Source organism: Phacochoerus africanus, chromosome 15, assembly GCF_016906955.1.
Source record: "Phacochoerus africanus isolate WHEZ1 chromosome 15, ROS_Pafr_v1, whole genome shotgun sequence".
In the NCBI taxonomy this organism is placed as follows: Eukaryota; Metazoa; Chordata; class Mammalia; order Artiodactyla; family Suidae; genus Phacochoerus; species Phacochoerus africanus.
The window spans coordinates 89,031,741-89,318,197 of NC_062558.1; the positions used below are offsets into that span (position 1 = coordinate 89,031,741).

General features: G+C 47.7%; 7 protein-coding genes across 9 annotated transcripts; 1 reads left to right on the forward strand and 6 right to left on the reverse strand.

The window, feature by feature from the left end:
• Positions 1–32,851: 32,851 nt before the first annotated feature.
• On the reverse strand, positions 32,852–51,190 carry LOC125116870 (annexin A8). Its single transcript, XM_047762492.1, has 12 exons — positions 51,078–51,190; positions 45,983–46,073; positions 44,701–44,795; positions 43,253–43,366; positions 42,414–42,504; positions 41,328–41,407; positions 40,862–40,921; positions 40,221–40,314; positions 39,852–39,947; positions 38,123–38,181; positions 36,715–36,837; positions 32,852–33,763 (listed from the first exon to the last, which is right to left on the reverse strand). The coding sequence occupies exons 1-12, from the start codon at positions 51,096–51,098 to the stop codon at positions 33,704–33,706; spliced, it is 984 nt and encodes a 327-aa protein (XP_047618448.1). The 5' UTR covers positions 51,099–51,190; the 3' UTR covers positions 32,852–33,703.
• Positions 51,191–55,828: 4,638 nt separating this feature from the next.
• Positions 55,829–91,689, reverse strand: ANTXRL (ANTXR like). Of its 3 annotated transcripts, XM_047762489.1 has the most exons (17): positions 91,412–91,689; positions 80,682–80,753; positions 79,293–79,364; positions 76,781–76,862; positions 76,642–76,675; positions 75,559–75,638; positions 75,416–75,484; positions 75,010–75,090; positions 74,851–74,911; positions 69,938–70,036; positions 65,786–65,855; positions 65,114–65,204; positions 64,012–64,212; positions 63,047–63,085; positions 61,911–61,997; positions 61,400–61,477; positions 55,829–56,170 (listed from the first exon to the last, which is right to left on the reverse strand). In XM_047762489.1, exons 1-17 carry the CDS (start codon positions 91,687–91,689, stop codon positions 55,943–55,945), a joined length of 1,722 nt encoding a protein of 573 aa, XP_047618445.1. In that variant the 3' UTR covers positions 55,829–55,942. The 3 variants fall into 3 exon arrangements, with proteins under 3 accessions (XP_047618445.1, XP_047618446.1, XP_047618447.1); XM_047762490.1 differs by lacking the exon at positions 80,682–80,753; XM_047762491.1 differs by lacking the exon at positions 75,010–75,090.
• Positions 91,690–92,087: 398 nt separating this feature from the next.
• LOC125116976 (mucin-2-like) lies at positions 92,088–187,992 on the reverse strand. Its single transcript, XM_047762669.1, is given in 34 exon segments — positions 92,088–92,225; positions 99,050–99,213; positions 105,125–105,202; positions 105,599–105,676; positions 106,798–106,836; positions 108,046–108,386; positions 108,389–108,516; positions 108,518–109,074; positions 111,010–111,088; positions 111,633–111,702; positions 114,745–114,840; positions 115,826–115,886; positions 115,986–116,063; positions 116,676–116,744; positions 116,822–116,901; positions 117,895–117,928; positions 118,642–118,713; positions 138,457–138,534; positions 139,989–140,066; positions 141,188–141,226; positions 142,436–143,104; positions 145,019–145,097; positions 145,669–145,738; positions 149,097–149,192; positions 168,227–168,287; positions 168,387–168,461; positions 168,799–168,867; positions 168,945–169,024; positions 170,032–170,065; positions 170,170–170,251; positions 173,142–173,213; positions 174,493–174,564; positions 180,930–181,848; positions 187,416–187,992. Coding segments are annotated over 33 exon segments (4,038 nt in total). The 5' UTR covers positions 181,196–181,848; positions 187,416–187,992; the 3' UTR covers positions 92,088–92,131.
• Positions 187,993–188,143: 151 nt separating this feature from the next.
• ZNF488 (zinc finger protein 488) lies at positions 188,144–197,062 on the forward strand. The gene is made up of 2 exons (XM_047761096.1): positions 188,144–188,199; positions 195,394–197,062. Exon 2 carries the CDS (start codon positions 195,530–195,532, stop codon positions 196,499–196,501), a length of 972 nt encoding a protein of 323 aa, XP_047617052.1. The 5' UTR covers positions 188,144–188,199; positions 195,394–195,529; the 3' UTR covers positions 196,502–197,062.
• Positions 197,063–205,545: 8,483 nt separating this feature from the next.
• Positions 205,546–215,958, reverse strand: RBP3 (retinol binding protein 3). Its single transcript, XM_047760709.1, has 4 exons — positions 212,762–215,958; positions 210,518–210,708; positions 208,565–208,707; positions 205,546–206,375 (listed from the first exon to the last, which is right to left on the reverse strand). Exons 1-4 carry the CDS (start codon positions 215,807–215,809, stop codon positions 205,903–205,905), a joined length of 3,855 nt encoding a protein of 1,284 aa, XP_047616665.1. The 5' UTR covers positions 215,810–215,958; the 3' UTR covers positions 205,546–205,902.
• A 7,109-nt stretch (positions 215,959–223,067) lies between these two features.
• GDF2 (growth differentiation factor 2) lies at positions 223,068–227,466 on the reverse strand. The gene is made up of 2 exons (XM_047762512.1): positions 227,056–227,466; positions 223,068–224,229 (listed from the first exon to the last, which is right to left on the reverse strand). The coding sequence occupies exons 1-2, from the start codon at positions 227,402–227,404 to the stop codon at positions 223,286–223,288; spliced, it is 1,293 nt and encodes a 430-aa protein (XP_047618468.1). The 5' UTR covers positions 227,405–227,466; the 3' UTR covers positions 223,068–223,285.
• Positions 227,467–239,510: 12,044 nt separating this feature from the next.
• On the reverse strand, positions 239,511–251,339 carry GDF10 (growth differentiation factor 10). The gene is made up of 3 exons (XM_047762069.1): positions 250,708–251,339; positions 242,674–243,599; positions 239,511–240,469 (listed from the first exon to the last, which is right to left on the reverse strand). Exons 1-3 carry the CDS (start codon positions 251,015–251,017, stop codon positions 240,278–240,280), a joined length of 1,428 nt encoding a protein of 475 aa, XP_047618025.1. The 5' UTR covers positions 251,018–251,339; the 3' UTR covers positions 239,511–240,277.
• Positions 251,340–286,457: the final 35,118 nt, after the last annotated feature.

A 286,457-nucleotide genomic window follows, 5' to 3' on the forward strand; every position in this document is an offset into this window, starting at 1 on the left:
GTGGCGTAGGCTGGCAGCTGTAGCTCCAATTCAATCCCTAACCTGGGAACTTCCGTATGCTATGGGTGGTGGCCCTAAAAAGCAAAAAAAAAAAAAAAAAAAAGCAAAAAAAAGAAAAAGCTGAAGCTGAGGCAGAGACTAATGGCCTCTGTTTTTATTAGAGAATCCAATCCCAGGAAATAGATTGAGGGACCTGGGAAATGAGACAGGAAAGGAGAGACAGCCAATTCCAAGAGGAGTTATTGAGCTGGCTGCTTCTAAGAGGCAGCTGATCACTTGATTTGTGCTGTAACTATCTCAGGACCATCTGTCTCAGTCCATTTGTCAAAGGTTCACCCTGTGGAGTTGTGCACTCATAGGCACTGAACGCACCTTCCTGTGAACAGAGCAGCTCTGGGAAGTGGGGAGGAGGAGAAGTGTTGCGAGGGTATGAGGGGAGGCGGCACTGGGTCACACCCACGGAAGTTGGGCAGAGCCTTGCAGGGCTGGATGCTGCAGAGGCCGCTGAACCATGAGGTGGGTAAAGACCAGAGGATCTGAAGCAAGGCTAAGGAGGCCTCAGATGTGGGCAGAGCTGCAGTTGGGATGGGAGAGCAATTATGGGTTGAATTGTGTCCCCTCCCCCCTACAGCATTTATACGTTGAAATACTAATCCCCCAGTAAGTACCCCAGAGTGTAACTTTATTTGGAAGCAGGGGCATTGCAGATGTTATTAGTTAAGATGAGGTCACACTGGACCATGGCAGGTCCTTAATCCAAGATGACTGTGTCTTTATAAAGAGAGGGAATCTGGACGCAGAGGCAGTCGCACGCAGGAAGAATGCCCTGTGAAGATGAAAGCAGAGATCTGGGTGATGCTTCTACAAGCCAAGGAAGGCCGAAGGTTTCTGGCAGACCAGAAGCTACTAGAGAGGCATGGATAGATTCTCCCTCACAGCCCTCAGCAGGAACCAACCATGCTGGCACTTGGATTTTAGACTTCTAGCCCCCAGAACTGTGAGACAATTAATTTCTGTTGCTGGAGTCCCCAAGTTTGTGATACTTTGTTAGGGCAGTCCTGGCAGACTAATAGAAGAGGTGAGATTGAAGAGAGGGAGACCTGTCCACATGAGTTGTGGTGTCAGTCAGGTGTTTGGTTGTTGGAGACAGATCCCCAACTCAAACTTGTGATGATGAACTAGGGAATTTATAGACTCATGTAATGGGGCTCCATTCTTTGACCGTGGGCTGGATTCAGGGGCTAAAACCATGACATCAGAGCTCTCTTTTCCTTTCCTGGTCTCCATCATTCTTTCAAATGCTTTGCTTCTGCTGGTCTCCTCATGGCTTTTACACTCTCTACATGCCACAGTAAGAGGCCCCACAGCTTCCTTTCTACTTTGGTCTTTGTGAGCCTAAGGAGAAGGAGCATAGCTCTCCCTCTGTGTCTAGTGAGAACTCTGGGGAGGATTGTGATAGCTCACTCCTGAGCTGAGACCATGGCCAAGTGGCTGGAACACTTTCTATAGCCAGGTCTGGGTCCCTTGACTACTCCTGGATCAGGATGGTGGGTCAGCCCCACTTGAATTCTATGGATGTTCAGGATTATTATACCAGAGGACAGAGGTAGCTTCCCAAAGAAAGTGATGATAGGCAGGCAAAACCGCAAAAGCAGAAGTGGGCTTGGAGAGAGGAGAATGGATTGGAAAGGTATTTGGGTGTTGAACGGACAGAATAACTTAGGTATGGGAGAGAGAAGGAAGATTTCCAGGTTCCAGACTAGGGAACATAGATATATGTCTGGTCTTTAGTGAAATGGAGAGGGCTTTTTGTTTTTTGGTTTATCTTTGGACCCGCTGTGTTTAAGGGTGTCTTGGGTGTGCAGATGGATGGTCAGATGCTTGAGTCTAGAGAGAGCTTTGGCCAAGGCTCAGGTCAAGTCATGCTGAGGGGTGGGGCTGGGATGTGGCATGACTGGGGCGTGGGCTGCTCTGGAGCTGGATGTGGGCCAAAGGCATTCCAGTTTCCCAGGGCTGAATCTGATGATAGGACACTGAGGTCGGCAAACAAGGTGGGGGCCTGGGATACAGGGTGGAGCAGTGCCCAGTAGGGAGGCCCTGATGGACAGGGTGGGAGGAAGCCAGGCGTAGGAGTTATCTTCCCAGAGATGTCAACAGGTAAGTTTCCCTTCATCTGTGTTCTATGGCTTCACTTTAGAGAATCACAGACTGCTTCAAGGTCAAGCATCTTGGCAGGAAGTTGGGAGTTGTTGCTGGACTTACTGCTTTGCAGGGATATAGTGATACCTGAGAAAATGCTGAAAAAACCTGGAAGTTCTTCGAAGAAATGTTTGATTCTTATACAGGTTGAGAGATCTGGTCTGATGGTAGAGGAATGAGCACAGCTGTCCTTTCTGTCTTACAGTGGGTCATGGAGTTCCCATTGTAGCTCAACCATGACAAACCCGACTAGTATCCATGAGGGCTCGGGTTCCATCCCTGGCCTCGATCAGTGAGTTAAGGATCCGGTGTTGCCATGAGCTCTGGTATAGGTCACCGACACAGCTTGGATCCCACATTGCCATGGCTGTGGTGTAGGCCAGCAGCTGCAGCTCTGATTCAACCCTTAGCCTGGGAATTTCCATATGCAGCATGTATTGCCCTTAAAAAAAAAAAAAAAAAAAGAAGAAGAAGAAGCCTTCTTAGCCCACAGGAGCCAGACACTTCCTACTTTGGTCAGCTGAAAAGGCATCTGCAGGGTGAACTTGCCAATGAAACTTCGAGCAGGAGGTTGCTTGTGAATGCTGCTGTGTAATCATGGCCCTTGAAGTTTCTGGTTGTTTAAATGTCATGCTTTATTTGAACCTGATTCCTGTCAGACTTTGAAAAGTTTATCAGCACAGTTGGGTACTGGCACAAAGCTCTCTTAAAATACATTTCCTTTCATTCATGAACCTGTTAACGGGGCATTCGATTAGTCATTCAATTGATTGCCAAGGAAACTATACTGAAAAGAGGGCACGCATACAGAACAAAGAACTTCAGCTCTCTGCGATAGCCGTATCTCCTTCTTGGATAGTGGACTTTGTGATGGCCAGCAGCCTGTTGCCACCTTGTAAATGACATTTGATGACTTTAAGGTGTGGGAGTGGATCTACAAAGGATTTCCTTTTTTTTTTTTCGGTCTTTTGTCTTTTTAGGGCCACACTCGAGGCATATGGAGGTTCCCAGGCTAGGGGTCAAATCGGAGCTGTTGCTGCTGGCCTACTCCACAGCCACAGCAATGCCAGATCTGAGCCACGTCTGCGACCTACACCATAGCTCACGGCAACGCTGGATCCTTAACCCATTGAGCGAGGCCAGGGGTCGAACCCACAACGTCATGGTTCCTAGTTGGATTCATTTCCACTGTGCCACGACGGGAAGTCCTCTACAAAGGATTTCTTAAAAAGAGACCTCCTTTCCTACCTTTTTTACAGACCCACCTGTCTGGAGCAAGTAGGAGACTCTCATGCTGCACCTGGGCAGGTGTGATCACCAGCCTTTTCCCCAAGCCCTTGGGCACAGGTAGAGTGTCCTGCCAATTGATAGTTGGGCCTTAGTCACATCCTGGTGGAGGGGATACTGAGGTTCTCATCAGTATATTTCACTGTTCAGAGGAAATGGCCGGCACTGCCTTTTGTCTCGTGCATAGTTTTAAAACAGTTAAATATAACAAGGTTTATATAGGATGGTGGGTGTTTTACCATCTGTGAAGTCTGGGGTCTATGGCTGTGGGTTGGGCAGATAGGCCTGGAGCCTGAGCTCTGGGGAGGGGCGTGTGTAGCTGATGCACTTCATCCTTATTCACCGGCACCTTCTCTGCAGATGGCATGACTGAGCCGCCTCCAGACAGACAGGTATGACAACTACCCAGTGCAATGACAAGTGTAATTGAAGAGTCAAGGTGTGGAGGAGGAGCCAGTCATTCTCCACGAGGGCATTTGGGGTAGCATGTGTGCAAGTTCACTGGGCCAGCAGCATGGGGAAAGTCTCATACTGCTGTAAGCAATGGTGGAAGATGGCCGATCCAGTGCTTTGGGGGATGAGGGTGCTGAGGGCAAGTCTGGACAGAGAGGTGCAGCCTGGGGTGAAAGCCTTGCACCCCAAACTGAATAGTTTGACTCTCTCATGCCGATGAATGAAGACACTGAGGGGTCTTAGCAGGGGCTGCCACTGTTAAGTTTTAGGTTAGGAAAGCTGCCTTCGGCTGCAGTGAGGAGAAGAGGTTGTTGGGGGAGTGAGAACTAGTGTAGTCAGCTGATTCCTGGTTTAGCTCTTCTCTGCAGGCTGGCCTCACAAAGAAGCTGGTCTCCTTCGGAGCTCCAGGGAATCTGGCTCCAGCTGAATCCTGAAGACACTCAGGATCTACCAAGGTAGATCACTGCCATGTTGTAGGCCATGTCAGAGTTGGGTTGCTGCTCCCCAGCTCTGAATGCTGAGCTGGAAGAGCAGAGCGGATGACCAGTGTTCTGCCAAATCACACTAGGATCAAATCCCAAATCCTGATTCAATCAGGAGAGGGTCTGACTCTGCCCTAATCATGAAAGCCCGAGGCTCTGTGTTCCTCTCCTGGAGTCCGACACCAACCCAGCTAGATGGCCATGCTCGGCCCTGGAATGGGTCCATGTACTGTTCCAGAGCTTATCTCTGTGGGTTTCCCCATTGAACCCTGCTCCAGCAGGCAGTGTGTAGGCTGCTCTGTATTTTTCATTTGTTTGCTCAAGGAGTCTGGGGCCCTGAGGCCATTTCCATGACTTTTGGCTTAGCTTGCTCAAGGGAGGCTGCCCTCACTCACAAGCACAGGGTCCTAATGAATGTGGGGACTTGGAGGATGATAGGCTGTGCAGGGCACCTTGATGACAGGGGCACTCACTGCTGTGCCCACCCACTTCTTCCTCCGCCTCCCCTCCGCTGCCCAGATGCCTTTCCCCCAGCACGTTACCCAGGTCTGCCCTCCAGCCCAGAAGTTATGAGGTTCTCTGTGCCCAGTTCCAAGCCCTGCCAGGTATGGTTTGTTGTTCAGAAGGGGTGACTGGACCTCACTGAAGCCCTGTCATGTCACGGAAGCCATCTTGTATTCAATGGATTTTGTGTCATCGACTCACTGAGAAAGGTCTGGAAGTCACTGACTCTGAGTTTCTTTCCCTATTAGTCAAATGGGGGAATTTGGACTAGAATATTTTCATGATGCTATGTTCTCTTAGAAGAGTCCATAATTTCTTTATCTTTGTAGCAAATAGAGTAATTTTGTAGCCCTCCCACTTCTCCATAGAATGAAGCAGAGGCCCTGGCTGGCAGAGCCAGCATCAGGACCAGGGAGTAGAATTCCCAGTACATGGTGGGCAACCCCTGATGCTTGTTAAATTCATAGTCTCCTTTTTTTTTTTTTTGGTCTTTTTAGGGCTGCACCTGCAGCATATGGAAGTTCCCAGCTAGGGGTTGAATAGGACCTGCAGCTGCTGGCTTATGCCACAGCCACAGCAATGTGGGATTCGAGGCTTGTCTGTGACCTACACAGCAGCTCATGGCAATGCTGGATCCTTTAACCTACTGAGTGAGGCTAGGGATTGAACCTGCATTATCACGGACACTCGTTAGGTTCCCAACTGGGTGAGCCACACGGGGAATTCTCATAGTCTCATTTTCACGAAGACTCTTCTGATTTTTCTGGCCTGGCCTCTCCAGGCCAGAGCATGAGTCCAGGGATGGGTGAGTTAATTTAGTCATTTAGTTAACCTCAGCCATGTCAGAGCAGTGCAGTTGGCTATTAAAAGCCAGACAACAGCCTCATTAGTTGGAATTATAACTGGGCACCAATGGGACATGTGCTAGATAACACACCATAAATGTCCAAGATGTTGAGAAAAAAATGTGGGATAAGCAGAGTCGGACACCCAGGTCACATTATTGCCAGCTTGCCACTGGGCTCCAGAACGTGGGCCTGTGTCCAGTGCTGCATTCCCGACACGCCACTGACTTGGGATGTCAACATTTGAGCCTCGCCAGGCAGCTTCTCCATGGGGCCCTGAGTCTCCACATCCCTCCTGCCTCGCCTGAACTGGCCTGCAGCTCAGGGCTGGGGAGTGTCAAAGTATCTGAACCTGTGAGGGGTGATGCATCCAAAGCCTGTGAGGGTGACTCTTTGGCGGGAAGTTTAGCCCATAATTAATGACCTCACAATTCTCTATTCTCCCATCTTGGCAGCCTCAATGTCTTCCTCATCCCCTCTACCTCTGCAGGCTCTGGCATCCCAACCCACAAACATGGTGAAGCCCCACTTTGAAAAAACTCTTCCGGTGACTTAGCCAAGCCCCTTTACAGGTATTCTTCCCTTTCGAAGCCAAGCTCCTCTGGGAGTAGTCTACACTCATGACCATTACGTTCTTGCCTTCTTTTTGCTTCTCGATTGCCCAATGTTTTGACACCCACAGCTGCTGAAGTTGCCATCTATGAAGTCACAGATGGTGTGCTCATCACCACATGTTTTGGGTTCACACCCCCTGATATTTGCAGCATTTCGTTTTGCTAGCATGTCCCTGAATTCTTCTTTTCTGTGAACTTCCATGACACGACTCCAGCCTTGTTTTCTTAACACTGGCTGCTCCTTCTCTGCTCCTCTGTCTCTTATTCTGGTCCTGCCTTGGCATTTAACACTTCCCATGAACAGTTGCGTCCTGTTCCTATGGCTTCAGCTGCCACTTGCAAGTGGACAGTTCCCAAATGTACACCTCCTCCAGACCTTACTTATTTGCTGCTGGACATCGCCACCTGGGTGTTCCACACAGACCTCAAGTGCAAGTCCAAAGCAAGATGGGGGCCCTTCTCTTACATTCCCACTGGATATTCCGTCATAGTTACTGTTATCATCAACTACCTGATTTCCTAATTCAAAATATCTGGTTCATTCCTGTCCCTTTGGACTATTGCAGAACCCTCTCAAATGTATTCCTGTTTCCAGCCTTGCTGCACTGTGGTCCCTTTTCTACTGCATTGATTTGACTTTGACTTTCCCAGTTGGCTGTTCCTACCATCTATAAGATAAAGTCCCTGTGCTTTTACATGGCCCTGGGGCCATTCCTGGCTTACCTCTAGCTGGCCCTACCATCCTCTATTTGTTCTAATACTATCTGCACCCCAGCCCACCCCACTCCGGTCCACCAGACTCCTTATTTTCTGTTCATCAAACATATCATACTTTGCCCAGGTTGATGCCTCGTAAATTCCTGTGTACTTTCTAAGTTTATCTTCTCTGAAAACTTTCTCTGTCTCCCTTGTCTCATTGTTTGCATCCCCACAGCACTTTGCAATGTCTCTGGTGGTCCCTTAGGGAAGCTTAGAATTGGAAAAAAAAAAAAAAGAAAGAATGAGTCTCTGTCTCTCCACCTGGCTGTAGTCCCTCAAGCAAAGGTAATGGGCTGTTATCTCCTGAGCTGCCAGCACCACCCCAGGCCCTGAACAAGTGCCCCATGAATGGACAGGGTGCTGATGTCCACCATGAAGAACACACAAATGAACCGTGAAGCTTAGAGGGGAACTGGGCTTCCAGGAGGAGACCAGGAAGGGTTGGACCAGCAACTTCTTCCTACAACGCAGCTAATTAAGGCTACAGTGTCTCCAGTAACCATATGGAGATATGAAGCATTTAAACTCTGGTGTTGAGGGAATGTAGCCTATTTTTTTTTTTATTTAAGAAAGCAGGGCAGTATAATGTAAATTAAGAGAGAGATTGAGATGAGAGGGAGGAATCAAGAGTATTGTCTTCTGGTAGTTCCTGTTGTGGCTTAGCAGATTAATAACCCGACTAGCATCCATGAGGATGTGGGTTTGATCCCTGGCCTTGCTCAGTGGGTTAAAGGATCTGGCATTGTGGCAAGCTGCGATATAGGTCTTGGATGTGGCTCAGATCTGGCATTGCTGCGGCTGTGGTGTAGGCTGGTGGCTATGGCTCTGAATTGACCTCTAGACTGGGAACTTCCATATGCCACGGTGTGGCCCTAAAAAGAAAAAAAAAAAAAAAAAAGAAGAAGAAGAATACTGTCCTCTGTAAACTCCCTGATGGAGGCAAGTTCTCTCTTCCTGGGCTCAGTATTTTATCACCTGGTCATACTTCCTCCATTTTTCCTCAGGCAGAATTGTTGACATAGGAAACTACATTTGTATATATCAACACAGAAACCAATTACGAAACACTAGGTTCCTGTGCAAATAAGCAAACTTCCTTATGCAGACAGGGGTAAGCAGACATTTGGTTCAGAAATATTTAGTTTTTAGGACTATTCAACAGACTCAGGTCCAGATGGGGTGCCGGCTGTGGCTCCCCCCTCCAGGCAGCCAGGTGCTGTACCCACCTGTTTTCATCAGTCTCGCTGCTGTGCTCTGAGTGCTTTTGTGGTCACTGTCATTAGCTTCAGGCAGTTAACCTGTTTTTTAGCTGAACTGTGTGCTAGATCCATGCACTCTGTCACTTAACAATGAGAGGGGATGGGTTATGTGTGAGTCATCAATGAATGAGGGCCATTCAGTCACCATCATCAGACGCCTAGGCACGTGCCAGGCCCTGGAACCAAGGAAGGCAGGACTATAGAAGTGCATGAGGCAGCCTGGAGGAGCTTAGCGCTTCTAAAGGAGACCTGTATTTGATGGTAAGATTTATGTACGAAAAGGCCTTTCTGTGTGCTAGTGAAATATAGGGAACAAGCAAATGTCCTACAGTCAGAGAAAGCTAAATAACATGGCATGACAGGCTACTGCGCTGCCACTTTAGCAGTACTGGGATTGCTCCTGATCTGCTAAATGTTAAAATCAGGATGTTAAAACATAGCTATACACCCAACTATATAACTGTGCTCACACAATCATGGAAAAAAAAACTCAATAGTGCTAGAAGGAAACTCACCAGTGATTGGGGATTGTAGTGATATTTGTTTGTTCTCCTTATATTTTTTCACATTTCCCAAGTTTTCAACAATAAGCAGACATTGTATCCTGTCAGGAGATTTGGGGTCCCTCCTGGATTCTGAGCATGATTTCCTCCCACATGTGATGACTTTGTGCTGTCCCTATGAGGCCCAGGCATGCTCAGTGGGTTGAAGTGCTTCCTGCCTTGGAACCCCCGTGTGGAGGATGGACAATCAAAAGGTATGGAGGAGAAACCCTAGGATGTTATTGGAAAGAAGAGAAGGGGGGGTTCTTATTCTGGCTCAGCGGAAATGAATCTGACTAGCATCCTTGAGGATGCAGGTTCAATCCCTGGCCTCACTCAGTGGGTTAAGGATCTGGCTTTGTCGTGAGCTGTGGTGTAGATCGCAGACATGGCTTGGATCTGGTTTTGCTGTGACTGTGGTTTAGGCCGGTGGCTACAGCTCTGATTGGACCCCTAGCCTGGGAACCTCCATATGCCCGTGGGGGTGGCCCTAAAAAAAAAAGTAAGAGAAGGGGACTCTGCCCTCCCAGACTCAGCAGAAGGTGGCGAGTGGGAAGAGAGGTAGGGGTGGGGAGGAGTGCTCCAGCACTCCCATATTCTCCCAGAGCCTGGGTGCCACACCTGGGGTGTCACGGTAAGGGGTGTGGGGCTATGAGTAGGGCTTCAGTGGGTTTCTCTCCATCATTTTCTGGCAAGTTGAGCTTCCTAAGTTAGAATGCAGATTCCCCAGCCTTGCAGGTGGTGAATTCCACCTTGAACCACAGAATGGGCTGTGGGACGCCGCTTGGTGTGGTAGGAAGGGAGGGCTTTGGAGGTGGGCTGAAGGCCCAGCTCCACCGTGTGCCCAGCCTGGTCAGTCTTCACTGGCCTCCCATGTAAATGGGGTGCCCTCGTCTACTCCGAGGCAGACTACCAGGCCACTTTGTAACCCTGAGCCTAGACCTTTCAAAACTGGCAAGGCCTGGAGGCCTGCCTCTTGTGGGGGCAGTGCCTGGCTCTGAAGTCCCCCATGCAGACGTTCCTTGAAGGGGCCGGTCAATCCTCACAGACCCTCCCACACCCCATGCTGGCCTCTGGGCTCTGCCCCCAGCTGAGTGCCCACACCCCCAGTCTCAGTCCAGGAGGGACCACAGATCTCCTGACAGCCTGGGACTCTCTTCTCCGTCTCTTCTCGTCTGGGTCTCTGTCTCCTCCATTCCAGCTCCACAGGGTATCTCTCTTCCTTAAACATTCCATGCTCCCTCCTGCCCCCAGGATTTTGGAAATGCAATGGTTCCCTTCTGTGGGGAATGTTCTCCATCCCTTTATCCCCATCTCCAACTAACCTGGAATGGGCAGATGTCACTTCACTCCCTCTGAGAGGCCTTTGCTGACCCCCAAGGCTGACTCAACCCAAGTTTGACCCTCTCATGGCTCCTTGGGTCTTCTGGCACTGCTGTAACCTGGCTTATACTCATACGTTGTGTGATTATTTGACTTTTGTCCATCTCCTAGTTTAGGGCCTAGGCCCGTGTTGTCCAGGTGTCCCAGCATCAGCACAGAGAATGGCCTCAGCTGTGGACACTCAGTAATAGTGATGGACTGAACAAAAACAGGTCCCTTCTCTTTAAGGGGCTTCCCCTCTGGTGGCCTCACCCCTGTTGCATTCACTGACGAGGGGCCTCCTTGCCCACATTCTCACTGCCCCATAAAACTGCCCTAGCCTCAAACATATTTAGACTCCTTGGGGTTGCTCTAGGGCCAAGCAGAGCCCCCTTCCCACGGGCTCCTATTTCCTTGTGAGGATCTACCTTTCCCAGATGATGACACCAGAGCTCTTCACCCTGTGGGGAGGGTTCCAGCCATGTATGTGCACAGGGAGGGGCCCTAGGTAGACAAAGGATAAGTGGCAGGCCCAGGAAGGCCAGACCGAGAGCAAGGAGACTTTCCCTCCATGGCTTAGAAATGTTGGTCTCAGGGGAGTTGATCAGGGGATGGCCTTGGCAGCATCCAGGGACTGATGGGGAAAGGCCCTGGTACTTGGAGGAGCTGTGATGCAAATTACAGTGTCAAACATGAGACCCCTGGTTTTGTTCTTTCCTCCTGGAATGGTTAGCAGTACGGGAGCTGCTATGTAGAGGGTGGTCACAAACATCTGGGCTTTTTTCCAGTCTTGGGTTCTTAGATCCTCAATGAATTGGAGAAGTGGATAGATAACATGTTTTCTTTTTAGGTATCAGAAGATCTGGGTTCCTTCTCCTCTCCTTCCCTGCATTCTAGCCACACTGACTGTCTTTTAGTTTGCAGAATGTTTGTGCTTTGCTCTACCTCAGGGCCTTTGCACATGCTATGCTCAATTTATGGAAAGCTCAACTTCTAGTCTCACCATAACCTCTTTAATTATTTGACTCCTACCCTGCCTTTAACATTCAGCTCAAATATCATTGCCAGACTAGGAAAAATTAGTATAATAAACTCTCTTTACTTCCTCTGATTTTCCTTCATAGCATTTATCCAAGTTTGTAATTATATATTTTATTGTAGCAATTGGATTAATGTCAGACTCCTCACTGGTGTTTAACCTCCACAAGGGCAAGGCATGAGTAACTGGCTTAATTTTATTCGCATCATCCAGGCCAGAGCTTGGATTGCAGTAGATCACCCAATGATCATTTGCTGAGTTGACTTGAATCAAGCTGTAGCCAGAGGGGGTGTTGGCACCAATAGTCAGGGAGAAGTTGCGGTCAGCTTGGACTTGAACCAGAGGTGTTTTCTCCTGCCAAAGGCATTGGGTCCGACACTCCCCTTCCAATCAAGCAGGAATCTAAAAGTCAAGATCAGTCTTACTTTGTTTGCCTGCCACAGTTGTTAACTTTTAACACATAAGAGGTTTCATATAAAATCAGGACTTGCAGCTTCTTTTGAAAAATTGGGAGTCCAGCACCTCTTGCCTGGCTGGAACTGACTCCCTGCTGCCCCTCTGGATGCTCATGTTACCCTTTGGTTTACTGGGCCTTCTTTACTCATTTGTGGCACCTACCTGTACCTGACAGCAGGTGTGTAATCCTCACTGGAACGCTCAAGTTAGAGAGAGATGAGAAAGACACAGGGCTTTGCTGAATGAGTGAGATTTCATTTCCATGAAATAAGGAATCCATGGTAGGGAATTTTGCAGAACTTCCCTAGAACAAGGAGGAAAAGTTGATGAGGGTGAGATGCTACTACAGAAACACACTGATAAAGATGGTACTTCAATGAAGCTATGAACAGGTGCAAGATAGGAACAGAGACAAAGTGCCTTTGGTGGGAAGAGGACAGGTGCCCTTTAGGCAGGTGACCTTGGACAAGGACCAGAGAACTCATGGGGGAGGCCAAGTTGACCTGGGACAATGCAGAGAAGACCAGAGGGAACTTTTTGCAGCCATGTGAGTGTTATTTCAAATTCTCTGACATGAGAGACAAGAGCTGAAGCTACACCCCATTGACTGGCTCAAGGGACATTAGAGATTGAATCGGAGTGAAGGGACAGCAATGGTCCACTCTAGTTAGTCTCAATGAATCCTTGGCCATTATTGTCAAAAAAATCCTGAGTGAGAGTTTCCCAGGTGTCATGCTGGGTAAGACTTGGTCTTGGGTGGCTTTATGAGTATTTGTCTAATTCAGCAATCTCTTGGTTACAAAGAACATGGCATTATTTATACTAGGTCAAGCAAAAATAGAACATTTATTAGTGACATCTCATGACACCAAAGGGTAAGAAGTATATATGACTGGGTTTCATGAAGAAGGGAAGCAAAGTATAGTTAATGAACTGATGGTGGAGATAGAATAGAACCATAAAAATTCAGTTAATCTAAAAGAAATCAGCAAAGGAGAAATAAGGGACAAAGAATAGATGAGACAAATAGAGAACAAAAGGTAAAATGATAGACATATAATCAACAATAGTGATAATTACATTAAGTGTAACTGGTTTAAAAACTCCAATTAAGAGGAATGTATTTCCAAACTAGAGAATAAAACAAGACCTAACCCTATGCTGTCAATTTTAAAAAAAACCTCAATAATTTAAAGACACAGTTAAATTTAAACTAAAAGGATGGAAAAAGATAGACCACATAAGTATTGATTATAAGAAAGCTTGAGGGGTATTCTCTTGTGGTGCAGCGGATTGGATTGCTGCTGTGGCATGGGTTCGATCCCTGGCCTAGGAATTTCCACATGTCATGGGCAGGGAAAAACAAACAAACAAACAAAAAACAACCCCCCCGAAGAAATATTAATCAGAAAAAGGAATAAAGAGGAGCATTTCGAAATGATAAAGGGGTCAGTTTATGAGAAAGACACAAAAAATTCTAATGATGTGTAAGAACTTCAAATATATGACAAAGAAACGGACAGAATTGAAAGAAGTAGACAAATCCACAAAGATATTAAAATTTTGTCACACTCCTCCCTCAGCAACTGAGAGAACAAGTAGGAAAAAAAAATGAGTAAACAAATAAAACACTATTAACCAAATTGATCTAATTGACGTTAACAGAACACTCCTCTCAAACACAGCAGAATACAAAATCTTTTGAAGGTAAACATGGAACATTAATAAAGATAGGCTCTATCTGGGGTAGAAAACAAGTTTCTATATATTTAAAAGGACCAAAACAATAAAGAATGTTATCTGAGTACAATGAAATTAAAATAGAGTCAGGAATTCCCAGTGTGAACCTGAATAGTATCTATGAGGATTTGGGTTCGATCCCTGCTCTCCATCAGTGGGTTAAGGATCCAGCATTGTTGTGAGCTGAGGTGTAGGTTGCAGAAGCCGCTCAATCCCACATTGCTGTGGCTGTGGCGTAGGCTGGTAGCTGCAGCTCAGATTCGACCCCTAGCCTGAGAACTTCCATATGCCATGGGTGCAGCCTTCAAAAAAAAAAAAAAAAATATTGCCAGTCTTCCCTGGAGAGGTGGGGTGAACCCCAGGTGGTCATCTAAGCCAGAGGCCTGTTGGTAAGAACTGGCACTGTCTCTGGAGCTGTGGGGTGTGGAGGGGGCAGGGAGCAGAGATGGACTCTGAGGAACTGGAAGAGGAGGTGCTCTTTACGTCATGATCCTGGTTCACACTCACTCAGCCTCGGAGATGGGAGCTGCTCCTACCCTGAAGAGAAGACGGAGGCTGTGGAAGGTGAAGGCCAAGGTCACCCTGTAAGCAAGAAGCTGGGTCTGGTGTCCACACTCACCCCTCCCCAAGTCAATTGTCCTGATAATGAGGCAGTGATCATTGCGTCCTCACAGGCTTTTCTGCTCTGACTGCCTCCTGAATTATTCTCCTGCCCAGACCTCATTACTGCCGAGGGCAGGGAGCGTGGCTCCAGCTTCACTGCCCACCTCAGCCGCTAATGAGCACCTTAATTTGATTGGTTCCAAATGAATGTGATGCAAAATTAAAAGATGCCAGGAGACACTGACATAAATCGAATGAGTTGGCTTCAATTTATTATGTTTTGAATTCAATTAGATTTCTCCTCCAATCTTCTCTGAATATTAATCCAGCTGCAGGCTATAGAGCAATACCTGGAAGGGGCTATTATTGTTAAATTCCAGTCTCTGCCATTCAGCTTGGGCTGGGGTGACAGTGCGCTGGATGGAAGACCTCAGCCTGGGCGTGGGAAGGTCAAAGAAGTTCAAGGCCAGCTGCCAAGCTTCCTGTCAGGGAACCAGCATATTTCCTTTTGGGAGGAATTCAAAGCAATATACCCGACTAAAATGGTTTGAAATTATATTTAGTGCACAAACACTACAAGAAGCTACATAGAAGGGAGTGTTGGAGTCATGGACTTTGTTGTGTGACAGGCAGCAAAGGGACATGGTAAGCCGACGTCTGGGCTCAGCCTGGCCACACACTCTATGTGTTGGAGATTTACTTGAGTAAATCTCCAACTTCTCCCTGCCTTGGTTTCCCCATTTGCAAACAGAGGGAGTTGGACTTCAAAAACATTATGGATAGCTCTGGATTCTGTGCTGCCCACCTGCCCGCCGCCCCCTCTTGTCCCCCTCCCACTGTCATTCTCTGGCCCATTTGGCCTGGGAACCTGACCTCTTCTGGCTGCCTCTCCAGGGCTTTCTTGCTGTCATAGTTCGGATTCAGCCAATGAGAAGGCTCTGGCTGAAGGGCCAAAGGAGAAGAAAAGTGGGGTCAGGGTACCCCTCTCTCACCCACCCCTGGCTCTGTTCCTTCAGGATGCTACTCCTGTTAGCAGCCCTTTCTCCACATCTCCAGATTTTCCTGGCAATGGTGACGCTATTGCCTCTTGGTCTCCTCAGCCCCATGGGAGGTAACAGCATCCAAGAGTTATTGTCTCCCTGCTCCTCAATATCCCTTGTTTGTTCTCTGCACCCTGCCCACACTTCCAAATGGAATATTGTCATTAAAGTCTCATTAGTTGAACCATCTGGGATGAATGAATTCCATTTCCTGCCATTACCCTTAACAATACAGATGCTAAATCCGCTTTTTTTTTTTTTTTTTTTTGTCTTTTTAGGGCCGCACCTGTGGCATATGGAGATTCCCAGGCTAGGGGTTGAATTGGAGCTGTAGCTGCTGGCCTATACCACAGCCACAGCAACGCCAGATCCAAGCCGAGTCTGAGACCTACAACACAGCTCACAGCAATGCCGGATCCTTAACTCAGTGAGTGAGGCCAGGGATCGAACCTGTGTCCTCATGGATGCTAGTTGGGTTTGCTAACTGCTGAGCCACAACTGGAACTCCTAAATCTGCTTTTTGATTGATCTTCTCCGTGGAGGGTCCCCCAAGGAGAGGGATTGCAACTGAGAGTAAAAGGGGGCTTCTAGATTGGGAGAATGGTATGAAGACAGGGAGGCCTGGGAACTTCCAGGTGAAGCACAGAGAGGCGATCCCCCTGGTCGCTGCTGATCCTCAGGTGGAGGCAGTGTGGAGGAGAGGCAGTGGCTGCAGAGGACTTGGAAGGAGCTGAGGAGGGGCTGTCTCCAGGACCTCGGAGGGCAGATGGTGTCACAGAAGGGCACAGGAGAGAGAGGAAACCTCCCTGCCTGCTCCACCTTTGACCCAGTTGAATGTGAGAGAGTGAGAAGCCCCTGACTGAAGGCAAAGGGCATGTGTCCTCAGAGAGCCTCAGAAAGGAGGAAGCTCCTCCTGGAGGATGATGCTGGGGGTTTGTTTGCTCTGGAAAAAGGGCTCCCAAGGGTACAGTAAAAGGACTTGGAGTCAGCCATGGGGGAAGAGTGAGAAGGAGAGGAGTCCCAGAACAGGATGGAGGGAGGGGGAGGGAGAGGCTGGTGGGTAGCCATGGGCTTGCTCGGGATGGAGATCAGAGATTACAGGGGTGGGATCAACTAGGGTTATTTATGGTTTCCAATTCACATCCCCCAGCTTTGGTGTGAATAAATGACCTGGACCCTGGAGGAGGTTGCAGAATTCCTCTCTGAATGTGACCCTACGTGGGTGAGCATGGACCTGGAGAAGAGCTGGAGGTCACCATGAGGCCCAGGACTTGGTTATCAGCATCCTTAGGGCAATGGCCTGGCCACCTCGGGGTCAGCTGGCCAAGCAGGCTGAGTTCTGCCTCAGTGAGTCCCACATTTTGGTCCTATTGCTGCCCCTTTGTTTGTGAGGAAGATTGGCAGTGATGGGTGACTCACCTGGAGAAGGAGCAGCCACCAGGTAGGGATGGGGTCCCTGTCCTTGCAGGTGATCAAGAAGGTCTGGAAAGCCTAGGATTGACAAAGAGGGGATGCAGGTGACATAGGGATCTCTTCAAACTTGGAATCCCAGGGGGCTGTGACCTGTGAGTCAAAAGGAAATATGAGGAGTTCCCGTCGTGGTTCAGTGGAAATGAATCTGACTGGTAGCCATGAGGATGCAGGCTCGATCCCTGGCCTTGCTCAGTGGGTTAAGGAGCTGGCATTGCCATGAACTGTGGTGTAGGTCACAGAGGCGTCTTGGATCTGGAGTTGTCTTGGCTGTGGCGTTGGCTGGTGGCTGCAGCTCCAATGCAAGCCTTAGTCTTGGAACCTCTATATGCCACGGGTGCAGCACTTAAAAGACCAAAAAAAAAAAAAAAAAAAAGGAAATGTGGGTATGAAGAGGTGAAGCCTGGATTCTGGGCAATCAGAAATGGGGCCTGGAGTTCCCGTTGTGGCTCAGTGGTTAACGAATCCGACTAGGAACCATGAGGTTGCGGGTACGATCCCTGGCCTTGCTCAGTGGGTTAAGGATCCGGCGTTGCCAGGAACTGTGGTGTAGGTTGCAGACGAGGCTCGGATCCTGCGTTGCTGTGGCTCTGGTGTAGGCCAACGGCTACAGCTCCAGTTGCAGCAGGAGCGGCCCAAGAAATGGCAAAAAGACAAAAAAAAAAAAAGAAAGAAAGAAAGAAATGGGGCCTAGGCCAACAGTCTGAGCACCAAGCCGGGACCTGGGAAAGCAAAAGTGAATGGGGTCTTGGCTAACTGCTCTCAGGCAGCTTCCATTCATCCCTCAGATGAATGGCAGGAGCAGAGGGAGGAGCATGGTGTGGTCAGTGCTCTAGGCAGACACCAGAGACAGATAAGCCGCACGCCTGAAAACAGATAAAGATAAAGATCTTCTAGTGAGAACTAAGGCAACTTGCCATCTCCTGCAGGGAGTGGGTTGATGAGAGGTCCATTCATTTATTCCTTCATCTGCTTATAATTGCTTTGTTGTTGTTAGTGTTAAAGCAGGTGTATTTGTTAGTTTTTAAAACCTTGGGACATCTTTCCTTTATTGAAAATTGTGACAGGTCAAACTCCTAGAGGTTTCAGCCAAGCATCTAAGAAACAAGGTAGTTTCCTTCCTAAAAAGCATAACCCTCCTGCTGTATAGCACAGGGAACTATATCTAGTCACTTGCGATGGAACGTGATGGAGGATCATGTGAAGAAAGGATATATATATGTATTGCTGGGTCACTTTGTTGTACAGCAGAAATGGACAGAACAAGGTAAATCAGCTATAATGGAAAAAAGAAAAATCTAAAAAAAGCATAACTTAAATGCTAATAAAGATAACAAGTCATCTTTACTGTATTTGACCCTGAAATTTCATCCCAAATGGAGTCACGAATTAGATTGAGAAATCTTTTTCAAAGCTTAGGCCATTTATCCAAATATTTGAAGATCCTTCACTCTCACAGTGTGTCTTGTCACTGACGTGATGCATACAAATAGAAACAAATCAAATAGGAGAGAAGTTTATGATGAAAGAAAACAGTTGCCAACCTCGCTTCTTCCCAGTCCTGGTCTCACTCTCCAGAAGCAAACTTCTTTTAAACATTTCCATTTTTAGTCCTTCTGGTAGATGCCTCCATAATTCTAAGGAGCGTGTATATGTACTCTTACTTCTTGATCCATCATCTGCAGAAAATTTTTTGAGCCCTACAATGGAAAGTAAGAAATTGCTTCGCAAATATGCCTCTTTTCCTCCCTTCACTCTCTCATAGTTTTATAGTTTTCCCATAATTATTTTTAGTTCTTTCCGTTATTTACTTTTATAACTACACTGTGTAATTATACCTTCCTCCTGCATTTCGTCAACCTCAGTCAGGGTAATGCACCATGGCAGCCAGTTTTGGTCTGTTCCTATACTTCCCACACCCCTATTGTTTTGGGAAGGAATCTTCCCTTCTCTCCCAGGGCTGGACTGGAGCATGCTCCTGGTTGGCCAATCAGTGCACTCCATCTCTTTTGCCATGGCAACAGCCTCAACACTGGGCATGGTCCTCAATCTTGGTCATTAGAACAAGGAACTATATCCAAACTCCTAGGATGGACCATTATGGGAAATTATATAATAAAAAAAGAATGTATGTATGTATGACTGAGTCACTTTTCTGTACAGCAGAAATTGGCACAACATTTCAAATGAGCTATATTTTAATAAAACATTTAAGAAAATTTCAGCCTATCTTCAGAAGAATAGGAGGTGAAAGAGCCAAGCATTAGAATGGCAAGGATTAGAAGGGCCCTTTAGAAGGCATGCAGTGGGAAGATCTGGTGCACCGTGAGTTAGCACTGCTCACTCCTCATCCTATGGCTTGGGTGAGTTTGTGATCACACTAAGTGTTATGCCTTCCCTGGCAGCTCACGATATTGCTGGGAGGGTGAGTGAGATGGAGAGTGTGAGGAGTCCAGTTTGGTCCCAGCAGAACTGGTGCCCAGCTCCATGTTAATGAGATAACATGGCTTTTATTATCTCCATGCCAGTACCATGGTCCAACCTGAGTGCGGGGAGAGTGCCGTACGTTCCTGTGGGCTGACCACAGGCCTCTTTCCTTGATGACTCCTGAAACAGTCTGACTAAACCACCTTTGGTGCCAAGGCATGTCCCAGGAAAGGAAATGTGTCCCCCTTGGAGGGGGCAGCTTCCTGGTGGCAGAAACAGCCTAGCAAGGGAGATGGGCAGGGTCGTGTGAAGAAAGTCACTGCCCACTATATTTTATTCTAGGAGGCTCCATCCATCCCATTTCAAACAATAAAATCACCACCACATCCAACATCATTAAATGCAGTTTATGTATAACTATGTGAGTGATATATAACTACTATAAAACAGCAAGTTCACAGTTGACATAATGTTATACATTGTAGGCATTTAACTAATTGCAGGCATGTGATTAAAATACCTGCATATTGTAAGGCATTTCATTAAAAGATGTTTTGTAGTTTTTGAGAATTTCAGAGCTCCCAATGGTTTCACATCTCAAACATTTTTACAAGCCCCAGAAAAACTCAAAAGACCTGGATTCTGGGCTCATAATAAATGGATAGCCCTAGGCGATGTTCTCAGGAGGATGGAGGGGACCTGGCTCCGTGAAGGAGGGTCAGCCAGGTGTCCACCACAGTGCAGGCAGGGCATCGTGCCGCAGTGATCAGCTTGCTGAACACTGGACTGATCCTTCAGAACCCAGAGTGAGCCACCAGTGAGCAGGCTACACATGACAGGCTCAGCATCTGGGGTACCAGTGGATGAAATCCTGGCTTTGTTGCCTTTGGGCTGTGTGACTTTGGTTGAGCCACTTGCTCACTCTGATCCACAAATGCTCTAAGGATTTTTTACCTTTAGAACATTTAGGACCGGAATGGCCACGAGGCTCTGTATTGTTGGTTGCTGCCCCTTATTTAACTCCTTTTCTCAAATATGGGCAATTGGGTTGGCTTAAAGGGGGGCATTTCTCTGCACTCTCCTTGCCCTGACTTTGAGGCTGTGCAGAAGGAATGGGGGGAAACTCACAGCTGGAATTGGCAAAGAGGAAGGGAGAGAGATCAGGTGATTGATTTAGGAGAATGAGGATCTTTCTTTGATGGGAGACATTGGTGAGGTCTTTATCTCCTCTGTTGTGACTCTAAACTGCTAAAGCCTTCCTCCTCCAGTTCAGCACAACACATGGTCTCCACACTGATGGGAGTGAGTGAGACTGATGCTCCTGGGTGAATGGAAAAGAGAGGCCAACTGGGGTCCACCCAGTATCTCACCCTGGAGACTGACAAGTGCTTCGTGAGACCCTGCAGGGCAGCAGGGGAGGCATGGGAACTTCTGCCTGCTGGGTTCTGGGCTGGCTCAGTCCGGGCTTGGGAGGGCCATGCCCAAGAGGGCTGGACCCTGGCTGGGATCACGCCCAGGCTGCCAGCACACAGGGGAAAGGCCAGGCTGGTGTGGGAGGGCAAGGTTATGGGGCGGCCATGGCCTGGGCGCCTCTCCCAGCAGGTGAGTCCAAGCCAGGGGTTACTCCTCTGTTAAAAGTGAGGTCCAGGTATGGTGTTACTACTGTGATTGCTGTTTTACTATTGCTAGTATTAGGAATACACTTTAAACAGTGCTGTGGGCATCGGAGATTAAACATGAATGACAGGCAAATCCCTCACTTATGAGGCTCACATTCTAGAAAGGGAAACGATACCCCATCACCCAACAAATAGACAATGGCTACAAAACTCCCCTGAAGAGAAAAACCAAGGGACAGAGAGAAAATAACAGGGGTAGGGGTGGGTTAGACTTTAGGGAGGGGAATGAGGAGTGGTCTCTGCGAAGGAATGAGGGGGAGGAAGCTGAGCCTCAGGGAAGGGCAGTCACCTCCTGGTGATGGCAGGGCTGGTGGGCTGTGCCTTTTTTCCATGTTGTCTTCCCCTTTATGTCAACCTGCGGGATCAGAGTCTGAGTTGGGGTAGAAACTATGGCAAAAGGTAAGCCTCAGCTTCTGAGCCCCCCAGAGTGAAGCCAGAAAAAGGCTGAGTGCTGGGAGGGGGATAGGATGCAGGACTCTGAGTCATTCCTTTGAAGTCGTTCCCAGAGAGGCCCCTTGACTTTCTCTCCTGGGGCCACACACCTGCGGTGCCATAGTTTCTCCCCCGGCTTAGACCGTAGTCAAAACAGTGTGAGTGATTTGCCTAATACCACACGGTAGACCTGGAGTAGTCTCCCAAGGGGTCCCCCAGTGATCTTTCCATCAGTTATACTCACTCCCAAAGGAATGCATCATCACTAGTGGTGGGAAGGAGGGATGTATATGTGTGGCGTGGACATAGCCTAACAGCATAATGTGAATCCAGCACATTCTCGGCACATGGTAAACCCTCCATGAGTGGTTGCTCCCTCCCCTTCCATCACCTGGTTTGGGACATGATATCTGAGTTCAGGGCCTTGTGTGTTGTTCATACTCCACCAAAGTTTGCCGATTGACTACATGAATGCTGAGGTGTGGGGATGGTCGTTCTATTTTCTCATCCTCAAAGAACACTCTTTATACACTCTATGTGGGGTAGGTATAGGAGGAGTCAGCTTTCACTTATTCATGCTGATTATCCAATCCTGCATGCATAAGTGTGCGTGTGTGCGTGCACGCGCGCACACACACACACACACACACACACACACACACCCTCTCCTGACTGCTCCAACTTTTGGAGTCAGTGCAAAACATAGCAAGGCCTAAGATAATATTTGCTGGCTTCTTTTTTCCTGTGCTTTAGCAGAAAAAAAAGCCATCCTCCAAGCCCACAGCTGCAGAGATCTGCTGGGCAGCGTTCGGTCTTTAATCATGTTGTGGAGGACAGGATGATCTGTGACTCAGGAATCTGCTTGGTTGATAACTCAATTCTGCTGCTGGGCCACATTTGTAAGCAGTGATAGCACACCCCACAGAAACCCAGAATCCAATTAGGGCTCAGGGCTGCATCATTTCTCATCCCTCACTCTGACTTCCACAGCCCCCCACCATCTACTTCCTTGGCGGAAGGCTTCCTGAGGTCTGCAGGGCAAACTTCTGACCCTCCCACTGGGGCCTGGGCTGCTGTCCTGACCCCCACCTCAGCCACAGGAATTGGGGTCAAAGCTTGAGGAGAGAGGCTCTTCTTGGTCCCAGGCACTGGGGCGCTCAGGACAATTCCAAGCTTTCTGTGAATGCAAGCATTTCATTACCTCAGTCCCACTTAGTCTAGGCAGTCCTGGGCATTTTCAAAGCTCTCCTAGCAGGAGAACCACTTGCATGAGGCTGCATGGATTGCTCCTTGGCAACAAACACTGAAGAAGAGACTGTTAGAAAATCAGATATTCAGAGCTTAACAATACAGAAAGCAGACCCCAAAGACATTTAATCGGCTTCATAGACACAGAAACGCAAGTGTGCCATTAGGTAAGTGCTACATGGCTTTGCATCAGGCCATAAAATCAAAAGTTTCTGAATTTTTCTGATTCATACTCACCTCCCAATTTCTAGGACTATTATATCTTTTCCCCAACCACTCCTGCCGCTGGAAATATCTCATGGATTACATTGGTCCATGGGCTCAGCCTCCTCATTTTATGAGGACTTCATTTGTACTACAACTTCTCCCCCTCCCATCCCTCCACCCACAGTTCAGCCTCCTCATTTTGTGAACTGTTGAGATAAGGAACAGCAAATATCTTTCAACTTACCTGTGTGCTCTAGTAGATTGGTGGTGGCTGCTCCAGAAGGCTTCTGAGTCCTAACTGGGCACAGAGGGGAAGAGGCTCTTCATGCCTGCTGAAAGGTGAGAGGTGGCCCACGTGTCACATGATCTGTTATCTTTGCACGAAATCATTCTAAACTCTGAAAGGTGCCTTGTTAATAAGAGAAATAGATTTGGCCCTCAAGTCGTTCTCAGGATAGCAGGGATAATGGGCCAGCAAGCACTCCCAGGTCAACAGCCAATGCTCCGGCTGAGACAGCTGTAGGCGTCAGTGTGCCAGGGTGTCCACGCATGGACTTTGGAGCTGCTTTTGACACTTAACTGCTGGGTGGTAGTATAACTGAGCAGGACCCCATGGAAGGGCCCTCCCCCATATCCCTCTTTAGTTCCTCTCTGAAGTACCTACATAATGGTATCTGATGCTCATTTCCTGAGTTGTTTTACAAATGTGAGAATCCACCCCCAGGGAAAGATGTTAATTAATTGATGACCATGGGCAATAGCCCCCAGGCCTCCTGGAGCCTAAAGATCAATATGTTAACCCTGTGCCCTGGACCTTTTGCTTTGCCATCAGCCAAGCAGAAAATTGTACACAAGTTGATCACTTACCCTTCGACCCCTGCTCCCTTACCTGGCTTTTAAAAATCATTTACGACTTTAGTTTGGGGAGTTAGGGGGTTTTATGGGGCACAGGCCATCTGTCTTCTTGCATGGCCTACAATCAACCTTTCTCTGTTTCCAACTCTGATGTTTCAATTTGTTTGGCCTCACTGTGTGTTGGGGCACAAGAACGTGTGCTAACAGCAGTGGGCTAGTCACCTAAATGCTGTGAGCCACAGTATCTTCATCTGTAAAAAGAAAATAAGTTCAGACAAGGATTAGTTGTATAGTGTAGGGAATTATGCATACCATATAGAATTGTGTTCCCTATGAACATTTGCTGTAAAGCATAGAGATTTGCTCTATAGCATAGGGAACTATATTCAATATCTTATAATAACCTATAATGGAAAAAAATTGAAAAACTATAACTGAATCACTTTGCGGTATATCTGAAACTAGTGCAATATAGTAGATCAGATATTCTTTGATAAAAAAAACAAAAATAAAAAAAGAAGATAAGGAGTACCTGTTGTGGCTCAGCAGAAATGAATCTGACTAGCATCCATGAGGACAAAGGGTTTGATCCCTGGCCTTGCTCAGTGGGTTAAGAATCTGTGAGCTGTGGAGTAGGCTGCAGACTCGGCTCAGACTCGGCTTGGATCTGGCGTTGCTGTGGCTGTAGTGTGGGCCAGTGGAAACATCTCCAGTTCGACCCCTAGCCTGGGAACCTCCACATATCATGGGTGCGGCCCTTAAAAAAAAAAGATAATACCTATCTCACAAGGTAGTTATGGTCATTAAATGACATCAGATTTTGAAGCACTAAATGCTTACCTTATAGTACTGATTGCTATTATAATTATCTGTAGAAACACAGACAGACCTCTAAACATTGCCTTGGGTAGAGAGAAGTTTTCACAGAGAAGCCCTGTTTTGAATTGCAAGTGATACACAGACAGCCATTCAACACAGAAGAGGACATTCTGCTCCCTTGATTAGAGAAATATGTACTATTATTTAGAAAAGAAATTAGGGTCAACATTCAAAACAACTTTCCTGAAATAAAGGGAAACTGGAATTTACTGACTGAAAGGTAAATTGATCTAAAGTAGTCAACGCTGAGACAGATCCTAGTAAATGAACATTTGACTTCAAAGAAAAAAATTCTAAGGGTGTTCAGCAGAAAAATCATCCCTTTTAAAGTCAAGTTAAAAAATCTCCAAACAAACAAATGAAAAAAAATCATGTAGAAACTCAAACCAAGAGAAGCATTTCCAGAACGACAAAATAAGGACCTCTGAAAACATGCTCCTCCATTAAAGTGATGAGAATGCTGGCAAAAATTGTTGAAATCAATTCAAGGGTTTTCAACAATCTGAGTACACTTTAGTGAAGAGGAATGGCTGAATCATGCTAAGAATAGCAAGTTTTACAGTGTTTTACTTTTTTTGTTGTTGTTTTTTTAAGGACCGAACTTCTGGCATATGGAAGTTCCCAGGCTAGCGGTCAAATTAGAGTTGCAGCTGCCAGCTTACACCACCACCACAGTAACACAGGATTTGAGCCACGTCTGTGACCTATACCACAGCTCACGGCAACGCCAGATCCTTAACCCACTGAGCAAGGCCAGGGATTTAACCTGCATCCTCATGGATGCTAGTCGGATTCGCTACTGCTGAGCCACAATAGGAACTCCCCACAGTGTTTTAACTTACCTTATTCCCATCCTCCTCCTAAGCTCCATGGTAGACTTAAAAATCAAAGGCCTCACAACCCTGGTAGCTGTGAAAACCAGCAGCTTGGCAGGAGGGGAAAGAATGGTTTGGAGTTTTCAAAAAAACAAAAAAACAAAAAAAAAAGAAACAAAAAAAAACACCCCCAGAGAATTGTTACTGTTTGCTCTGACAGCTCCCTGGAAGAGCTTTCTTCTTAGGGATTACTTTATTTTGACATGGCTCAGAACTTACTCTATGTAAAAGACCTAATCTGAGGGCATTTGTCAAAAAACATTCAGTAGTCTGGAGTGGTAATACCAGTTGGGGCTAATAAGAAACTGACCAAAACACTTTAAAAAAAAGTATTGGGGAATGAGGTATTCATGGTGGCTTGGAAAAGCTCTGGCATATTGCCAGAATTCTAGAATGCATGTTCTTGAGTTGTACACATGCCCAAGAAAGACCTGTGTCTGGCTTAACCTCTGATTGACATTGAGGTGCTGAGAAAGCAGGAAGTAGGCTGAGGTTGAGTTGTAAGTGCAAGACTTATAGGCTGAAAACCATAAAATACCATTAAAAGATATTACGGAAGAACTAAATAAATACAAAGACATCCCATATTCATGGATTTGGGTGGGTTAATATTATTTAAGATGGCAATACTTCCACTTGGACTACAGATGCAATGCAACCCAATCAAAATCTCACTTTCCTTTTTCTCAGAGAATTTCAAGCTAATGCTAAAATTCATATGAAAATGAAAGGGACCCAGAATAGCCAATACAATCTTGAAAGAGAAGACCCATGCTGCACACCTGATTTTGCCAATTTCAAAACTTACTACAAAGCTCTAATAACCAAGAAGTCTGGTATTGGAAGTGGAATAGAATTGAGAATTCAGAAACAAAATCCTCACATTTATGGTTAGTTGATTTTTGGCAAAGGTGCCAAGATAAATGATACTGAGGCAACTGGATGCCCACATGCAAAAGAATGAAGTTGGACCATTACCTCACAGTATTTACAAAAATTAACTCAAAATGGATCAAAATTCTAAATGAAGAATTACCATATGACCAAGTAATTCCAATGCTAGGGATATATCCAAGAATTTTAAAATGTATGCCCACACAAAATCTTTTATTGTTTTATTCATAATAGGCAAAAAGTAGGAACAACCCAAATGTCCATCAGTGGATAGACAGATAAACAAATGTGGTATTTCATTCTGGTGGTGAGAGAGAGAATTGATTAAGGCCAATTCACTAAACTCACTAAAAGGGAGAAAGGACCTGAGCTGACAATTCACAGGAAAACAAGTACAAAAGCCTTTTTTTATATACAAAAAGCATCACATGTTCAAAACCACTTATTGTTGTGGGAAGACAAATTAAAATGTCAATTTACTGCTTTACTCATCAGATTAGCAAAGATCAACTTTTGAAAATTTACTGTGTTTGTAAGAGAGTTCGGAAACTGTACTTTGCTTCTTTATACGAGAAAGTCAGTTTGGTAGCAATTTGGCAAAATTTATCTCCGTTACAATTCCCCATGCCCTTTGATCCATACACTGTATTTTAGGAGTCTATCCTATGACTGTACTGTATGAAGTCTTATGAGAATGTTTATTGCAGCATTTTTTCCAATAAAAAATAACCCCAAACATCCTAAGAGTCCATTGAGCATTTATCATCTTACTCAGCAATCACATTCCCAGAAATTTATTGAAGAAATTAAAAGTTAAGTCCACACAAAAATCTGCACTCAAATGTTCATAGAAGCTTTATTTGTAATATTTCTATTGAATAATTCACATGCAACAAAATGAACAAATCTTGTTTTACAATTCATTATGTTTGGCGAATGCATGAACTCCTGTAACCCACTTTTTATAAGATTTAGGACATTTCTAACATTCCAGAAACTTCCTTTGTTCCCCTTCCAGTTAATCTCTGCTACATCCCCGAATCCCAAGGCAATTACTAGTCTGATTTCCTTCACTGTAGATTAGTTTTCATATAACTGGAATCACACACATGTCTGGCTTCTTTTGCTCAAAAATATGTTTCTGAGATTTTTCTGTGCTGTAACATGCACCAATTGTTCATTTTCTTTTTATTGCCTGTTAGTATTTCATTGCATGGATATATCACAACTTGTTTATTCATTTCCTTGTGGTACCTATTGGGATTGTTTCTCATTTTTGTCTTTTATGATGAGGCTTTTATGAACATTGAACAAGTCTTTTTGTTAGAGGTGAGTTTTCACTTGTTTGAAATGAATGGAATTGCTGGATCATACAGTAGGATATATATTTAAATTTATGAGATGACCAGCCTTTTTCAAAAGTTTTTACATTATTTACTTTCTTGCCAGCAAAATAGAAAGGCCTATTTGAAATTTTTAGCACACATGCAGTTTTTATATGCATCTTATGTGCTTTTTGTATATATTCCTTTGCAAAGTGTTTTCTCAAGATTTTTGCCTATTTTATTGATTGATTGATTGTCTTTTTAGGTCTGTACCTGTGGCACATGGAGCTTACACCACAGCCACAGCAACTTGGGATCTGAGCCAGATCCCAATTTATCGGTGCTTTCCTATTATAGCTACTGCTTTTTTTTTTTTTTTTTAAGGGCTGCACCTGTGGCATTTGGAGGTTCCCAGGCCAGGGGTCAAATTAGAGCTGTGACAGCCAGCCTATACCACAGCCACAGCAATGCAGGATCCGAGCCAAGTCTGCAGCCTATACCACAGCTCATGGCAACGCCATATCCTTAACCCACTGAGCAAGGCCAGGGATCCAACCTGCAACCTTATGGTTCCTAGTTGGATTTGTTTCCACCGTAGCATGACGGGAACTCCTAGTTACTGCTTAATTAAAGAAAAACATGGAGTCAGTGTGAACGTGACTGGCTTTGAAGCCCAAGGTGTATCTTGATTGTGTCCAGCCAGGTGGCCTTGGGTAGTTCCTTCCCAAGGGAACAAAATGGGCCAAGGGGGTGAGCACAGCAGAGACCCACTGAGGGTCAGCACAGGTGAGCGTTTTTAAAATCTAAGTGGAGAAACTTCTCAGCAGTGAGGACACTCCAAAAAGCTGATGTACACGAAAATATGGGATTCCCTGCACCCAGTGCTGATGAGGGCCAGGATCTCCCCCCCAACACACACCCTGGGCAGTGGGTGTCCATCTGCCCGTGTTGACATTTAGCTTTCCCGCTAGTTGGAGTTGCCACAAGAGGGCACTGCGAGAGCAGGTTTCTGGGCCAGCTTGATGCTGCCTGCTGCATCCAGGCAGTGCTGGGCTCTGCCTGCTTATGCAAGGGTGGTGTTGGCAGAGAAGTGGCTTCACCTAAGGTATGAAAGGTCCTGCCCCAGCTGGTGTGTTTCCTTAGAACACAAATGTAGGGATGGGTCTGTCAGGGGGACAAAATCAGCCTGGGAAGGTAGAAGGCACTGAGACAAAGGGCAGCATGGGTCAACAAGCCCCAGTCAGACATGGGGAACCAGCAGAGTCTGGGGTCAGTGATAGATCAGCAACATAGGGTGGGCTGGCTCATGTCCCACTAGGCCAGGGGCAGAACTTAGATGACTGACTCCTGTTTCAATGAAGATGAATTTATGACAGGGTGGGACGGAGGTAAGGGATGGTGAACTTGTCTATGTGGAGCTACAGACAGCAGAGCCGGGGGCAATAGGGTAGGGAGGTTAGGGTTTACGCCCACTCACTCTGGCAGCAAGGCATTCTGGGAGTGGGAGAAATACTGAGTTCTGAGGAGGAAGGCTTGGCTGTAAAGCTGTGGCCCTGGGTCAGAGCTGACCGGCCGGGACAGAGTGAGGTGAGTGCATCCAGTCATGGCTGAGTTCCAGGCACCCCCAGGGTTTGGTCTGGAAGATGCTGATGGGAGTCCAGCTCCGGGGGACATCACAGAGATAGTATAAGCCCTAATCTTTAAGCTGGTAGCCCCAGAATCCCATCAGAGTGCAGCCCAAGGGCCAGGCCAGAGCCAGAGCCAGAAATGGGCTGGCGGGGGAACAAAGGTAGTCACAGGTCACTGGGGAATCAGACAGGGTCCACTTCAGCCCAATACCATGTGGGAACGTGGACACCCACTCGAGACCATGGAAGTACCTAGAACCTCAGACACAGACCCAGGGCTCACAGAGCTATTTCAGAATTTATGGGCTGAGGAGGAGAGCTGTGGCAATCAGCATTCACTCCGCATTAGACAACAGAGACACAGTGGCCCGGGGCTCTATCACAACTATGGGGAAAGACTTTCCAGAATCAGGAGAGTGGCCAAGGCAAGCTTTCTCCTTGGGAGTCACCCCCAGGACCACAAAGCACAAGGCTGGGAGGATGGAGGGAATTGCTATCTGTAGTTGCAATAGCTTCAGTGCTGTGCTCCCCACCTCCAGACTCAGGCAGGCACATTTACTTTCCGGAGAATCTTGCTCAGATCCATCCCAGATGCCCCCTGCCTGACCCCTGAAAGGCTCCTGTTGGCCAGGAAATAGTTTGAGCTTCTCAGCTTGATGGCTCGAGCCCTCCCTGACTTGGCCTCTGACAACATTTTTATCTTTTGACCATCCCAACTCCAGTGCCAGGAACATACCATTCCTGTTGTGTGATGGAGACCAGACTTCTTAGTATGTTTGCATTCCTCCCTCTGCCTGGAATGTTCTTCCCTGTCCTGTCTCACTGATAAGCTCTAAGCCATCCTTTGAGATGCTATCAAGTTTAACCTTCCTAATGAAGACTTACCTGGCCAGCTCCAACTCTGTTGCAGGTAGTGTGCTTGGCTGTGGTAACAGACAACACAGGATGTTGACCTCAATTTGATTCCTCCTTTTGTGTCTTACCAAGAGAATCCTGATGAGAATATTCAATCCTCAGCAAGGTGACTCTTGCCCTGCTCAAGGAGAAACTGGAAAAAGTTCAGGTCCAGCAATGCCAGACCTATTACCTGGCAGCAAGAAACCGACACTGGTGGGCAGAGCTAGTTCTGGCCATTGGGACTGGTGGTCAGGGATTGCAAGCTCTTTTAAAAAGGGTTCGACTAGGGTCTGATTCTGCAGGGCTTGTTTGTCATGGCAGTGTCAGAATCTGAAACAGGGCCTGGGGCCAAGTCGGTGCCAAAAGAGTTGCTCATTAGATTGGTTTCAGGACTATTTGCATTGGGTTCACTGAGTAGGGGTCCCCCCTTGGGAAGTCCAAAAGGCCCAGAGCATCTTCTCAGAATCAGAGATGATGAAAAATTAGCTCAGTCTCGATGGCTGTTGAGTCTTCTGTTTCCCGAAAATCCACACTTTTGTTTGTTGTCGTTCATTCGAACACATTCATGGAGTGTCTGCTGTGTGCCAGGCACTGCATGCTCCCAAAGGAACAAAATCTCAAGGGGCTCATAGCTTTTTGGAAGGAGAACCTAAACAGATAACTATCTTCTGATGCCATAAACGCCATGATTATACACAATAGAGACACTTAGCAGAAAGGGATTTATGAAAGGGCATTGGATAGCTCGCAGACTCCTGTTCTGAAGGAAAATGTCTCAAGTCACACTTTCGGACAAACTCTGAACTCAGTTCACTAGATCAGCTTCTGCCCTCCTCTACCAGGCATTTCAATGGAATAAAATGAATCCAACTTCAGAGAATAGGAAACCTTGGATCCGAGGATAATGAGGAAGTACATGAATACATGATGTCTTGCAGAGAGAAAACACAACACTTTTTGTTATAGAGCCACAAGCAGGGCATATGGACCCTCTCATTCTCCTTCCTTGCTGAAATCAAACTGATCAGACCCCCCAGTTATCTTTAAGTTTGAAGAAACATTTTTAAAAAAGAAAGAAAATCCCCAAAAGCAATTGCAAAAGTACCTTAGGAATGTGCCTGTACCTGTTTTGTCAGAAGTACCTAAAAGCTTATTCCAGCAAAAAAGATTTAGAGGTACAGCGGATATTACCAGTGTCCTGGCCAAGTCCCTTTGCCAGCCTGTGCCCCCTTCCCCAACCACCACCAGAATTAGCTAATAACACCTCGCGAGCCCCTTCTCTAGAGAACGCCCTCAGCTGAACAGGAGCCAGTTCAGAGGAGGCCACGTGACCTCCTATGATGCTCTAGCTGTGACCCCAGGAAGAGAGAGTGTCTCTCTAATCTGAGGAGACCCTCTGCTTCCTGGACCCTGTGGGGACGAGAGAGCTCCTTTCAGCTCCATCTGGAGTAATGGATGAACTGCATGGTTCTGCTAAACAGATTCCCTTGCTGGGCACTTAGTTGGTCATGACCACGTTTCCTAGTCTGTCTCCTTGGTCACGGATATTCTTGAGGCTCCTGTTGGACACACGGGCTAGCTTTTGAATGGGCCACAAGGGAGTCCTCTGCCCAGAGAACCAGCATTCCAAAGGATGACAGGGGTCTTCTGAGTTCTTTCTGAAGGGCTTTGATGTAAATAAAGTGACACAGTGACTCAGCACTGAAAGGAATTCTGGGGGAGGACTTGAACAAAGGAAAGAAAAGCAGAATCACCACCACCGGAGACCCTTGCCTGAGGCCCTTCAGACAGCCCCACAGTTCAGCACTAAGGACTGAGGTCTGGACCTGCAGGGTCTCTTACACGCTGCTGCTTCAGCCCTAGAGTTGTGCACACAGGGCACCTGTGCTGCACAAGTTGTTCAATGTTTTAAGCTGCATGTCAGAGGTTTAAGAAAATGGCCCTCAAATTCTTTGACCTTCTTCCCATTGACAGCTGGGGCCTGAGTCTCCTTCCCTTGAAGCTGGGTTGGCTTGTGATGTCTTTGACCAAGAGGGCACAGTTGAAGTGATCTGCATGAGGTTACATTACAAAAGGCAACACAGCCACTATGTAAGGACGCCCATGAGCCTGAGGCCCCATCCTGGAGAGGCCACATGTAGGAGTGCCAGGGACAGTCCCAGCTGAGCTCAGCCTGCCAGCTGTTTCACCGGCATGTGAGAGAAGCCTCCAAATAACTCCAGCACCTGCCCTAGAATTCTCCTGACTTTTGGGTCTTCCTGACAGAGTCCCCAGACTGGCAGGAAAGAGACAAGTTATCTGCACTGTGCCTCAGCCAAAGCCCTGACCTACGGAACTCATATAAAACGATGGTTTTAGGGAGTTCCCATTGTGGCTCTGTGGTTAATGAACCCATCTAGGATCCATGAAGATGAGGGTTCGATCCCTGGCCTTTCTCAGTGGTTAAGGATCCGGTATTGCTGTGGCTGTGGCTGTGGCTGTGGCGTAGGCCAGCAGCTACAGCTCCAATTCAGTCCTTAGCCTGGGAACCTCCATATACTGTGGGTGTGGCCCTAAAAAGACACACACACACACACAAGATGATTTTATATCACTACCTTTGGGGTGGTTTGAAGGTAGCCTTGCAACTGAATTTCCATCCCTGCAGTTAAAAGTAAGGAAAAAGAGGCTGAGAGAGATGGAGAGAAAAAGAGTGTCACCCTAGGGTGACAGCAAGCACACTCAGAGTGTTCCCATAGGGAAATGCTCACCTGTGTGCTCAGGTTTTGTGATGTTCAAAGATTGTTTAATTTTATTTCTTTTAGGTTTACTGACAGATTTGCTTTGGCCACTGCTAAACCTTCAAAGACACTTAGAACCAAATGTACAAATCTTTATTATTCTGAAAGCATGACACAGGCATCTCAGCTTCTCCTGTAACAAGCTGCTGTTGCCATTTGGTCAGGATTAGAGCTGTTCCGTGCTTGTGTCATGGAAGGAAGGAGCAGCTAATTTGATCAAGGACTGGAGAAGCCTGAGCCTCTTGGAACACAGTGTCCTTGTGTCAGGACACTTATTTGCAGCTCTCTCTGTTGGTCTACCTGTAGCCTAATATTTTTTGAAGAAGCTGGTAAATGAATGTTAGTGGCAGCCCTGTGGCCTGGGTGTGTGTGTTCCTTTCTCAAGCTGCCCATGAGTATGTGCTCTGAAACACATGGGCTCTCACAGTCTTCTCTGTTTGCCTGAAAGAGAAGGGTATCAGCTGAGATTCTTATTAAAATTCCATATTCCATGGTCCTGTCTCTGCGGATCCAGATTAGTAAATGGAAGTGGGACTGAATATCTGTGTACCTTGTGTCTAGGGGACTCTGTGACCTGTCATTCACAAGGGGACTCTATGACCTGTGTAGAAAGGAAGAAACAATCACGAGCCCTTGCAGACCCTTCTTGTCCAGGTAGTTGTCAGACCAGATTCATGCTGAGGTTGGCAGTGTGTTCACATCTGGAACTGACCTGGGAGTCTAGGGGAGGTAGGAGCCCCAGGCTGATCCTTCCTTCTGGGTCAGAGAGAACCTGGCTGAATAGCACTGGAAGCTGAGAGATAGAAGACTGAAAGGCATGCTGTGGCCTCCCCCCCCACCCCCCCACCCCCCATGGCCAAGTTTGAGCAAGCAGGACCCAGGGGCTCCGGCTTCTTGGCCTTTGCTCTTGTCTTTCTGAGCCTTCAGGGGTCGCTGCCCACCAGGTTCAGCAAGGCATTCTTGTAGTCGCCACTGGTGTCTTCCTGAGGATAGGAGGGACAGGAGAGTTAGAGGGGGTTTGTACCATTGGCCTGGCTTGGAGTCACCTCCATCAGAAGCTGCTGCTCATACTAGGAGTCAGGGCTTCTTGGGGGAGGCGTGGTCCATTCCTGTGCAGGTTCCCATGCCACCAGCCCCACACTGTGTCCCCTGTCTTTCCTTATTTTCCATTTAAGGCTATTCCTTTGTATCTCTTTTTAATTCTCTTACTAACTTCAGGCAGGCTTAATGTGGAAAATGAATCACAAAGACAGTTCTGCTCTGGGAGTTCTTGTCATGGCGCAGCGGAAACAAATCTGGCTGGGAACTATGAGGTTGCGGGTTCAATCCCTGGCCTCGCTCAGTGGGTTAATGATCTGGTGTTGCTATGAGGTGTGGTGTAGATCACAGATGCGGCTCGGATCTGATGTTCCTGTGGCTGTGGCGTAGGCAGGCGGCTACAGCTCTGATTCGACTCCTGGCCTGGGAACCTCCATATGCTGCAGGTGTGGCCCTAAAAAGACAAAAACAAAACAAAACAAAACCCCCTCAGTTCTGCTCTTGAGAAAGACAGGCATTTAAGTGGGCCCTGATGCCATCCATAGCCCCAGGGGCCTTTTCTACATTTCATTCAGGACCCAGGTATGCCCAACCATTCATTTATTCAACATGATCCATCATTTATTCAGCACCTACTATTGCAGATCAGGGAACAGAGGCTGAAAGCAGGGTGCCCAGTGCCATACCTGGAGATAGGGGGTGTAGTAGAGAGAGTATGGGCTTTGGGACCATGCAGAACTTAGACCACAGCCCCATCACTCACTGACCCTGTGGCTGAGTCAAATTCCATCATCACTCTGAGCCTCAGTCTCATTTATTAAATGGCATTGATGATATGACTCTTGCTGAGATGTGGTGAGAAATAATTAGCAGGAGAAACATGATCTTGACTGCACAGCAGCTGCCTCATGTAGGGATCAAATAACATTGGTCTCCCAGTAGGATAGAGCCTACAGGTCCAATGGCTGAACACTCTTTCTGTGGTCTACCAGGCCCCTCAGCTATTGCAGATCCTGATGGCACTGGCCAGTCAAGGGTCTGCACATAGAACCAGGCAGAACAGGAGAATTTTTTTTTTTTTTGTGGTTAAGTAAAATGGGACCAAGAGAGGGTATTGGATTTATCCAAGGCCACTCAGTGACTAAGTGCTAGGGCTGGAGGCTAGTTCCACTTTTCTAGGCTCTACAGCGGTTTATGTCATGACAATTCTCGCAATTACCTTAACTGTTTTGTCAAATTTGCTGGTAAAATCATTTGAGCCTGAAATTTTCTTGAAGATTTTAAACCACATTTTAAATATCTTTTTTCTTTTTTTTTCACTACTTTCAAGCAAATTTTTGAATGTAGATTTTTTTTTTAAAGCCATTCATTCTGTCTGCCTTTTCAAATGTATGTGTATAAAGTCACACATGGGGTTTTTATACATTTTCCTCTTAGTTTCTATGTAGGAGTTTTTAATGCTGATATTGATGTTGAAAATCATGTTTGCTTTAATGACATTTATAAGGACTGGTCTATATTAAAAAGAAACTATTTGGTCAACTTACAGGCCCAATGAAATTTTCTGAAGAGACAACTTTAGGCAAAGTCTAAGAGGGTGGGCTTCACGGACATCTAGGCAAGGGGCTATTTTATTGATTGTACACTAATTAGCCTACTCTATCTCCATAACGAGGTATACCTGGTAAGAGGGTAGAAGTAATCATTTTCACCCAACAGTATTTTTGTTCTTAAATCTGACTGTGGCTCTACCTAAATGGATTGGTGGGAGAGAATAGAAATCTCCCTGATGTTGCAGAAAGCAGGTGTGGTTGTAGGACTTCACAACACTGGCTGGGACTAAGTATTGGGAAGGCCCTTCCTGAAGGTGACACAGCAGCGGCCTGGGCTGACTTGCACCTAGCCCTCCTGTCTCTTGACAAGACAGCTGGAAATCCTACAACAATACCAAGAATAATTACGCTCTGCCCCACCTCTGCCTACCTGCTTCCCCATTCTGAAACCTTTCAAAGCAGAAATGTCCTTTTTTTGGTCCTTTTTTTTAGGTCCCAACCAGTGGCATATGGAGGTTCCTTGGCTAGGGGACCATTCAGAGCTATAGTTGCTAGCCTATACCACAGCCACAGCAATGCTGGATCCTTAATCCATTGAGAAAGGCCAGGGATTGAACCTGCATCCTCATGCGTACTAGTTGGGTTCATTAACTGCTGAGCCTTGACAGGAACTCCAGAAATGTCTTTTTAGCATATTGTAAGCTATGTGTTTCTTGGAAGTGTCGTGAACAATAGACATTTGTAGAATTACTAGAGGCTTGACTTAATAGCCAGACTTAGGCATATATTTCTCATGATTTGACATCTGTTAATGAAGTTGTCAAGGCCTCAATTGACATTAATGACTAGAAGGCCTATTTCTCTTGAAGTTACGACAGCGTGATAACCGCTCTGCGTTTTCTCAGCTCTAGAACTTTCCCTAATTGGAATAGGGTTTGGCAACCCGCTGGAGCCCATCTGATTTATGTCCTTAAATTTTTGCTGCCAGGGCTACTTAAATCTGGATTTGAAAGTGATGCCTTGATTCCTCCTAAACCACTGACTCTTTAGATATGGTTCTTTCTGCAAGGATTCAGTGTGTCCTTTTCAAAGGGGCAACCATAACTCAGATGCAAATGTATCTAACTTTCTGGGTGAACATACAGGGACCTCCACTCCCCTCCAGGCCCTGGCCAAGCTCACTTTCTTGCTGATCCCTGTACATACGACATAGCAATGCAAGACTGTGACACCCATGGGGCAGGGATGGACACATGGGACTTATGTCACTGGTCATAGCATTCAGGTTTCCCAGTGACCTCTCTGTTTCAAACTGGCGTTAGAATTAGGAGCCCGTGGCTTACCATGATCATGCTGCTGAGGGTCTTGCCGTACATCTTGTTGAACTGACCCTTGATGAGATTTAAGTCGATCTCACTCCTCGAGACGATGTTTCTGATCAGGGTCCCATCGCGAGTTCCTGCTCCCTGGATAAGACACAGCAATCAGCCACTGCTTCTTGCCTTCCTGGTTCATCTCTGTGATGATGGACAAATCTATGTGGAGTCCAGGGGGCTTTTGTAGTCCATGGGGCTGCAGGAATGAGCCTCTGCTTTAGCAGTAAAGCGCTAGGAGGAATGTGCCGGGGGGGTCCCTTGATCTCTTCTCCCTCACTGCCCGCCTCTCTCCCCTATTAGAAGCCAAATGCCCTCGATAGCAGTGTGTTTGATTTATCACCTCAGATTCTAGACACACAATGCTCGCTGCTCCAGGAATAAGATCTCTTCCTAGGACAGCACATCATGAAATTGGCTTAACTGACTAGTTCACATGCAGGATCTTCCTGCTCACTTTCATCCAAGAGCTTCCTCGTGTCGGAGGGACTGGCCAAAGGAATCTCACACCTTCTCTCATTTCCTGGCCAGCAAGCTTGGGGTTCTTATTCAGGTGATGTTAGCAACAATCAATCAGAGAAGGTGGGCACTGACTTTAGTCTCCAGAAATTAATTTGACCGTCAGTCTTCTTCCAGATACCAGAACCTCCATGCTCTAGTGTCTTGAACATCTGTTTAAGTGGCTTGTGCAGCCTTTTGAACAACAGGCAAACCCAGACTGGCACCCCAGCACATGTAGGAAAGTGGGGCTGCGTGCGTAATCTCCCTTAGAACATGTCCGTTCACAGGGTGCCTTGACCTCCAGGCAATCCTGACCTATTCTTTCTCAAGGAGGCCACACGGACAATTATACATAAGTAAATAAAATCATAAACAAAAAGGACATGGAGTTCCCTGGTGGGACAGTAGGTTAGGGATCTGGTGTTGTCACTGCTGTGACATGGGTTTGATCCCTGGGCTGGGAATTACTACATGCTGAGGATGTAGTAAAAAAAAAAAAAAAAAAAAAGGACAATTGCACTGACTTGGGCTCAAATCAAAGATCTGCCACTTACCAGCTGTGTGACCTTGACCATAAACTTTGCTTTCACCATTTCTAGGAGGGTGGATTATGACACCTCTCACAGGATTGTGGTAAAAGTTCAGTGCAATGAACACCGATAAATACAGCTGCTCCGATTCAGCTCTCAGGAGAGGCGGCTTCCCTTCCCTAGCCTTGGTTTGCCCTCTGAGAACTAAAACTGGTCTGGCCCACTACAGGCTGGGCTAAGAGGAGACCCAGGTGTTGAAGACCTGGGTGGTGGTTCTGAGCTCCTTGGCTTTGTAGTTGGTGCTGTGTTGGGCTGAGGGTCAGGTGGGCAGAAGACAGAACAGTTACCTTCATGGCGTAGTAAAGTCTCTCAGCAAAGTAGCTGTGGAGGTTCCGGGTACATTTTACTGGGAAACAGGAAAGTTCTGTTAGCAACCAGAGGTTGTAGGTGGCATTGTGTACATGTTTATTTATGTTTTGCCTCAGGTCTTAAGGGTTAGCAAGCATTGTGTGAGGCTTGGCCTATTTATTTCTGCTTTGCCTATAGTCTTAAAAGGAGAGGCTTTGTGTTAGGAGGGGTGGGGCAGGGAAAGAAGCCCGGGGCATCAAGCGCAGGTGCAGAGGCCCAGAGCAGGCAGGCAAAAGGGCCAGGCGTGACATGCACTTGGCCCACAGGGCCAGGGAGGGTCTGATCCTGCAGAGCACAGCTCCTCCCAGCTTTGCAACTCAGCTTCATGGCTGAGCCACCGTTTTGGTGACCATGGGACTCTGAGGGCTTGCTTTCCATGTCACTTATCAGAGGACCCCTGCAGTTTGAATTTCTCTGTGACAGATGGTGCTTGGCACGAAGACACCCAGGGCCTCTGGCCCCATGCTCTCCTCCGTGGATGCTGTTTCAGAGACTCAGTGTCTGGGCGGGGAGGTTGGCGTTTTAACCCAAGGCAGTGGAAAGAGCAGAAAGGGCTTTGAGGGAGGTAGGCATGAGTTCAAACCCTGCCTGATGTCACTGGGTGCCCTTGTGAATTGACCTCCCTGGCTTGCACTGTCCTCACTCATGAAGTGAGGGAGGTGAGTTTTCAGGGATGAATGAGCCAGGAAGTGGCCAGCACGCCAGGGCCTGCACAGCTTCTCTTTTCCCTGACTGAAGATTTTACTAAGGAATTGCTTAAGTTGGATCCAGGGGCTGCCTTTGGAAGCTGAGGCTAGAGCAGGGGGCATCTGAGTTGCTCCCACATAGATTGGATTTATCACAGCAGTTAAGGTGGCTGGGGAGTGTCAGATGTCCCAGTCCACCCCTGGGGACCAGGGCACACTATGCTGCAGCTCCCTGGCTGCTGCTTGGCACCGAATAGGGACAGCTTGGTGTGGAGGTGACCTTGGTTCCATCATGGGAGGGACAAGAGAAGTACCTCCAGCCTGGGCTTCAGTTCTGCACTCTGCACTGACTCCTGTCCTTGTCACCCCAGCTTTGGACCCCAGGATGTGCTCTGGAGGTGGTCCTCCCACATGGGCTTGACCTCACATTTGGGGGAGGGTTCTCCGTGTTCCCCGGTGTCAGATCATCAATCCCTCAGTTTGGTGGTCACATCATCTCTCCAATCAGCAGGTGAATTGGGGGCCAGACCCCCAGCTAAGGTTCAGACAGGTGATTTCTTCAGGGCTTCATAGTCAGAACCAGAATGTTCCCTGTGTGGCTGCTGTAGGTAAGGGCAGGTCTTGGGCCTGGCACAATCCTGCAAGCTTGCATGTGCACGTGCACACACACACACTCACATATCCTCACATACATACTCATGTACACACACACACACACACCATGACACACTCACACAGTGCTGGGCACTATGTGGGCTACGCAGGGAATGTCCCCGGCACACAGCACACTGGGGATACTGGGGTCTCCCCTTACAGTAGCTCCAGTGTCCTAGGTGAAGGGTTCATGCTGGGAGAGGAGGCTGGAAGGTGAACACAGGGACCTTGCTATGGCACCTTGGGCCCTTCACCCTCTGGCACTGCCCCACACTGAGCCCAGGGCTGGTGGACACACGTGAACCCCAGGCTGAGCTCTGTCTCTTACCCACTGTGAGCATGGCCTCCTCCAGCGAGCCATGGGTCTCACTCTTGATGCTGTCCTCAATGCTCTTGTTGGCGATTTTCTCATATTCCTCAAACACTGCGGAGGGAGGCATTCTCTTAGGGGACATGCACACCTCAGCGTGATGCCCCCAGCATCTCAGATCAGAGACCCCACATCAAGGCTCCACCGGTGACCTCCCCTTGGTTGCCGGGGAAAGGGTCCAGGGCTCTGGCTCCCTCCCCAGCTCCAGGACTGGACAAGGCCACACACTGGATGTTCAGTGTGAAGGGAGAGGCCCTGTGACCAAGGCACCCCCTGCCTGCCCCCACCCCCCACAGCCCTGGCACTGCCCCCTCACCTCCCCAGTACCTCTCATCAGGTGTGTGGCACTGCGTGTGCACAAGATGGTGATGAATTTCATCTCATCAGTCCCACGAATCTTCTCACCCGCTGCATACAGATCCTGGCATTGGGACACCCATGACATGCCAGTGAAGACAAGCAAGGGGGTGAAGGACAGCCCCCTGTCCTTGCTGCCAGGTGGTGTTCTCTTCAGCTTGATCCTCTTTTTGATGGGAAGCCTGCTCTCCCTGGATGGTTAAATTCTCTTCTCGATCCCTGGCTGCTCTAGGAACTGACCCTGGGGGCTTTGCTCTGCTGCTGGGGCGCCTCCAAGTACTCTGGTAGCAAGCAGACACTTGGAGGGCTGAATACACACATCCAGGCCTCAGAGGCCCAGCATCCCCAGGTCTGTAGGCTGTTCCTGTGTGGTAGGGCTTCAGGAGACCCCACTCAAATCAGTCTCCTTCTTCCCCTATACCCTCACTTTCCTCCGCAGGCCCAGAGGGTAAAGGGTGGCAGAGGGCTGAGCTGGGTCTAGCCTAGCATCAGAGAAAACCCCCATGGGCAAGGGGCTATGGGAGGCTTTTAGGTATCAGCCTCCAGAGTCTAGATGGCAGAGAGTGGGGCCAGTGGCCAGCAGAACTGAAGCTGCTGGGGGGTGGCCTTACCTGGGCATCCTGGAGGGCCAGTCCTGGGTCCACGAAGCCACTCACGTCATCTCTGCTGCCCTAGGGACAGAAGAGGCAGCTCTGTAAGGCAGGCTGGCTGAGCAGGGGAGAGCCAGGCAGGAGGGCAGGCAGTCACCCTCCCCAGGCCTCGGCTCTCTCATTCGTCATATAAGAGTAAGGAAGGCTTCCTTGGGAGCTGGGGGCTTCAGTGAACTAAGGTAAGCAGTGTGCCTGGCATGGGGCCTGGCAGGAAGGACCTGCTCCGTGACGGGCCCTCATGTCAGGCAAGGCATGAGGGCTCTGCCTTGAGAACCCTCCAACCACACTGGGATGAGCCCAGGCCACAGTGGCTGGACCACACCCTTCCACCACTGACCTAGCAGCTCTGCCCAAGAGTCACTCCCGGGGGGCGGCAGCTGTGGGGATCCCCCAGACCAAGGGCTTCCAGGAGCCTGGGCTGTGATACCTGTAGAAGGCACACCAGGATCCTCTCCAGGTAGCCACTGGTATCTGCTTGTATGTCTTCCTCCAGGCTGGACCCGTAGTCTGCAGGGAAACAGGAGCATGAGGCTTAGACCAGCTCACCTCTTCCCAGCCCCGCTTCCCACACTTCTGACTAAAGCCTTCCAGGAAGGAAGTGTCCTTGGCACAGGGAATGTTTGCACTGCCCAGGTGTCTCAGTGGCAGAGACTCCACCCCCAGTGGTTGTACAGAACTAGGAAGCAAGGTGGGTTGCCAGCCTAGCTCAAAGCACATAGATGGGCCAGGCCAGCCAGGGGCTGCCCATCGGGTTCCATTTCATCTGTGGTTCAGCAAAGCCAGAACCTTTAGGCAGACTCCCCACCAGGCAGACCACAGGGAGGATGGGCTTTGCCTTGCCTCCCATAGATTCCATGATAGCTGGTGCCCCATACCTTTGGCTCCGGCAAAGCCCTGCGAGCTCCCCTGGGTCAGCCTATGCTGGCCAGAAAGGGGTCAGTCCTATCAGCTTGCTGACACAGCCTGTGGCTCACAGTGCTGCCACACTTTCAGGGGAAGAGAGTTTAGTGGGTATGCGCCCTTCCCCCCAGCAGCCCGTGAGCTTAGGGAGCTTAGGGATTGAGCCTGAGTCATAGCCAACTTCATGGTCAGACATGGGGCTTGGCACACAGTAGGTGCTCAGCACCCTTGTGTGGAAAGGTCCAGGGAGTTCCCGTCATGCCTCAGCGGTTAGCAAACCCGATTAGGATCCATGAAGACGTGAGTTTGATCCCTGGCCTCTCTCAGTGGGTTAAGGATCTGGTGTTGCTGTGAACAGTGGTGCAGGTCACAGACGTGGCTTGGATCCTGAGTTGCTGTGGCTGTGGTGTAGACCAATGGCTACAGCTCTGATTGACCCCTAGCCTGGGAACTTCCAAATGCTGCAAGTGTGGTCCTAAAAAGAAAAAAAAAAAAAAAAAAAAAGCCCAGAAAGAGTCCAGAGTGGCCTAGTACACTGCTTGCCCCTTGATCCCTGCTAGGCTGCCAAAGTTCGTGGCCGTTCCCACACCTTCCCTCCTGGCAGGCCCCTTACCCTCCTCATACGCCTTCATTATCTCCTGCAGCTGGTTCTTGGTCCGAGAAGCCAGAATTTCAATGATGACACCCTCTTTGGTACCTAAGCCCTGTGGGTAAAAACCAGCCTGCTGGAGAGCATTGCCTGCACCCTGCCCAGGCTCTGTCCCCACCCTCTTTTGTCAAGAGGCAAAAGGAAGAGCCCTGGGAAGAACCGGTCACTGCTCTGCTGGAGGGCTGCTGTGGGAGGGTGTTCCTGGGGGAAGTCATAAGCATTTATTTCCAGCAGCAGCTAATGTGGGCAAGTGATGCGATGGGAGAGCTGTGTCTCAGCCTGGCCCTCCCTCGCTGGGGGGTCCCAATAGGTCACTCTGTCTCCTTGAGAAGACAGGGAGGTCTTCATCAGGGATAAGCGTCCCCCATCCAGAAGGTGGATTAGAGGTAATGGATGTAAAATGCCTGGCACGTAACTGCCCTTCAATGGAGGTGATTATTGTTATTGGGTCCTGGCTCCCTCTTAATCGTCTTTGAATGCAAAAGGAGCAGTGGGAAGTATGGGGACCGGGGTGGGGGATGGGGGGACCAGGCATGTGATGGCAGAGGCTGCTTCCTAATTCCTGCACTCCTGGTCTGTCAGTGTCCAGGAGGACTGATTTTGGTTTCATCATGGCTACATGATGGCGGAGGCCAGTCTGTTTGGTGGCAGCCTCAACAGCAGGCTGCATGCTCGCTAGACTCATTCCAAATGGTGGCTCAAGGGGAGCTGTGCCAGGATCTCTGGGGAAAGGAGTCCTGGAGCCCCCCCCCCCCCGCGTCTTTGTAAGTTTTCTCCCCCCCACTCCCCTCCTGCTTGGTTACCTCCATGGCATCATGCAGCTCCTTGGCTTCGTATTTGTATGGAGGGTACATGAGGGCTATGATGAGCCTCTCGAACTTGCCACTCAGCTCCGACTTCAAGGTCTCAGTGAGATCCTAAGGCAGGATCAAGGAAGAGTGATGCTCTGTATGCTGTGCCCACTGGAGTGTGGACAGCAGATGGTGGTTGGCCCAGGGGCTCTGGCTGGATTCCCCTGTGAGCTCTGCCATGTGCCTGTGCTGGCTAGGGATTCTGGGGCCAGCAGCTCAGCTTCTCTCAGTGTTATTACCTTTTCCTCTGAAATGAAGGCCATGGTGCTCCTGCTTTATTTCATTGCTTAGGAGATTGGCAGAGAGATGCATATGGCTCAGCTCCACTTAGTGGTGGGCACATCAAAGGCTTGAAACACACGTGTGTCAGTGCTCACCATCAAGTCCCTGTCACTTAGCCCAGAGGCACTCAATGAAGGCATGAAATGGATTAAGGAAACTATCTCACATGTGTGAGGGCAATTGTCCTTCTGAGGGCAATTGTGTCTATAAGAAGCCATAAGGCCACCCCCAGCTCCTCTATCCGAATAGCACGATGAAGCCCCAAGGACTTGGATTTAAATCCCAACCTGGTTGCTTACAGGTTCTGGGATCTTGGGCAACATTTTCCACCTCTCACAACATCAGTTTCCTCTAGTGTTGAATACAGAGAATAATGTGTAGTTGTGAAGATTGAGAGAGATATAATTTTTTAAAGGGCACATTGGTTTCTCCCATGGAACATCTGGACTTCATCACTCATCTTCCTGGGTTAAATCTCCACATTATCAACATAAGTTGTTGGGGCTTCTGGCCACCTTGGTTCTGTGTGCACTTATTCCTGTGTTTCCTTAGCCTGGGTCTGTCCTGGGGTGGTGGGAGGTGGGAGGTGGGAGGAGGAACAAAAGGTCCAGCCTGCATGCACCCTGTCCTTGGAGTTCCCTATGGCAGGTGGGAGGAGGTGGAAACGACAGCTCCAGCACCAGGAGACATTCTGGAGCACAACACAGAGCGGAGCCCAGCCTGCATCTCGGGCATGTGGGGAGAAGGGGCTTCCGGGCTTGGGGAACACGACAGGCAAAGCACAGAGGCGGGGAAACAGCTCAGGGATGTGGAGCAGATGTAAAGGAGCAAGTGAGAGAGAAGATGGGAGAGTAGGGTGGGGCCAGATGGCAGAAGGCTGGACAAGCCAGGGCTGTGGGGAACCATCAGTAAGTTTTTTAGAAAAAGCACAGGACTGTGAGATAAATCTGATTTTCAGGGAACCAATGCATCATGAATTTAGTCTAAGTAGGTCCCAAATGGCCTGTGTTGCCAGGAGACTGTGCTCTAGACAAGAGGCTGCCTCCCAGGCTGTGTCTGATAGCAGCAGTCCCCAGGGTGCCCCCCAGCCCTGTACTGGCACACCTGTCCCCCTTTACCTTGCCAAACTGAGCCTTGAAGGACTTGGCGATCTGCTGCCGCTGAGCATTGCTTCTCTTCGTGAGCACGTCGATGATGGCCTGCTCGTTGGTCCCTGAGGGGTTCACAGCATGAGCACCCCCACTGCCCCTAGGGAGGCTGATGAGGGCTGGGGAGGATGGGGGCCAGCTGCTTGGTGGCAAAGTAGTGGAGATACATGCCTGGATAGCTCCAAAACCCGATAATTTTCATGATAGACAAGACAGGCAGAAAATCCACCAGTCCACCCCTTACCTACAAAGTGTTGGGGCCTACTCAGCCTTACAGTGATAGACTCTGAGGCCTTTCTGCTCATCTGATCTGCTCTGGACATCACTTGGGCCCTTTGGTGCTCAAATAGTGAGACTTCCTGCCTTGACCTCCCTTGTGCTGGCAGCCGTGGGGATGGTCAGGCCTGAGGGTCCAGAAAACTGGACCTGAGTCCTGGCCCAGTGTCTGGATGGGCTCAAAGCCTCACCTCCCCAAGCCTCTGGCTTGTCCAGCCTTCTGCCATCTGGCCCCACCCTACTCTCCCATCTTCTTTGGGATGTAGAGATAATAAAGATTTCACAGGAAGCAGAAGACTGAACGTGCTTTCTAAGCCCGTCTGGGAATGGCAGTTTTTGTTCATGCTCCAATTCATCAGTCAGAGCCAGCCAGAGTGTAAATCCTGCCTGGGGTGACAGCATGAGGTCTGTCTGGGCTGGGTTATCCAAATCCCAGCTGGCTTCTGGCCATCCTTTCCTGCTCATAGGGATGCAGACCCTGGAGACAGGACCAAGCTGCCTATGGCCAGCCTAAGTGGGGTGGGGGTAGGGGAGGGGGAAGGGGTAGGGGCAGGGCCGAAACTGCAGAACATGGGTGGCCAGAGCCCCCTGGACCTGGATCAGCCCTGCAAAACTCCCAATATCATTCCATCCAAAATTCACAGTGACACGCAGGATCTAGAGCTCTTGGGGCCATTTGACGTATACAAAAGCTCAAACTGAGTGGCGTGAAGTCCCTTGGACAAGGACACGTGGGAACATATAGCATGTGTTCCCCCTCTATCTTACCCCATTGCTCACAACCACCTTCACCCCTCTCCAGTCTTGGGGGTCTATGTAGGCCTGTGCTGGGGATGGTGGGGCCTGTATGAATCTCTAGAGGATGATGGGGAGAACTTCCCACCCCCAGGGTGCCCCAGCACCCCCTATCCAGGGCTGTGAGCAGGGCAGGCACAGCCCCAGAGAGTCACTGCTATCCCATGGCACAGCCACTCACCGATCCCCTTCATGGCTTTGTAGAGGGTCTCCGCGTCGGGGTCTGGGTTGAAGTGGGGGCTGCCCTTCACCGAGACGCCCTCCTGTTCTATCTGCAAGAGAATACAGTCTGCTTAAAGCCAGAAGGCAGTGAAGGCTGTGCAGCTTGTGGCCAGCCTGACAGTGTGAGTGCTGACTTGGTCCCTGCAGACCAGTGGCTGGGTCTCCATCCCTCCCGGCACTGCTCATCCCCCTGGGTGAGGGGAGGCTGAAGCTCCTGGATAAACCAGTTTCCAGCAGATGTTTGCTGAGGAAAGGGAAGTTTTGTACACTTTGCACCATTGCCAATAGCCCTCATGTCAGGGCTGCAGAGGCCCCACATGCCTCTTAGCCCCTCAGCCAAGGGAGGCCTGTCCTGCCAGCTCGGTCCTCTGGCTGGAAGGAGGCGCATCCTGAGGAGGAGCTGCTCAGTGGCCCCAGCCACCCTGAAAGATAGAATTCCAGCTCTCAGCACTAGTGGCAGCTCTGGGGAGTTGGAGCCTACATGCTCAGATGGTGCAGGTAAAAACCTCAAGGATGGCTGGCGTTGTAGCCACTTCCAGAGCTGCAACGCTGACAGTGGGGCAGCCAGGAGAAGGTCTAGGGACTGAACTCCAGCTTTTGGTGGTGGGATCCTGTGTCTCCCATGGCCAGCTGCCCTGTGGGGACCACACCGCCACCCTATCCTGCATACCCAGTGGGCCTGTACTATGTCTCCTGCATGGCTCTGGGTCCTGAGAGCCTCAATTGGACATTTGTTTTCTCTTTACTTAAATTTCCTGGGTTTTTGTGATGATCAATGGACTTTAAGGAAAAACAAAACAAAAAAAATTTGGGGGGGGGATGGTGATGGGGGGGGGGGCTTGGCCTGAAAAAAGACCGGTAAGAGCTTGGGGGAATGCTGAAGAGGGAGTTTCCTCCAGAGTCCTGCAATGGTTTTACTGGGGGTGACCAGGCACAGCAGTTGAACCTCCTAGGAGATCTGTGAGGCCAGATGACCTGGGGGCCAGACACTCAGAGGAGTTAGCTGTGTAGGGAGCATACTCAGTGTGTGAGGGTAGCCCCCTGGAGACAGTGGCCTGGCTGTGAGGGGTCACTGGTTCTCCTCTGGGCTCTGTGGGACTGCTTTGTTTCCTCTGCAGAATGGCTTCTTGTTTTCACGGGCTGGCACCAGCCAAAGCCACAAAACCTCTCCCATCCCTGGCCCTGCCCAGGGGCCTGGGATCTCCCAGTCAGTGCATCTGAGGGCAGGCAGCAGGCCCAGCTGCCCCCAGCCCCCTCCAGTACCTTCAGCAGGCGGCAGGAAAAAGACAACCCTGCCCAAAACTATAGTGACCCAGTAAGGAACACTGTAAGGACAGTGACCCAGTAAGGAAAGGCTTTCTGGAGCTGAACATGCTGCCTGGAAGGAGTGCAGGTAAGGTTGGAAAGCCAGGTGGGGCTCGACCTCAATCTCCCCTCTTCCTGAGAAGTGGGCACTTACAAGAAGTAATGAGCCAGGGTACAAAGTTGACCATCTTGACAGCTCAGGGCCTTTGCAAATATGTAGGCACTTGGTGCAGAGGGGAAGAGGGGTAGGTTTACAAAAAATGGCAAGATGCTTTAAAAATTGTGAAATAAACCAGATAACTGCAGTATCTGGGCCCTTGACTTCCACATCTCTAATCCAGGTCTTGCTTGAGGGCTCTTGAGACTTGAATTTCTCAGGTCTAAATGAATGACCCCTCTTAAGGGTGTGTAGAGGTGTGGAAGGAGATTGGAGATGGGAATTGAGTTTGAGGGCAACTCAGAGAACCTTCAAATGGAAGGGAGTTTAGTCCCATTGCATTTGATCTCCCACTCACCTGTTCACCTACTCCTTCTATCGACCCCTCACCCATTCAACTACCCTTTCACCTACCCACCTACCAATCCACTCATTCACTCATCTCTTCATCCCTTCTCCATCCAGACCTCCCACCACCACATCCATCCATCCATCCATCCATCCATCCACCACATCCACTCATGTATTCAATCACCACATCCATTCTTCCTTCCTCTCTTTTTTCCTTCCTTCCTGGCCCTGGTTAGCACCTGAAAACACAGAGCAGCTTCCCTTCTATAGTATATCTGTAAAGATATTTCTTTTGAATAAAAGGTAAGGAGTCTTTCCATAGTCTTTGCTTGAGTTTCAAATATCTAGTGACAGATTTTCCTACTTTATTTATAAGCACCATGTTTTTCCAGAGAAATTGTTACAAGTAATTCCCTTGTGAAAATTTCATCCAGGGAGCCTGTGTGGTCCCAGATGTTGCCCGGCTGAATGTATGCATACATCGCATCCCTTGTTGGTGGAATCATGAGTGGCCGTTATTGCTGTTAGAGATTTGAGCATCACCTACGCGCCAGGACTTGTGTGCTGGGGGCTTTAGGTGCTTGAGATGCAATGCTCTTCCTGACGTCTCTGCTAGTGGCACTAGGTAGGTATGAATGCCCCGTTTTATAGGCTGGGCTCAGGGCACCTGGCAAGGTTACACAGCTAGTAAAATGGTGGTGCCGGACTTAACCCACAGACTGACTCAGAAGCTAAGCTCTGTGTCTGCCCCCTGCTCTTGATGACTCAACCTTTTCCAGACATTGAACTTTCCTGGAATCCCTCACTGAAGGAAACCTTGCCCACAGGAATGCAGGTGGTTTGGGAGAATGGGGTGGTCTCAGATCTCAATGCTAAGCTTCGAGGGCCACCCGGGAGGGGCTCTCCCTCTGTCCCTTGCCCTAGGCTGGCGCTCAGGGGGCTGTGACTGGCCAGGCTTGTGTGTCCTGGTCACTGAGGAGTGGCCTGTGCACTTGGGTGTAAATTGCTCCCTGGGGCTGTGATTTCCCTGCTTTGAGAAGCCTCAGTCTTACTTCCCACACTATGATTTTAGGGGGAAAAAAGACAATTTTCTGGGAATCACAGCTCTGGATGTCAGCATGGAGTGGGGGAGCTCCAAATTTTCTATTTGCTTCTTCCCAGGGTGGGAGGGAGGGTCTACCTAGGCCACTTCTGGGTCTTGGGTGGAGCAGGCTAGTCCAGACAGGAACATTTTCACTAAAAAGGTGACTCAGTCTGGCTTGTGACTCTACATCTATTACATGTCTGTGAAGGTCTCAGGGGAGCTGCCACGCCTGTGCCTTTCCCTGTCACGGGGCTGCCATGGAGAACTTGGGAGACAGAACGTTGTCTCCACAAGAGAGGTGCAGATGGGGCCCCCTCCCACACACAGGCCTCTCTGGTCCTGGTCTAGTTAGGGCCTCAGAGGTCACTTGTTCCTCCCTGGCAGCTCAGCCAGTCTCAGGTGGGGTTCATCTGTGATGATGCTACCCACAGTTGTGGGTGGCCAAAGCCTGCAGAGTTTGGGCTCCAGCATCAGGCTTCACTAACTCAGAATCCAACACTTACCAGTGTGGCAACCTTGGGCACTATTTTTGCTTCCTCGTACCTCTATTTTTCATCTGTGGGTAAGGTCATTGGCATCTACATTGTAAAGGTGTCTAGAGGCTCAGGTAAGATATTGACTCTGAGGTGCATAGAGGAATGTCCCACACACAGTAGGTGCTTAGGGAATGTCATTATTACCCTGCCAGGTTGATCAGGGCCTTACAAGGAGGCTTCTGCCTGCCTGGCTGGGTGGGGCCCAAGAATGGGCTTTTGCCCCCACCCCACTGGAATCAAGGGCTGGAATCAAACCACATTGGGAAGCAGCTGACTTTGGAAAGTGCCCATCACTGGCCTCTCCCTGCTATGTCTGCCTCCTCAAAGGCTTGTTCCCCTCCACCAGGAGGAAACTGGAAGCTGCCCTGGTCCCTTGACCTATCCTGGGACCAAACAGCTGCCCCACCGAGCCCCAGCTTCCTCTGGCCCATCTGTCCAGGCCCAGCATGTCTGAATCTGAGAGTCCATGGGTTGTGACATTTGTGACAAAGAGATTTTCTGAATTGGGATAAGCCTGGGTCACACACTGAGATTCACAGAAAGCCTGGGGTGGGAGCAGTTCACGCTAGACCGTCGCTAGAGGTGGGACTGAGCAAGTCACTAGACATTGCTGAGCCTCAGTTTCCTTATCTGTAAATTGGAAAGAGTAGCCCTGACGTCCCACGGCTGCCTGCGGATGAAATGAAGGAAGGTGTGCAGAGCACACGACATCGTACTTGCCAAGGTGATCCTCTGCTCCTTATCTTTGTCCCCCTTTTGTATTTTCAACTCCTTGGCATGAGACTGCCTCAGACTCAAACCCAGATGAAACACTCCTGAGAATCTGTTCATTCAGCTGGGACACAGGAGACCTGGGGACAGGATGTTCTGTCCTCCCTAACTCAGCCCACTCTTGATCTGCAATTTTACTTATGGATTTCAAATAGGGAAGGCTCCTGCAGGCCAGGCTGCCCTCCCGTCCCCTAGAGGAGTGGGCATTGATGAGCCCTCCAGCGTCAGCCTACTCAATCACGGTGCTCTCCAGCTCGAGGCCCCTCCATGGCTCTCCATTGCTCTTATGCTATAGCTGGAGCTCCTTAGCCTGCTGCACGCACTCTGTAGGACCCAGCCCTGCCTGCTTCTCTAGCTCTGCCTACATCTCCTCCTACTTTCTACCCTCGCCCCCAAGATGTTGAAGCCAATGTGAGCCACTTCTCTTTAAAGTCAAGTTTCCCACTCTTCCGAGCCTTTGCACATACTGTTCCCTCCTTAAGGGAATATCTGCCTGATTCTCCCTACACACATGCATGTGCACACATACCACACACACACATGGCTCAACCATGATTCTCCCTTGTTTCTGGCAGCCTGACCCCTCCCTGCAGGGTCTCTTTGGCTGGGCTCCCCCAGCCCTTCAGTTGCCCCAGGTGCATTTAAAATTTCCATTATCTGCCTGTTCTCCCTATTCAGTTCTGGCCGGCCCTGAGCGCCTCTGGGATTGGGGCAGTTTCTCCTTGTCTTCCTCCCCAGTGGGCAGCCCAGTCCCGTGCCTGGGCCAGCAGGCAGCAGTGTGGCCAGAGCAGACCTTTCTCTAGATCCACACTGTTTCGGAACCCTCCACCTCTGCTTGCTCTGTACTTACCCAGGCTTTCCACCAGGCCATCTGGTCCACCTCACTGGCGCCTTATCCAGAGGAGATGAAGATACACCAGTCAGCTCTCCCTCCACTTGGAGACTCTGCACGCTCAGCCCCTGCTGCACTCAGAAGAAAAGGCAGAGTTGGGTGTGGCAGCACCAGCAAGAGGGCCCCAGGCTCCACCCAGCACCACCCCTGCCCCGCCCCCACCCTGTGGGCTCTGCTCTGGGAACCTCGTGTGACTCTCAGGCCCCACCCCAGCACCAGCCCAGGCCTGCCCAGTGGAAATACACCACTCATTACAACAGCCACTGCCAAATGTTTGGGCTGTGGCTGTTGCACAGACTGGAAATTCTGAGTTCCAACCTTTGAAAGCCCACTTAGTAAACACAGCTATTCACTCAGTCTTTGCTAGACTTGATCTATATTTAAAAGGAGTCTATTTATTGCAAAGCTTCTCCACAACTGGGAGCTCAGCAAAGGACATAAATAGCAGCCTCCACTTACTGGGGTGTCTACATGCCTAGATAACTCTTTAATCACTCCGTGTAGTCTGTCCCCTTTAATCTTTGCCATAACTCTAAGAAATTCCATGCAGTATAATAAGAAATGGAGGCTCCAATGTTTAGATAATTTGCGTAAATCACTCTTCTTGTAGGAAGCAGCCCCACGATCCTCCAAGCCTCTTTGACTTGCCTGCTCTGCCCTGGGCCCTGCAGGATGAATTGGCTGCAGTGGGAGGGAGGAATCTTCTGGGAAGAAGTTAATTTTTTCCTTTCTGCGAGTTTGCCCTCCCTGGGGCCCCTGCCTAGAATATTCCTTAGCACTGCTCTCTCCATGCCACACCCTAACTCGCCATTTAAAGACCTTGCCTCGGTGACTACCCAGTAGCCCCTCCATCCTGGGGAGGCTCCTTAGGGCTTCCAGAATGCTCACTGCTCCTAGAACCCCAGAGAAAATCAGCCCCCATATGGTATGACTCACGTGCAGTGAAGTCTTTCGTATTGATGACAAATTAATCAGTCAATTCAAAAAATGGAAAATTTCATTTAAGCCAAATTCAAAGGTTATGACCTGGAGAAAGCATCTCCAAAAGTGCTGAGAACTGCTCCACCCATCAGAAGTCAAGGCACAGTTACAGAAGTTTTCTGAGACATGAGGCCTATATTAAATGACATGTTGTGGACAGTTTGCACAGTCCAGATGTGTCATCAGTCCCTTACAAGATCAAGAAAGAATGTTATCTTTTAAGGATTTGTCCCGCTGATGCTAGAAGAATGTTGCTCTTTATGGTTGAGCAGGTATTTGTGCTGTGGGGGGAGGCCTGGTCAATGTGTAATGCAGAGACACAATGCACAGTAGGGGAGAGAGGGGGCCAAAGGGCAGGGGACATTTTGTATGTTTAAATTTTTCTTGTCTTGCCAGAAAATATGAATTTTATTTCACAAGGGTAAGAGGTAAGAACTGTCCCCTCCAGTTTCCTGACCCTGGCTCCAGTGCTCTTTTCTCGGCACATACAGTGTCCTCAGCTGTTCCTTCTGGAAGTGTGGGCTGGGGTGGGTGGGGAGGGAGCTGGGCCAAGATGCAGAGCACAGGGGAGGCAGCTGTGCAGGGGTGTGAGCAGCTGCTGTCCAGACCTGCAGTGAGAACTGGGCATCGGTCATTACCTATCACTGTGAGATGCCACCAAAGAGGAAGATTGTGGCCTACCTCTGGTCACACGGATGGCAAAAAGGCCTGCTTGGGGGTCCAAAATTCCCCACTGTCCTTGGGAGCCAGAACCAAAGCTTTCTCAGGACCTCAGCTGCAGGAGGCTGTGCCCACGTCTTGCCATGAGGGTCAGTGTCTGGGGAGCAGCCCCCCTCCAGGGGGCCTAGCCAAAGTCATTATGAAGATGACCCTAGCTAGGTTACCGCAGTGTGGTGGCTCTGGGCAGAGCCCAGAGAGAAATGCTAGACTCTGAGAACAAGAAAGGCCATAGACCTTGGTGCAGAGAGAATATCAGAAAGGAACCTACCCTCTGAGGGTCTGCAGTACACAGTGACTCAGTGAGGTCACAGGAGAAGACCAGCCTTCTGTGACTTGCTCCCACCAGCCTGTGCCCTCTTTTGAGGCCCCACCCTTGCCAGCTCCTGCAGGCAAGACCTCACCTTTTCTACAAGCAAGAAAGAAGCCCCTGCCAGATTACTTAGCAGGAAACCAACAGAGAGGCAGCCCCCAAATAAGCATATTTCTTAAAGAATATTTTTTTCTTTTTAGAAAAAGAAACATATTTCTTAAAGAATACACACACACACACACACACACACACACACCCACCCACACACACACATTTTGGGGCCACATCCATAGCATATGGAAGGAAGTTCCCAGGCTAGGGGTCAAATTGGAGCTGCAAATGCCGGCCTACACCACAGCCATAGCAATGCCAGATCTGAGCCTCATCTGCGACCTACACCACAGCTCATGGCAACACCGGATCCTTAACCCACTGAGCGAGGTCAGAAATCAAACACACGTCCTCATGAATACTAGTCGGGTTTGTTCCTACTGAGCCACAGTGGGAACACCCAAGACCTCACCTTTTTGAAGCTCATTCCTTAATTGGCTTCTAGGATACCCAGCACCCCCAGCCATTCTTTTTCATCTCTTTTTTGCTACCTAACTGTCCCCCAGGACTCCTCCTTGGGCCTCTGTCCTTCCCCCCTCATGTTGGTAGTTCTGAGGCTTGGCTGCTTTTGGGGATTACCTGGGTTACTCCCACCCCAGAGACAAGAGCCCTGAGGCCCCCACCTGCTGTTTCAGGGTCCCCTTGGCTCGGGAGCCCCATCCCAGCATCATCCACTGGGTCTCATGTCACTGTGGGCTTCTGACATCCTGTGTCACCCCCATGTTCCACTTGGGAACCTCTTACCCACCCGCTTGTGCCCATAGCCTGCCCTTATGCTACTACTTCCTCCTGAATGGTCTTTTCTCACAACTGGGTGGTGTGGGCAGCTCACCAAATCCGACCGTGGACCTCTGCCCTGACGAGTGATATTTTTCCCCTGGATTACCTGGCTGGGTATGGCCATGTGATGCCATGGAGTCAGGCAGGAAGAGGGTGGCCGAAACCACAGTGCTCTCTGAGCCCTGCGGAGTGAGCCATAGCCTGGGTCAGGCAGAGCTGGGTCCAGCTAGCCACACCCTCTCTGAACGGACCTAAATCAAACTGCTGAGTCCCAGCCCACAGGGCCTGACACACCCTCTTCTAGCTCCTCCATTGTGAATTGGCTTATTTCTCTGAAATGTCTGTGCCTGGCACGTTGTGCCAGAAAAAGCCTTCTAATAAAGCTCTTCTAATAAAGAGCTTGGGAGACAGAGGAGTTGGCAGAGTTGGAACAGGCCACGAGGGGGTGGGAGAGGCTCTCACTGCTCCTATCCTGACTGTTGTCAGGACACAGATCTGAGGCCCAAGCTGTGACAGGACAGAGAAGTGGGGGAGGGATTCACAAGGAAGAGCAACTCCAGTTAGGGATGCTCTGAAGGTTAAAAGTTGTGTGATCTGGAGTTCCCGTCGTGGCGCAGTGGTTAACGAATCCGACTAGGAACCATGAGGTTGCGGGTTCGGTCCCTGCCCTTGCTCAGTGGGTTAACGATCCGGCGTTGCCGTGAGCTGTGGTGTAGGTTGCAGAATCGGCTCGGATCCCACGCTGCTGTGGCTCTGGCGTAGGCCGGTGGCTACAGCTCTGATTCAACCCCTAGCCTGGGAACCTCCATATGCCGCGGGAGCGGCCCAAGAAATAGCAACAACAACAACAAAAAAGACAAAAGACAAAAAAAAAAAAAGTTGTGTGATCTGGGGTAACCCTGCAAACGATCCCTACTTACATATACACAAGCCATTCCAGCAAGCCTGCCTTTCTTCCTTTCTTCTCTGTCTGTCTGTCTGTCTGTCTTTCTGTCTTTCCATAGGGAAAGTTATGGTCACTACTATCCATCCACTTTAATCGGTACAGATTAAAAACCCACACCTGATGTCTTTAACCTACAGAAATTCAACTGAAATCTGTAAATATAACACTGGAAGAGAAGGAGGTGAGGGGGGAGAGTATTTACCTTACTATCCACATGGATTGGGGAAAGCTGGTCATGGACCCCCTGGAGGACCCCTCCTCAAGTGCTCCCTGGACTGTGTGCAAGCACTGGAGTAGTTACACCAACGACGTGTGCACACCCGGGTGGTGGGGAGGACACCGCGTGCTAAAATATCTCTGTCGGGAGCACATTCTCTTCTATGGTGGTAGAGGGCAAATAGGAGAGGTTGAACTTCTCTAGGAAAAAGACCCCTCAAATTCCCCAGGGCTTAGGGACAGTTTGAAGGTTATCTGGAAAGAGAAGATGCAGTTCCAGCTGGTGACCTGTAGAGGGCCTCAGCTCTTTCTGTGACACATTCCCAATGTAGGCAGTCACGAAATGGAAACCTGCAAGAGGGAGTGGAGGAGGTGAGGAATTCAAGCACTTCTCCCTGCATAAGATTAAGGAAGGAGACACAAGCTTGTATTCAGATTTCAAAGAAGTTTGGAGCTCTGTTCAAAAAGCAGAATTTGACTAAAACCCCATGCGTTCCAGCCCTTGGTGACAGGTGAAGACCCATCTGAGGGGGTTGGAACTCATCATGTTTACTTCCTCAGGCCACCAGGGTGCTTTGTCCTGGCAGGAGCAGTGAAGCTGCATCTCCTACAGTGAAGCAGTGCTCACAAGGAAACAAGCTCTGATCGGCAACAAATTCCAACGCCTTTTGATGGGAAACCAAGATTCAACATACATGTCTAATTCAGCAAACAAAGGGCTCTTAACAGTATTGGGCTTTGGGTGCTCTACAGGTTGGGCTATGGGGGTTGGAGAGACAAATTGGCTCCACAGAGTGACCGCGAGTTGGGAGAGATGTGCGGCAGCACCCTGGAGGGGAGCCTGGAGCACGTGGTCGGGGGTTGTTGGCACCGCGAGCAGTAACTGTTGATGGGGAAGCACTCCCGGGTGGGATGCAGGCAGATCTTAGGGCTGCAGGGCAACTGCCCACAGTAGGGCTTCATCAGGGAGAAGTTGACACACCGCCCCTGCACGGAGAGAAGAGGGAGAAGGTCACTAGAAGCCGCTGGAACCGTGAACAGAGGGCTGTAGTCTCCTTGGCCTCTAGGGCTTGCTGGGCTCCTTCTCTGCCTTGAGCCCACCCTTCTCCTGCTGCCCAGAGCCCCACTGATCCCCTGCTGCATCTGTCTGGGCCTGTCAGTCCCCAAAAACCCATCAGTCCTTTCAGGTGCTCCATGTGGTGTGCAGACTTCAGGCTTCTGTGAACCTGCCACTCATGTGTGAAGTGTTACCTCGAGTGCCTGTGAAAGACAAAGGCCACTGAACTCTGCCTTCTCCCCCTGAGGCTGTCATTTTCATCATCTTAGGTTGTAAAATCCTTAGTAACCCTTTAGAATGATCATGGTTTTCCCCAGTTATGTGGCCACATTAGGAAAAACAAAACAGGCCTGTCCCCTTGAATTTATAGTAAAAATTAAAAATATTATTATTTTTGTTTTTTAGGGTCACACCTGTGGCATGTGTAAGTTCCCAGGCTAAAGGTTGAATTGGAGCTGCAGCTGCTGGCCTTTGCCACAGCCACAGCAATGCAGGATCCGAGCTGCATCTGCAACCTACACCACAGGTCACAGAAACGGTGGATCCTTAACCCACTGAGAGAGACCAGGGATGGAACTGCATCCTTATGGACTAGTTGGGTTTGTAACCTGCTGAGCCACAACGGGAACTCCCACAAGGATATTCTCAACCACACCTAGAGCCTGGCCTTGTCCTCTTCCACACTCACAGGGATGTCTGATCTGATGAAACTTTTGGGAAAGATACCCTTCTTTGGGACCTGTGCCCCTGGATGTAGAGCAGAGCTGAACCCAGAGATGGGAAGGGATTTCTCACTCTGACTTTCCCCAGCATGACAAGATGGAGATAGCTTTCCAGCAACTTACTATGTAAAATCCCTTTAGGCTTCATCAAGTTAATATTTTCTCTTTTACAGAGAAACATTTTTAATTTTCCTGATTGTAGAAAAAGTGTAATGGTTCTCCCATTACAGAGAACCTAGGCAACACAGAAAAATAAACATGAGGAAATAAATGCTTCTTTTCCAAGCACCCATGCTAACCACTATAAATAGGATCCTGAACTCTCTGCAGACAGCAACTTCTATGGTCATTTATCAGCAATCCCCCCTGTTCTGTTCTCCACCCCCTTGCTGGCCTATCTCCCTTCTAGACAGATGGCCCAGGCTTGCTGTCTCCTGCCATCTTCCTACTGGATCACCTCCTCTGCCTCTTCTTCTCCAGGTAGCCTCAGCCTACAGGTCCCCAGCACCAGCCTCAGGGCCCACTCTGCCCAAACCCTGTCCTGAGCCACATGTGTCTCCAGCTGCCCATCCTTTCTCACCTTCCCCTGCACCTTAATGCCTGTTCAGGCCCTCAGCTCTCTTCTTAGGCTATCTCAAGTATCTCCTCTCCCCGTTCACCTGGCTCCGCTCTCCTCTCACCCCCATTCAGACCTCATGGAATTATCTTCCTTGAGAAGAGGCTTATTTTCCTCAACTCACACCTTCAGCTGTGCTTCCTCCACCAGGCCATCCAACCTGAGGCTCCTGGTCCATCAGCATGCTGGCATGCATGAGAAGAGTCCCTGTGCTTCTCTGCTTTAGGGATGTGGTACTGGCCTCTCCATTTCCCAGATCCAGACTATGCATCTTCTAATGTGGTGTCTGCCCTCCCCAAGCCAGCCCAGGAGCACCCAGGCCCCTCAAGCCCCAGGGCACTGGAGCTGGTTCCTGCTTCTCTCGGGCCCACGGGCAGGGGCTCAGTAACTGGCAGGATTTACACCCTTCCCCCTAAGACTGCACCCCAAATTCCTTAACTACTCTTAATGGTTTATTTACTCAGGTGAATTTTAGAATCATTTTGATCGAATTCCCTCAACATATTCATTACATTTTTTACTAAAGCAGTATTAATCCCATGAACTATTTTGGAAAAGCTGACACTGTGGCCTAGGTTTTCATATTTTCAAGTCTTCTTTTATAGAGAAGAGTAAAGTTTCCTGGTTTCTTTTTATTACCTCTCAGTACACATGGCCACAAGTATGCACAAGGTTGTGTTCTTTTGTTGCTACTATGAATAGATTGGAATCTTCTATTTTATTTCTAAGCTCTTTTGTTTCTTATTTACTCCAGAACGTGAACAGATCATTCTAGACCCAGTGCCTACCATCTACCATGGGATCCCTTTGATTTCCTCAGCACACGACTGCAGGACACCTGTGCTGAGGCCTGGCTCCCCCGCCCCCCAACCACAGCCCATCACTGGAGCTGAAAGAGGGATCTGCACAGGGACTGAGGGAGAGGGCTGAGGTGCTAGGGACAGCAGTAGAGACCCCCAGGTAGTGGCAGAGCCCCCGAGTCCCTTGTGTGAACATAAGGAGGTGAGGGAGGAGACTGGGGGCTGAGGAGGGGTATCTCTTTCCCCTCTGACTTTCTGAGGACAAAGAGATCTAAGCCAGTGACCAACTTGTAACCTCAGCTCAGCTGTTCCACAGTGAAGGTGGGTTTCCTTAAGTGATTGGCAGATGGTTGACTGGACATTAATCCAGGGCTTCGGAGATTTGGTTCCATTTATAAATTTTATAGATGTGTGTGTGTATCACGAGTTGGGGGGCAAGGATTTTTGAGCACAAGGGAGCAGGCTGTCCTCACCATCCCAAAGCTATGATCAGAGAATTTCAGTGAAGGTCACTGGCTTGAAGGACAGCTGCCAAGTTAAGACTTCCTGGAGGGCTGAAGTCCTGTCCTAGCTTTATCCACAGCCCTCGGGGCGCCTCCTGTGGGCAGGGGCAAAGGATGGGAACTCCTTGGCTATGAATACATCACAGGGCCTCTCTGGAGCTCTAACTGTTATGCAGGAAACCGCTTCCAGCAAATATAGATACGAACTCTCTATCTAGAGGAGGGCTGCGAGGAACATAGTGTGACAGTAAGATATTCACAGCCACAGTTGTTTGCATATCTTTTTTTTTTGCCACACCTGTAGCGTACAGAAGTTCCCAGGCCAGGGATTGAGCCCACGCCACAAGAGGGACAATGCCAGATCCTTAGCCACTAGGCTAACAGGAAACTCTCTGCTTACACATCTAACACGCGGCACTGCAGAAGGAAGCTCACTGAGATGTTCCCCATCACCGTGACAGCAGGGCACAGGAGGCACAGCCTGGCCTTGGAAGTGAGCTTCCCCTGGGGTCCTTCCCAGCCCTGCTGCACCCCTCCCACAGCCCTGTCACATTGGGCCCATCACTAAACGTTATAGCCAAGGGCTCTTCAGCTTCCAAATGCTGAGCAGTGACCACCTGCCAGGACAGAGAAGCAGCCAAGCACATGGTGAGGTCTGGGCCCGGGGCTGTTGATGCCCTGCTGCTTCACGGCTGTGCCACCAGGCAGGTGACTTGACCTTGCAGAGAGGCTGTGCCTCCCTGGCAGAGTGTTGGGAGGATGAAAAGAGTGAGTCTGTGTAAAGCACTTAGACAGGGTCCGGTGATCCCTACTCTGTATAAACGGCCACTGTTGTGGTGAGAATGAAATGAGATGCTTCTTTAGAGGGCCCTGCGAGCCGGTGGCACCCAGGTCATATTCTCTGGAGACAGGTATGTCACTGGCAGCCCCACATTCAGTGAGAGAGGCAAGTCCCCCATTTCTAATGGATTTTCCTGATGGATCTATGAGAACTGGTTTCCGTGAACTGCAGGAGCTGCCCTGGGAGAAGCAGGGAAGGAAGAGAATCAGGACCCTGGATGGGGGGTCAGGGTTTGGTTCAAGACTAAGAAACTCAACTGTCTTGTGCAAGGAGAGATGCTCTGGAAGAGACAATTATTAGAAAATTTCCTCTGACGATTAGAAGGCAGTGGGGCAGAGAGACATGGTCATTTCACAGAAGGTAACAGCAAACAGGGCTGATGGCCATAGTGTGTGGAAGGTCAGGAGAACGTGCTCGGAAATATCCCCAAGTAGCCGGGCTGGGTGTCTCCTCTGCACACTCAGGCCTGGGGTTAGAGGCTGAGTCTGGTCTGTAGAGACTGTAGGTCTCCGCTGACACCCTGTCTCTTTGTCCAGGATTCGCTGTAAGGCCTGGGACCAGAGCACTGAAGGCTTCCAGAGGGGGAGCCAGGATCCTGCACCTACTAGAATATTGGGTACCCACGGACATCCTACAGCTCTCGGCTCTCTAGGACAAGGTTGGGAAGGACAAGGTCAAATGGGATGGGGGGCAGAAGAGTGGGAAGCAGTCCCGTGTCCCCGGGGCATAGTTATGGCCCTGCCCATCTCAGGATGAGCAGCGTTGATTTCAGGAGCTCTGGCTGATGCCACTTACTCTCTGGGTGGCCTCAGCAACTTCCCTGACCTCTCAGGCCTCAGTTTTGCCTTCAGCAAGCACATAGGTCACTGCGAGTTCACAACCACTCGGTGGACCCGAGAGCTGGTATCATGGGGGCCTGGCAGAGCCCTGGGTGACTGTAAGAGCTCCCTAATCCATCTCTCTGTAACCTCCCAACCTCAGCTTCAAAGAGTGGCCCTGGGACAGTGGGCATTTCAGAGAGGTGCTCAGCACTGCTGCCCTCACCTCGCTGGGCAGGAAGGCCATGACTGGCATCTCCCTGCATCCACCCTCTGGTCTCTTGCCTCCCTCTGATTGAGTCTTCTGTCTTGCTTTATCCCTCTTGTTCCTGAGTGGATATCTCTAAGTGGATGTTGCCACTGTTCAGGACATAGGTTGGTGTGGGGCTCTCTGACCTTAATGGAGCTGTGGTTCGGTGGAGAAGGTCCAGGAGAATCAGGCAGGGAATGAGGCTTTCATGCAAACATGGCTGGGACTGAGAGTTTGATTCAGACCCAGAGTGGGAGCCCAGCTGTCATAGGAGCCCTGATACCTCTGTCACCAAACGAGGTCTCTACCGGGTGTGAGTGCATCCTAGATGTGTCGTCAGCAGTGCTCAGAGGCTTCTAAATGCCACTTGCCCAGCCACCTAGAGCCAGTGTTTGCCTGATTCAGGGAATGTGGTCAATGCCTGGGAAATACATGGGCACCGTACTGAGAATCACCCACAGGCTCATGAGCCCCAGGTCTCCAGGTCCTGGGCATCATTCTTCCTGACAGATGCCCAGGAAGGCACTTTGACCCACAGTCCCAGGGGTCAACTGCCAAGGGAAAAACCAAGACCCCAGCCCATTGGGAGCATCCCTGTGCCCTGCTTACCATGTCCCTAGGGGTATACCACATCAGTGGCATCTGGTTGCAGCGCTGAACAAAGTCACACAAGCTATCCAGTTTTCCCTGAAAAGCAGATGTGGTTGTGAGGAAGTTATAGGCATAGATGCTGCCTCTAGAGGGACAGTGTCCCCTCCATCTCACAAGGCTCCCCAGGGCTCTGTCCCCACCGATTCCCTGAGGCAGTCTACAGCTCCCTCCCACCCACCAACATCCAGAAACCTGGGCTGCCTCAAGGGGGAAACCCTGGTGACAGGACTTCCTGGGGGAAACAGGAGCATAAACCCTCAACCTTTTTGGCCTCCCCTTGTCCAGTAGGGTTGGGAGGCCCTCGCTTTTCTTGGGCACCAAGTGACTGTAGTCTAGGGCTCCATTCTACTCAAGGCATCATGCCTTATGGGTCCAGGCCTGAGCATGAACCAGCCACCTCAGCTCCAGCTACCTCACCTCTGGCCCCCCAGCCTCAGAGTCATCATTCCCTCCCAAGAGCCCTTCTCACCTCCATCCGTTTTATCCCGCCTCCTTGGCACCCACAAGGGACAATCACTGTGGGGCATGTCTGCATGTGACATACCTCCTCCGGCTCCTAGGAAGAGAAAACACTGTTTCCTTGTCTGGAAGCTCCTGGGTGCAGACACATGACATCTATTGTACTTGCACCTGTCAAGTACTGGCCACTCAGAAAATGTTTGGTGGAGAATTGCGGAAAAATGAGCAGCACCCGACACAGTAAAAGAGTAGCTTCCATGTGAAAATTCACCAACAACTTTTGGTTTACAAAGAGGAGTCTTCTCTAAAGGCCTATAAACTCCTGTTCCCTTGATTGCCACAGGCTGCCCTTGCTGGAGAGCCTGGACTTAAGGATGTGTCATGTCAGGGGTGTGGGCATTAGCAGCTGCCAGCCTCCCTGAAGTCACACTGCAGCCAGTGAGGATTCCAGCCCTGGCAGTGACCCTGTTTCCCACCAGCGCTTCAGCCCTGGTGCCCCTGACACTGGGCCCCCACCCCTGGTGAGCCTGACCCTTGGCCCTGTGCTCACCTGGGCTGCACCTCCCTCCTGGCTCAATGCCAGGGAAGACTCCCTCCACCCTTCTCAGCCCCACAGTCCCTAAAGGCCAAGCCTGCCAAGACCCTTGCCCTGACATGAAACGGGGAGGATGATCAAGAAAATGGAGCAAAATATACACCTGGTCCCTGACATCCCTGAGGTCCATTTTGGACCATCCTTTTCCAAAAGCTCACCTGAGTCCTGGGGAAGGACCATCCTTTTCCAAGAGCTCACATGAGTCCTGGGGAAGGACCATCCTATAGACAGTCCCTTGGAAATTGACAGAAAGCCCAGGTATTTCAGGAGGGATTATAGCTGTTTCTGAAACAGGCTACTCCACATTGCTGATTCAGTTTCAAGGGCTTTAGTTCAGGTCATGTTGGGGTCAGGTGAACAGTGTTGATGGGGTGACATCTGTAAGTTCCATGTCCTTCCTGGGGCCCCTCTCTGCCCCTCTGTTACCCCTTCTTTCTGCCCAAGTAGGTAGGAGCTGGAGGGGCAGGGAGAGGGCACATCCCCATGGCAGCAGGGGCTCTTTCTGTGCGGGTCACAGTGGGCAGCAGGCATCCTGACAACAGAGCACTTACCCTTTCTGATTTCTGCACTGGTGGCAGCTCCTTGACAGTCTAGAAAGGAAGTGATCAAAGTTGAAACAGTCATAGTCCAGTGCCCATGCAGCTGATCTCCACAGATGCTGCGCCTTTGGAGACCAGGCCCTTGCAGCATGAACTGGCTTCTCTCAACTCCCATGCCCCAGCTGGTGTGGGAGGGGTGTCCCAGCTCCTTCCCTAATGGCTCTTTTCACCTCCCTTCTTTTTCTGCCTACTTGGTACCCACAACAAGGGACAATCACTGTGGGCATGATGACATAATCTCAGGTTAGAAGGGGTGTGGAGGGCTCCAGCTCAGCCACACAGGGCACCTATCACATCATCTGAAGGTGACATTTATCCTCAAAGCCTCCCAACCGCCAGTACTAGGCTAGACCCCAGACTGAGAGCTCCTGTGGGCAAGGGTGGTGGCTCTTCATTTCTGCCCCTCTGTGCCCAGCACAGCACTTGCACATGCTGGTGACTTAGCGTTGACTGATGAAGGCATGATGGAAGCACCATAGATGTGTAGGGGTCCATGCTCTTTTCAAAGGCTGCCCCTGAAGTTAGCATCCTTCTGGACAGCATCATTCTCCCTTTCAGCCACAGTGCCCCCACTGCAGACCCTTTTCTTCTCCCAACAACAGAGGCCACCTGCATCCTCTAGAAGTTTGACTGTGTGAGGGAGCCCTGGTCTCAGGGGGTCTGGTATTTTCCTTCCAGGGGCTGGGACAGCCCATAGGCTACCTCCCTGTGAAACATGAGGCAGGTGGTCATCTAGAAGCCCAGGCTGTGTCCAGGCCCAGGAGGGGAGGACAGAGTCTGTGCTTATTTGCTTGTGTGAGGACCTGGGAGCTGATGGGAACCTGCCCACAGGCAGCATCATGGGGCAGACACATGTCCAGTCCCTCAGGGGGTTGGTGACAGCAGGACACAGGGCTGTACCGACAGTGGTCACTTGCCTTCTTGCAGCACATCCACCAGATGCACCAGAGCATCAACAGGAATAGGAGCAGGCCTGGGATGATCATAAAGAAGTAGGGAGAATTGACATAGGGGATGAACTGTGGGGATGTAGGTGGGAGAGGCGGTGAGGAAGCCTGTGTGGTAGGCAGTTGGGTAGTCTGGAGGGTAGCCATCACCTCAGTATCTGGCTCGCTCACCTACAGAAAGAACACAGGACAGAATCTTGGCATGCACCTGGGTGATTTTTCCGAGCGTCTACCACTTGATTCTGACACCAGACCTCCTAGTCCTCCTCCTACTTGGGTTCCCATCTAAGGAAAAAGATTCTAGAAGGTTGGCACTGGTACCCAGAGAGCCACTGCAGAGTCCTGGGCCACAGGCCCCACCGCCAGCTCTGCTCAGAGGCTCTCCCCAGCCCCTGTCATGAAATCCAATCCCCATGGAGTCATAACTCAGCCCTCTTACTGACAGCATACGTGTTGTGAGGACGACAAGCAGCTGTGATACACAGATGGTGGGGGAGGGGCTCTGGAGCCCACTGAGAGGTGGGACTGCAAGAGCAGAGGCAGGACACCCTGTTCTCTTCCCCGTAGCCCCTCTCCCCTCCTTCCTGGCTCTGCAGCCTTGGGCAAAAACTCCTCCATCTCTCTGAGCCGCCATGTGTAGTGAGGAATTGAGCGGGCACTGGAGAGCATCAGAGGGAGTCTACAGAAAGTCCTAGCACGGGCCAGGTCCACGTGGGGCTTAAGGAATGGGATCTGCTCTCTTGCTGATATTCCTGACCAAGGGCACAGGTGCTGTGCCCATGGACCCCGGTGATGCCCAGTGCTTCCTCATGTCAAGTGCTCTGATGAAAGAAGCAGGGTGGGAAGAGGACCAAGAGAGCTTTTAGTAGCACACCCCAAGTCTGTGGGGGTTCAGCCCCTGGCTGTAGGGCTAAGGGCTCCAAGCTACCTGTGAGATGCTGCTTGAGATGCCTGTCAGCCCAGGCTACTTTCTGGGCCTGCCTGGGATGCTGTTCCCCTCAGTTGCCTCCCCAGGGTATCTCTCCCTTTCCAGTGCAGGAGGTCAGGACAGCTCTAGATGCTTGAGCCTTACCTTAGAACTCATACAGTTCTTGCTGATAATGCTAACATTGTTATAGATGAAGTTGATGCCATTGTTCAGGCTGACTTCAATGAAGACCTTCCTAAAGCACAGAAAGGGCAGACAGTGACCATCAAGCCAGACAGACACATTTCCTACTCTTTGGTCAAATTGAAGTTGCTAATTTTCTCACTATAATGATTTTGCACCTCAGGTACTTGGGGCTGCTGGAGAGCAGACAGCATGGGGAAAGGAGGCTTATACCAAAGTACTACGAGGTCGACTTCTGCCATGAAGGCTGATCAGGCAGTGAGGAGCCCTGCATGGGGTCAGATGACTTCATGGCCATGTGACCAGCTAAGTGACCAGCCATGTCAGCATGGTGTCACCATCCCAAATCCTCTGTAGGTACAGAGTATGTGAGTCTAGCTCCAAGAAGCTGCCTGGAGCAAAGGTCCCATCCTTGCAGAACATCATCTCCTGCATCCTGCCCTCCTCATCAGAGCCTGGACCACAGCAAATCCCTGAGCACCTCCGGGGACCACCAACCAGGGCAGGCATAGAAGATGCCCTCAGCCCCCTGGAGACACTCAGGAGTGTCTGTCCAGTAGAGGTGGTTTCCCACATTCTTTACATCTCATGGTAGCAAAAATTGCCTGCTTGGCTCCCAGGCTGGGCACTCACTCATCTGGCTTCTCTATCCTTATTCCTGGGCATGTTATGGTTGTATCATCAACAGAAGCAGCTTTTTTATCTGAAAGACAATCACATGAGAAGAATGTCAATGGACTTGTCCATCCATCCATCCCTCCCTCCCTCTTGCCTGCCCTCAGAAAGCAGAGCTCACATTTTGGCAGAGCTTCTCTGCTCTGCCTTCTGACACCTACTGCGCACCAGGCTCCATGCAGGGCTCTGGTGTTTAGTGGGAACAAGGCAGCCAGAGGCCCTGCTCTCCAGGGCCTGGCATTTGAGCGACTGGAGAGGGAGACAGACAATAAAGTAACAAGCAATGAACAGAATAAATGCCAGAGAGAAAAATACTGGGACATCAATAAACAGGAGAAGGGGAGGAGAAGGGAGGGGAAGGGATGGCTTCTTAGGAGCAAGTGACCTGTCCTATCTTTCAGGCAACATAATTCTCTTTAAGGGAAAGTGAGATGATTATAGAGGACATGAGGTGATGTCTGGGATCTGCTTCATAATGATCAGTGGTGAGGTATCAGCCATTCCAGATTGGCTGGGTTGATAATTCCTCAAGGTAAGGTCAAGGCTGCTTCAAGTGTTCTATGAAATTTTTGGCTACTTTTGTATATTATTATTATTTTTGGCTTCATCATGGCATGTGGAAGTTCCCGAACCAGGGACTGAACCTGCACCATAGCAATGACATTGCCAGGACCTTAACCCACTGGGCCACCAGGGAACTCCCAACTTTTGTATATTATTGAAAATTTCCATTAAAGATGAGTTGTCTCTGAAGCAATGGTCCTGGAGGTGACACCAGATGAAGGGAAAGCCAGGGAAGAGGGTCTGGGCTGTGGGCGCCTGTGCTGAGGCCTGAGGCATAAGCAGCTGGGCTGGTTGAGGGAAAAGAGGTGAGTGAGGAGAGGGGGTGGGGCTCTATTCCAGGCACAGTGAGTCTGGGGAGGGCTGGCCGGGTCCGGGTGGGTTTGGACACCGAGGCAGCAGGTGGACTGGCTGTGGGATGAGAGCACAGAGGAGTGAGGATGAGGAGCTGGTCTGTGAGCAGAGCTGGGTGGGTGCTGGTGCTTTTATTGACCCAGGAAGCCTGAGGGAACAGGTCTTCCTGCTTGTGTTTGCTCTGTCATTTTGTGGAGCTGGGAGGTGGCACTCAGGGGGCTCAGTCCATAACAAGTAGCTCTCTGGAAACTTCTCTCTCCTGAGCCATAATACTTTGAAGCCCTGTTATTAAAAAAAAAAAAAAAGGAAAATCCAGCTGCTTTGCCTGCTGACTTTCCTACCAGCTTTCTCCTCATCCTGCTCAAATTCCCCAGGTCCCAGACTTTCCCTCTGAAAGTTAGAATCAAGGGTCCCAGAGGGCTGACCTGGCTTTGACCTCTGTGATTCAGGAGGAGAGTCCTTTTTCATTACCCAGTCTTCCCAAGACCCTAGGAGCTAGAGGCACCACTTCCCAGGGGCTGGAGCCACAGCTCTGCTGCCCCTTGTGGACAGACGTGGGTCTTCATGTTCCCTTCTGGAGGAAGAAGGCAGGTCCTCTCCTGGACTTGTACCCACTGGGCTGCCATCAGATGGCAGGAGGAAGCCCTGCAGGAGGAGCCATGCTCAGGGCCAAGCTTCTAGGGACACTTTCAAGAGCATCTCCCTGAAAGTGGAGATCATTTTAAATATTCTTCTTTTAAAATTTTTCAAAAGCAAGCTTGTTGTCTGTTTAGAAATATTCTCTAATTTTACAAGAGTCTGGGTGTTACCACCTGGACACTTTAACAGCACACAGATCATGATCAAACTAAAGATTCTCCACTTACAGCTCTAAACTGTTAGGGGTTTTTAAAGCCTCCTTTTAACTTTATGGAAATTTTGGGGGAACTAATATGTCTCATGAAGAAATATCTGTGTGATGCTCAGTACCTCAATATCAAAAAATATCTGTGTGATGTTCAATTCCACTTCAGTTTTTTTTCCTATTATTCAAGGAAAATTATGTTTACTAAGCTGTATTTGAGATGTCACAGGCACTTATTTGGAAGCTTTGGATTAGAGGCAACATTTTTTTATTTTACTTTTTTTTTTTTTTTTTTTGTATTTCCCTGCTTTCTACTGTGTAGCATTCTATACTTTACAATCTCTAGTGATTGCCACAGGTCAGGGCTATTCCCTACAGAATGGTTCCTTTCCATGTGGAAAGCTGTTTGGACATTACTCATTTGTCAGATTAACTTCTGACAGCGTTCATCCTTCATTGAGACTGAAAATGAAAACCCAGTATGGGTAGGGGTAAGGATTTGCATCTGAAGGGTAGGATGGTTGAGATTAGTGTGAAGAAAATTCCAAAGAGGAGCAATTTACTTTCCATAGGATGTTCATAGTCCAGAGCAGTGAGGGGGAGGTGATGGCAGACACCTCACATACCGAGGGCCCAGAAATGCATGGTTGATTGGCAAGGAGTTTCTAAACCAATATTAGCTGACTAACAGAACACTTCACTTGTCACATTAAAAAAAACACTTTCTTTTAAAACACAAAAACATTACATACTAATGACAGACAACATAAAACCTATAGAAATCTTGATTAAAATGTTTCTTCTTTATGCTTTATATTTTCCATATTGTTTTACCATATATTTTAATCAGAGGAAAATGTAATTAAAAAGAACTAAATCAATCCTCATCAGCACATTAGAGGTCCTGGCAATAAACAGTCCTGCTTGACCACTTGTGGCCAGCTTCTCACCAGGTGCAACATGGTAGTCAGCAGAGGAGCCCAGGACTGTGGGATGGGCTCTCCCATGTGGGACCTTGGTGCTGGTCCACCTTTGAGAGAAACACTGGTGATGTCTAGAGCAGGGAGCAAATAGCCATGGACCACAGAGGAACATGTGAACACATTTCCTGAAGGGTAGGTTGTGCTCCACCTTTCCTCAAGAATTGACATCTCTGTGAGGTCAAACGCCCAGACAGGCAATCACATCACCCATGCCTACTTTCCAGCTCTTCCTGAACCAGCTTGTGACCTTGGGAAAGCTCTTGAATTTCCCCTGACTCTGGTTCCAGATCTATATAGAGGAATAACAACAGGTCTTTGGAGAACTCACTGGTTTAGTGCATCTAAGGCACTTAGCACATTACTTGAGGCAATAGGTGCTTAATAAACACCAGCGCTCTATCTAAATGAGTTACTCAGTTCCCGACCACTCCTGAGAAAGTACAGACCAAGGCTAATCTAACTCCCTGGGACCATCTACACACTGTGTGCCATGGGAGTGAGGCCATGGAAGAGCCCTGCCCATCCTGGGCACCCATGGAAGAAGGACAGACAGCCCAGAAGTGTGCTGGGGGAGGGGACTCGTTCTGGCTTTACCTGGAACTAGATGTCCTTGAACATACATAATCATATCAAATCCCTGTATCAGGAGCTACCAGGGAGAGCTGAGGAGGAAGAGAAAGTCCAACAGTCCCCCAGGCCCTCTGTCAGGGAGATCAGCCCCACCTCAGCCCTGAGGGCACAGCTGCTGCCCCAACCGTGTGCTTCCTCAGGCCTCTCACCCATCGTGGACAGACACCTAGTGCCTGAGTTTTTCCAAATAAGAGCTTTACACACATGACAGGGCTTAGTTAGTGCACCCACTATACTGGCTCCACTTTCCAGTACAGATAGTAGAGGCTGACAACACAGCACTCATTAGGTCAAGACCACACATGGAGTGTGGGTCTGAGCCAGGATTCCAGGGCCCAGGCCTGGCACTTGGCATCCTTGCTCAGTCCTAGGAGACCACCTGGTAGGGACTCAGAGCCCTGGGGCTGCCTCCACCTCCCCCTTCAGACTCTGAGTCCATGTCCTTGTCTCTCAAGGGAAGTGAGAGCTGAGAAAGGCTGGGGAGGGGGGCGGTGTCAGTGAAGGCAGATCCAGCCTCTGCAGGGGTCAGCCCTGCTCCAGGGTGCTTTTGCTGTGCTGGGGGATTGATTACTTCCTGGCCTGAGATGAAGGGAGAGGTGGCCAGCCTTCCCTGCCAGGTCCCTCCTTCCATTGTGTTCACTGTCAGTGATCAGCAAGGACTTTGAGGCTTGGCTGGTTGAGGCAGTGCAGCATGATGGGGGAAGTGTGTCACTTGGAGGCAACTTTGGGGTTACTTACCAATCGATTTTTTGTCACTGAATATAAATCTACAAATAACTTCATCCTTGCTCTTTGCATTATTGAAGCCTCTTCCAGAAATCATCAATTCATATTCATCTGCAAGGGCAACATCCAAAGGTCTGTGTTAGGAGGGGCTGAGTGTTTTTCCTCTCATCTCATTTTTATGACAGGTCACCCCATAGCTGAATTCCCAGGGATGCCCATGTGGAAGAAGCTGTGTCTGAACCAACATCTGTTCACCCTCTGGGCCTCACCTGGTGTCACAAAGGGTACAACCTACGTGGCTGGGCCTTGAGCACTGGGGGCCCCTTACCACCAGCCCTGGCCCCATCAAGCCCATTAAAGGCACCCAGTGTTGTCCCCTCCACAGGAGCAGACCCAGCTGTAGGTTCCCGACTCATATGTCCTACAGTCTTCTCCATGGGGTGTGGGCAGTGTTTTCCACCAGGCCTCCCTTACCTAAATGACAGAGCACAAGCTGGCTGAACACAGCACTGACTCTTGTCTGAGCTGAGCATACAAGCCTGGGTGACTGTGGGACTATTTGACACTTGGGGGTCTGTTCCCCTTCTCTGTGTTTCTTTGTGCCTATGGCAGGCTGGAGACCCCAGGAGCAGAGCCAGGACCTGGGTTAGGAAAGCACGGAGGCGGGAAGCCTGCCCAGGAGAACCCCCATGGAAGGCAAGATCCTGTCTTAGCTGTGGCTCTGAAGTTTGCAATGACTGCTCTCCCCTCCTTCTTCCTGACCCTTCGTGTGCCTCACACAACCCCACAGGGATTCACCAAACACCTCCTTCTGCCAGGGTGGGAGGCCCTGATATGCTGAGGTGCAGATCTGTGCTATAGGCCCTCGCCAGTCTGGTGGGTCCCACCTGGTGCTTTCTGGCCACTGAAGCAAGTATTTGAGGATCGAGAGAGGGCAGCTAGTGGGCCTGGCCCTGGGGCTGGCCAGGATAATGAGCAGGCCTTCCTGCTGTAAGTTCTAGATCATTAGCTGCTTCCTTGTCAAGGTCAATTAATTGTACAAGGTCAATTAACTCAGGGAATATTCATTGAAAATGCCAGCACAACCTTGGCCTGACAGTCCTGTTTCTTCCTGCTGTGGTTTTCCTGTAATTTCCATTAGAGTAAGATGATGTTTGCAAATTCTCTGCTTTGAAGCAAAAAGATGCTTGGGCTGTGGGTAGAATCTATCCTTCTGACATGTTTTGATAGGCTCTCACATGTTTTAAAAAAATGAGAGTCTATGTTTAAAAGTGTGAACATTTTCCTAATAACCCAAGATTGCCAGTGAAAATGAGAACACTTGGCACGAGTGGGTTTGTATTCTTATGTGTCCGCCACTGGCTGGGCCAGAGAACTAACCCCTCACATCAGGAAGCTCCTCAGTGACCAAGTATTTGACTTTGTACAAGGACCCCTGACATTAGAGGCCATCATCTTTGGCTTGGCCTTGGCTCATTCTTGTGGCTCTTGGTACCTGTCGGGGCCAGAGGAGTGAGCCAAGGCCATAATCCCATTAACATAAAAACATCCTTGCAAAATATCCTTAGGTAGGCTTTACATATAAAAATGAACTACTTGTGGTCTTTATCTCTAGAGACAGTAAGATGGGACAAGGAGGAACCTTATCAAGGTGGAGGGACAGTATGACCCAGGCTGGTTGCAGAGTGTCCCTGCCTACAGAGCCTGTCCTTCCTGCAGGTCTTCCTGCCCGACACAGCCTGCCCCGCGCCCCCCCCCGCCCCCAGAAGGTCTCTGGCCATGACACAGAGCTGGATGCCAGACCTCAGAGGGAAGGCCTGCTTTGTGCTAAGTCCTACTATGGTCACCACTGCTGGGCCCCACCTACAGGGCTTCTTGCAGACCCTCACCCTGGCCCGGTCACATATAGGAAAAAGAGTGAGCAGGTGCTACCTCCAACCCACCTCCTGGGGTGAAAGCCCTAAGCAAACCCAGCAAACATAAGGGAGGGGGGAGTCCCCAAACCATGGTGCTGAGTGCCCCAGCCAGACATCATGTTCATCCCATGGGAGTTACTGAGCAGATGCTCTAAAGCAGCAAACTAGCTGATGGAGAAAGAAATCAGAGTAGCTGTCTTCGGGTGGGGTGGTGGGGAGGGGGCAGGGATCACCTGGGAAAAGAGCTGAGGGGAGTTTCTGGGGACCTATGTGATGTCCTAAGTCTCCAAGGAGCCTGGGGTACACAGGTATTGTGTGCATTGGTCAGAACTAGTCAAATGATACTCTTAAGTTTGCTGCATTTCAAAAAGAGAACTCAACAAAAATTGTTCCCCAGGTAAAGATATGTAGAATGAAGGATTTGGGATGTGGTAGCCTGGCAGCTGTGAGTTACTTTGAAATGCATCAAGAAAAAAGGTGGACTGATGAAGAGAGAGAGACAAGAAAGGGAGACAGAGTTAGAGCAATACATGATAAAGGAAATATGGTTAGATATTAATTGCAAATCCAGGTAGTCATTTGCATAAGGGTGTCATTATAAGATCATTTCCAGTTTGCTATAGATTTGAAATTATCCATAGTAAAAAGTAGGAAGAAAAACTGTGAACTGAATGATAGAAATGAAGAAATAAAGCTGTGGACACAGGCAAGCAGAAGTCAGGGTTCATACTGGGAGACAAGTGACTAATGAGAGAAACAGACCAAGGGCTGTGGGAAGCCAGAGGGGCAGCTGACCAGGAAAGGCTTCGTGGTTGAGATGCCCTGAGGATAAAGTCTCAAAGGCTGGGTGGACTGGACCGTGTAGGGCTGAGGAAGGTTTTGCAGGAAGCCCAGCCCCTGTTCCCAAGGTGGGCCTAGAGCAGAGGCTGGACCTTGGAGGGCTCAGCTGTTCATTTCTGAGACCTCAGCACTCCTGGTCAGCTGGGTTAGGGACGTGGCCTTCTCAGCCTCTCAGGTCCTGAGCACAGGCCTGGAGGCAGGGAGGCCAGCACAGGCCTCTGCTTGGTCCTGAGGAGGCCTGAGAGGCTGAAGAGGCCGTGTGCCTCATGCTCACCTCTCCCGGCTTCCCCACACCCACACCCAGCCCACTGACTTATTCATAACAACAGCCTCATAAACAGCTTCTACTTTATTTGTGGTCCTGGTTCCTGCCTCAAGCTTCCCTTCCAAGTGATGGTTATGCTGTGTGGCAGCTTTTGACAAGACGACAGCAGTTGTGAAGGTCAGAGCAGCACTGCTGGGCCCTGCTGGCAAAGGGTGTGCAGCGGGCACCTGTCACCTCAGCTGGGCCACCACAGGGCATGAATGACAACTGGCATCCTTCCCTGACATTTGACAGGTCTGTGTGTGTCCTGGGGACATAATCAGGGAACTGAAGCTGTCAGGTTGCTGCACAGCTGGCATGTTACACAAGAGAAGCAGCAGAAGACCCTGTGTGTGTGGGAGTTGCTGGTTCAGGCCCACACCTCACACTGCGGGTCCCAGGGTCAGAGGACAGGAGGAGTCAGACAGCTGCCACCCACAGGGGGCTCAGCTGGAGGCTTTCATCCTGCTCTTTTTCATCCACTTCCCTCCCTGTCTCGGGGGCAGAGCCAGAGGTCAGTGATGGAAGGCTTAGCACCAGCTCCTGTTGAGGCACTCTGTGCTTTTTCTAGGGCCACCAGCTTCCAGAGCCTGTACCACTCACTGTGGCTCCACTGCATCTCCACTGCAAGGCTGTTAGTGGGGGTTGTTCCTACTTCTTGGAGGTGAAAGTGGAGCTGGCAGGTACTGGGCAGTTTGCTCCGGTTTCATGCCTGTGGGCAGCAGAGCTCAGATGTGAATGCTGCTCTGTCTGACCCCAGGACCTGTTGCCCTGGAGCCTTGCAGTTAAGAGCACAGTGGCCAGGACCCCCTTCCTGGGTCTGCGTCCAGCTGCATCCAGCTGTGCTGTCACCAGTGGAAGCGTGTCCTTCTCCAACCGCCTCAGTTCTATGAATCCCCGTGATATGGATACACAAGCTGTCACACGCGGGGCTTACTCAGAGAGAGCGCTTCTCTCAGGAAGTATCTGCATGGGGTCCTCACCTCACCGATGCGAGGACCCTCCCGGGGGAGAGAGGGCATCCTTGTCCAGTCCCAGAGCTCAGGACAGGCCTTCCCCACATAACCACTGGGCGCAGTGGTAGCTGTGTTTGTGTTTTGTCAGTCTGTGTCCCTAGTATGATGTTGGAATTGAACTGTCCAATTCTTTTCTTCACTGTGGAAAAAATTACATTTTCCTTCTCCATTTTCTGGATGAGAAAAATCACTTGATATTTTATATACTGAGTCAGGCTTTCATTTCAGGCCTGAGCTCTAATTAGTCTTGATGAATTGTCCTTTTTTTTATGTTGTTGAATTCTATTTGCTAGTGGTTTGGTATTAAAAGGTATTAAAATAATGTTTTTCTTATTTCTTAAACCTTGTTTTTTTTTTAAAAAAAATATGCACGATAAACTTATGGTACTCAGCAATTTTTTTGTGTCAAGTCATTATGTGGTACACCTTAAACTTATACAGAGCTCTATGTCGATTACTTCTCAATAAAGTTGGAAGAATGGGCAATTTCATGCACACACACCCACCCACCCACCCACCCCCATAATTCTGGCACACACACTTCACATAAACATAGGCTTATATGTCCAGTGTACTCATATGCCAAACACATTTCTGTACAACCACCCTGCACGCCTACACCATGTACTTAGACACCACACTTACACAGACTCACACACATACACACTCATTTTCATGCACGCACCACACACACTCATTCCATTCAAACCACATGTATACCAAACATACTCTGCACACTCCACACAGACTGAAATCATGTACTCACTGCACACCCATGTGCACACTGGGCACATTCACACAAACACAAACAAACTGCTGTGTGTTTACAACAGCAACTGTAGCTCTTACCTCCAGTACAGAGATCAGAAGGCTCCACATCTGTAATTTCAATACAGGTCTTCGTCGTGAGCTAGAATAGGGAGATGAGAGGCAAAGGCAAGAGGTGTGAGTGGCGGGTGCATAGTGAGAAGCCTCCTCCTCCCACCTCTCACATCAGCCCTCACTCACTGGATCAATGATGTTTTTAAGAGCCTTGAATCCTTGGTCCACACCAAACACATGATCTAAGCTGTCTGCAATTTCCGATAACTAAGGTGGAGAGGAGGTGATTGGCCCATATCCAAGGGTTGAGGACACAGCAGGTCCCATCCCAGGAGACAGGTTCTGGCTTCCTGCCCTGTTAGACTCAGAGGGCCACACCCTGGCATCCAGTAGCCCACCCTCAGGGAGTGGAAAGCTCCTCCACCAGCACCTCTGTTGTGTGGGTTTACACAGCACTTGTGATTCACCTGCAGAGGCTGCTTGTTGTCCAGACACTTGGGGTTTTAGAGGGCCATCTTCTCAGTGACCCTGGGACAGCTGCCTTTGGAAGTTTTCCCCAACTGGGCTCAACCGGTTACCTGTTCAGAATTACCTGTTCTGTCTCATAGTCTTTTACACCAATGCAGTATACATTTGCCCCCAACTTCCGAGCCCTGTCAGCCTAAGAGAAAAAAGCATTGGTATCATTCACCAAAAACGTGGAGCACTAAGTTGGTAATGATGGTCTGGACTCACTTGTTGCTTAGTCTCTTGCAATGAGACTGACTCCAGAGTTCCATCGGTCAGAGCGATAATCATAGAGGGGACTTTGTTTTCTGCAGAAGAAGCAAGGAGTGGCCCGTTAGCAAGGTACCTGGAGTGACCTGCCACAGGCTGCCAGACTCTCAGCACTACCCCCCACATCCCCTCCTCCTGGGGAGAGGCCACCCTGACCCCAGCACCCACCAACCAGAGCACCTGCAGAGAGAGGGGCCTTAGCCCAGCACCCACTTGACACATGAGGAGCCTGAGACCAGCCCAGAGCTCTTCCTAGCAACCCTCACCATGAACAGAAGGCACAGCCTTTGCCCTGAAAGGAAGCTCCAGCCACGTCACTGCATGAGGACAAGCCTTTAGGGGAGCAAGGGAGGAGCAGCCACATGGACTGTATAAGGCTTCCCGCTGGCTCAGGGGACAGCGGGGCTCTGGCCTGGGCACTGCCAGCAGGCACCTCTGCTGGCTCTATGGGTCCTGGCCTTCAGAACTCGAGGTCAAGGTGCCTGTGCAGCGGCCCTTGCCCAGCTCCCTGCCTGTCCCCACCAGCCCACGCATCTTTCCTGCAGGAGCTGCAACCCTACACTCTAGATGTAGATGGTTCTGGGAGAGCACAGGCTTTTCCACCATCAGAGGCACAGTCACAGGACGAGACTCAACCAGAGGGAAGAAGCTGAAGGGGTGGAGGCAGAGCCAGAACTGCGGGGGACAAAAGCGTGGGCAGCCAGGGGGACAGCAAGGTCTCTGGTCCCTAAACTGAACCCTGTCTGCTTGCGGTCCCTCGATTTTCTCTTTTGTTTTCCATGCAGCCCAATCACACATCAAGAACCTGCGATCTAGAAAGAACCAGGAGTGTAAGCCATGACCCCAGGTGGTTCTCAGACACAGCCCTGGGGGTGGTTTTCTTCCTCACTGTGCAGAGGAGGAACCTGCAGCACAGAGAGGGCAAGGAATTTGCTCCAAGCATCAGCACTAGGAATTGGAAGTGGGTCTGCAGCAGCCCTCACTGAGGCCCGGGCCAGGCTCTGTCCCACCTGAGCACAGTGATGTCAGTAGTCAACTTACCTCCTGAGTTAGCTCGTTCAATCTGCTCATTGGCCTGCAACAAAATGAAGGAAAGTTGGAGAAGGGCAGTGAGATGACCCAATAATGCCCATAAGAACTTGATAAGCAGAATAAAATCTCAGGGCTATAGTGTCTATACCTTTTTAAAGCCTTCCTGCATGTATGTGTTTCCTGTAGGTACCACATTCTGAAGTCTGTTAAGACCATCCTGTATTTCTTTTCTGAAAACAAATCAGAAAAAGAATTAGTGGTGGAATGAGGGCTGACTGTTGTGAAACAGACCAGCTTCCCTGGCATCATTCTGCTGTGTGCAGAACTGCCTGGACAGGAGGACACACGTCATCCTGTCATGACCCTTCTTCCCATGTCTTTGACACTGACAGGCCTTGGTCAGGGCTTCTCTGTTTGGTGAGCATGGAGGACACTGCCTTGTTGGTCCCAGGCCAGGGCCTGGCTTTCCATGCACTCACCCCTGTCTCAGGCATGCAGACCTCAGGGGACTCAGCAAGGGCCCAGCCTTGACCATCCATGGTGAGAGGGGAGCACCCAGGCATGTGCACTTGTGAATTGGCCCTCACAATGTGGCCTGTGCTACTGCTGGCACCTAAGGGGTCCCTGGTGAAGGCACTTTAGTCTCCAACAGTCCAGGATGAGTTTGCAAAGCTCACCTTCCTGATACCCCTGTCCTTTCTCATGATCCCCTATCACAGACCCCTGAGCTGGATTTGATTTCTGAAAGTGTCCTCCCCTTTCTGGATCGGGGCTAAAGGAAATAGCCAAGCTGCTCCATTAGAGTCTAGGGCTCCTGGGCTCCAAGTGCTCCTGAAGAGAAACACCATAATCTGGAAAAGAGGCCCGAGGGCTGTCTGTGTGGGCTGAAGAGCAGTGACCCCAGGCTGCCAAGGGGATAGGCTATGGGCCTCTGTGAAGGCAGACAGTAAGGGATGGGACTGGGACACTCCAGGGGGTGGGCTTAGTTCTGGCTAATCTGGTGTGATGGGCTGAGGGGTCACAGCAAGACTACGGAAAATGTGACCCTCAAGGGTGGCTCTTGCCTTGAGCAGAAGAGATTCTGCTACAGGGTGAGATCTGAGAGCCCCAGGTCCTGCCTTGTCTGACCCATCCCAGGAAGAGAGGAGACCTGTGACCCAGGGCAAGTGGAAGCCAAATGAGGCCCTGCCCACCCCAGCACAAACACTCTCTCCTCTTCTTGAAAACTGTTGAAAGAGTTCTGTTTTGTTGACAGCACTCTCAAATATGCTGGAATTTCAGCTCTCCCCAGCCCTGGGACTGAGCCTGGCCAGGCCTCACTCTTGCCTGAACATGTCTTTTTCTTGGGCTACCCCCACATCCCTACTTCTAGCGCTGTCCTTAGAAAGAACACCAGGCTGCTTATGCCCTCATCAAGTCCTTTGCCTCTTAAAATTCCACCCCATCAACCATGGTTTCACATCTTTTCTGCTTCCCTGAGCCCAACTCCCATTTCTGACACCTTTCCTTGAGGAAGACATCCTTACCTCCACTCTCCAGAGAGGATCTGGGAGGCCCTCAAAAGCCTCCCCAAAACTCTCCTGCTTCAGGTTCTGAATCCCAGCCTTGGAGGAGGCAGTGGTCTTTTTTTCCCTTATGGGAAGCTCCTCCACCAGAGGCCCACACCCAACCCTGCCTCTCTTTCTGCCTCCTGAATGATAGCACCCCACTGACTCATTTTCTTCCACCTCAAACTCACTTAGGTCTCTGTGAAATTCAGACAACAGGAACACACTTCCCCTAGCTCATTGAACAGGAAGCCCAATCTCTACTTCTCCAACCAGGCCTGGGGAGTGATCTCTCCATGCACTGGCACCACCACATCCCCTCCCCTGCAGCATTGCTGTTCCTGCTCCAGGGCTGCTCTGGCTTCTCTCCAAGGTCCTGAACTTGGCTCTGTGCTGCAATTCCTGGGCCCAGTCACTTTTAAATGTCCTCAACCTCTTTTTGGTATTTCACCCGCAGAACTGGGTTCTAGCCATTTGCATCATTAACCTCCCAGCTACTCAGAAGTTCGATATCTTCCTACCTATAGGTCTTTCGGCATACAGCTGGTTCCACCTATGGCCCACCTAGGATGCTGGCATGTCATGCCTCCCTGCTGCGCTCCAGCCCAGCCTGGTGTTTGGAATGATACTCATGGACTCCCTTGCTTCAGACCCATCAGAGAATCAAGCTTCCATCTATTGAAGCTCCCAGCACTTTGATGCTCCCCACCCCTGATTCCTGGTTCTGACTCTGCCTCCCCATGTCCCTTACTAGCCCAGAGCAGAGAGTGACACACATAGCAGGTGCCCAACACAGGCCAGTATTCACAGAGGGCTCATGCATCCTCTCCACCCGATCCTAGGAGTCTTCACAGAAAGCAAGTTCAAAGAAAAGGGAGGAGCCCTGAGAGGACACAGGACAGGTGGAGATGGTCTAGCAGCACAGGGATGTGCCAGTACCAGCACAGCCAGGGGTCAGTGGGAGCCAAGAATTTGGGGCTGCATATTAGAGTGGGCATGGACGGGAGCCCAGGAAGGCCCAACCTGCACTCAGCGGAAATTCTCAGCTCCCTCCCTGAGTCTCCCTGGACCCCATCCACTAGGTCTGCCTTGGAGGATTAGAGCAGCACTTACTTGTCTGAGGTGAGCTTCATGAGTATGTGACCCTGTGTGGAGTAGGTGATGAAAGACATCCGTATCTTAGGGCTGGGGAGGAAACATATGCTTGTTAGAAGCTATAAATGATACAGGCTCAAAATGAAGCCAATGAGCAACCAGGAAGTGGGTATATGACAATTTCTCTCTCCTTACCCCAGATCTTCTGCTTTGGGGTCTATTTCCCAAAACCTGGAAGTTTCTATAACTTTAGTATAGGATTTTAGGCATCCTGGTGAAGAAGACCTAGTGGAGATGTGACATCTTCTTGGAAGAGAGTGGCAGGATGGCATTCTGCTCCATCCCTGTACCATAAGCTCCACAAATGTGTGTCTCTCTCAAACACACACACACACACACACACACACACACACACGCGCGCGCGCACACGCGCACACACGCAACACAAACCAAGAGATAGACACTTATGCATTCTTGCAGGGGGGCCTCCCAACTGGCTGTACTCTTCTGTAAATTTTTTGTACCTTCAGTCCTCTTCCCTCCTTTACAGCCCTCCCTGTCTTCTTTCTTCTCATGTCAGAGAAATTATTCTCCTTCTTGGCAGCTATTTATATATATCCTTCCCTTTCTTCTCCCTGGCCACTGTCTTTTGGTCAGTTGAATCTCATTATCTTTTAGCTAAATTGCTACAATAAGTTCCTAGATAAGCTCTTACCGCTCCTGGCTCTTGTTACAACACATTTTACCCACAATATCAGACTTTCTTTCCTGGGACATAACTTTGATCACGTCAGACTCCTACCTAAGGATCATCTATAGCCTGATATTATCCACAGAAGGAAATCTAACTCCCTTGGTCTGGCATTATAAGCCCTATGGCCTTGGTCCAAATCTGTCCTGTCCAGCCTCATCTCCCAGATTTTCCTGAGTTAACCCTACTCTCCAGCCAAACAGACCTGTTTCCTGTTATTCTGTCTTTACCCATCCTTTAAGACTTAGTTTAGTATTCCACATCCTCTAGGAAACCATCCTTGAATTTTTTCTAGGAAATCTTGCTTTTTTCTTTAATTTCTTTTCCTTATACCTTTGCCCTTCTCTTTTGGCCCTTGGCATCATCTCACCTGGTGCTTAAAATTAGCGTGTTACTGATTTGCCTGTTTCCTAATCTCTGAGGTCCTCAAGGGCAAATTGTGTTTCCTACAATGTGCCCTGACTCCGATGCAGGAGTCAAGAAAGGTGCTGAGAAATGATGGAACCAGCATGATCAGTCTTTCTTTTCTGTTTCAGAACACTCCCTGCCCTGGGCTCTGTGCTCATGACCTGAGGGGCTCCCAGGCCCACCAAGTCTAAATAGCTGTGTATTCTGCTTGGCAGGGGAAAATACCCTGAAACTTGGAGAAGCCATACTTGTCAAATTTCTTGACCAAATCCTCCACAAGGGCGTAAATGTCCATCCAGTTGTTGTTTACACTGCCTGACCTGAAAATGAAGAAGACCTGAGTCAGAGGGATGAGGTGCATCTCTCTTGGGCACCTCCAAGGCCAGGGAGGTGTGGGATGAATTTCTGCTTGCCCAGCTTCCAGCAGACCCTGTAGCAACTCCTCCCCACCCTGTGTAGCTGAAGGTTGCCACACTCCCTCAGAGACCTCAGCGGGTCACCCTGGTGGTGGCTTCATCTGGTGAGTGTGGGAAGGGTGGCCAATTAGACCTGTGTGCTCGAAACTCAGGAACTTTGAGGATAAAGACTTCAGGTGGCAAACCAGGAGAGTTGGTCAGGCTTGGTGGAGCTGTCACAGAGGAAATGATGTAGGAGGCATTGGTTAGAAAAAGCCTCCAGTGATTCTGATGACTCTTCTGGTCCCTTAATTTCCCTTGAGAATAAACCATTCCCATCTATCTGCTTTTCTCTTGCCCCTTGAAAGTGTGTGTGTTTGTGTGTGTGTGTCGCAGGGGCGGACAGGGACAATATTCCAACAAATGTCTCTTAGTGTGTTCTGTGTACCATCCCTTCTGTGTCCTCTAGGCTACATCTAAATCTGTCAACAGATAGTGATAAAATTAAGGATAGATTCTTTTAACATTATCAAGATTATCATTCATTGAGACATTATACCTGATGCTTTACATACATGGTTTCCAAATCCAGAAAAACCCCATGATATCAGCATAATTTCCATTTTATAGATAAGAAAACTGAGGCTCTTACAGGTCACAGAATTTCCATAGCTAGCATGGGTCTGAACCCAGATTTAGCCTCAAAACCCATGCTCTACCTATTGCACTAGGCAGATGTATGTTACACAGCTATGTCCAAAAATTTCTAGGTAGCAAATGCTGGACTCTGACAACTGACTCAAAGTATAAACTTTCTATCAGAAGCTTCCAGGCTAATGTGCAAGACAACTCCTTTCTTAACTAATGGTAACACTTGAAACAAATCTAACGTTGCAAATTAATATACTTCAATAAAAAGAGTAGAATCATGTACTCAACTCAAAAAAGAGAACACATTAAAAGAATTATATACCACGTCCAAATGAGGGTTATCCTTGGGATGTTAGCATGGTTCAACATATGCAAATTAAAATGGGATAGGAGTTCCCTTCATGGCTCAGTGGTTAATGGACATGACTAGGATCCATGAGGATGCAGGTTCAATCCCTGGCCTCACTTAGTGGCTTAAAGATCCAGTGTTGCTGTGAGCTATGGTGTGTGTCACAGATGTGGCTTGGATCCCGTGTTGCTGTGGCATGCATAGGCTGGCGGCTCTGATTCGACCCCTAGCCTGGGAACCTCCATATGCCATGGGAGCACCCTCTCCCCCAAAAAAAGCAAAAAAAAAAAAATGGGATACACTACATTAATAGAATAAATGATAACTACCACATGATAATCTCAATAGATGCAGAAAAAGCATTTGACAAATTACAATAACCTTCCATGATAAAAAAAAAAAACCTCAAACAGGTTGGGTATAGAAGGAATTTAGCATAGCATAAATAGGCCATACACAACAAACCCACAGTTAACATTACACTTAATAGTCAAAAAAAAAAAAAAAAAACAGCAAAAAACCCAAAAAAACCCTCTGCCTGTAAGATCAGGCACAAGACAAGGATGTCTACTCCTACTACTCGTATTCTACATAATACTGAAAGTCCTAGCTAGAGCTAATTGACATAACAAAGAAACAAAAGGCATCCAAATTGGAAAGGAAGAAGTAAACTTATCATTATTTGCAGATGGTTCAATTTTGTATATAAAGAACCCCAAAGACTTAGCCAAAAAATCTGTTGGAATTGAACAATGAATTTAGTAAATTTTCAGAATATAAAATCAATATACAGAAATCAGTTGCATTTCTTTTCTTATTTTTGGACTATTTATTTATTTGTCTTTTTAGGGTTACACCCACGATATATGGAGGTTCCCAGGCTAGGGGTCAAATCGGGGCAGTAGCCACCAGCCTATGCCACAGCAATGCCAGATCCTAGCCTCATCTGTGACCTACATCAGAGTTCACGGCAATACCAGATCCTTAACCCACTGAGTGAGGTCATAGATTGAACCTGCGTCCTCATGGATTCTAGTCAGATTTGTTTCCACTGAGCCACAGTGGGAACTCCCTCAGTTGCATGTCTAATGATGAAACATATGAAAGAAATAACAAAAATTATCTCATTGATAATAACATAAAAGATAATGAAATACCTAGGAATAAATTTAACCAAAGAAATGATAGATATGTATGATGAAAAGTATAAGTCCCAAATAAATGAAAAGACACCTTGGATTGGGAGAATTAATATTATTAAAACGTCCATACTACCCAAACTATTTATAGCTTCATTATAATCTCTATTAAAATTCCAATGCATTTACAACAATAGAAAAAACAATCCTAAAATTTGTGTGAAACCACAAAGGACCCCAAAAACCAAGAAAATCCTGGGAAAGAGAACAAATTTGTCGTCATCATGATTCTTTATATCAAAATCTATTTCCTGATTTCAATTTCAAAATTACCATAATTTTAAAAGTATGGTAATAGAATGAAAATAGACACATAGATGAATGGAACAGAATAGAGAGCACAGAATTAATGCCACATATATAAGGTTAACAGAGGGATCCAAGAGCAGCAATGGGTAAAAGATAATATCTTCAACAAATGGTGTTTATAAAAAGTAAATACATTCAGAAATATGAAAATGGACCTGTATCTTACACCACTCCCCCAGACTTAACTGCAAATGTATTTAAGACTTAAATGTAAGACTTGATACCATAAATTTCCTAGGAGAAAACATAAGGAAGACATTTCTTAAAATTGGTCTTGGCAATGATATTTTTAGATATAACACCCAAACCACAATCAACGACAGCAAAAATCAACAAATGGGACTATATCAAACATAAAATATTTGGCACAGCAAAAGCAGAAATCAACAAGATGAAAAGGCAACCAACAGAATGAGAGAAAATATTTATAAACCATATACTGTATAAGGGGTTAATATCTAAAATATATAAAGGACACATTCAACTCTCAAATAATCTGATTGAAAAATATGCAGAGAAAGAGAATTTTTTTTCAAAGATATCAAATGGACAACTAAGTACATGAAAAAATACTCAATGTCACTAATTATCAGGAAAATGCAAATCAAACTGACAATGAGATACACCTCAAACCTGTTAGAATGGCTACCATCAAGAAGACAAGAGAAAACAAGTGTCGGTGAGTATGTATAGAAAAGGGAATTTTGTACACAATTGATGTGAATGTAAATTGCTTTGCCAGCACGGAAAATAATATGGAGGTTCCTGAGAAAATTAAAAATAGAACTACTGCATGACTCAGCATTTCCACTTTTGGGTATACTTCTAAAGGGAAAGAAACATAGGATATTGAAGAGATATATGCACCCCCATGTTTACTGCAGGATTATTCACAATAGCCAAGGTATAGAAACAACCTAAGTGCCTATCAGAAGTTGAGTAAACATGTTGCAACAGAAGAAAGGGTGGGGAAAAAAATGTAATTGTAATGTATACATGTAAGGATAACCTGACCCCCTTGCTGTACAGTGGGAAAATAAAAAAATTAAAAAAATCACTTCACTTTAAAAAAAAAAAAGAAGTTGAGTAAATAAAGATGTTGTATGTATATAGAATGGAATATAATTCAGCCATGAGAAAGAAGGCCATTCTGCCTTTTATGGCACATTGATGGCCCTTTTGCTTAGTAAGATGAATCAGGCAGAGAAAGAAAAACACTATATGCTATCATACTTATATGTGGAATCTAAAAAAGCCAAACTTATCAAAACAGAGTAAAATGATTGTTACCAGGGGCTTGGGGGAATAAGAGGTATTGTTTAAGGGTATAAACTTGCAACTAGTAGACAAGTATATTTTGGGTATCTAACACACAGTTTAGTGAATATAGAAAATGTTGTTTATAACCATCAAATTTTCTAAAAGACTAGATCTTAATTATTCTCACCACAAAAAAGAAATAATAATTATGAGATGTAATAGAGGTGCTATCTAAATATATTTGATGTATGTCAAACACATTTAAATAAAAACAATAATTTTTGACAAGAAAGAAAGAAAGGAAATCAGGAAAAATTACATATATAAAATGAGACAGAGTTCCTGTCATAGTTCAGTGGTTAACAAACCCTACTAGCATCAGTGAGGACACGGGTTCGATCCCTGGCCTCGCTCAGTGGGTTAAGGATCCAGTGTTGCCATGAGCTGTGGTGCAGGTCGCAGACATGGCTCAGATCCCAAGTTGCTGTGGTTCTGGTGTAGGCCGGTGGCTACAGCTCTGATTTGACCCCTAGCCTGGGAACCTCCATAAACCATGGGTGCAGCCCTAGAAAGACAAAAAAAAAAAGAGAGAATATTAATTTGTAATCATTAATAACCATATAACCAAAAGAAAATACTTTTAATAGATATGGAAGATATTTTCACATGAAGAAAGTGAAAGGGGAATCAAAATGCATCACTACCAAAAAAAAAAAAATCAACCAAACATAAAAGAAGGCAGACATGGAGAAAATTAGGGAGGAAAAAAAAAGCTAGAAGACTACAAAAAACAAACAGCAAAATGTCTGAAGTAATTCCTTCCCTATCAGTAATTACTTTAAATGTACATGGATTAAATTCTCCAATAAAAAGGAATAGACAGCCATAATGGATTAAAGATGCAACCATATGATGTCTATAGGAGACTCACTTTCAATGTTGAGACATCGGGAGATTGAAAATGAAAGGATGAAAAGAGAAATTCCAGGCAAAGAGAAACCTAAAGAGAGCTGGGATGATTATACTATAAGTAACAAAGTAACTTTACACAAAAACTGTTATAAAAGGCAAAGAAGGACATTACATAATTACAGGTGGGTCATGTCATTAAGAAGATAAAATAGTTCTAAACAGATATGCATTAAATATCAGAGAAACAAAATTTAGGAAGCAAATATTGACAGAGCTTAAGGAAGAAATAGAAAGTTCTGCAATAATAGTTGGAGACTTCAACACCCCACTTTCAATAATGGATAGAACAACCAGACAGAGTATAAGAAAATAGAGAAATAAGGGAATAGAGGATGTGGACATCATCATAAACAATCTGTACCTAAAATATAATGTACAGAACACTCTTCCCCCAAACAGCAGAATACACATCTTTCTCAAGTGCATATGGAATGTTCTCCAGGAGAGTTCCCATCACGGTGCAGTGGAAATGAATACGACTAGGAACCATGAGGTTTCAGGTTTGATCCATGGCCTCGCTCAGTGGTAAGGATCCGACTTTGCTGTGAGCCCTGGTTAGGTCGCAAATGCGGCTCGGATATGACGTTGCTGTGGCTGTGGTGTAGGCCAGCAGCTGTAGTTCTGATTGGATCTCTAGCCTGGGAACCTCCATATGCCTCAGGTGTGGCCCTAAAAAAAGGGAAAAAAATATTCTCCAGGATACATTACATGTTAGACCACAAAACGTTTCTTAAAAATTTTAAAATCTGGAAATCATCCAAAAACTGGAAATCATTTCTAACCCCAATGAAAGGAAGCTAGAAGTAGATGGTAGAAAATAATCTAGAAATTCACAAATACATGGAAATTAAACAATACCCTTTTAATCAGCTTATAGGTTAAAGAGGGAATCACAAGAGAAATTAGAAAATACCAGGAGACAAATTAAAATAAAAACAAAACATACAATGGAAGTAGAACTGAGAGGGAAATTTGTAGCTGTAAACAAATACATTAAAAAGGAAGAAAAATCTCAAATTGATAAACTAACTTTACAGCATATGGAACTAGAAAAAGAAAAGTAACCCAAACTAGCACAAGGGAGGAAATATATAAGGTTGTAATAATAGAGATAAATAAAATACAGAATAGAAAAATAGAGAAATAAAAAATTGGTACACTAAAAAGACCAACAAAATCAACAAATCTTTATATATCTATTGATTTAAATAAAAGAGGGATGACTCAAATTACTGAAATCAGAAAATGAAGTGAGGAGTTGTCCTGTGGCACAATGTGTTAAGGATCTGGTGTTGTTACTCTGTTGCTGCAGTGGCTAAATAAATAAATAAATAAATAAAGCCAACAAAATAGATAACCTAGATGAAATAGAGAAATTTCAAGAAACAAACTTACCTACCAAAACCGAATCATTAAGAAACAAAATCTGAATAGACCTATAACTAGGAAAAGGACTGGACCAGTAATCAGTAATCTCTCAACAAAGACAAGTCCACAACCAGATGGTTTCACAGATTAATTCTACAAAACATTTAAAGAAGAGTTAACACTAATCCTTCTCAAACTCTTCCAAAAAATTGAAGAGGAGGGAACACTTTCAAACTTATTTTAGGAGACCTGCATTACCCTGATTCCAAAGCCAAACCCTACAGGAAGAGTACAGACTAATATTCCATATGGATATAAACGAAAAAAACCTAGCAAACTGAATTCAGTAGCATATTAAAAGGTAGGATTTATTTCCACCATGCGAAGATAGTTCATCATACGAAAATCAATGTAAATAATAGAATAGAATGTAATTAATAGAATTAACATATTGAATAAACCTAACTACACAAAAATTTCAACTGATGTAGAAAAATAATTTGATAAAATCTAAAATCTTTCTTCCTAAAAACTCTAAGATTGGGAATAGAGAAAATTTCTATGAGGAGTTCCTGTCATGGCGCAGTGGTTAATGAATCTGACTAGGAACCATGACATTGCAGGTTCAATCCCTGGCCTTGCTCAGTGGGTTAAGGATCCAACATTGCCATGAGCTGTGGTGTAGGTTGCAGATACAGCTCAGATCCCAAGTTGCTGTGGCTGTGGCGTAAGTCAACAGCTCCAGCTCTGATTCGACCCCTAGCCTGGGAATCTCCATATGCAGCAGGAAGCGGCCCTAGAAAAGGCAAAAAAAGACCAAAAAAAAAAAAAGAAAAGAAAGAAAGAAAAAAAGAAAATTTCTATGAAAAACGTGATAAAAGCCAATATATATAAAACCTACAGCTAATATATCAATAGTGAAAGACTAAGAGATTTTCCCCAAAGATGAAGAGTAATACAAAGATGCCCTCTTTCATCACTTCTGTTCAACATAGTATTATAGCCAAAGCAATTAGGCAAGAAAGAGAAATAAAGGCATATAAATTTTAAAAAAGGCGGTGGGGGGGAGTTCCTGTCATGGTTCAGCAGTAGCAAAACCTGACAAAGATCCATGGGGATGGAGGTTTGATCCCTGGCCTTGCTCAGTGGGTTAAGGATCCAGCGTTGTCATGAGCTGTGGTGTAGGTCGCAGATGTGGCTCAGATCCTGAGTTGCTGTGGCTGTGGCTGTGGCTAGCAACTGTAGCTTGGATTTGAGCCCTAGCCTGGGAACTTCCACATGCTGTGGGTGTGGCCCTAAAAAAAAAAATAAATAAAAAGATGTAATATTGCTGTTCTTGGATAATCTAATTTTACATGTAAAACCCCCCTAAAGATTTCACAAAAAATATTTGAATTAGTAGAGAAATTCTGCAAAGTTACAGGATATGGAATGTATAAAAATCATTTATATTTCTATATACTAATAATAAACATTCCAAGAAGGAAATTAAGAAAAGAATTCAATTTATGGTATTATCAAATAGAATAAAATACTTAGTAATTACTTTAATCAAGGGAGCAACAGCTAGTACACTGAAAGCTAGATTAATTGATGAAAGAAAATTTAAAATATATGTCATTGGAAAAACATACATATATAAAGAAAATCATACATTTTTCTATGGAGGGATAATCAAACTAAGAATTGAAATACCCATAACTTGCCCCCAATTTGTGATGGGCCTCTCCCAAATATGCACTGTGCATCTATATTATACATTATTCAGACCTCCTCAAGGCAGCAGGATGTAATCACTTTTGAGTGTAATGGTCTCTTCTGGTGCCAGCCAGCATTGCTATTTTTAAGATCAAGATCAATTTTTTTTTTCCATCCTGCCAGGGAAATCACATTGACCTAAAGGCTCACTCTGTTATGTGCATACTTGGCCAAAACTTCTCTGATGAACTCTATGTATAATGTTAACCTGTCAGTATGATACCTGCTTCTTTATCTCAAAAATATATAAAACTGTATATCTAGCTCCTGGCAGGTGGGACAGTTCTCAGAACTGCTTCTTCTTCTTCTTCTTTTTTTTTTTGGCTGGACCCATGGCATACAGATGTTCCCGGGTCAAGGATCTAATCCAAGCCATAGCTGTGACCTACGCCAAGCTGCAATAGTGTCAAATCCTTAACCCACTATGCCAGGGTGGGGATTGAACACGGGCTGCTGTAGAGACAACACTGGATCCTCACAGGAACTCTTCTCAGAGCTTCTGAGAGTTGTCTCCAAGATTATAATCCTCAATTTGGCTCAAATAAAATTCTAAAATTTTCCTTCTTTGAATTAGCTCATTTTCATCAGCCAACATTACATATTCATGGGTTAGCAGATTCAATAATGTTAAATCGGCAGTACTAGCTAAGGTTATCTACAGATTCAATGCAATCTCTATGAAATCTCAAAAGCAATTTTTTTTTTGCAGAAATTGAACAATCCACCCTAAAATTCATATGGAATCTCAGGGGACTTCAAATAGCTAAAAGCAAATCTTGAATAAGAACATAGTTGGCAGATTCACATTTTCTATTTCAGCATTTATTACAAAGCTATAATAATAAAAATAGTGTAGTACTGGAATAAGGACAGACATATAGAACAGTGGAAAGAAACTAAGAACCCAGAAATAAAGCCTAATATGTGTTTTCAACTTACTTTTGACAAGGATACTGAGGCAAACCTATGTGGGAAAGGACAGTATATCCTAGGCATATGCCTAAAAGATGTGAAAGCAGGGACTCAAGTGGATACATGCACACCAATGTTTGCAGCAGCACCATTCACAATAGGTCCCAAATGGAAACAATCCAAGTACTTATCAACAGATAAATGGATAAAGGAAATGTGGTATATATATGCAATGGAATATTATTCAACCATAAAAGAATGAAAATTTCATACATATTGCAATATGGATGGACCTCGAAAACATTTTGTTAAGTGAAATAAGCCTACTAAACAAAATAAGGCCAACTAGTGTTTGATTCCACTTGTATGAGGTACCTAGAGTAGGTAAATTCACAGATACAGAAAATAGGATAGATACTATCAAGGACTGGGGAGAGATGAATGGGAGTTATTGCTTAGTGGATCCAAGTTTCAGTGTCCTCTGCCAACCAAAGCACATAAGCTATGGGTTTGACCGCAGAGACCAGTGGTGTGGGCAGGGCACTGTAACAGAAGCTCTGAGAGGACACTTTGGAGTCACTGCCACTCTCTGGAAAGACTGACCCAAAGAGGCTGTCATCCCCACACCATGCTCATCCATCCCCAACCCTAGTGCCCAAGAGCGGAATCACTACTACCCTGGGCTGTGCTAAGGAGCAACCAGACAAGCCGTGCCCAGGGGATCTCAGCAGTCCCTCCACTGGAAAGTAAGGAGCAAACTTCTCTTCTAGCTAACAAGGTGCTCCCACTTCTGCTGCCTTTGCTTAGAAGTTGGGGAACTGGGGGGCACATCCCCCCAGTCATCAGTCTCCATAAAGAATAAGAGGAATCAGAGGAAGTGCAAGTTGGATCCTAGAATTAGGGCAACATAGGAAACCTGAGTTCTGTCACCCACACCAGCCTCTGGGCTTACTTCACCCAATTCCCGGGAGCCCAGCACCCTTTCCAGGAGATCACACATGCAAATACTTTCCCTGCTTTATAGCCCAGGGTTGTTTTGATGATGACAGATGTGCAGTAAAAGACTTTGGGTTGTATAATGTAAAGGGCTTCAGTGATACTGGAAGTCATACCATTGTTACTACTAAATATATAATGTTTATTCACAATGCCTCAGAGAAGTTGAAAATGGAAACAAGGCAATCTTTCCAGTCTGAGGACCCATGCTTCCTTTCTTTCTTTTATGCACAGAAAGTGCCTAATGCACAGCCCAGTTTCTCCAGGGACAAAATTAGACAGACCAAACTGCTCTGAAAGTATGCACGAACTGTAACATGTGTCTCCAAGTTATCAAAAAAGAAGCAAAACTTAGAAACAACAAAGCAAAGGCCATTCTATGCAGTGACAGCATGAGGGTGCTCAACAGAAGACACTCTGGGGCTGGGCAAAAATAGAGGTCATGTGGTAAAAACAAAGCAAAAAACCAAGCACAACTCCAAACCCAAAGTGAGCTTCTCACAACTGCTGAGAAGATAGCTCCTAGCAATCACCTGCCCCTTGGAGATCACAAGTCCAAGCCAAGTTGAGAGCCATCCAGAAACCTACGGTGGCCCATTTTCCTTTCCCAAAGAAAAAGTACCAAGAAACAAATGTCCAGGGAATTCCTTCTCAGTACAAGGAGGCCACAGAGTTCTGTTCCTTGGGTTTGACCAAGACTACTCCTCCCTCTCCCCTCACAGAAGCTGGTGTCCCTTTAAGTCTTGCCCATACTGACAGCAGAGACAGCACCACTCAATGGCGCTGGGAAGGGCAGAAGGGCCACTCACATGTCCAAGATGAAGTAGAGGTCATATGTGCTCTGGCAGGAATTCTTGTCTTTTTCCTGGTTCTCCTGGGGCCAGGCGGTTGGGCCACGGAGATGTTGGAAAGTTCCCTCATTCTGGATGAGGTGGCGATAGAGATTTCCCCAGTCCCGAGTGAGGCGGTGGAGGTCTTTCCAGGCTGGACCACTGTGCTGGAAGCTCCCTGCGCTCAGTAGGGGAGGTGGCAGCACCAGCAGCAGGAAGAGTGTGGGTCCCGGCATGACAAGTCCACCCCTCCCCATTTTTTTGGCCACCAGCCACTCAGGTCACCTCGGGCCACGGCCTCTGCTGCCTCTGCCCGTTCCCAGGGCTCTCAGCCCCTCCAGCCCTTTCAACAAGGCGCGCTGTGAGCCTCCCCCTGGTATCTTCCCTCAGGGCAGAAGAGGCAAAGATGGCTGGCCTGAGGGATGGTCCACTACCTGTGCAGCCTGTCCCCCACCCCAAGGAGGCAGAATTCCCTGTGATGTCCCTTATGATGGACAGGAAGGTTGGCATGGTGACTTTGTGACCTGCTGCTCTGCTCAGTGCCCTGCCTGTTGACAATCCTGAGAGGAATTCAGGGGATACTTGGAGGGATGGTAAGATGAGGCCTCTGTGTGTTCCTCATCCAAAGTCCACTCAGGTGGCCAATAAATCCTGGAGCAATTCTTCCTTTTTTGTCAACTGAAGAGAGGCAGCTGTAGCTTAGATGAGGACATCACTGTTGGGGAGGAGGTCCGGGATCTGGGAGTACAGAGTGTTGCAGTGATCATTCCTGTGACTCAGTGGATCCAAGGACCTAGAAGGGGAAGAAGATGTGGAAAATGTCCTCTATGAGTGAAGGACATGCTGGTTATCTCCTTTTTGTAAGAGCCACCCCAAACTGAATGACTAAACAAAAACCATTTTATTATGCTCCCAATTCTGTGGACCAGAAAGTCAGAGAGGGATGATTAATGATGGCTTGTCTCTGCTCTGTGGAAAAACATGCAAAAACCATTTGCTCTTTCATGTAAATTTTAGAAGTAGCACATGATCTTCACTCCCCCCAGACCTTCTTAATACTTGATTATAAGAACTTTAAATATTTGGAGGGATTTAAATCTACAATCTGGCCACCTCCTGTCAATAAACATGGCAATGCCTTCATTTATTTAGGTTGTTTTCAATGTCTTTTATATAAATTTCCCTATGAATATCTTGACCTCTTTTGTCAAGTGCCTTCCCTATTTATACTTTTCAATACTATTGAATGACATTTTTATTATAAAGTTTTTAAACTGTTTATTGCTAAGAAATTTACTTATTTATTGATATACTCACCCAGCTTGCTAAACTCTCTTATTCTAAAAATTTATCTACAGAATTTTTTGTGTTTCTATCAAAAATAAAAAACAAAACCCCAAAAACATGCTGACTTGTTCTCCAATGAAACATTGATTAGAAGCTGTGACGGAGGCATTCTTGATTTCAAAGAGACAAATTCTAACACATCACTTTTAAGAATGGTATTGGAGTTCCCCTCGTGGCTCAGCAGTTAACGAATCCGACTAGGAACCATGAGGTTGAGGGTTCAATCCCTGACTTCGCTTAGTGAGTTAAAGATTTAGTGTTGCTGTGAGCTATGGTGTAGGTCACAGACACGGCTTGGGGCATAGGCTGGCTGCTACAGCTCTGATTAGACCCCTAGCCTGGGTACCTCCATATGCGGGGATCGGGGGGTGGCCCTAGAAAAGACAAAAAAAAAAAAGAATGATACTTACTGAAGGCCTTTGGTGGAAATCTTTTATTAGATTAGGGAGTTCCCTTGCTATTCTTGGTTTGATACAAATCATGAATGAATATTGAATTTTTTTTTATTTTTAGGGCCACACCTACTGCATATGGAAATTGGTCAAACAGAGCTCCAGCTTCTGGCCTATGACACAGCCAGAGCAATGCCAGATTCCAGCCGCATCTGAGATCTACATCATAGCTCATGGCAATGCCAGATCCTTAACCCACCGAGCAAGGCCAGGGATTGAACCCGCATCCTCATGGATACTAGATAGATTCTTAACCCACTGAGCCACAACAGGAACTCCTGAATATTGTTTTATCTAAATTCTTTTCCTGCATATTTTTTGATATATATACAAACACACATACTCACCAATACATGTATATTTCACCAAAAATCTGTTAATGTTAAAGTGACATTGGTGCATGTGAAAACAATGTTAATATTTTATAAATAAACCAAACTTGGTCATGATAAAAATTTTTTTTATTATAGTTGATTTACAATGTTCTGTCAATTTCTACTGTACGACAAGGTAACCCAGTCATACATATATATACATTCTTTTTCTCACATTATCTTTTATCATGTTCTATCACAAATGATTGGATATAGTTCCCTGTGCTATACAGTAGGACCTCATTGCTTATCCATTCTCAATGTAATAGTTTGCATCTACTAACCCCAAACTCCCAGTCCATCTCACTCCCTCCTCCTCCCCCTTGGCAACCACAAGTCTGTTTTCCATGTCTGTGAGTCTATTTCTGTTCTATAGATAGGTTCATCTGTGCCATATTTTGGATTCCATATATAAGTGTCTTTCTCTTTCTGACTTACTTCACATGGTATGAGAAACTCTAGTTGCATCCATGTTGCCACAAATGGCATTATTTTGTTCCATTGTGTAGTGTTGGCTGAGTAGTATTCCATTGTGTATATGTACCATATATATATATAGTCTTCTTTAGGGCCACACGAGTGGCATATGGAGGTTCCTGGGCTAGGGGTCTAATTGGAGCTACAGCTGCCGGCCTACGCCACAGTCACAGCAATGCCAGGTCTGAGCTGCGTTTGTGACCTACACCATGGCTCATGGCAACATCGGATCCTTAACCCACTGAGTGAGGCCAGGGATTGAACCCACATCCTTATGGTTCCTAATCAGATTTGTTAACTACTGAGCCATGACAGGAACTCCTTTTTTTTTGTTTTGTTTTTTGTTTTTGTGTACCACATCTTCTTAATCCATTCATTTGTTGAAGGACATTTAGGTTGTTTCCACGTCCTGGCTATTGGGAATAGTGCTGCAATGAACATAGGGGTGCATGTATCTTTTTGAATGAAAGTTTTGTCAGATATATGCCCAGGAGTGGGATTGCTGGATCATATAGTAGTTCTGTATTTAGTTTTCTGAGGAACCTCCATACTCTTTTCCATAGTGCCTGTACCAATTTACATTCCCACCAACAGTGTAGGAGGGTTCCCTTTTCTCTACATCCTCTCCAGCATTTGTTATGTATAGACTTATTAATGACAGCCATTCTGATTGATGTGAGGTGGTACCTCATTGTATTTTTGATTTGCATTTCTCTAATAATTAGTGATGTTAAGCATTTTTTTCATGTGGCTGTCGGCCATCCAATGTCTTCTTTGGAGAAATATCTGTTAAGTTCTTCTACCCATTTTTTGATTTTTTTTTTCTGTTGAGTTGTATGGTAATTTTAAAAACACTGCTGGATTGAGGTTAGAATTTTTTAGTTTAGAATTTTTTAACCTATAATCATAGGAGAGGTTGGCTTTTAATTCCTATTTTGTCTGCTATTCTTGTCTGGTTTTGATATTAGGTATACTATCCTCATAAAACACATTTAAGAATGTCTTTACCTTCTTTTGGAAAGACTTCGAACATGATCATAATAATCTGCTCCTTGAATATTTGATATGATATTACCTATGCCTGGTGTTTTCTTTGTGTGAAGTCTTTAAACTACTGATACAATTTATGTAATATTTACTGAATGTTATGAACTGAATTGTGCACCCATCCATTTATGTTTTGAGCCCTAACCTGTAATGTGATAGACTGCATTTAGAGACGGGGTCTTTAGGGAGGTAATTATGGTTAAATGAGGTTATAAATGGGGCCCTAATCCTGTAAGCAGTATTCTTATAAGAAGAGACACACCAGAATTCTCTTCCCTCTTAGGCAGAGGAAGGGCCATGTGAGAACACAGTGAGAAGGTGGCTATCTGTTATCTGGGGAAGGGGAAAAACATCAGAAACCAGCCCTCATTGGTTTGGACTTTGATCTTGGACTTCCAGCCTCCAGATTGTGAGAAAATAAATTTCTATTTTTAGGCCACCCAGTCCATGGTATTTTGTTAAGGCAGCCTGAGTAGGGTAACACATTGGATTATTTAGGAACTCTTTATTTTAAAGGTGGAAAAATGGTGATTTCTCACTTTATTATTTCTTCTGTATTTATTAGCTGAGATCCCCCCAGTTTTATTGAGATATAATTAGCATATGCATTGTATAAATTTAATGTCTGCAGCATAGACGTTTGACTTACAAATGTGAAAAGATTACCACAAGTTTAGTTAACATACATCTTATATACACACAAAAAGAAAAAAGAAATAATGTTTTTTCCTATGATGAGAATTCTTAGGATCTATTGTCTTAACAATTTTCAGATACACCATGATGACTGTTAACTAGTCATCACATAAATTACATCCTAAGTACCTTTTGAGAAACTTCATCCAACTCCCCCTCCCCCAACTCCCCACTTCTGGTAACCACGACAAATATGATCTTTTTTTCTATGAGTTTTTAAATTTTATTTTAGGATTCCACATTTAAGTGAGATACAATATTTATCTTTCTCTGTTTGACATATTTCACTTAGCAAAATGTTATCAAGTTTTGTCCATGTCGTCACAAATGGCAGGATTTCCTTCCTTTTTATGACTGAATAAAATTCCACTGTGTGTGCATGTATATATATATATACCACCTTTTTTCAAAAATTTTTATTGATATAGTTGATTTACAATATTATATTAGGTGTACAACATAGTGATTCAAAATTTGTATAGATTATATTTCATATATAGTTGTTATAAAATATTTGTTATAGTCCTTGTGCTGTATAATAATATATCCTTATAGCTTATTTATTTTATAAATAGTAGTTTGTACCTCTTCATTCCCTATCCCTATCTTGCTCCTCCCCCTTATATCTTCTCACTGGTAACCACTAGTCTATTCTCTATATCTGTGAGTCTGTTTCTTTTTTGTTATATTCACTAGTTTGTTTCATTTTTTAGTTTCCACATACAAGTAATAACATATGGTACTTTTATCTTTTTCTATATGACTTATTTTACTGGGCAAGGTACTCTTCAGGTCCACCCATGTTATTGCAAATGGCAAAATTTCATTTTTTTTTTTTTTAGGATTGAGTAGTCCTTATCATATTCTTTATTGAATCATCCGTTGATGGCTGCTTACGTTGCTTCCATATCTTGGCTAATATAAATAATGCTGCTATGAACATTGAGGTGCATGTGTCTTTTCGAGTTATGTTTTTGTTTTCTTCAGATACACATCCACCCAGGAGTGGAATTTCTGGATCATAATGATAGTTCTATTTTTAGTTTTTGAAGGAGCCTCTTCACTGTAAATTGGCTGCACTAATTTACATTCCATTAATAGCGTATGAGGGTTTCCTTTCTTCTACATCCCGACCAATATTTGTTATTTGTGGTCTTTTTGCTGATAATCATTCTAATAAAGCAAAGTGATAGATTATTGCAGTTTTGATTTGCATTTCTCTGATGATTAGCGATGTTGAGCATCTTTTCATGTGCCCGTTGACCAAGTATATATCATCCTTAGAGAAATTTCAATTCAGGTCTTCTACTCTTTTTTTTTTTTTTTTTTTTTAGAGCCACACCTGTGGCATAGAAGTTCCCAGGTAGAAGTCAAATCAGAGCCACATCTGTGGCCTACATCACAGCTCATGGGCAATGCTGGATCCTTAACCCACTGAGTGGGGCCAGGGATCAAACCCACATCCTCATGGATACTAGTCAGGGTCATTACGTCTGAGCCACAGTGGGAACTCCTACCTATTTTTAATTAGGTTTTTTGTTTTTGTTTGTGCTGTTTACACATTAATCATTATCAGTCATCTCATTTGCAAATATTTTCTCCCATTCAATAGGTGGTTGTTTTCATTTTGTCAATGGTTTCCTTTGCTGTTGGAAAGCTTTTTTTTTTTGTCTTTTTGCCATTTCTTGGGCCGCACCCACGGCATATGGAGGTTCCCAGGCTAGGGGTCTAATTGGAGCTGAGCTGCCAGCCTACTCCAGAGCCACAGCAATGTGGGATCCGAGCCGCATCTGTGACCCACACCACAGCTCATGGCAATGCCAGATCGTTAACCCACTGAGCAAGTGCAGGGATCAAACCCGCAGCCTCATGGTTCCTAGTTGGATTCGTTAACCACTGCGCCACAACAGGAACTCCTGGAAAAGCTTTTAAGTTTAGTAAGTTCTCATTTATTTTTGCTTTTCTTTCCTCTGCCTTAGGAGAGAGACTCCTCAAATCTCTGTGATTTATGCCAAAGAGAGTTCTACCTATGTTCTTTTTTTAAAGGTTTTATGGTTTCTGGTCTTACATTTAGGTCTTAATTCATTTTCAGTTTTTTTTTTTTTTTGTATTTGGTGTGAGAAAATATTCTCATTTCATTCCTTTACATGTACCTGTCCAGTTTCCCTAGCTCCACTTATTAAACAGACTGTCTTTTCTCCATTATATATTCTTGCAAACTTTGTCATAGATTTATTGAACATAGGTGTGTGGGTTTATTTCTGAAGTCTCTATGCTGTTCCTTTGAAGTATGTGTGTTTTTGTGCAAGTACCATACTGCTTTGATTTTTGTAGCTCTGAGGTATAGTCTGAAGTCTGGAAGTGGATACTTTCAGCTTTCTTCTTCTTTCTCAAGATTATTTTGGCTAGTTAGGGTCTTTTATGTTTCCATACAAATTTTAAATTCTTTAAAAAATGCCATTGGTATTTGATAAGGATTGCACTGAATCTGTAGATTGCCTTGAGCAGTATAGTCATTTTTCACAGCAGTAATTCTTCCAGTCCATGAACACATTATATCTTTCCATCTGTTTGTGTTGAATTCAGTTTCTTTCATCACTGTCAATTTTTTGAGTACAGGTTTTTTACCTCATTAGGCAGGTTTATTCCTAGGTATTTTATTCTTTTTGACACAGTTGTAAATGAGATTGTTCCCTTAATTTCTCCATCTTATGGTTCATTGTCAGTGTGTGTAAATGCAATGGTTCATTGTTAGTATGTAGAAATACAACAGATTTCTGTATCTTAATTTTGTATTCTGCAACTTTACTGAATTCATTGATGATGAGTGTTAGTAGCGTTTTGGTGGCATTTTTAGGATTTCTATGTATAGTATCCTGTCATCTACAAACTGTGACAGTTTTACTTTTTCCTTTCCAATTTGGATTTTTTAAAATTCTGTTTTTTTCTATGACTGCTGTGGGTAGGACTTCCAATAATATGCTGAATAAAAGTGGTTAGAGTAGGCATCCTTGTCTTGTTTCTGATCTTAGAGGAAATGCTTTCATCTTTTCACCACTGAGTGTGAAGTTAATTGTGGGACTCTCAGTTCATGAATATCTATTTATTTAGAGTCAGTTATCAGAGATTTATTCATTTCCTTTTGTTATGTCTTATATACCTGACCTCCATGATTCCTGATTTGTTCTCTTGGTATGTGTACACTTGAGTTAGCAATCTCCTACCTTCTCAAACTCTGTGGTCCAGGTTGATGCTTCAGCCTCATGCTGACATTTTCACAATGTGTTCTGACGTTTTCACAATGGAGCCTTGATTGTTGATAGTCCTCACAAACATTAGTGTCAAAGGAAAACTTGACTGGGTCTTCAAAGTCTAGATGGAAAGGAATCTGAAAGATTGGGAAGTTTGACTCTATCAATAGAGGAGCACATTTAAAGCTTGGGAATGTGGGAACTATGGGTTTCCTTTATATTGTGAGAAATATTAAGGGCATGGGAGAGGAACTCTATGAAGGAAGTGGTAGATGCTAGGACATTTATGATGGCATATTTAGGAGGCTATAGGAGTGATGGGCCTTGAATGTGAACCCACGTGTAGTCAGCAACCTCCTTACAGAGGATGCTCATGTCTGTCAACCCCTCATCCTAGTGTCCACAGCTGAAAGGTCCGGTCATGTTCTCTTCTCTGACTCCCCTGACTTCATAAGACATGTCTTATGTCTCTGAGTGTATCATCTTCTCCTCTCCAGGGCACGAAGGGAGGGCATTAACTATGGGGCACCTGAGCCTTTACCAGGGACCGGGACCTGTGCTGAGCACACTGAAGCAGTGACCATTACCTTCATGGCAGCTCGTAGAGGTGGTACCATTATCCAGGCCTTTTCAATGAAGAATTTGAAGCATAAGGAGTTTATTTAACAACTAGTGAGTTGGGAGGCAGGATTGTATTCATACTTCAAAGTTATGGACAATTTTCAAAAATCAGAATTTGACTAAGACCCTGGGCATCCCAGGCATTGGTGACAGATGAAGACCCATCTGTGGGGAATGGGACTCATCATGTCTACTTCCAGAGGACACCAGGGTGCTTTGTTCTGGCAGCACTGGCCTAGCAATGTCACATTCAGTGGAGTAGTGCTTGCCAAGTGAACTCTCTTGCTTATGAGCAACAAATTCCAGCTCCCTCTGAGTATAAACCAAGACTCAATATATATGTTCAAATCTGTACACAGAGAGATCATAACAATCTTGGGTTTTTGGTGCTTTAGATGTTGGGTTATGGGGGTGGGAGGGACAGAGTAGTCCTGCAGAGCTCCTGGGAAGGGGAAGAGATCAATGGCAGCACCCTGGAGGGTGGTTGAGAGCATATGGGTGGGGGGTGTTGAAAATGTGAGCAGCAGCTATTGAGAGGGAAGCACTCCTGGCTGGGTGGAAGGCAGATCTTTGGGCCGCAGAGCATTTGGGCGCAGGTGGGATTCATTAAGGAGAAGCTGATGCACCTTCTCTGTAAGTAGGAGAAAAGAGAGATTAGTGAGAAGGCCCTGAAATTAGGAGGAGAAGGCTGTGTTTCCTAGGCTCTGGAGGTCAGGCCCAATACCATTTTGGATCCCCAGAGTGGGCTTTCTTGATGCCCTTCCTCTCCCTGGGTGCTGGCCTCTAGCCTGTGTTCCTATTTATAGAGTCTGTTCAAGCACCAGACATCTGACTTCCCTTCCCCAGGGAACCCCACTGTTCTGACCCTGACTCTATCTGCTCTGGTGTTGAACTTGTCTGCTCCCCTCTGGACTGAGTCTGGGGAGCAAGAACAAGGGCTGACAGTCACTGTAGCACCAGCACTGCTCAGGCTCTCTTGTTGAGTGTGTGCTGAAGGGATGAGTCCTTACAACCCTCAGGCTGGACTCCAGGCCCACAGAACAAGAACAGGAGGGGATGCCTTAGATGGGTGATGGGCTGTGGAGGCACATGGATCCCTTGGTTTGGGTAGAGATCACTGCAGACCCTTTTGGGCAGTGTAATCTGTCTGAAGCTCCAACTGTCCCTGGCTTTGCTTTGATCTCTTCCCTGTCCCCAGCTGAGTGCCCTGGATGTGACAAGGAGGGTGGCCTGGGCACACTGATGAGCTGATAGCATCTGGGCTGCTTGGGATGCAGGTAATCAGATAAAAATCTACCTTTGAACAACTGTTTCCCATTTTAAGTTTTTACATAAGCTGTTACCTCTTTTGGGGGTGTCCTTCCTTACCTTGTTTTCCTAGTGACCTCCTACTTACATTTTAAGACTTATTCCAAGCCGTACCTCCTCCATGAATCCCCTTAACCTCATTTTGAACAAAATGACTGTTCCTGCTCAGCATTTATTATGAGCCCTGCAATCGCATTTTTTTTCTAGTAAGGAGCTTGAGCTCTGTGACTCTTTCATTACTTCTCTGTCCCTGGGATGTTGTGACAGCTGGGGGTCGGGGAAGTTGAGCTCCTGTCCTCTGGTCTGGCCGGCCTAAAGGGAGACTGCCGGGAAGTGTGTCACACTGATTGCTGAGGTCACATATTCCAGTCCAACAAAAGACTGAACTGCCATGCAAATCAATTCCCGTCACCACCCCCCCCCCCCAGAATAAATTCTTTGCATGATGTCTTTAGCCCAAACTGGGCCTAGGTGAGAAGGCTTCTGAAGTACGCCAGGAGGCTGAAACCCATCAGCCCATCCTTACTTTACAGGCATCCTCCCTGGAACTGTATCACCTTCAGGGTAAAAATTGCTACGCCTCCCTTTCTGGCATGGGTGGTATGACATGAGCCAGGAAAGGGTGGGCCCTTGTCCTGCTCAGCTTCTTCCCACTCGGCAGTAGGGTCTCTGATGATGCTGAGAGGGTCCACCTCTCCTAGGCACTGTGTGAGGAGGACGTGCCAGCTATGGGGCCCAAGGGTCCTGGGACTTGCCAACTACTGACCACTGGCCTCTCTCCATGGCTTCCACCAACCGCAGTGCCAGGGGTCTGTCTCCTTCCAGGCATGGTCCAAGTCAGACCATATTTGTCTTCCCTTCCCCTTTACGTTTCTCTTCCTTCATTCCCAAGAGCTCCACGTTCATTTTTCACACTAGCTACTTTCACACACTGCATCTTATTTACTTCTCCGGGGAAAGCCCTACAGGAGCACAGGTTGAAATGCCACAAGTTGAAACAGAATCCTGTGGTGACTGGCGACACTCCTGGGTTGGGGCTGAAGAGGTTCCCTTTCCAACTGTGACCAGGGAGGGTCTGACAAGGTGGGGACCCAGCAGACAAGCTCTTGTCCACGGTGGGAGGCCAAAGTGGGTCCATATATCCAGGGTCCTCCCAGCCAAGCACTGAGAGAAGATGGGCGTCAGTGAGCATAAGAGGTTCTTAGACATGCTGCTGTTGTCCTGATGTCTGTCTCAGATGGAACAGGAGCCAGAACCATCCCTGTTTATACTGAAGTTGGAGTGGTAACTGCCACCGGATAGAATAATCAGTAGGCAGGCCTGACTGGATCTGTCTATGGGACTCCAGGACCTCTGGACTTTGGGCTGTTCCTCTTCCCTTAGCCTCACCAAAACTGACCCAGAATTCTTCCTAAGGGCATTATTTGGACTTTAGTTTTATTATTTTTGTCCATGTTTTTGAGATAAGAAAGATAAGGATTGGAATATTTAAGAACATTATTAATACACATGGCTGTGCCACCAGACAGGTGACTCGACCATGCAGGGGGGCAGCTGCCTCCCTGGTAGAGTGTTGGGAGGATGAAAAGAGTGAGTTTGTGTAAAGCACTTAGTCTGGTGATCCCTACTCTGTATAAACGGCCACTGTTGTGGTGAGAATGAAATGAGATGCTTGTTTAGAGGGCCCTGCGAGCCGGTGGCACCCAGGTCATATTCTCTGGAGACAGGTATGTCACTGGCAGCCCCACATTCAGTGAGAGAGGCAAGTCCCCCATTTCTACTGGATTTTCCTGATGGATCTATGAGAACTGGTTTCCATGAACTGCAGGAGCTGCCCTGGGAGAAGCAGGGAAGGAAGAGAATCAGGACCCTGGATGGGGGGTCAGGGTTTGGTTCAAGACTAAGGAACTCGATTGTCTTGTGCAAGGAGAGATGCTCCGGAAGAGACAATTATTAGAAAATTTCCTCTGACGATTAGAAGGCAGTGGGGCAGAGAGACATGGTCATTTCACAGAAGGTAACAGCAAACAGGGCTGATGGCCATAGTGTGTGGAAGGTCAGGAGAACGTGCTCGGAAATATCCCCAAGTAGCCGGGCTGGGTGTCTCCTCTGCACACTCAGGCCTGGGGTTAGAGGCTGAGTCTGGTCTGTAGAGACTGTAGGTCTCCGCTGACACCCTGTCTCTTTGTCCAGGATTCGCTATAAGGCCTGGGACCAGAGCACTGAAGGCTTCCAGAGGGGGAGCCAGGATCCTGCACCTACTAGAATATTGGGTACCCATGGACATCCTACAGCTCTCGGCTCTCTAGGACAAGGTTGGGAAGGACAAGGTCAAATGGGATGGGGGGCAGAAGAGTGGGAAGCAGTCCCGTGTCCCCGGGGCATAGTTATGGATGAGCAGCTTTGATTTCAGGAGCTCTGGCTGATGCCACTTACTTTCAGGGTGGCCTCGGCAACTTCCCTGACCTCTCAGGCCTCAATTTTGCTGTCCATGAAGTAGGTGGTAAAACTGGCTCACAGACTGCTGGGTGGGCTGGAAAGCTGGCATTTCTTGGGCCTGGCAGAGCCCTGGGTGACTGTAAGTGCCCATAATCCATTTCTCTATTACCACCCGACCTAAAATTCAAAGACTATTTCTGGGACCATGACTATTTCAGAGACATACTCGGCACCCCTGCCCTCACCTCGCTGGGCAGGAAGGCCATGCCTGGCATTTTCCATCCTCCAGCCCCTTGACTCCTTTCACTTGAACCTTCTGTATTGCACATACCCTCAAACTCCCCCACCCCCACCCCTGGTGGTTAGCTCTGGGTAGATGCCTCCACTGTTCCGAGCTAATGCTGGTGTGGGGCTCTCATTACATTAATGGGGCTGTAGTTCAAGGGAGAGGCTCTGGGAGAATCATTTGGGGAGTCAGGCTTCCATGCAAGCAAGGCTGGGATTGAGAGCTTGATTCAGACCCAGAGCTGGGAGCCCAGCTGCCACAGGAGACCCGACACCTCTATCACCAGATAAGGTCTCTGTTGACTGTGAGCATGCCCCAGATGTGTCATCAGCAGTGTCCAGGGGCTTTCTGGCCTTTCTAGAATATCTAATTGCACACCTGCCCAGTCTATTAGAGCCAGTGTTTGGCGGATTTAGTGAATGTGGTCAATGCAGCCCTCACTATAGGTTCTGGCAATGGTCCCCAGGCCCCTGGCTTAGTCTGTGCAAAGGATCTGAGTATGGGGACACCCGGGAATATGAAGCCTAGGAAGGAAACCAGGCCCCCCATTCTCTATGGGCCTCTGGACCAGAGTACAGCAGCCATATGGTGGTATGGGTGTAACCATCATGAGATCATAATTGCTAAACCAAAAGCAGGTCAGGGGCTCAGATTCAAGTCCAACTCTGCCTTTCCCAGCCTTTGTGACTTGAGACAAGTCATTCAGCCTCATTGTGGGTCAGCTCTGCTCTTGGTAATGATGGGATAATGTAGTATCTATATGTACAGTTACTGGGAGGACCAAGGCAGGGAAAATTTGTAAAGAGTTTAGGTTAGCAACTGGCTCACAGAAAGGACTCAATAAAGTAAACTGTCATCATTATTAAATTACAAAGATGACAACTGGAACAATTTGGCTTCTCACCAGTAGTCACAGGCAACACAAGGAAGGCATTTTTCCTACCTGATATTGTTGGCCAGACAACATTGGGGAGGGGGTGTCACCATGTCCTCTACCACTTCTACATGCACCTGAAGGACAGCCCAGGATGGCCTCCTGGATAGGGTGCACCTGGCAGACTCACAGGGTCCAGTGGGCAGTGGGGGAGGAACGATGGACTGGGAGGCCTATAAGATTTCCTGTCCTGACTTCCTCTCCAGCTCTTTTTTACTTAAGATTGGAAGTGCTGCGCAATGCTTGAGTTGAGAAAGTTCCCAACATTCCTGAGACGTCATGCAGGGGAAATGCATGTGTGCCATGTTGAGACTCATCTGAAGGCTCCTCACCTTGCACCTCCTTGGGTTCCTCTTGACAGATGCCTTGGAAGGTTCTCTGACTCACAGTCCCAGGGAACAACTGTCAAGGGCAAAACAAAGGCCCTAGCCCACGGGAAACACCCCTGTGCCCTGCTTACCATGTCCCTGGGCGGGTACCACATCAGTGGCATCTGGCTGCAGCACTGAACCAAGGCGCACAAGGTGTTCAGTTTTCCCTGAAAAGCACATGTGGTTGTGAGGAAGTTACAGGCATAGATGCTGCCTCCAAGGGGACAGTGTCCCCTCCATCTCCCATGCTCCCCAGGGCTCTGTCCCCACTGATTCCCTGAGACAGCTCTGCAGCCTCCAGGGCTGAGGGGGGCCAGGCACCCTTGGGTGTTTGGTGCCCATGCTCCCTGAGGGTCACAGAGTGTTTGGGGTTCTGGAGCTAATAAGGATTTCCAGTTTAACAGAAGAAGTCAAAGGATACACCTACAAAAAGTTTATGGGCCAGAGGGGATATGCAGGTGCCAAGGAGAGGTCCTTAGGAGGAAACCTGATGTGAGCATAGGGACAGCAGGAGCTTGAAGAGGGGGAGGGATCATCACTCGCTTCCTAAGGGCCCTTCTCACCTCCATCCGTCTTATACTGTCTTCCTCGCACTCACAGTAGGGGATAATCACTGTGGTACCTTTCTGTACAGGGCACGGCTTCAAGAAAGAAAAAAAGAATTGTCTGCTTCCTTGTCTGGCAGCTCCTGGGTGCAGACACATGACATCTGTTGCTCCTGCACCTGCCAAGTACTGGCCACTCAGAATGTCTGGTGGAGAATCGGGGACCAATGAGCAGCACCCGGCACAGTAAGAGAGTGGCCTCCATGTGAAAAACACACCAACAACTTTTGGTTTACAAAGAGGGCTCCCCTCCAAAGGCCTATAACCCCTATCCTGTCTCCTTGCTTCCCGCAGCCCGCCCTTGCTGGGGAGGCTGGGCTCCAGGCTGTGCCATGTGATGGGGGCTGTCAGGGGTGTGGGCATTAGCACCTACAGGGCTGTGTTCACCCACCTCTGGTAGACCCAGCCTCCCTGAAGCCACATAGCACCCAGAGTAGAAACCAGCCCAGGCAGTGACGCTTTTTCCCAAGCAATCAGGCCCAGGTTCCCCTTCCTCGGGACACTGCACCCCTGCCATAACTGTCTCTTATGGCCTCTGGTGTGGGGTGCCACCACGGGTGGGCCACACCCTTGGTCCCTGTGCTCACCTGGGCTGCACCTCCCTCCCGGCTCAATGCCAGGGAAGACTCCCTCCACCCTCCTCAGCCCCGCTGTCCCTAAAGGCCAACCCTGCCGAGACCCGTGCCCTGACATGAGACGGGGATGAGGACCAAGGAAATGGAGCAAAACATACACCAGAGTCCAGGGATGGGGACTTGGTCCATGACACCTGAGGATCCTTTTCTAAAAGCTCACCCGAGTCCTGGGGAAGGACCATCCTACAGACAGTCCCTTGGGAACTGGCAGAAAGCCCAGTCATTTCAAGAGAGATCATAGCTGTTTCTGAAACAGGCTACCCCACGTTGCTGATTCACTGATGATGGCCTTGGATCAGGCTATGCTGGGAGTTCGAGAATGGCTTTGCCTACGTGACATTTGAATCCCATGTCCTCCCTGGGGCCCTTCCCTGCCCCTCTGTCACTTCTTTCTGCCCAAGTAGGTGGGAGCTGCAGGGGCAGGGAGAGGACACCTCCCCAAAGGCGGCAGGGGCCCTCTCTGTGCAGGTCACTGTGGGCATCACACATGCTGAGAACAGCAGGACGAAACAGAGAACTTACCCTTTCTGGTTTCTGGGCTGGTGGTGGCTCTTGGACAACCTAGAATGTCAAAGAGACGCAAACACAGGCTGGAAGGGGCAGGGGGGCTCGGGCTCAGCCATGCAGACAAGGGGACTTGCTCGGCAGCAGTAGGGGGATGGAACATGGGCTTTGGGAACCCATGTCCTGATGGTCTGTGGGTAACAGACTCCACCTCCCCGAGGCTCAGCCTCCTCAGTTATCAAAGGGGAATCAGGACCTCCCTGTAGGCTTGATGGGGAGACAGGTGGACTAAGGGCCCTGGTCCCTGGTAGAGGCCTCACCTGGGAGTTTCTGGCAGCAGCCCTGACATCACGTGAAGACAAGAGAACACCCCCCAACTGCTCCTGGCCCCTTTCCTCCCATCGCCCTGCAACCCTCCCGGCCGCCCCGCCAGTCCTCTTTCCCCTTCTCCAGGCTTTCTCTCCTCACTTCTCCCCCTTTGCAGGAATCCCACCTGCTGGCTTCTGTGCTGGTTGCTTCATCCCTTCGCAGCCCGCTTTTCCTCTTCTTCACCCAGTCCTCTGACAGGTGTCCTTGCAAGCCAGCCAGCCAGCGCCTCTGCCTTCCCTCCCTCCCAGGGGCCCGTCTCTGTCCTTTATGATTAGCAGGGCACTGCCACACCCTCTAAAGGTGACATGTGCTCTCAATGCCTCCCAGGTGCCAATACCAGCCCAGACCCCACTGTGAGCTCCTGTGGGCAAGGGTGGCTTCATTCTGCCCCTCTGTGTCCAGCATGGAGCCCTGCACATGCTGGTGACTTAGCCATGACTGAGGAAGGCATGATGAAAGCACCTAGTTGTACAGGGATCCGTGCTGTTTTCAAAGGCTGCCCCCAAGGTTAGCATCCTTCTAGCCAGCTCCCTTGGGGCCACGGTGCCCCCTGAAGACCCTCTTCTTCCCCCAACAGCAGAGGCCCCCTGCAGCCTTTGTCCACCTGAGTCCTTCAGAAGCCTCACTGTGTGAGGCAGCCCTGGTCTCCCGGGATCTGGATTCCCTTTTCCCCGGGAACAGGGACAGCCCTTAGGCCACCTCCCTGGGAGAGCATGAGGCAGGAGGCCCCCTAGAAGCCCAGGCTGTGTCTGTGCCCAGGATGGGAGGACAGATCTGTGCTTGTTTGCTTGTGTGAGGACCCGGGAGCTGATGGGAACCTGCCCACGGGGCAGACATGCCTGGTCCTTTGGGGGCATCAGGGACTGGAAACAGCCTGGGCGGGAAGGGGTCACTCACCCTCTTGTAGCAGCAGATGCAGACAATCAGCAATGGGATCACAACCAGGGATGGGATGAGTGTGGGGTACAAGAGAGGATTGCTGGGGGCCGGGCTCTGGTGGACAACCGCAGGCACCGTGGTCTCCTCCTCTATGACCTCAGTAGTCACCGTGGTCATCGTTGTGTCTGTGGTAGGCACTGTGGTCGTTGTCGTTGTTGTGGTTGTGGTAGTGGTGGTAGGCACTGTGGTCGTTGTGGTGGTTGTCGTGGTGGTTGTGGTCGTTGTGGTGGTTGTGGTTGTAGTTGTGGTAGTTGTGGCCATTGTGGTTGTTGTGGTTGTGGTCCTTTTGGTGGTGGTCGGCACTGTTGTGGTGGTGGTGGTGGTGGTGGTCGGCACTGTCGTGGTGGTGGTGGTGGTGGTGGTCGGCACTGTCGTTGTGGTGGTCGTGGTGGTGGTCGGCACTGTCGTTGTGGTGGTCGTGGTGGTGGTCGGCACTGTCGTTGTGGTGGTCGTGGTGGTGGTCGGCATTGTTGTGGTGGTCGTGGTGGTGGTCGGCATGGTCGTTGTGGTGGTCGTGGTGGTGGTCGGCATTGTCGTTGTGGTGGTGGTGGTTGGTACTGTTGTGGTGGTTGTTGTGGTGGTGGTCGGCACTGTCGTTGTGGTGGTGGTGGTGGTGGTCGGCATTGTCGTGGTGGTCGTGGTGGTGGTCGGCACTGTCGTTGTGGTGGTGGTGGTGGTGGTCGGCACTGTCGTTGTGGTGGTGGTGGTAGGCACTGTCGTTGTGGTGGTGGTGGTAGGCACTGTCGTGGTGGTGGTTGTCGGCACTGTTGTTGTGGTGGTTGTGGTGGTAGGCACTGTCGTGGTGGTGGTGGTGGTTGTGGTAGGCATGGTCGTTGTGGTGGTCATTTTGGTCGTGGTAGGCACAGTCGTTGTGGTGGTTGTTGTGGTCGTGGTAGGCACAGTTGTTGTGGTGGTTGTTGTGGTTGTGGTGGGCACTGTGGTTGTTGTGGTTGTTGTGGGGACAGTCGTGGGCTCTGTAGGCTCATACTGCAAAAAGCACATGGCAAACCCTGGCCTGGGTGGCCTCTTCCTGTGCACCAATAGCCACTTCCCACACCAGACCTCACAGTTCCACTGCCTGTCAGGGTGCTGCATATTGGGGGACCCCAGTGTGGCTAGGAGATCAGGGTCAGCCCCCAGAGAGCCACTGAGGAGCCCTGGGACACAGACCCCACTGCCACCCCTGCTTAGAGGCTCTCCCCAGCCCTTGTCATGAAGTCCAATCCCCATGGAGTCACAACTTAGCCCTCTCACTGACAGCACATGGGTCCTATGGGGACCACTCGTGGCTATGATACACAGATGACAGGGGAGGGGCTGTGGGGCCCACTGAGAGGTGGGGGTGCAAGAGCAGAGGCAGGACACCCTGTTCTCTTCCCCGTAGCCCCTCTCCCCTCCTTCCTGGCTCTGCAGCCTTGGGCAAAAACTCCTCCATCTCTCTGAGCCGCCATGTGTAGTGAGGAATTGAGCGGGCACTGGAGAGCATCAGAGGGAGTCTACAGAAAGTCCTAGCACGGGCCAGGTCCACGTGGGGCTTAAGGAATGGGATCTGCTCTCTTGCTGATGTTCCTGACCAAGGGCACAGGTGCTGTGCCCATGGACCCCAGCACTTCCTCATGTCAAGTGCTCTGCTTGAGAGAAGCAGGGCGGGAAGAGGGCAGAGCGAGCCTGTGCCCAGGAAAAGGGCAGCCAGAAGGAGAGGCACAGTCAGGCTGAGGGCGACCCCGTGCTGGGCCCTGAGCCCCAGGCAGCCCCCATGTTCTCTTGTCAATGTGCCTGTGGACAGGTGGCTGTCAGGCGCTGGGGCTCCTGCTGGGAAATGCAGAGGTTCCTTCTGGGCTCCTCGGGTGGATGTGCAGGGACGGATGGAGACAGACACATGGAGGATCATCCCACTGCGGGAACCCTCACCAGCTGGCACTGGACTCCAGGGTTGTGGCCACCAGGCACAGATGTCCCTCCTCCCAGGAAACCTCAGCCCAGCCTTGCGCTCTGTCTCTGTGGCCCATGTAGTGCTGCCCCAGACTAAGGTGCCTGGATGACATGGAGCTGAAAAGCGGGAGCTGGGAGTAGCACTTTGTTCCCAGATGCCTCACCCTGAGCTGAGCCTTGCATCACGGCCCTGACAGCTTCCCACCCACAGAGGGGTGAGTCCTCCTGCAGAGGTCAGATCCAGTGAGCAGGGAGGGGTTGCTGAGTAGCCCCATAAAGGGGGGGAGGCAGGAGGGAGGCGGGTGACATCTGCAGCATGTCAGCAGGGGTTGGGGTGGGCAGGACTGTGAAGTCCGGGGAGGAGTCAGAGCCTTGCCAGCTGCTGCACCAATGCAGTGGAGACACACCTTGACTGAGAAAGGCCACAGCTGCCCCTGCCTCCAGTCCTTGTGTCTGGCACCCTGATTGGAGGGTCCAATGTCCCAGAGGTCCTGGACTCTGTCACCTAGTACAAAGCATCACAGCCTCTCCCATTCACCCTGGCTAGAATCTAGGAAGGAGCCCGGAGCTCCCCACTACAAGGCCCTACCAGGGAAGGTGGCAAGGTGGGTCCAGGTTGGGCAGTCACAGCTTCATTTCTGGAGTCTGCTTAGAGCTCTAATTGGTCCCTGTCAAGTGCCTTCAATGATGTTTGGTTCACAGAGAATTTAGTTTCTGCAAGGCCTGGACAGATGCCCTCCGGGTTTCTTATAGAAATCTTACAGAATTTCACAAACCCAAGCTGGGAGGACAGCTCCTCCACAATGGGTTAAAGGCACTGAGCTGGCTGAGAAGTGTGGCCTGAAGTGCCTGTCTGCACAGGCTACTTGCTGGCCTTCCCTGAGTAATTGTTCCCCTCAATTGATTTCCAGGGTATCTCTCCTATTAGCAGGGTTTCTGAATAGCCCTGGAGGGAAGTTGCACCCCCCCCCCCCCCGCCCCGTCACTCACACAGTCCTTTCCCATGACCTTAAACAAATCCTGGTTGTATGTCTCGCCCTGGTCCAGGGTGTAATCAACGACGACCACCCTAAAGCACAGAAAGGGCAGATGGTGATCCATGACCCAGGATAAACACAATTCTAGATTTTGGCTCATTCCATAGCCCTAGCTCCCCTCACTGTAATGGCTTTGAACGTTACGCATTTGGGGCTATGGAACTGCAGGAAGCACGGGTAAGGAGAGCACATTCCTAAGCACCACAAGGTCAACATCTGCCATGAAGGCAGGCAGTAAGGCCATGAGCGAAGTGACCAGGGATGGATGTATGAGGTCACCATCCTAACTTCTCTGTATGTACAGAGTAAGTTGGCTTCACTTGGAAAAGCTTCCTGGAACAAAAGTACCATCCCTGGGGCACATCGTCTCCTCCATCCTGCCCTCCTCAGCACAGCCTGGGCCACAGCAGATCCCTGAGCATCTCAGGGGACTGCCAACCAGGGCAGGTGTGGAGGATGCCCTGAGCCCTCTTGGAGACAGATCTGTGCTGCCCCTGTAAAGGGGGCATCCCACATCTGCACTCCTCGTGGTGATTAAAAAACCTGCCCAAATGGCCCCCAGACCTAAACACTTACTGTCCATCCTTATCAAAAATATGTCCTGGGCAAATTATTACTTCTTCAGTCACGCTGATGGGTGGTTTAGCTAAAAGACAATCACATGAGAAGAATGTCAATGGACCTGTCCATCCATCCATCCATCCCTCCCTCCTGCCTGCCCTCGGCTAGCAGAGCTCACACTTTGGCAGAAGCAGCTTCTCTGCTCTGCCTTCTGACACCTACTGTGCACCAGGCTCTGTGCGGGGCTCTGGTGTTTAGTGGGAACAAGGCAGCCAGAGGCCCTGCTCTCCAGGGCCTGGCATTTGAGCGACTGGAGAGGGGGACAGACAATAAAGTAACAAGCAATGAACAGAATAAATGCCAGAGAGAAAAATACTGGGACATCAATAAACAGGAGAAGGGATGGAGAAGGGAGGGGAAGGGATGGCTTCTTAGGAGCAAGTGACCTGTCCTATCTTTCAGCAACATAATTTCTCTTTAAGGGAAAGTGAGATGATTATAGAGGACATGAGGTGATGTCTGGGATCTGCTTCATAATGATCAGTGGTGAGGTATCAGCCATTCCAGATTGGCCGGGTTGATAATTCCTCAAAGTAGGTCAAGGCTGCTTCAGGTACTCCATGTAATTTTTGCGACTTGTGTTTATTATTGGAAATTTCCTTTTAAGATGAGTTGTCTCTGAAGCAATGGTCCTGGAGGTGACACCAGATGAGGGGAAAGCCAGGGAAGAGGGTCTGGGCTGTGGGCGCCTGTGCTGAGGCCTGAGGCATAAGCAGCTGGGCTGGTTGAGGGAAAAGAGGTGAGTGAGGAGAGGGGGTGGGGCTCTATTCCAGGCACAGTGAGTCTGGGGAGGGCTGGCCAGGTCCGGGTGGGTTTGGACACCGAGGCAGCAGGTGGACTGGCTGTGGGATGAGAGCACAGAGGAGTGAGGATGAGGAGCTGGTCTGTGAGCAGAGCTGGGTGGGTGCTGGTGCTTTTATTGACCCAGGAAGCCTGAGGGAACAGGTCTTCCTGCTTGTGTTTGCTCTGTCATTTTGTGGAGCTGGGAGGTGGCACTCAGGAGGCTCAGATAGTCTGTAGCTAGTAGCTGTGGAGACTTTTCTCTCCTGAGGGAAGAGCCTCAAGTCTTCTCACACCCTTGACTGTGGCCACAGGTCAGGCCTGGTCCCCACAGATGGTTCACTTCCAGGTGATTTGCTTTTTGCCATAACTCAGTTGTCAGAGTAGCTATGAACTTCTGAACTGTTTCCCTCTTTAATGGTGCTGATCATGTAACTAATCACCAAGTATGCTTAGAGGGAAGGATTTGTGTCTGTGGGGTACGATGGTTGCCTTTAGTGTAAGAAAAATATCCAGGAAAAGTGGTGTAGTTTCCACTGTGTTCATAGAGCACGGAGAGTGAGGTGATGGCAGGGGTCTTGCTACTGAGTGGACAGAAAAGCATGTTTGGCTAGAGAGGAGTTTTTAAACTAATATTAGCTGATTAAAGCAATACTTCTCTTGTCATATTTTAGAGATTTCTTAATGTAGAAATGGAATACACCAAAGATAAACAACATAAAACATACACAAATATTGATTTCAATTTTTTCCTTTGTTATAATTTTCTACATATATTAAAATGTTTTCTGAGATGTTAGAGTTAGATGAAAATGTAATTAAAATAACCAAAGCAATACTCATTAGTGAGGCATTACTCTTGGCAATAACCAGTGCTGATCCATCACTTCTGGCCAGCCTCTAGTCCATCACTCTGGCCAGGTGCTGAATGGCGGTCAGCAGAATAGCCCAGGACTATGGGTTGGGCTCTCACATATTAGACTTTGTGCTGATCCACCTCTGAAAGATACATTATGAGTCTGGAGTGGGAATGTTTTGAGTTATACACCCCAGGGAATTTAACTTAATACGATTTGGGGGGGCTAGGTTGTATCCAGCCTTTCTAAAGTACTGCCATCAGCTAGGCTCATTGTCCAGACTAGACAATCAGAATACATGTGTCTACTCCAGCTTGTGCTGCAACCTCTCCATAGAAAGGAATAACAACAGGTCTTTGGAGAACTCACTGGTTTAGTGCATCTAAGGCACTTAGCACATTACCTGAGGCAGTAGGTGCTTAATAAACACCAGCGCTCTATCTAAATGAGTTACTCAGTTCCCGACCACTCCTGAGAAAGTACAGACCAAGGCTAATCTAACTCCCTGGGACCATCTACACACTGTGTGCCATGGGAGTGAGGCCATGGAAGAGCCCTGCCCATCCTGGGCACCCATGGAAGAAGGACAGACAGCCCAGAAGTGTGCTGGGGGAGGGGACTCGTTCTGGCTTTACCTGGAACTAGATGTCCTTGAACATACATAATCATATCAAATCCCTGTATCAGGGGCTACCAGGGAGAGCTGAGGAGGAAGAGAAAGTCCAACTGTCCCCCAGGCCCTCTGTCGGGGAGATCAGCCCCACCTCAGCCCTGAGGGCACAGCTGCTGCCCCAACCGTGTGCTTCCTCAGGCCTCTCACCCATCGTGGACAGTCACCTAGTGCCTGAGTTTTTCCAAATAAGAGCTTTACACACGTGATGGGGCTTAGTTAGTGCACCCACTATACTGGCTCCACTTTCCAGTACAGATAGTAGAGGCTGACAACACAGCGCTCATTAGGTCAAGACCACACATGGAGAGTGGGTCTGAGCCAGGATTCCAGGGCCCAGGCCTGGCACTTGGCATCCTTGCTCAGTCCTAGGAGACCACCTGGTAGGGACTCAGAGCCCTGGGGCTGCCTCCACCTCCCCCTTCAGACTCTGAGTCCATGTCCTTGTCTCTCAAGGGAAGTGAGAGCTGAGAAAGGTTGGGGGGGTGGGGGTGTCAGTGAAGGCAGATCCAGCCTCTGCAGGGGTCAGCCCTGCTCCAGGGTGCTTTTGCTGTGCTGGGGGATTGATTACTTCCTGGCCTGAGATGAAGGGAGAGGTGGCCAGCCTTCCCTGCCAGGTCCCTCCTTTCATTGTTCTGGCTCCCTCTATCCTCAGTGTCCACACTCAATGGTCAGCAAGGGCTTTGACAGCTCGGCTGGATAGAGGAATGTAATGGGTGTGGGCACTATGTCACTTGGATGCACCAAGCTGGGCACTTACAGAAGACTTCGGTTTCATCCAACTTATATCTGCAGGAATATTCTCCAATTTTCTCTGGCTCTAGACCATATGTATAAAACTCAAGACTGTAGTCGTCTGCAAGGACAATATCCAAGGTCAGTGTTAGGAGAAGCTGAGGGCTTTCTTACTTCTCATCTCACATTTATGACAGGTGACCTCATAACCGAATCCCAGGGACTCCTATGAGGAGGCAGTTGTGGCTGAACCAATATCTGGGCACGCCCTGTGCCTATGCAAATCCAGGTAGTGGAGATAGGGGTGTCATTATATGATCATTTCCAGTTTGCCATAGGTTTGAAATTATCCATAGTAAAAGCCAGGAAGAAAAACCGTGAACTGAATGATAAAGATGAAGAAATAAAGCTGTGGACAAGGCAAGCAGAAGTCAGGGTTCATACTGGGAGACAAGTGACTAATGAGAGGAACAGACCAAGGTCTGTGGGAAGCCAGAGGGGCAGCTGACCAGGAAAGCCTTCATGGTTGTGCTGTCCTGAGGATAAAGTCTCAAAGGCTGGGTGGGCTGGACCCTGTAGGGCTGAGGGAGGTTTTGCAGGAAGTCTAGCCCCTGCCCCCAAGGTGGGCCTAGAGCAGAGGCTGGACATTGGAGGGCTCAGCTGTTCATTTCTGAGACCTCAGTACTCCTGGTCAGCTGGGTTAGGGCAGTGGCCTTCTCAGCCCCTCGGGTCATCTGCAGAGGATGGGCTGGAGCACAGGCCTAGAGGCGGGGAGGCCAGCAGAGGCCTCTGCCTAGTCCTGAGGAGGCCTGAGAGGCTGAAGAGGCCGTGTGCCTCATGCTCACCCCTGCTGGCTTCCTCGCACCCATGCCCAGTCCACTGACTTATTCATAACAACAGCCTCATAAACAGCTTCTACTTTATTTATGGTCCCGGTTCCTGCCTCAAGCTTCCCCTCCATGTGACAGTCCCCCTACACACTTCACACTCACACCAAAAGCACACATCACACAGCACACTCAAAGGAACAGGCACACTTAAGCACTTTCATGTCATGCACACAGCACAAACGCCGTACTCTCTAAAACAATAACCCCAACACTTACTTCCTATGCAGACATAGTAAGTGTCTTTAGCCATAAGTTCCACACAGGAATTTCCCACGATCTGGAACAGACGGATTGGTGGCAGGGTCAGGGAGAATGACAGGCATGTGCATGGTGATATGCCACCCCATATCCCTTCTCACATTTAGCCCACACTCACCGATGCAATTAATTGTTTCTGGTCTTCGATTTGCTCCATGTTAAAGAAGTGAGTCTTTGCTTCTACAAATTTATTCAGCTACAAAGGAGAGAAGATGACTCGAAAAACAGCCACGTGTTGAGGACACAGCAGGTCTCATTCTAGGAGACAGGCTCTTGCCTTCTGCCCTGTTAGACTGCAAGAATTACATTTTGGATCTGCCAGCAGCCCACCCTTATGGAGTAGAAAGCTCCTCCACCCCCGCCTCCATTGTATAGGTTTATACAACACTTGGGTTTTTTGTTTTTGTTTTTTGGCTTTTTAGGGCCGCTCCTGCAGCATGTGGAGGTTCCCAGTCTAGGGGGTAAATCGGAGTTGTAGCCACCAGCCTATGCCACAGCCACAGCAATGCAGGATCCAAGCCGCATCTGCAACCTACACCATGGCTCACAGCAACTCCAGATCCTTAACCCACTGAGCAAGGCCAGAGATCGAACCTGCATCCTCATGGATACTAGTCAGGTTCATTAACCGCTGAGCCATGATGGGAACTCCTTTACAACACTCATGACTCATCTGAAGAATCTACTTGTTGACAAGACACTTGAGGTGGGTAGGAGACCATCCTCTGGGAGACCCTAGGGAAGCTGCCTTTGAAAGCTTTCCCTAACTGGGCTCAAGAGTCGCACCTGATTACCTGTGCTGAATTACCTGGTATGCCTTATAATCTTTCATACCAATGCAGTAAACCTTGGCCTTCATTCTCCGAGCCTTGTCAGCCTACGTGAAAGAAGGCATTGAGTATAAAACACGCAAATGTGTGGAGCACAAAGCTAGTGATGATGGATGGGACTCACTTCCTGCTTAGTCTCCTGTACTGCTGATGGCTGCAGTGGTCCAGCAGTCAGAGTGTAAATCAGACTAGAAGCGCCAAAGTCTGCAGAACAAGCAGGGAGAGGCCCTGGAGTGACCTGTCTCAGATGGCCAGGGCTGCAGCACTGCCCAACATACATCCTCCTCCTGGGGAGAGGCTACCCAGACCCTAGCACCCACCAACCAGAGCACCTGCAGAGAGAGGAGGCCTTAACCCAGCACCCACTTGACACATGAGGAGTCTGAGACCAGCTCAGAGATCTTCTTAGTGACCCTCACCACGAGCAGAAGGCACAGCCTTTGCCCTGAAAGGAAGCTCCAGCCACGTCACTGCATGAGGACAAGCCTTTAGGGGAGAAAGGGAGGAGCAGCCACATGGACTGTACAAGGCTTCCCGCTGGCTCAGGGGACAGCAGGGCTCTGGCCTGGGCACTGCCAGCAGGCACCTCTGCTGGCTCTATGGGTCCTGGCCTTCAGAACTCGAGGTCAAGGTGCCTGTGCAGCGGCCCTTGCCCAGCTCCCTGCCTGTCCCCACCAGCCCACGCATCTTTCCTGCAGGAGCTGCAACCCTACACTCTAGATGTAGATGGTTCTGGGAGAGCACAGGCTTTTCCACCATCAGAGGCACAGTCACAGGACGAGACTCAACCAGGGGGAAGAAGCTGAAGGGGTGGAGGCAGAGCCAGAACTGCGGGGGACAAAAGCGTGGGCAGCCAGGGGGACAGCAAGGTCTCTGGTCCCTAAACTGAACCCTGTCTGCTTGCGGTCCCTCGATTTTCTCTTTTGTTTTCCATGCAGCCCAATCACACATCAAGAACCTGCGATCTAGAAAGAACCAGGAGTGTAAGCCATGACCCCAGGTGGTTCTCAGACACAGCCCTGGGGGTGGTTTTCTTCCTCACTGTGCAGAGGAGGAACCTGCAGCACAGAGAGGGCAAGGAATTTGCTCCAAGCATCAGCACTAGGAATTGGCCGAGGTGGGTCTGCAGCAGCCCTCACTGAGGCCCGAGCTGGGCTCTGTCCCACCTGAGCACAGTGACGTCGGCAGGCAACTTACTGCTGGACTGAACTTTGTAAATCTGCTCATTGGCCTGCAACAAAATGAAGGAAAGTTGGAGAAGGGCAGTGAGATGACCCAATAATGCCCATAAGAACTTGATAAGCTAAATAAATTATCAGAGCTGTAGAGTTGGTACCTTCTTTAATCCTTCCTGCATGTTTCTGGCTCCTTTAGGCACTATATTCCGAAGTCTTTTAAGACTATTCTTTATTACATTTCTGAAAACAAATTGGAAAAGGAGTAGTGGTGGAATGAGGGCTGACTGTTATGAAACACACCAGCTACCCTGGTATCATTCTGCCATCTGCAAACCTGCCTGGACAGGAAGACACATATCACCCTGTCATGACCCTTCTGCCCATGTCTTTGACACTGACAAACCTTGGTCAGTCCCCTGTTTGGTAAGCATGGAGGATACTGCCTTGGTGACCATTTACTCAACCAGATTAAGGAAGAGTACTGAGAGGAAAAAGGACAAGTGGAGGTAGGGCTTAAAGGGGGCAAGGGTGGTTGAGAGCACAGGGGGCTGCCAGTGCCAGTGTAGCCAGCGGTTAGTGGGAGGCAAGGGGCTGGGGTTAGGGTGGGCACTGAGGGCTGCCTAGGACGGCCCAGTCTGCACCCACTGGGCTCCCAGTCATGCCTCAGGGAACACTTCAAGTCCCAGTTTTTTGTTTTGTTTTGTTTTGTTTTGTGTGTGTGGCACTACCCATCAGGCTTACCTTAGGGGATTAAAGTAGCACTTACCTGTTTGAGGTGAGTTTCATGACGGTGTTGCCCTGCGTGGAGTATGTGATGAATGACATCCGCAGTCTGGGGCTGCAAGAAAGCATGTGCACATGAGAAGCTAACAATGACACCAGTGAGCAGTCAGGAAAGGGGTGCATGACACTTCCCTGCTCCCCTCCCCAGTTCTTCTGTTTGGGCCCCATTTCCCAAACCCAGGAGGTTCTCATTACTTTTGTGAAGGATTGAGAGGCTTGTAAGATATGCCGTCTTGTTGGAAGAGAGAGCCAAAATGGTATCATGCTCTACCCCTCTACTCCCAAACCCCCCAAACACACACACACACACACAAGCACATACAAAGAGGCATGTGCACACACTCCCTGCATACACAAGAGGGTAGACACCTGTGCATTCCTGCATGAGGGCCTCTCCCCTGGCCTCTCTTCTAATGTAAAATTCTTTGGAACTTCCCACACTTCCCTCCTCGCCTGTCTTCCCTGCCTCCCTCTCATCTCAAAGAAATTTTTCTACCTCTCAGCAGCCATTCAGATCCTTCCTTCCCTCTTTTGCCCCCTCTTTTCTGGTCTACTGACCCTCATTATCTTTTAGCCAAATTGCTACCATAAGTTCCTAGCTGGGTTCCCCACTTCTCCCGGTTCATGTTCTTCCTCATTTTGCCCATGACTATCAAATTTTTCTCCTGGAGCACAAATTTGATCTTGTCGGACCTTTGCCTAAGAATCATCTGTAGCCCCCTATTTCTCATACCAGAAACTCCAAGCTACTAGGCCTGGCATTACAAGCCCCATGGACTTGGCCCCATGCCGTGATGTCCAGCCTCTTCTACCAGCCTTCCCTGGGTTAGCCCTGCTTTCCAGCCAAACAGACCAGTCACTGCACAAAAAGTCTCCTTGACAGTTCCTGTTAATCTGTCTTTCCTCACCCTTTAAGACCTTGCTCAAAATTCCACGTCCTCTGGGAAGCCATCCCTGCCTTCCTCTCACCCAAGGATACCTGCTTTTTCCCTTACATTGCAAGGAAGTCCTTTGACCTTCTCTTTCGGACCTCAGCACCATTTAACCTGGTATTTAGTGTTGTGTTACCAGTTTGCCTGTTGCCTAATCTGTGAGGTCCTCAAGGACACACTGTGTCCCCTACAATATATCCTGACTCCCAGGCAGCAGCCAAGAGATCGGCTGAGATCCCATGGAACCAGAGTGATCTGTATTTCTTTTCAGCTTCGGAACACCACCCTGGGCTCTCCGCTTTTGACCCAAGGGATTCCTGTGCCCAGTGAATCTAAACAGATGTACTCTGCCTGGCAGGGGAAAATAGTAGCCGTACTTTGTGTACTTCTTCACCATTCCCTCCACTAAGTTGCAAATGTCCTTCCAGGAGTCACTTACACTCTCCGACCTGAAAACAAAGAAGACCTAATTAAGAGGGATGAGGCGCCTCCATCTGGTGGGCAGATTTTCTGCCTCCCCGGTTTCCAGCAGACCCTTTAGCAACTCTTTCCCATCCCATGCAACTGAAACCAGCCACACTCCCTCAGCATCCTCAGTGGGTCACCCTGGTGGTAATGTTCACCAGTGTGAGTGGTGGCGAGGGTGACACACCAGACATGTGTGCTTGGGGAGGCGGGCCTTTGGGTGGCAAACTGGGATGGTTGATACACAAGGAAAAGGAGAGGATGCATTGGTAGGACCTGGTTAGGCAATTCTCATATGTTGGCTTCCTCGGTCCCCCAATTTGCATAACTTTCCTGTTCCTATTTTGAGCTTCTCGCCCCCGTCAGTTCCCACTTTAGTACCCAGATGTAGAATGGGGAGCCTATGGAAACTGGGGCCTCATAACCCCTTCTGTCTAGGAGGGAAGAGATTTCATGTGTCCTACTGGCCAGGTTTCAAAGGTTCTGCACTAGTCCAGGTTATGGACGGCAAATGTGGGTCTCACTGTCTAAGTGTTTTGTCAAGGTTCTGCAGATGGTAGGGGTAAAACTGAGGCTGATGTCCTGTTCTGGGCTCTCTCACAGTGAATGTTCGCTCATGTCTTTCGTTTGGCATGTGAGTTAGAGGAACCCAGCAGGAGCTCTTACCTTTCACCTCAAGTGTTTGCCATGCCCATGCACATCCTGAATATTATATTTATGTGTGTGATTCTTACAGACCTAAGAGCATCCTTCTTCTATTACTCCTTCTGTCTCCTCTTGGTTGTATCTAAAACTGTCGGCAGGTGGTGAGGAAACTAAGGATAGAAGACTCTGATGATAACAGAATTACCATTCATGGAGAGCATATATACCAGAAACTTGTCAAGCATCATTTAAAATTTCAAATCCACTCTGCTAAATTATTAGAGAAGTACAAATCAAAACTACAATGAGGTACCACCTCACACCAGTCAGGATGGCCATCATTAACAAGTCAACAAATAACAAATGCTGGAGGTTGTGGAGAAAAGGGCACCCTCCCGCATAGCTGGTGGGAATGTAAACTGGTACAACCGCTATGGAAAATAGCATGGAGGTACCTAAGAAAACTAAGTATAGAGCTACCATTATGGTCCAGAAATCCCACTCCTGGGCTCTATCCAGGAAAAACTACAATTCAAAAAGCTACATGCACCCCTATGTTCTTTGCAGCACTAGTCCCAATAGTGAAGACATGGAAGCAACCTAAATGCCCACTGACAGATGAATGGATTAAGAAGATGTGGTAGATATACACAATGGAATACTACTCGGCCACACAAAGCATGAAATAATGTCCTTTGCAGCAACATGGATGCAACTAGAGAGTCTCATACTAAGTGAAGTAAGTCAGAAAGAGAAAGACAAATACCATGTGATGTCACTTATATGTGGAATATAAACTGTGGCACAGATGAACCTATTTACAAAACAGAAACAGATTCACAGACATGGAGAACGGACTTGTGGTTGCTAGGGGGGAGGGGGGAGGGAGTGGGATAGCCTGGGAGTTGGGGTCAGTAGATGCAGACCATTACATTTAGAACAGGTAAGCACAGAGATTCTACTCATAGCACAGGGAACTATATCCAGTCTCTTGAGACAGACCATGATGGGAGATAAGAAAGGGAACATATGTAATGTATGACTGGGTCACTTTGCTGTACAGCAGAAACTGGCACAACATTGTAAATCAACTATACTTTAATAAAAAATAAAAATAAAAAATAAATAGACTCACAGACATAGAAAACAAACTGCATTTGATATACTGTAATCACCTACATTAGAAAAGAATCTGAAAAAGCATGTATGTATGTCTAACTGCATCACTTCGCTGCACACTTGAAACTAAGACAACATTGTAAATCAACTATACTTCGATTTAAAAAATGGAAGTCTTTGAATTATATGACAAAGCGTTCAAAATAATCTTTCTTTCACTGAAGTGTGGTTGATGTACAAGATTGTGTTTCAGGTATACAGTACAGCGATTCAGCATTCATGCAGATTATATTCTATCATAAATTATTACGAAAGAATGGCTATAATTGCCTGTGCTATTCAGTAAATTCTTGTTGCTTACCTATTTTACATGCAGTAGTTTGTACCTCTTCATCCCATACTCTTAATTTGTCCATCCCACTTTGCCTCTCCCTTTTGGTAACCACAAGTTCATCGTCTTTGTCTGTGAGTCTGTTTCTCTTTTGTGCGTACATTCCCTTGTATGATTATTCAGATTCCACATTTAAGTGGTAGCATACAGTATTGGCCCTTCTCTGTCTTATTTACTAAGCATAATATTCTCTAGCTACACCCACATTGCTTCAAACAGAAATATTTAATTCTTTATGGATGAGTACTATTCCATGGTACATATATACCACAGCTTCTTAACCCAATCATATGTCGATGGGCATTTGGGGTCCCTCTATCTTTCCAAATAGAGTTGTTTCCTAGGGTTATGCCCAGGAGTGGGATTGCTAGACCATATGGTAGTTCAACTTTCAGGTTTTAAAGGAAACTCTACATTGTTTTTAATAGTGGTTGTACCAATTTGCATTACCACCAATAGTGTACTAGGGTTCCCTTTTCTCTATATCCTCACCAACTTTTGCTATCATAGACTTTTGATGATAGCCATTCTGACAGGCTTAAGGTGATACCTCTTTGTGGTACTGATTTGCTCTTCTCTAATACTTGTCAAGGTTGAGCATCTTTTCATGTGCCCCTTATACGTCTTCTTTGGAAGAATGTCTATTCAAGTCTTCTTCCCATCTTTTTTTCAGAAAAATGATATAACGATTTTAATATAATTATTATTAGCTAACTGCCTGACACACCTCTATACTTTTCCCCTACATCTTTTCTCTGAATACCTTAAAAAATTGAGATAAAATTTTATATAATATGTGGTTCACCATTTAAAAGCAAAAAATTCAGTAGTTTCCAGTACATTCACTAGGTTGGTCGTGCAACCATGACCACTATTTAACTGCCAAACATTTCTGTTATTCCCCCCCATATCTGTCACTACTGGCAGTCATTCCCAAACCCCCATCTCCTTATACCCTGTGAACACTAGTCTATTTTTTTGTCCCTATGGATTTGCCAGTCCTGAACTTTTCATATAAATTGTATCACGCAGTATGTGTTCCTTTGCGTCTGGCTTCTCTCACTTAGCATTCCTTCTGCCTCAGGAACAAGGAGGCCCCAGAGATCTGTCCTTGGGTCTGATCAAGACTGTCCTTGCCTCCATTCTTCCAGTGTGAGGGTTCCCTTGGACCACTTCCTGCTATCAGTGACCTTGTGACAAGAGGCCCCTCAAGGAGTACCCTTGGCCAGGCGGGATGGCCACTCACGCATCCAAGACGAAGTAGACGTCAAAGTCACCATCACAGTCAGACAATTTATCTTCTTTGTTCCTTTGCTGACTGGCGCTCCTGTGGAAGCTTCTCCAGTCTGGGCTAAGGGAGTGGTGAATGTTTCTCCACCAACCCAGGTCAAGGCGGTGGTGGAAATTTCTCCAGTCCAGGACGCTGTGCTGGAAGCTCCCTGCACTCAGCAGTGGAGGGGACAGCAATAGTAGTAGGAAGAGCCTGGGGCCGGGCACCCAGAGCCCACTGTTCTCCATTTACCTAGCTGCGCGTAAAGCCCCACTTGACCCTGACCACTCCAGGGCTCCACTTGTGCCCAAGGGCCTTGGCGTCTCCAGCCCTTCCACCAAGGTGCACTGTGAGCCTCCCCTGATGCCTGCCCTCAGGGCAGAAGAGGCAAAGATGGCAGGCCTTGGGCAATGGCCCTTCCCCCACTCCAAGGAGGTAGCATCCCCTGTGATGTCCCTTGTGATGGACAGGAAGGTTGGCATGGTGACTTTGTGACCTGCTGTTGACAATCCCGGGGGGAGTCAGGGGATCCGTGGAGAGGTGGTAAGATGAGGCTTCCATGTGTTCCTCATCCTGGAGCAATCCTGCCTTTCTGTCAACTGAGGGAGGGCAGCTGAGGTGGCTTAGATAAGCACATCACTGTGGGGGAGGAGGTCCAGGACCTGGGAGTGCAGAGCATTGCCGTGGTCACTCCTGTGACCCAGTGGACCCAGGGATCTAGAAGAGGAAGAAGGTCCTGAAAGGATATCAGAGTCCTCCGTGAACGAGAGACATGCCCAGTTATCTTCTTCTTTTCTTTTTTTACATTATACTGTGCTTTTATCTTCCGCTGGGTAACAAAGCACACCAAAACTGAATGATAACAACAGAACTACTTTTATTATGCTCACAGGTTCTGTAAGTAGAAATCAGAAGGGACTGAGTGGAGATGGCCAGTCTCTGCTCCATGGATCAACATTAGGCATTAACAACTCTGAGTCAATAGGGATGAAAAAACTCAGACTTTGAATGTAAAAATTTTTAGAAATATTTTAACCAATTTATTTTTCTTTTTACGCACAAAAGAAGAGTGATAAATGCTTAAAGTTCTTCTCTGATAAATTTAAAATAGATCTTTCAGTATGTGTAACAAAAATAAAGCATTGTGTTAGTGATTACTTTTGTTCTTGTTCTTTTCTGCAAAGGTATTTAAAATAATGGAATATCTTAATCAAATGATACATGACATTGATGAATTCTGGTAAACTACTCTCACCACCATATTAGGTTTTCCTTGCTTCACATCCTTTGTGACACACTTCATTGTCCTATTTATTAATTCAATATCCTTTTTTAAAAAGGACTGAAGTATATTGATTTATAGCATCATGTTAGTTTCAAGGGTATAGCAAATTGATTTGGTGATAATTTTCCAGATTATATTCTACTATAAATTATAAGGTACCGAATGTAATTTCTTGTGGTATAGAGTAAATCCTTGTTGCCTATTTTATGTATAGCTTTTGCATCTGTTAATCCCATAATCCTAATTTGTCCCTCCCCACTTCACTTTCCCCTTTGGTAACCACAGGTTTGTTTTCTATGTTTGTGAATGTGCTTCTCTTTTGCATAGAGGTACATCTGCATTATTCCTTAGGTTACACATATAAGTGACATCATATGATACTTATCTTTCCCTATCTGACTTACTCCACTTAGTATGATATTTTCTAGGTGTGTGAACGCTGCAGATGGCAATATTTCACTCTTGTTTGTGGCTATATAATATTCCACTACGCATGTGTACGTATGTTACACATATATACCACATCTTCTTAAACCAATCATCTGCTGATGGCTGACTGTGTTGCTTCTATGTCTTGACTGTTGTAAATAGCGCTGTTATGAACACTGGGGTGCGTGTTATATTTTCAAATTAGAGTTTTCACTCTTTCTGGATATATATCCAGGAGTGAGATCAAATGGTCGCTGCATTTTTAGCTCTAAAAGATGCTCCACACTGTTTTCCATAATGGTTGAACCAATTTACATTCTCACTGACAGCGTAGGAGAGTTCCTTTTTCTCCACACTCTCTCCAGCATTTATTATTTGTAGACATTTTGATGATAGCTATTTTCACTGGTATGAGGTGATTCCTCATTGTGGCCTAGAGCTGCATTTATATAATAATTAGCGAAGTTAAGCATCTTTTCAATGTTCCCTTTGGCTATCTCTATGTCTTCTTTGGAGAAAATGTCTACTTAGGTCTTTTGCCCATTTTTTGATTGGGTTGTTTGACTTTTCGATATTGAGCCTCATGAGATGTTTGTGTATTTTGGATGTTAAGCCTTTGTGGGTAGAATATTTGCAAATATTTTCATGTTGTTGAGAGGTTCCTCTCCTGTGCAAATGCTTTTAAGTTTGTTTAGGTCCCATTTGTTCATTTTTGCTTTTATTTCTTTTGCCTGAGGAGCGTTAGCTAAGAAATTATTGCTACTATTTATGTCTGAGAATGTTTTGCTTATGTGCTCATCTAGGAATGTAATGGTGTCATGTCTTACATTTATGTCTTTAAGCCATTTTGAGGGTTTTTTTTTTTTTTTTTGGTATATGGCACGAGAGAGTGTTCTAAATCCATTGATTTACATGTAGCTGTCCAGCTTTCCCAGCACTGCTTGCTGTAGATATTGTCTTTTCTCCATTGTATATTCTTGCCTCCTTTATCATAGATTATGTGACTGCAAGTGTGTGGATTTATTTCTAGGCTCTCTATTCTGTTCCACTGATCTATACGTCTTCTGCGTGTGTGTGTGCCAATATTGTTTTGATTACAGTACTTTGTAGTAAAATCTGAATTCTAGAAGAGTTACACCTCCAGTTTTATTCTTTTCCTCAGGATGGTGTTGGCAATTGTGGGTCTTTTGTAGTTACATACACATTTTAGGATTATTTGTTCCAGTTCTGTTGAAAACAACATAGGTATGTTGATGGGGATTGCATTAAATCTGTAGATGCTTTGGGTAATGTGGGCATTTTAACAATATTAATTCTTCCAATCAAAGAGCATCAGTTCACTTTCTATTTCTTTGAGTCATCTCTAATTTCCAATATCAGTGTTATGTAGTTTTCAGCTGTAGGTCTCTCACCTCTTTGGTTAAGTTTATTCCTAGGCATTATAATTTTTTTGATGCAATCTGAAAAGGGATTCTTTTTCACGTTCTCTTTCTCATATTTCATGATTATTGTAAAGAAATGGAGGAGATGTCTGTATGTTAATATTGTATCCTGCAACCCTGCTGAATTCATTTACTAATTTATGTGTTAGTGGTTTCCTTAATACAATTTTTAATAATGGCTGTGTGAAAACAGCTGGGTCACAAAATTCTTGAAAATCTTACAAGGCACCATGAGCTTGCTCCAGAATACCACTGGCCATGTGCCACACACAGACACACAAACTCTTTACTCAAAGAGAGTTGAGGAGAGAGAAGAGATCCTGGGGCGACAGAGTTGTATGTGTCCCTTCAGCCTCCTCATGGGGTGAGCCACATTCAGTGCCACAGTGACAGATATTGTCAATTGCTTCAGTCAACCTCTTTCTGTCACCCCTTCTGCTTGGCTTTCCTGTCTGTAGAGGTAGAAAAGTTAAATGTACATTTCCTAGATCCCTTGCAGGGAGGGCATGGGCTTTTGATCCAAGGGTGTGGATCCTGTCAAACATCTTCACCCATCACTGCAGATGTATGCTTCTGTTTTTGTGTCAGTCCCATGTTGTTTTGATAACTGTAGCTTTGGAGTATTGTCCAAAGTCAGGGAGCCTGATTCCACCATTTCTGCTTTTTCTTTTTCAATATTGCTTTGGCTATTTGGGGTCTTTTGTGTGTACGTACAAATTTTAAAATATTCTGTTCTAGGTCTGTGAAGAATGTCTTTTGTAATTTGATAGGGATTTCACTAAATCAATAGATTGCCTTGGGTAGTATAGTCATTTTGACAATCTTGATTCTCCCAATTCAGGAGCACGGCATATCTTTCTGCTGGCTTGTGTTCTCTTTGATTTCTTTCATCAGGGCCTTATAGTTTTCAGAGTATAGGTCTTTTGCCTCTTTAGGGAGGTTTATTCCTAGGTATTTTATTATTTTTAACGTGATGGTAAATGAGATGGTTTCTCTGATTTCTCTTTCTGATCTTTCATTGTTAGTATACAGAAATGCAATTGATTGCTGTGTATTAATTTTGTATCCTGCAACTTTGCCAAATTCACTGGTGAGTTCTAACAGTTTTCTGGTAGTGTCTTTAGGATTTTCCAGATATAGTATCATGTCATCTGCAAGCAGTGAAAGTTTTGTTTCTTCTTTTCCAATTTGCATCCCTTTTACTTCTTTTTCTTCTCTGATTGTCATTGTTAGGACTTCCAACACCACGTCGATTAGTAGTGGTGAAAGTGGACATCCTTGTCTTGTTCCTGATCTTAGTGGAAATGCTTCCAGTTTATTTCAGGCATTTTCTCTGAACACAATGCTATGTGACTAGGAAAAAAAAAAAAAAAACCCAGCAAAACCCACAACATCCTGGAAGTGAAACAATACACTACTGAACAATGGATCATTGAAGAAATCAAAGAGGAAATCAAAAGATACTTAGAGACAAATGGTAACGAAGATACAACAATCAAAAACCTAAGGGAGGAGTTCCCGTCCTGGCTCAGTGGTTAACGAATCCAACTAGGAATTACAAGGTTGTGGGTTTGATCCCTGGCCTTGCCCAGTGGGTTAAGGATCCGGCATTGGCATGAGCTGTGGTGTAGGTCACAGATGCGGCTCAGATCCCACATTGCTGTGGCTCTGTAGTAGGCTGGCGGCTACAGCTCCGATTAGACCCCTAGCCTGGGAGCCTCCATATGCCACGGGAGCGGCCCTAGAAAAGGCAAAAAGATAAAAAAAACAAAACAAAACAAAAAAAAAAACAAGCAAACAAACCTAAGGGACACAGCAAAAGCAGTTCTTACAGGGAAGTTTATAGCAATACAATATTTTCTCAAGAAACAAGGAAAAGCTCAAATAAACAACCTTGCCTTACACCTAAAGTAACTAAGCGAAGGAAGACAAAGGCCCCCATTTAGTAGAGGGAAAGAAATCATAAAGAGCAGAGCAGAAATAAATGAAATAGAGACAAAGAAAACAATTGAGATCAATGAAACCCAAAGTTGATTCTTTGAAAAGATCACCAAAATTGATAAACCTTTAACCAGACTCATCAAGAAAAAAAGGGAGAGGGCTCAAATCAACAAAATTAGAAATGAAAAAGGAGAAGTTCCAACTGACTCCACAGAAATACAAAGCATCCTAACAGACTTCTATGAGCAACTGTGTGTCGATAAAATAGACAACCTAGAAGAAATGGACACATTCCTAGAAAGGTACAATCTATCAAGACTGAACCAGAAAGAAACTGAAAATATGAATAGACCAATCACAAGTACTGAAATGGAAACTATGATTTAAAAACTGACAAAACCCAGAAGTCCAGGACCAGATGGCTACACGGGCAAATTTTATCAAACATTCAGAGGAGAATTAACACCTATTCTTCTGAAACTCTTTAAATTAAAAAATTAGCAGAGGCAGGAACACTCCCAAGCTCATTCTATGAGGCCGCCAACACCCTGATACCAAATCCAGACAAGGATAACACACACATACACACACACACAAAGAAAATTACAGGCCAATATCACTGATGAACATAGATGCAAAAACCCTCAACAAAATATTAGCAAACTCAATGCAAATATATATTAAAAGGAACATACACTATGATCAAAGGGGATTTATCCCAGGGATGCAAGGATTTTTTCAATATCCTCAAATCAGTCAGTGTGATACACATCATCAACAAAATGAAAAAAAAAAACATATGATCATCTCAATAGATGCAGAAAAGGCTTTGACAAAATTCAACACACATTTCTGATAAAAACTCTCCAGAAAGTGGGCATGGAGGGATCCTACCTCAACATAATAAGCCATATATGACAAACCCACAGCTAACATCTCTCTCAATGGTGAAAAAAGCCCTAGTTTCCAGCTGTCCTTTGGATGCTTTCTACCTCTTTCTTGAAATTCTCATTTTGTTTGTGCACGTTTTTTCCTGAATATCATTTAGTTGTCTGTCCATGTGTTCTTGTATTTCAATGAACAATTTAAAGAGAAGTATTTTGAATTCTTCACATAACTCTATTTCTTTAGGGTCAGTTATTGGAGCTTTACTCACTTCTTTTCATCATCTCATGTTTACTTGATTCTTCATGGCCCCTGATTTGTTGCATGGATGTGTGCACACTGGAGTATGTGGTCTCTTCCTCCCTTGACAGGTCTGAGCTGATTTGAAAGCATGCGAAATTGGGTACTAGGAATTACCTCTATGAGACATATTAAGGTACCGGAAGGGAACTAACATTTCTGAAGGAGGGAGTAGGTGTCAGGATCTTTTTTGATGGTGTCTTGGGGATTACATGGGTGGAGGCCTTGGATGTGAACCCACGCGCAGTCGGCAGTTAACAGAGAATTCTCAGGCGTGCCAACCCCATGTTTTGGTATCCAGAGCTGAAAGTCCCAGTCATGATTTCTAAAACATCTGTCCTCACTGCAAACTACTTGATGTCTCTGAGCACATCATCCTCTCCTCTCCCTCTGCAGGGAAGGGAAGGCATTAAATACGGGGCCCCTGAGTCTTTACAAATGACCCAGCCCTGTGCTCAGCACACTGTAGCAGTTCCTATCACCTCAGAGGAGACACCATTATCCAGATCTTTTCAGGGAGGAAACTGAAGCAGAAAGACATTAAGCAACTTGCCCAAGAGAATAAGTAACAGCAAGTAAATAATGGATATCAGATTGTATTGATATATCAAAGATATTTGGACTTTTTTGAAAGAGTATGTTTTGGCTAAAACCCCATGCACCCCAACACTTGATGACAGAGGAAGACCTGTCTTTGGGGAATGGGACTCATCATGTCTATCCACCGTGGACCAGGATGCTTTGTCCTGGCAGGAGCAGTATAGCCTGCATCTCACACAGTGGGGAAGTACTCACCAGGTAACAAACTGATCAGCAACAAATTTCAACTCCTTCTAACTGTTAAACAGGACACAGTATGTACGTTCAAATCAATAAGAAAGGGGGGGGGCTCTTAACAATCTTGGGGGTTTGGTGCTTTAGATGTTGGGCTATGGGGGTGTGGGTGACATAGTAGTCCTGAAGAGCTCCTGGGAAGGGGTAGAGATCAAAGGCAGCACCCCGGAGGGTGGCTGAGAGCATACGGGTGGGGAGTGTTGACAGTATGAGCAGCAGCTGGTGAGAGGGAAGTACTCCTGGCTGGGTGGAAGGCAGATCTTAGAGCCGCAGAGCATTTGGGCGCAGTAGGGATTCATTAGGGTAAAGTTGATGCACCTCCCCTGTATGAAGAGCAGAAAGAGAAGGTCACTGAGAAGCCACTGGAATTGGGAGGAGAAGGCTGTGGTTTCCTTGGCTTAGAGGATCAGGCTTGTACTCATCAGGACCCCCAGGGTGGGCTTTCTTGATGCCTTTCCTCTCCCTGGGTGCTGGCCTCCAGCTGGTGCTCCTATTTCCAGACTCTGTTCAGGCACTGGACATACTGCCCTCCCTTCCCCAGGGAACCCTAGTATTCTGACCCTGACTCCCTTTGCTCTGGTGTTGAACTCATCTGTTCCCCTCTGGACTGAGAGTCTGGGGAGCAAGAACAAGGGCTGACAGTCACTGTAGCACCAGCACTGCTCAGGCTCTCTTGCTGAGTGTGTGCTGAAGGGATAAGTCCGCACCACAACCCTCAGGCTGGACTCCAGACCCACAGGTCAAGGGCATGGGGACACCCTCAGATGGGGGATGGGTTGTGGAGGCACACGGATCCCTCGGTTTGGATAGAGATGAATGCAGAGCCTTCGGGACAGCATAGTCTTGTCTGTAGCACCAACTGTCCCTGGCTTTGCTTTCACCTCTCGCCTGTCCCCAACTGTGTCTTGGATGTGACAAGGAGGGTGGCCGGGGCCCACTCATCAACTGACATCATCTCTGGGCCACTTAGGATGCAGGTGATCAGATGAAAATCTTTTGTAGAGCAATTCAAGTTCCAGTTTGTAAGCTTTAAAATAAATTATTCTCTCCCCTTGGGGTATCCTTCCTTATGTTGCTTGCCTAGTGACCTCCTGTTTACCTGTTAAGACTCGCCCTAAGTCCTACCTCCTGCATGAATTCTCTTAAACTCTTTTTTTCAACAAAATGACTTTTCCTACTCATTCTTTCTTATAAACCCTGTAGTAATGGTTCTTTTATAGCAAGAAGTCTGACCTCTGAGATTCTTTCATTACTTGCCTGTCCCTGGAGTGTTGTGACAACTGGAGAGTGGGTGGGATTGAGATCCTGACTTCTGGCCTGGACAGACCACTGGGGTCACACTGTTCAGTCTAATAAAAAACTGGACTAAGACAAACTAATTCTTCCAAGAATAAATCCTCCTCATTAATTGTCTTTGGTGCTCTGCGCAGACTTTGAAGGCACAGGTTAGAGACCATGATGTCTTTAGCCCAAACTGGGCCTAGATGAGAAGGCTTCTGAAGTACGCCAGGAGGCTGAAACCCATCAGCCCATCCTTACTTTACAGGCATCCTCCCTGGAACTGTATCACCTTCAGGGTAAAAATTGCTACGCCTCCCTTTCTGGCATGGGTGGTATGACATGAGCCAGGAAAGGGTGGGCCCTTGTCCTGCTCAGCTTCTTCCCACTCGGCAGTAGGGTCTCTGATGATGCTGAGAGGGTCCACCTCTCCTAGGCACTGTGTGAGGAGGACGTGCCAGCTATGGGGCCCAAGGGTCCTGGGACTTGCCAACTACTGACCACTGGCCTCTCTCCATGGCTTCCACCAACCGCAGTGCCAGGGGTCTGTCTCCTGGCCACCACCTCCTTCCAGGCATGGTCCAAGTCAGACCATATTTGTCTTCCCTTCCCCTTTACGTTTCTCTTCCTTCATTCCCAAGAGCTCCACGTTCATTTTTCACACTAGCTACTTTCACACACTGCATCTTATTTACTTCTCCGGGGAAAGCCCTACAGGAGCACAGGTTGAAATGCCACAAGTTGAAACAGAATCCTGTGGTGACTGGCGACACTCCTGGGTTGGGGCTGAAGAGGTTCCCTTTCCAACTGTGACCAGGGAGGGTCTGACAAGGTGGGGACCCAGCAGACAAGCTCTTGTCCACGGTGGGAGGCCAAAGTGGGTCCATATATCCAGGGTCCTCCCAGCCAAGCACTGAGAGAAGATGGGCGTCAGTGAGCATAAGAGGTTCTTAGACATGCTGCTGTTGTCCTGATGTCTGTCTCAGATGGAACAGGAGCCAGAACCATCCCTGTTTATACTGAAGTTGGAGTGGTAACTGCCACCGGATAGAATAATCAGTAGGCAGGCCTGACTGGATCTGTCTATGGGACTCCAGGACCTCTGGACTTTGGGCTGTTCTTTCTCACTTGGGAATTCCCTTAGCCTCACCAAAACTGACCCAGAATTCTTCCTAAGTGCATCACTTGGACTTTAGAGTTTTATTATTTTTATCGCTATTTTTGAGGTAAGGTAAGGCCTAGAGCATTTAAGAAACTAGGCAAAGTTCACAGGTTGAAGCAAGCTTTTTCCTAAGAGCACTCCAAAGGAAACTTCCTCATCCCTGCAGTGGCACTCCAAAGGAAACTTCACTCCAAAGGAAACTTCCCCATCCCTGCAGTGGCCCCCAGAGCAGATTTCTGTGCCTTATATTGTTAGATCCAAAAGGCCTCTGTGTGTCAGAAACTGACCCTAGGTATTTGTACATGTGACTAGAAGTGCTCATTCATTCAATCGTCCCCACCAGAGGCTCTGTGTATGTGGACACACAGGCAGGGAAACAACTGGTTTTGGTGTTCCTGCGACACTCTGACCTTCAGGGCTGTGCGCATCTGTCCCCAACACCTCACAGGGCGGCCCTGGGCATTGGGGGAACATCTTGACCCCTGGATTGGTGACAAAGCTACAGCAGCCTTTCCATTCGCCAAGCCCAACCACCCACGGCGTTCACACTTGCTCTTTCCTCTGTTTCAAACGACTTCTCCTAATTTTCATGTCACCAACTCCTTTTTCTCAATTATTTCTCAGTTTAAACCATCACCCTGCCACAGATTCTGCTCTGGCAAAATAGGCACTCATTGATATACCCATACCTTCTGAGTATGACAGTGTCTGCCACCCACTGACATTTCCCCTCTCCTGCCAAAAATCACTCAGCTATCACAACTGCTATCACGATTCCTATGGTTCCCGTCTGTCTCCCCAGCATCTGACACAGAATAATTCTTTGTTGCATTATTGGGTATGGTTCAACCTGAGAATATTTTCCTTGGTGGTTTCCTTCCTCCAGTTTAATTCTTTTTTTTTAAATTAAAGGACAGTCGATTTACAGTGTTGTGTCAATTTCTGCTGTGCAGCACAGTGACCCAGTCATACTCTCTTCACTCATGCTCTGTCTCAAGAGATTGGATTTAGTTCCCTGGGCTGAACAGTAGGACCTCATTGCTTATCCATTCCAAAGCTAATGGTTTGATTAGCCAGGCACCTATTCTTACTTTTTTAGTTACTAATAGTATGGTTTTTCAAAAATTTAATTACATAAATATTTGAATTTTTTAGCATGTTGTGAAATAAGGCTTTAACCTGTTCTTTTCTCCAAGAACTTGCCAAATTTTACAAAATCATGTTAACAGTTGTTAAACATATACATGGAACACCCAAGCACAAAGGCATGCACAGATACACACTCACACCAACCTGGGCCTCCACTCCATTAATACAATGTTTCCAGCTGGTGTTTGGTGTACTTGGACAGTTATTTTATGGGTCCTTTATATTCATTTTAATTGTCAGAGCATAATATTTTAGGATAGGATAAAGTAAATCTTCTTGCATTACTTTTCTTTCCAAAAATTCTTTAAATATTCTTAAATGTTTGCTTTTTCAGGTGAAATTAAGAACGGTTTTGATCAAATTCCCTAAAAATGTTCATTACAATTACACAAGAAAAGAGTTAAGTCTATTATACTAATTCTTCTAGGAAAACTGACACAGTGGTCAAGGTTTCCATCTGTTCACAACTTCTTCTATAGCAGAGTCAGGTATTAGTTTCTTTTCCTCACAGGACAGTATGCTTTTGTTACACAAGAACGTACGAACATGGCTTTTGCTGCTGCTACTGTGAATAGATTGGAATCTGCTATCTTTATTTCTAAGCTCTTTTGTTTCTTATTTACTCCAGAACGTGAACAGATCATTCTAGACCCAGTGTCTACCATCTGACATGAGATCCCTTTGATTTCCTCAGCGCATGACTGCAGGACACCTGTGCTGAGGCCTGGCTCCCCCGCCCCCCAACCACAGCCCATCACTGGAGCTGCAAGAGGGATCTGCACAGGGACTGAGGGAGAGGGCTGAGGTGCTAGGGACAGCAGTGGAGACCCCCAGGTAGTGGCAGAGCCCCCGAGTCCCTTGTGTGAACTTAAGGAGGTGAGGGAGGTGATTGGGGGCTGAGGGGGGCATCTCTTTACCCTCTGACTTTCTGAGGACAAAGAGATCTAAGCCAGTGACTGATTACTTCTTACACCAGCTCAGCTGCTCCACACGAAGGGATGTTTCTTTAGTGACTGGAAGATGGCTGATTGGACATTAATCTCCAGTGCTTTGGAGCTTCAGTTCCATTTGGGGATTTCCTGCTTGTACATAGGGAAGTGTGTGTGTGTGTCAGGGGTTTGGGGGTGAGGTTTGTCAAACATGGGGGAGCAGGCTGTCCTCACCATCCCAAAGCTATGATCAGAGAATTTCAGTGAAGGTCACTGGCTTGAAGGACAGCTGCCAAGTTAAGACTTCCTGGAGGGCTGAAGTCCTGTCCTAGCTTTATCCACAGCCCTCGGGGCGCCTCCTGTGGGCAGGGGCAAAGGATGGGAACTCCTTGGCTATGAATACATCACAGGGCCTCTCTGGAGCTCTAACTGTTATGCAGGAAACCGCTTCCAGCAAATATAGATACGAACTCTCTATCTAGAGGAGGGCTGCGAGGAACATAGTGTGACAGTAAGATATTCACAGCCACAGTTGTTTGCATATCTTTTTTTTTGCCACACCTGTAGCGTACAGAAGTTCCCAGGCCAGGGATTGAGCCCACGCCACAAGAGGGACAATGCCAGATCCTTAGCCACTAGGCTAACAGGAAACTCTCTGCTTACACATCTAACACGCGGCACTGCAGGAGGAAGCTCACTGAGATGTTCCCCACCACCGTGACAGCAGGGCACAGGAGGCACAGCCTGGCCTTGGAAGTGAGCTTCCCCTGGGGTCCTTCCCAGCCCTGCTGCACCCCTCCACAGCCCTGTCACATTGGGCCCATCACTAAACGTTATAGCCAAGGGCTCTTCAGCTTCCAAATGCTGAGCAGTGACCACCTGCCAGGACAGAGAAGCAGCCAAGCACCTGGTGAGGTCTGGGCCCGGGGCTGTTGATGCCCTGCTGCTTCACGGCTGTGCCACCAGACAGGTGACTCGACCATGCAGGGGGGCAGCTGCCTCCCTGGTAGAGTGTTGGGAGGATGAAAAGAGTGAGTTTGTGTAAAGCACTTAGTCTGGTGATCCCTACTCTGTATAAACGGCCACTGTTGTGGTGAGAATGAAATGAGATGCTTGTTTAGAGGGCCCTGCGAGCCGGTGGCACCCAGGTCATATTCTCTGGAGACAGGTATGTCACTGGCAGCCCCACATTCAGTGAGAGAGGCAAGTCCCCCATTTCTACTGGATTTTCCTGATGGATCTACGAGAACTGGTTTCCGTGAACTGCAGGAGCTGCCCTGGGAGAAGCAGGGAAGGAAGAGAATCAGGACCCTGGATGGGGGGTCAGGGTTTGGTTCAAGACTAAGGAACTCGATTGTCTTGTGCAAGGAGAGATGCTCCGGAAGAGACAATTATTAGAAAATTTCCTCTGATGATTAGAAGGCAGTGGGGCAGAGAGACATGGTCATTTCACAGAAGGTAACAGCAAACAGGGCTGATGGCCATAGTGTGTGGAAGGTCAGGAGAACGTGCTCGGAAATATCCCCAAGTAGCCGGGCTGGGTGTCTCCTCTGCACACTCAGGCCTGGGGTTAGAGGCTGAGTCTGGTCTGTAGAGACTGTAGGTCTCCGCTGACACCCGGTCTCTTTGTCCAGGATTCACTGTAAGGCCTGGGACCAGAGCACTGAAGGCTTCCAGAGGGGGAGCCAGGATCCTGCACCTACTAGAATATTGGGTACCCACGGACATCCTACAGCTCTCGGCTCTCTAGGACAAGGTTGGGAAGGACAAGGTCAAATGGGATGGGGGGCAGATGAGTGGGAGGCAGACCCATGTCCCCAGGGATTGAGTCTTCTGTCTTGCTTTATCCTCTTGTTCCTGAGTGGACATCTCTAGGTGGATGTTGCCACTGTTCAGGGCATAAGGATGGTGTGGGGCTCTCATTACCCTCCTGGAGCTGTGATTCGGTGGGGAAGGTCCAGGAGAATCAGGTGGGGAGTGACGTTTCCATGCAAGGAAAGCAAGGCTGAGACTGAGAGCTTGAGTAGGACCCAGAGCCAGGAGCCCAGCTGCCATAGGAACTCTGACACCTCTATCACTAGAAAAAGGACCTGCTGGGTATGGGACAATCTAGATGTGTCATCAGCAGTGCCCAGAGGCTTTCAGGCTTGTCCAGGGCTTCTCACTGACCACCTGCCCAACTACCTAGAGCCAGTGTTTGTCTGATTCTGGGAAGGTGGCCAATGTAGCCATCACTACAGACCCTGCCACCAGAATATCCTCCGGGCCCCTGGCCCAGTCTGTGTTGAGGGTCTGAGTATGGATACCCCAAGGAATATGATGCCCACGCAGGTGATTCCTAGGCGACGCAGGCATTTTACCTTCCTTGGATCTGGGGACCTGAGTAGGGCAGCCCTCTGGTGGTGTGAGGGTAACCAGCATGAGATCAGGAGTGCTAAACCGAAAGGGGGACAAGAGCTGTGAAAAGGTCAAGTCCAACTCTGCCTTTCCCAGCCTTTGTTACCCTCTCTGTGGGTCAGCTCCCTTTTGCTCAAGCTGTGATAACGCAGTCTCTACATGTACAGTTACTTGGAAGAATAAAGCATTGGAAATATGGGGAAAGGCTAGAAACTGGCCCATATAAAGGAGTCAATAAAAGTTCTATCATTAGGATTATATTCCAAGAATGAAACTGGAACAATTTGGCTTCTTCCCATTGTCACAGGCAAAGACACAAGAAGGCATCTTTCCTACCTGATAAAACCAGTCAGTTTTGGCCATACGGTGTTGGGGGGGGGGGCGTGTCTCCATGTCTCCACAATTCCTGGCACCTGAGTGGTGCAGCCAGCACAGTCTCACAGGGTCTGGTAGGCAGTGTGGAAGGATGATGGGCTGGGAGGCCAATAGCATTTGCTGTCCTGCCTTCCTCTCCAGCCCTTTTTTTAACATAAGATTGGAAGAGCCGGGTATTGCTTTGGATAAGAAATTTCCCAACTTTCTTTTTTTCTTTTTTCTTTTCTTTTTTTGGTGGTACCCACAGCAAATGGAAGCTCACAGGCCAGGGAATGAATTTGAGCCACAGCTGTGACCTGCACCACAGCTGTGGCAATGCTTGATCCTTAACCCACTGCACCACCAGGGAAACTCCAGAAACTTCCCAACATTCTTGTGATAATGTGCAAGGGAAATGCACAGGCGCCATGTAGAGAATTGTCTGCAGGCTCGCGGGCCCCACATTTCCACATCTTAGGTTTCTCTCAACAGAGGCCCTGACAGGTTCTCTGACCCACAGTCCCAGGGAGCAACTGTCAAGGGCAAAACCAAGACCCTGGCCCACAGGAAGCATCCCCATGCCCTGCTTACCATGTCCCTGGGCGGGTACCACATCAGTGGCATCTGGCTGCAGCGCTGAACCAAGGCGCACAAGGTGTTCAGTTTTCCCTGAAAAGCACATGTGGTTGTGAGGAAGTTACAGGCACAGATGCTGCCTCCAGGGGGACAGTGTCCCCTCCATCTCCCATGCTCTCCAGGGCTCTGTCCCCACCAATTCCCTGAGACAGCTCTGCAGCATCCAGGGCTGAGGGGGGCCTGGCACCCTTGGGTGTTTGGTGCCCATGCTCCTTGAGGGTCACAGAGTGTTTGGGGTTCCAGGGCTAGTAAGTATTTCCGGTTTAAGAGAAGAAATCAGGGGGTACATCTACAAAAAGTTCAAGGGTCGGTGGGGAGATCCAGGTGCAAAGGAGAGGTCCTTGGGGAGAGATCTGATGTGAGCATGGGGATGGCAGGAGCTTGAAGAGGGGAGGAGGGCCTGCATTTGGGGGGCACAGAGGGAGAAGCACCTATGCCCTGCTCAGGGGGAGGGGTCCTGGTACTTGGGGTGAGTAAGAGAGACAAGGAAAATGAAGAACAGGCACGAGGTCAGGTGTGCCGCTTCATGGCTGCTGGACCTTGTAGCTCAGGGCCCTCTGTGCCCTGGCGGGGGGCGGGGGGCTTGGAGTCAGGCCTGTGAGCAGAGATACGTCCCTCACAGGCGGTGTCCTCCCTCTCCAGAAGGTTGTGCTGTGGCTTCTATGGGTCCCCATCCTGACTGTCAGGGACATATGCGGCTGGCCCTCCTGCTGCCATTTGACGGTCCCAGGAGGGAGCAAAGGCAAAGCTGGGCAAAGCTGGTGAGTTCTTCTTCCCACAGGCCACCCGGGGCTAAGTCCTGGTCAACTTCAGTCACTCTGCAGGGCTGGGATCTCATCACCAGGAGGGCCCAGCTCTTCCTGGTGGAGGGAAGTGTCCTCGTTCTGCTCCTGCACATGGCCCTTGTCACCCAGTCTTAGGGACCACAGGGACAGGGCAGGGAGCTCTCTCCTTCCCTCACTGAACAGACTCCTCCACAGACAGCAGGCACCCAGGAACGTCTTGGGAGTTTCATGCTGGTCACGACTTGGCTCAGAAGTTTCCTTTGTAAAGTTTTTTTCTCCCTGGTATGTGTGTGGTCATATGTCCTTCTTTTTTTTCCACTCATCCAGTCACTGGCCCGTGAAACCCAGGACATTGCCAGGGCTGAAGACAACCTCTGTGACAACCAAGGCCCGGCTGCCTATGAACCAGCCACCAACATCCAGAATCAAGGGCCTGTTCTGAGGGGGAGATCCTGGTGCTCAGACTGCCTGGAGGGAGTGGGCACCTGAGACCTAACCCATACTGTTCTCCCCGGGCTCTAAGGGAGGGAGGGCCTTGGGTTTTACTTTGTCACCAAGTGGTGGGAGTCCAGAGTCCATAAAGCTCATCTCCGTTCAAACCAAGTTTTTCAGACTCAAGCCTGTGTGGGTGAGCTGGCTCCCCTCTCCTCCCACATACCCATCTGGAGGGATCATCACTCGCTTCCTAAGGGCCCTTCTCACCTCCATCCGTCTTATACTGTCTTCCTCGCACTCACAGTAGGGGATAATCACTGTGGTACCTTTCTGTACAGGGCACGGCTTCAAGAAAGAAAAAAAGAATTGTCTGCTTCCTTGTCTGGCAGCTCCTGGGTGCAGACACATGACATCTGTTGCTCCTGCACCTGCCAAGTACTGGCCACTCAGAATGTCTGGTGGAGAATCGGGGACCAATGAGCAGCACCCGGCACAGTAAGAGAGTGGCCTCCATGTGAAAAACACACCAACAACTTTTGGTTTACAAAGAGGGCTCCCCTCCAAAGGCCTATAACCCCTATCCTGTCTCCTTGCTTCCCGCAGCCCGCCCTTGCTGGGGAGGCTGGGCTCCAGGCTGTGCCATGTGATGGGGGCTGTCAGGGGTGTGGGCATTAGCACCTACAGGGCTGTGTTCACCCACCTCTGGTAGACCCAGCCTCCCTGAAGCCACATAGCACCCAGAGTAGAAACCAGCCCAGGCAGTGACGCTTTTTCCCAAGCAATCAGGCCCAGGTTCCCCTTCCTCGGGACACTGCACCCCTGCCATAACTGTCTCTTATGGCCTCTGGTGTGGGGTGCCACCACGGGTGGGCCACACCCTTGGTCCCTGTGCTCACCTGGGCTGCACCTCCCTCCCGGCTCAATGCCAGGGAAGACTCCCTCCACCCTCCTCAGCCCCGCTGTCCCTAAAGGCCAACCCTGCCGAGACCCGTGCCCTGACATGAGACGGGGATGAGGACCAAGGAAATGGAGCAAAACATACACCAGAGTCCAGGGATGGGGACTTGGTCCATGACACCTGAGGATCCTTTTCTAAAAGCTCACCCGAGTCCTGGGGAAGGACCATCCTACAGACAGTCCCTTGGGAACTGGCAGAAAGCCCAGTCATTTCAAGAGAGATCATAGCTGTTTCTGAAACAGGCTACCCCACGTTGCTGATTCACTGATGATGGCCTTGGATCAGGCTATGCTGGGAGTTCGAGAATGGCTTTGCCTACGTGACATTTGAATCCCATGTCCTCCCTGGGGCCCTTCCCTGCCCCTCTGTCACTTCTTTCTGCCCAAGTAGGTGGGAGCTGCAGGGGCAGGGAGAGGACACCTCCCCAAAGGCGGCAGGGGCCCTCTCTGTGCAGGTCACTGTGGGCATCACACATGCTGAGAACAGCAGGACGAAACAGAGAACTTACCCTTTCTGGTTTCTGGGCTGGTGGTGGCTCTTGGACAACCTAGAATGTCAAAGAGACGCAAACACAGGCTGGAAGGGGCAGGGGGGCTCGGGCTCAGCCATGCAGACAAGGGGACTTGCTCGGCAGCAGTAGGGGGATGGAACATGGGCTTTGGGAACCCATGTCCTGATGGTCTGTGGGTAACAGACTCCACCTCCCCGAGGCTCAGCCTCCTCAGTTATCAAAGGGGAATCAGGACCTCCCTGTAGGCTTGATGGGGAGACAGGTGGACTAAGGGCCCTGGTCCCTGGTAGAGGCCTCACCTGGGAGTTTCTGGCAGCAGCCCTGACATCACGTGAAGACAAGAGAACACCCCCCAACTGCTCCTGGCCCCTTTCCTCCCATCGCCCTGCAACCCTCCCGGCCGCCCCGCCAGTCCTCTTTCCCCTTCTCCAGGCTTTCTCTCCTCACTTCTCCCCCTTTGCAGGAATCCCACCTGCTGGCTTCTGTGCTGGTTGCTTCATCCCTTCGCAGCCCGCTTTTCCTCTTCTTCACCCAGTCCTCTGACAGGTGTCCTTGCAAGCCAGCCAGCCAGCGCCTCTGCCTTCCCTCCCTCCCAGGGGCCCGTCTCTGTCCTTTATGATTAGCAGGGCACTGCCACACCCTCTAAAGGTGACATGTGCTCTCAATGCCTCCCAGGTGCCAATACCAGCCCAGACCCCACTGTGAGCTCCTGTGGGCAAGGGTGGCTTCATTCTGCCCCTCTGTGTCCAGCATGGAGCCCTGCACATGCTGGTGACTTAGCCATGACTGAGGAAGGCATGATGAAAGCACCTAGTTGTACAGGGATCCGTGCTGTTTTCAAAGGCTGCCCCCAAGGTTAGCATCCTTCTAGCCAGCTCCCTTGGGGCCACGGTGCCCCCTGAAGACCCTCTTCTTCCCCCAACAGCAGAGGCCCCCTGCAGCCTTTGTCCACCTGAGTCCTTCAGAAGCCTCACTGTGTGAGGCAGCCCTGGTCTCCCGGGATCTGGATTCCCTTTTCCCCGGGAACAGGGACAGCCCTTAGGCCACCTCCCTGGGAGAGCATGAGGCAGGAGGCCCCCTAGAAGCCCAGGCTGTGTCTGTGCCCAGGATGGGAGGACAGATCTGTGCTTGTTTGCTTGTGTGAGGACCCGGGAGCTGATGGGAACCTGCCCACGGGGCAGACATGCCTGGTCCTTTGGGGGCATCAGGGACTGGAAACAGCCTGGGCGGGAAGGGGTCACTCACCCTCTTGTAGCAGCAGATGCAGACAATCAGCAATGGGATCACAACCAGGGATGGGATGAGTGTGGGGTACAAGAGAGGATTGCTGGGGGCCGGGCTCTGGTGGACAACCGCAGGCACCGTGGTCTCCTCCTCTATGACCTCAGTAGTCACCGTGGTCATCGTTGTGTCTGTGGTAGGCACTGTGGTCGTTGTCGTTGTTGTGGTTGTGGTAGTGGTGGTAGGCACTGTGGTCGTTGTGGTGGTTGTCGTGGTGGTTGTGGTCGTTGTGGTGGTTGTGGTTGTAGTTGTGGTAGTTGTGGCCATTGTGGTTGTTGTGGTTGTGGTCCTTTTGGTGGTGGTCGGCACTGTCGTGGTGGTGGTGGTGGTGGTGGTGGTCGGCACTGTCGTTGTGGTGGTGGTGGTGGTGGTCGGCACTGTCGTGGTGGTGGTGGTGGTGGTGGTCGGCACTGTCGTTGTGGTGGTCGTGGTGGTGGTCGGCACTGTCGTTGTGGTGGTTGTGGTGGTGGTTGGCACTGTCGTTGTGGTGGTGGTGGTGGTGGTCGGCACGGTCGTTGTGGTGGTTGTTGTGGTCGTGGTAGGCACAGTTGTTGTGGTGGTTGTTGTGGTTGTGGTGGGCACTGTGGTTGTTGTGGTTGTTGTGGGGACAGTCGTGGGCTCTGTAGGCTCATACTGCAAAAAGCACATGGCAAATCCTGGCCTGGGTGGCCTCTTCCTGTGCACCAATAGCCACTTCCCACACCAGACCTCACAGTTCCACTGCCTGTCAGGGTGCTGCATATTGGGGGACCCCAGTGTGGCTAGGAGATCAGGGTCAGCCCCCAGAGAGCCACTGAGGAGCCCTGGGACACAGACCCCACTGCCACCCCTGCTTAGAGGCTCTCCCCAGCCCTTGTCATGAAGTCCAATCCCCATGGAGTCACAACTTAGCTCTCTTACTGACAGCACATGGGTCCTATGGGGACCACTCGTGGCTATGATACACAGATGATAGGGGAGGGGCTGTGGGGCCCACTGAGAGGTGGGGGTGCAAGAGCAGAGGCAGGACACCCTGTTCTCTTCCCCGTAGCCCCTCTCCCCTCCTTCCTGGCTCTGCAGCCTTGGGCAAAAACTCCTCCATCTCTCTGAGCCGCCATGTGTAGTGAGGAATTGAGCGGGCACTGGAGAGCATCAGAGGGAGTCTACAGAAAGTCCTAGCACGGGCCAGGTCCACGTGGGGCTTAAGGAATGGGATCTGCTCTCTTGCTGATGTTCCTGACCAAGGGCACAGGTGCTGTGCCCATGGACCCCAGCACTTCCTCATGTCAAGTGCTCTGCTTGAGAGAAGCAGGGCGGGAAGAGGGCAGAGCGAGCCTGTGCCCAGGAAAAGGGCAGCCAGAAGGAGAGGCACAGTCAGGCTGAGGGCGACCCCGTGCTGGGCCCTGAGCCCCAGGCAGCCCCCATGTTCTCTTGTCAATGTGCCTGTGGACAGGTGGCTGTCAGGCGCTGGGGCTCCTGCTGGGAAATGCAGAGGTTCCTTCTGGGCTCCTCGGGTGGATGTGCAGGGACGGGTGGAGACAGACACATGGAGGATCATCCCACTGCGGGAACCCTCACCAGCTGGCACTGGACTCCAGGGTTGTGGCCACCAGGCACAGATGTCCCTCCTCCCAGGAAACCTCAGCCCAGCCTTGCGCTCTCTCTCTGTGGCCCATGTAGTGCTGCCCCAGACTAAGGTGCCTGGATGACATGGAGCTGAAAAGCGGGAGCTGGGAGTAGCACTTTGTTCCCAGATGCCTCACCCTGAGCTGAGTCCCACCCCTCCAACCCCTCCCCACCTGACATCCCTACAGCCTCCTACCCAGCAGAGGGGTGAGTCCTCCCACAGAGGTCAGATCCAGTGAGTAGGGAGGGGCGACTGAGGAGCCCCAGAAAGCGGTAGAGACAGATGTGAGGCTGGTTCCCCAGACAGTCATGGGGGGCAGGGCTGCGAGGTCAGGAGAGGGGTCAGAGGCCTGCCAGCTGCTGCACCAATGCAGTGGAGACACACCCTGACTGAGCAAGGCCACAGTTGCCCTGCCTCCAAACCCTGTGCCTCGGACCCTGACTGGAGGGCCCAATGTCCCAGAGGTCCTGGACTCTGCCAGCTAGTACGCAGTGTTCTAGCCTCTCCCACTTACCCTGGCTGGAATCTAGGATGGAGTCTGGTGCTCTCCACCACAAGGCCCTACCAAGGGAGGTGACGAGGTGGGTCCAGGGTGGTCAGAGCTACAGCATTGTTTCTGTAGTCTGCTTAGAGCTCTAATTGTTTCCTGTCAAGTGCCTTCAATGACACTTTGTTCACAGACAGAGTGGAGTTTCTAAAAGGCCAAGAGGGGTGGCTATACTACCTAGTCCTGGAGAAGCTTTCCTGTGAATTTCACAAATATGAGTGGGAGGAGAGCTCCCTGATAAAGGCCTAAGGGCACCAAGCCATCAGTGAAATGCTATGTAGTTGCCTGTCTGCATGGCTGGTTGCTGGTCTTTCCCTGGTGATGTTATTTCCCTGGGTGTTTCTCCATCCCAGCATGGTCTTTGGACAGCCCTACAGCCCCATCATTTACTCACACAGTCCCTGCTCGTGATTTTCAAGCCTCGGCTACCGTATGTCTCACCCTGGTCCAGGGTGTAATCAACGACGACCACCCTAAAGCACAGAAAGGGCAGATGGTGATCCATGACCCGGGATAGACACAGTCCTTATACTTGGCTTATTCTATAGTTCCAACTCTCCTCACTATAATGACTTTGAACATCAGGCATTAGAGACTACTGTTGAGCTTTGGGCAAGGAGCTCATCCCCAAGCACCATGATGTCAACATCTGCCATGAATGCTAACCAAGCAGCGAGGAGCCCTGCATGGGGTAAGATGCCCTCATTGCCATAAGCGAAGAGACCAGGGATGGATGTATGAGGTCACCATCCTAACTTCTCTGTATGTACAGAGTAAGTTGGCTTCACTTGGAAAAGCTTCCTGGAACAAAAGTACCATCCCTGGGGCACATCGTCTCCTCCATCCTGCCCTCCTCAGCACAGCCTGGGCCACAGCAGATCCCTGAGCATCTCAGGGGACTGCCAACCAGGGAAGGTGTGGAGGATGCCCTGAGCCCTCTTGGAGACAGATCTGTGCTGCCCCTGTAAAGGGGGCATCCCACATCTGCACTCCTCGTGGTGATTAAAAAACCTGCCCAAATGGCCCCCAGACCTAAACACTTACTGTTCATCCTTATCAAAAATATGTCCTGGGCAAATTAGTCTTTCTCCAGTCACGTTGACGGGTGTTTTAGCTAAAAGACAATCACATGAGAAGAATGTCAATGGACCTGTCCATCCATCCATCCATCCCTCCCTCCTGCCTGCCCTCGGCTAGCAGAGCTCACACTTTGGCAGAAGCAGCTTCTCTGCTCTGCCTTCTGACACCTACTGTGCACCAGGCTCTGTGCGGGGCTCTGGTGTTTAGTGGGAACAAGGCAGCCAGAGGCCCTGCTCTCCAGGGCCTGGCATTTGAGCGACTGGAGAGGGGGACAGACAATAAAGTAACAAGCAATGAACAGAATAAATGCCAGAGAGAAAAATGCCGGGACGTCAATAAACAGGAGAAGGGATGGAGAAGGGAGGGGGAAGGGATGGCTTCTTAGGAGCAAGTGACCTGTCCTATCTTTCAGCAACATAATTTCTCTTTAAGGGAAAGTGAGATGATTATAGAGGACATGAGGCGATGTCTGGGATCTGCTTCATAATGATCAGTGGTGAGGTATCAGCCATTCCAGATTGGCCGGGTTGATAATTCCTCAAAGTAGGTCAAGGCTGCTTCAGGTACTCCATGTAATTTTTGCGACTTGTGTTTATTATTGGAAATTTCCTTTTAAGATGAGTTGTCTCTGAAGCGATGGTCCTGGAGGTGACACCAGATGAGGGGAAAGCCAGGGAAGAGGGTCTGGGCTGTGGGTGCCTGTGCTGAGGCCTGAGGCATAAGCAGCTGGGCTGGGTGAGGGAAAAGAGGTGAGAGAGGAGAGGGGGTGGGGCCTCGGGGCCCTGGGAGGGGTTTGGGCTCTATTCCAGGCACAGTGAGTCTGGGGAGGGCTGGCCAGGTCCGGGTGGGTTTGGACACCGAGGCAGCAGGTGGACTGGCTGTGGGATGAGAGCACAGAGGAGTGAGGATGAGGAGCTGGTCTGTGAGCAGAGCTGGGTGGGTGCTGGTGCTTTTATTGACCCAGGAAGCCTGAGGGAACAGGTCTTCCTGCTTGTGTTTGCTCTGTCATTTTGTGGAGCTGGGAGGTGGCACTCAGGAGGCTCAGATAGTCTGTAGCTAGTAGCTGTGGAGACTTTTCTCTCCTGAGGGAAGAGCCTCAAGTCTTCTCACACCCTTGACTGTGGCCACAGGTCAGGCCTGGTCCCCACAGATGGTTCACTTCCAGGTGATTTGCTTTTTGCCATAACTCAGTTGTCAGAGTAGCTATGAACTTCTGAACTGTTTCCCTCTTTAATGGTGCTGATCATGTAACTAATCACCAAGTATGCTTAGAGGGAAGGATTTGTGTCTGTGGGGTACGATGGTTGCCTTTAGTGTAAAAAGAATGTCATGGAAATGTGGTGTGCTGTCCACAGGATTCATAGTCCAGGGCAGGAAGAGTGAGGTGATGGCAGGCACCTCACATATTGAAGGGACAGAAAATCATGCTGACTTAAAAGTACTGCTGAAATCAACATTACTGGTCAAACCAAATATTTCCATTGCTATATTTTAAGATTTCTTAACATATAACATCATTATAAGCTAAAGATGGACAATACAAAACATAGAAATGTTGACTGAATAATTATTCTTTTTACGCTTTTCTACATTTACTTAAATGTTTTTTTGTTTGCTTTTTGTCTTTTCTATGGCCGTACCCATGGCATATGGAGGTTCCCAGGCTAGGGGTTGAATTGGAGCTGTAGCTGCTGGCCTGTGCCAGAGCCACAGCAACGCAGGATCTGAGCCGCACCTGTGACCTACACCACAGCTCACAGCAATGCCGGGTCTTTAACCCACTGAGCGAGGCCAGGGACCAAACCCTCAACCTCATGGTTCCTAGTCAGATTCATTAACCACTGAGCCATGATGGGAACTCCTATATTTACTAAAATGTTTTCCCAGATGTTTTAAACAGAGGAAAATACAATGAGAGTCAAGCAAATCAGTCCTCATCAGGGCATCAGGGCTTGCGGCAACAAACAGTTTGCTGGGACACTTCTGACCAGCCTCCCACCAGGTGCAGTGTAGCGGTCAGCAGAGGATCCCAGGACCATGGTACTGGTTCTCCTGTGGGAGACCTTGGTGCTGGTGCACCTCTGAGAGAAACAATGGTGACACACCCAGGGTGGAAAAACAGTATAGTCACCAAACCCAGAGGAAGTATCTGAATACCTTTTTGGAGGATGGGTTGTTCCTAAGTTTTCTGAAGGTTTGTCAACAGGAAGGCCGAATACGCGCACCAGGCCATCGGGTTGCTTGTGTCCACTTTCCAGCTTTTGATACACCAAGTCATGGCCTTGGGCAAACTCCTTAATTGCCCCTTTATGATTTCAGCTCCATACAAAGTAATAACAATAGGTCTTTGGAGAACTCACTGGTTTAGTGCATCTAAGGCACTTAGCACATTATCTGAGGCAGTAGGTGCTCAATAAACATGAGCACTCTATACAAATGAGTTACTCAGTCCCTGGCCACTCCTGAGAAAGTACAGACCAAGGCTAATCTAACTCCCTGGGACCATCTACACACTGTGTGCCATGGGAGTGAGGCCATCCTGGGCACCCATGGAAGAAGGACAGACAGCCCAGAAGTGTGCTGAGGGAGGGGACTTGTTCTGGCTTTACCTGGAACTAGATGTCCTTGAACATACATAATCATATCAAATCCCTGTATCAGGGGCTACCAGGGAGAGCTGAGGAGGAAGAGAAAGTCCAACAGTCCCCCAGGCCCTCTGTCAGGGAGATCAGCCCCACCTCAGCCCTGAGGGCACAGCTGCTGCCCCAACCGTGTGCTTCCTCAGGCCTCTCACCCATCGTGGACAGTCACCTAGTGCCTGAGTTTTTCCAAATAAGAGCTTTACACACGTGATGGGGCTTAGTTAGTGCACCCACTATACTGGCTCCACTTTCCAGTACAGATAGTAGAGGCTGACAACACAGCACTCATTAGGTCAAGACCACACATGGAGAGTGGGTCTGAGCCAGGATTCCAGGGCCCAGGCCTGGCACTTGGCATCCTTGCTCAGTCCTAGGAGACCACCTGGTAGGGACTCAGAGCCCTGAGGCTGCCTCCACCTCCCCCTTCAGACTCTGAGTCCATGTCCTTGCCTCTCAAGGGAAGTGAGAGCTGAGAAAGGCTGGGGGGGTGGGGGTGTCAGTGAAGGCAGATCCAGCCTCTGCAGGGGTCAGCCCTGCTCCAGGGTGCTCTTGCTGTGCTGGGAGATTGATTACTTCCTGGCCTGGGATGAAGGGAGAGGTGGCCAGGCTTCCCTGCCAGGTCCCTCCTTCCATTGTTCTGGCTCCCTCTGTCCTCAGTGTCTACACTCAATGGTTAGCAAGGGCTCTGCTGAGGCACAGCAGCATTATGTGGGAAGTGTGTCACTTGGATGCAACAGGGTGGGTACTTACTGTAGATTATGGATTCGCTGAAATTATATCTGCAAATATATTCTCCAATTTTTTCTGGAATTAGGCCTTGTGCAAAAAAACCAAGTTGGTAGGATTCTGCAAGGAACATCCAAAGCCTATGTTAGGGGGTGCTGAATGCTGTCTTCCCTCTCATCTCACATTTATAACAGTCCACCCCATAACTGAATTCCTAGGAATTTTTATGAGGAAGCAGCTGTGTCTGAACTTACATCTGTGCACACTCATCTGATTTCTCTGAGGATCTACTGTAAGGCACCTGGGCTGGCCCATGAGCATTCAGGGGACCTTCCACCACTGCTCCTGACCCATCAAGACCAATGCTGTCCTCTCCACAGGGTCAAACCTGGCCATGGGTTTCTGATTTATATGTCCCAAGGTCTTCCCTAAGGAGTGCAGGTGGTGCTTTTCATCAGGCCTCCCTCACATAAATGACAGAAGAACAAAGACAACATGTGAACACAGCCCTGCCCTTTGAGCTAAGCACACAAGCCTGGGTGCCTGTGGGTCTTTCTGAGCCTTGGGGGTGTTTCTCTGTAAGTATGGAATACTGGAGACCACAGAAGCAGAGCCAGGGCCTGGGCGAGGCAAGCAAGGAGGCGAAGACTGTGCACAGGCAAATCCCCCATGGATGATGAAATCCTCTTTTAGCTGTGGTTCTGAAGTCTGCAGTGACTGTTCTTTCCCTTCTTCCTGACCCTTCATGTACCTCACACAACACCCCCAGGGATTCACCAAGCACTTCCTTTTGCCATGGTGGGAGATATTGGTATGCAAGGTGCAGTTATGGGTCATAGCCCTTTGGCAGTCTGCTGGGTTCACAATGGTGCTTCCTGGCAACTGAAACAAATACCAGAGGATCCAGAGAGGGCAGCTACTTGGTGTGGCCCTCGGGGAGCTAGCCAGTATAACTTGCAGGTCTTCTTGCTGCAAGTCCAAGTTTATTAGCTCCCACCTCTGCCTCCTGGCCCAGGCTGGTTAATTTCAACCCAGATCCTTGACTTGCCTGCAGTCAATTAACTCAAAGAATAGTCCTTAGAAATGCCGGCACAGGAGTTTCTTGGTAGCCCAGTGGTTAAGGATCCAGCATTGTCACTTCTGTGGCCTGGGTTCGATCCCTGCCCAGGAACTTCTTCATGCCATGAGTGTGTGGCCAAAAAAAAAAAGAAAGAAAGAAAGAAAGAAAGAAATGCCAGCCACACGACCCTGGAACTGATAATCCTAATTCTTCCTGCTTCAGGTCTTCTTGCAGCTCCCATTAGATCAAGGCATAGTTTGCGATTTCTCTACTTGCAAAAAACAGATTCTTGGCTGGCGGGCTGAAGCTGGTCTGATGGCATATTTTGTTGGGTTTTCAAAAAACTGGACTCCCTGTTTAAAAGTCTGCATAGTTTCTCAACATTGAATCGCCAAAAATTTATTTTCAGAGTACAGAGCTAGAGGTATTATATGTTCTCCCTATTTTCAGACTATACTATGAAGCTACAGTAAGCAAAATAGTATAGTATTGACACTGAAACAGACATATGGATATAGAGAGCCTCAAAATAAACCCATGCGCACATGGTCAATTGAACTATGACAAAAAAATAAGAATATATAATGGGGAGAAGACACTCTTGTCAATAAATTTTGCGGGCAAAATCAGAAGCTATATGTAGAAGATGAATTTAGAACATTTTCTTATACCATCCATAAAAGTATACTCAAAATGGATTAAAGAATTAAATGTAAGACTTTAAGCCATAATACTCCTAGAAGGGGTATTATGACACAAATCAGAGCAGTATTTTTTATTTGTCTCCTAAGGCAAGGGAAACAAAACAAAAATAAGCAAAGGGGACCTAATTAAACTTAAAAGCTTTTGCAAATCAAAACATCAACAAAATGAAAGGACAACCTGGTAAACAGAATTTTAAAAATTATTTTTAAATGATAATATGACTGACAAGGAATTAATATCCAAAAAGTATAAACGGGGAATGCAACTCAATATCAAAAAATATAGAACCTGATTACAAAATGGGCAGAAGACCTGAACAGATTTTTTTTTTAAATCCCCAAAAGAAATAGAGATGGACAAAAGGCCATTGAAAGTGTGGTCAACATTAGTAACAATCAGAAAAATGCAAACCAAAACCATAATGAGACTTTTCTCACTTGTCAGAATAGCTATCATCAAAAATACCCCAAATCACAAATATTGGCCAGGAAGTGGAGAAAGGGAACCTCTGCACCCTGTTGGTGGGAATGTAAAATGGTGCAGTCACTGTGCAATATATTATGAAGGTTCTTAAAAAACTAAAAATGAAACTATCATGTGAATAAGAAATTCCATTCAGGGTACTTATCTGAAGAAAACAAAAACACTAATTTGAAAAGATACATGCCCCCCAATTGTTCACAGCAGCACTGTCTACAATAGCCAAGATATGGAAGCAACACAAGTGTCCATCAACAGATAAATGCATAGAGAAAATGTGGTATAATTATACAATCCATCAACAGATAAATGCATAGAGAAAATGTGGTATAATTATACAATGGATACATTCATAAAAAAGAATGAAATTTTGCCATGTGTAACAACATGAATGGTCCTGAGGGTGTTATGCTTAGTGAAACAAGTTGGAGAAAGAAAAATGCCTTATGCTATCAGTTATCAATTACACATGGAATCTAAAAAATAGAAAACAACAACAACAACAAAAAAAACAGGAACAGACTCTTAGAAAAAGAAAACAAACTAGTAGTTACCAATGGACAAAGGAAAGGGGAGAGGGGCCAGATAGGGGTAGGGGATTAAGAAGTATAAGCTAATATGTATAAAATGAATCATCTACAAGTTATATTGTACAACACAGGGAATATAGCCAATATTTTATAATAAATTTAAATGCAGTATGATCCATAAAATTTAGAATTCCTATGTTATATACCTGAAACAAATATAATACTGAAAGTTACTATACTTCAATATGAAATATAATTAAAAATTATTTTAAAATTAACAGTCTTACATTTTCCCTAATAAGCCAGATTACTAGCTTTTTTTCAGAAAATGGAGATGCCTGGCATCAGTGGATTTATATTTCTGTGTGTCAACCACTGACTGGGCTAGACATCACTGCCCTTCTTGGATCAGAAAGCTCCGTAACAGCCCAGAAACTGACTTCCCTCTAGGACCCCTCTCACTACAGCCAACTGTCCTTGGCTTGGCATGGCCCACTCCTCTTACTCATGGTACTTATTTGGCCTCCAAGGGCACCTGATGGCAGTGACCCTGCCCTTGGAAGACCCTGAGTTTGTGGAAAAATGGGTAGAGCACTGAGGCTTTGAGAAAGAATGGGGAAGGTGAGCTGATTGCCTTGTTCTAAGATCAGGCATTGTGGCCCACTTAGGACATTCCTAATGTTCCTAAGTGACACATCATGTCTCCCACACAATGGCCAAGAGCACAGTGCTGCTTCTGAACCCAATTCTGCCAGGCAACACCCTTACTGCTTACACTTTATAAAAGCCATGCCCATCATAACATGGGAACTGATATTTGCTTTGGAAGCAGTTGGAACTGTGTCCTGCACACACATTTCTTTTTTTATTTTATTTTATTTTATTATTTTATTTTATATTTTATTTTATATTTTATTTTATTATTTTATTTTATTTTATTTATTTTATTTTATTTTATTTTATTTTATTTTATTTTATTTTATTTTATTTTATTTTATTTATTTTATTTTTGTCTTTTTGCTATTTCTTGGGCCGCTCCTGCGGCATATGGAGGTTCCCAGGCTAGGGGTCCAATCGGAGCTGTAGCCACCAGCCTACACCAGAGCCACAGCAACGCGGGATCCAAGCCGCGTCTGCAACCTACACCACAGCTCATGGCAATGCCAGATCGTTAACCCACTGAGCAAGTGCAGGGATCAAACCCGCAACCTCATGGTTCCTAGTCGGATTCGTTAACCACTGCGCCATGACGGGAACTCCCCTGCACACACATTTCTGCCAGCACAACTTGGTCCACTCTGAGTAGGGTGGCTATAACCTCAGTCTCACAGGGGATTGTCTGATATTTACATTTTAGGATTATTTATTGCAAATAAGCATAACTCTAAACCAAGAAACTATACTGGAATTAGATATAGGCAGAGAAGGGAAAACTTAACTGTCTGAATATGGAGAGGTAAGGTACTAGATGAGTCAAAAAATGAGCCAGTTATAGCATTCCTGCCAGAAAAAGCCAAAAGGAACCAGAAGTGGGAAATCTGTGCCAGATCAAGTCTTGTAACTCCTATGTTCATCCAAAATGACATTATCCACTAATGAGAGTCTACCATGTACCAGACTTTACACTTACTACCTTAAATCTCCAAACTGCCCCATGAGCTAGACATGATCTACTACTCAGTTTAACAGAGAGGGAAACTGTGGCTAAGACAGGACAAGAGGTACCCGCAGACCTCTGGCAAGTACAGGGCCAGGATCTGACCTCAGATGCCAGATCTGGGACCCATGTAAGCCAATAAGTCAGTAATGTCCTGTTATATCTGTTACAAAATTTGTCAGTAAGGGGAATTCCCATTGTGGTGCAGAGGATATGAATCTGACTAGTATCCATGAGGGTGTAGGTTGAATCCCTGGGCTCGCTCAGTAGGTTAAGGACCTGGTGTTGCCATGAGAGAGAGCTATGGTGTAGGTTGCAGATGAGGCTCAGATCTCAAGTTGCTGTGGCTGTGGTGTAGGACAGCAGCTATAGCTCCGATTTGACCCCTAGACTGGGAACTTCCATATGCCATGGGTGTGGTCTTAAAAAGCAAAATAAATAAATAAATAAATAAAATAAAAATAAAAATAAATTTTAAAAATTAAAAAAATTGTAAGAAAATTATTGGTATGATGGTATTTTCATAAGTAATGAAATAGAGATAAGTGGGATAAAACCTTTTGGGTCACCCCTAAGAATAACTGTGTTTAGTGGTATGTCTACTTAAACAGTCTCTCCAGATTTTTTATAACTTGAAATTTTAGAGCTCTGCTAAATTAAGTTAAATAATGGGAAGTCATGAATGTCTAGATCATTTTTAATAAGATAAAACACAGAAACATTGCTAAAGAAGTCTATGTTTATCTACTTATGACCTCATTATAGAGAGACTAAATGTTTGAGGCTATTAATATATTTTTTGCCTTATTTGAAGACTGTACTATGAAAGGGCATATATTGTTCAAAATTAATTTTTAAAAGGGAAACCTGAGAAAAGGACTGAGTTTAGACTGAATTTAATTAACTGAATGAATTTTAAATATTAAAGGTAAAATGGTACAAACCTAGAACTTGGTTTTTCTCTGTTAAAAGGACGAAGTTATCTTGAACTATTCATCTGCTTTGATAACAGATTGTAGAGTTTCTTTAACTTTCTGTATTTGCCTTTGAAATCTTTTATTGTCACTTTTGTTAAGTGAATAAGTATTGTTTCGCAGTGACTTATGATCCTAATTGGCCAAACATTTAAAACATTTTGATAGCTTGGACAAATTTCTCAATCAAATTCTAAATGAAGGTCCTCTGACCTCTTGCTAACTTTGAAATGCTTCAGAGGGCCCCCAAACATCTCAAGGAGAGATATTAAACCAGTTACATTTATTTCATCTAAGTTACAGGGGGAAGCATTGTTAAATAAGTGCTGATAAAACTCAAGTTACACTGTATTGGTAAATATTAATCTTAAAATTATGTCACAGAAATAGCCAAATTTCTTTGAAGATTTCACTGTAATCAGGTCTTTAATGCTTTTTTAGACCTTTGTCATTGACAGACAATTATTGTTTTTTTATTTTTATTTTTATTTTTAATTTTTTTGCTTTTTAGAGCCTCAGCTATGGCATATGGAAGTTCCCAGGCTAGGGGCTGAATCGGAGCTGCAGCTGCTGGCCTACACCATGGCCAAAGCATCATGGGATCTGAGCTGCATCTGCAATGTAACCCACTGAGTGAGGCCAGGGATTGAACCCAAATAGATACTAGGTGGTTCATTACCACTGAGCCACAATGGGAACTCTGACAGTTATTGTCTTACTGTGTCTTATTCATTTTATAGGAAAATGCTTGTAGGTGACTTGTTTTTATGCTCCGAAACTAAATTACACTTGGTAGCAAAAGACAGCCACCTTGTATGAGGGCCATTTCATCAAGGGCTCTCTCATGTAAGGCTACTGAAGAAATATTTTTAAGAGCTTCTTGCAATCACTTAAATAAGCCAGCATACAGATCTAAAAGAGGAAAAAAAAAAAAACCTACTGTAAAAGCGATGATAAACACAAGAAACAGCAAAAGGACAAACATGAAAATGTTAAAAAAGGACTTCAAAATCATAGAATGTGGGGAAAGAAAGTAAGAAAATATAGATTCTTTTTTTTTTAAATAATGTGTTTGAGCCTATATCACTATCAGACTATTAGGCTAAAGCAAGCAGATACAGGAAGGACTTAACATACTTTAAAAATAGGGCAACCACAAATCAAACCAAACATTACATTCACAAAAACTAAAAAGAAAAACACTCAAGCAGAAAATAAATTGACATCATCCAACCAAAAAAAGAAAGGAGAAACATAGAATCAACTGGAAAACAAGGTTTAAAATGGCAATAAATACATATCTCTCAATAATCACCTTAAATGGCAATGGACTGAATGCTCCAATCAAAAGACACAGAGTGGCAGACTGTATAAAAAAGAAAAAACCTACAATATGCTGTCTACAAGAGACTCACCTTAGGGCAAAGGACACATATAGATTGAAAGTGAGGGGATGAGAAAAGATATTTCATGCCAATGGACAAGACATGAAAGCAGGAGTGTCAATACTCATATCAGACAAAACAGACTTCAAAATGAAGGCCATAAAGAGAGCAAAGGACACATATAGATTGAAAGGGAGGGGATGGGAAAAGATATTTCATGCCAATGGACAAGACATGAAAGCAGGAGTTTCAATACTCATATCAGACAAAATAGACTTCAAAATGAAGGCCATAAAGAGACAAAGAAGGACACTATTTAATGGTAAAAGGATCCATTCAAGAAGAGGATATTACAATCATCAATATACACGCCCCTATTACAGGAGCACCCAGGTACCTACAACAAATACTAACAGACATAAAGGAAGAAACTTATGGGACTACAATAATAGCAGGAGGCTTTAACACTTCACTCACATCAATGGACAGATCCTCTAGATAGAAAATCAATAAGGCAACAGAGATCCTAAACGACACAATAGAAAAGTTAGACCTAATAGACATTTTCAGGACATTGCATCCAAAAAAATCAGAATATACATTCTTCTCAAGTGCACATGGAATATTCACAAGGATTGACTACATACCAGGGCACAAAACCAAACTCAACAAATTTAAGAGTATCAAAATTATTTCAATTTCTTCTCTGACCACAATGATATGAAAGAAATCAACCACAGGAAAAGAAATGAGAAAAAACTAACTAGATGGAGACTGAACAACGTGCTACTAAAAAAACCAATGGGTCAATGAGGAAATCAAGAAGGAAATTAAAAAATACCTCAAGACAAATGATGATGAAGACACAACCACTCGAAATCTTTGGGTTGCCACAAAAGCAATGCTCAGAAGGGAATTCATAGCAACACCAGCCTTCCTCAAAAAAGAAGAAAAATCTCAAATCAAAAACTTAACCCACCATCTAAGTAAATTAGAAAAAAAAAAGAACAAATAAAACCTAAAGTAAGCAGAAGGAAGGAAATCATAAAGATCAGAGAGGAACTCATAAAATAGAGATTCAAAAAACAATAGAAAAAATCAATCAAACCAAGAGCTGGTTCATTGAAAAGGTAAACAAAATTGACAAACCTCTGGCCAGACTCACCAAGAAGAGGAGAGAAAAAACCCAAATAAACAAAATAAGGAAAAAAAAAAAAAGAGAGAGAGAGAGAGAAATCATAATGGATACTGCAGAAATACAAAAAAAAAAAAAAGAGCATACTATGAAGAATTATATGCGGACAAATTTGACAATGTAGAAGAAATGGAAAACTTTCTAGAGACTTACAGCCTGCGAAAACTGAATCAAGAAGAAAGAGACCAACTGAACAAACCAATTACTAGAAATGAAATTGAATATGTCATGAAAACACTCCCTACAAATAAAAGTCCAGGACCAGATGGCTTCACAGGTGAATTCTACCAAACATACAAAGAGGAACTTATACCCGTCTTCCTTAAAATTTTCCAAAAGGTTGAAGAAGAAGGAACATTCCCAAAGTCATTCTATGATGCCACCATCATCCTAATAACAAAACCAAACAAAGATACCATGAAAAAGGAAAAATATATATATATATCTGATGAATACAGACACAAAAATTCTCAACAAAATTTTAGCCAACCAAATCCAACAACGCATAAAAAAGACCATACGCCACCACCAAGTGGGATTCATCCCAGGTTCACAAGGATGGTTCAACGTATGCAAATCAATCAATGTCATACACCACATTAACAAAAGAAAAGTCAAAAACCACATAATCATCTCCATAGATGCAGAAAAAGCATTTGACAAAGTCCAACATCCATTCATGATAAAAACTCTTACCAAAGTGAGTGTAGAGGGAACATACCTTGACATAATAAAAGCCATTTATGACAAACCCACAGCAAATATAATACTCAATGGGGAAAAGCTGAAAGCCTTCCCACTAAAATCTGGAACAAGACAAGGATGCCCACTCTCACCACTGTTATTCAGCATAGTATTGAAAATCCTAGCCACAGCAATCAGACAAATAAAAGAAATAAAAGGCATCCAAATAGGAAGAGGTAAAACTGTTACTGTATGCTGATGACATGATACTATATATAGAAAACCCTAAGGACTCAACCCAAAAACTACTTGAACTGATCAACAAAATCATCAAAGTGGCAGGACATAGGTTTTACATCCAGAAATCAGTCACATTTCTGTATACTAACAATGAAATATTAGAAAAGGAATACAAAAATACAATACCCTTTAAACTTGCACCACAAAAAAATCAAATATCTGGGAATAAACCTGACCAAGGAGGTAAAGAACTTAGATGCTGAGAACTTCAAGGAAATTAAGATGTAAAGAAGTGGAAAGATATCCCATGCTCCTGGGAGGGAAAAATTAATATTGTAAAAATGGCCATACTACCCAAAGCAATCTACAGATTCAATGTAATCCCCATCAAATTACCCAGGACATTTTTCACAGAATTAGAACAAACAATCCAAAAATTTATATGGAACCACAAAAGACCCAGAATTGCCAAAGCAATCCTGAGGAACAAAAACCAAGCAAGAGGCATAACTCTCCCAGACTTCAGGCAATATTGCAAAGCCACGGTCATCAAGACAATGTGGGGAGATGGAATTAAGATGGTGGAATAGAAGGACTGGAGCTCAACTTCTTTCCTAAAGACAACAAAATTCACAACTAAAGGCTGAGCAATCTCCACCCAAATGGACCAGAAACCTAAAAAAAGATACCCTACTCCAGAAGACAAAGTGGTGGACACATCAAGAGGTAGGAGGGGCGATTCAGCAATATAAACAACCCCATACCTCCCAGGTGGGAAGCCCCACAGACTGGAAGCTAACTGGTTCACAGAGACTCACCTATAGAAGTGAGAATTCTGAGCCCCACATCAAACTCTCACGTGTGGGGATCTGGCATTGGGAGAAAGATCCCCTGGAGCATCTGGCATTGAAGGCCAGTAGGGCTTGTGCAAAAGAGCTCCATGGGACTGGGGGAAATGGAGACCCCATTCTTAAAAGGTGCACAAAGATTTTCACGTGCACTGGGTCCCAGGGCAAAGCAAAGTCTCCATAGGAATCTGGGTCAAACCTGACTGCAGTTCCTGGAGGACATCTGGGAAAACAGGGGTGAATGTGGATTGTTGTGAGGGAAGGACATTGAAGGCAAAGCTCTTGGGAATATTCAGCAGCATGCCTTTCTCTGGAGGAGGCCATTTTGGGAAAATCTGGCCCCACCTTCAGTCAGGACTGAGAAGCCCCAGGGCAAACAACAATCCAGGTGGGATCACAGCCCCACCCCTCAGTAAACGGCTACCTAAAGACCCCTCAGGCATACAGCTGCCTCTAATCCCATCCAGAGACTAAGCCCCACTCACCAGAGGGATAGAATCAGCTCCACCTACCAGTGGGCAGGCATCAGCCCCCCCCATCAGGAAGCCTACAGCAAGCCCCCATATTGACATCAGACACAAGGGGGCCAGACACCAGAAGTAAGAGAGGCTACAACTCTGTTGTCAGCAAAAAGGTCACCACACCAAAAACCTATAAAAATGAAAAGACAGAGAACTATAACTCAGATGAGGGAGAAAGGAAAAACCCCAGAAAATCAGCTAAGTGATCAGGAGATTCTCAGCCTCCAGAAAAAGACTAGACTGTTGATGCTGAAGATGGTGCAAGACATTGGAAATAAACTGGAGGCAAAGATGGATAACTTACAGGAAACACTGAGCAAAGAGATACAAGATATAAAACTTAAACAAGAAGAGATGCAAAACACAGTAACTGAAATAAAAAATTCACTAGAAGCAGCCAACAGTAGAATACAGGAGGCAGAAGAACGAATAAGCGAGGTGGAGGACAGATTAGTGGAAATTACGGATGCAGAACAGAAAAGAGAAAAAAGATTGAAAACAAATGAAGAGAGCCTCAGAGAACTCTGGGACAACATTAAATGCACCAACATCCGTATTATAGGGGTGCCAGAAGGAGAAGAGAGAGAGAAGGGGACAGAAAAATATTCCAAGAGATAATAGCTGAAAACTTCCCTAACATGGGAAAGGAACCACTCACTCAAATCCAGGAAGCACGACGAGTACCATATAAAATAAACCCAAGGAAGAACACCCCGAGACACATATTAATCAAACTAACCAAAATTAAAGACAAAGAGAAAATCGTGAAAGCAGCTAGAGAAAGGAAACAAATAACATACAAGGGAACCCCAATAAGGTTATCGGCAGATTTTTCAGCAGAAACTCTGCAGGCCAGAAGGGAGTGGCATGATGTACTTCATGTGATGAAAGGAAAAAATCTCCAAGATTACTTTACCCAGCAAGGCTCTCATTCAGATTTGAAGGAGAAAGCAAAACCTTCACAGATAAGCAAAAGTTGAGAGAATTCAGCAACACTAAACCAGCCTTACAACAAATACTAAAGGAACTTCTCTAGGCAGAAAAGACAGCAATAGGAAACAAAAATTCCTCAAATGACAAGGCTCACCAGTAAAGGTATATATATATATACAGTAAAGATACGAAATCATCCATGCACAATTATACCACCAAAATCAGGAATCATGAGAAGAGGTGGGTACAAATGCAGGACACTGGAGATGAACTTGCAATTAAGAGAACAACAACTTAAAACAATCTCATATACATATAGACTCATATCAAAACTTCAGAAAAACTGCAAACCAAAAATCTACAATTGATACACAAATAAAAATCCACTCAAATACAACACTAAAGATAGTCATCCAACCAGAAGAGGAGAGAACAAGAGAAGAAGGAAAGAAAAAAGAGCAACAAAACCAAATCCAACGCAATTAATAAAACGGCAATAAGAACATACATATCAATAATTACCTTCAATGTTAATGGACTAAACGCCCCAACCAAAAGATATAGACTGGCTGAATGGATACAAAAACAAGATCCATAAATATGCTATCTTCAAGAGACCTATTTCACTTCTACGGACACATACAAATTGAAAGTGAGAGGATGGAAGAAAGTATTTCATGCAAACAGGGATCAAAAGAAAGCTGGAGTAGCAAAACTCCTATCAGACGAAATAGACTTTAAAATGAAGAATATTTTAAGGGACAAAGAAGGTCAATACATAATGATCAAAGGATCAATCCAAGAAGAAGATATAACAATTTTAAATATCTATGCATCCAACTTAGGTTCACCACAATATATAAAGCAAGTGCAAACAACCTTAAAAAGACAAACCAACAATAACAATAATAATAGTGGGGGACATTAACACCCCACTTACATCAATGGACAGTCAACCAGACAGAAAATCAATAAGGAAACACAGGCCCTGAATGATGCATTAAACCAGATGGACTTCATAGATGTTTATAGGACATTCCATCCAAAAGCAGCAGAATACACATTCTTCTCGAGTGCACATGGAACATTCTCTAAGATTGAGCACATCCTGGGCTACAAATTCAACCTCAGTAACTTTAAGAAAATTGAAATCATATCAAGCATCTTTTCTGACCACAACGCTATACGACTGGAAATCAACAACAAGAAAAAATCTGCAAAAAAACACAAACACGTGGAGACTGAACAACATGCTACTAAACAACTAATGGATCACTAAAGAAATAAAAGATGAAATTAAAAAATACCTAGAAGCAAATGGCATTGAAGATACAACACTCCAAAACCTATGGGATGCAGCAAAAGCCATTCTAAGAAGAAAATTTATAGCAATACAAGCCCACCTCACGAAATAAGAAAAAGCTCAAATAAACAAGCTAACTTTACATCTAAAGCAGCTTGAGAGAGAAGAACAGACAAGACCTGAAGTTAGTAGAAGGAAAGAAATCATAAAGATCAGAGTAGAAATCAATGAACTAGAAACCAAGAAAACCATAGAAAAGATCAATGAAATGAAAAGCTGGTTCTTTGAAAAGATCAACAAAATTGATAAACCCTTAGCCAGACTTCTCAAGAAAAAAAAAGAGAGAGGACTCAAATCAATAAAATGAGAAATGAAAAAGGAGAAGTAACAACGGACATCACAGAAATACAAAGGATCATAAGATACTACTATATGCAACTATACGCCAATAAAATGGAAAACCTAGAAGAAGTGGACAAATTCTTAGAAAAGTACAATCTTCTAAGACTAAACCAAGATGAAATAGAAAAGATGAATGGACCAATCACAAGTACTGAAATTGAAACTGTGATTAAAAAACTTCCAACAAACACAAGTCCAGGACCAGATGGCTTCACAGGCAAATTCTATCAAACATTTAGAGAAGAGCTAACACATATCCTTCTGAAACTATTTCAAAAAATGGCAGAGGAAGGGATACTCTCAAACTCATTCTATGAGGCCACCATCACCCTGATACTAAAACCAGTCAAAGATACCACAAAAAAAGAAAACTACAGGCCAATTTCATTGATGAACATCGATGCAAAAATCCTCAGCAAAATACTAGGAAACCACATCCAACAATACATGAAAAGGATTGTATATCATGATCAAGTGGGATTTCTCCCAGGGATGCAAGGTTCTTCAATATCCACAAATCCATCAGTGTGATACACCACATTAACAAACTAAAGAATAAAAACCATATGATCCTCTCAATATTTGCGGAAAAAGCCTTTGACAAAATCCAACACCCATTTCTGATAAAAACCCTTCAGAAAGTGGGCATAGAGGGAACCTACCTCAACATCATAAAGGCCATATATGACAAACCCACAGCAAACATCATTCTCAATGGTGAAAAGCTGAAAGAATTCCCACTGAGATCAGGAGCAAGACAAGGATGTCTGCTCTCACCACTACTCTTCAACATAGTTTTGGAAGTCCTAGCCACGGCAATCAGAGAAGTAAAAGAAATAAAAGGAATCCAAATTGGAAAGGAAGAAGTAAAACTATCCCTATTTGCAGATGACATGATACCATACCTAGAGAATCCTAAAGACTCTACCAGAAAACTGTTAGAGCTTATCCATGAATTTGGCATTGTCGCAGGATACAAAATTAATACACAGAAAACGATGGCATTTCTATACACTAACAATGAAGAGCAGAAAGAGAAATTAGGGAAGCAATCCTGTTTACCATCACATCCAAAACCATAAAATACCTAGGAGTAAACCTACCTAAAGAGACAAAAGACCTGTACTCTGAAAACAGGCAGCTTTAAATACTCATCCTGTCCAGACTCAGGGATGTCCACTGTTCTCCATTAACCTTGCTAACCCAATAAAGGATTTCTTTCTACAGTTTCAAGAAATCACCACTAAAAAAGAGAAAACAGATGTTACAAAAAGGGGGAATTTTGGTCTAAGCATACAAATATGGTTTAGACTTGATAAAACCAAACCAAAACAAACACAATTTATATTGTTGGTTGGAACACAACTGCCATTACTTCAGCTTGTATATTCTTTAACTCAACTGGAAACCTAAGAAAATGGTTTTATGGAGAAAACAATATTTTTGGAAACTTTCACCCATAGTAGTTCAGAGCAAATATATTACAGTATTGTTAGGGTCTTATTGAAGCACTTAAAAAATTCAGTAATGAATTCCTTTTACAAAAATCTCTCAGGAAATGAAAACCTTAAGGATCTTAGATTACAATGTATAGATTTTGCTTACTGGAAAGGATATCAAATAGAAGACTCTTGGCTGTGGAGTTCTCATTGTGGCACAGTAGAAATGAATCTGACTAGTATCCATGAGGATGTGGGTTCGAACCCTGGCCTCGCTCAGTGGGTTGGGGATCTGGTGTTGCTGTGAGCTGTGGTATAGGTCACTGACATGGCTCGGTTCCTACATTGCTGTGGCTGTGGCATAGGCCAGGAGCTGTAGCTCTGATTTGATCCCTAGCCTGGGAACTTCCATATGCCATGGGTGTGGCCCGAAAAAAAAAAAAAAAAAAAGCAAACAATAAAAAAAAGGATTCTTGGCTGCCACGATGAAAAGAATCTTATCAAGTACTATTAACCAACTCATGCACAGCCATACTTAAAGACATACATTCATGGATTTACAAGGCCAATATAGGCTCCTCATAATTCTTATCAATGACTTTTCAGATGTTCCTAAATCTATAAAATGTTTCCCTGTCAGCATACATCCAATTTTGCTAATTATTCAACTAATTCGCTTACTTCTGAAGTCTCTATGATTTGAAAGTGATATTGCAAAACCCAATAGCTCTTAATTTTTAAAACAACTTTGAAAAGGGATACTTGTACTATAATCCAGACTGAATGTTGTGCTTTCATACTAGATAAGTCCTCTAATGTTGTCATTTAATTACACACATATAAAATAAAATTTCTTCATTGAAGGATTCCATTTTTAGTCTAAATGAAATTATGGAAGGGATTCATGGCTTAAATCTCTGCTGCTGACTTTATTATTTTTGGCTCTATTGATTGTATTCTGTATAATTTATAGAATAATAATCTCTTGTGCTTCTTTCTGTATATTCAAAAGTCCAACTAAAATAAATATCTAAATGACTTGAAACTATTGATCATATCTATAGTTCTCTATAAAAAGATGGGCACACACAATGCACATTCAGGGTAAATCTGGCATAGATCCTATTGGACAACCTAGAATTGACTATTCTTGCCAAGCATTCTACTACCCTAAATCCATGAAAAGAAAAAAATAACAGGGCTATTAAGACCTGCCATTGAGAAACATGATGGATCCAGGCCAGGTAAGCAGCCACCCTGGCATCAAGGGACCAAATATTTGATTGCCTAATGCTTTCTATCAAAAAATTAATAATCAAAAGGGGGAAATGATGAAACAAAATTTACATTGTAAGGCAGATCAAGAAAATTTAAACATAAAATTCTCTCTTGTGTCCATTTGGGCTTCCTCCCTCTCTCCTTAAAGTGCAGTGTGCATCCACACCACATATTAACCAGAGCTCCTCAAAGAAGTGAGCACCTGCTTGACCATACAGAAAAAGGTTTTCCTTTCTTCTGTTGCTAGTAATGTAATTTCTTAAAAGAATAGCACTATCAAGTTCCCTTGTGGTGCAGTGGGTTAAGGATCCAGAGTTGTCACTGCAGTGGCTTGGGTCATTGCTATAACATAGGTTCGATCCCTGGCCTGGGAACTTTCACATGCCCTGGTCGAGGCCAAAAAAAAAAAAAAAAAAGAAAGAAAGAAGACTTTCCATTGGTTGGGGGAGGGGGTGGAGAACAGTACTATTTTCCAACTCAGTAGGGTGTCATAGTGACTTACTGCTCACTTTGTACATGCTTGTCTGGACTACTATCCTTGGTAAGCTTTGTGTAAAATATCGATGTTATTTGGATATATCACCCTTTGTCTCAAAAATGTTTATGACTATGCTTTCGACTCCTAACAGGTGGAAGAGTTCTCAGAGCTTTCTGAGAGTCAGTCTCCTGGATTATAACCCTCAGTTTGGCTCCATAAAATTGGGCTTTAAAAATTCCTAACTTGATTATTAATTGAATTTTCATCCACAGAAGTAAACAATCAAAGAGCTTCCTCTGGGGAAGAGGTCAGGGAATACCTGGGATGGGATCTGAGGGGACTTTCTGGTGGCAATTATAATGTTCAAAGTCTCATGGGTTTTGGTTTACACAGGTGTTGTGTGAATTTTTCAGAATTTATCAAATGATACACTTAAGTCTGCTGGATTTCAAAGGGAGAACTCTTAAGAAAAATTGTTCCTCAGTTAAATATATGCAGAATGAAGGGTATGGGAGTGAGGTAGCCTATGATAAAAGATAAAGGAAATGCTGTCAGATATAAATGGCAAATTCAGGAAATGGAGAGGGCTGTCCATTGTATAACTGTTTCCACTTTGCTGTAGTTTTGAAATTTCCATAATAAAAGGAAGAAAGAAAAAAAATAAAGGATAAAAATTAAAAATAAAACATGGACACAGTGAGGCAGAAGCCATGGTTCATACTGGGTGATAAGTGACTAATGACAGGAAAAGATCAAGGGTTGTGGGAAGCCTGAAGGACTAGATGACCAAGAAAGCTTTGGGATCGAGGTGCCCTGAGGGTAAAAGGATGGTAGGGTAAATACTGCAAAACTAAAAAGGATGGTAGGGTAAATACTGCAAAACTGAGGAGGGGCTTGCAGTAGGTGGGCTTATAGCAGAGGCTGGACCTTGGAGGGCCTTGGTGTTTGGATTGAGGACCTTAGCCTTCCCAGTCAGGCTGGGTTAGGGAAGTGGCCTTCTCAGCCCCTTGGGACCTGTGCAGAGGATGGGCTGGAGCACAGGCTTGGAGGCAGGGAGGCAAACAGAGGCCTCTGCCTAGTCCCGAGGTAGCCCGAGAGGCTGAAGAGGCCGCGTGCCTCATGCTCACCCTTCCCAGCTATTCACACCCATGCTCAGCCCACTGACTTATTCATAACAATAGCCTCATAAACAGCTTCTACTTTACTTATGGTCCCAGTTCCTGCCTCGAGCTTCCCCTCCAAGTGACGGTCATGCTGTGTGGCAGCTTTTGACAAGACGACAGCAGTTGTGAAGGTCAGAGCAGCACTGCTGGACCCCGCTGGCACAGGGTGTGCAGCGGGCACCTGTCACCTCAGCTGGGCCACCACAGGGCATGAATGACAACTGGCATCCTTCCCTGACGTTTGACAGGTCTGTGTGTGTCCTGGGGACATAATCAGGGAACTGAAGCTCTCAGGTTGCTGCACAGCTGGCATGTTACACAAGAGAAGCAGCAGAAGACCCTGTGTGTGTGGGAGTTGCTGGTTCAGGCCCACACCTCACACTGCGGGTCCCAGGGTCAGAGGACAGGAGGAGTCAGACAGCTGCCACCCACAGGGGGCTCAGCTGGAGGCTTTCATCCTGCTCTTTTTTATCCACTTCCCTCCCTGTCCTGGGCTCGGCACAGGGATCGGGGCAGAGCCAGAGGTCAGTGATGGAAGGCTTAGCACCAGCTCCTGTTGAGGCACTCTGTGCTTTTTCTAGGGCCACCAGCTTCCAGAGCCTGTACCACTCACTGTGGCTCCACTGCATCTCTGTCTCACTGCAGAGCTGATACTGGAGGTGGGGGTTGTTCCTACTTCTTGGAGGTGAAAGTGGAGCTGGCAGGTACTGGGCAGTTTGCTCCAGTTTCGTGCCTGTGGGCAGCAGAGCTCAGATGTGAACACTACTCTGTCTGACCCCAGGACCTGTTGCCCTGGAGCCTTGCAGTTAAGAGCACAGTGGCCAGGACCCCCTTCCTGGGTCTGCGTCCAGCTGCATCCAGCTGTGCTGTCACCAGTGGAAGCGTGTCCTTCTCCAACCACCTCAGCTCTATGAATCCCCGTGATGTGGATACAGAAGCCAGCACACGTGGGGCTCACTCAGAGAGAGGGCTTCTCTCAGGAAGTACCTGTACGGGGTCCTCAACTCACCGATGCGAGGACCCTCCCAGGGGAGAGAGGGCATCCTTGTCCAGTCCCACAGCTCAGGGACAGGCCTTCCCCACGTAACCACTGGGTGCAGTGGTAGCTGTGAGTATTGGTGTGGATGTCTTTGTCAATCTGTGTTCCTGGTACGATGGTGACCATGACTAATGTCCGATTCTTTTATTCATCCATTGAAATCATCATGTCTTCCTTCTCCATTTTCTGGATGAGGAAAATCACTTGATATTTTATATACCGAGTCAGGCTTTCATTTCAGTCCTGAGCTCTAATTAGTCTTGAGGTATTGTCCTTTTTATATGCTGTCGGATTCCATTTGCTAGTGTTATATTCAGGGTTTAAAAATACCTTTCCTCATTTTTTCTTAAACGAGGTTGAGGCCCTCTGTCCTTTTTATTTCTTAATAAAACTTTTGGTTTTGAGTTGTTAAAAGGTATTTACACTTAACTTACTAGGGTAATTATTTTCCAACATATATAAGTCAAGTTATACCCTAAACATATACACAGCTATATGTCAAGTATATCTCAATAGAACTTGAAGAAAAAGTAATTATACACATATCCACACCACAACCCCTAGCAGACATGACTCACAGAAAACTGAACTTACATGTATAGTCAATGCACAATCACGTGCTTCACATATTTCTATACAAAACACCCCATGCACATACCACATATCACACCACATATCATTACCCTTGGAAACCACACCCATGCACATACCGCACGCACAGCATACATACTCACTCCACTCAAACCAAGCATACACCACACACAGAGACACCTTCCACTCACATTTACATCACACGTACAGGAATGCCATTCTGTCTAGAAAAGTGGTCCCAGGACTTACCTCCTACACAAGCATAGAATGTGTCTCCATTCATAACGTCCTTACAGGAATTTCCCACGAACTGGAACAGATACGGAGGTGGCAGGGGTTGGGGAGAGAGAAGGCATGAGCATGGAGAGAAGTGACTCCCTCTCCCTTCTCATATTTAGCCCACACTCACCGATTTAATAAAACCTTCCTCATCAGATTTGGGCACTTCAAACAAGTGCTTCTTTCCTTCTACAATTTGAAGCAGCTACAAGAAAAGAAGATGGCTTGGAAAACAGCCAGGGGTTGAGGACACAGCAGGTCCCATACCAAGAGACAGGTTCTTGACTCCTGCCCTTTAGACTCCGAGGGCCACACCCTGGCATCTGCCAGCAGCCCACCCTCAGGGAGTGGAAAGTTCCTGCACCCCAACCTCTGGTGTGTAGGTTTACACAACACTTGTACTTCACCTGCACAGGCTACTTGGTGTCCAGACACTTGGGGTGGGTGGAGGGCCATTCTCTGGGTGACTCTGGCACAGCAGCTTTTGAAAGCTCTCCCCAACTGGGTTCCAGAGTCACACTTGATTACCTCTTCTGAATTACCTGGTTTTTCTTATAGGCTTTTAAACCCAGGGAGTAAATTTTGGTCTTCATCCTCTGAGATATGCTAACCTAAGTGAAAGAAGGCATTGAGTATAAAACACACAAATATGTGGAGCACAAAGTTAGAGATGATGGACAGGACTCACTTGCTTCTTAGTCTCCTGTAATGCCGATGGCTTCAGTGGTCCAGCAGTCAGAGTGTAAATCAGGCTGGAAGCTTTCCTGTCTGCAGAAGAAGCAGAGAGAGGCCCATCAGCAAGGTACCTGGAGTGACCTGCCTCAGGCTGCCAGGCCCACAGCACTGCCCCCCATACCTCCTCCTTCTGGGGAGAGGCTACCCTGACCCTAGCACCCACCAACCAGAGCACCTGCAGAGAGAGGAGGCCTTAACCCAGCACCCACTTGACACATGAGGAGTCTGAGACCAGCTCAGAGATCTTCTTAGTGACCCTCACCACGAGCAGAAGGCACAGCCTTTGCCCTGAAAGGAAGTTCCAGCCACGTCACTGCATGAGGACAAGCCTTTAGGGGAGCAAGGGAGGAGCAGCCACATGGACTGTACAAGGCTTCCCGCTGGCTCAGGGGACAGCGGGGCTCTGGCCTGGGCACTGCCAGCAGGCACCTCTGCTGGCTCTATGGGTCCTGGCCTTCAGAACTCGAGGTCAAGGTGCCTGTGCAGTGGCCCCTGCCCTGCTCCCTACCTGTCCCCACCAGCCCACGCATCTTTCCTGCAGGAGCTGCAACCCTACACTCTAGATGTAGATGGTTCTGGGAGAGCACAGGCTTTTCCACCATCAGAGGCACAGTCACAGGATGAGACTCAACCAGAGGGAAGAAGCTGAAGGGGTGGAGGCAGAGCCAGAACTGCGGGGGACAAAAGCGTGGGCAGCCAGGGGGACAGCAAGGTCTCTGGTCCCTAAACTGAACCCTGTCTGCTTGTGGTCCCTCGATTTTCTCTTTTGTTTTCCATGCAGCCCAATCACACATCAAGAACCTGCGATCTAGAAAGAACCAGGAGTGTAAGCCATGACCCCAGGTGGTTCTCAGACACAGCCCTGGGGGTGGTTTTCTTCCTCACTGTGCAGAGGAGGAACCTGCAGCACAGAGAGGGCAAGGAATTTGCTCCAAGCATCAGCATTAGGAATTGGCTGAGGTGGGTCTGCAGCAGCCCTCACTGAGGCCCGGGCCAGGCTCTGTCCCACCTGAGCACAGCGACGTTGGCAGGCAACTTACTTGGGTAGAAAACTTTCTGAATCTGCATATTGGCCTGCAACAAAATGAAGGAAAGTTGGAGAAGGGCAGTGAGATGACCCAATAATGCCCATAAGAACTTGTAAGCAGAATAAATTAACAGAGCTGTAGAGTCTATACCTTTTTAAATCCTTCCTGCATTTCTGCGGGTCCTGCAGGCACTATATCCCGAAGTCTTTTAAGAGCATCCCGTATTATATTTCTGAAAACAAATCAGAAAAGAGTAGTGGTGGAATGAGGGCTGACTGTTATGAAACAGACCAGCTGCCCTGGCATCATTCTGCTGTGTGCAGACCTGCCTGGACAGGAAGACACGCATCGCCCTGTCATGATCCTTCTGCCCAAGTCTTTGACACTGACAGGTCTTCTCTGTCCCCAATTTGGTGAGCATGGAGGACGATGCTGCCTTGCTGGTCCCAGGTCAGGGCCCGGCTTTCCATGTGCTCACCTCTGTCTCAGGCATGCAGACCTCAGGGGACTCAGCAAGGGCCCAGCCTTGACCTTCCATGGTGAAGGGGAGCACCCAGGCATGTGCACCTGTGAATTGGCCCTCACAACGTGACCTGTGCTACTGCTGGCACCTAAGGGGTCCCTGGTGAAGGCATGTTAGCCTCAAACAGGCTACGACGAGTTTGCAAAGCTCACTTTCCTGATACTTTCCCTGTCCTTTCCCATGATCCCCTGTCATAGGCCCCTCAACTGGACATGATTTCTGAAAGTGTCCTCCCCCCTCTGGATCAGGGCTAAAGGAAATAGCCAAGCTGCTCCATTTGAGTCTAGGGCTCCTGGGCTTCAAGGGCTCCTGAAAAGAAAAATCAGCAACTGGAAAAGAGGCCCTAGGGCTGTCTGTGTGCGTGGAAGAGCATTGGCCCCAGGCTGCCACAGGGATGGGCTATCGGCCTCTGTGAAGGCAGACAGTAAGGGATGGGACTGGGACACTCCAGCGGGTGGGCTTGTTCAGGCTAATCCAAGGTGATGGGGTGCGAGGTCACAACAAGTCTAAGGAGAGCTTGGACTCTAAAGCCTGGTGCAAGAGATGACACTGACACTGACAGTGGGCAGAAGAGATGCTGATGTGCAGAGTGATCTCAGAGCCCCAGACCATCCCAGTCCAGGAAGAGAGAAGACCTGTGACCCAGGGCCAGTGGAGGCCAAACCAGGCCTTGCCTAATCTAGAAGGAACACACGTCTTCGTACTTTAGGGAAGATTTCCATTTTGTCAACCACGCCCCAAATAGGCTGGAGGTCTCATTCCTCCCCAGCCTCCTGCCCAGCACCCTGGCCACCAGGCAAAGTTCTTACCTGAGTGGGCTTTCTCCAGTGCTGCCTGTCCAGTGCTACTCCCAGTTCTGCTCAGAGAGGGACACTGGGCTCCTAGCATCCTCAGTAAGCCCTCCTGCTCTGAAAGGACCCCTCTCATATCATAAGAGCCGCTTCCAACTCTTCCCAATTGTTACTGGCCCCCGCCACCACTGCCATCACCCCTGGGGCTTCCTAGCCCTGTGCTATCTGGCTTTTCCAACACCAGGACCAAGCCTCTTTGTGGGCTCTGCCATCCTCAGCCTGCTCCCCCTAGTGGACGGGACTCAGAGAGCACCATGCCTGGTCCCAGGCTTGCCCCCACATTCTCCCCAGACCCACCAGAGGTCTCCCTCATCAGACTCCCACAGCCACTTCTGGACTCACTCTGAACACCAGGACCCACCCTAGCCCTTCGCCATATCCTGCTAAACTCCTAGGCAGAGAGATACTTTGGAGATGGCCTAATCCCAAATTCAGCCCAGCTCCCAAGAAGATTCTGCGAGCTCTCCCTGAGCTGGAACCATGACAGCCGTGGTTGTTTTGAGCTGTCTTCCTAGGTAAGTATCCCCTGCCATCTCCTACCCATCCCACAAAGGATTTCACATCATTTACACTTCCCTGAGCTCCATTCCTATTCCTTAATCCTCCCTCATGTATTTTCCTCCTTCACTCTCCAGAGGAGAATGGGGAGGTCTCTCATGAGATTCATCGATGCTGTCTGGGTACATGCCAAGGGAGACAGTGGTCTTCCTCTCCCCACAGACAGCCACTCCCCCAGAGGCACATGTCAGTGTCCTCTGCCTCACCCTCTGCCACCTGCCAGTATCCCTCCCCCATGAACTTTCTTTCTCCCACTTCAAATTCACTCTGGTCTCTCTCTTCTAAACTCAAACTACATACATGCACAAAACCACACCTCCTCCTAGCTCATTCCCTGCTTCTCCAGGGAGCCAGGCATGGGGAGTGCTGTCTCTATGCACTGGTACCCCTCCCTACCCTCTAGCCTTGCAGTTTTTGCTCATCTGCTGCTCTGGCTTCTCCCCAAGGCCCTGAACAGGGGAGGAGGGATACCAATCTTAAATGTCCTCAACCTATCATTGCTGCTTCACCCACCAAATTCCAGTCATTTGCATAATGAGAATCTTAACCTCCAAACTACCCAGAAGTTCCAGATCTTCCCTCCTCCAGGCCTTTGGGCACACTGGGTCTACTTCTGGCCCACTTCGGATGCTGCATGTCATGTCTCCCTCTTGCACTCCAGCCCAGCCTGGTATTTGGAATCATACTCATGGGTTCCCTTGTCTCAGACCACTAAAGGACAAAGTTCCTATACACTGAAGCCCCAAATATTTCAATATTCCCACGCCTTCCTCCCTGGTTCTGACTCTCTTCCTCATCCCCATTCTGTCTCCTCCTCACCCCCACTGGCCCAGAGCAGAGGGTGACACACACAGCAGATGCCCAACCCTGGCCAGTGTTCATAAAAAGCCTGCACATCTGCTCCACCAGATCAAGAAAATTCTCATAGCCAGCCTGACCATAAGAAAAGGAAAAGCCCCCATGGAAGGACTCAGGACAGGTAGAGAGCAGGGGTAAGAGGGGGTGGAGATGGTCTACTGTCAGTGCAGCCAGGGTCAGTGGGAGCCAAGGGAGCAGGGGCTGGGGATCAGGTTAGGCATTGAGGGGAGCCCAGAAGGGGCTTGTCACACCCAGTAGAAACTATCAGCTCCTTGTGTCTATCTGTGACACTGCCCACCAGGCCTAACTTGGGGGCTTAAAGCAGCACTTACCTGTCTTTATTGAGCCATAGGATGGTGTTTCCATATGAGGAGTAGGTGATGATTGAAACCCGCAATTCAGGGCTGGGGAGGAAGCATGGCTCGTAAGAAGCCATGAACAAGTGGTCAAAATTATACCAATGAGCGGCCAGGAGGGGTGAATGCCAATTTTCCTGGTCCCCATCCCAACTCTTTTGCTTTGGTGTGCATTTCTTGAATCCTGGAAGTTCCCATTTCTTTTGTGATAGACTCAGAGGCCTATAGGATATGTGGTCTTACTGGAAGTGACTGCTAGGATAACCGTGTTCCATTCCTATAATCCCAATAGCCCAAATCTCTATCTATCTGTCTGTCTGCCTGTCTCTCTCTCTCTCACACACATGCACACACAAACACACACATAGGCATATGCACACACTCCCTGCATACACAAGAGGGTAGCCGCCTGTGCATTCCTGCATGAGGGCCTCTCTTCTGGCCTCTCTTCTAATGTAAAATTCTTTGGAACTTCCCACATTTCTCTCCTTACCTGTCTTCCTTGCCTCCCTCTCATCTCAAAGAAATTATTCTACCTTTCAGCAGCCATTCATATATATCCTTCCCTCTTTCCTCCACTATCTTAAGACCCACTGACCCACATTATCTTTTTGAAAATATATACCATAGATACCTAGCTGGGTTCCCCACTTGTCCTGGTTCATGTTCCAACCCCTTTTACCCATAATTATGAGACTTTTCTCCTGGGGGGCACAACCCTGATCATGTCAGACCCCTGCTCAAGAATCAGCTATAGCTCCCTATTGCTCACAGCAAGAAATCCAAACCCCTGGGCCTGGCATTATGAGCCCTATGGACTTGGCCCCAAGCTGTGCTGTCCAGCCTCATTTCCCAGCTCTCCCTTGAGATAACCCTGCTCCCAGCAGAACAGACTGCTCACAAAAAATCTCCTTGATGGTTCCTGTTACCCTGTCTTTCAAGACCTAGTTCAAAATTCCACATTCTCTAGGAATCCATTTACATTTTTTTCCCTAAGAGCACTTGCTTTTTCTTTAAAGTTGCAAGCAACACCTTTGCCCTTTTCTTTGGTCCTTGGAACCCTTTAACCTAGTGCTTAGTTATGTGTTACGGATTTGCCTGTTTCCTAATCTGCAAGGTCCTCAAGGACAGACTGTGTCCCCTACATTGTGTGACCCAGGCAGGAGCCAAGAAAGCTGCTGGGACACGATGGAACCAGTGTGACTGGTCATTCTCTCTGCTTTAGAACACCCCCCTGGGCTCTCTGTTCCTGACCCAAGGGACTCCTATGCCCACCGAATGGAAAGAGATATGTACTCTGCCTGGCAGAGGAAAACTCCAGCCGTACTTTGTAAACCTCTTCAGCAATTTTTCCACTAATTTGCAAATGTCCTTCCAGGAGTCGCCTACATTCTTCGACCTGAAAACCAAGAAGACTTGATTAAAAGGGATGAGGCATCTCCATTTGGCGAGCAGATTTTCTGCCTCCCCAGTTCCAGTAGCCCCATGAACTACTCTTCCCCAGCCTCAAGTAGCTAAAGGATGCTCAACACTCGGTGGGTCAGTCTGGTGGCAACTTTCATCAATGTGAGTAGTGGGGAGGGTGACCAACCTTAACTCAAATGCATGGGGAGGAGGGCCTTTGGGTGGCAAACCAGGATGTGGATTCACAAGGAATAAGGGAGGGTGCATTGGTTGGGAAAGGCTAAGCAATTCTGATATGCTGGCTCCCCTGGTCCCCCAGTTTGGACACACCCAGAAGAGCCCTGGCCTCAGGCACGAGAAGGATGTGCTACTCAGGTTATTTTATTTCACTTTTTTCTTATCATCCTGCAAAACTGAGCCACTCTGGACACTGAAGGGCTTTTCTGGGATCTCTCCCTATAAAGGGGCAGAAGTTGGCCAAGGACACTGCTGTCCTGGCATCATTGTCCCTAACCAGCCGGGTAAGTTGGAGGACCTTTCTATTCCTACTTTCAGTTTCTCCCTGCTATTGGCACTAATTTTAGTACCTGAATGGAGACTGGGAGGCTGAAGGGGATTAGGGCCGCATAACCCCTTTTGTCTAGCTGGGAAGAACTTCCATTTGCCCTACTGGCCTCCCTGCAATCCCACACCTCTGCAGGTCTGCACTAGTCCAGGTTATGGAGGGCAAATATGGGTCTCACAGGCTAAGTGTCTTGTCAAGGTTCTCCAATGGTAGGGGTGAAACTAAGGCTGGTGCCCTGTTCTGGGCCCTTTCCAGTGAATGTTGGCAAATGTGCTTCATTTGGTTCCTTCCTTTCACCTCCAGTGATCACTATGCCCATAAATACCCTGAATGTCGTGTGTGTGTGTGTGTGTGTGTGTGTGTGTGTGTGTGATTCTCACATTCCCAAGAACATCCTTCTCCTCTATATTTCCTTCTGTCTCCTCTTGGTTCTATCTAAAACTATCAGGCGGTGGTAAGGAAACTAAGGATGGATGACTCTAACAATACCAGGGTTATCAGTAATGGAGCACATATACACCAGGCATGCATGATTTATAATTCCAAAAGAACGCTGATAGCATCATTATTCCCATTTTACAGATGAGAAAACCGAAGCTCTCACAGATCAAAGAATTTGTCAAAATTCTCATGGACCTGAACCCAGAGCTAGCTGCAAACCCCATGACTTATCCCCTGAACTTGATAGTTCTGGGAGACACTGCTGGGTGTGACAATTGCTGGGTGACAAAGCATGAAACTCTGACAATCCACCCACAATACAGACCTTCTCTTGGAAGCTCCTATGCTTAAGTGCAAGGCAACTCCTTTCCTAACTATTCATACCACATTCTGCTTTCCTTCTCATTACTCCTCTTCTCTGTGTTTGAAGATCTTCCAAAGAACATATAAAGGAAAAAAAAAGTCCTAAACCCACACTCTGGAAAAGGTTCCAGTGTGTGATTATTTTGAATGAAGGTCTAGATTCTAGAATACAGAAGAACAGTGCTTATGGTAGTGGAAAATACCACAGGGGCCTTAAGGTCCCTAGGAAGGAGGTGGTTTGGAAAAGAACAACCACAGGGGCTTCTGGCACAACTTCAAGCATGAATTAGTGCCACTCTTAAATGAGAATGGAGATATGAGGGTCACCAGAAATTTGAGGACATCTCTGCTATTAAATCTTGAGGCCAAAACATCCTAGTGAGATAACCATGCTAGGACATTGGAAGTGGCTATGACAGGATCATAGAGGGGAGCTGAGCTATAAGAAAGCTAAATTTTCTTCCCCCTCACAGTAAGAACTCAACAGAGAAGGTATAAACCTCTAAAAAACAAACAAACAAACAAACAAAAAACAGGAAATAGCAGTCAGTGCAGGCACAGCATTAGAAACATGGTCATAATATCAGAAGAAAAATCTGGAAGATTCATAAGTGGCTTCCTCTGGGGAGTTGGATCAGAAATTGGGAGGCAAGGGTCAGGAGACTCAAGATTTTTGTTATGAATAATAACAGTATTTGATTTAAATTAGGCTCAAGCATTTTCTTCTAAATGTGAAAATAAAATTGTAAACGAAAACTTGTAGCACAGAGAATGTCACAAAAATGGCAGATTCTGAAAAATCTAAGCCCCCATTCCCCCATGGAGACATCAAACAGCTAACCATAAGCTGTCAGCACCAACTTTACAGAAGCTTTAGAAAACAATAAAATGTTTACAACAAACAGCAAATATGCAATCAAGAAATAGCTATCTTCAAAACAGTAGGAGAGTTTTGCTGCATATTTCATCACATTTTCCCCACACCTTCTCTCACATGGTGGCAGTTTTGGTCTTGATCACTGTTCCAGTCCCATGTTATCCTTGATCCAAAGGGAGCAGTGTAGACTTTACTTACAAATTATTGTGTAAAACTCTCCTTAACTGACTGGAGTCAGTTAGTATGTTTAAAATGAGCTATAGGCATAGTTGAATTTAGAAACAGACACATACACCCACGCCAGGAGAAAGCCCAGGAAAGTCTGGAGAAGACCTTAAGCTTTCACCTTAGGCTTATACCTAGGCTCAGTGCTGGTCTAGCTAAGTGCTAAAGGAATGTCCTAGAAAAGAGCAAGCTACTATGTATAAAATAAAGGAGCTACGATGATGTACTGGACAGCACAAAGAATATAGCCAGTATCTTGTAATAATTATTAAGGGAATATATAACCTTTAAAACCGTGAACCACTATGTTGTACACCTGTAACTTATACTTTAATTTAAAAAAATGGAAAAAAATTTTAAATAAAAAACAATAGGCAGGGACAGCAGACACGTACAGTCTCTCCTCTCTTGTCAATGACAAAAGTACTCAAAGGCCAGCAACCTTAGCCAACGGGAAATTTCTCAGCTATCGTCAAAAGCTGTACAAACATGAAAAGTTCAAAAAATAAACTATGCTTGGTTTCTTTAAAAAAAAAATTGTTCTGCAAAGAACAGAAGAGGTGACTGCTCTTTCCCTCTCCTTCCCTCCTTCTCTCTCTCTCTTTAATGTGTGTGTGTGTGTGTGCGTGTGTGTGCGTGCGTGCCTTTTTACAATTTTGCAATGGTTTTATGTTTATTTCAGATCCTGGCAATTGGGGAATCTCTGTCAATACATTCAGTGAAAAAGAATTAAGGGAACAGAAACTCCAGTGATCATGCACAACAAGGAATATTCTTTGTAAAAGCAGTTTGGAAAAGTTTCAGAATAAAGAGACTAAGTCATCCACTTACAGCAACAGATAAAAGCAATACAATCCTGGGTTGTAAGCTTTGGTGAATTCTACTTTCTAGAGGTACCACATTATAGTAATAAAAATACTAATTTTCAACAAAAATCACAAAACTTACAAAGAAAGAAGACCACTGTTCATTCAAAGAAACTAAATAAAAGTACACAAACCATTACTGAAGAAGCCAAGGCATCAGATTTACTAAACAAACACTAAAAAGCATCTATCCTACATATGCTCAGAGGTAGGAGAGTAAAGACAAAGAAATAGAGGAAACCAGGATAATGATATATGGGAAAAATAAATATTGTTGAAAACATAAGTTATTAACAAATCAAGCAGAAATTTTAGAGAAGAAAAATGCAATAATAAATTAAAACATCCATTAGGGTGGTTCAATAACAGATTATAATAAGCAGAGCAAGGAATCAGCAAAACTAAGGATAGGACAATTGATACTGTTTAGTGTCAGAAGCATAAAGGAAAAAGAATGAATACAAGTGGTCAGAGTCTAAGGGCCCTGTAGGATACACTTAAGCAGACCAATAAACATGTTGTGTGAATTCTTGAAGCCAATAAGAAAAATAAGTGGAAACATTATTTAAAGAAGTAACATCCAAAAATGTCTAAAATTAGATGAAAAGCATGAGCCCACAATTCCAAGAATCTCAACTAAATTCAACTCAGTAAAACAAAAAAGATCACATCAAGACACATTACAATCAATATTGAAGACAAAGACTAAGATTACATAGTTCAAATTCTGAACCTATATTTTTTATACAGAGGTTTTGAAGGGTCATTCCCCAGGCCTTGAGCTGGCTCCTTGCCTCATCAGTAAAATAGGGATAATATTTATTCACATTATGAGGAAGACACAGTGATTAAACTGCTTTCCTCCCTTATCCCTATCCCCAATCTAGTGACACACCTGGCTTCCCCAATCAACACTGTCTGGAATCCTGTGTCCTCTAATTTCAAAATAGCTCCAGAATCTGCCTAATCATTGCCACACATAGCCTACTGGTCCACACCACCATCATCCCCTTCTTGGATCTTTGCACCAGGCCCCTCACTGGTCTCCTGGTAGGCTCTGTTCTTTCGCCCCTCAAGTGTGACCCTTTTTAAAAATGACCCAATCACACACCTCCTCTGCTGGAAAATCACCCAAGCCACCCCCCACCCCCCCAGGCTATCAGCATGGCCTTTCCTGAGCATCTCTTTAAAATAGCCTCTCCCTGAGCACATCTTCATGTACTAACTTCCCCCATACCATACACTAGTTCCTCTTTTATTTGTATCTTGTCTCTCTCTTACAATGAAAATGCCAGAGGCCAAGGATTTTTTTCAAGTTTTGTCTGCTGCCTTGTCTCCGGTGTCCACTGACGACATATAGCACTTTTCCGGTAATTATTTCAGTGAGTGGATGAATAAAGTAACCAGTGAATGAAAAGGACTGCTCACCAATGGTTGGAAGATCTAGAGAATCTTAGGACTGCCACTAGCAGGAGTATAGGGTGTGCACCCCACCTCCCCACAAAGGACACATGGGGAAAGAGTGATCCAGGGAATCAGGACTGGAACAGGGGCCCCTGTAGTGCCAGGGAGTTCCCAGAGTATGGGACTCTGCCTTCCCTGGCAGTTTATTGTAGGCTCCTCCTCTATGATTGCATCTGACACATGCTGGTCAAACCACCTATAAACTCTCTTTCCACCTCATCACAACCTGATGAAGTGGATATGAAGATCCAATTGTGGATATGAAGATGCCGAGACACAAAGAGGTGAGACCACTTGCCCAAAGCTGTGTCACTTATTAGTGGAGTCTGTCTGACTGCAAAGCTGTCCAAGAGTAGCTGGAAAAATCAGGAGGGAATCTGTCCCCATCTTCAAAAAGTTCTCATCAAGGTGGCTTTGAAGGCAGCAAGAATTTCCATAACTCGACTACGGTAGCACAGATCTCAGGGAAGGGTATCATTCCTCTGGGACTGAAGAATTTGTTGAGCTTTAGGACTATCCTGGTCTGGCACACTGTGGCCATGCTCTAGGCTTACTCCTCCCTGATGGCCTGGGGCTAGGAAATGGGTGAGCAGGGCTCTTTCTTGGACACCCTCAGCTCCTTCCATTTGCAGAATCCAGCAGGATTCAGTCCTGTCACCCCCATCAGCCTCTGGGCTATCTCATCCTACCTGTAGGAGCCCACTCCCTTTTCCAGGAGATTGCATATGCAAATACCTTCCCTACTCTACTCCCACAGACATGTGGTGATGGGCTTTGGGGACCATAATGTGCTTCAGTGATATTGAGTGTCATGCCACTGTTACTAAGTAAGTAAAGTTTATACTCAGCCCCACAGAGCAGTTAAAAACAGAACTAAAGAAATCTCTCTGGTCTGAGGACTCGCTCCTCCCTTTCCTTCTTCAAGACCCAGAAGGTGCCTAAGGCACAGCCCAGTTTTCCCAGAGCCACATGGAGATAGACCAAACTGTTCAGAAAGCGCACACAAACTGTAACATGAGTCTCCAAGTTGTCAAAGAAAGCAGCAAAACACTTAGAACCAACAAAGCAAAGGACTTTCTAAGTAGTAACACTATGAAAATGTCACAGCAATCTCTCTGGGGTCCAGTAAAAATTGAACTCATTAGGGTAAAACAAAACAAAATAAGTTCAAAATTCCCTATGAGCTTCTCACAACTGCTGAGAAGGCAGCTCAGAGTAATCACTTGACCCTCTAGCTGTTTAAGGGATATGCGGGTCACAGATTCAGGTCAAGACAATGGAGGGACTGACTAACAGCCATCTAGAAACCTCATGGTGACCCTTCTCCTTTCCCAAAGTGAGAGACCCTGGAAATAAATGCCTAGGTCTTTCTGTCTAGGAACAAGATCACAGAGGTCTGCTTCTTGGGTCTGACCAAGATGGTCCTTGCTTCCCCTCTCTCAGAGGCCCTTACCACTTCTTGCCATCAGTGACCTTGGTGACAGAGGCACCTTGAGGAGCACAGGGTGGGGTGGGGGTGGGGTGGGGATGGGGTGGGGATGGGTGGGAGGGCCACTCACGCATCTATGATGAAGTAGAGGTCGAATTCTCCTCTGCAGTCATACAACCTGTCTGCCTTGCTATTTTGATGACCAGTGTCCCTGTTGAAGCTTCTCCAGTCTGGGCTGAGGTAGTGGTGAATGTTTCTCCAGCCAAGGTCAAGGTGGTGGAAATTTCTCCAGTCTAGGACACTGTGCTGCAAGCTTCCTGCACTCAGCAGTGGAGGGGGCAGCAACAGCAGCAGGAAGAGCCTGGGGCCAGGCATCCAGGGCCTGCCACTCTCCATTTAACTGGCTGCACCTGTGGCCCCAGTGGACCCCGGCCACTCCAGGCCACCTCAGACCGTGGCCTCTACCACCTCCACTTGTGTCCAAAAGCCTTGGCCCCTCCAGCCCTTTCACTAAGGTACACTGTAAGCCTCCCCCTGGTACCTGCCCTCAGGGCAGAAGAGGAAAAGATTGATGGCTTGAGGGATGGTTCACTACCTGTGCAGCCTGTCCTCCACCCCAAGGAGGTGGAATTACCTGTGATGTCCCTTATGATGGACAAGAAGGTTGGCATGGTGACTTTATGACCTGCTGCTCTGCTCAGGGTCCTGCCTTTTGACAATCCCAGGGGGTGTCAGGGGATCCTTGAAGAGGTGGTAAGATGAGGCCTCCATGTGTTCTGCATCCAAAGTCCTCTCAGGTGGCCATTAAATCTGGGAGCAATCCTGCCTTTTTGTCAACTGAAGGAAGGCAGCTGAATGGCTTAGATGAGGACATCACTGTGAGGGAGGAGGTCCAGGATCTGGGAGTGCAGGGTGTTGCAGTGCTCATTCCTGTGACCCAGTGGATCCAAGGATCTAGAAGAGGAAGAAGGTCCTGAAGGATGTTAAAGTCCTTTTGTCAATGGGAGACATTCCAGTTATCTTCTGCTGTGCAACAAATCACCTCAAACCTAGTGACATGAAACAAGAACTATTTTATTATGCTCAGTTTCTGTGATCAGAAATCAGAAAGGGATGACCTGTCTCTGCCTCGTGGGTCCGCACTGGGTATTAACAACTATGATTCAAAAGTGTTTTAAAAACTCAGACTGTGAATATAAAGATTTTTAGAAATACTTTAACCAATTTACTTTATTTTGTATGCACAAAAGAGCGGTGTGATATATGCTAAAAGTTATTCTCTTAAGTCTAAAATAGATCTTTCAATATGCATAGCAAAGATATAAAAATTATACATGGCAGAAAGCATTGTGTTGGTGATTTTTGTAGTTCTTATTATTGTTCAAGTGGTATTTTAAATAATGGAATATCTTAAATAAATGATATTTGGAGTTAAAGAAATCTGGTGTACTCCGTACAGCCTTAGGTTTTCCCTGCTTTGCATCCTTTATAACACTTGGTATTGTCATATTTTTATGTATTTTTCTACTGATTCAACATCTGTTTTGGTCTTAATTTGCATTCTCATCACTGGTGGAATTGGTCTTCTGTTCAACAGATTTTGGGTCCTTCCTTTGTGAAATGTCTGTTTCTGCCTGTATCCATTCTCCAATTTGGGTGTTTCTCTTTCATACTGATTCCTTAGTATTCCTTAGGATTCTAATCTTGCATCAGTCATTGCAAAGATCTTCAGCATGTGGATCTTTTTTTCACTCTATTTAATACTTTTTAATAAAGCATTAGTTCTTAACCTTTTAAATTGACATATAGTTGATTTACAATGTTAAAGTGTGTAGTAAAGTGATTCATTTGGTTATATATCTATTTGTGTGTATATTATTTTTCAAGTTCTGAATTTTAATATAGTTGAATTTGTCACTTTTTAGAAACTGTTAAGATATGCACTGTTTATATCTTAAGAAATTCTTCCCTGTTAAGGTGAAACAGATTTTTTATCTTAAAAATTTATTTTTTATTTTTTTATTTATTTTTTTGTCTTTTTTGCCATTTCTTGGGCCACTTCCATGGCATATGGAGGTTCTCAGGCTAGGGGTCTAATCGGAGCTGTAGCTGCCGGCCACAGCCACAGCAACGTGGGATCCGAGCCACATCTGCAACCTACACCACAGCTCAAGGCAACGCCGGATCGTTAACCCACTGAGCAAGGGCAGGGATCAAACTCGCAACTTCATGGTTCCTAGTTGGATTTGTTAACCACTGCGCCACAACGAGAACTCCGTCTTAAAAAATTTTAAATATTTGCCTTTCACATTGTCCTTAATCCATCTGGAATTAATTTAAATGTGTGGTTCTTGCCAGGGATCTGATTTCATGTTTCCCATTTAGAGACCAAATTGTCCCAGCACCATTTGTCGCCTATTTCTTTTTTTTCCTCTCAGTGGTTTGTCTGTCACTTTGATGTGTTTCAACTTCCATATAGGTGTGGCCTGTTCCTATGCTCTCTGTTCCAGTGCCTTTATCTGTCTATTGCTTTATACTGAAAGTGCCAATGCCACACTAAGTTATTATTGTGTGAATGAGTCTATTGCTATTCCTCACTGTCCCTTCCTCTTGCAGAGAAAGATTGTGCTTCCCTGCCACATTCATGGCGGGCTTGGACTTGATTCCACCAAGTGAATGTTAATAGAAGTAACATGTACCATGTCTGAACAGAATCTATAAAAATCCAGGTGTGATTCAAGCAGACCTGACAGCCTGGCAGCTGTGATGTGCTGCTCCCTCTTGAGAACCTGAGATGGAGATGTATGTGTGGGACAGTGAGATATATGAGTGGGAAATAAAGTTTGTGCTTTTCAGGGGATTTTTTCAGCTGGGTTTTATTACAGAAGATAACCCAGTAGAATCTGATATACACAAGGTTCAATTACTTAACCTAACATACACAGAATGCTATAGCAAGGCTTGATAGGTCTGAGTAAATCACCCACTAATTTTTCTTAGAGAAGTTGTTGGCCATTTGCTCATTCATGCAAATTTTAGAATCAACTCCTAAGTCTCCATTCCACCAAAACCCTCTTAATAGTTTTTTATAATATCATCATATATACAGATATATTTTGAGGGATTTGAATCAGCAATCAGACTTCTTATCAGGGAATGTCTTCATTTATTTGGGCCTTTTTCAATGCCATTCATTTATATTTCCCTGTGAAGGTCCCTATGAAGATTTCTTTTCTCTTAATACCTTATATTTCTGCTGCTAGTCTAAATGACATTTTCAAATAGAGTTTTTAAACAGTTTATTGGTATTGTGAAGAAGTGTATCTACTGGTTGATATATTCACTCAACTTGCTAAGCTCTCTTATTTTCAAAAATTAATTGTAAAATCTGTTGGGTTAGTATAAAAATTCAAAAAACAAAAACACATTGTGCTGACTACTTCTCCAATGAGCAGAGCTACAATAGAGGCATTCTTGATTTCAAAAAGAATGCTTCCAACACATCACCATTAAGAATGATATTTATTATAAACCAATGGGATCTAGTCAAACTGACAAGCTTTTGCACAGCTAAGGAAACCAAAAAGAAAACAAAAAGACAACTTACAGAATGGGAGAAAATAGTTTCAAGTGATGCAATCAACAAGGGCTTAATCTCTAAAATATACAATAGCTTATACAACTCAACAGCAAAAAAGCCAACAACCCAATGGAAAAATGGGCAATAGACCTGAATAGACTTGTCTCCAAAGAAGATATACAGATGGCCAACAAGCATATGAAAAAATGCTCAACATCCCTGATTAGAGAAATGCAAATCAAAACTACCACGAGCTACCACCTCACACCAGTCAGAATGGCCATCATTAATAAGTCCACAAATAAAAAATGCTGGAGGGGGTGTGGAGAAAAGGGAACCCTCCTGCACTGTTGGTGGGAATGTAAGCTGGTACAACCACTATGGAGAACAGTATGGAGGTACCTCAGAAAACCAGACATAGAACTTCCATATGACCCAGCAATCCCACTCTTGGGCATATATCCAGACAAAACTTTCCTTGAAAAAGACACATGCACCCGCATGTTCATTGCAGCACTAGTCACAATAGCCAATACATGGAAACATCCCAAATGTTCATCAACAGATGATTGGATTAGGAAGATGTGGTATATATACACAATAGAATACTACTCAGCCATAAAAAGAACAAAATAATGCCATTTGCAGCAACATGGATGGAACTAGAGACTCTCATCCTGAGTGAAGTAAGTCAGAAAGATAAAGACAAATACTATATGATATCACATATCTGGAATCTAATATGCGGCACAAATGAACCTTTCCACAGAAAAGAAAATCATGGGCTTGGAGAATAGACTTGTGGTTGCCAAGGGGGAGGGGGTGGGAGTGGGATGGATTGGAAGCTTGGGGATAATAGATGCAAACTATTGCTTTTGGAATGGATTAGCAATGAGATCCTGCTGTGTAGCACTGGGAACTATATCTAGTCACTTATGATGGAGCATGAGAATGAGAATCTATACATGTATGTGAAACTGGGTCACCATGCTGTACAGTAGAAAACTGACAGAACACTGTAAACCAGGTATAACGGAAAAAATAAAAATCATTATACATATTAAAAAAAGAATGATATTTATTGGTCAGTGGGGACCTGCTGTATAACACAGGCAACTCTACCCAATATTCTGTAATAACCTATAAAGGAAAAGAATCTGGGGAAAAAAAGGGTATGTGTATATGTATTAACTGATTCATTTTGTTGTTCAGCAGAAATTATTTCAACATTGTAAATCAACTATAATTCAATAAAACTAAAAAAAAATTGAAAACAACAAAACCCCCCAAATGAACAAAAAAAATGTTATTTATTTTATTTATGGAAAGCTTTTGGTAGAAATCCTTTATCAGATGTAGGTATTTCACTAACATTCTTGGTGTGCTAGATATCATGAATGAGTATTGAATTTTTCTTTTTGGGCATGCCTATGGAATGTGGAAATTCCTGGGACCAGGGATGGAACCCACATCACAGTAGCGACCCAAACCACTGCAGTGACAACACTGGATCCTTAACTCACTGTGCCACAAGAGAACTCTGTGAATGAGTGTGGAATTTTATCTAAATTTTTTCTGTATAATTTTTGAGAAATATATATTTATCTCCAACTGAATTAATACATCTGAAATAATATTAACAAATATTAATATTTGTAAATAGGCCCAAATTGGTCATGATAATTTTTTAAAGTATTGCTGGATTAAGTTTAGTATTAGTTTAGATTTTTTTGGCCTATGATCAATTTCCTATTTTTGTGCTGTTCTTATCTGGATTTGATATTAGGTAAGACCAGCTTCATAAAATGCACAAGGGAGTATTACATTGTCTTTGGAAAGACTTTGAACATGATCACACTAATCTGCTTCTTGAACATTTGGTATATCTCCTATACTTGGTGTTTTCTTTGTATGAAGTCTTTAAATTACTGGATACAATATATTTAATATTTACTTAATGCTATGGACTGAATTGTGCCCCTCCTTCCAAATTAATATAATCCTAATGTGACTGCATTTGGATGTTGGGCCTTTACAGAGGTGATTAGGTTAAATGAGGTCATAAGGATTGGACCCTAATCCTATAGATTTGGTGTCCTCATAAGAAGAGTCACCATGGCTATCTTCCCACACAGTCACAATGAATGCCCAGTAGAGGACACAGAGGGAAGGGAGCCAAATGCAATCCAGGAAGAAGCCTCAATAGAAACCAACCCTGCTGACACCTCAATGTTGGTCATTGTTTCTTGAAATCTTCTCCTTTTATCTGGGTTCAGCTTCCCTCCTTCTGAAACACATTCTTTTGTAGTTCTTTCACCAAGGTTGTGAAGGTTTCAACTTAGGCTTTGTACCTCTGAAAATATCTGTTTTGTGCTTACTCTTGCATAATAGTTCAGTTAAATACAAAATTCTAAGTAGACAGATTATTATCGAGGCCCTAGAAGTTCTATAATTTCACTATGTGAACAGCACATTAGGGATTTGATTTCTCACATTCATATTCATTAATGGGCTCTCCTCATAGAAGAAAAGTTTGCTTTGGGGACCATTACCCAGAGCTTTAATGTCTATTCTGAATCTCATCTTTTGCACCTCAGACTCATCATAATTTTGTTCCTTTACAATCTTATCTGTGTGAAGATGCTCCCTAACCTTGAGGAAAAGCACAGAGCTTTATCACCTTGTATCCCCACACTCTCTCCCCTCAAGGGCATCCAGAACATTTACTGAGTTAAGGAAGAAAGGAAGGAACAGGGACTCAGTTCCTCTAGGAGTCCCTCTTCCCCTCTCTAATCTGCTAAACTGAATGGGACCCATTCTCCTGGCTGCCACTGCAATAACTCCTGAGACTCCATGTCCATCTCCCCTCATCCTCCTTACAGGGGAAAGTCCTACGTGGGCCAAGCCCTGGCCTGAATGTAGCCACTCAGAAGGCATTCCCTCCCGTCGCCACCCTTCAGGCCCTGGCCTGTCCCAGCCTCCATGGGCAGGTAAATTCCCTGACACCTTCGCATTCTGTGAAGTCACAGAACTCACCATTACTTGGCACAATGGTGCCATTTCAGAACTGAGGAAGGTCAGGAAAGGCAAAGAGGCCGAGGCTCTGCTCCAGCGAAGTCTGGGAGACTCTCAGGGCGCCACAAAGATGGAGCTCCCGCGGCGCTCAGCCTGGACGGGGAGGAAAGTCCTGGGAGCTGGGCAACGCACGGAGGATCCGCAGCTGCAAGGCACGGACCACCTGAGGAATCTGGCTGTCGCCCGGGTCCCACTGACCCAAAAAGGAAGAAGTCGCGGCGCAGGGGGCGAGTGAACAGCGGCAAGTGCAGCCTCCGCTGTGGCCCAGACGCCACCTCGAAAGGCAGCGGCTGCTGAGCGCACTGTGGAGCGGCCCGAGTCAGGGCACCCTCCTCGGTCCCTCAGCTGGGAGGCGCCGAGCGAGGCCGGAGCCAGTGGGACGCAGGGCCTGGGTCTTCCGAGCTGAGTTCGTGGGAGGGCCAAGCTCCGCCGAGAGGCCGCGAAACCGGCGCTCGCCCTCGCGTTCGGGGTCTCTGGCCGGCGTTGCCCGAGAAGCGCGTCTCCTCAGCGCCCCTCTCGGCGGTTTCAGCCCACTCGCAGGCCCCTCCCCGAAGGCCCCTGGGTCCCCAGGGGCGGGGCGGTGCCCGAGGCTCCGCCCCAGAGGCGGGAGCGGTTCGGGAAGGCGGGGTCCGGCCAGCCCCCAGGGCTCGCGCGCTAAGTTCCGACCCTTGCGAGGCGCCTCTGACCTGCAGGCGGCCGTGGCTGCCAGCGCGTCCCCAGCGCCCAGCGCCGCAGGAGAGCCGAGGTGAGACGCATTGTCCTGCCCTCCGGGACGGGGCCGCGAGTGGGCGCGGGGGTCGGGAGTCATCTCATTTCTACGGTCCTTTCCCCAGGGCAGGTTCTCAGTCCTGCCTTTGACTGCCCGGTTGTTGCCCTCCCTCTGTTACCAGCTTTCTCCATCTCTCCTTTTTTTTTTTTTTCCCCCCTCCTGTGCTACTCCTGACCCTTCCCTCTGCCTCTGTCTTTTGTCTTTTTATCTCTTCCTGTATTTATCTCTCATCTGTCTCACTTTTTCCTGTCCATTTTTTTATTACCGATTTCCCTATCCTTCCCTTTCTCTTTCCTCTTCTGTCTCCGTCTCTCTCCTCCCACCTTCTTCCTCCTTTCCTTCTCCTCAGCAAAAATCAAACCTTGAATATATATATATATATTTATCATAGGTTAACTTTTTGAGCTGCAATTATTTTAATTCCTCCATCCACCCCTTCACTCACGGTGTGCTGCTCCATTATTTTCAGCCAGGGCTTGTGCTGGGCACTAGGGTAATAACGGTGCATCTGCAACAGATTCTATCCAAAGATCTGGGTGTGTCACCTGTTCAATGCCTATTGTGGGAAAAATACATAAAGGGTCAAGTTGAAAAATCTCTGAGTTTTCAGAGTGCACTGAAAATTTTAAAGACAAGGCATTTATTAAATCCTTTTCTTAGCATTTTGCCTTTAGTAATAGACACAGCCAGCACCAGGAAGCTAAATCTTGCAGGAACATTTAAGGGACATGGGGCCACACCATCCTTCTGTGGAGGCAGTGCAAAAGCCAAGTCGGTGAGGAGAGTGAGGGTGGCATTTAAAACTCAGTTTGGTCAGCTTTAATGGAAAAGATAAATAAATAAATAACCTCAGTTTGGGGAAGACAATAGGGTGACCAAGGCTTTGCATATGCAAGGGTGAGAGTTGAAATAAGCAATCAACTGTAAATTTCTAAAGTATATCTATACTTGTCAGTGCTGTTGGTATGCAAAATTTGATTTCACAATCATTGTTGAATGATTCAAACTTCTTATTACAATTATTGTGGCATTTAAAATTAATGTTTTCACACAGTGAAAATGCTTCATCTTAATATCAAGGATTGCCTTAGACACAAACTTAAGAAATATAGAAAAACAAATTTGATTAGTTTTTGAGGAATACAGTAGAAGGTATTGTATATTAAAGTAATTTTTTTCATTTCTTAAAAATTTAATCTTGCCAGAGAGACATGATTTCCTTATTTAATATTTGTATGGCATATATAGCTATGTGTTCAAACACACAAATACACATACTGTATACACACTTAAGTTGTAAAAAGAAAACTTGTTTGTTTTTAAAGCTGCTAATCACTGCCCAACACTTGAAGCTTTTTGTTCTTCTTATAATTAATTTAATCCTTCTTTTGAATTTGTTGTGATTTTTAATGATAATTCAGCTGATTTAACTTTTCAGTTGATGTGCAAAGGAAAATTTGCCAATAGATAAATCACACAGAATTGAGCCAAAATTAAGAATGATGGAAGAAGATTTCAGTGTTGGTTGAAAGAATTTTTTTTCCACTTTATATCAAAGTATGTTGAACAAATTCATAGGTGTAGCATGGCACTTTTTTTTTGGGAGACTGCTCTCTGGATTGAAGAGTTAAATTGTCTTTTACATCATTTAACCACTAACTTCCCATGGTTTAGCTTTGGTGGGGGGAGAAGGAAGGGATGCTTTTCCAATGCTTCAGAACTCTCATGTCTTTGCTCAGCAGAGGTCTTTTTAAAAAATCTAGGAGGTGACAGCTTTTCCTTGAAATAAATAATCTCATTAGTTTTTTTGTGTGTGGTTTTTGTTGTTATTGTTATTGTTGTTGTTTTGATACAGGGCTAAGTCTTGAGCTACAGTGCTTTAGTGCTTTGTAATTTCTTTTCTTTCGTCAATAGGCTGTATCTTCCCTTCTTTCTAGTCCACGATGCTACTTCAGAGTCTGGTTGGGCAGTCTTTTGTATAAACCATAGACTTTTCCCCTGAAGGCTGTTCTGGAATTGGTCCATGTGGCCAAGCTGTGTTAGGACTGAAGCTGACCTCTCTGTGGGCCTGGGAACTGGCTACATCCTGGGGATCCTGCGTTTGGTTTTGTGGACATAGCAGGAATTGCTGCTAGAGGGGTGTAGGCATGGCTGGACATGGAGCCTTTGAGGGCCGGCTGGGAAGTCCTCCTCTTCCCCAGTGTCATGGCATCACCAGCTAGCCTCCAGGAAGGACTGGACAACTCTGACATTTCTGATTTTCTTGGGTTCCAGGCAAGGCAGATGCCTAGAAAATATATGGAAAACCCAGTACCTCACAATCCACACATGGAAGAGTTGGATAGATGATTATCCCCAGAAATCTTCCCCAAAAGAAGCTCCCAATTCTAGGGAAACCCAAGTATTGAGGGGCATGAGGTTTTTTTCTGTTCTAGTTTGTTTTAGCTGAAAGGAAGGAAGATACAGAAAGATGCTGGCTGTTAGTATAGATGGTATCACTGAGTAAGATCTGGTTTGTGAGCTTCAGCTTGGAACAGCTGGAGGCTGACCAGCTAACTTGGGGTGGTGAGGATCTGCAGACATCTCAGGGACATGAGGTTGTCCAGTTGTTTGCAGAGTTCTTGCTTCAGTAAATGGAGTGGGGAGGAGGAAACTGCCCAGGCCATTTGGTCACTTACTAAACCCTATTGTGTGCTGGCCCCTGGGAGGGCACGAGTAGAAGAAAAGCAGCCATGAGGTTGACTCTAAACTTCAGCACTAGTGCATGCAATAATAAATTGATGCTACCTAACGTTTGTTGAGCCAGGCTCTTTAGCACTCTAGATACGTTAACCCATTTATTCTTTACAATCACCTGATGAAGTGGGCACCAAGGTGATCCACGATGAGAAAACAGAGGCAAGGAGGGAAGCATCAACTTATCCAGGGTCACATGATTGGTAAGAGCCCAGCTGTCTTTGACCCAAGCAGGCTCACCCTAGAACCTGCGCCCTTAACCTCTATGAGGATGTGAAGCTGGAAGTTTCCTGGGATGGCATGGTTGGAGCAGGATCAGTAAGGTAGAATGTGGTCAGTGCTTCTCAGATGAAGGATTGATGGGAGTCTGCAGCCAGTGCCCCAGGAAAGGTAATGAACAGAGAAACGTGCTTTATATCATGAGGTAGGTAAGGCTTCATGTCTCAGAATGGAGCCCTTCCTGTCTGGGTTAGTAGAATCATGGTTGGCGGCCAGGGAAACGGGGGCACAGAGGGAGAAGTAGCCCCACTGGTGGGGAAAGATGGACGTGGTCAGACACCCGATCGTCATGGGGAGCTTGGTTTCTGAAGGCTGCCAAGATCATCACTTCATGATCTCATGATCTAAGGGCTAGGAAAAGCATGGAGAGTCTGCGACTGAAATCAAGTTCTTTCAGGAGGAAGACAGTGGTGGTACTGAAGGAGGTCTGTGTGGCTTAGACTGAAAGAACCAGGGAACACAAGAAGAGCCCCTTCTCAGGACACGCACGGGAGCAACGAGGATGAGTAAATAGTGTCAGGGAGCGAGAGCGCAGAATGAACTGAGGCTATTGAGGGGAGTGGAGAACAGCAAAGGGCCCTTTAATACTGGATGGGAGCAGAAGAACAAGGGCTGCATAGATCCACTGGCTGCCAGAAGCACTGGTGTCTGTGGAAGGAGAAAGAGGAAAGAGCAGCTCTGCTTTGCCCAGGGAATGTCTGAACAGAGAACCATCCTCCAGTTGCCAAGGGCATGGTTAGGTCCATGTAGGAAAGGGGGACAGAGGCAGCCCTGAGCTTCTGTGCACGTGGTCTCCTGATCCAGAACTCACTGTCCAGGGGCTGGAATGACCCAGAGAAGACCTCACACATCAGCAGAGGTCCTCTGAGAGGTGGGGGGGATTGTGATAGGGGTGCATTAGCCTGGAGCTGGATGAGGCTCCAAGTCTGCTCTTGACCCTGGGAAAGAGCCTGTGGTCTCTCAACAAGAGGGGAGGAGCATTAGGAGCCAGCAGGGGTGCTTCAGGAACAAGCCACGTCAGACTCCTATCATTTTCCATTTGAGAAGCTTCCATCTGGCGATTGCCACAGAGTGGACCAGTCTTAGCTGGGGCCCCAGAAGGAGTTCGCTAGGATGTCCTTTGCACTTGCCTGAGTGTGGAATGCAGTGCTGGTGCCCATGAGAGAGGTGACACTCAAGGAGGGCAGGCAGCATGCTGAAGTCTCCCTTTCAGTTCAGTACCTTAGCCTTTCCTTTTTTTCCTCCTCCTCCTTGTTCTCATCATTATTAAGACTTGGATGATAGCGTCGTAGCACAGTGGTTAACGAATCTGACTAGGAACCATGAGGTTGCGGGTTCGGTCCCTGCCCTTGCTCAGTGGGTTAATGATCCGGCGTTGCCATGAGCTGTGGTGTAGGTTGCAGACGCGGCTCGGATCCCGCGTTGCTGTGTCTCTGGCGTAGGCTGGTGGCTTCAGCTCCGATTGGACCCCTAGCCTGGGAACCTCCATATGCCACAGGGAGCGGCCCAAAGAAATAGCAAAAAGACAAAAAAAAAAAAAAGACTTGAATGATAGCATTAATGGAAGTGATTTTGGGTGGATTCAGCAGCTGGCAGAATCCAGATCTGCAGTGGTCTTAGAAAGCTGGAAAGCAACACGGAGTTTAGCAACATAGCGTTGGCACGCTGGAGATGAACACACTTGGGTTGAGACCTGCCACTTCCCCCATGTGGTTACGGTAAAAATCCCATGAAATATGGTATAGTAGGCTCTTGGCATCTCTGGCATGGACACTTCCATAATCAGTGACTGGTGAGTTGTATGTTTATACAATAAAGAATTCTAATGGCAAATATTCCATCCTGCAGATGTTCCAAGCTTGAGAGCTGAGAACATTGCCTCATCTGGGGCTCAGGGTGTTCTGGAATCTTCTGTCAATGGAGTCTGCATGGCTGTGCTTGGACAAGGTGGCCTGGGCTGTGAAGGCAGCCCAGCGAGGCTGGGAACAGAGGGATGCAGGGCTCTAGCTGGACCAGGACTCAGTAGGGCAGCCTCCCCCCTGGGCATGGGAAACACATTGGGTGGGTTCTAAACTGTCATCTGAAGAACAGAGAGACACAGAGAGAGGGAGAAAGGGGGACTTTGTGTATATGCATTTGAATGTGTGATAGTATGTGTATGTGAATATATGTGACTGTGTGTATATGTACATATATGTATGTATGCGTGTCTATGTGAGATTGTGAGTGTACATGTTGTGAAAGGGGTGTGTGTGTGTGTGTGTGTGAGGATGTGAGTGTGCCTGGGTGTGTGTGTGCCTTTGTGAACTCATGGAAACTCAGCAACAGGGCTTCAAGCAGACCAGTTATTCTTTGAGAAGGGGGGATGTGGCGTCATCCCAATAAGAGTCTAGTGGATCTAGAAAGGACTTCAGAGATAGCTCAGCCCCCCTCCAGTTTATAGCTGGGAAATTGAGGCTGAGAGAGGTGTAAAGGTCAGCTCAGGGTCATTTGGGGGACTGATGTGGCCTCCTCTGCCTCTTCCAAGAGCATTGGCCAGTGCTAATCTCTGATGTCAGTGACATCCCCTTGGAGGACTCAGTTTGGAAAGGATGTTAGGAGAAGCTCGGCTTCCCCTGGTGGCATATGGTTTGGACTAGGGGCTCTGTGAGGGCAACATGGCCAGTGCAACCAGAGCAAGCTTTGGGGACTCACACTTGGGTTTTAATCCCAGCTGTGCCTCATCCTTGCAGGGGACATTGGACAGAACATTGAGTATTTCAGGACCCAGGGTCCTATTCATCTGTGAATGGGGGTGATGATCCTCCAGTTGGATTGAATATGGAAAAAAAGGTGACTTGTGCAAAACACCTGTTACAGACTCCTGTTGCTGAGATAGAGAAGAGGGCAGGTACTGGTGCTTCCTTTTACAGGTGGGGCAGGAGACAAGGCAAGAGGAAGGAGCTGAGTTGAGCCCAAGTGATGTCCTTGTGAGGAAGGAGCTCAGCTGCCCACTCCTCACAGTCCTCCTAGGCTGGAAGATACTTATTCTATAGAGATGAAAACTTGGAACACTCAGTGGAGTGTGGTCCAGCAATACCGATCACTCACTGAGAGGGGCGCTCGAAGATGGGGCTCCCCGTTTCAAGAACTTGCAGGTGGAGCAAGTAGGGAAGAGCAGGGATGAATGCCTTCCCGGCAGGACTGATGGCTCCCTCTCCTCCTCAGTACCACCCTCACACTGGATGTTTGTGCATCTCCCCTGCATCCACAAGCATCTCGAGGGCAAAGCAGGGGCTGGTTCACTTGTTAATGCCCAGCAGGTTGACACCAGAGGACATTTGAGGTGAGCAGAGGAGAAGCAAGTGGATGAATGTGTGAGGAGAACAAGATTGGTCACTTTGGGCAAATGGAGAGGGGAAGACCCCCCCTTTCCTTGGGGGCAGGGCCTGGTGGAGAGGGGGCTACCCCCAGGTGTGGGAGTCAGATCGAGGCACAACACTAAACACAACCTGCCACGCCTGAGCCTGTATTGTCCCTCTTTTACCCTCTGGGTGCTGCAGAAGCTCCTGTCTCCAAGTGCTGAAAGTGTCCTGCCATTTCTGATGATTTGGGAGAAAAATTAGCGTGCTGAGCAGCAAGGAAGAAAAACCGCTTCAAAATCAGGGTGCAAGCATGTTAGAGCTGCCAACTAAGTCAGAACTGGCTGGTAGAAGCCTTGTGGCTTTGTTAATACAGCAGCTGCTGCCTGGATGCTGACAGGTGCAGGGCAATACCGAGTCGGGCCTCTGGGTGGCAGGGTTGTGCGGTGTGGTCCCTCCTTAGTGGATTCCAGGAGGTGAAAGCAGGTGGCATTGAACTCTGAGTCAGGGTGAGTTGCTGCTTTGGTAGTAGTCAGGGTTTTTTGGATGCAACAACAAAGACAGACTCTGGCCAACATGGCCAAGAAGATCAATTAGAAGGGTGGTATGGCTAACATCCCACAGCTAAGAGCTGGCAGAACCTGGACCCACATGGACACATGACTGCCTCCAAGTTCATGCTCCTATCAGCTCTTGGCCTGGATACCAAGGTCCCAGGTGACAGGAGACTTTCTAGGCCCTGCAGCCTGCATGCTGGGCTATGTCCTGAGTGGAGAGCACACATCTCACTGGCTGTTGCTTCCTCTCTCCACAGAGCCCTGCGGTCCAGGCACCAGGGGAGCCCTTTGATCTCACGGCCCCTCCCCAGGCCAAGCCCTCCAGAGCCCCAAAGCCTCAGAGACTGACAGCTGCTGGAACAGCCACACTGCTCAGCTGGCCCTTCAGTCTCCATGGAGGCCGGGAAGGGAGCCCTGCGGAGCCCTTCAGCTGAAAACAGATGGCAGCTTAGTGAACCTGAGCAGGGCCGAGGCCGCAAGCCGGTGCTGCTGGAGAAAACAAACCACCTGGGCTCTGAGGCAGCCCCGGACAGTGGTGGCCAGGATGAGGCCTGTGCGGAGATGGTGCTGTCAGCAGCCCCAGGCAAGCCCAGGCTGGGAAAGCTGATGCCCCGGAAGGCTTTCTGGGAACAGGGGCAGAGCGCCTTCACGGAGGTGCCTCAGCTCAAGAAGAGGCTGGGGGGCGGGCAGGCCCGGGAGAAGGAACACAGTGGCCCTGCAGGCCAGCCTGATCTCCAGCAGCTGACCCAGGACGTCCCCAGGGACCCAGCCGGCAGCACCTTCTCTTCGTGGCCCAGTGGGGCTCGAGGGGAGCAGAGAAGCGCCTTCAGCAAGCCGGCCAGGTGTCCGACAGGGAGACAGGGGCCAGCCTCTGTCTTCCGGGCAGGCGGATGTGCAGACACCCTGGGGGAGCTGTTGGGACTCATCAACACAGTAGATGTCACTTGCTGGGGTCGACTTTCCAATTCCAAGCTTTTGGTGGGTGATTTCTGGAACCTGCAAACTGTGCCACAAAATGCTCCTCTCTGTGGCACTTTCCTGGGTGCTCCCACACTGTGGCTCAAGCACACCACTGCCCAGATGCCCACACCCTCGTCCTCTTCCTCCACAGCCTCCTGGGCCCTGCTGCCACCCACCTTCACCTCCCTGGGCCTGTCCACCCAGAACTGGTGCGCCAAGTGCAACCTCTCCTTTCGCCTGACCTCTGACCTGGTCTTCCACATGCGGTCCCACCATAAAAAGGAGCAAGCGGGGCCTGACCTACATTCTAAGAAGCTGAGAGAAGAGGCCCTCACATGCCCCATTTGCCACGAGTACTTCCGGGAGCGCCACCATCTCTCCAGGCACATGACTTCTCACAGTTAGCAGGTGGTTTGGGACAAACCTCTAGATGCGATGTCAGGCACTTGGCCATGAGGCAGAGATGGCTCACAGAGCCTTCCTTTGAAAAGGCTGGTTACAGTTGTCCTCAGGGCTGTCTCCTTGGGCATTTGAGTATGAACCACTCAGTCATAATTTGAAAAATACCACCAGCCACCGTGATGTGTTTTAAAGGATATAAAGTCATGAAATGATGCATTTTGCTAATTGCAGGGTGTGGTGTCGAATAGGCACAAAAGTATTTCTGATGTGCTCTGAAGAGGGAACGCTGCTTCTGTCACCATCTTTTTGCTCCACGTGGAAGCATATTAGACTCCAGCATGGGCTTTGGAGGCAGACAGACCTGGATTGGAGTCTTGGCCCTTTCACATACTAGCCCTGACCTTGGACAAATTATTCTGAGTACAGCTTTTGTATCTGTAAAATGGAAATGATGACACATGTGTCTAAAGGATGTTGTCAGGGTTTGGAGGAAGATAAGTGGGAAATGGCCAGCACGTGCCTGGTAGTGTCATTGCTGAGTAAATGGTACTTATAATCATGGTCCAGATTAGTCAACTATTGTTAAGTGACAAAATCTCAGTGGCAAACAACACAGAGCCCCTGTTTCTCAGTTGTGGGTCTGTGGATTGGCTGGGGTCAAGCTGGGCTTGGCTTGGCTTGGCTCCAAATTGCACTTTTTCTTGGATTGATGACCTACGCATGAAAGGCATGCGTCTTTCATGGTTGTGCCAAGAGCACAGTGGGGCAAGTACAGATACACCAGCACATCTCAAGCCTCTGCTTGGGTCAATTTTGCCGACGTCCCCTTGGCCAATGCAGGCCAATGGTGAAGCCCAAAGTTACGGAGTGAGATATGCTTACTGACCACAGGGAGGTCATGAGTGAGTGTATAATCCTGCTACAGTGGTGTCAGAATTGGGACCAATAATTCAACCAACACCTGGCCCATGGACTTCTGAATACATCAAAATGGAAAAATGGAACAACACACACACACACACACACACACACACACACACACACACACACCCCTCTGCTCTCAGGAAGTAAGCATGCACAAAACTTTAAGGCTTAAAACTTTGAGAGGACTGGGAAAGTTCTGGATACTGTTTATGATCTAATGCATGTTGAGTTTCAGTACCTATGCTGTTTATCCACATTTGTCTTTGTTCTTAATAATGCAAACCTCAGGTCATAAGCTGCTGTAAAACAAGCCAGTTTGTGTGAAAACCATCTGTTGGGATTTCTGTGGAGCTAGTACAGTTCTTTTCACTGGTTTCCATGTCACTTTCAGGATTTGTTCATTTGACCTGCAGTTTCCAACTCCTGCAGTGGGCATCTGTCACAGAGCTCAGGCTTGTGAATGGGAAGGAGCTGGTGGGGGTCTCAGCAAGCCAGCCAGCCACTCAAACTCTCCCAGATTCCACCTCTTCTCTTCACCTCCTCAGCTCCCACCTCGTCCGAGGCAGCAGCATGTTCCACCTGGCCCACTCTGCCCCCATCCCTCTCTCTTTCGTTCCCCCACCTCCTACCACAGGCCCACCCATTCTCCATAGCCAGTGGTATATTCATTCATGTATCAGTCTCCCTGGGCACCTGTGCTCTGCCAGATTCTGTGCCAGTCCCTGGTGAGGGCGCAGTGTATTCTACCCATAGTCCTTGTTCAGGGTGTAGATGATTAGGATGCAGAGTGACAGGTGCAGAGCAGAGGCCTGTTCTGGGGGGCTGGGTGCGTCAAGGGGCGTGTCCAAGTCAGACCTGTGGGTAGGGGAGTGGGTACCCCTGGAGGCCTCCTGAAGAGCGGGGGCATGAGCTGAGCCTCAAAGTCCAGCAGGCACTGCTGGGTGTTCTGATGGGGAGGGTCGGGCTGGGGAGAAGGGTGGTTCCAAGGTGTCTGAGGATGTTGTGAGGGTTAGGTGGGGCGGACTGAGTGGGGAGGTGGCCTCTGAGATGACTTAGAAGGGCCTTGAAGGAAGGGAGTTTGGACCAGGGCACCTGGGGGCTGGTTCCCAGAGGCCCTTCTTAGGGACCTCTGGCTATAGCAGGAAAGGTGGGCTGGAGGGGAGGAGATGGACCCCCTTAGCCAATTTCCTCTGCTGGAAGGAAGCAGCAGTGCTCTGTGGAGTCACCAAGGAAGGACTCCCATTTCTATAGGGAGGCTTGGAGGACCATCCTTCCTGAGGGAGGTGAGTGGCACTGCACGCCGGGCCCCTTTGGGAGCTGCGTGGGGCTAGAACTTGTCCACAGAGAGGCTGTGCCCAGAAGGGGGCTGAAGCTTCTGTGTGTGTCAGGAATTGGGGGGGGGAGGCCTCTCCCTCTTCTGCTGTCCCCTGTGGGGCAGGAAAGGGCACCTCACGAAGTTTGCATCTGAGACTCCACGCTGTGAACTGATGTATATTATGTCATTTAATCTGCTTGATGAGCCCAGGAGGTAGATATTTAACTTCCATTATGCTGCAGAAGAAACAGCCCCAAGAGGTCAACTGACTTTCCTAAGACCATGAGTTCAGGAGAAGCAGTGCCAAATAAGACCCTAGGACCACCCCACACTGTGTTCACATCCTTCCTGACCTGTCATGTGTCTGCTCAGCCCAGCCTGGTCACATGGGTTAGTCTCATGGTTGAAAAACTGGAACTTAGGGCCAAGCATTAAATCTCTTGTCTAAAATTTCAACTTGTACCCTGCCCCTGTTTTCTACTGCCTGTCTCTTGAGCACTTTTCACTATCTTGCATGCTGTTATTTTCCTACTTTGTCTTGTTGATTATCTCCCATTCTGCAAAGGATTTTTGCTGTTTTGTTCACTGCTGTGTCCCCAGGAGTGAGAACAATGTAGGCAAGTAGCAAGTGTTCAACAGACCTTTGTTGAAGGATCAGTGGTATGCCTGTTTCTGGCCTCACTCCTAACAAATCAGCTTCTCACGAGGGTTTTGACATCAGTTAAACCATGTGCACAGCTATATCCTCTAGCTCGTTGGATGACTCCATAATTTTTTCGAAATCAGTTTGACAGGCACGAGTGCACTCTACTAAAAGACAGTAGAAATTTAGAATTGAAAGAAGTTCTATTCTCAGTCTGCCCCTCGCTTCAAAGCAGTGAGCACTGAGGTCCATGATGAACTGATGTGCAAAGTGATGCAGGTTAAGAGGTGATGAGGTCAAGGCTAGGACCCCTGAGATGTCTAGACTGGTGTGTCTTCCCTGGCCTGCCTGCACTCCTCTGGGAACCTCAGTTATGGCTGCAAACAGAATGATTACTAATAGTGACTATGTTATTCATAAGCAAGAGTGACATTTAAAAACAATAAAGTTAATTTTAGGAATACGCACAAGAAAACATTTTCTTCCCATTCAGCTTCTTAAGATGGAGTTCATTTTGGTAAAAATTGATGTAGATGCAAGTTGCTTTGCAGTCCTTCAGATGGACAAGATGACTCATAGACATGATGACTTAACATTGATTAATGTGGCAGTTCCTACTTGTCACCAGGCTGAGTTCCCAAAGTACCCATGGCAGTTGAAGCCTGTCTCATCCCTTTTCTCTCCTGCCTGCTCTATCAACTGGAGAGCAGTCACTTTTAATCATGACTCTACCCGTATTTTCTCTGCCACCTTCCATCCCAGTTAAGGGTTGGCGAGTGATGTTGCCACAAAATATCACATCAGCAAGTCTGACTTTTACTCAACAATTCTGGAGTAAGAGTTGCCACATCTCTTATATTGTCTACATCTGCTCTGTACCCCAATCCTGTTCTGTTAGGAGAGGCAATCTGTCTTTTAAAAATTCCTCCTCTGGTTCACCAGTTCACAGAAAGTTCCCCAGTACCTCTCACCTAAGAATATTCTCTCAGCCTCATTCAGGATCCCCATGTGGCATTGGTATTTTTGCCTCTGTTCTCCCAATGTGCTCTGGATCTTCTCCCAGGATCGCAGCCCTTGTGGTTTTCTGGCAATGCCATCATTAGGCAAGCAACACAGAAGCCACTGAGCTAATAAACAGAAAGTCTTGGCTTGCTTCTTGGACAATAGAAGGGAAAATACATATAGTGGCTGAAAAAATAGCAAAGTATACCTTAATATATGATCTTCCAGGCAGCAACCATCCAATTAATATTTATAAAAGTCTGCCAAGTATTCTAAGGAGGCTACAATAAGACATTCTGCATTCAGATCCATTTTAGTTCTCCATTTGAACCAAGATACGCTTTTTTTTCTGCTTTTATCTGGAAGAGAAGTAAAACAAACTCAGTGGCCTAGATATCAACTTCCGGCCAATTCCTTAACCTTAGACCAGGGATTCTACTCAAATGACTATATAACTAGGGTAATGAAAGGGAGTGAAGCCCAGTGGGCTGAGGGGTGGGGAAGGAGTGGAAGAAGAGGTAGGGGTGGTGCTGACACCTGGAGCTCATGTGAAGGCTCCCCAGTGCTAGGCCAAATGCAGGCCTTGGAGGCCAGAGATCAGGACTCTACGTAGAATTAGTGATCACTTATTCGGTTTTCTTTTATTTTATTTTTTAAATTTTTTTTTCAAGCTACACTTACATGTATACATTTTTTCCCACTCTTTGTTCTGTTGCGATGTAAGTATCTAGACATAGTTCTCAATGCTACTCAGCAGGATCTCATTGTAAATCCGTTCCAAGAGCAATAGTTTGCATCTGTTAACCCCAAGCTCCCGATCCCTCCCACTCCCTCCCTCTCCCCCCGGGCAGCCACAAGTCTATTCTCCAAGTCCATGATTTTCTTTTCTGTGGAAATGTTCATTTGTGCTGTATATTAGATTCCAGCTATAAGTGATATCATGTGGTATTTGAGTCTTTCTGACTTATTTCACTCAGTATGAGAGTCTCTAGTTCCATCCATATTGCTGTAAATGGCATTATGTTGTCTTTTTAAAAGCTGATGGCCAGAATGGCATGGCCATTAGTGGCGGTGGTGATGGGGAGGCACAGGAACCACTGGCTGGAGACCCCTAACTGTGGTAGTCCCAGCCTCTGAACTAGCTGGGTGCTGGTCTTGGCTCTGATAACTCAACGTATCACCCTATTCCTCTGGGCACAGAGAGAGGGCCCTGCATAGGGGTGAAAGTCAACAGGAGTTCTCCCAAGATGAACCTTGCATCCTTCCTTTTCTTGGTAGGTGCTGGCTCCCCCTGGTGGCAGAAGCCCCCCCCTCCCCCCCGCAGGCTCCATCTCTTGGGAGAAGAGTTTTTAGATACCCTGCCTATACTAAAATTTGTTTTTGTTTTTTTGTGATAGACATCATTTGCAAGGTCTAAAGAGCATAGAGCAAGATATAAATCCCATAACATAAAACTGTTATTTCAAAAACAAACTATTCTCCAATGAATTTTGATTTGTGTCACATCCTAGAAGAGAATTTTTGGAAAAGTTTTGAATGGAAGCTGGAGAGGCCATGCATTCTGGAAGGAGGGTCAAGCTTCTTTAAATTTAACTTTTTCTTCCCCAGCCATCTCATGTTTTCCTGGAGTGGGAGACAGGAAGCCAGTGGCCTCTGATACACTTGCTATTCTAATCTGCTTGGATTAGGAAGCTATTTTCACTGCCAGCCACCTGATCTGCAAGGTAGCAAGGAGGTCCTTAGGCCAGGTGGCAGCTAATCCTATAGGATCTTGGAGGTGTGAGCTGGGAGCCCTCCAGTGGGGACCTTGGAAGCGGGTTTCCTTGTCCACAGCTATGATTCGGGCTACATCCTTTTTCTTTCTGAGCTGTATCCTCTCATTGTATTGCCAGGACCCTCACTGACACACAAACATGGTCATTTGCTTCGTGCTGGGCTGCATGGGCAGATGCAGGGACACAGGAAGCAGAAGGGTGAATGAGATGGGGAAGAGCTGGGGTCCTCCCATCTGGTGCTCCACCATGGTGCCTGGGAGTTGGGCCTAGTCTTCAACAGTGACCCTGATGGTGAGGGTCCACCATGCCTGTGGGCTGGGAGTACCTAGTCCAGCTCCTCTCATGACATGTCAGTGGGTGGCAGGGGGAGATGTGAGATGGTTGCATGGCAGAAACATGCCAGGGCACATAAATGGGGCTAGAGGCTGTAGTGGAGATTTAGACACTGAGCCAGGACCCCAAGACAGGGAGAGAGGATGGACAGTGCAGTTAATCATAAGAGAACAAAATCTTTACCTTGTTGAAGCAGAAAAGGAGGTCTTGAGAGGAGACAAGGCTGCACCCAGTGTTGGATGGACAAGTTGGGGGCCCAGGCTGGACAGTGGACAGAAGCAAGAAGCTCCTCAGCAAGACCTCAGCCCTGGTTAGGCAGGGGAACTGCCTCTGGTGGGCATTGCTGCTGTCCCTGCTAAGTTGGGCATAGCTATGCTGCCCCACACATGGACATCTGCCCACACTACTGCCCAGCTTCCCTGGGTCACTGGCTCCAGAAAAACAAATTCTGCACAGAAACCTCTGATTGGCCCAGGCAGGACCACATTTCCATCCCTCACTGCCAGGGAGCTGGAAAATTGAGCTTCTGGGGTGTCCAGTTTCGTAGTGGGGGAATGGTTATAGCTGACATTGGCCAGGCACTGGATTAGCTCATTTAATCTACATGGCCCTAAAGGTGCTGTCATCTCTCCCATTGCACAGATGAGAAAAATGTGGCACAGAGACGTGAAATAAGCTCCCCAGAGTCACACAGCTGGGAAGTAGCAGAGCCAGCCTTCCCCTGCCTCCCTCCCGGGCAGGCTCAAGCCAGAACCTGGGCTCCTAACCACTTCTCTGTTTGTGAGAGGACCTGTTTCCCACAGGTTCATATGGGGAGAGGTTCTCTGGACATCCAAATGGAGTGCAAACGTTGGTGCCCTGAAGGAGGACACATGTCCACTGTGCTAGATGTTTGATGGTTGGTGAATTACTGATCCTGTCTGAGGCTCTGGGGAGAGCAGACTCCAGTGGAGATGATAATGATGGAGGTCCATGTGGTGTGAAGCTCAGAAGAGAACTAACTGTGTATGTCACTCCTCCTAAGAACAGCTCTGCTCCTCCCCCTGTTTAAGACCCACCAAGATCTTTGCTGTCTGCTGACTCCACAGCACCTATGGGGCACCTTAAACAAAATAAACTGTAATAAATGCCAGGGGTGGATATAAAGAAATCCAAATGACGTGAAAGGAAGACCCATGAGAAAAAAAGAAAAAAAACAACCAATGATCACTAGGTTTGGATAGTGACTCAGTTATGGAATTTATTTTATTTTGTATTTTTGGAATAGCGCTTGCTACCTTTGAAAATAATAATATATGCTAATTATGAGGATTTAAGAAAAAGAGAAAGCATAAAGAAGGAAGTTAAAATATCATCTCAAATGCTACCACCTAGAAGAAACTGTTGTAATGATGATTTAGGTAATCATCAGATGGCCATATATCTATCTATACAGATACAGATAAGATAGAGATATAGATCTGTGTGTGTGTGTGTGTGTGTGTGTGCGCACGCGTGAGCAAGAGAGCGAGAGAAGAGGGAGGAGACAGATTCCTAGAATATAAGCATTTAGGTTCATCACACATTTGCCTGGATAGTAGTGGGTCTAATGAAGAAAAAGGTGAGATCACAGTATATATAACACTACTAAAACTCAACCATGCACTGAATCTTACTTGGATTTAGCAAGGAGGAAAGGAGCTGGAGTGAAAGCTTGCCTTCTATCAGGGCTTTCTTGTTTAAATAGGGTTGGTTTGTGGTCTTCTAGTGGAGAAACCCCTAGAGATTGGTGGTGCCCCAGAGTTCCCAGATCTCTAGGGTATGGGGAGGGGGGCTGAATAAATCTGGGCTGTGCCTGGTGCCTTAGAGGAGCCGCCTGTACCAGCTGCAGCCTTGAACTCACCAGAAGGCAGGGCAGAGAGGACCAGTACTTCATCTTCACCCAAGCGCTCCTAGAACCTGGGGCTCAGGGAACAGGGATTGGGCTCCAGGGTCTTCCTGCCCTCTGGGCCTCACCCCACCATGACTTTGGCCAGGGCCATAGAGGTCTTTCATTTTGTGGTCTCTCTGAATCCCCTGGGTCTCCTCCCAGAGCTGGTGCAGCTCTGTCTGCTGCAAGCTTCTCAGCCTGTTAGGAGTCAGCTCAGTCGCCAAAGCCAGCACAGTGACAGGCTGCACTTGGACAAGCAGAGCAGGTGTCTAGACCACCACTCAGGGCCACTCTCCCCGCTGGGAGTAATACAGGATGCTGGGATGCTGCCTGGTGCTAGAGCTCAGTTTTGGGTCCCTGGCAGAAGCTGGAGAACAAGGTCATGGGAGGAACATATGAAGGAAATAGACTTGCTCTGTAGAATTGGATTGAGAGGGTTTGGAGCAGGGAGAGAGGATTCTAAGTGGACCTAGACTTATCTTCAAGTGTCTGAGGGCTGCCACCTCAAGGAAAATGAAGATGTGCAGCCCAGTGGTCATGGGTGTTCATTGTGTATCCACTCCTTCAGCCAGGTGCTGCGCCAGGTGGCAGGTAGTAGGGAACAAGGGTGATTAGGACAGTTCCTGTCCCTAAGGGCTACAAAGTGTGGCAGGGACAGAAATGATCCCAGACAGAGTGGGAGAGATGCTCTAATGGGGAAGACGCAGGTGCAGGGAGAGCACAATGGGGACAGTGTGGTGGGGGTGAGGGGACTCCTGACTGCTGGACCTGCACCGTCCCACATGGGAGCCGCCAGCTGAAGGTGGCCTCTGTATGCTAGACACATGGCATGTGGGAATGGAGATGCACTGTAAGTGTAGGCCACATGCCAGATCACAAAGACTTTGTGCAAAAGCATCTCATTCATAATAAAGGAATATATTGAGTATGCCTTGAAATGATACTACCATGAACATACTGGGTTAAATCAAGTCTACCGTTAAAATTAATTTCACTTGTTTCTTTATACTTTTTTTTTTTTTTTTTTTGCCCCATCTGCAGAATATGGAAGTTCCCAGGCCAGGGATTCAACCAGGGATTGTGACTTAAGCCACAGCTGCAGCAACTTTGGATCCTTGACTCACTGAGCCAGGCCAGGGATCTAACCCATGCTGCAGCAGAGACAATGCCAGATCCTTAACCCATTGTGCCAGAGGGGCAACTCTTTTTACTTTCCTTAAATGTGGTTATGAGGAAATGTAAAGTGACACGTGTGCCTGGCATCCATGGCTCACATCATGTTGCTACTGGACAGAAACGCTCTAGTTGATGGCATGAGGACCAGGGATGGGTGGTTAAGAAGCATGGATGGGGACAGATCTGGACTTAGTTTCCTTAAAATAACTACTATGGAGGGGGTTGACTTTGAAGGGGGTGAGCTCCCTGTTCCTAGGTGTCCTGACAGAGAGAACACTGGCAGTGGGGAAGAGAGCAGATAGCTGAGCTCCAAGGGTACCTCTGACTCTATGCCCAACTGGAGTGCAGAAGGCCCCTTTTCCATCCCTTGGGGGCCTCGGTCAGGACCTCATGTCCGAGTGTCCTTTGGATGTGGCCCAGAGGTCCCGCCCGCCCCCGGTGCTGCCTACGGAGGCGCTGCCCACGGAGGCTCCGCCTTGCCCTCAGCAGGGTGTGCTGGAGCATCTCCTGGGCTCTGGCAAGGGCTCCTTCCGCAGGGACAGCCACATCAGGCACCACACCCACCCCTTCCCAGGAGCTGCCATCTGCAGCCCCCACTGAGCGGGCCGTGGGAATGGTGATGTAGAGGTTGGTGTCATCCACGTGGTAGGTTTGCGGGGGCTGGCAGCCCCCGCTGGTCACCTCCCCGATGACCAGTGCCCGGCCCAGCCTCTTCATGATGTAGGTAAATTCCTCTGCAGCGCCTGCCGTCAGACTGCTGGTCAGAATGATGATACTCTTCTTGGAGCCATAGCTTCCACCTGCAAGATATGAAGCCCTTCAAGATAGGGAGCCAAGTCCCCACCCTGGGCACCTGCCTTCTCTATGCTGTCTAGGCCTACAGAAAGGAGAGTCTGGGATTTAGTTCTGTGTCCTTGTGTCCACATGCAAGTCACTCCACTTTCCTGAGCCCCAGTTTCTGCATCTAAATGGGAATAAGAATGTGTGCCCCATCCCCAGTACACATGCACTTGAGAGCTTTTATCACCAAGCGATGGGAGAAGGCTTGACTGACTTATCTGAGAAAAGGGCATGCTTCTCCTGCACGAATGATGAGAGTGGTTAACCTGACCCAGATTCTCTTTTCACTTTGAACCCTCAGAAGAGCCAAATTTGTGACTTAATGACAACAACCTTCTAGGACAGTGATGTCCAATAGAAATGCAACATGACCCAGAATGCAAGCCACAGATGTCCTTTCAAGTTTTCTAGAAGCCACATTAAAGAAGTAAAAAACAAATTGATGAGGAGTTCCCATAGTGGCTCAGCGGAAACGAATCTGACTAGGAACCATGAGGTTCCAGGTTCAATCCCTGGCCTCGCTCAGTGGGTTAAGATTAGGTGTTGCCGTGAGCTATGATGTAGGTCCCAGACAGGGCTCGGATCCTGCGTTGCTGTGGTGTAGGCATAGGCGGGCAACTGTAGCCCCAATTCAACCCCTAGCCTGGGAACCTCCATATGCCACAGGTGCGGCCCTGAAAAAAAAAAAAAAGAAAAGAAATTGATGAAAGAAGTTTTAATACTGTTTTATTTAACTCAGTAGACCAAAATATGTTCCTCTCAAAAATATCATCAATAAAATTATTGAAATATTTTACATCATTTTTTTTTCAAAAAAATCTTCACAATCTGGTGTGCACTTAACAATTTACACATCTCGATCCATAGGAGCCATATTTCAACACTGTGGCCATATGTGGCATGTGGCTCTCATATTGGACATCACAATTCCAGGACCCCACGCATGATCTTCAGATATGTTTTTTTAACTTCTAAATTTGAATCATGAGTTCTTCTGGTCCTGATATTTTTTTTTAGGGCCACCACACCAGGGGCATATGAAAGTTTCCAGGCTAGGGGTTGAATCAGAGCTATAGCTGCCGGCCTATGCCACAATCACTGCGACACGAGATCCTTAACCCACTGAGCAAGGCCAGGGATCAAACCCACATCCTCATGGATCCTGGTCAGGTTCCTTACTGCTGAGCCACAATGGGAACTCCTGGTCCTGACTTTTTTTTACATTTTGCAATATTACTGAATGTATGTCCTGGAAGTTCCCCCAAATGCTTGTATGATTGAGAATGTGTAAATGAAAATTGCAGGGTATTTTCTTTTTCTTGTCTTTTTTTCTTGTTTGGCTGTCCCTTGGTATATAGAGTTTTCAGGCTAGGGATCAGATATGAGCCATAGTTGCAACCCACATTGCAGCTGTGGCAATGCCAGATCCTTTAACCCACTGTGCTGGGCTGGGGATCCAACCTGCATGCTGGCGCTGCGGAGATACTTCCAATCCCTTTGCACCACAGCAGGAACTCCACAGGGTACTTTTCTGATCTGATACCCCTCTCATCAGATGGAAGTACAGGTTCCTGGATCTTTTGCAAGTTAGGCAAGGGAGACAGAGCAATGCTATCCACCAGGGATAGAGCTGAAGAGTCCTGGTTTATAAAGTACAGGGCTTGTACTGCCTTCTCCAGCTCTGGGCCCAGGGCAGGTAATAGAAGCCCATCAGAGTTATAAAATTGTCTTGAGCAGCTGCTGAGAGTTCAGGAGGTAAGATAGAAAACCAGTGGAAACCCTGTGGAGTCTGGTAATGGGCAGGGCATCCTTCTAGTTCACATTTGTTGTGCAGACTGATGGCTGTAAAGGCAAGAATGACAGGCAATGTGGGTTTAGACAAACCAATGTTCAAATGTTGGCATTATCACTTATTAGCTGAGTGACCCTATACAAGATAGTCAATCTAGTTGAGACTCATCTTTCTCCTCTAGAAAATGGGCATAATGGTATGTTTTGAAGAGATTAAAAGTCATAGGTACAAAACGCGGGGCATAGGACAGGGGGTTTATATTCTAGCTACAATTACTTCCACCTGAACCCAAACTATCTTTCTTCCATTTCCCAGCAGCTTCTAGGATGGGTAATAGGAAGGGAAAACTGCACGCACCTGTGAGATGCGTGTGGGTCCAGAGCTCGCTGACAGAGTCATTGGGCCGGTTATAGATCTTGTCCAGGAGAATAGGAGGGCCTTCGTCAAAGAAGTAGGAACACAGGGCTGAGATGGAGGATGTGGGGCCACCGATGTTGAACCTGAGCGAAGGGAAATGGAGGCCACTGATGGGGTGGAACCCACACAGAAGCCCTCGGTGCTCCTCTGGAGGCCTGAATTCTTGCCCTGTGGAGGGTTCTAATTCTAGGCAGCCTCAGTCTGGTGCCGTTTCCTCATCTACAGAATTCTTTGGTTGGCATTTCCCAGAATATAAGACTCTTGAGAACAAGAGACTCTGTGGTCAGATTCATTCAGAAAATACTGCACAACATACCTACCCCTTCTGATAACACCTTAATACATAATGTGGTGCATATTGTGTTACATTAAAGGCTCTGACAAGTCCTACAGGCTGGAACTCACTGATAAATCTTCCCTGCTTACTGACCACGGACTGCTCCCCTGCACCCATGCTGCCTGTGAGTGGGGCACACTTTGGGAACACTTTCTTAGCTCGTTGCATGCTTGATAATTTCACAAACCCATTAGGCATCTCAGTTGACGTGTCCTAATGTGACACTTAGCGTGGTAGAGTGCTCAGAGCTATAAAAGTGCATCGGGGTGAGAGAGCCTGTGATCATTCCAGATCATTTGGATTTGTCCCTCTGTGAGAACTTGCTGGGCCCCTGTCTCCTCATTTGTGAAATAAGGAATCCTGGGCTGGCAATATGTTAGGAGTATCTTCTGGCTGATGGTCTAGGATGGCCTGGCTGGGTTCAGGGCTCATGACTTCAGCATCCGAAACGCCAAACCTTGGCTTGGAAGTCTTTAAGCAAAGCACACCTATGCGCTGGATCTCCTCTTTTAAAAATGTGAGCCTCACAGTTAAGTTGAAGGGGACTTATCATGAGGGTTATTTGGATGTTCAATAGAGTGTTTGAAGAGTAAATTGATCAGAGTTACCGCAGGAGGCCCCAAGGTCAAGTTCTGGGCATACACAAACTCGAGCCCTGGGAGATCATTTATCTGCAGGGAAGAGAGCCCACCCCTGGGATCCAGCACCACCTAGTGAGGACTAAGAATCAAGGGAGTGTTGCAAGCCAGCAGCCAGAGCTCCCTTAGTCAATCTAGCAGCAGTGGATGAGGGGAGTGTCCACATCCCAGGGGAGCAGGCTGCCCCCTCTCCATAGCCCATGGAAAGTGCCCAGGACAAGTCTGCTAATGGACCTGGGATTGACAAGAAGCCTGGCCACTGCCCAAGGGCATTCTTCTACCTTTAGCCCCCTAACGCCCCCCTCAGTTCTATGAAGGGAACTCACCCTGTATGAGGCACCTTCACAGAAGCAGAAAGGGAGGCCTCTAGCTGCAAGCATCCCCTCAATAATCATTTTGTGTAGTGTCTTCTTTTTGCAACAATAGTGGCTAATTTGAAAATTCTCTCTGGGACTCCGGCTTTATGATTCTTATTATGAGACTTGTCCTGGGCACAGCCACAGGTGGAGGCCTAGCTGTTCCAAATTCTGATCATCAGAGTCACCTGGATGATGCCTGTCAAATATACAGATCACTGGGCCTTGCTCCTGGGGCTTTGGATTCAGCAGGGTTGGGAAGGGCCATGGAATCAGTGCATTTAAGGTCACCCTTCCCCTCCCTCCTCACTGAATCTTATGACCAGGCAAGTTTGGAAACCACCAGATTAGACCAGTGATTCTCACCCTGGAATGCATATTGGGGTCATCTGAGCTTAAAAAACCAATGCTAGGGCCCCACCCAGCCAATTAAACCAGAAACCCTAGGCCCCAGAGCCCTGAGAGCCAGGTAGCTGTTCTACTCGGGTCCTAAGCTGCATCCTGAGGTCCCTTCTAGACTCATGGCTTTGACTGTCCTCTGGAAGCTGCCCTGGCCACTGACCTCATGTCGATAATCAGGGCATCCGTGTGTATAATCTTCTTCCAGACGTGCTCCACCAGCAGCTCGGAGACCTGGGTGAGCAGCTCACGGTCCCCAAACATGTCAAACCTCAAGTAGCCAATGTTGCCCTCGAGCACGTTAGTGTGGAAGGAAAACTTGATCAGGTCTTCAAAGACTTCAGGGGAAGGGATCTGAAAGATTGGGTGGTGGGCTCCGAGTCAAGAGAGGAGAGATGTGAGAACACAGATTTGAAAGTGGGTACCACGGAGTTCCTTTAATCATGAGCAATATTGAGGGTCTGGGAAGGGAGCTCCCATTTCTGAAGCAGGTAGTAGGTGCCAGGGCCTTTCCTGATGGTATCCAAGAGATTACCTGGGTGGTGGGCCTGGGATGTGAACCCACATGTGGTCAGCAGCCTCCTTACTGGGCACGCTCATGGGTGCCACTCACTTGCCCTAGTGTCAGAGCTGAAAGGTCTCCACTCTGACTTCCCTGAGCTTATCAGACACTTTTTTATCTCTGAGCTCATCATCCTCTTCCTCCCTTGGGCAGGGATGGAGACATTAACTACTGGGCCCCTGAGGTTTTACCAGGGTCCTGGCCCTGTGCTGAGCACACTGCAGCAGTCACTGTAGTGGAGACACTATTATCTCCATCTTTTCAGTGGAAAACTGAAGCACAGAGTGATTAGGTAACTTGCCCAAGATCACACAGCCAGTAAATGGTAAAGCCAGTATCTGAGTCCACATGTGACTCCAAACCAGGAACATCCCTGTAGCCTGGGACACTCAGCCTCCAGACCCTTCACTGGCCTCAGTCACAAGTTCTCTGACGACAGGCCACTCTCTTCTGTACCCCCTCCAGGCTTCAGTTCCCCTTTTTGTAAAATGGGATGATAATTCTGCAGGAGATGTTTTTGGTGCCCTCAGCCCTCCTCTGATTTCAGCCACCGCTTGACCCAGACTGACAGGGCCCTGCCTCCAACCCACCCCTATGTCATTCAGCTATCCCCAGAACCTTCTTCAAGCTGCCTCAGAGTCTGAGGGAGTCCACGTCCCCAAGGGCACCTTCAGCCAATGGAGGATGGGAACGGCTGGGTCCCATCTGCAGAGGAGCAGCTCCAGGAGGCATTCTTCACAGTTGTCAGGGTGGCCCCGTTGGAACCTTCAGAAGCAGCAGCATCAATAACACACCCACCTGCAGCCTTTTCGTCCCTTCCTCTCCCACTCTCCCCACCACCTCTTTCCTGCTTCAGTGACCACCTCCTATGTCAAACTGCCATCTCAGGTCCTTCCTTCAAGGGAACCAGGAGGATGAATGCAGCCCTGCCTATTGTGATTATGTAGTGAAAACTGAGCTGATAAACGCCCTGGAGAGGGGTTATAAAGCTGCTTTTTCTGGAGCACTGCCCTGACAGGAGTGCTTGGTGAATCCTATGGCGTAGTTTGGCCCCTGGTCCGGAGAATTTTTTCCCTCATCTACCCTGTGGCAAATTCCTCAGCCTTGATATATCTTTTCAGAACTCCCCAGACCTGCCATGCTGCCCTCAAATATTCTTGACAACACAGCCCTGATCAGAATTTCCCATCCAGCTGGCCCTTGTATGGGGGGCACACCTACCCAGGGCAACTCCTTTGGGAGATGGTACTTGGCATTGTGGGAGGGGAGGAGAAGGCAGACAGGGGTTCTCTGGGCTGTGCACCAGCATTCTTGGGCCTGGGTCCAGACTCCACGCTCTAGCTGCAAGGCCACTGTGAGGCCAGGACCTCTGACTGCTTCCCTGCCGCCCCCTGCCCAGCCCCCACCATCCCCAGCCCCACCGCACAGCTCACTCACACAAACTGTGAACCCCAAGGCAGGCAGGTGCTGTGGATACACACAAGCCCCACATTTCCAGATGAGGAAATCACAGGGACCTCATGAGCCTCATAGACTTCTTACCCCAACACTGACAGTGAGAAGGCCTGCATACTTTGCTTTCCACTCAGCCAAGAGTGGAAGCCCCTTCCATACTAGAGATTTTCAAACTGAGCTCCTGTAGGTACCAATGTTCTACACAGGTGCTCAAGGACCTCATGGGCACGGGGAGTGGATGATAGGGAGAGAAAGAGGAAAAGATGTGACTGGAGAAAACTTACACATGAAAACACATCTGGAAGTTGTTGCCTTGACGCCTGCACAGAGCCCTGGAAGTGATCAATTCCCTCTTGGGACCTGCTGGTTCAAGTCCCCCTTGTAACTCACCTGCATGGGCACAATCCCAGGAATGCGGTCCTTGGCATCCTCAGGGATGTGGGCTGTCTTCAGGTGTGGGTCTCCAGACAGCAGCTGCAGGTCAGCCTCCAGCATCTCGGCCAGGGAGGCTTCTGAGGTCACCCTGGCGTAGCGGCTCTGTAGTCGGCTCAGCTTGACTGCTATCTTGGCCCCCATTTCGGGGGAGGCATAGTTATCTGCTACCAGCTTCCCAGCTGTCTGCAGCACAGTGGGCACCTTGGCACGCAGGGCCACTATGTCCCGGGCTGTGGAGAGGGCCACACTCATGGGCACGGTGATGTCTGGCTCCACCCCAGCCAGGTCCCAGGCCTCGCCAGTGCTGGCACTCAGGGCCATCTGCGTGGGCATGGAGGCATATAAGGGGCTGCTGCCCACCTGGTAGATGCCCACAGAGAGTGCCCCTCCAGCCGTGGGTTCCCCAATGATGGTGGCACGCTGAAGATCCTGCATGGTATGAGCAAAAGCCTCAGCCGCTGACCCGCTGGTATGGCTGACCAGGATGTAGAGGTCCTTTTGGGGCCCGTAGCGCTGACCGGCCACCTGGGGCACGGTCCACACCTCCATGACCCTTGACGTGGCCCTGTCAAAGACAGAGTAGAGATGCTGGCGGGGCTCCGCCTCAAAGAAGTAGGAGCAGAGCAGCGGCACAGCCGTGGAGTAGCTGCCAGGGTTGTAGCGCAGGTCAACAACCAGTGCAGCCGTGTCTATCAACTTCTGCCACACCAGCTGCACCAGCTGTGGCCCAATGGCCTTCACTGTCTCCAGCTCAGCCATGGCATCAAAACGCAGGTAGCCCAGCCGGCCAGGTAACACCTCCGTCTTGAACAGGGCCTCGATGAGATAGGAGAGCTCTTCTGGGGAGGGGACAACGGGGGGTGGGGGAGGCACCTCCTCAGCCACCATCTCACCTGGGCTGTGGAACACCAGCAGACGGTGGTCCCCAGACATTTCTTGCAGGTCGGCTGTGAGCTGGGAGGCTAGCGACTCCAGGTCCACCGCTGTGCGGTAGGCCCCCTGGGCCAGCTTGGCTCGCAGCAGGGCACCCGTCTGCCCCACGACCTCTGGCCGAGCATAGTGTGCCTCCAGCAGGTGCCCAGTGCCCTCCACCAACTCCCCCAGGCTTCGGTGGAACTCCAGCACTTCCTGAGCTCTGTCCAGGGCTTCCTCTGCCAGCACAATGGCATCAGGGACCACGCCACCCCCCAGCCAGCACTCTCCGTGGTTGTCAATGAAGGTCAGCACGGGCACTGTGAGCGAAAGGCCGCCCTCGGTTGTCTCCAGCAGGGGCACCGTGTGTGTGTGCAGCAGGCTGCCTGCGGTGATCTCGCCCACCAGCGTGGCCCAGCCCAGTGACTGCATGAGGAAGGCCAGCTCCTCGGCTGCAGTGGCAGTGCGGTGGCTGGTGAGCAGGTACACCCCACGCTGGGTGCTGTAGCGCTGGCCCAGCAGCTCTGTGCGGCTGTAGTGCTCCTGTGTGACATTGGTGCGGCGATCGTAGGTGGTAAAGAGGCGCACGGGGCCGGGGTCGGGGCCCTGGAAGTAGGAGAGCAGCAGGGGCACAGCGGTGGATGGCCCCCCGGGGTTCTGGCGCAGGTCCATGATGAGGTGCTCCGTGTCCTGCAGGGGCTCCCACACCTGGTGCACAATGTATGGGGCCAGCACCCCCAGCACCGAGGCGTCAGCAAAACTGTCAAAGCGCAGGTAGCCCACGTTGCCTGGAAGCACAGACACACGGAACACGGCGTCTACCAGGGCCCGCCGGGCAGCCTCGTCCTCGGGCACTTCTGGGATCACCTCTGGCAATTCCTCAGCTTCATCCTTGGGCTCAGAAGAGGGTTCTTTGGACTTGACCACCTGCACCAGGAGCCTGGGGTCCTCAGACACAGCCTGCAGGCCAGCGTTGAGCTTAGTGACCAGATCCTCCTCGGAGACCACCGAGGACAGGTCCATACTGGCCAGGTGGTGCAGCAAGGCTGGCACACGGTCCACCAGCGTGTAGTATTCCTGCAGGACCTCCTGTAGGCGCTGGATCACTCCTGGAAGGGCACGACGCAACTTGAGGATGGCCAGGGCTTTCTCCAGGGCCTGCTCAGCTGGTGTCCCTACACAAGGCAGCACTCCGCTGCCCTCCCATGTCTGGCTGCCCTCACCCAGGGGCCCCAGGGACCTGGACACAGGCACGGTGAGAAAGAAGTCGGACTGGCCTATCCTCAGCTTCTGGAGGTCCAGGGCGCCCCCCACAGTTCGCTCGCCGACCACAATGGCCCTGCGCATCTGTTTGAGGATGTAGGCGATGTCCTCAGCCACGCCCACTGTGTGGCTGCTAGTGAGGACCACCACATCCTTATCCGCACTGTACCTGTCTCCCAGGACTTCGGGCAGGGTCCAGATTTCAGTAGTCGTATTGGAAGGACGGTCATAGACGGTGTCCACGTGCAGGACCGTGTTCCCTGGGTGCAGGTAGGAGATGACATAGGGGATGCCAGAAACGTGGCCCCTGGTGCAGTGCCGGAGGTCTAACACCAAAGCAGAGGTGCCCATTAGCTTTTCCCAGACGTTGACTACCAGGAAACTCCCCAGCTTGTTCATCACCTCCTGGCCTGGGATGTCGTCCACCCGCAGGTAGCCCACATTGCCTTCCAGAACTTCATGGCGGAGGCTATTGTGCAGCCCCTCAATGAGTTCCTCTAGTGTGAGGTTCCTGAGTGCCGGGGCTTTCGGGGTAACCTCCAGGGTGCTGGGCTCATAGGAGATGATCAGGCGAGGGTCGTTCAAGGAGTTCTGCACCCCAGCTGTCAACACATGAGCCAGAGTCTGAGGGTCGGTGATGGCTAAGATCTCAGGACTCTTGGTGGCCTGCTCGATGGCTTCCTGCATCCCCATCAGATTCTCTGGGAAGCAATAGTTATCCAAGAGGATCTTGGCTGTGTCCAGCACCAGGCTTGGCTGGAACAGGTGTGTGGGGCCAGTTAGGCTGCAGAGCAGCATGGGCAGGAGCAGGGCCCATTTTCTCGGCATGGGGATCCAGAGGGAGAGCTGGCTCCTGCACAAAATCTCTCTTGACTGAGAGCAAGGCCACAGCACTGCTCTGTGTGGCTGCCTTTCTCCTGCGTCCTTCTCAGCCGGTGGACAGAAGGTCTGGGGCTAAACACGGGAGTTGGGGTGCAGCTTCCAGCTCTGGTAAGCCTTTAATCCTGTCTAATTCAAGTGCGTCAGCCCTGAGGACTGGGGCGAAGGGGCGGAAGTGGTTTGACCCAGAAGGTATGCTGCATCTCATCTGGCTGCACCACAACGTGAATAACTACCATTTATTTTGAATTACTGCCACATGCCAGGCGCTGTGCTCCGTGCTTTATATGCTGACAGTCTTCATCTGCAAAGCAGATTAACCTGCAAGAAAGGAGCATTTCCTCACTGTGCTAGGTGACCCACACCTCTGGAATTAGGTAGAACTTGTTGGAGGCCTGGTTCTGACCCCCTCACTCTGTGACCTTAGGGAAGCATCTTGCTTATTGTGCAAATTAAGTGAGAAAATATGTGTAAGGCACTTCACAGTGTCAGGCAAGAAGGAAGCACTCACTGACAAATTCTCTGTGTTAGATAATCTCTCTGTTTTCTGGCTGAAGAAAGAGTTCTCTAGCTAACTAAGCCCACCATCCTGGTGGTGGGATGTGAGGGCAGCGAGAAGCAGCTGGGATGGGAGGCACAGTCACTCATAATGTACCCCTGTTGAGTCCGAGGCTCCATCTACCTCAGGGCTTGAAAGTTATTCCTGTGTCTTTCTAGTGTACCCAGGGAACCGAAGTCATTCCCCACTCCCTGCACCCCACCAACAGCTTTCACATAAGAGGGATGAAATGTCCGAACTTTGTCGTGGGGCGTGATGATGGGGTTGGTGATTCCAGGGCGGATGAAGTTAGCTCTGAGTTCTAATGAGAGTCCATTCTCCTGGCTAAAGAAGCTCCCCACCCCTGCTTGCAGGGAGAACCAAGTTAGGGGACTTGGGTCTCTGTGGTGTCAGGCCCCACAGGGATTCAGATGGGGCCTGTAGTTACCCCACTACAGGGAGCACATGAGCCAGGCCCAGGTAAACTGCTGGACTCCTGCACCTTTGCATGGAAATGTCATGGTCCAGCTTGCGACTGACTTGCCACAGATTTCCAAGAATAGCCCCCATGAAGCCTAGACTCTAGAACCCCTGATTTGTCTTCCCATTTCTCTGGGGGTGGGCACTTCCCTGACTTAACACACGAGAGGACTGTGGCTCAGAGTGTGGTCACATAGCCAGGGATGGGCCCTGGAGAGCTGCCTGGCTCTACTCTTCTCCCTTGGCTGTGTTACCGCCAGGGCATCTTCCTTGGGCAAGGCAGCACTGGGCAGGCAGCCAGAGGAGGTGGTCTTGGGGCCAGGGGGCCTCATCAGCATGCCCAGGAGCCACAATCTGCTCTCTGGAAATCATTATCTGAGGATGTTTACCAAGTGGTTGATGAAGGCCAAAGAGGTCAATTAGCTAAAACAAACATATTCTTAGCTCATTAGGATTTGTTTAATGCCCAAGTGACATATGGTCACACCACTCCACCATTTGCAGCCAATGAAGTGAGACTGATTTATTGTAATAATAAGTCCTCCTTAGTCCCTCCTGGAAAGGCTGAGCCCTCTGCTCCACCTCCACTTGGGGAGTCACAACCCAGAGCACGCCATCCTGGTCCTCTGAGGGCACTTTTCCTTCATCGCTTGAGCCCGGGCAGAGCCTCTGGACCAAGAAAGTCAGGGATGGATGAAGATGAGCAGGAATAAGTCTCTGTTTGGGGAAAGCGTTTCCCCTGGATTGTTATTAAAATAGAGTCTCAGGATGCGCTGCCTGAAGCTGGTGTGGGGTATTGATTTATGTGAATGGCCCAGAGCTTTAGGGAGGACGTAAAAACAGAACTGGGGTCTGTGGCAAGTTCCTGAAGTACCTGAGTTAGTACCTGCAAGGGGAGGTAAGGTGTCCTCTTATAGGTGAGACCTGAAGCCAGTGGGAGGAAATTCTGTCACTGGCGTTCCCCAAATGCTCTGGGATCCAGAGATGTCCTGGGCCCCAGAGGAATGGGGTATAAGCAGGTGGCAGCCGGCCAAGGAGAGTGTGTTCTGGGCAAGTCCCATCATGGGAGCTGGGAGGAACTTCCTATCCAGCCCCTTCCAGCTGTTGGCCCAGGGGCTACACAGAATCTCGTTGTGATCTTGGGGGTTGAGCTTGGAGTTGGGGTGAAGTCAGAAGCCCTTGACTCCATGTTGCTATCTAGTTAATCTCACACTAGTTGTGGAAAAAACTTTCCTGTTCCATTGAATTGCCTTGAAATTGGGTAAAAAAGTGATTAAGCACATACATGCTGGTCTATTTCTGTATTCTTTGTCCTGCTGTTTCATCTATCTTTTTGCCAATACCATACTTCTGGTTACAATAGTTTATAGTGTGTCTTGAAATCACCTAGTATAATCCCTCCAACTTTGTCATTTTTCATCAAATTTTTTTGGGTTATTCTAGTTTCTTCGATCATCCATGTAAATTTTAGATACAGGTAATTGATTTTAAAATTAGGCAATTGATTAAGATTGAATTGAATCTATAGATCAGTTGGGGGACAACTGACCTCTTAACAATACTGAGATGTCCAATCTCTGTTTATTTAGGTCTTCTTTGATGTATCAGTGTTGTATGATTTCAGAATATAAATCATGTAAATATCTTGTTAGATTTATATCTAAATATTTCTAATTATTTGGGGGTGCTATTGTGATACTTTTAAAAAAATTTTCATTTTCAGTTTTTCATTGTGTATTGATCTTATATCCTGCAACTTTGTTAAACTCATTTACTCACCCACTCTGTTCTATGTTTCCCTGGAGTTTTCTAAAGGGATATTCACACTGCAGTTCTTCTTTCCCATCTACAGACTTGCTTTCTCATCCTTGCCTTATTGTACTCATTAGGCCCTCTAGTGCCTTGATCCTGATCTTAGGGGGAAAAATTCAGTCTTTCATCATAAGTATAATGCTAGTTGTATATTTGTTTTTGTTTTGTTTTGTTTTGGTAGATGCTCTTCATCGGTTTAAGAAAATTTTCTTATATTCCTAGCATTTTAAGAATAAAAAAGTCATGAACAATATTAAGTGTATCTATAGAGGAGATCATTTTTTTCCTTCTTTAGTTTGTTAACTTTGTTAATTACATTGACTTGTTTTCTATTTCTTAACCAGACTTGCCTTTGTGGGATAAATCTCGGTCATTATATGTTGTTGGAATCAATTTACTGTTTTTTGTGGGTTTTTTTGAGGACTTTTATATGCTCGTGAGGAATATCCATAGTCATTTGGCTTTGGTTTCAAGATAATGCTGAACTCATTAAACAAATTGGAAAGTATTTTCTCTTCATATTCCTTAGTTTTTCTGTTTTATGGAACAGTTTATGTGCAACTGATATTATTTTAACTAGTTGAGGAGCTAAGAAATACTGCTCTAAGCAAGAAAGGAGGGCTGGTTCTCTTTGTTCATTATTGCCACTTCCCAACAGAGCATGTTGATAGTTTTGTTCCATGAAAGGAAAACAATAACTGCACTTCCAGAATAAAGATTATTCCAGCTATTAATCACTCACTTTAGGAAGTGTTCACAGATCCAGAATGACATCCTTTGCCTGATATGAGGGCACAAGAGTAATTGCCGCTCCCATTGGAACCTCCAGGGGGCGCCATGTACCAGGTAATGAGCCTGGCCGGGGGCGGAGGGGGGCAAGGAGGGGGTGGTTTGAACTGAGATCTGCTGCAAGGTGTGTCTGGTCTGGGGTCTCAGAGAACTAACTAAGGTGGGAGCAGCCGTGGGATCTTCACCCACACGCTTTCTCTACAGGGTGGAAACCTCTGAAGCACGTGGCTATCTTGCCTCTTTCCCTGTGTCAAATCTTTTCTACGCAGTGAGGGCAGAAATTAAAGTATACAGACAATGAGAGTAAGTTGTGCTCAAAGCCAGTCTAATGACGCAGAAGTGCAGGGCCTAAAGTGGTTCTGGTAGTGCATGCTTTTTATAAATAAATGAGATTTATTTTAAAGTGAACTCAGAAAGAGTTTATGCCTAAGAAGTCATTTTTACTAAAGAGGTAAACCGTAAGAACAAACGTCGAGCAGGTTTCCTGCTGCCCCAAGTTTGCAAGGCCTTGTGCAGTAAGTATTTGTTCAAGGGTGACACCCTCATTCCTAATTCTTATCCACATCCCTCTTCTAAGGTAGTTTCTCTTAAACCACAGAAGAGAACTAGAGTAACTGTGGGTGCAGCTCCTGCCGGCACCTCCAGGGTGCGCTGTGTGCCAGGCCATGAGCCTGGCGGGGCAGGGAGAGGGCGGTTTGGTTTGAACTAGCAACATCTCTGAGGTGTGTCTGGGGTCTCAGAGAAGTGACCAAGGCCTGAGTGGCAGTGGGAACATCACCCACATACTTTCTCTGCAGGGTGTAAACCACTGAGTCTCTGAGTGGGAGTTCCAAGCCTGCCTGGCGTTCAGGGCATTCCCAGCTTCCTCTCTGGATCCCTTCTCAGTCCCTGTGTCCCACTCTCCATCTCACTGTTTTGTGTTTGCCTGTGGCTTTCTGCTGGGCCTCCCTAATCTTCTCTCTCTCCTCTTGCTCCTGGTCTGGAGGGTAGGTCCCAGAAGGGCAGGGGACAGCCCACCAACGCTGCCAACTCACCATCCCACTGTAGTTCAGCTTCATCATACCTGTGACCGCAAGAACATCACTACCCTGATGTGATAAAAATGAAAATGCTTCAGGAAATGCTACAAATATATAGCATTGACAATGACCGTCTTCTGGCAGAGGGCTAATTGGCTGCCTGAGTGTCCAGAGGATGGCGCTGTTGGATTTTGTTCTCTGGCTGGAGCTGAGCAAGCTTTAGGTCTGGTGGAATGAACCCAGTGAAATAGAAACCAGAAGGTATTTCTTAGGCTCTCGTTTAAAGTCCCATACTAGCAAATCCATCCAAATTAGGTTGAGTCCTGAGCCGCAACCCACATTGGCCCTCTAGGGAGTAACTGGGGCTGGAGGGCTTTCGGATTTGTCCCCAAGGTACTTGGTGCCACAGGAGCTCAAGGTAAGAAGTCAGTAGGTCCCCACACCCAGCCAGCGGCCACCATGAGACAAAAGCATTTTTGTGCCCTTTAGAGGGAAGAAAATCAGAATTGGAACAGCAAGAGAGGGGCCAGAGGGAGTGACACCAGAGCTGGGTCTTCAGAAGGTAGACTTAGGCGGTGGAGCTGAGAGAGGGATGGCCATGGCATGGCCTTGAGGGTATCTGGATGGAGCTGGGCACCTGAGCAGGGACATAGAGGAAACAGAAGCTGGAAGAGTTGTGCAGGCCCCAGGAAACAGGGCAGATAGGACTTACAGCTAGATGTGTCTCTTAGCCAGAGCCTGGTGTCCTTCCCTGATGCGTGGGGGCACCAAGGAGAGCATGGGGCTGACATCCACTTGCAAGGCCTCAGCCACTTGCAAACATCCATGCTCACAGCCATGCCCACATACCCACACACACGCTCTTACGCAGACGTGTCCATTCACACTGACCTACAGAGACACTGCTCACACCTCTCCGTGGCAGCTGGTCTTCATGTCCCTCCTCACCACCTCTCCCCAGGGAAAGAAGGGCCTGAAGGAAGAAGTGGGCAGAGTGTGGGGTTAGGGGACCAGACCATCTCACACTCAAGAAAGGCCACAGATTAGACATTTGACTTTATTTCCAAGAGAAACTTTGGTGCAGGCACAGAAATACACCACCAGGACTAAAAGATGTCTGTTATCCATCTTGATGATTGAGCAACATTGTCGTACCAGGAATTAGTATTTTCTGTTACTCCAGTAATTAAACAATAATGTTTTATTGTATTTTTGTGTTAAAGCTGTTCATTGGTTCCATGTAAACATTTAACACAAATCATTTAAAAAGAAAAATATTCTGGAAGCCCCAACCAATGGGAATGGTCCAGGTCTCTCCAGGCCTCCTATAGGTTCTGCTCTGGCTAGTGGTCAGAAGGACCATGAGTGGAATCTTCACTACTTCCAGACTCTTCCTACTCTGCCCCATCCCATGTGTGATCTCGAGAGTCAGAGGTCCTTTCCAGGGGTCAGTGCGGGCTGAGTCTGGTCCCAAGGCCCAAGCGCAGGGCAGGTGTGGAATGCACATTAGTCAGGAAAGCGGGTAAGTGCCAACTGTGGTCAATAAGGACCTGACTTCTTCAGTGGCTGGGAGCCCTATTCAGGAAAGCTGGATGTCATCCCCTGAGCACATGTCACTAAGGAGTAAAAATAGGGACATTGCAAATACCAAAGCAAGAGCACATTTATTCCAACAAATTCAAATCCAGGTCTTGTGGCCTGTGGAGTCTCTGTGGTGGGGGGAAGCCCATAGATGTGCTATGCTGATGAGCTGGTTATGCTAAGTAACTGCAGAGACGACGGCTGCCCCCTCCCAAACCATCTTCTAATTGGATTCCACAGCAGTGAGTGACCCTGTATGAACGGCTGGCCACACGAGCTCTGTGCCAGCAGGTCAAAGTACTTCTGGCCACAGCTCACGCTGCAGCCTGAGAGCCCCTGTCCTGCACTCTCTCCATCCTGTAATGTGTTTGGGGGTAGTTTTCAGTGATTCAGGGGTCATCTTAAAAAGCACTTGGACACTGAATCAGCACAGATGCGGAGCAGTCAGAACCTGTCCTGGATGTGACAAGCAGTTCAGTCATACTGGTGGATCCTGGGCCGGGCTCAGTCCAGTCTGTCCCACACTCCCCATCTCCCAATGTCTGCCTTCACAAGGTGACCTTTTAAGGTGCAGTGGGGCACTTGGGGAGGTCCTGGGCTTTGGTGATCAACAGACCTATGGAGACTCGTGGGTTCGAATCATGCCATTGACTGTTGCTACTTGAACTGCCTGAGTTTTCAGCTTCACGTGTGAAGTGGGAGTCAGAATATCCACCTCACAGCTTGTGGGAATAACATGCAGTGGTTGTGAAGCACACAGCCCATTCCTGTCCCCTTCCCTTCCTGAGGTTAATGGAAGGGATCCCATCCCTCTCGCTTCCTTTAATTTCCAATAGTCTCTGAACATCTACCGTCTATACTCCTCCACCTCATTTCTGCTTAGTTTTCAGCTGACTCTACATTACCTTTTCTCTTGTCCCCTTTTCTTTATCTCCCCTTCCACCCCAATAACCCTTCCAGGCTTTTCTCTTCTTCCCAAACCCCCACTGCCCACTACCATCCCCTCCCCTGCAGTTCCACCCAGTGGTGTGTGTATGGGGTGGGCCATTGAGAGGGTGAGCAGGCCTTTACCTCGAGGACCTGGTGGCTCTCCTTCCTTCTCAAGGCTGGCATGCAGGGGGGCTTAGTCCCCGTCATGCCCAGGGAGACACAGGACTTCTCCTTAGGACCCCCCTCTGCCCTGCCTCCCCCACCCCCGGGCTGGCACTACCTGCACCCACACTCTGCCACGCTCATTCCTTCATAGTGGTACTTGAGTGTGGGAACCCCCATGTCATCCTTGTAGAGAATGGAAATGGGACTCAGTTTGGTGGGCACACAGCAGGCCTTGCCCACCTTCATGGGAAACTTGAGATGCACCAGGGTCTGCACAATGGCGTGTTTTGTGGGGGTCACATCATCAGCCAGGGGGAAGAAGCAGCCACCTTTACATTCATAGGCGTCGTACTCCTTGGGCGCGATGATCCAGCTGTCCCAGCCGATGTCCTCGAAGTTCACCCGCAGCGAGGTCTTCTGACAGTGGTTGTTGGCCCCAGCGCTCCTCTTCCGTCTGGCCAGAGATGACCCCATGGCCACGTGGCCTTCCATGCCCTCCTCCTCCCCATCCTTATCCTCACCTGCCTCCAACAGGCTGTTCCTAGACAGCTTCTTGAGCACACTTTCCTGCTCATGGCTGATCATCTCCCTGAGCTCTAGCGTGGTCTCCTTGGTTCCGTTGCTACGGTCATTGGAGAAGACGACAAAGAAGGGCAGGTTTTTGGAGCCTGGGGGGACACTGATATCTAGCTTGTCGCAGCCTTTCCTGTGACTCTCGACTGTCACTTCCAGTTTATTTTTGCTCTTGGTGGAGTCAGCCCGGGCCCACCGCTTCACAGCACTGGACACCTCAAAGGTCTCCCAGCCCTCATCCCGGATGTCCTGGGACACCAAGAAGGTCTTGGTTCCCTCAGAAGCATCCCAGGCTCCGTCCAGAACATCATAGATGATCATGTTTCCTTTCAGCTCATGGGAGGCATCCATGTGACTTTGACAAGAGAGGTAGAGACGGAGCTCAGCCCTGGTGATCTGCTCATGCCTGGGAACAGAGATATTGAAGAGCAAGATGTGTTTCTGGAAAGGGAAGTCTTCTGTGGCTGCGACAGAGACAGCATCTGAAATGCAAATACACAGTCATGGGCATCTGCTGGGAGGGTCTCATTTCATGACACCAAAGCTGAGGCTCATGGTTTAGATGAAAGGGCATCTGAGATGACATTGTCTGTCTCTAACAAATCTCCATTTGGTTTCCCTAAACCCTAAATGTAGAAGGGTATTTAAAAAGGTATATTGAGCATCTTTCAAAGATAAACACAGGCAAGAGATGCTTTGCATTGATGTTGACAGGTATAGCTGTTTATTGAGCACCTACTGTGTACCTAGCATTACATACTATATTTCCCTTTTCTCTTCACATTAACCCTGGGAGGATCTTATTATTATTCCACTTTTACAGATACAGACACTGGGATTCAGAGTGTTTAACTGTAATTGCGTACATCCTGGAAAGATTCTCACTTTACAAAACAGCAAAGTTCACTGTCAGTCTCAGAGTGCAGATTCTGAGGGTATAATTTTAAAGGAGAGATCCTGGGAGAGGACAGTGAAATTCCAGCCTAAGACGATGTTAAAACTCTCAGCATCTAAGTGGTATAAAAATCACCCAGAATTGTAACTTCTGAGCAAATGAAGGTAGGTGATTATTTATTTATTTATTTATTTATTTATTTTTGTCTTTTTAAGGCTGCACCTGTGGCATATGGAGGTTCGCAGGCTAGGGGTCAAATCAGAGCTACAGCTGCCCTCCTACGCCACAGCCACAGCAAAGCTGGATTCAAGCCGCATCTTCGACCTACAGCAAAGCTCATGGTAACGCTGGATCCTTAACGCACCGAGCAAGGCCAGGGATCGAACCTCATGGATCCTAGTCAGGTTTGTTACCCCTGAGCCATGACGGGAACTCCGATTTTTTTTAATGTTTGAGGTAAAAAAAATATTAACCTCAATGGCTTAGTCACATTTGGCTCAAAGGGGGCTTGCCTTTTAGCTACACAACTGTCTCACTTTCCCACTCCCCAGGCTGCTGCATGGCCACCAGCACATTTATTATACCATGGTTCGGTCACAAAGAGAGAAGTGTTGTGTTTTTTGAGCTCCTACTATGTGCCAACGTGAAGGAAGACTGGGTGCTGTTGTGAACCTGGCCGTGCCTGACAGACTGAGTGCCAATCTTGACTCTCCCGAGTTCCTCTGGGCCTGTTTCCTCATCTGGAAAATAGGGCTCATCTGTCCAGCCTCCCAGGGTCGGTGTGAGGCTTTGACAAGAAGGTACATGGGACTTGCCCTACGCTGTCTCTGGCTCACAGCAGATACTCAATCAATATTTCTGTGTCCTTCTTGCCTATGTATGCACCCTAGCACATGCCTTTCATATATCTCTGTGTCCCCTGACCCAGCGCGGACATGCCATCCTAGTTCCTGTGGTGGGTGGCGAAGCACTATAGCATATGTGAGTAGTGAGTGCAGTCTATGAGCAGTGTCTTAAGGACCCGCTATGAACATGGCCATGGGAGCGCATCAGACATCTAGAAAACAAGGGCCTCCCTGCCTGAACTGCACTCAGGCTGTCTGTGAAGGGAAGCATAACTGGCCTCCATAGGAGTGCTGGCCACAGGCAGAGCTGGGATCAGATCAGAGCACTTGTTTCTGGGACAATGACAATGCTGGGGGCGGGGTGTGGGTGGGAAGTCACTGATATAGCTCCAACACTGCACTCCTAGACTATGGGATTTGGTGATTTGGTGATTTGGTCCAGCCAAGAGAGCCCAGCCTTCCCCTAAAGCAGAGGTTACAGACATGCACCAGTGAAACATTAGCAGCATCTGGATGACCTGAGACTACATTAAAAAAATATTAAGCCAGCGTTTAAAAATCAAGCAAGTTCATATAAAATCCAGGGACATCAGAAAATATAGCAGAAATTGGCACAACATTATAAATCAACTACACTTTAATTTAAAAAAAAAGGAAATTAAAAAAAGAAAATACAGTCTTGCTGGGCACGTGGCATGACCACAGCATCCTTTAAATAAGGCATACATCTGTTAGGAGTCTGCAGGTCCCAAGCCCAGGAGAGAAGAGGCCCCAAGTGCTTGGCTGGTTAGAGAGAGGCTGCAGCTGCAGAAAAAGGCTGAGCTGGGCAGCCTTAACTAATGTTAGTTAAGCGGTCAGCTGCTTAACTAACATGTGAACTGGGCAAGTTCCCTCAGGGTCTGCAAGCCTTGACTCCCCTGCTCACAAGATCTTGTCACCTACGTTGTGCAAATAAATTAGTAGACTTAAGTCCTAAGTTGACATTTATTATCTTCTAGTCTGCCTAAGTCAGGATAATTATTTAATGTTTGGAAAATAAGTTGTCCTCCAATGTTTCTCTCTTGAAGGAATTAATCTGAATTTTAAACACCTTTTGATGAGAGAGAAGCAGACATTCTTTCGGTGTTCAAAAATATACCAGTTGGTTGGATGGTAAATAAGCTGTCTAAGCAGGAAGGGGACAGTATGGCAAAGAGGAGGTAGGAGAAGGGATGGAAGAAAGGGAGCTGACATTTCCTCAGCACCTCTGGTGTTAAATGTGGCTTTGGGCCCAGGGAGGGAGAATTGTCTAGAGCAGAGCTGTCCAGTAGAAATGTCTGCAGTAAGGGAACTGTTCTATAATTGCCACTGTCCTATAGGGCAGCAATTAGCCATGCATGGTTGCTGGGCACTTGCATTCAAGCTAGTGAAACCAAAGAACTAAATTATTAATTTTATTTCCTTTAAATTAACATAAATGGAAACATCAAGAGTCCCATGTTTCCACTGGCCGCCATATTGGGCAGCAGCATCCATGGACCACTGAGCCCCCCGCCCCCACACCAGGCTCCCGGATGGGCTGACTCTACCTTCTACGCTGAAGCTGCGCACGATGTTGGACGCGGGGGTGGACGTCTTGTCAGTGGTGTATCTGTTGTACAGGTCAATCATGTACTGCGGTGGCTCAGCTCGGGTTTTGTCCTGGGAGGGGACCCCGCTCAGGTTGAGACTGCGCAAGAAATCCACCTTCATGTTTTCCAGGAACATCCTCAGGTCGAAGGTGCCCCGTTCCTGCTCACCTCCGGCCCCTCCTAGCAGGCGGTGGGCATCTCCCCCAGCCGAGGCCCTCACCCGGCTGTCCAGTGGCTTCCCCTGCGTGGAGCAGACCAGCAGGGAGAGCGCCACAGGCAGGGCCACCCAGAGCACCCCGCGACACATCTTGGGGTGCTCTCTCCCTGCTTCAGAGACTGCGGCAGCTGCGGTGTGTTAGCGGGTGCGGGGAGGAGCCCGGAAGGAGCCGGCACGCATTGTCCTGCCCACAAGCTCTCCACCGCGCACCCCACGCGCCCAGGCCCATTCACAGGCTCTCACCCACCCGCCGTCCCCGGAGTGCCCTCCACTTGTTCTTATCTGGCCCTCGATGCTGTGTTCAGGCCTCTTATCTGAGGGAGCGCTGCGTTAATGAAGGCTCTATAAACATCTGACAAACACACAAGACTTGTGGGAAGGACAAGGCCTGCTGCAAAGAGTCTGAATTTCTCTGTGGGGTTATCGCCCCCTAATTAGGATCCTTTCTCATTTCCTTGCCAGCTCTGTTCAGAGGCATCTTGAGACTGGGTGACATATGTTCCATCTCCTGGGCCAGGGGAACAAAGAATCCAGGAAACAAACAAGACCCAAAAGTCCTCCAAATATAGAAAAAAACAGCACAAAACTCCCAGAAGACCCCTGCTAACCACTGGGACCTAGGGTGAGCGGTGGGGTGGGAACCTTATGTCAGAGTTAGTAAGAAGCCTACTTCCTGTGCAACTGCAATAAGCACTTGTGGCTCAAGTACCTTGTGTCTTGGTTTCTCGTCTGTCCAGTGAGCTCATGGGTGAATGTGGCACATAGAAGTCAGTGAGGTGATGGAGACTTTGGGTCAGACCAGATTCGGGTTCAAATCCCAGGTCCCTCACTTACTCCCCACAAGGGTGTCCTGGAGCAAGTCATTTCACCTCCCCAAGTCTCTGGTTCGGGAGAGAATTGTAAGGATTTAAGGTGATTTGTGCTAACGGTCGTGGTAGTCACCGTAAGCCCGTCAGTTGGGTGGCTGCATTCTGGCTGCCACTTCTCCACCTTGGGTCTGACTGAGCGAGGAGCTAGGGAGGCAGCCCTGTAGAGATCCTGGCCTGGTCTCTACAAACACCACTTACACGGTGAGACCTGCTGGCCCTGGGATCCCAGAGGAGCTCTGTCACTGGTCTCAGATGGGGCTGATCTTTGCTCATACTCATGTCAGCTGGGTGGCTGCATGAGCCACACTTGTCAGTCAGGAGAACCGTGCTGTCTGAGACAAAGGACAGGGAGGGGGGAGCTCTGAGGCCAGGACATGTCCAGGAGACGTCCCCTTGGCCTAAGGAAGCCAACAAGCTGTGGCGCAGTCTGGGCCTGCGAGGTTCCGGGGTCTGCGACATTTTAGCACAGTGTGCCCACATTCGGACTCTGTCCATTTCCATCACTTGTGGCTTGATCACAACAAAGGATGAGCAGAAAAATATTCTGGGGGTCAACTTTGAGGAGTATTTAAAGACAAAGTTTTCCCAAGCTGGTGGGGCTTCTAGGAAGGGGTTACAGTGAGTGGAGAAGGTTCAGGAAGATGAACAAGGGGCCAGCGCAGGCAAGATCAGAGATCCCAGCGTGCACCATCCCTACTGGGGGTGGGCTGAATCCAGGACGGCCCAGTGGCCGGGTCTGGACAGAACTTGCTGTCCCTATCCCCTGGGACACTGCCAAGGAGGCTGGATGGGAAGGGTGCAGCTCCAGAAGTACTGCTTGCCAAGGGGGGCAGGAAGCATGCTAGGCTTTGAGCCAGCTCTGGGCAACAACTCCCTGAGGCGGGGAAAAGATGAACCCACAGCCCAGGAAGTGGAGCTGCAACTTCACAGCAGGGATCAAGCCTGGAGGATCTGGGGAGCTGGGCTGGCATTCCCCACAGGGCTCCAGTCTCTGCGGGCAGCCCAGAAGCCTGTCACATTCAAGAGGTGGAGCCAAGGGAGAAAGGGAGCTGGCCTGAATGTGTTCTCAAAGCTGGAGGAGCTGTTATGTTTTCTTAAAAACATGACAGATTTTTTTTAACCGATTATAACAGTAATATAGTACAGATAATTTGGGAACTGCAACACATTAGAAAGGAGGAGATAAAGATAACCTGCGATCTCACCATCCAGTAGGGACACAGTTAACATCTTGAGATATATGCAGCTCCACAATCCCCTTTGTTGTTCATAGGGTTTACAGAAGGTTTATAGGAGATAACATTTCTTTATCCTTGGAGATCTAAAAGTATATTTACTTTGCCTTCAAAAAATAAAAGAGAAGAGTTTTTGGTTTTTTGTTTTTTCTTGTGGCAGAGTTTTAAGATTCAAGAGTGCTTTGAGTTTCAGAAAGCTCCAGATTTGAGAAATGGTATGGAGTATATACTGTAATATCCTCAGTGGAGTTCAAGACAACATCCTATAACCAAACACATTAATATTTCTCTAGGGAAACAAATAAAAACACAAATATCCACTTAGGTCCGGTTTTGCCCTGAAAGGAATTGAAAGAGACTTCAGGTTTTCTAATAGTTTCAGATTTGGGGATTTCATATAACAGGACTGCAGACCTGTTTATATATGGGGTCACCACACTGGGCCATGGAGGCTGCATGTGAACCCTGTCTGGAGGTCCTGGTCACATAGACTGGGTGAGGATGGTACCGCCAGAATTTTGCAGTGTGGCTCTGTATTTCTGGAATGATCTGCCCCATAAACTCAAGAGTATCAATATGTCCACATCTCCTTTCTTTTACTTAAGTCATTGCATGAGCCCTCCTGATTCCTATTATTGAAAAGTCTGGTCTTCTCTCAGAGCATCCCTTTCCTGAACTGTCCAAGGGTGCTGTAGTGATGGTATAAGTTCAACTTCTTACTGCTGGAAGGGAGGCATGGGCTAGGGGTCCTGGCAGGTTCTACCTGCTGTTGCTTCTCAGTGACATCCAGTCTTGATGTTGGGTGCATCCCACACATCTTAAAGCTACTGGTGCACAGAAGCTGGGATGCCCTGGCTGGTCCAGGTATCTGCCAAGGTTCCCATGATGTCTGCCTTTGGGCCCCAAGGTAACAGCTTTCTTAGACATACTAAGCTTGCACTTTCTCTGGAAGGCACTCCCCTGTGGCAGGTGACTGGGTTGAGGGGCCAGCCATGGTCACTCTGATCCCATCTTGCTGTTTCCCACAAATGTCTAGGTTCTTATGGGAAGCCTGAGTTACCAGCCTAGGCTCCCACCTTTCTCTAGTTGATTTAGAGACCTCATTACCTTTCGGAACAAATGGGCCTTAGTCCATCTAAGCAGATCCCCTTAACTCTGGTCTCAGGGAACAAGGTTTGAGTCTTGTTTGGTCTTTTCCAGAATATGTGGGATCCTCATGCAAAAGGACTGCCTCTCTCTCCTGCCACCAGCTTTCTATTGCTGGGCCCCCAGGGATGGGATTTTTTTTTCTTTCTCTTTTTAGGGCTGCACCTGGAGCATATGGAAGTTCCCAGGCTAGGGATTGAATCAGAGCTGCAGCTGCTAGCCTACGCCACAGCCACAGCAATGTCAGAACTGAGCCATGTCTGCGATCTATGCCACAGCTCATGGTGACACCAGATCCTTAACCCACTGAGTGAGGCCAGGGATTGAATCTGTACCCTCATAGATACTAGTCAGTTTCATTACTGCTGAGCCACAATGGGAGCTCCCATGGCTGTTTTAATTGAGCCAAAAAAGATCTTATTTACTGATCTTATCTCCCTCTTTTCTCCCCCCAAGTAGTGTACCATATGATTAAGCAATTCCACTTCTCTGTATATATCTATAAGAATTAAAACCAAGGTCTTATAAAGATATTTGTATACCCACGTTTATAGCGGCACTACTCACAATAGCCAAAGGATAGAAGCAACCCTGGTGTTTACTGATCAATAAATGAATAAACAAAATGTAGTATATCCATGCAATGGAACATTACTTAACTTTGAAAAGGGAAGAGATTCTGGAGTTTCCACTGTGCTGCAGTGGGTTAAGTATCCCACTGCAGTGGCTTGGATCGCTATGGAAGCAGGGGTTCAATCCCTGGCCTGGCTCATTGGGTTAAAGGATTCAGCATTGCCACTTTAATTTGCATAGTTTACAGCTGAGGCTTGGATTCAATCCCTGGCCCAGGGAACTTCCATTTGCTGTGGGTGCGGCCATAAAAAAATAAATAAATAAAAGGAATGGAATGCTGACACAGGCCACAACATGGATTATCCTTGAAGTTATGCTAAATGAAGTCACAAAAGGAGAAATATTGTATGATTACACTTATCTGAGGTATTTAGGGTAGTTGGAATGCTTAGATACAGAATGTAGTGTGGTGATTGCCAGGGGCTGGGGAGAGGGGGGAATGGAGAGTTATTGATTAATGCATACAGTGACAGGTCCAGTTTTGTAAGACGAAAAGTGTTCTGGAGATGGATGGATGGATGTCATTACATAACAATATGAATGTACTGAATGCCACTGTTCTATACACCAGAAAATGGTGAATGTTAAGTGTATTTTACCGCAATTTAAACAAAATTAAAAAGTGTATCATTTAGAACTCCTTCTGTTGCAGGTTTCAGAAAAGTAGAATCCAAACAAGCTTAAGCAAAATGGATTATAGCTAACCCATAGAAGAAGAAGAGCTCAGCAAAGGTTGGGCTTTAGCACAGCCAGGTCCAGAGTCCAGGCAAGGTTGTAGCAATGTTTTCTTTGCTCTCAGAGCTACCTTCCACTTTGTGGTCTTCATGCTCCATCTCTGTGTCTTGGCAAGGTGGCTGCAGCAAGACTCCACTCAAATCACATCTGTCAGGGGAGGAGCAAAAGCCTTTTTTTCCCAGGAAGTCCCATTTATTCCTATAATGTCTCCTTGATCTTGATTGGGTTATCACCCCAGGCCCCAGCCAATCACTGCACCAGGGGAATTCAATGCCCTGATTGGCTTAGGTGGAGGTGATGTCACTGGCAGCACAGAATGAGAGTCAGAATGGGATGATCCCCCAGAGGGGTCTATATCTGGTAACCAAAAAGCAATGCCACTAAAGGATTATGTAACTTATCTTCCTATGCTATGAAAAACTTTCATATACTTCCATTTTTATGGAACAGTATCTAACCACATCAACATATCCTAATGCATTAAACATCCTCCAACTGTAGGACAATTAGACTATTTATCAAGATAATATTGCAAGGCACATTATATGTATGTGTCTATGTAATTACACATGCATACATATATAATTATATAAATATATAGTCCACATTTTATATTACTAAGAGAGTTCATCAGATGTGGAATATCTAAGTCATAATATATGCAAACATTTTCAAAGCCTTTGGTAAATGTTGCAAAGTTGCTTTCCAGAAATACCCTTTTACTATTCATTCCCATCGGCAAAGCCTAAGAGCAACTTCTCACCACTCCTATAGTTCTTTCTAGTATTAGTAATTTGATGAATGAAAATAATGTTAATTTGCATTGCTAGCTGACCTAGACTATATTTTCCCTACATTTTGATTACCCAAAGGCCTTCGACCTTCCAGAAGGTACAGCAGTTGCTGCCTTTCATCCACACTGGTCCAGGGCCATGCTCAAGAATCATATTTGGTACCATGATCTACGTGCAGGGAGAGGGCCAGAGGGATCCAGAGGTGCCTGGGTGCTCTTCGGGAAGACTGAACGCCTTTAGCCCAGAGCCTGGCACATGGTAAACATTCAACAAGTACTTAGTATTGCTCTTGTAAGTATGATGTCTCATCTTACTATCACTATTTCTATCACCCCAGGGGCAGCTCTGCCCTCCCCTTCTGCAGAGCTCCTACTTTGGCTGTGCTCTCCATTAGGGATGCTTCATGCTCCTCCCCACTGTTCCTCCACCTGGGACCATAGATCCTATCCTGCCTTTCAGTGCCTGCCCAGACTCCCCTCCTCCACACAGCCTGTGTTCTGAGCAATGGCATCCTGTTGGATTTGCTTGACAACCCCTGCAAAGGGCCCTAGGACTGATGTCTGCTCTTGGCTTCAGTTGGTCAAATTGCATCCTTCCTGGAATTTGATGCACCCAGCGAACCAGCCCTGTGTTCACAGTGGATCTGAAGTACCTTCTGGGCAGGCCTCTGAACTTATCTCTGCATATGTACTTGGACACCTTGGGGTGCTCCATAGGGTATGTTGGCCAAGCTGGCTCTGCATCCATGGCTGCCAGCTCAGCCTCGTCCCCCTCTCTATATTTGCCCAGACAGTTTGACATTACTCTGCTGCAGCAATTCTTAACCAAAGCCTCTGTAGCATTATCTCTCCCAGGACTTAGGAATTACAGAAATAGAATCATCACATGCCTTTGCTATGAGAGAGTGCAATTTCATGAATAAGAGAGAGAGGTCTGACTCATCCATTTATTCCAAGTATAACTGGAACTCCTTCCATAAGACATTGACCTCAGCCTTCATTTATGGGGCTGGGACAAGGATCTGCCTGAATTTTTGTGGTACAGTTGCTTCCAGGGGGTCAAGAGCCCCTTCTGTCATGAGAGGCTTGACCACAAGACACCTGTTCTTCTTGGACCTCTCAAGATCCACACCTACTCACACATGGCTCAGAGGGATGAAAACTGGACCCACCTTGAGGAAAAAGCATGAACCAGACAGAACAGGGAGTACATCACTACCCAGGTTTTCACCGCCCTGAGATCCTGCTTCTGCTGGGCACAGGGTAAGTACTCAGCCAGTGTGCACCGAGTCTCTGGACTGTGTCCAGGTGGTCAGCACATTTATTAGAGCAGCGGTTATTAAAGTGTAGTTACTGGACCATGGTAGTTGCAGCAGCTGGAAACTGGTTAGAAATGCCAAGTCTTGCCCTGAATCAGAAATTCTAGGATGGTTCAACATATGCAAATCAATCAGCATCATACACCACATTAACAAAAAAAAGTCAAAAATCATATGATCATCTCAATAGATGCAGAAAAAGCATTTGACAAAGTCCAACATCCATTCATGATCAAGACCCTCGCCAAAGTGGGTATAGAGGGAACATTCCTGAACATAATCAAAGCCATTTATGAGAAACCCACAGCAAATATAATCCTCAATGGGAAAAAACTGAAAGCCTTCTCACTCCAATCTGGAACAAGACAGGGATGCCCACTCTCACCACTGCTCTTCAACATAGTTTCAGAAGTCCTAGCCACAGCAATTAGACAAACAAAAGAAATCAAAGGCATCCATATAGGAAGAGAAGAGATCAAACTGTCACTGTATGCAGATGACATGATACTATACATAGAAAACCCTAAGGACTCAACCCCAAAACTACTTGAACTGATTCATAAATTCAGCAAAGTAGCAGGATATAAGATTAACATTCAGAAGTCAGTTGCATTTCTGTATACCAGCAAGGAAATATTAGAAAAGGAATACAAAAATATGATACCTTTTAAAATTGCACCTCACAAAATCAAATACCTCGGAATACACCTGACCAAGGAGGTAAAGGACCTATATGCCGAGAACTATAAAACTTTAATCAAAGAAATCAAAGAAGATGTAAAGAAATGGAAAGATATTCCATGCTCCTGGATTGGGAAAATCAATATTGTAAAAATGGCCATACTACCCAAAGCAATCTACAGATTCAGTGCAATCCCTATCAAATTACCCATGACATTTTTCACAGAACTAGAACAAACAATCCAAACATTTATATGGAACAACAAAAGACCCAGAATCGCCAAAGCAATCCTGAGAAACAAACACCAAGCAGGAGGCATAACTCTCCCAGACTTCAAGAAATACTACAAAGCCACAGTCATCAAAACAGTGTGGTACTGGTATCAAAACAGACAGACAGACCAATGGAACAGAATAGAGAACCTGGAAATAAACCCTGACACCTATGGTCAATTCATCTTTGACAAGGGAGGCAAGAACATAAAATGGGAAAAAGAAAGTCTATTCAGCAAGCATTGCTGGGAAACCTGGACAGCTGCATGCAAAGCAATGAAACTAGAACACACCCTCACACCATGCACAAAAATAAACTCCAAATGGCTGAAAGACTTACATATACGACAGGACACCATCAAACTCCTAGAAGAAAACATAGGCAAAACACTCTCTGACATCAACCTCATGAATATTTTCTCAGGTCAGTCTCCCAAAGCAATCGAAATTAGAGCAAAAATAAACCCATGGGACCTCATCAAACTGAAAAGCTTTTGCACAGCAAAAGAAACCCAAAAGAAAACAAAAAGACAACTTACAGAATGGGAGAAAATAGTTTCAAGTGATGCAACTGACAAGGGCTTAATCTCTAGAATATATAAACAACTTATACAACCCAACAGCAAAAAAGCCAATCAATCAATGGAAAAATGGGCAAAAGACCTGAATAGACATTTCTCCAAAGAAGATATACAGATGGCCAACAAACACATGAAAAAATGCTCAACATCGCTGGTTATAAGAGAAATGCAAATCAAAACTACCATGAGATATCACCTCACACCAGTCAGAATGGCCATCATTAATAAATCCACAAATAACAAGTGCTGGAGGGGGTGTGGAGAAAAGGGAACCCTCCTACACTGTTGGTGGGAATGTCAACTGGTACAGCCACTATGGAGAACAGTTTGGAGATACCTTAGAAATCTATACATAGAACTTCCATATGACCCCACAATCCCACTCTTGGGCATCTATCCAGACAAAACTCTCCTTAAAAGAGACACGTGCACCCGCATGTTCATTGCAGCACTATTCACAATAGCCAAGACATGGAAACAACCCAAATGTCCATCAACAGATGATTGGATTCGGAAGAGGTGGTATATATACACAATGGAATACTACTCAGCCATAAAAGAATGACATAATGCCATTTGCAGCAACATGGATTGAGCTAGAGAATCTCATACTGAGTGAAATGAGCCAGAAAGACAAAGACAAATACCATATGATATCACTTATAACTGGAATCTAATATCCAGCACAAATGAACATCTCCTCAGAAAAGAAAATCATGGACTTGGAGAAGAGACTTGTGGCTGCCTGATGGGAGGGGGAGGGAGTGGGAGGGATCGGAAGCTTGGGCTTATCAGACACAACTTAGAATAGATTTACAAGGAGATCCTGCTGAATAGCATTGAGAACTTTGTCTAGATACTCATGTTGCAACAGAAGAAAGGGTGGGGGAAAAATGTAATTGTAATGTATACATGTAAGGATAACCTGACCCCCTTGCTGTACAGTGGGAAAATAAATTAAAAAAAAAAGAAATTCTGATTCAGCCCAGCCATCTGGTCAAGCCCTCCAGGTGATTCTGATGCACATTCGAGTTTGCACATTGGTTTAGATAAAAGAAGAAATGCATGTGTGCCCTCAAGAGATCAAGTGTGTGTGTGTGTGTGTGTGTGTGTGTGTGTGTGTGTGTGTGTGCTGCCTGTTATTGTATTTGGCACATAGTAGATGCTAAGTAACTGAATGAATAAACAGGTCTTTCCTCTGCTCACCCATTCCCTACTCATACAAACAGGATTTCTGGGAGAGAATGGGGAAAATTTAGATTGGATTAGACTTGAATGAGAGGGACAAATGACTAAAGCTTGAAAGAGCATCATCATCTCAGGGAGTAGAAGAAAGGAGGGGAATGGAAATCAAAGAGGCATCCACTCATCAGTGATGGATTCTATGTTTCTAGCTTTAGGTAAAAGAAATAGCCTTCGGCTCTAACTTCAATATTTTTTTGTTCCAAGCTGGGTCTGCCCTCCTGGTTTCCCCACCAAAACCCTCTCCAGCCCTCTTTTTGCATGTGGTGCCATTAAATGCATTTTGTACAAGCTGGTGCCTGCAATTGCTTTATGCCACCAGTTAAGTCCAGCTCTTGCATCCTAGTGGAGCCATCTCTACACCTCGTCACACCCTCCCATTCCCTCCCCAAACATCCATAGGCTCCTCTGTCATGGCTCTGTCTCCATCTTGGCCACAGAAGGAGCCTGAGTTACCGGCTATAGCTCTGACGGTATTTTACAAGTGATTTAGACATACACAGGCACCTATTGGGACACTTCAGGCAAGACACCTGGTAGTATCCAGACTCAGTTTCCCCACTTGTTGAGTCCAAGGGATGCATCAGAAATTTTCCAAAGTTTTTTTTTTCCCCCAGGCTTAACGTTTCTATCTTGCAATTGTACTGTTTATATTTGTCACACATGAACCAAAGCCCTATCCTTTCAGAGGATGTATAAGTTCAGGAATACAGCTCAGTGACAGACCACCACACTGCTCCCTCCAGACTGACCTTGGTGCAGTTAATGACCTCAGGGACCCACGTGTGTCTGGGATGTGTGCTGGAACTTCTTGCCCTTGGGATCTTGTGATCTTAAGAGGAAAGAAAGTTGTTTCATATCTACATTTCTCTTTAAACCTTGCTTTATTTTAAGGCTACTCGGTGACATTGGGACAACTCTAATGGCCGGTAGTGGGGGTTCACTGGCCAAGAAGCTGGGAGGCAGCACCAGTCATGTAGGTCTTGAACCAGGCAGCCTCATGGGTGAAAGCTGACGTTACCTGTGGTCTTGGTAAGACCTTGGTCGTCATATTACTTACCTGTCTCGAGTTTGTTTATCTGAAGCACCAACTGAGGAGTAAGTTGCAAGATTGCTATGAGGCTAAACGAGGTGCAATATCTAAACTTCCCAGCACTCTGTAAAGGCGTGGGGTCACTGCTGACACTGGTTCCTTCCTCCATATGGCAAAGTCATCACCAGTGTGTACCATCCATTCCAGCACAAACATGGAAGCCCCTGTTTGTGGCTGGACACAGAAATGATCCTCTCAGTCTGCTCCCTCCCCCTGTAATCCAGAAATGAAGGCTCAGAGAGGTTGTGGTCTTTCGTGGTGACTCAGGAGGCCTCCCAGAAACTGCAAAAGCCAGAAAGTATAAGACGGGATTATTATAGGACATCCCATCTCTACCAAAAAATGGAAAGGAAGCAGTTGGAGGCGGAAAAAAAAAATTGAAGGGGAGAAAGGAAAATGAAGAATCTAATATTGAGAAGAAAGGTATTTGGAAACTTATCAAGCCCTAATGTTTTTACTTATTTTGGTAGTAATTTATATCCTGTCATATTTCAAAAAGGATTAGACATGGCAACCCAAGCCATGACTAATTTGCAGACCAATTAGACATCCCAGCAATCCAGTGAATGAATCATTTAGTCCCAGTACAAGTCCTGCAGGAATAAGGTAGTGTGTGTCTTAAAGACCACCCCCCTCACTTCACCTGACTTCTGCCAAGAGGCAGGGCCATGTGCCCAGGGCAGCTGTTCACACACATGTCCCACGGCTGTTTGGAGCACCTCAAAGAAGATGCTGAGCAGATGCTGCTGGGCTCCAGCCAGGTGTGTCCAGTATTTTCGCTGTAAACATCTTTGCCGTGAGTGGTTTTACAGCATGAGTAACTGGCCATAAGGCCATTTTGCCATGAAAAAATGACTTGACAGTTACATTACTTTAGAAAATGATAACACATCAGGTTGTTTTTTTTTTTTGCAAACCCTTTGTTAAGGTAATCTAAGCCAGATTTTGTTTATTTTTTCACATTTTCAAGGAACTTCTACTCATCAGGAAGCACATACCTAGTTTTTTTTTGGGGAGAGGGTGCTAGAAGGAGAGCTTGATTCTTCTCTTCCCAACTTCTAACACTGAATGATAAATTTGTTAAAGACACCAGAGAACAAGGTGTCGGAGCTAAATGAGCTAAGGAATTCATCATTAATGCCCTTGAAGACTGTTGGGAATTAGTAGCTGCTATTTTTGATAGCTTGGTGAACTTTTGGTTTTGATGGATGTGCGGTATGACCGTGCTCACCGAAGAATTTCTAAAAGTTGATATGTTATCATTTTCTAGTGTAATGGAACTGTCAACCATTTGTTTTAGTTTTTATGGCAAAATGGTTTCATGGCTAATTAGATGTGAGGAAGCTCCCTAAAGCCAATGGGCCTGCCTTGGCCATGTCTTGGCCTGGATGAGCCAAGGGTGGGGAACTGTGATGCAATCTGAGTGGGCAGGACCCTGGAAGGCTAGAGTCTGGAGCTCAGGATAGAGGTGGGAGAGTGTGGAAATGGCCTGTGAGGGACTCAGCTCCTAAAGAAGGCTGTGTCCCCAGCAGCCACCCAGATGTCATCCTTACACGTTGGGGGTCCATCCATTATTTTGGAATGGGTGACATTAAGTTTTTCAAGATAACACAGTCCCTTTAATTTATTAGCTTTCCATAAAAACACGTAACATACACAGTCTACAGTATAGAAAGTATAATTTACAAAAATATAAAATCTTGGTTATGTTTTAGTATTGCAACATATCATTGTATGTGTTACTTTAATAAGCATATTTAAACAATGCACACATAACCAGCATGATGACCTCTGCGGGGAATGGTGTCAACTGCCTCCTTCTTGTTTTCAAATAAAATATATATTAAGAAAAAGAAACCAACATTGGTTATATGTGCATACTGTATGTATAAAAGCTTTTGCAGTGGATTTTGACAGGAAACATCCCTTTATACCATTATTTCAGCCCTGTTTTCCAGCATCCCTATGTGGCCCGATGTGTTTTAAACTGATTGCTTAAACAGAGGTTCTTTCTATGTGAAGGGAGCAAGTGTCCTCAGTTCAGGTTATGAGAGGATGGTCACAAAACACTGTGGATGTGTCCAGTTTTCAGGCCTTCAGAGCAGAGGGGATGGGCTGTGGGCAACCATCAGGCCAGGTTAATCCCCAGATCCCTTCAGAGGATTTGGACCGTCGATGAGGGGATGGCGTCACTAGCAATGACAGACCGCAGAACGATGCCCCAGGAGACGGATGGCTGCCCGTGAGCCCTGTCCTGCCTTTGCAGCTGCACCCTGAGTCAAGTGCTCACTCCAGTAGATTTTGAGAATGCTTCCCTGCTGGGCGGGGGTGGGGAGCTCCCTTCCACTCCAGAGCGGCTGGTCTTACCGGCAGGCGCAGGTCTCCACAGACATGTTGGGGTACACCTTCAGAACCACATTTCGGTTCTCATCCAGGAAGAGGACCCCAAGAGAATTCATCTTGTCGGGAACGCAGCAAGGCTCCGGGATGCCCGGGACAATGCCCACGGCCCTGACGATGCTCTGGATGGTGGCATGGTTGGATGGGCGGACGATCTGCAAGTCAGAAAAGAACATGGTCGCCTCGGTGCTCTGCCCACCCTGCAGTCCTCACCTTACCACCAAGCTGCCCGCACGCTTTTGACTGAGGTCGCAGAAAAGGCATCGATCTAGAAGGAAAGGTGAAATCCCAGAGTTGGGTACACATTTCCTCCGGAGTCAGTCATGAACTGAGTCCTGGAGATGTTTGCAAAAGGCTTTCCTGCTCCTCCCTTGGGCTTCCCAGAGGGAAGGCACAACCCCAACGTGGCACTGGCCACTTGGGGGCATCTGCGCATCACACATCCCCAAGGATCACCTGGAACTGGGTGGGAGCTCCAGAAGGAGGGCTGGAGGGGAAGCCCTGTGGTTCTGCCTGAGGCCACAGCTGCCCACACTTCACAGTCTGGGGAACACGCTTGCCACATGACTACGTTTTCAGCGCTGCAAGGGGAGGCCTGCAGGCCCATGTGTGCCTCAGTGTGACAGAGCTGGAAACTTAAGAGTTCCCAGGCAGGTCTGACTCCTTGATGTCAGGCGCTGTTTTACTTGCATCACCCCATTTTGTCATTGTATCAACCTTTTGGGGTGGGTATGACTTTAATTTTACTGGTGCGGAAACTGAGGCTTGAAATGACTAACTTGAGCAAGAGCCCTCAGTGAGAAAGTAGTCTGGATTGGAAATCAAGCTCGCTGGGCTCACACCAACTCTCTTCCCCTCCCTCCCCAGGCAGCCTCGCACATCCAGAGGAGTCTGGGTCCAGCCACAAACACAGAGAGTGCCGTTCCTTAAGCTCCTCTCATGAGATGAACCGGACCGCATCACAGGCGCTTCAGCTCATTGTTGGCCAAAGAGTTTTACACACAGAGTGCACTGGCGAGAATTCTCCTCCCGGGGTGGGGAGGTGGGGAGGAGAGTGAGGCAGGGACTCCAGCATTTGGGGAGTTGAGGCTGGTGTCTGGGAAGGTGGGAAGACAGTGGGGCCGGCAGACTGATAAGGTAAGTGCAGGGTCAGCCAGCAGAAGCCCTGCATCTGTGCATCTGCCTGTGATGGGCTCTTCAGCAGACGCCTGTCTCTCTCCCCGGCAACTCCCTTCCTCTCTCCTGCATATGCTAGGGCTTTCAGGAGAAGCCTCTTAATTCCCAAACAGGTTAATGCGGCCCCACAACTGGGTCTGGGATTTCCCAGCTGGCTGATTTATTTACATTCACAGTGGATTTACGCACTGACTTCCTTTCTTGGAAGGGAAGGCATGACCTGGAACTCGGCAGAGGAGCTAAGTAGGAGGAAAGTGTGTGCTCTGCGCCGAGGTCAACATCAGCTGGCAGCCGGCCCACCATGGTTCGGGGCGTGGGGAGATGGATGGACAGAGCCACAGAGCAGCCTGGAGGGAAGGTGAGCCTCTGAAAACCCAGGCCAGTGCAATGAATAAAGCAGCTCCATGCTGTGTGTCCTGCAGACTTATTTGTAATGAGAGCTAGTTATCTTGTGTGTCTCTGCCCTGGGTTGCTGGGGGCCAGGGAGGAGGGGAATCACATCAGGAAGCCACCAAGGACAGCTTGGTGCTGGTCACAGACACCAATGCCCTGAGGTCCAGGCCAGGGTTTCTATGGGTGCCTTGGTGAGGAGGGAACTTCAGAGACCTGACCTATGTGCAGGGGGGCAGTGTCTACTCAACCTCTATAGTTTTTGCTATGCAGGAACACACATCTAAGGAGATGGATCTTCTGAACTGCAAAACAAGGAAATGTTCTGATTTAAAATTCAAATTCAGATCCTCTTGTGTAGCCCTGGGAACTCTATCTGGTCACTTATGATGGAGCATGATAATGTGAGAAAAAAGAATCTATACATGTATGTGTAACTGGGTCACCATGCTGTACAGTATAAAAATTGACAGAATACTGTAAACCAGCTATAATGAAAAAAAAATCATTATATAAAAAATAAATAAATAAACAATAAAAAAATAAAATTCAAATTCAATCAAGGCAACACTTCCAAAAGCACAGCCAGATTGCATCCATCTGCGGGCCTCACCCATAGAATTTGGCCTCTCTGTCTACCTATTCCCTGCCTTGAGTAGATGGAAGGTGTTATTACGCCTACCTACAGATAGGAAACAGAGTCATAAGGAAAAGGGGCTTGCCAGCAGGGGCAGAGCTGAGTGTGACAATTAGCTCAGGGGCAGAACGCAGTGGGGTAACTCACACACCCTACCTTGGGCATGGGGAATTCACAGGCTCCTGAGCAGTAATAGGCATCGAAGGACTTGGGTGAGATGATCCATTCATTCCACCCAATGTCTGCAAAATCCACCTTCAGATACCTCCGAGAGCAGACTCGAGGCTCATCCCATTGCTTCCTCCGGGCTTTCTGCATCGTCTTCTCATCAAAGTCCAGCACCTGTGAGGAGGCCATGAACACGTCCTGGTCCTTCTTCCTGCGGTCCTTGCGTCCTGGCCGTGGCTTCAGTGCACGGAAGGGGTTGGGCCACAGCTCGTGCTTGTGGTAGTGCTGGGTGTGGGGGGCGTGGGCCGGCCTCTCATCCAGCCCTGGCAGCTCATTGTCCTGGAGGGGCCCAGTGGCCTGTGTGGCCCGACGCACACGGGGGTCCGCAGAGCTGTTGGGGGATGCGCCGGGCTCTGGGTCCCCAGCCTGGAAGGGGTCATATCTCTGCAGTGTCACGGCCACGCTGTTGGGCTCTGAGATGGCCAGGTCATTGGCGTAGATGAGAATGTACGGCGCGTGGGGGCTGGGCCTGGGTACCCCTGGGTCCTTGTCTCCAGAATCTAACTGGGCAGACAGGAGAAGCTCACCATCTCGGCGGGCGGCCTTGACGATGGGGGAGATGTCCTTGACCTGCCACAGGCCCCGAGGTGGGGGCGGCAAGGTCATGGCTCCACGGAGCAGCCCCTGTGTAGCTGTGTTCTGGGAGAGGCTGCGGAAGAGCAAGTGCTGACGTGCAGGTGGACCCAGGGGCAGCAGGCGGCATGATGCATTCTTGGCCCGCTGCTTGCATGGTATCTCACGTGCCCGGGGCAACCGTGGCTCCGAGTAAAAATGGAATGTGGCTGTGAGGATCATTTCTGAGTCCTGCATGGAAGTCAGGTTGAAGAAATACACAGCCTTCTGGTTGACCACTTCTACGAGGGAAGGACAGACCATAGACTGTTAGGCAGTTTCCTGGGGAGGCCCCATAGCCATAGGGTTTCCCATCCAGGGAGTGGAGGAGGAAGTCCCACTGAGGGAACACTTCCAGGCCAACTAGGCTTTCCTTATCTCATGTAATCCTCACATTGAACTGATGAGGGCACCTTTGCTATTTTCAGTGACAGGATGAGGATAAAGGATTGAGGTCAGAGAGGTTAGGGATTGTCCCTATCCCATTAAAAAGAAAGGAAGAGAAAAGGTAGCAGACAGGGTAGGTGCTCAGGCCTGCTGGACCCTGCAGCCCCCATTCCTGCCCCTGCACACCAATGTCCTTCACCCACGAGATGAGGTGGAATCAGATGTTCAGTATGGTCTGGGTTTGGTCTGAGCCCTGCTGACAGCATCTCCCCTGAATTGGCACAGCCCTCTATTTTAGGGACATTACATGGAGTCCTTCTTCCAAATGAAGTAAAATAAGGGGAGTGTCCCCTACTTCCCTGCATTCTGAGTGCCTTCTGAGGGAAACTGGGCTTAAGAGCACAGCCATCTGGGCGTCTGCTATTTATTCTGCCCATGGCTTTTTAAGCTTGTTCTACAAAGAAAGAGCGATATCAGGGTTATATCAGTTCATTCAACAAAATCTCCAAAATCCAAGCTTCTCTCCAGAGGCCCAACTTATGACAAGGACCAGGATGACTCAAACATCACATCTGCAGCCCTGGAGCTTTCAACAATTCTCTCCTTCTCTCTTGGTTCTACCAGGAGTACCCCAGGGCCCCAGGGCAGAACACCATTGTCTGTAGCCCCAGGAAGCTTCCCTGAACTCTGGCAGCCTGAGTTCTGTGAATAGCAAACCCTCTCCAGGGTTCGGAGGGGAAGGAGGCATCATTCCCAAGGACTCCTGGTAATGCTGCAGACAAGCAAGAGCGCAAAGCTTCCAGGTGGGCTGCCTCTCTCCTTCTGCTCTATTTCCTTCTGTCAAGTGTCCATCTGCTGGGTGAAGCTGAGAGAGGTTCAGGGTTCCCAAGAGCAGGAGTATGTGTGTGTGTGTGTGTGTGTGTGTGTGTGTGTGTGTTTGTGTGTGTGTGCACGTGCGCGTGTGTGCATACGCACACGGGCATGCATGGACAATGGTCTCTCCAATGGGTGTGCTCCAGGGTCACAGTTTCTCTGACACTTGCATCCACAGGAACAGCTGGGAATTTTTTTTTAACCCAAATCATCATTTTAAGGTTATTTGCATCTATTGGAAAGAAGGCATAATTCAACTGGGAGTTTTCATGTCCTTTTAAGGGACTACAAGAGAGAGGAAGGAAGGAAAAGTTGGAGGGCAGGATAAATGCCAGTCAAAGCTTAGGTGACACTATAGACCCTACCTTAACTAATTCTCAGAACAAAACCACAGAGAGGTGTGGTGGCCTCTTAACATGCCCACATTTAAGGAAAAGAACATGGGTCTTGATGTACATTTAAACTTGGCTTCTCCAAACCCTGAGGCCTTTAGTGTCATGCCAATCCTGCATTTCCCAAACCTTACAGATCACTGCCTTCCTTCCCTGGAGACACTGGTTCAGAGAGTCTGGGACAATAGGGCCCAGGAATTCATATTTCAACCAGCATCCTAGGGGACTCTCACCATCAGGGAATTGGGAGGAGCAACGAAGGGTTATGTATCTGCAACATCTGGGGTTGACTGTGGGTGGGTTGCAAGTTCACCAACAAGGCAGCCCTTGCCCCCAAGCTAGGAAAGGCTCTAGGAACCAAGCTCCTGGGCCCCAATGGGACCATACCTTGCTCATTTGCCTCAGCAGGACAAGAGAATCTCAATCTCACGTGAATGCTTGGAGGATTAAATAAATAACATGTGCAATGTGCCAGACACAAAGGGGGATCCCCCAATTGTGGTTCCTGCCACTTTCATCTAAAGAACCAAGGCTGGCAGAGCAAGCTCCTCCTACACCAATCTGCACCCCTCTCACTCAGTGATACAGCTAACACAGCAGAAAAGTGTTTTTCTTTTAATCAATTAAAGTCTTAAATCCAGTGTTCTGCTAACAAGTTCTTTGACAGAGAACACTTAAGAAGCTCTAGGATCGACATTTTTGACTCTTTCTAAAGAGCCGGCCCTTCATTGCAGGATGCAAGCATCTCTGGTCTGGAAACCTATGGCTCTTGGTGAGAAGGAAAATGGTAGACTGGGGGAAGACAGATAGGGATCCCCAGAGAAAAACACCTTGGCTCCCCTTCCAGTGACAAGGGAAAGGATGAGAAGGGACATAAAGTACAACTGTGACCACCAAGGCAGAGACAGCAAACTTGGCTTGAAGTGGCCCAAGGAAGGTGCTGGAAGGACCACCTCCAGGGTAGCAAGACACCTGCAGAGAGGAATGGGGTGACCTGCCCTGGAGGTTATTTCTGCACAAGGTTCAGGTGGGGGATGGCAAGTGCTGTCCGTCCCTTAGAATGCAGAAACCACGGAGAGCACGTGCAGGGACTCGGGAGGGGAGGAATCTTGGACATCAGATGGCCAGATCAATTCCACTCAGGACAGGAGGCTTTTATCCATTTAGCTTGAAGGCCTTTGGCCATAGGGAGCTCGCCCCTCCCTAGGCAGCCTGCTGTGTGAAGACCTTCCCTGCTGAAAACTGTGGAAGCGGAGATGGGTCACCCCATCCCTGCTCTCTGATAATGCCTGCATGCCTGCAATGCAGGGGGCTCCAGGCTATGGCTGAGAGAAGGGGCACCTACCTGGAGCCTCCCAGCTTGGATGAGCACAGGCTACAAAAGGGAATCTCCAAAGAGAAGTCACTGTTTCCTATGAACCATGCTGGCGCTTGCAGCTCCTGTCTCCTGATCAGCTAGAAAAGATCCTTCTTTCCGCCCTCTCCCTCCTACTGTTCCTCATTCCCCTCCTTCTCTGCTCCCTGCTTCTCTCCCTTTTCCCAATAAACATTTGGGAAACTCCTACTCTGGGCTAAATGCTGGGCCAATCGGAGTCCTAGAAAAGGTGGTCAGAGTTGCTCAGAGGAGTTCAGCCTGGGAATAAGGCAGATGGTAATTGTGGGGACTCCCATTTGCAGTGCCCATCACAGCTTCCCACAGCACTGGCCAAGTGAGGCTGCCTGTGTGCTGGGTGCCTTCAACCTCAGGTCACCATCCCGCTCAGAGCCCTGAAATAAAACTCAACCCCTTACCAAGGTCCTATTTGATCTGGCCTGCCTACTTTCCCAGTTCCATCTACTCCTCTCACCCCCATCTCTGCCCACGTCACCCTGGTCTTCATATCCTTCCAATAGGAAGTTCCCATCTCAGGGCTTTGTCCCAGTTTCTCCTTTTTCCACCAACATTTCTCCTCCAAGAATCACCCATGTCTCCTTTGCTGCTGAAGCAGCATGCCCGACAAGGGGTACCACTGGCTCCCTTGGCGGGAGGAGCAGCCCCATCACTCTGCCCTGGGCTTCATCTGTCTTCACATCACCTTGGGACACCCTGTTTTGCTAGGCTAAAGATGTAAGCACCAACATAATTAGCTGAAGGAAGGAAGAGGTGGGCCAGCCAGTGGTACTGCAGAGCAGGGAAGAGAACTAATTTGTAGTGAGTGTCTATTTTAAAGCAGGCTCTAGAGTCAGGGTTTAAGCCCTGTTTCATCCCTGACTAGCTCTGTGGCATTAGGCAAGTCATAATAGAACCTCTCTGTGCCTCAATTTCCTCATCTGGAAATTGAGGGCTGAATATGTGTGTGTGCATCTTGAAGCTGTTAGATCATCTCTGCACAGCTCTCAGCAAAATGCCTGGCACCCAGCACACGCTGAGAACACACTGGTCGAGTGGTGTCACAAGCTACTGCTACACTCAGGGCACCACACCCCTTGTGCCCAACAGAGGCATTGCCACCTGTCCACCCTCTCCAGGAGGCACCTGAGAATTTTCATGGCTTCTTCCACCTCCTGCATCCAATCAATATCATTTCCTGTTGGTATTGCATGCTGTTTCTTCACAGCCACCCTCAACTCTTTATCCTCCCACCACTGTCTTTGCCCACAGCCTGACCTCGACTGCCACCATGACCCCAGGGCACTGTCACCCTCATATCATGCTCATGCTTCACAAGACAATAATCTATTACAGATGAAGGGCTAATATCCTTAATATATGCATCAGTAAGAAAAAGGCCAGAACCCCCTGGGGATGAAGCGATTTTCACAGGAATAATTGCAAATGGCCAAAAGGCATGAAAAATATTTCAGGATGATCAGTAATGGAAAAACAAAAACCCAGTAACTTCAAATGAGGATACAACAAATTTTGCCTGTATGTTGAATTGTGTGTGTGTGTGTGTGTGTATTCCATGAAAATATTAACTCTGGTTATGTCTGGGTTATGATTGGGGATGATTTCTTTTATTTACTATATATTCTATAATTTCTGGATAAGTATCATTTCTTTTATAATCTTTTTTTCTCTCCTACCTCTTTTCTTTTTCTCGTCTCTTTTCTCCCTCCCTGCTGAAATCTAGCACCAGAGCTGAAGCCCCCATATCTGTGTTTCATCCATAAAATGAGGGGTCCCTGCCCAGGCTCACACCTTCTCACAGCTGGATTACTGGGTCATGAAACCAGCACTTCTGAGGGCTGATGAGGGTCTGGGTATGAACCAACTTAAGTGAGTCAAGGAAGGGGATCAAAAACCAAGCTGCCTGGGCCTACTCATTGCCAGGCACAAACCACATCTCATCCTGTTGGATCTTCACCTCCTCATTCTGTGCAGAGAAATCGATGCTCACTAAGGTAAAGTGATGTGTGCCATAGCACACATCCAGTAGCAAGTGGAGCTGTCAAACAGCTCCAAACAAGAGTGTTGGATTTGTCAGACAGTCCCAGACCAGTCCAGCATAATTCTGATCTCCCAGGATGGTCCGTTCCACTCTCTGTTTCCTAAGTCCTGGGCTCATTCTGATGGAAGTTAGGGGAAGGAGCTAGCAATGAGAACAGCATGAGCCTGGCAGATGGACAGCAGCTATGAACAACAGCTCCCCCTCCCCAGCCTCAGTTTCCTTATGTGTAAAATGAGAGGGCTGGAGTGTTGCTAAGTGTTGCTTCACTGTTACTTGTACCACCATCAGTCTGTGAAAACAGAAATCAGACTGTGCACCGCCATACCTGGGCCTGCAATGACACGGTGGGCTCAATGGGTTTACTTACCTCATTGTAGCTGTGACCTTGTCCGCCTTGCTTTCCTCAACTGCAAGGCTTTAGGGACTGTGTTAATGGATGCAAGGTCAAGTCTACACTCATAGGAACCCAACTGCTTTGTACTCCAGGGAAACAGGATGTGCCGACACCTAACCTGGCCAGTGCTGGGGTCCGGGCTTACACATACCAGCTCCTGTCATCTTTCCTGCATGCCCATAGGGAAGATACTGCCATGATCTGTCCATTTTGTAGATGAGTAGATCTAAGTCCGCAGAGCTTCAGCAATTTGCCCAAGATCATGGCCATGCTGGAAGATCCTTGAGTAGCTTAATAATGATGCTCCAAGAAATGGGCCCCAAGAGGTGAATAAAAAGTACCAGAGAGGGAGTTCCCATCGTGGCACAGTGGGAACGAGTCTGACTAGGAACCACGAGGTTGTGGGTTCGATCTCTGGCCTCGCTCAGTGGGTTAAGGATCCGGCATTGCTGTGAGCTGTGGTGGTATAGGTCATAGATGAAGCTCAGATCTGGTGCTGCTATGGCTGTGGTGTAGGCTGGAAGCTGTAGCTCTGATTAGACCCCTAGCCTGGGAACCTCCATGTGCCGTGGGTGTGGCCCTGAAAAGACAAAAGAAAAAAAATTACCAGGGAGGGTGGAATTAGGTCCAGTTGGCCTAGAACCCCGGGAACACTGACCTAATGAGTCTGCCTGACAGAGGATGGGGGAAGGGGCCTCTCTGTGGCTGAGTTCCCAGTACATATTTACATGAATCAGGCTCCTGTGCCTAGCTCTGAGGCCACAGATGTTACCTCATGTCACACAGCCAGTGATCAACAGGGAGGTGGCAGATCTCACTCCAGGCTCTCTGGTCCTGATGTTGGGTTTGTTCCCTTCTACCTCAGAAGGAGGTCCTATAGACCAGTGGTCTTTCTCCTGATGAATGGCCTCCTCCTTTACAGGGGCTGCAGGGGACCCTTACCCACATCTTCGGCAATGGCATTCCAACACCATGAGTAGCTTCCAGGACAACCAGGGTCTTTCCTTCGCCCTTGCCACCAGGCTACCTCCTCTCTGCTCACCCAGGGCTGGCAGAGGTGGCCCAGCCCAAGTGGGCAGACAGCTGTGGCTGGATTCTAAAGTGCTCTCAGAAGCAGGGCAAGGAGGGCAAAGCAAGTGCTCTCTGTCCAACTCTGTTCAAGGTGTGGTGAGAGGGGAAAAGATCTGCCCAGGAGGGGTAAAGGCAGGAGAGGGGTTGGGAACCCCTATTGCCCAAACTTCTAGACCTTTCCTCAAATACCCATCATCTGAGCATTTCCTGCTAGTGTCCAGCAGGCCTCAGTCCCATGCACCCAAGGCTGGGCGCCTAGGGCCCTTCTCAGTCCACTCTGCTCCTCCAACCACTACATCTGCTAACTGTCCCAGCTAGAGATGCACACCCCTGCCTGGGCCCTGTGCCTGGCACTTTCATCAGGGCTGCGTTATACCCACCTGCTGGGCTCTCCTCAGTGTCTCCCTCACGCGTCAAGAGCTAACACAACTGACCTCTATGGCACGGTCCCCCGACCCCTGCCACACACACACACACCATGAGCTCCCCAGCCCAGTTCCATCTCCGCCCCGTGCTTAAAGCCTTGTGGATGGTGTGTTTCTGTGTCCATAAAGTGTGACACCCTTCCAGACTTGGTGGTACCCCAGGGGCAGACACTCTGTCAATCTGTGCCACTTTGATGTCTCCATTGAAGGCTCAGGGCCTGGCACAGACTGTTCAAGGTATAATAGTTAATGAAAGAATGAATGGACTAGTCAATGAATAGAAGAAACAGGAAGAGTGGAGGTGCAGGGGTGGGAGGACGGACAAGTGAGGAACCGCAACGATGAAGAGAAAGGGCTCCAGGGCCGCTTCTACTTACCTAGCCGCGCCCGGAAGCTGCGGACCGTGTTGCCCCCACCGGGCCGCGCGCCCCTTCGGCTGTATTTCTCATAAAGCCGGAGCATGTGGACAGCGACCATGTCCTGAGCTCCAGGTCCCACAGTTGCGGCCGTGTCCCCCGGAGACCGCTGGGGGTCCTTGTCCCCCGCTAGGCTGTCGGCGGCCATGGGCGCGGCGGACCAAGCGGGGGCTGTGTGGCTGCCGCCCGCGTCCCGGAGCAGCAAAAGCAGCGGCAGCAGCAGCAGTAGGGAACCTGGTTCCGGCCTGGTCCAAGCGGGGCCAAGGGCCATGATGAGTGGCAGAGGTGAGTTGGCCGGAGCTGAGGAGGGGGAGGAGGGAAAGCGAGCGAGGGCGCACAGGAGGCTGAGAACAGACCCTGAGGCCGGAGGGCGCGCAGGCAACCCCGACAAGAGGGGTCTGCGGGATACCGAGATCCGCGCGGGGCGCAGGGCAGAGCTGGGCGCGCAGCCGGGCGCACGATACGGCCAGCGGTCACGGCAGTCCGGAGCTTCGCAGAGCGGAGCCTAGCTCTAGCCCGCGCGCTGCCTCGGCTGACTGCCGGCGAAACTTTGCAGCCCCAGGCGCGCTGGGCTCGGAGGGTTTGAGGGGCGGGGCGGGGCGGGGCGGCGGGCAGCGCTCTCGGGGGGGACCGGCTTCGCGCCCCGGACCTCTCCGGGGCTGCAGCGGACACGGCAGTCCCTGGCCCTGCCGCGGTTTGCGTGCGCCAGAGAGTGGCGGCGTGCGCGCGCTGGGGTGAGCGCCCGAGTGTGCGCTCGGGAGTGTGGGGGGCGTGGGCGTGGGCGAGCGCGTTCCCTGCTCCCCGGCGGAGAGCCGGAGACCCGGCCCGGCTCCTGTGTGTTGGCGCCTCAGACGGGCTGGGGCTGCGCGGGGGCTGGACGGCCTTTAGAGGAGGGCCCTCCTGCCGGGTTGCCCTTGCAATGGCATGTGATGACTGTGTAGTTGCAAGATGACAGCTCCCCCATGAGGACCCGAGGGAGGAATGTGTGCGCCCAGTTGTCTCTGAGCCAGTGTGTGTCCAAAATGCAAGAGTGAGGGGAACAGGAGCCCTCCCAGGGCAGCCTTTGAAAAGAAAAACCCCAACACTAAAGCTCAACCAACCCAGGGCAAATGGAACAAGATCCTGATTAAAATTCGGAATTAGTCGATTAACTGACCCTTTATTTGGCGACAATGATTCCAGTTGTTGAAGAAACACATCAAAGGTGCTTATTAATCTTTGGGCATGTAGCCATCAGAGTTGTCCTGAAAAAAGGACATGGTTTTAAACTGTTTTACAAAACGTTTTAAAGCTTCAGGACAGGAAAAGAAAAAGCTTGGCTTTCCTAACAACAGCTCATAGTGAAGTGAGGGTGCAGTGAATCCTTGGCCCACAACCTCTCAGTTTAGCCTCAGGGCAGAAGGTCCTGAACTTCATCTTGCCTTTAGCAGGGTTTCTTGTCCATGCATTGAATTTCGGGGCATCTGTAAACTTGGATGGGGAAAAAATTATGCCTTAATTTCCACTAATCTGACACTTAGCATTTCATAATATTAAAAATGCATGTAAGCAACAAAGTGGTATTAACCATACCTGTGACTTTGTCACCAATTGCCACCACCCACAGATATTTTCATATCACAGTTGTCCTATCATATTTCAGATTTTTCAAAATATCACTGTTGTTCATCCTTATTCTGAAATTAAAGTAGTAAAGCCTGCTGCTGGTTATTTAATGAGTTAATTAAAAGTCACATATATTACTATGTTGCAAAGTTGTTTTAAGAAACATTTTTATAACTCTACTTTAATGTAAGTGACTTCCTCTGTAACCCTGCATACTAACAACTTTTTTTGAGAAAGGGTCTATAGGTTTCCTTAGGCTGAGGTAGGGGTTCAGGGCCCACGCAAAAGGTTTAGGGACCCTTCTCAGGGAAGGAAAGGACCTCTTTGAACCCATATTCTTCCAGCAAGACCCAGGACATGTCTATACTACATTTCTAAGGACTATTTGCAAACTTTCCAACACGCTGTTCCCTTTACTTGGTAACTTTGGGCTCCCTGAGCCAAAAGAGTTACTTTTCTTGGAGGGCTCACAATGCAATAATTGAAAAATTGCTGGGGAAAGCTTCCGTTCAGTGTGTAAAACGCCACACATTTGTAATTTTTAAAAATCTTGCAGTGTCAAATTAGAGGCCATGCTATTGAAAGCTTTGGAATGTGTCAGACCTGTAGCTTTTGGAAAACCATAGAGAAGCGTTTTATTTCTTTTGATAACCAGCTCATATCATGTTCAACTTTCCGGGATAGTATAGCTCCCGTTTGTACAGTGAAACAGTTTGCAAAAATGGTTTGCCTGGAGGTGAGATGACCAGTCGCAGTCTTGGACTTGATGAATCTCTCCTCGTAAATGAACCACACCAACTTTTACTGCTCCCTTCCCCCATCCCCACCCCCACTTCCCTCCTTCTCCATGTGCCCCTCACTTCCCCTCTGCCCCCCTCTCCTCTTCTCCCCCAGAATGCCTCTGACCTGTACCGGCTGGGGGTAACCTCTGCTCATGGGTAGTTTTGTCTCTGCTGGGGCCGTACACAATCGAGGCCTGTGAAAAGGAGGGTGAGTCCGCAGGAGGCCGGGACAAGCTGGGCTATTCGGGATCTGTGTCCATTAAAGCCTCCTTGCTCTCCTTAACTCATTCCCGCTCCATTCAAGGCAGCCCGAGGGTCAGGCTTTAGCCGGCACTAAAACCTGTAGGGTACAGATTCTCTGACATTGTTGGGAAAGAATTAAGGCATCAGCCAGGGACGGCTAATATTTCTTGCCTCATTTTATTGCTGAACAGCGGGACTGTAAAGTCTTGAACACTGGAGCACTATGGCCCCCTTTCATGTAGCCGAGATGATGGGATAAAAATGTGTTTGGTGAAGCAATTCAGATTACCACCGGGTCACATCCTCGCTGGCTCCCAGCACCGCTTGCAAACAACGTCGCTAGGACAAGAAACAATCGCCGTGCGACTTCAGCTCATGCAGAACAGTGTTCCTAGCGTGGAAATGAGGCTAATTGTAGAGCTTGCCAGTGAGAATGTTTTGTTTTTAATCGCTTAGGCTGCGGCTCAAAATAAGAGTTGAGATGGCGGATGGTGGATTCAAGTCCTGAGAGCTGTGATTTCTTGCTGCTTCTTACTGAAAGCATCCCAGTCCCCAGAGCATCCAATGCTATTTTTTTTTTTTTTACCAGGGGCTCTGAGGTCTTGAACTTGCTGTCAGGGGTAGTGATGCTCTCTAGGATGTTGAGAGGTTGCTGGGGGGTCCACGGTCTTCCAGGCCTGTCTGCCACTCGCCCTGGAGTAACAGGGTTTTTAGACTCAGAAAACCCTGAGGAAGGAGTGAAGAGGCTCTGTAGTTGTGCCATTCTATGTCTGAGTAGAGGAGAAATCAAACTCTGGGCAGGCTGGGAAGCAAGCTCATTAGGTTTCATTAGGAACCTCACTCCAAGTAAACCCCAAAGGAAATACTCCTGAGTAGTGGTTTCATGGTATTGTCCAGTTACCTTGTGGTAGAGTCAGTTTTTGGATCTAAGTAGCTCTGTCACCCCCGGTTAACCACAGCACCTCTTTGGAACCCAAGCCTCTGGCTGTTTAAATGAGAAGGCTCACCTCCCGGCTGTTTCAGGTCCAACGTGCTACGCCTGAGGTCTGTGGCCTCATGTCAACCCGTTCTTCAAAATAAGAACGTCTCCATGAACGTTTGGAGTCAACTGGGATGAGGTGCGTGTCCTTATTTTCACCCCTACCTAACCGTATGGCCCCAGGTGCATTACTTGACTTTGCTGGGCCTTGGTTTTTTCAACTCTAAAATGGGGTGGGGGGAGACAAGTGTAAGATATTCAGAGGACCATTGGTAAAGGTTTTAACATGAGCTGATACTAAATAGCACTGATCCTTGTCAACTCCTCTTTTTGTTTATCGTGTGTTCAAAAGAGGGTGTAGCCTCTTTAAAGTGGATCCAGACTCTGGGAGGTTTGGTGAGAAGTTTAGCCTGGTCGTTCCTTGCTCCAACAGAGGAAATGTATTTCTTCGTGCACAGTGCCAAGAGCTGGGAAGAAAAGGAAGAGGGAAGAGATCGTTTCCTTGTCTAGGAAGTCGTAGACCTCTCCCAATGCACCTTTATCATCCATATCTGTGGGTCCCCGTCCAGAGATAAGGGCGGGTGATTCATGCCTCTTTATCTAGATCTCCAGCTCTTGGCCCTTAGGACAAAAGAAATGAGAGCAAATCCCTCTTCCCTTTTGGGGCATGAGCTGTGAAAAAGCGAGCGGCTGGAGGGTTTGCTGGGGCGCTAGAGACAAGAATCCCAGGGCCTCCCCCAGGCCGCCAGGCCCCAGTGTAATAAATCTGTGAAATAACAAGCATAAAAGACTTTATAATCAATGACAGATTTTATTTTTGCTCTGGCAAAATCCATCCATGGAGTTAACATTTTATAGGGAAATAACTACCCACTTTGTGACTCCTCCTCAGCCCATATTCTCTTTCTGAAAGTTGGGAAAAACTCAGAGAATCAAAGTCAGCTCCTTGGAGAACCGTGGCAGGAGAAAGCATGACTTTCCCTGGGCGGGAACCCAACTCTCCCGTTACTTCCTAGGGTGGCTCGGGCCATTCATTTCTGTTTTGCTAAAATACCCGTGACATGTGAATAAACCAGGATTACAGAACATTGTCTCAGCCAGTAATCTGAGCCGGCATGGGCTCTGGTTTGATGAAATATGGTGCTCTCTGAGCAAACATGGGAATTGGTATTACTTCTCGTTAAAGCTGAACAGTGGGACTATTTAGAGCTGATGCATGAATGCTGCACTGTGGGGAGTGACAATTTGAAGGGAGCCGATTTGGGGGAGGGGGCAGTGGTGTGTGTGAGTTGGCCAAAGCAAGTTAAGAGTCAGTGGGAGTGGGGGTGGAGGGGGAGGCCAAAGCGACACTTTAGAAATTAGGACCCCTTTGGGGCTGTGCAATCTCCTTACAACCCCCAAATAATCTTCCTCAAGACTTTGCAGGAGGGACAAAGCCTGACGTCCTTGTGCTGGCATTTAAGCCCTCATTATCTGGCTCGTCTATCTCCGTCTGCATTGGTAAAGCCTCTCTCCAATCTCTTTCTTTCTGTCAGTCTTCTAGTGCCCCAGAATTCAGAAGTGTCCATATGCTCTCAGTGCACAGCCCTCCTGCTGGGCTTCCCTACAGGCAGGCTGTGGTGCACCACCCAGTATCCCTTCCAGGACCCAGGCTCTCATTGACCCATCTGCCAGGATAGTCATTTGTTGATGGCTTATAGCTGAGTTCCCCCTACACTCTCCACAGATTGCCTCACCCAAAGCTGTCTCCCTCCCCAGGGCAACCCAAATGCAGTGTGGACACCCTGAAAGATGCCTTGCCACAAGGCAGGACTGTTCTGTAGGACGATCTGTCTCTAGGACTCCCTACATCTCTGCTGAAGACTTTGTTGCAGCCGCATTGCATTCAGCTTCTCACTCTGACCAGTCCTGGTTCCCATAATCTCTCACTCATAAACCTCTGTATGCATATTTCTATCTCAGAGTCAGTTTCCTGAGACCACTGACTTCAGACAGTCACTGCCAGGAGTGATGTGAGGAATGGATTTAAAGCTGGGATCTGGAGGCTGAGTTGTGGACCGCCCACTAGCAAAGAGGACTCTGTGACTAGTATAGCTAGAGTCACCCTAGCTCTTGGCATATATGGTATGAGCTGTTGGGTTCAATATCACCAATATTAAAGGTTCAGGGGAAGTGGTCATTATAAAGGCAATGGAAGTGGCTGGCTCTTGTTGAATGAATCAGAGTCATGGGAGGTAGATAATGAAAGGTTGAGGGTGATTAATCACTAATTTAAGACAAAGTGTGCAAGCCAGAGGGCCTTCTTGGCAGGACATAAAGAGACCTCCATCTCTTGCAGTGGGTGCAGCTGAGGATCATGCCCAGAACTTAAATTCGAAGGTAGTTGAGCTTCAGAGATGGTTGAATTCTCAACCCCAGCAAGTCTTATGCCCAAATCAAGGCACTGGTTGGGAAGGAGTGGGTCCCTGAGTCTTGAGATGGGGGCATCTTGGTTGATGTACAAGAACCTTAAAACCCTATATCTTCTTACACGCTCTGAGCATGGAAAGTGTCCCCTCTCTCTTGCTTGAAGATGATGCAGACGTAACCTGTGTCCTTCTTCTGATCTATTCAAATCTCCCTTCTCGGCTGCCAAATGAAAACTGAGGTCATGGCACCATATAACCCAGTTGAAGAAGTGCTGGGCCCACTAAGGGGGAAAGGTTCTATAGATTTGAGTGTCTTAGTACAGACTCAGCATGCACCAGGAGGACACTGGAGATTACGATTGGGACCAGATCCTGAGGTGGTGTGGGCGGGATTGAGGAGGCCAGGATATATAGTTGGATAAGGGAGAGTTTATCAAACAAATGCACTGTCCCATAATGCAGGATTTATACCCAGGCAAGAGCCCCAGTAAATGGGGCTAATATGGGTTGGCTTTTGGACAGCTGAAAAAAGCAACAGCCTACACTAAGTAAAATATCAATGCCAAAATTGCATGGTGAAAAATAGAGGAAGAGATGAAAGTTTCAGAGGACATCTGGAGATGAATTTGTATATAGGGCCAGAATACCATGAGCCTATATATTCCCAAAAAAGGGCTCAGAGGACTCTCCACTTACCAGAGTGACAAGAAATTCAGTGGTGGGTAGGGCATCAACATCATGAAAAGCTCAGTGATGGTCATTCTCTGTGGGCTCAGGCTTGGGGTAGGGGATGTTACTGCTGAGCTGGGATCCCCGGCAGAGATGGGATAAAAGGAGCCCCTGCTAGTGGAACCCTTGACTGTTTAAGTTAAGGTGAACACAATTATCCAAAAAAGAGGCACAACCGGAGTGCAGCCAGGACGCCGAACTCACATTAGAGCTGTGGAGGTACTTAACAGAACACGGGAGTCCCTAGGGGACGAATAGACAGGCAGCCGACAAGATTGCTGCTCCATTTGTACAATCAAAATGAGAATGTGGATGGATGAATGAGGCTGGGGGCAGCCACCCCAATAAAATTCACACTCTCTTGCCCAGTTTCTGGACCTGAGCCTGTTCTTAGGCCTGGACACATTGACCAGAAAGGCTAGGTCTTCTCTTCCCAGAAAGAAGGAGCCCGCAACAGCACAGCAAGGGTAATTGGTGATGATTCCCCATCCTTCCTCAAAGGGACCTATGACCATTTACTCAAAGTACAGCTATACCTGAGGAAAGGGGAACATCCAGATGCTTCAAGGATACATGGATACAAGGTCCAAATTGATACCAATCCTGGGTGCCCAAAGCATCATTAACCACCTGTTAGAGTTGAGATTTATGGGGGCTAGGTAATAAATGGATTCAGGTCCAGGTCCAGCTCATTGAGCCCATGGTCTCAACCAGTAGCCATTTCTCCAAACCTCAAATGTATAGCTGGAGTAAACATCATTGGTAGCTGCCAGAACTTTTGCAAGTCAAAGCTTGCAGGGTAAGAGTTACCGTGGTAAGAGAGTCCAAGTGGGAAGCTCTGAAACCACTCCCTCCTACCTGCCCAAGCCAGGTTAAGGAAAGAAAAAAAAGATCAAAATCAGTATTTTGTCCCAGCAAATGGCAGAAATGAGGATATCCTTACAAAACCAGACTGATGCATGTTATATGGGAACACTGAGAGAATTTTGCATATGTAATCAAGGCTCCAAATCAGCTGATTTTGAGATAATCAAAAGGGAGATGGTCCTGGGTGGGCCCAACTTAATCAGATGAAAGACTTTAAAGGGAGGTCTGGGCCCTTCATGTGACTTCTGCTGGCCTCCAAGAAGTGAGCCGCCTGCTGAGAGGGCCCCAGGGAACCGCAGGGACCTCAAGGAGTGGCAGCATCCCAGCTGAAAGCCAGCAGGAAAGTGGGGACCTCAGTCCTGCAACCACAAGGTGCTGGGAAGAGGAACTCAAGCTCCAGAAAGGCCTGCATAGCAGCCTGTGAGATGCTGACTTGAAGACCCAGCTAAGCCACACTGGACTCCAGCCCCATGGAAGCAGTGAACTAATACATGTGTGTTATTTGTAGCTGCCGAATGTGCAATAATTTGTCATGAAGTAAGAGCAAACCAACACAGCAGCTTTGGCAGATAGCAGCGGAATGAGCGACGAAGCTGAGTGACTCTCCATTGACTAGATTTCTCGCTGGAAAATATCACTGCCTTTTCTCTCTTTTCTGACTGCAGCTGCTGGTTGATCCCCTTGTTTTTGGCTGTCCTTGGCTCATGCTACTGTCCTTGGATCATCATAGGGCTTGGTGACCAACCGTGTCCATTAACCCTTCCTGTTTGCAGCACCGAAAGTCCTGCAGGTAGTTCTTAGATCTGGCACTGCACTAAATGCTACGGGAACATCAGTTCTGCTTTCCTCCTCTCCCACCGTGGCTCTTTCACAGGGAATGATGTCCCCACACATCTCCATTTTTATCTTCCAGATTTCCCCAGGCTGTTCTGTGGAGAAGAGCTCCTTGGCCTGCTGGTTCTGACCCCAGGGAAGATTGCAGGCTCTGGGCATCCTCCTCTGTGTGCTGGACTCACCCTTCGCTCCCCTGCCACCCCCTGCTGCTCTGGCGCATCCTAGGAGGATCCAGACCCTGCTGTGGCCATGAACTGCTACCCATCCAACCCCAGCCCTGGATCCCCCTCTGTTCATGCAGATATTCACTCAGGCCTGCCTGACCTGGGACAAAGGTGCCGATGAAAACTGCCAGTCCCCAGAGTACCCTCTGTCCTCACCTCCCTGCTCCTGCCCTGTCAGGGCATCTTGCCATCGCCTGCCTTTCCCAGCTCTGCTCCATCCCTTCCTCCTCTGGATGCCATATTACTTCTCAAGGGCACCCTCTATTCATGACAACACCCATGAGGCCCTTTCCCACCATTTAGCTAATTTCAGGAAAGAGAAATAGTTTGGTGGTCTGGCCATGGGGAGTACTGGGTGAAACCAGATGGGGAGGGCTGGACTGAGAAGGCAACTGGACTGCCAGGCTACAGGTTGGCGTCTTCTGTGGACCCAGGAGCTCTGTGGAGGGTTGCAGGAGGGGCTGGAAGGGGAGGGGCTCAGGAGATTGGCTGGAGAGAGGCTGGGCCTGGGGCTGCCCCCACCCCAGAGTTAAGGGTAGAGGCTACCCTTGCCTCTACCTGCTACAGGCCTTTGACAGCAGACTTCCTGTCCTCCTATGTCTGTGGTGCCTGCTGAGGGCTGCAGATGCTTTGTGTGACACCAGGATGCCAGGTCCCCAGCCTCTGCCACTTCTCCTACTACTAAGGCTGAGTCGACCAACAGAGTTAAAGCCAAGTCCTTGCAAAGCAAACTAGACTACGATCCATTCTTCTTCGGCGGATTTGCCAGTGGTGCCCTTGTCCCAGATTCACATTAATCAGGTTAATATTTTATGAAGGATAGTTTCACCCTGATTTTCTTTTTGGTGAGCATTTGTTTTTACCCAACCCAGAATTCTAGTATACATTGAATTTGCCTACTTCAGGTAAGACTCATCAGATGTGGTTCTTCTCAATATCTGTTGCATTGTGTGGCTTGTTACTTTTGCCTGCTTTTTTTTTTTGGTCTTTTACCTGAGGCATATGGAAGTTCTCAGGCAAGGGGTCAAATCAGAGCAGCAGCTGCTGGCCACAGCCCCAGCCCTAGCAACACCAGATCTGAGCCACATCCACTGTCTACGCCACAGCTCACGGCAATGCAGGATCCTTAACCCACTGAGCGGGGCCAGGGATGGAACCCGAAACATCATAGATACTAGTTGGATTCTTAACCCTCTGAGCAACAAAGGGAACTCCTACTTTTGCCCACTTGTGTATAAGATGAAGACTGGTGTTTGTCCCTGCTTGCGGGGGTGCCCTCTGTGACCAGGAACTCTGGATCCATTACCACACATTAGTCCCCCAAACCCAAGTCAGTGTCAGATTGCAAAGCAGAGTCAATTTAGATTTGCTGAAAAAAGATATTTGCTTATTTATTCTAAATATACTTAAACCTCACTTAAAGAAAACATGGAAAATAGAAAAAGCAGAGGTTAAAAAGAATTCTCTATTTTTGTACCACCCAAACTCACTGTCAATAGATTACTCAATTCTCGTCCATTCTTACTCTATGAATGTCTTTTGTTTTCAAACAGTTGACATCATTCTGTTGTGAGCCGCACGGGAAGTCCTAGTTGACACCATTCTGAATTCACATGCTTAGACTTTCTTTTTTGTCACTAAACTTTGGAGCATAAACATTTCTTTATATCACAAAAAAACTTTACAAAAGCATATTTTAATAGATTGCCTATTTCATTGGCTAACTTTACCATGGTTCAGTTAACCAATATTGTCTTATTGATTATTCCAATTTTTCCTATGATAAACAATACCAAAAGGTACTTGCTGTGTAATAAATACTTTTCCATATTTAAAATGATTGTGACTTTTGCAAATAATTTGCAAGATAATATCAAAAATGGATTTCCAGAAAAGAAATTATTTGATTGAAGAGTATGAGTATTTACAGAGCTTCTGTGCATATTTCTAACTGCTATGGGGTAAAATTCTTACTGAGTTTAATTTTTTTAATGTCTCGAGTTTTACATTTTTTTATAACATCAAGTCTGTTTCTTCCGATACTATTTATACCTCTGCGCTTTATTACATCCCCTTCCACAAATTCAATATTCAGTTATAATTTCTTCCTGTGATGTTTATTTGATTTCATTTTTATTATTATAAATGTTGTTATGCCTGCCTATTTGGTCTAGGTGGGATTTCTTTGGCCAACTGTGTGAGGTGAGGTGGCTAGGCTCTGATTGCTGGCTTCTAACTTGCCTGGGCATCAAAGTTAGGAATACACTCACCTCCCCAGCCACATTCACTCCTCTGAACCCAATGGTCAACTTGTGCATCCTTCCAGCTGAAGCAGAGGGGCTTCCTTTCTGGGTTGTAAGGATATGTAAGATTCTCTGATGTTTAATGGAGCCCTCAGGCAGGGCTGTGCTGTGGAAGGGGTGACCCCACACTCCACATCCTCCCTGAGTGGCACTCTCTGCATCCTTGCACCCCAGATTCATTCTGGGGTTCCCAGAGATCCCTGGGCAGCCTGGCTGCCCCACCCCCTGCCACCATCCCAGGCAGCCACTTGGCCAGCATGGGTCTGGTCCCAGGTGCAGATGACAAGAGATTGGAAGAGGTGCCAGGATATTCCTCAAGGGCAGCTCAGGGAGGTACTGGCCTTGCTTTTGCCTTCATCCCAGTCCAGGTTGCAGCATCCCAGTCCTGTTCCCAGACACTCACTGCATCCAGTGGGATTTGGAGATTTTTCCCTTTCCAACATCCACTTGACAATGTTTCCTGAGGGTCTCTGATGAGCCCTGAGACAGGTGGTTCTCAGAATGCAGAAAGAGCATTCCATTTCCAAGAAGTGGGAGCAGGGTGGGGTGGATCATAAGATGAGGATGGAGAGGTGGGTGTGGAGCATGGGGTGATGGAAGAGCTCTCCCTGGGAAACCCTAACTGAGCCTGGGTGGAGAGGTCTAGGAGGGCTTCCTGGAGGAGGTGGTGACTGGGCCAAGAAGGAAACAGCACAGGGCAAGAAGGAAAGGTGTTCCAGGTCAAGGGAGTGTCCAGAGTCAGAGAGAGAGAACATACCTGGTTTTTCCAGGAACTGCAAGTAAGGTGGAAGGCAAGAATACCTCTGCTTGCAGATCCTTCCCTTAGCCAGCAGGACCACTGAGTTAACCATTAGGAGAGAAGGAAGAGGCATGTGGCATTTGCTAAAGCAGAGAAGTAAATTTGTAGGGCAGCTCAGAGAAACACAAAGACCATTCATGGGTAGTGGCATGGGGCTGGGGGTCTTCCCTGTAGGCAAGGAGTGAACCTTGTGAGCAGGAGACAGGTCCAAGCTTGCCATTTGTCCCCTTCCTGAAACCCCTCACCCTTCCGGGGTGATTCTGGAAACAACAGCTCTCTACTCTCACTGAGAAGGGGGTCTGGCTTCCTGTAGACCCTAAGGTGCTTCTATACAGTCTGGTCTGTGGCGGGGAGTAGGCAGGGAAAGTGGCCATCCCCAGCAGACAGCAAGGGGTGGAGGATTAGCCTCTGCCTGCCTGGCTGCATGACCTTGGATGACCTTCCCCTTCCCAAGCACAGTGTCTGAATCTGCTGTAATATTCACCTTGCTTGGTGGAGCCCAAGGCTTAAACATCATTCTTTCAATCACTTTGCTGATGCCAGGTCTCTCCCCTCCCCCAGAGTCAGGGGCCAGCCAGGTGGTTTTCTTCAAACTGGCCATCACAGCTTTGCTGTGGCTACACCCTGTGCCTAGGTGCCAGGCATCTGGGGACCCTGTATAACCTGGTGCCGCTGTGTCCGGACCCTTGCCGTCTGTCTTGGCTGGTCTTGGAGGCTCTCTGGAGCCAGCAGAGGCACCGGAGGGCTGGCAGGCGGCTTTTATGTGCCTAGTTAGGGTTTTATGGTGTGGCCCTGCAGGTCTGTGTCTGCCTCGGAGTGCGGGTGGCTGGGGGGCGTCTGTGCTCCTGGCTGAGCCTGCCCCAAAAGCAGAGGCTGGGGGCCACCCCAGCAGGCCCACCCCAGGGACCACACCCCGAGACCCAGCCACAGAACAGGGGGTCTGGGCCCTCCCGGCTAGAGATTTCCTTTCCTGAAATGCCTGTTTCCATTAGTTCACAAAAGGGCTGGGCTGAGCCGGGAGGGGCGAGCAGGGGCGGGGGGCGGCTGGGGGACGACGTGGGGTCTGAAGGCAGAGACAGGTCCCTGGGAGCCTGGGGTTGGCGGGAGCTCCAGGGCCGCAAGCGTTTCAGAGCAGGAAGGTGTGACCGACCTTTCAGCCAGGTCCCTCCAGTCCCTGCCAGGGCCTGTTATAGGCCCTGAGAACACAGACCCGCCATAGCAGTGTCCTGGCCTGTGAGCCTGTGTTCTCCTGGAGGTAAGAGAAGAGCTGGAAGCAGGGCCAACTGGGGACCTGTGACAATGGGGGTCAGGGGCCTGACTGGGGAGAAGAGACTGGAAGAGATCTGATGAAATTTGCAATCATATTAAATACATCAGAAGAGCTGTTTCTGGGGGCTCGGGACTGGGGACTGAGGATGGCGGGGAAAACAAACCAGCCCAGAAGAGGGGCTTGCGGGGACCAATGGCGGACTCTGAATTGAAGAATTTCATTAACTTAAATTTGTCTTTCTAAAGTCAAAACACAATATCGAATTAAAATCCAACCAAAATTGATTGGAAACTGGGTTCAAGGTACATGTGAGTGTGAGGGCTGGGGGGTGGGACAGTCACTTGAGAGCTTTCTAAGTAGTCTGGTCACATGGGGACCTGGCCTTTCCTTGGGGGACCCAAATGTCTGTTCATCTTCTCCTGGGCAGATCAGGAGTACCCTGCCTCCTACCTGGGAAGGGGCAGGTGTGGCTGTGAGGGTGGAGGAAGTGGAGGGGGAAGGGGCTGAGAAAAGGAGGCTTCCTCTCTTGAAAGTCACTATATCCGCCTTCCCAGTGAGGAAGTAACTTAACAGAGACTGCTATCCCTGAACAGTAACTGCTATCCCTGAATTCAAAGCTGTTTCTTCTCTGATTCCCCAGAAGGAACATTGTGTGTTTTCTTGGGGCACCTGGCTATGCTGCCTGGAGAAAGGATGGGAGAATATAACCTCCTTGTTCAGAGTGTCCACAAAACCTCTGTTTTCAGTCCCACTCCTGGCCTCCCTTTCCTAGATCCTGGCACCTCCAACTCTAGATTCTTTAGAGTGTTTCATTGGGATGAATTAGCTGACTTCTTAAAACCTGCCTTACTGCAAGCTGAACTTTCACCTTTCTAACTTCCCCAAGTTCTGCTGACATCTCTAATCTGTTGCCATTTTTATTTTCAGTCTTTCTTCTACGAGTTTATGGCTTTACTGTTACTGGAATTTTAAGTGGACACGATGCCACTTCTACCCACCATATTTGATTGAAATTGACATACTGCTATTCCCCTGGGCCCCGATTTTCTCCCTAATGTGGGGATAATGGTACCAGATCAAGTGAGCTCCTGGCATCAGCAAGGTGCGGGGAGGCAGGGTGGGATTTGAAAGTAAACATTCTGCATTTGCATCCCAGCCCCAGCACACAGTAAATGAGTTTGACCGAGACTCTCACTCTTTCTGAACCTCAGTTTCTCCAGTAGTAAAAAAGATGTTAATCCCACCCCTTCCCAACCTTGCAGGGGAATGGGAGGTGCTCATTGTATGTTAATTTCCTTCCCTAAGGGCCATGTAACCCAGGATTTTCAGCACCACTGTGGAGAAACGTGTTAGGGGTCTCAGTCATGTCTGTGATCCGACTGAGTGTCCATGGCAGAGTCTGGTGAGGTTTCATCCAGGTGGGTTCTCTGCCAGCTCTTCCTCCACCCTGCGCAGGTGCAGAGGTAGATTCCACACCCACAATTTGAACTCTGGAGCCACTGGCAGATTTCAAGCAGGAGGTAGACTTGTCTCTATGTTGAAAATCATGGGTCTGAGCACCATGGAGAGCAGGAGGAAGGAACAAGGACCTCCTTTCTTCTATGTGTCATGGAGGTGTTAGAGGGTGGGAGTGGTGGGAGTGGTGGTGTTGTATGTGGTCCGCTGGCTGGCAATTGATGACAGAGCTTGCAGGTAGAAAGTAGGAGTAATTTGAACTCGGGAGATTCCAGGTATTCTAGAAACATTCCACCATCCAAAAGAAGTGGTACATGAGGTTCCGAATATCCATGTTCCCTGGGTCATTTTACTGATGGACTTTATTCATGGGAGCAGTGGTCCTCAGGTCACCAGGATGCCAGTGGTGAGTGTCATAGACTCCGGCCTGGTTCTACAAGGAATCCAGCCACCTGCCCTTGCTCCAAGCCTCAGTTTCTCCACCTGTAAGAGGAGCAAGCGCACAGCATGAAGACTCATGTGCACAGCTCAAAAGACCTCATTCCCAGGGGCCCTATCATCCACCAAAGTCTTGAGCTGTCCCATTTGGAAACACTTGAGTCTTCATATTGGTCAATAGGAGATTTTGTAGCTAATCATATTGCTGTTTGTTCTTAATCCCTTAAGAGACAGATGTTCTTGTTGGGACCACGATACTGTTTTTGCCCAAGTCTGTGGGGTCCGGAAGCACACCCAGCTGAAGGACAATAACATCCTCTTTTGGTGGGGGTAACAGGAAAATAAGAGTGGTGGTTAAGAAACACAAAGACGTGTGCCAAGTCTTGCCATGCATGAGTCATTTCATCACTCCTCTGGTACAATGAGGGTCAGGGTCTCTGGTCCTGGCAAATGGGACACATGTGGCAATTGTGTCTCTCTGTCCTGGGGCCAGACCCATGGGAAGAGTGAGGAAATCTTTCATTCTGTGACAACTAGCATGAGAAGAGGAGACAGAGTTGAGTGTCAGGGGATCAAGAAGGCATGGTCAGTCCACACTCTGTGTCTGTCCATCTATGATCTGTGTCAGGGGACACCAGGAAGTAGACATTTCCTCTCCTGCAGCTTCATGGGGACTTAGCATCCCTCCACCCCCTGCTGGAAAATGGTCAGGTTTCTCTAGGGCTTGTGGGGACCTGCAGGGAAGGGAAAGGTGAAGCTCTGACCAATGGCCATGTCAGAGAACCAGCACCTTCATCTTCAGGCAACTTTCTATGGCATAAGCCTTCACAATCCATGAGTCTCATCAACACAGAAGCCTCCTGTATCCTTATTCTCCATTACTACCCATGGGGCCACTTGTGAAAGGGCTGTTAATGGTCTCGAAACCTGAGGTTACCTTGTAAAACATCAGAAATAATTATCAGACATATCCACTCATCAGAGGCAGTTTGGAAAATACCAAAAAGAAAAGAAAATATAATTCTCATTCCTACACATAGTACTAAGTACTGTTTTGATAACTTTCCATTCTTGACTTTTTCTGTATGTGTTTTTGTCCTTTTACACAGCTATGGTTGTACAACTGTGTATATTCCTAATGCGATTTTATGTTTTTTTATTGAAAGACATAACATATTCTCATGTGATTACAAATTTTTCCTGAATAGTCCAAGCAGTGGCTAAGGATACACAGTAGGTTAGGCAACCAATCACCTCTTATTGGTTAATTAGTCCATTTTAAGCTTTGGCTGTTATAAATAATAGTGACCATCTTCTTTGGGTATTTAGTTATTTATTTATTTGACTGAGGTATATGGAAGTTCCTGGGCCAGGGGTTGAATGCAAGCTGCAGCTGCAACCTACGCTGCAACTGCAGCAATGCCAGATCCTTTAACCCACTGTGCCAGGCTGGGGATCAAACCCGCACCTTTGTAGCAACCCGAGGTGTTGCGGTCGGATTCTCAAACCACTGCACTACAGCAGGAACTCCTGGGTAGTTTATTTTTGAAATCTAGGATCAGTTCTTTACAGTCAGTTCCTAGAGTGGAACTGTTACTTCACAAGGTGTGAAAACACCTTTAGGTTCTTGATCTCCTGTGAGAAAGGCCACCCTTAGGATTCCAACTTCCACATGCCCAGAGGGAGCAGCAGAGTCCTCTGCTCACAAAACCCTTGTTCACTTGTCCTAGACCAGCCGATCAGCCCGAATCTGACCACCAGGTACTCTGTGAGCCCTTGTCCTTGCCTTTCCCTCCAGCCCTCTCCCCTCTTGGCCAGAGCTTTGGGCAGCAGTGATTGTCAGAGGCCTGGAAGAGCATTCCAGGCTGCGGTGGTTGGCTGGCCCTGGGCAGTTAATTCCCCTGGAAGCTGTCACTCCCATACCTCCTGTTCCGCCCGTGAAAGCTGGTGATGGCAACACACATGAGCAGGCTTCACCCCCCTCACGGCCCACAGTGACTAACCAGAGCGCCTTCCTGTCTCCTCGGAGTTCAGGCTGGGGGTCCCAGGTTCAAAGAATTGTGTCTGACTCATTCTTTCCCATTCCCCAAAGGCAACTACAATTTAAAAACACTGAAAGCACCTCCTACCCTGCCCAAACAGAGCCCATCCCTGGGGGTGGCTCAGTCCAGGGTCCAGGCAGGACTGGCAAAAACAAGAGCCAGGCCAGGGCAGGCACGTGTCGGGCTCCTCCCAAGCCCTGACCTCCTTGGGGCCTCAGAGACTCTTCTTCCAACCTGCCCCCCTCCATCCACACTAGCTATTGCATTTTCTGGTCTTGGCTTTGGTTTTCCTTTGAATGTGAGCACTAGAGAGAAGGCTGGTCGGGTATCCCTTTCAGCCTGATGGTGGAGCCAGGGGCCTGAGGTTACCAGAGCCTGGAGAAGGTGCAAGAAAAGTGAACTTTACCAACAGATGATGCATTTTTCAGGAGAGAAGTTTCCAAACCAAATTTCCAACTTCCAAGCATGCATGTGTACCTGAGGAGCAGGTAGCCAGCAGCAGATCCTGGAAGCTTCATGGGAACACCCCACCTGCTGTCAGTTGTGTCTGCCTTTCTTAGCCCAGAGTTGGACAAAGGCCTCCACTCTGGAGCACAGGCGATAACTACTGGGATGTCTCTGGGGACACAGAGCCCGCAACATAACAAAGCAGCTTGTTGTATTGGGGGACCACTGTGTTCCTTTCATTTATTTTACATCTTTTTAAGAAGAAGGGAGGACATTGACAATTAATGACAATGCACTCTTCCCATGGGAGCCAACCATCTCTCTCCTGGAGAGTCCACCCACTGGCCTCTTTCCCACCCAAAGGGGCCAGCAGAGTGAGGCTAGAACTTTCTTCATGTGCAATGAATCCAACTCTTAGAGATGTCACAGGTCTCCCCTTTTCAGATTAAACACTCCCATTCCACCAATGGTTTCCATGTGACATGGTTGCTACCTGTTTATCTTCCTTAGGACAAACCCCACTTTTCCATTTCTCCTCTTAGAATGTAGTGTGAAGAAATAAACAATTTTTCAGATGAACCCCCATACATGGAGCTGTTGGTACCAATGTTCTGAAAACCCTGTGCCTCCAGGCTCCAGCTGTTGATCTGAGCAGCACACCATGGTCTTAGATCCAATTTACAGTCAATAAACAGCCCCCCTACACACACACACACACACGCACACACACACACACACACACACACACACACACCCATACCTTTCATTTGAACGTCTGGGCAACCAAACCAAGATAAGAGCCTTCTCTCCAGGACAGGATATTCAGTTTCTCTCAATTGAATTTCATCTCAGTTATTATATTTGAAGACCGGCTCTATGAGGCTGATCCCCTCCAATTGGTTGCTGCAAGTGTCCTAATGTGTGGTTCCCAGAGCTGCTGCGAGGCAGAGGCCGCAGGTGCTGAGAGCACCTAAGTTTTGTGTTGGGACAGGGAGGACAGGCATAGAGCATGCTCTCTACGGCTGTGACTTCATCACACACACAGCACCAATACTTATGCATTACAATTCTCCATTTATCAAGAATACATTCCACATTTTAGAGCTCACTTTAGGGAAATGCGAGAAGATAAATTCAAATAAAGACCCTCCCCTGCCCTAAACTCTAAACTTTTCCTATAGAATAACATTCAGGACTTTTTGTGTGTGGTTGAACATCCCCTCCTTCACTGTGCTTGCTCAGGACTGCATCTTTGCAAAGCCACCAGCCCTGCATCTGGTGATGATTAAGAGAGCGTTGACAGCACAGTTTTCTCTTCCTATTAACTAGGGGGTTGGAGACAAACATTTATTGAGTTTCTACTAGGTGGCAAACTCCTGCTAGGTATTGTAGGTACCTGATCCCACCTAATCCTCACCACAATACTGTGAAATACTTTCTTATCTCCACTTCACATACAGGAAATCCCAGGGTCATAGAGGTTAAATCACTTGCCCTTGTTGGCAAAGCTAGTAATGACAGAGTTTGTGTTGGAGTGCAAAGCTGTTGACTCAAAACCCCATGCTTTGTCTACTGCTTCAGACTCTAGATCAGCACCGTCCAATAGAAATAGACTCTGAGCCACAAACATGAGCCAAATATGTAATTTTATATGTTCTCATAGCCACATTAAAAAAGGAAAAACCAGGTGACATTAATTCCAGTAATATCTTTTTAACTCACTGATTCCAAACTATTAGTATTCCAGCATGGAATCATTTCATTTATGTTTATTGAGGAACTATATGATATGCCAGCCATTTTACATTATTTTCACTTGTGAGTTGAATTGCATGTCTTTCAAAAATTTGTTATTTTGAAGTCTTAGCCCCTAGTACCTCAGAATGTGACCTTATGTAGGTATGGAGCCATTACAGATGTAATCAGGTAACATGAGGTCATTAGGTGGGTGCCTAATTTCATGTACCGGTGTCCTTATAAAAAGGGGGCTGTTTGGAGGTAGATACACAGGGTGAATATCACGTGAAAATGAAGGCAGGATTTGGGGTTATTCTTCTCTAAGTCCACAGATGTCAAAGATGGGCTGCCAGCCACCAGAAGGAGGAGAGGTATGGAATAGACACTCCCTCACAGCCTCCAGATGGAACCCAGCCTGCTGACACCTTGACCTGGAGCTTCTGGCCTCCCAAGGTAAGCCTAAGACCTCTGTCCAGACTTCTGTAATTCCAGCCTCTTCATTTTGTGATCCCCCATTAATGACAGCCCTAGAAAACTAACAGATCAGTTAATATTTATGTCTGTTCTATGAAGAAGCTAGTATGGTGCACATTTAAAGGAAGAAAAAAACAAGGTTCAGGAGTTCCCGTCGTGGCGCAGTGGTTAATGAATCCGACTAGGAACCATGAGATTGCGAGTTTGGTCCCTGCCCTTGCTCAGTGGGTTAACGATCCGGCGTTGCCGTGAGCTGTGGTATAGGTCACAGACGCAGCTCGGATCCCGCGTTGCTGTGGCTCTGGTGTAGACCGGGGGCTACAGCTCTGATTCGACCCCTAGCCTGGGAACCTCCATATGCCATGGGAGTGGCCCAAAGAAATAGCAAAAAGACCCCCCCCCAAAAAAAAGGGGGTCAGAGAAGCAACATACCCAAAGTTACTCAAAAGTATAGTTTGAACCCCAAACCATCTCATGCCCAAGCCCATTCCCTCCCAATGACTCTCAGTGGATATTTCCCCTTGGGCTTTGTGTGAAGGTTCCACTTAGGGAAGAGACATCTTTCGTTCACTCATGAAAACACTCATTTCTCTTAAGTACATTCTTCTCCAGGTTCTTTTGAAAGGCAAGCTGACCCACTGGGTATAGACGCTGTGGACTGTGCTTTGCAGGAACCCAGCTCCTGGACAAGCCAGCTCCTCTGGTCCCCCAGAGCCTGCTCAGCTGACTCTCAGCAGTGGACAAATGTTTATCTAGCTCAGACCTCCCCCAGATGGAGCTATGCTCCTGCCTCAAGACCCGCCCTGGACAGAAGTCCCCTTCTGACAACAGAAACGTCGTCCTCCACACAGATGAATGAACACCCCATCCGTGGTTCATGCGTTTCACTAAGTCCCATTATAGGCCTGCCTGTCTTTTCACCTTCTTTATGAAATGGAATGGAAAGTAAGCCCGAATCTCTAAAGAATTTTTATTGGCCTTGCCTGTCATTTATTTTGGCTCCATAAATCAAAGAGACTTTAGGCTGTAAAACACAGGCAGCCCCTTAGTAATATTCCATCAGGATGTGCTGTGGGCGCAGTATATTGTACTTACTGGGTCAAACAAACATCTTTTCATCTGTCTGTGATTCCGTTTATTGCGTGGGGGCTTTCCCTCTAGTTAACTTCACTTCTCTGATGGAACATTAAGGGACCCGGGCAATTCTTAAGCAAGGCAGCAATTGTTCTTTTCAGTATTTCCCTTGTTAGCTTGACCTAGACTCCAAAGGAATTTTTCTGAGGCCATAGAAGAAAACCAGGCACCTCTTCAGCCTCTTGCACCTACCCTGCAGAAAGGCACAGGGCACAGCAGAAGTCCCACCCCTCACCCAGCCTAGTCCACAGCAGATTGGCAATGACACATGACAGTAGTGAAATCCTCATGGTGACTTATCCCTAAAGGGATATTCCTGTTAACCCCATTTCTTTCTACTTTTAGTTTGCTGAGAAATTGCAAAAGGGAAACATGTTTATTGTACAGTATTACTTGTTACAGAGGTTGCGGCAAGTGTAAGGTGTGTAAGTTTTTTTATGTGATATTAGCTGCCTTTTTTGTGATTTTCAAAAAATGTTTTAAAAAGAGAAATTCAATCATAACACAGGATGTCTTTCAATTGCTTTTTTTTTTCACTAAACAATACATCAAGTAGTCTTCTAGATCAGTAGAGATAAATTGAACTCTTTTTAATTCCTCCTGTCTTTTCCATATTTTGTTAAACCATTCCCTTGTTAGTGATATTTGGATTGTCTACAATGTTTGAATCTTAGAAACAATCCAGCTATTAACATCTGTGTTTTGTGTATGTATTTCTATAGGATAAATTCTTTGAAATAATGTTTTTGAGTAGAAGAAATTTCCATTTCAAGTATTGGAAGATACCATTTACTTTCCAATCAAGCCATTTTTCTTTATTTTCCGCAATGCATTGTAAGAGAGCCCATTTTTCTACCCTGTTGCACCTTGGATGTTACTTATCATTTATATTTTTTGCTAACCTGAAATGCAAAAATTGTATTTTGTTGTTTCAATCTGCAGTTATTTGATTACAAAGGAGCTTGAGCACTTTATCATATGTTTATCAGCCTTTCTGTTTCCTCTATCACGTATCACTATTTCTATTGGATTATTTCAAGTTTTAGTGGTTCAATTCGTCAGTCTTTTACATTCAAAATAATATTTCTGATCTAACGCTTTGCACATAAAAGCCTGTTCTTTCTCAAGATTAGAAAATCCCTGGTGCCAGTCAATGTTCTTGGTTGCAAGCAACAGGAGCCAACTTTATTTAACTGAGGCAGAGAAGAGATTTGTTAGAAGGATATTGGATCTCTTTGTGAAATGATGTCTTTCTTACTTTTTATTCCTTTTTGGAAACTAGTTTTGGAAATAAAGGTCAGACTAGGGAGAGGCTGGAGAATCAAGTGAGAAATGATATCCTGGGGACAGTCTGATGACACTGGTGCCCTTGCCCCTGGATGCTTGTGGCCAAGAGGCTATTCTCTTGATTCAGCTACCAGCATCTTTCCTGGGCCCTGGTACTGGTTGCTGCCATCCCATCCTCACTACTCACCACCATCCCCACCACCACCATCTGTCTCACTGCCACCAGTACCTCCCACTACCATCTGTATTACCACCATCACTAGAGTAGATTCTGAACCATCCTCTGATCCTTTGCAGTACCAGTTCCAGGCTCAAAGTCCTAAAGCGACAAGCTTTAGCTTTCAGGAGTCAGGCGGAATAATCTGACATTTGAGTTCACTTGAGGATGCTTAGTATCTTTAGAATATGAAGACTTCCCATCTAGGAAGATGGTATGTGCTAAAATTCCACAATTTTCCAACATTTTTTGTTAACTAAATGCCATTTCACTCTCAGTGTTTTTGATTTTTCTTTTTATCTTTCTTGTTTTAAAATGTTATATGGTATTTTATCCCTCATCTTAATAGGATGTATGGGTCATATCCATCTATAATTCCTTCTCCATTTCCTTCTTTCTTTCATGCCTTCTTTCTTTCTCTTTCCTTCCTTCCTTCCTTCCTTCCTTCCTTCCTTCCTTCCTTCCTTCCTTCCTTTCTTTCTTTCTTTCTTTCCTTCCTTCCTTCCTTCCTTCCTTCCTTCCTTCCTTCCTTCCTTCCTTCCTTCCTTCCTTCCTTCCTTTTTTTTGTTTGTTTTTAGCTTTTTAGAGCCACAGCCACAGCATACGGAAGTTCCTGGGCTAGGGGTCAAATCGGAGCTACAGCCACAGGCCTACACCTCAGCCACAGCGACGTGGGATTTGAGCCTTATCTGTGATCTACACCAAGGCTCACAGCAACGCCAGATCCTTAACCCACTGAGGGAGGCTGAGGATGGAACCCGCATCCTCATGGATCCTAGTTGGGTTTCGTTAACCACTGAGCCACAAAGGGAACCCTCTCCATGTCTTTCTGGAAGATCTCCTTAATTTTCTTTTAATTCACTTATTGATGATTATTTTGAGGACATGGAATGGTAGATCATATTTAGAATGTCTAAGAAGGCACTTCTTCCCTAGCATATTCTTTTATGAATGTACAATCTTCCTGAATTTTTGAGAGTGCTAATCAGAGTTTAAAGTGCTTTTGCTTATGGAATTATCCACGTGTCCAAAGAAGTCTGTCCTGGTGCCTGTCATTTCAGTCTCTGGTTAAACATGTTGACTTGTTCCCTCTGCCTGGTGCATCCCTGTTTGAAAGCCAGGTTCATTCCTCCAGATGATGGAAACAATGGCCCTTTTCTCCAGGAGGCTTCTTCTCTGATTAAACTGACTGCTTGGGGGCCCTGGGTACCTGACCTGGGCTGGCAGCCTCCCTTAGTGTGCAGTGGAGAGTAAGTCTTCAGGTTCAATGCATGGCTATTGAATGAGTTCAGTGGTGGTGACACCAGAAAACAGGACCCGACCTCTGGGCTCACCTGTCTCTCCTCCAGCCCTTCCGGTTGACCTGGAGGTGTGCCTGGCCACAGAGGAGAGACTCCCCCCCCCCTTCCTATATCCTTTTGTTCAGAGGAGCTGACAAATGGCTTCCTCTGAGTTCCTACTTTCTGCTGGTAAATTTCCATTCTGTTCTTTGGCTTGTGCCAGGAATAACATTTCACACTTGTCTGACACCTTTTCTCCTCTGAGCTCCAAGCACTTTACAAGCAAACAGTTTCTATTATTGCCCTCTGAATTCTGATGGAAAAGCTGACAGTTACAGGATCAAAGATGCCATGGCTGGGGATGAGACTGAGGCTCTCAGACACCCAGGCCAGACCCAGCCCCAGCCCCAGGAAGGACCAAAGAAAATATCCCTTCCCCCAAGGGGAAGGGGTCCAAGCCTTTAAAGAGGTCCCCAGGGAGAGGAGCATCAGGGAGGGTTATCAGTGCTGGCTCTCTGGAGATCTCCTCAGAATCCGCTTATTCCGGTGTAAACGAGGATCCATGCTGTGTGTGTATCCCTCGACGATGCAATAAGGTTCAATTGCTATAAGCTATGTGGGGCAGGGTTTCACTATTCGGAGGCCTTGCTGATGCAGCAAGCTGCCCAAAGGAGAGTGAATGCCCGTCCCTGGAGGGGTCCCAGTGGAAGCTGGTGCAGGTGTCAGTGTGGATGTGTATCACTGCTTGAGGCTTGGGCAGAAGGAGAGATAAGCCCTCTTCCAACCCAGACACATGCATTGTAAGATGTGACCCTTGCCATCCCCTCCAGGTGGTGGAGGCTTTTGGAGTAAGACCCTGAAACTCCAGGGCAGGTCACACCTTGAAGGATGTGCAAAGCTCCTCAGTTTCCTCCTTTTCCTTCTTTCAATCAGTGAGCCTTAATTTGGGATCTGCCTTTTCCTCTTTCTGCAGGAGGCTTTGCCTAGTGGAAACTGACTGTCTAGCCAGAAGGAACACCTGTGACCATAAAATTTTCAGCAGCCAAAGAAGACTTAAGAGTCCAGTGTAGGAAGTCGGTAGTCAGGGAATATATGCTGAATTCAACTGCCTCCAGTCCAGTGGCTGGAGACTGACCCTCAGCGACTTGGAAACACATCAATTTCGGGAAGTATTCATAGAACCATGAGGATGGAGGGGACACCTGGCCAGGCAGCAATGGAGAACAATCCATCCCTACTCCATGGATCACAGAAGAAGGAAGGTGGCTCTGTGTTTGTGTGTGTGTGTGTGTGTTACTACATTTCCCAAACAAGTACAATGCTGAGCCCATCTGGGTGTGTTATAGTTCTGTTCAACCTTTCAAAGCTCAGAGAGGTGGGTCTTAGAATTCCGTTTTACAGGGGAGAGAGTAGAGTTTAAAGAATGGGCCCCAGGTCTTAGCAGCAGCTGGGAACAGAGCTAGGATTTGGCTGCACCACTCTTTCTGCTTTGTGACACTGCCTGCCTTGAAGTTAAGTGCCACGAACGGGGTCTCACAGACCTCATCTGACAGGCCTGGAGTCTTTTCTGGCTAGCAGAACCCTCCCAGGCCCCAAGTTCTCTTTCCCAAGGGCTGGCTGCCCTGCCAGTCCCCAGAGGCTTCTCTGGGGTCCATCCCCGAGCCTCACAGACACAGCAGAGAGCTCCGGGCCGAGGCCCAAGCACAGCGGGGCAGCCCTTGTCCATCCCTGTGGTTTGCGATTTGGCCATTCAGAACTGGCTCTGAGCGGACACTTATCATTCTTCCCCCGACCACCCAGTCAGCCCTGCGCTGCCTGGAAGCGGAGCCCTGAGCTGCCCAAGCCAGCGGCAGCTCAACTCTGGGCCCTGCTGCTCCCGCCCTCTGTCTGCCACCCCCGCTGCCGCTGCTGCTGGCCCAGCCTTGCCTGGCTGCGGGGACGTTAGAGCCCAGAAACAGCAGGGCCCAAACATTCTCCACGGGCCACAAAGAGAGATTCACAAATCAAAGGGGCCTGAGAGAACAAAGCTGTCACATCAGCCCATCACGGAGCCGGATCTCAAAATAACACCGGGCCAGAGACCTGCCAGCTGTGAGTCACCACCGGGCCAGAGCAGTCACAGTGGGCCCCGGTCAGCTGGGGAAAAACACCTCTGTGGCCAGCTGGCTGTTGCTGGCCCGACCTGGGAGGTGTGGGTGTCTGCGGGGTGGTCGCAGGGTCGTTGTGCCACCACCACCTGGGGAGGACTTAGCCATGGTGGGATCACTTGAAGGGGCGGGAGGGAGAGGAAGAATCAGCCATAGCAGTGATTCCTCTGGCTCTCCCTGAGGACACGCTCTGGCTCCCTCCAGCCCATCAACCTGTTCCCAGACTGTGAGGATGACCGTGAAGCTGGCACAGCCTTTGAGGTCACTCTCTAACCTGACTGTGGCCCTACACTGCTGGCCCACTTCTTTCCAGGTGACCAAGGAGAGTCGAGATCTGTATGAGCTGCAGCTCCTCTGAATCACCCCCGGGGTGACTTGGAGACCCAGAGCTTGCACTCAAGTCCTGTTATTCCTCGCTGTGCTCTGCCCCTGCCTCCTTTTCCTCCAAGCGTGGATCCATCACATGGGTGGGATACGTGGAAATACTTGCAGATGTCATTTCCCTTTCCTGTTGGTTTAAGAATTTTCCTATTATCCCACCATCCTGAAACCTCATTCCTTCCTCCCAGCATCTTTAATTCCTGCTTTGAAGCAATGACTTGTGTGTCAGTAAATATGGAATTGCCTGGATCTTAAAACATGGAGTTATCTTCGTTTTGTCACTAACTCCTTTCTCCTTTCTCCTTTCTGAGCCCCATTTTCCTCATCATAAAATTAGATAAGATGTTCTCAGAGAAACATTCCATTGTAAAATGCCAGGGCTTTAGAAGGTCATCTATGGTGGACTATTAATTAGCATATGTTTAATCTTGGGGAAGGAGACAACAAAGCGTTCAATTTAAGGAAAGATAAGAAATAAGTCTGTGCATTGCCCTTTTGTGAATGTCTTTGTTCTCTCTTCCTTAACACTCTTCCCTAAACTCCCAGGCCTGGGGCTACAGCGCGGTCAGAGCTGGATCTGGTGGTCTTGGTAGAGGATGCCAGGCTCCTGAGGCATCCACTCACCACCATGCCCCCAGGAGGTGACCAGGCCTGCCTTGACTCTCACCTGCAGCCAGAGTCCAGCAGCTTCCAGGCCAGAAGGGAGCAGGTGGGGTATGTGGGCTGCCATATCCCTCTCAGGACTGGCCTGTCCTTTCTGTCTTCATGCAGCTCTTTGCCACACTGTTGTCAGGCAAAATTCATATAACATGCAATTAACCATTTTATTATTTTTTTAATTTTTAATTTTTTTGTTTGTTTTTTTTAGGTATATGAAAGTTCCCAGGCTAGGGATCAAACTGGAGCTACAGTTGTTGGCCTATACCGCAGCCACAGCACCTCGGGATCCAAGCCGCATCTGCAACCCACACCACAGCTCACAGCAATGCCGGATCCTTTAACCCACTGAGCGAGGCCAGGGATCAAACCCGTATCCTCATGGATACTAGTCAGGTTCATTACCGCTGAGTCACAACAGGAACTCCTTTTTTTTTTTTTCAATTAACCATTTTGAAGTTTACAGTTCGTGGTGTCTCAGGTATTCCCAATGCCGTGCGATCACCAGCTCACTCTAGCTCCAAAAGATTTTCATTACCCCACAAAACACCTCATACTCACTGATTAATCACTCTCCATTCTCCCCTCCTCCCACCCCCTGGTAATTTCTAATCTGCTTTCTGTCTCTATGGATTTGCCTATTTTAGATATATCGTCTAGATTCTTTCAATTTGCATAATGTTTACGAGATTTATTCAAGTTGTACAATGAGTCAGTACACTGCTGCTTTTTCATGGCCGAATACTATTCCAGGGTATAGATAAACCACAGTTTTGCTTATTCATTCATCCATTGACAGACAATTAAGTTGCTTCCATTGCTGGCTTTTATGAATAATGCAGCTACAAATATTCATGTACAATACTTTGTGTAGACAGATGTATTCATTTCGCTGGGTATATGCCTAGGAGTAGGGTAGCTGGGTCATATGATAATTCTGTTCAAATTTTTGAGGAACAACCAAAGCTTTCCTCAAAGCAGCGGCACCATTTTATATTCCCCTCAGCAGTGTATGAGAGTTTCAATTTTCCATGTCCTTGCCAAACTCATTATCATCTGCCTTTTTCATTATAGCCATCCCAGTGGGTGTGAAGTGATATCTCATGGTGGTTTGATCTGCATTTCCCTAGTGATTAACAATGTCAACCATCTTTCATGTGTTTATTGGCCATTTGTATAGATTTTCCTTGGAGAAATGTCTACTCAGGTCTTTTGCCCATTTTTAAATTGAGTTGTCTTTTTTTTTATTGAGCTATGTGTTCTTTATATATTTTTGATATATTCTGGACTTTTATTAGATATATGATTTGTGAAAAATTTTCCCATTTCATAGGGTGTTTTTCCACTTTCTTGATATGTTCTTTGATACACAAAAGTTTTAAATTTTTATGAAGTCAAATTTATCTAATTTTTCTTATTTTGTTCACACTTTTGGTGGCATATCTAAGACTCCTTTGCCAAACCAAGATGATGAAGAATTACTCCTATGTTTTCCTCTAAGATTTTAATAGTTTTAGTTCTCATATTTCAGTCAATGTTCGATTTTGAGTTAATTTTTTTATATATTATGAGGTGGGGGTCCAAATTCATTCGTTGCATGTGGATATTGAATTGTCCCACTTGAATGGGTGTTTGGATGAGAAAGGGAATTTTTAAACTGGTGTTTCTGCCTGATTCCTTCTGTGCTCCACTATTTGGGGGAGCAGAAGTGTTCACATAGAAATGCATGTAAGCCAATTTGCAGTTTTCAAGTTCAAGTTTGTTATGAGGATTAAATGAGATAATGTATACAAGACTGATGTAGCACAGAGTTGAATGGGACCTAATGGTGGCACTTAAGGTCAGTGTAGGGGACATAAATTATCAGATCCTTTAGCAAGAGAAAAAGGACAGGAATCCTTCCCTACAGGGACACTTCACTTGCCCGTGGTGTTTTCTCATTGTTTCTTTCTGAAACAATGTTGCTTCAAAGCCTGGTCTCTGTTCACATTCCCTCTGTGTGTGCTGGTGGCAACTCCTCTGTTGCTGGATCATTTGGTTGGGCAAGGCCAGCCCCCAGAGATAGCCCTTGGGAAGCAAGGCTGCTACCCTGGGGCTTCCCCCAGAGACCTCAGTGCCTTGTGCCTGACTGCGGGCCCAGCCCTAGTCCTCTCCCAATTAGTGGAGGACTGGCTCTCAGGTGTCACCGTCACACCTCTACTTGTTCATCAGCAGAAGGAGAGCACTGCTCTGAGACAGTGCCACATCCCAGGAACTGTGGAGGGGTCTCCCCTGAGCTGCAGGGCTTAGTAAGTCATCCTCCTAGGTGGCCACCCTTGGGGACAGTGCCAAGACTCCACTTCCTTACCTGATCACCACTTATTATTGTCATTGCTCCCCTATGACTCAACTATGTCCTCATCCAGGACTAAATATTCTCACTTTCTCTGTAACTTCTTTCCTTGTACCTGTCTCAATCAATCATTCCGGAAACACAGCACTGGATGTCCAAGACCACTGCCCCCTCTGCTTTCTCCCTTCCTCTGGACTCCCTCCTGCCTTCCTCCATTCCTCTCCTGCTTAGACTCCGGGAAGCATCGCTACAGCCTCTCTCTTGCGATATCATCACATCTCCTGCATCACTCTTCTTGGCTTGAGTTCCCCTGGCAACACCCCAGCAAGGGATTGAGCCAAGCACTCCTTTCTCAGAGCTGGTATCTGGTCAGTTCCATACTGCTGGAGAAAATCAGCCCACCAACGTTTGCCTACCAGAGCCATAGGAACCCCACTCCCCGCAGTGGCTGCTTCCAAACTTCTCTTTCACTCGCAGCAAATGGCCTCCCCTCCTTCCTTGCAGCCTTGATGGAAGCCCACCTCCCCCTCCTCTCACTGTCTCTTACACACCTCCCTGTGCCAACCTTCTGGGCTTAGCCCTCTGATGGCCCATTTTTCCTCCCATTGCTCTCTTCGCTTACTGTCGTTTCTGCCTCACTCTTCCTTCTCACAAAGAAAAGAGCCCCATTTGTCTCTACACCTTCTTAATCACTGCTTTGACTCTCCCTCTTTTTGACTCAATTTCTTGTCCCTTGCCAGCCTCTGCCTGTGCCCCTCGCCTCACTGGCATCTACTGCATCCTTCCCGGGGGCCCCGCAAGTTGCACAGTAGCAAGGGACCAGGGACCAGGGCTGCAGCCCTACCAGCTGAGTGAGCACCTTGCTGTTGAACCCAACCCTAAGGTCACCCCTTAGTCTGTAGCTTCTGTGATTTCTCTGCAGTGCTGGAGTTGAGACCATTTCCTCCTTGGTTTCTACGACAACATGTCTTTCATGGCCCCCACCCCCCACCCACCCTGCTAGTGGGCTCCTTCTCCAGTTCCTTTTTCTGGCTCCCTTATCTGCCAGTGATTTAGACATAGGGTCTCCAGGCCCAGTCCTTGCCCGTCTTCTCTCCCTGCACCTCTCCCACCCCAGGGTCACCTTATCCACTCTGGGGTCTCCCATGGCCTGGGAGGCCTAGAGGTGGGCATCCCTGTCCTCATGCACTTTGGGTCATAGTCTGCCGATGCTTTCTGCATGGTGGCCAGACAGGGAGGGTCTGGTGGCTTTACCATGAGTGCCATGAGCCTCCTGAGTTGCTGTTGTGGCTCAGCAGTAATAAATCCAACTAGTATCCATGAGGATGAGGGTTCGATCCCTGGCCTCACTCAGTGGGTTAAAATTCTGAGTTGCTGTGAGCTGTGGTGTAGGTTGCAGATGTGGCTTGGATCTGACATTGCTATAGGCTGGCAGCTGTAGCTCTGATTCTACCCCCGCCTGGAAACTTCCATATGCCGCAGGTGCGGCCCTAAAAAAAAAAGACTACAGCCTCTGAGACCTGAGTAGAGGACCCTCTGGAGAGCAGGGCTCTGGCCAGATCCTCAATCCTTGCTACTGTGCAACCTGTGGGGCAGCAGCATGGACATCACCTGGGCTTTGATCAAACACCCAGGGTCTCAGCCCTGCCTCAGGGTCCAGAACCAAATATACATGTTGAAAGCCCCCTGGGTGAGCAGGAAGCTTTCCCTGGGAACTCAATTTCTTAAAATGCTTTTGCCTCAAAATAGAGGCCAGGCTTCCAGAAGAAATCTGGAAGCCCTCAACTTTTTTCTAAAGGAATGGGAACTTATGCTCAGCAAACAAGAGTTTCTTGTTTGAAAATAACTCTCCCCCCCAGCTTTGCGGGCTACTGAGGGGAATCAAATTAAAGGGGAAAAAGCAGTAGCCCTGCAACATCTGGCTGTGCCAGATGTGGGAGGATCTCAGGGTTGAACCATTCACATCCAGGGTTTGGGGCCAGGCCTGGGCCTGATAACACTCTGGGGGGACGAATCCAGGAGGATTTCTCGGGAGGGGCGGGATGCATGGTTTAAATTTCAGCCAAGGGCAGAGACCTGCCACCACCACCACCCCCCCGCCCCCACCCCAGCCCTCTGTCACCATGGTCCTCAGGGCTGACATTCAGACCCTTTGATCACCTGAAATGGACCCGCGGAACTTGAGCACGTATTTGGTGGCTGAATAGGACCAAAATCAACCCTGGCTTTTGAGCTGAATCCTGAGGCCAAAAACAATAGCTCCTCCCTCTGCGCATTCGCAGAGCGGTTTGGGTTTGGCTGGTAACTCACCCCTGTTGCTAACCCTGTCTCTCTGACCAGCGCCCCTGGGCCCAGGCAGACAAGGCCAAGGCTGTCTGCAAGAAACGCGAGCCTCACAGCGGGGTCGGGTTGGTGTATTCTGGTCCCACACTCCACATGAAGGCGATAACGATGGAGAGGAAGGGCGCTTGGGACCGCCCCAGGCTCTTGCGGTTTTGACCAGAATAGAAAAGCCTGAACAAGAAATCTCCTGGCAGCCTCCTAGAAAGGGCCAGGCCCCGGGCTCCAGAAGGTCCTGCAGCCATAGCCCAAGGCTTCAGCAGCGTCTAGCTACCACCGAGTAAGCACTGCCTCCCCTGCCCCATCCTGTCCCTGCCTGGCACCTGGCACTCACCAGTTAGCCTCTATCCCAGCTGTTGCTCTCAAGAAGCCTCACTGCACCCCCCCTCCCCCTGCTAACCAAGGGCAGGTGTCTCTGGCAGCCTCATAGTGCTCGCTCTGGCCCACCAGCTCCTGTGTATGAGGCTCTGTCATAACTGCATCCCACCCGCCATTGTAGGTCTGCTGTGGTGGGCTCCAAGACACACTGCAGGTTCCCCTTTAGGAGAGGGCTCTCAGCTGCTCAGTTGTGAGAAGTGTGGTTAGCAGATGGCCTCTGGCTGCTTTCTGGCCTAGTCACACTCCCGAGAAGCAGCCTCTATCAACAACTGAGCAAGGCAAGGTACCAGGGTATAGCTCTTCCCCCAAGCAACAGAGTCTTCTCTAATGGTTCTGTTCCAGAGCTCCCTAGGCCTGACAGAGATTTGGTTATACCTGCACCACAGCCTGACCTCTCCCAGTCCAAACCCATCCCTTCATAGGTGGTACCTGCCAGCCAATCTTTTACATTCCTAACTCTGTCTCAGAGCCTGCTTTCCAGAGAACCCAGCTGGGACAGCCTGGAAGGGACTGGGACCCATGTCTTCCCTGCATCCAGCACCTAAAGGGTCTCAGAGAGGGCGATGGGGGGGGGGGGGAATGGCTGGTTGGCTGCCTAGATGGATGGATGGATGGATGAATGGATGGATGGATGGATAAATGAATGGATGGAAGGAAGGATAAATGGTTGGCTGGCTGGCTGGCTGGCAGAGCTCTTCTAATTCTTTCACTTAATCCTTATAGCTTAGTCTTGATGAGGTTGGTATTATTACCGTCTTTTTTTTTTTTCTTTTTAGGGCCACACCCACAGTATATGGAATTCCCAGGCTAGAGGTTGAATCAGAGCTGCAGCTGCCAGCCTACACCACAGCCACAGCAACACCAGATCCAAGCCATGTCTATGACCTACACCACAGCTCACCAGATCCTTAACCCACTGAGCCAAGGCCAGGGATGGATCCCAAGTCTTCATGGTTATTAGTCAGGTTCCTTACTGCTGAGCCACAGTAGAAACTCCTTATTGTTGTCTTAATAAGTGAGAACTGAGACACAGAATGGCTAAGGAACTTGTTTGGGGTCACACAGCCCAGGGGTCAAGGCATGGGAAGGATGAGTGGGTCTCCCTGAAGCCAGAGGCTGTACCTCTGAGAGGTGTTTGTGTCCTTGCCTTGTCTGTCCTGCATTGCTCTGAGGATTGTCACAAAGCCCCAGAGAGGCTGAAAGAGAAAGGAAAGGACATTTTGGTCTAGAGCATCTGTTACCAGCGACACATCCACATTGCGCTGGGGAAGCTCACCCTCTGGTCCTGCTCCAAGGGGCCTGAGCTGAGACCTCTGGATATCTGCTGCCTTTCCCCCACCCACGCTGTGACTAGGCCTGAGGGTGACAATTGCTTTCCCCAGCTGGAGAATCAGACCAGTCTGCTGAGTCCCACAGGTTGTGGAAGGAGTGGAAGGAGGCCCTGCTGGCTTGTTGTGGAACCAGGGGGCCCAGGCTGTCCTCAGAAAGGGGAGGCAGCAAAGACCCTGATAGGGCCACACCATGGGACCACAGACTGCCCTGTGGATGGTGACAGTGATGGCATTTGTGGTATCCTGGTTACAGTGGGGTGAAATAGAGCTCCATGATCAAGACCCTGGGCTTTGATGAGCAGAACCTGGACAGAAATTCACACTCAGACTGCAGCTGCATTACCATCCCTCCGAGTCTCTCTTGGTGCTTTCCCCCTGCCAGCTGGGGAGAACTTTTGCCTCCCAGGGCCACGCGTGAGTATCCTGGGCACTGAGAGAAATAAGCCCTTTAGTAAAATGTCTGAGTCCTGCAGGCAGAGTCTTGGGGGCAGTCAGGGGATTATGACAGGTGCCGTGGCTGGCGTTGTGTGCGTGATTCATCTCAGGCCTTGCACGGAGGGCAAGGGGTTAGAATACCCGTTTTCCTGATGGGAAAAGCCAAGGTAGAGAAGACTATATAAGAGATTTGGGAGTTCCCATCGTGGTGCAGTGGTTAACGAATCTGACTAGGAACCATGAGGTTGCAGGTTCAATCCCTGGCCTTGCTCAGTGGGTTGGAGATCCAGCGTTGCTGTGAGCTGTGGTGTAGGTCGCAGATGCGGCTCGGATCCCTCATTGCTGTGGCTCTGGTGTAAGCTGGCAGCTGTAGTTCTGATTAGACCCCTAGCTTGGAAACCTCCATATGCCGTGGGAGTGGCCCTAGAAAAGTCAAAAAGACAGAAAAAAAAAAAAGAAGAAGAGATTTGCCCAATACTTCACTGTTAATAAGAAGCAGGTTTAGAATTATGATTTATTTAACCCTGAAAGCCTGGACTTTTATTCACTGCCTTTTACATTATCTGCAGGGATTGCAATTTTATGTTCCTGATATTCCAAATGATCCCAGAAATAGAAAGGAAGCAACTGAGAGCCTGTGAGGTTACCCAGCAATGCAAAGACCTTACCGAGTTCTTCCCCAGAAGTGCAATTGGGGCTGCGAAGATTTCTGTATCTTTTCTGCTCCAGGACAGCCTGCCCCTCTGGACTCTGGCTGGAACCAGGCCCTCCTCCTCTTCCCTCCTCCTCACCCCTGGCCCCTGAAGGATCCTGAAATCAAAGAGGACCTCACGCCTGGCTTGTTCTTATCTCCGCTGGTACCCCAGGCTACCCAGCTTTGCATTTTCTATTTTCAGAGGGCTTAGGTTAATCTGAAAGTCCTGCTAGAGACCACCCACCACCCTTAAACAAACAGCTCACCTTTCAGCCCAGAGCCGACCTCTCTGCCTGGGATGTTTGATAGGCCTGGTCTCACTGAATGTGGCTAATTAGCTCTCACATCTGTGGCACTTTCACAGATGTCAGAGAAAGCCTGGTCTGCGGAGTTACTTCTTCTGAATACCCTAACTCTGGCCAGCCTCCCTGCTCCGGGTAGTGAAGACAAAGCTGAGAAGGGATGCAGAGATGATAAGCACTACAGACTCTTGGCTGAAGGCTGGGCATGCAGAGCTCCCTGTGGGGAACCTCTGCTTTGTTCTGCTCAAAGCTGCTCCTGGGGCAGGCATTTGGGGATGATGGTCAGGAGGATCTTGGAGCTTGTTTGTGAGTCTTCAGGAGCTTCTCCTGGTCATCATTTAGAAGAAGTTACCACCTCAGCCTAGGAACGGTGGTGTGTGTAGAGCACACTGGATCCACCTGAAGTCACTTCCCTCTGCTTGTCACTCTGTCGTCTCACCTTTGTCCCTGCAAGGATCCTGTAGTAAGAGCCCTAAATTGAGAACAACCCTGGGGTTATCTGTGGGGACAGCAGAAAGTGGGGAGAGGTACTGTGGAACAGAGTGAGAGGAGGCCAGGCTAAGAGACTCTCATCAGTTTAGACTCTAGAGTTCAGGTAGGAGCACTGGGGACTCAGATGCCTATAGGTCTGTGACGAGCTCTTTCAGTTAAATATCCAGCTTTAAAATGTGGTAGTTTACAGCAATGATTTATTATTCTTCTTGGTCCTCTTCTGGGTTGACTGGGCTCAGCTGGGTGGTTCTTGTTTAGGCGCTCTCACACGGTCACGGTCAGGATGGCTCTGCTCTGCTGGAGTGTCTGGGGATCAGAGAGGCTGGACATCCAAGACATGGTGTTATAGAATTCCCAGAAATCACCTCAGAGGACACTCAAGAAAGATGATGCAAATTTATTGCACCAGCGGGTCCATGGGGAAATCGCTTCCCAATCGTGGACCCTGAACAAAAAGGGGGACATATGTTTACAGAGCTTGCTTACATGTCTAACATGCTACATTAATCTTTAGTTACGTGCAGGATACAGAAAGATGTATAGCTGTACAGAATGCCTTATACTGTTACTTTAATGATTAACCTCAAGTACAATCTAGCTATTTTTGAATTTCTTTAGAATAATTGGTGCCTGGAGTTTCTCAAGTCCTAATGACTTTGTTTTTCTCA

Coding starts and splice junctions, on each gene's coding strand:
- LOC125116870 (XM_047762492.1), bottom strand. CDS start 51,098: ATGGCCTGGTGGAAAGCCTGG. Junction 44,796..45,982: donor CAAAGCCATGAAGGGGATCG/GTGAGTGGCTGT, acceptor TGAACCCCTCAG/GGACCAACGAGCAGGCCATC. Junction 39,948..40,220: donor TGCCACACACCTGATGAGAG/GTACTGGGGAGG, acceptor CTCCCTCCGCAG/TGTTTGAGGAATATGAGAAA.
- GDF10 (XM_047762069.1), bottom strand. CDS start 251,017: ATGGCCCTTGGCCCCGCTTGGACCAGGCCGGAACCAGGTTCCCTACTG. Junction 243,600..250,707: donor CAGCTTCCGGGCGCGGCTAG/GTAAGTAGAAGC, acceptor CTTCCCTCGTAG/AAGTGGTCAACCAGAAGGCT. Junction 240,470..242,673: donor GTGAATTCCCCATGCCCAAG/GTAGGGTGTGTG, acceptor TCTGACTTGCAG/ATCGTCCGCCCATCCAACCA.
- ZNF488 (XM_047761096.1), top strand. CDS start 195,530: ATGGAGGCCGGGAAGGGAGCCCTGCGGAGCCCTTCAGCTGAAAACAGA.
- GDF2 (XM_047762512.1), bottom strand. CDS start 227,404: ATGTGTCGCGGGGTGCTCTGGGTGGCCCTGCCTGTGGCGCTCTCCCTG. Junction 224,230..227,055: donor GCGCAGCTTCAGCGTAGAAG/GTAGAGTCAGCC, acceptor TTTGCATTTCAG/ATGCTGTCTCTGTCGCAGCC.
- RBP3 (XM_047760709.1), bottom strand. CDS start 215,809: ATGCCGAGAAAATGGGCCCTGCTCCTGCCCATGCTGCTCTGCAGCCTA. Junction 208,708..210,517: donor GCCCTGATTATCGACATGAG/GTCAGTGGCCAG, acceptor CCCTTCGCTCAG/GTTCAACATCGGTGGCCCCA. Junction 206,376..208,564: donor GACCCACACGCATCTCACAG/GTGCGTGCAGTT, acceptor CATATCTTGCAG/GTGGAAGCTATGGCTCCAAG.
- ANTXRL (XM_047762489.1), bottom strand. CDS start 91,689: ATGGGGAGGGGTGGACTTGTCATGCCGGGACCCACACTCTTCCTGCTG. Junction 65,856..69,937: donor CAGTGACAAAAAATCGATTG/GTAAGTAACCCC, acceptor ATTGTCTTTCAG/ATAAAAAAGCTGCTTCTGTT. Junction 64,213..65,113: donor AGAACTGTATGAGTTCTAAG/GTAAGGCTCAAG, acceptor TTCTTTCTGTAG/GTGAGCGAGCCAGATACTGA.